Below are 228586 nucleotides of genomic sequence, written 5' to 3' on the forward strand. Positions count from 1 at the left end.
CACTAAATGATTTTAAAAACACTATTGAAAAAATAAAATCAGAAAGGTGGGGGTAAAAGAACTTGAAGCTTTCCATTAGTCTAATTCTTAACAAATGAGCAAGAGACCAGGGAAGCACTAGAAGGAAAAAGAAGTATATATCCACTGGCCCAAAGGACTGTTCCAAAACAGATAACGGGCTCCTCCAATCATGCAAGACGAAAACACTCATTTCCTCAGTAACGGCCGCCCTTCATTCGTTCAACACATGGCAATACTGAGCAGGAACGGAGGACATCTGTGCCCTCGTGGCACCCGGAGCTCTGCCCATGCATAAGGGGGGGAGCTGGGGGTCATTGAACAACACCTTTCTGGCCATGGTGGAAATGTGACCCACACCAAACTCGGAAATCTGTTCTACAACTAATTGTCACAGCGTGCTTTGATACTTGTTGCTTTTTTGTATATATGTTGTTTTTCACAATAAAATATGCAAAAAAATTAATTAAAAAGTTTAATTTCAGATAAACTAACAATTTTATATGGCCTAAATATATACCAGGCATCACAGAAAGAGCACAGAAAGACCGACATTAGACCCAGACAGACAAGAGAACGAAGTTAGGCCTGACTTTTTAGCTGAGGGACATGGAACTAGTTGCTCACCCTCTCTGAACCTCTGAGTCCTCACCTTTTAAGCTAGACTAAGTGTCGCTGTGAGCTGGAAGTGCCTGCTGCATCATCCCCCAGGACAAGAGCAGTGAAGCACAGTCATCCGTCACCCCACAGATACTTCTGAAGGCATGAGAGAGCACATTCCCCTCTCCCCTAAGGGAATTCTCTGGGGTGGCAGAACAGTTTCCCGCCACCCCTACAGCAGTGGGATCCCGAAAGAGGCGCCGGCAGGGTCCAGAGAGCCGCCCCAGGCTTGGCAAAGGACCTCACACCTGTGTCCCGGACTAGGCTTGCCTGGGATCCGAGGGACTCTTCCCTAACTGCACATCAGTTTCGCAGCCGCACTGCAACCCTCTAGAAAACGTGTGCTTGCTGCTTGCAGCACAACGCAGCCGTTGTGTACAGTGAAATTGGAAAAAGTCACCTACCCTTCCAGGGCCTGTTGCCACGAGTGTCACCCTGGCATTACAAGCACCCCCGGCTCGTGACGGGATCCTAACGAATCTCACAAGTTGTTGGATAGCAATGCAGGCAGATCCCGTTGTATTGGGAAATCATTGCAGCAGCGAATTTACTCCCTAGAGCTGAAATCAATTTTTTCTGTGTCCTTGTAACAGCATCCATTGATGTATAAATAGTGGATAATAGTGAAAAATTCCTAAGAAGTGCATTATTTATTGAACATCAGGCTGTTTCTCTTCAGAAATAAAAATCACTGTAAAAAAGAGATGTTTTCTCATGATGCTACTACTGCAACTTGACTTGCCTTAACTGAGAATGCCGCTCGGGTACCTAACAGGGCAGTGGAGGGAGCCCGGGCTCACTCACGGCCCTGGAGCCAAGTTTCCTTCCCTTGGATGCGGAAGGACCAGTTCTCTAACCTCCTGTAACATGTTATCTGACCAATGATTTCTAATAAACTCAAGCTACAGCAATTATAAATCTCTTTGCAATTTTATAAACTTAAATTTAGCTTCATCAGCTTCACAAGGGGACTAAAGATCTGTGGCTATTATTTCTCCAGGAGGCTAAAAGTAGTATTCAAGGAACGGATAGCTTCTCCCTTCCTTCAGGCCACGAACCCAGGACCAGAGACGGTTATTAATGCAGTGCTGTCCATGCGACCCCAAATCAAAATGCTCCCTGGACTAGCCATCAATTCAGCATCGATTTAATGCATTTTCATTTCCAATTTTGAATTTCAGGTTGCCAGGCTAGACGGGATCGCACCTCCGGCTTCTTGAGGCGTATCCTATTTCTCTTCATCTGTCTGCTATTTAGACTGGGCCCAGGAAGTGCCAGTACAGGAAGCACAGCCCAGAGAAATCGTCACTGCCTTCCAGGAGGGGGGTGGGTGGTTTCCCCTCAACCTGCAAGCAGAGTCCTTCACACATCCAGGAATAGATCCCTGCGGGGCCTCTGCTGGTCTCCTCTGACCATAAAAAGCAGCAGGCCCTGCAGGAGAGGCTTGGAGCTGCAGCGAGCCCCAAAAGGCACAGGCTGAGCCGGAGCAAGGGCTGCTGCAGGTCCCTCTGGGGTCTGTGCACTGAGCACACGCATGCAGATGGAACGTCCCGTACGCAGCAGAGGTTCTCACACTCACTCCGTGATCCTCAGAGCCGCGTCCTCAGGTCTGTTCCTACACTTCCCCTCTGTGGCTACAAGCAGATGGTGGTTTGCTGAATGAAGGGCATTTAAAAAAAAAAAGAAAAGATTGGTTCGACCACCTGTCCTTACTTCCATCCCTTTGTATTCAAATTCTGCTCTGTATACAAACTGTGTTAAACTAACAGTAATTCTGAAAATAAATAGAAACCAGAAATAGATTTTAAGTAGATTTTTTAAGGCCACCGGAAGGCAATAAGAGGTTTCCCACATCATTGCTAAAAAATGAGCAGTTCATTAAGAAACAACTCCTAACGCCTTTCAGAGCTTTGCTAAGAGCCCTTGAGAAAACCGTTCTCACTGTTTGTACTCTACAAATGAATGAATGAAAGCCGGGAGAACTGCCATAATCGTATCAGTGGGCCTGTGCCTGGGAGCAGAACTGGGCAGCGTCAAGACCAATCAAGCCAGGGATCCCAGGTAAGACACCCCCAGGTGACCATTTGGCCTAAGTATGATGCTAAGAAAACTATAGAAAACCAAAGTCTTCCATCCAAGAACTTCTCTGATTCTGAAGAAATGTGTTCAAAGCTGCAGGTAGCTATTTTTTTTCATTACAAAATTCTAGATTTGTGCATATTATGTTGTTTAAATCTATCTAAAATTTGTTTTATAAAATAAAACTAAATGTTCCTGAGGCATTTAGGTTCTGCTAAATTGGCATAACCCTCCTACAGCCGATGGTTCCCACCAAACGCAATAAAAATTTTAAAACTACCTGAAAATGCTGAAAAATAAACATTTTAAATATCGTTGATGGCGTTTCTGCTCTAACAATTACTAAAGTATAAGCGTTTGTGAAGAACATTCTGGGTTTTAGTGAAATGCATTCAGCGGCATAAATATTAGCTGAATAAAAAATACTTATTAAAGTCACAATAATTATGATTATTACGCCACAATCTCTCCTTAGTTCTTTTGATTTGTTTTAGATAGAGAAATTTCTTCGTCCTGATTCCAAGGAGTTTGCTCATTGCATTTTCTAAAATGACTCCAAATCCTATCATTGGTTTGAATTTTGAATTTACTCTTACCTTGCTATGAGTCACTTTACTATCCCATGAAATGAGCTTATATTGCACAATGGTGAATTTACTTGAGTGCAGGGGCGCTCTCTCTTTTCCTTTATTTTTTCCTGATAAATATACATACTTAGGTTATTTCTCTAGCCAGAAATTCTCAAATGAACTTTAAAAGGAAAACAATGTAATGAATTTCTATCACTTGTATCAATATGACGATTGCTTATATGCTGATTGTAAAACTAACACCACACTGCCGCATTCCATAGGTAATTAATATGTTAAGTGTTATATCTTTGAGGCAAATAAAGAAACACAGGAAGAGGTAAAGAGAAAGAATTTTTTCTGAGGTTCTTCAGAGATTGTGTGATTTAGTGAGCTAGGAGGCTTTAGCTTCAGATTATTTTATCTACACCTATAACCTGCTCACCATGTGATTGGAACAGATTAAACTCTTAAAGCCTTGGTTTTTTTTAACCTACAAATAGGGCACACAATACAACCTAACTCACAAATTAAAACTATACTATAGATCAATGTCGCAGCACAGGGCATAGATTATGTTAAATGCAAAAAATCAAATAGAACTAAAACAAAAACAGAATAAGACATTGTTATAATCTGAGATAATCTGATCTATAAGCGGAGATAATAATACCCAATTTTAAGAAATAATAATGCCTAATTTTAAGGGAATTAATAAATTTATATATGTAAATTGCCTAGCAAAATGCTTAGAACAAAGTATATAATCAAGAAATGACAGCTATTATCATCACTGGATTTATTACCTTTGAAATAAATTCATCTTTCCTCATGTTTGTTTTAGTCCTTGTGCTTTGGCGCCATCTGGTGTCATATTGGGCACTGCACTTTTGAATCGGGGGTTAAACCAATACTTTATACCAGTATATACTTTATACCAGTATTTCCCCAAGGTAGAACAATTTACATACTATTTTTTGCTATATCCAAAACAGACTATTAGTCATTTAATATTTTTAGATAAATTAACTTGCTTCCTAAGGTAACATCAGTGTATTTCCTGAGCCAGCTTTCCATCATCATGATAAATGGAATCTAGTATTTTGAATATACACTTACATAAACATGTAACTATTGACATAGAAAATCTTAATCTGAGTACAGACCAGAAGAGTCGTCTCTCACGCAACATTTTGAAAAAGCTTCTATTATATGGATGGGTTTCATGGTATGAAGAGTGAGGGCAGGCTTCGTCAGGGAAGCAAGGGTGACAATCAGAACCTTTAAGATTCCGAGAAGTCAGCTTCTCGGCCAGGAGGCAGAGGGCTCGAGGATTCACGCTCAGGGAAATGCGGAGTTGCGGGAGCGCCGACCACATCACATCCGGGAAGACGCAAGTCCCTGCAAGGGCGGGACCCAGAGGGCAAGGGGAACGGAGCAGGAGGCGGGCCCAGGCGGTGAAACTATGGACTGGCTTCAAATACAGTAATTTTCCCAAAAGGAATCTCAAAATACAGTTCCATGGTATGCCAGTTTGAAAGGATTTGTGTAACCTAAAAAAATGCAATGTTTTAATCCTAAACAATCTTGTGAAAGCAGCGGCTTCTTCTAATCCCCATTCAGCACTGTATGTTGGAAACTTTAACTAGATTATCTCCATGGAGATGTGACTCAATGAAGTGTGTGAAGGAAAACTTGCTTGGTTTCCCCACCCATTCCAGGCGGGTCTTGATTGGTTTTACAGCAAGCACAGAGTCCCCCAGCCAGCAGCTTTGAGAGATGAAGAAGGAAAACGCCCCCCGGGGAGCTGGAGAGGAAGCTGGCAGATGATACCATGTTCCCCAGGTGCCTTTCCACTTGAGAGAGGAACCCTGAACTTCATCGGCCTTCTCGAATCAAGGTATCTTTCCCTGGATGCCTTAGAGTGGACATTTCTATTGCCTTGCTTTAATCTGGGCATTTTCACAGCCTTAGAACATGTAAATTTGCAACTTAATAAATTCCCCCTTTTAAAAGCCATTCTATTTCTGGTATATCGCATTCTGGCAGCTAGCAAACTGGAATACATGGGAACTGTGTTTCCCCCATGGGTGGGTGTGTGTACCAATATTTCCTTAAATCAGCGTCATTACTTTGCGTTTTACCTTTCAAAAATAAAAACTGGAGCATAACCTCTAATAGTAATGGTTACAAAATAATCTGGCACTCCAGATTTTCCTTTAGTTCCACTTACCTACTGAACTCCATCTATAATTCCCAGAATAACCCTTCGTTGAACTGGTCATAGTTCCTCGGTATGTGCCATCAATACATCTGCCCCCTGCTTCTTCTGTGTCCTTAGAAATTCCTGCCTCCTGCTTGCTGACCTCTTACCCTACAGATCTGCTCACATGCAGTGTTGCTTCTCCTCAGAGAATGACCTGACACTGCTGTTAAACATGGAGTGTCTGAAACTTTTGGAATCCCAATCATAATATCTAACAACTGAGTATCTCCTTGTAAGCATAACACCATATTATAAATGATGAACGAGAGCTCAATAGTTTTTAATATTTCTCCAACATTCTTTGTCACCACATTTCTCGCTTTTGATGACTTCCATTCTCTAGGAAATCCAACTGGGTCATTGCTTTGGGGCAGCACCCTATTTTCACTTTCCTTATCATGTGCAGTTTTCTAATTTTATTTTAAGGCATTAATATATGGTAATGAATTAATATATTATCCATGTGCAAGAACATGTTTGCTTTTTAACAAAAGCCTTCAACTTACCCAGACCTGTGTCTGCTGTGAGGATTTCGGGCAATCATCTTAAGAGTTAGGAGTTATTTTTGGCAAACAGCGGTGCTGATACCTCATAAACCACTCCGAGCAGATGCCCACCCTATCCTCTCTACCAATCCATCATCTCATGGTAGAGCAATGGGGCAACCCTTAAATATTAACAGTATTGCTTCCTCAAAGACTGAGGAATAAAAAATAAAAAGCTAGGAATGAGAAAACCTTACACTAATAAATTTGAATTTGGCAAAAAAAAAAAAAAACCTTATAAACCTCTAAATCTGATGCTATTACAGACTAGAGAGTTTAAAACCATCCCACCAATTAATAATTTATATAGTCTTTGAGTGTTAAAATGTTAAATGCACTTTGTCAATGAAGATATGAGGCTTTAAAAAACAAGGAAACCTGCCAAGGACAGGAATGAAGCGTGAATAGATATCTCAGGTGGTGAGATGCCTCGGAAGCAGAGACAGATTATTTCCATGCAGAGAGAAATGAAGGGAAGAAAACCTTGAAACCATACAGACCCGGGAGCCATGGGTGAGAAACCCCTTCAGAAAGTTTGGGCTGAAGCAGGACTTATGACTTCAAGTAAAGGGTGAATTCACAGGACTCTGGGCCCCCAGGATGGAAACCACTGAGCCTCGTCCCTGAGGGTGGGGCAGGAGAGGCAACGCGGCCGCAGGCGGGCGCGCTGTGAGCCAAGGACTCGGTTAACGCTGCTGACAGGGCTCAAAAGTCACCAGGCTGGAACTGGCATCAAAAGTGGCCCCTCGATGGCCTGGAGGAAGAGAATGCAAATTCTCTCTGGATGAACACAGGCTGTGCCCTGAGCACAAACACCCTACAGCAGAATTTCTGGAACTATCAGTTCAAAATTGAAAGTCAGAAAACATAAAATGAAGCAAGGCATAATTAGCGAGAATCAACAGAATTGATGAGTTCCGCTAGTAGGATGATCAGAACGGAATGTAAAAATTAACTTTGCTTACACCCTTGAGCACGTTAAAAGAGGAACCGATATCGTGATTGTGGGTGGCAGACGATGGCCACCCCACCCCCCAATTATGTCCACGTCCTAATCACTGGAACCTGTGAATGTTACCTCATGTGGCAAAAAAAACTTTGCAGAAGTGGCTAAGTTATACTGGATCTTGGGATTGGACTATTATCCGGAATTATCTAGGTGGACCCTAAATGCAATCACGTGAATCCTTGCAGGAGAGTAAGGGAGGAAAATTTGACACAGACCAAAGAGGAGAGGGCAGCGTGACCAGGGCACAGGGCTCAGAGTGATGTGGCCACAGCCAAGGAGGGCTGGCAGCCTCCAGGAGCCGGAGAGGCAAGGGTGGGTTCTCTCCTGCAGCCCTGCAAATGTGCTTCTGGTCTGGGGTACCTGATTTGGGATTTCTTAGCCCCAGAATTGTGCTGTGTAAGCCACCACATCTGTGGTAATTTCTTTCAGAAGCCAAAGGAAACTAATACAATAATTCAGGAGAAAGAGACGATAATAAATAAGGGACATTCAAACCAGAACAATACGGAACTTTTAGAAATGGAAAATATAGTTAATATTATGTATAAATGTAATAATTATACAAATTATAATAGAAATTTAAATTATATAATGATAGAATTATATGTGAGCTAAATATAAGGAGTGAGAGAAGATTAAACACAGTTGAAGAGAGAATTGGTGCTATAAGAACTGGATAAATTCCACAGATCAAAAGATATTGACACAAAGAGATGGAATATAGGGAAAAAAGCTTAAAACAGATGGAAGCTTGAATATAGTGATCCATTATACGTAAAACCACACTTACATAAACAGCTGGTAGAGAAAATAGAAGAGAAGCAATATCAAAGTAATTAAAGACTGAGGATTTTCCAGGCTGGATGGAATAGGAATACAATGAAGTCAAGTATGAGGATATAAAGAAATCCTAATATAGAAAAATATTGAATGTGAAATAGTATTAAATATTTTCTGCTTCTGATGAAATGATCAAATGCTGTCCCTCCCCCACCCCCTTCTGATTTGTTATATGGTATATTTAGTGCTGGTAAATGTTTAAGCATTGAGACACATTTTGGAGTGCCAGGCCATCTGCTCTCCTACTAAGCACCTAGTAATAAACCCTGCCTCTGTTTGGAAAAAAAAAAATGTTTAAGCACTGCCTCTCCAGAAAAAAAAAAAAATCCTACTTTGTGACGTTTGCTGATTTTCATGGTATAAATACTCCCCCATGGCCAATTTCAAGCTACCAATGTGGTGACAACCAGCTTATAAAATTCTGAGAAGTTAACAGCTCTCACAAGCCAGTATGACCTGGCTCTAGCTCTCTACTGGTTTTATAATTATATTTACTGAAGCGGAATCATTCATGCATTCCTTGATGGAAACTTTTTAAAAATATTCACACGCCCTGGACTCCATCCTAAGTGTTCAATCAGTGCTTTTGGTATAATCACATAGTTCTGCCTTCACCACTACAGTCAATATTAGGACATCCTCATTGCTGCCAAAGGAAAATCCCATTCACCTTACATCCCCCTCTCGCTGACATTTAGCTTTGGTATAGTGCCTTTGTTACAATTAATGGAAGAATATTCCGATGTTACTGTTAACCATAGAATTTAGTTTACATCAATTGTATGTTTCCCATAGCACGCTCTCTGGTTAACACCTTGTCACAGGGATGTACATTCGTTCTGCTTCACGTTAAGAACTTTCCTGTATTTGCATAACTAGCCACCATGAGTGTCCACTCTAGGTTTCACTAAGTTATTCAGCCCCAGTTTTCATCCCCTAGCTTTCCTTCATGACACACACACCTTTTGTCTTCCTCTTTCAACCACACTCACACTCAGCTTTGTCATTACACTCACAGTATTGTGCTGTGCGGTATTGTGCCATCCATTTCCGAACCTTTACAACCAACCCCACTGAACATTCTGTACTCCTCAATCATCGATTGCCCAATCTTTGCCCACTCTCTCCCGAGAACCTGTGCTCTTAAATTTAACTCTCAAAGTTTGCTTATTATAGTTAAATCGTATTAGTGAGACCACACAATCTCTGTACTTTTGGTTTCTGGCTTATTTCACTCAACATCATGCCCTCAAGTTTCATTCACATCGTTGCCTGCTTCATGACTTCATTGCTTTCTACAGCCGCACAATATTTGAGCATGTGTGCACACCATGGCTTGCCCTTCTACTCACCTTAATTTAACCTTCATTGCTAAGTGATAAATACCCACAGCTGTATTAATGTAAGTATTTAATACACAGTTGAATTTGACTTGCCTCTATTATTTTTATAATTTTTGCATTTATATTCATAACTTTTCATAATTTTATTTTCAATACTGTCCTTGCCCAGTTTTTTAATCAAGATTCCAGGTACCTGAGCTAAATATTTCAGCCCTTTTCCTGTCATCTTTGTTGTAAATTATTTTCCAATTTGTTAATTATAGCTATTTTTGATGGAAAGAAGTTTTAGTTTTTGGAAGCCAAATATGTTCATCTCTTTCCTTTATGATTTCATTCTATCGCATCTATATTTAGAAAGTACTCCTCACAGTCCACAATTTAATACATATATATTCATATTTTCTCCTAGCTTTCTATGGTTTCAAAATATTTGATATTTTAATTTCTGCAGAATTAATTTGGATATATGGGGTGACATGAGCATATAAATTGATTTTTTCAAAGATCCTAATCAGAGCCATTAAAGATGATAAAAATTATTTTCCCTAGCTATTTGGATTTTTTCTCATTTTTAAAATGAACTTTTAGAAAACTGTGCTTACTTTTAGTAAAATCCTCCTCACAAATTTTTCTGATTCTTTTATGTTTAAACAACTTTTTTAAAGTTTTGGGATTGATGTTTAACAACTCTGTGTGTAAGAACCTCAAAATAAAATTTACGTATTTTTATGTAAACTATGTGTTTGACTGGAATTAGTGAATTTAAAATGTAGATAATTTTTTAGTTAATTTTGACAATACCATATGGAACATACTTGACTTATAATTTTTCCCGTGCAGACTCGCTGTATCCATGTATTGCAGGAAAATTCCTCGAGAAAATGGCATTTTGTTTTTCAACTCTCGGTCACGAGGAAAACACCACCAGAAACCAAGATCTCCTGAGAAGGAGCTCAGGAAAATGTTTTTCTCTGCACAACTTTGTAAATGCAGTTCCCCTGCCAGCTTTTATTCAAGTTTAATAATAGAAAATTTGAAGAATTGGAATTATGGTGCTTTTGAGAATTTTTCAATTCCAAAATCATACTTTTATTGATCACAGGTTCATTTTTTTCTCATTCTACAGTTTGTTGAGATCTGTTGGACAATATACACCATTTCAAATTCAAATCTAAATTGCTTCATTCTCTTTTCTAGTTTTCCAAATAAAAGGTTAATATTATTCCTCTCCTAGCAGGGCTGACTCTCTGATTGGCTCTAGAGGGCATCTCCAGGCTGGGTCCTGAACTTGGCATAAGCTGGTATGACTGGGTTTGTGTTGGCGTGTCCTTACTGACCTATCACACGGTTTTTACCATCATTTTGTATTGTCTACCTCATTTACTTAGGACACATTCAGACTATTTCAAAGTGTGAAAGTCACTTTGAAGTCTTGAAAAAGTAGCTACAGTGGTCACTAAACCATCCTTTACCACTTTGTAGTGTGTGTGACCCACCCTGAGACGGGGCAGCAGACGTGGCTGGCACCCAGATATCACCGTGATCTCGGCTGGCCAGAATAAATGAGCTTCCTGGTCCTTTTCACCTTCCCTAAGGACATTATTGATCATCTTTGTGACGGTGTCCTTATCCTTTCTCCAGTTCTTCAATGTCACTTGTAAACAGTGGAGCCCGAAGTGCACATTGCGTTTGGAAAGAATCTGAGTGCAGCTGACTTTCTGGTTTGAGGTCATGAGAAGGACACTGGAGCGTCCATCTGTCCAACGGTCACGCTGCTGGCCAGGGCAGCCCCCGAATAGCCAGCTGCCAACAGGAGCCCTCGGCCAGCACACCACCTTCCTGGAACTGTGAAGAAATTGCCCCTTTGAATAAATAAGGCAAAAATCCATTAAGGAAAGAGAAAAGCCACAGGAGTGTGTGGCAGAGCCTTTGGCCATTGATGTGTCCCCGTGTCCTCTCCTTCCCACTGCCCGCCACCGCCCTGGCCCTGCCGAGCTCTAGTTGGCAACAAATATCTATTTTCCTTCTCTCCTGAATAATGCTGGAAGAGCCTAAAAATTTTTAAAAGGAAACGTAATAAAACCTAAAAAGCAAAAAAAGTGATGCAAGCTATTTGAACGTAACCAGTTTTGTGACATACGGGTTTTAGAACCTAAGCAAATCAAACGCTCACCATAAAATAGCTTTCTTCCTCCTAGCATCTGCGATTTTTTTGCCTCTCACAGGGACATCCTTTCCAAGGCCCCTGCAAATAACCTGTCCCTCATCCCCTTTACTGCCCTACTCCCAGGAAAAGAGACTCTGCCGAGAACAGGGGTCACTCCACAGTCAAGTGGCTGACGTGGGGGGGCCCAACCCCAGAAAGGCAGGTCTTCTCGGGCCACCCAGTTGCCGGGCCTGAGCCGCGTCGGTTCCCTGCCTTCCCCGGCTCTTCCCCTCTCTCCTTAGGGCAGAGGCAAAACCCCTCCTGCCCCACTCAGGTCAGGCAGCAGCGGCGGAATGACTTGAGGACGACAGGACAGGAAACTCCATGCCCCCCTGCATGGCACTGTGCAGGCGAGGGCCAAAATACCCTCCCCGCCTCAGCTCTGCGGCGGCCCTGTACCATGGCACTGGGCAGTGCCCCCCATTTGTAATGACGCTGAGCCTTCCAGACAGAGCTCAAGTTGTGGCGCTCATCCAGGCGGCGGTTTTGCCCCAGGGAGCTGTTTGCAATGCCTGGAGCCTTTTAAACATAGCAACATACAAACACGAACCTTCTTACCATATGGTCATTCCATTCTTGGTATATAATCAAGAATTCACAATATTATCACCATGAACGTTTCTTAGAACATTTGCATCAATTCGAAAAGAGAAATAAAAGAAAAAAATTCATGCATACCATACCCTTAGCCCTCCCTCTCATTGACTGCTAGTATTTTCATCTACCCAATGTATTTTAGCCTTTATTTCCCCTATTTCTTTCTATACCCCTTACCACTCCCTTTCATTGATCACTAGCATTTCAATCTCAATTTATTTTAACATTTGTTCCCCTCATTATTTATTTATTTTTAATTCACATGTTTTACTCATCTGTCCATACCGTAGGTAAAAGGAGCATCAGACACAAGGTTTTCACAATCACATAGTCACATTGTGAAAGCTCTATCATCATACAATCATCTTCAAGAAACGTGGTTACTAGAACATGGCTCTACATTTTCAGGCAGTTCCCTCCAGCCTCTCCAATATACCTTAACTAAAAAGGTGATATCTATAGAATACGTAAGAATAACCTCCAGGATAACCTCTCAACTCTGCTTGAAATCTCTCAGCCATTGACAGCCTGGAGACATTTTTGATTCTGGGGTGCTGCTTACTTCTAGTGCATAGAGGCCAAGGATGCTGCTAAATGTCTCATAACACCACAAAGAATTATCCAATAAAAAATGCCAATAGTGCTGAGCCTGGGAATTCCTGCATTAAAACATTATAAGGCTAACAAATATAAAACATATTTTAGAGATTGCTATTTAAAAATGATTACAAATTTCAGAAATTGAAAGTCTAAAGGAGCGATTTATAGTTATTTAGGAAATTCATGTATATGGGAACCTTGTGAGACAATTAACTAAGATGCCTCTTTATCATTTGTCCTCTAAATTGAATGTCCATGCATAACGTATGGAGCCAGTCAATATGGAAATGAGGGAAAACAAAATTTGTTTACTGAGGTTTTTTTGGTAAAGCATTTTATGTTGTGTAATTAGTTTATTGAGAAGTTACAGCTTTGGAAGGATAAATACGGAATGATGTCCTTTTTCCAATAACTGTTCTCTCAGCTGGCTGGAGGGCGGTTCCCTTACAGGCAGCTGGGCCAGAGTCATTAGGCAGCTTTTGGTTATTAGAAGAGTCTCACTGCGGCATCTGACCTAGCTCTCTTTTCACTTGAAAGTTCAATGTAAATCTCTCCTCTCCTAGCACTGCTGGGAAACTGTGTGTGCATGTGTGTGTGTGCACTGCGTGTGTATGCTCTGTGTGTGTGTGCTCTGGACCCCTGCTGAGGGCCTGAGGCCCCACCCACTCCCTGGTGTTGGCCAACTAGCTCCCTGGCAGGACTGCCGCCCACTAGTCCCTCCCGGCCTCCTGGCCCCTCTCTGGCTGCTGGACTTGCGTGGAGCGTCTGCCAGGCCTCCTGTTTCTTCCTGCCCCAGCAAGTCTGCTGGCCAACTGCCCGTCTCCCTTCGGGGGACCCTGTGTCCCCCCCAAAGGCACGTTCAAGTCCCAGGCTGAAGCCCTAGGGTTGGGAACCCCTTTGTGCCTGGGATCTTTGAAGACTATTAAGATAGGGCCAAACAAACTCAGCGTGGACCTCAGTCCCGTGTGATGGCAGGGGAGCTGGGATCCAGTGCAGGGGAGCTGGGATGCGGTGCAGGGGGGCAGGGGTGCGGTGCAGGGGAGCTGGGATGCGGTGCAGGGGAGCTGGGATGCGGTGCAGGGGGGCAGGGGTGCGGGCGCGGGGGAGCTGGGGCACTGGCACGGGGGAGCTGGGGTTAGGGGGGTCCAGAGGGGGAATGGCTCCGGGGCAGAGGCGGAGACTGAGCTTCAGATTCTCCAACACGTCCCCACCCGAGCACTGCAGCCTGCCGAGACAGCGCAGACCGGCCCGCATCTTGACTTTGGACTTCTAGCCCCTAAACTGTGACACAATAAATCCCTATTGCTTCAGCCAACCAGTCTGTGGTACTTTTTATAGCAGCCCTAGAAAAAATAGGAGGAGTCCCTTCTCTTTGTGAGTGACCCTGCTGCCCCGCCCCCCGCTTTAGGAATGGAGCCTCCCTGTGTCCGGCCCCCTGGGGCTCACTCACCAGCAGGTTCTCCCTTTCGCCTCTCTGCCTGCCCCACATGCGGCTCAAGGAACTCCCAGAGGCTTCCCTGGACTCCCTTGGAAGGTGCGAAGTTCAAGGTGACAAATATTCTCAGGTCCCTAGCATCCCTTGAAATTCTCTGGCCATCAGAATTCCCAATGGGACGCTCAGGCTGGGCCCTCTGGGCTCTGGAAGTGGGGGGGAGGTTCAGACAGACCCACGTCTGAGTTTTCCTTCAAACCTCTCTTCCCTCCCCAGTTCAAGGACCCTGGGAACTGGGGCAAAATTCCTGGTTCTGCCTGACCACACATTTCCCGCTCGCTATTTTCTGTTTACCTGGGTGACACCCTTCTAATCTGGAAGCTGAGAGTTGTGTGCCTTTGCTCTTTACTGTGGACAATTTCCAGAACAGTTCTTCTTCCTGGCAGCAGCACATCAGTATTGCCTAGGGAGCTTCTGAAAGACCCGGTAAATTAGTAAATCCACTGGGGGAGGGGTGGGCCCCAGGCATCAGAAATACTCAAAAACCCTTCATGGGGAAGCAGATGCGGGAACCACCAAGCCAGAAATCCTGGAGGGGAAGACCGTGTTGATTAACTCCTCACAGAGCATCCGGCCACAGAAGGCAGAAACTGAGGCACAGAGAGGCTAAGTGCCTTCCCTGAGGTTGCACAGCATGTCATTTTCAGGGTGGGAATCTAAGGAAGCCACAAAGCCCTGTGTCTCCTTCAGTGTGTTAGTAAGGCTTGGAGTGGCGTCTTCACCTGCCCTTTTCCCCTCCTTTCTCGCGTTCCCGGGGCGCCCTGGGCCCTTGAGGTTGCAGGGTTCCTGGAGCTGGTTTAGGCAGCGCCTGTAGAACAGGCGAGCACAGCGCCCCTCTGGACCCTGGAGATTCCCACGGCATCCTCAGCTCTGCAGAAAGGTCACCCTCGAGGCGTGGACCAGGTGTTCCTTGGCTCATTCCAGCACGTGCCCACTTTCTCCATGCCGAGCAGCTATGAAGGAGAAGAGCAGGAGGCCGAGGAGGCTGGTTTATGAAGGCTTTAAGGAGATTCACCCTCATAAGTGATAAGGAAAAGGCCAGATGGAAAATGTGAGCTTTTCCTTTTCACAATATGCTAACTTTAATCATAGTTTCCGTTGGTTAAACCATTATTTGGTTTAACATTATTTGGGGGTCACAGGTGGCTAATTCCATCTCTCTCTCTCTCAGAGGCACTGCGCTGCTTCGTAAGGAACCTGTCTCCCCTGCTTTTCACCAGACCGTGAATTCCTTTTCATCTAGCACAGTCACGACCACATAAAAGAGGGTTGATAAATACGTCTGCATGAATATCAACATGTTATTACCATTAACAGTGATGTTATGTTGAATTGGGCATGCTTAAAGTCTTACCCCCGTCTTGTGATTGTGACCTTATTTGTTAATAGGATTTCTGGAGATGTTATTAGTCGAGATGAGGTCTGTCCTAATTTGCTAGTTGCTGGAATATGATATACCAGAAACAGAGTAGCTTTTCAACAGGGAATTTATTATGTTGCCAATTTATGGTCCTAAGGCCGTGAAAATGTCCCAATTAAACAGGTCTATAAAAATGCCCAAAATAAGGCACCGACAAGAGGTTACCTTCACTCAAGAAAGGCCGATGAAGTTCAGGGTTTCTCTCCCAACTGGAAAGGCACATGGTGAACATGGTGACGTCTGCAGGTTTTCTCTCCAGGCTTCTTGTTTCATGAAGCTCCCCCAGGGGCATTTTCCTTCTTCATCTCCAAAGGTCTCTGGCTGCATGGGCTCACATGGTTTTCATGGCTCTCTCGTTGCTTTCTCGTGGCTCAGAGACTCTCTCCAAAATGCTTCCTCTTTTAAAGGATTCCCCTAAACTAATCAAGACCCACCTGGGATGGGTGGCGTCACACCTCCCTCTAATCCAAGATTAAGACCCACAATTGGGCGAGTCATGTCTCCGCGGAGATAATCTAATCAAGTTTCCAACCTACAGCACTGACTAGGGATTGAAAGAAAAGGCCGTCTCCACAAGATGGATCAGGATTAAAACCTGGCTTTTCTAGGGTGCATAATCGCTTTAAGCCAGCATCCTATTTGTTAATAGGATCTTTGATGATGCTATTAGTCGAGATGAGGCCAAACTGGATTAAGGAAGGTGCTGACGCCAACACGACTGGTGTCCTTAGAAGCGGAAGATACTGGGACACAGCCAGGAAGAGAGAGACGCAGAGAAAATTGTCTGGTGACCGAGGCAGAGGTTGATTATGCCACCCAAGCCGGAGCCCATGGCTAGCCAGCCCCCCACAAGCCAGCCGAGGGCAGGGCGCACGTTCTCCCCTTCGAGAGGGACAGGCTCACGGCTGGCTTTTGGACTTCCGACCTCCAGAACTGTGGGACGATGCGGCTCTGCGGCTTAAACCATCCAGTCTGCGGGACTTTGCAAACAGTCCTGGCAAACCAAAGGAAAGGATGAGAGATGCTAAGCGAATAGTAGCTTAAGATTTTATAAATTAGAAAAGTGAGTCAGAGTTGAGATGAAGGTGAGATGACTCAAGCTGGAAAGTCGTTCACTATTTTTAGCTCATTTCAACAGCTGGGAGCTCAACTCTCAACTGGTGTTTGTTTCCCGAGGTGGAGGGGACAACAACTAAATCCACTGCCCCGGTGACGGCGCTGATTCTTGACTTCACTCTTCTGGGGTCGCAGGGCCACACGGCATTCGCGTGGGTTCCACCCAGAAGATTTAATGACAACCATTGCGTGTCAGTGACACCTCCAGCATAACAAACACAATTGTGTACTTATACCTATACAGGAAAGCATGCATTTTCCCTCTTTCAAGCTAAACTGTGAGACTCCATTATCGCTTGCTATTCTGAATGGACAGTAACTTGTGTGTGGCTAAAATAAGGCCCTACTAGTTAGTGAATTGTTTACTCAATAAATCTTTGAGCTCTGAATTTGTATGAGGCTCCATGGCAGGACATATGGAGATTCGAAAAGGGCCCTGCATGGTTCTTGCAGGCTTCACTGTTTTAAGAAAGAAAGAAAAAAAAAAGATGAAAAAATGGAAAACCATGCAAGACCAAATGTAAATAAATGCTGCATTGTATTTTACAGCCTGAGATTCTGTAAATTTTGAGATAAAGAGGAAATCTGATGGCTGGAGGCTGGAGGAGGCAGGTCGTGGCTATTTCATGGTCCCTGTGATGCTTTCTAGTCAAATTACATGGCTGGCCTTGGGCACAGGACCCTAAGTTGCTTATTTTTAGGGTGAAATCACTTTTTTATTGTGGTAAATTATATAAAACATAAAACTTGCCATTTAACAATTTTATGTGTATATTTACTTTATACCTTTATTTAAGAATTTTCCAGAATTTCCAAACACTTGATACCCACTAAACCACAACCCATCCCCTGCCCCATCCCTCGGTAACCTCTAATCTACTTTCTGTCTGTACAAATTTGCTTTTTCTTGCTATTTCATATAAGTGAAATCATACAGTATCTTTACTTATGTACCTTGCCTGTTTCACTCAGGATAATGTTTTCAAGGTTAGTCCATGCTGCTGCAGCTCTCAGAACTTCCTTCCTTTTTCTGGCTTGATAATATTCTATTGCGTGTATACACCGCATTTTGTTTATCACCCCTGTGTTGATGGATGCTTGTGTCACTTCCACCTTCTGGCTATTGTGAATAATGCTGCCACGAACACTGGAGTACGATTAGGCTTGAATCCCCATTTTCAATTCTTTGGGGTTTGCACCTAGAAGTGGAGTTGCTGAATTATATGGTAATTCTATGTTTAACTTTGAGAAAGGAAAGTAAGGTTTTCTTCTTCTTTTTTTTTTAATGTGACTGCCTCATCAATGAGATTAGAAGACACTCACGTATCTATCTCTATCTCTATGTCTGCCTTTTTCTATATCATATCCTTATTATCACAGAAAATGCAGTTATTCAAAACACCTTATCTGAAACAACGTGGGTGTTCATTGAGTAATATTGTCCAGTCGCTCCTTGAAAGGTCTACCATAAAATAAGAATGTTAATTGTAAATAAAATCCCTGAATACGAATGTGTGCTGTCTTCCTAAACTAGATAGGGAAGACCCCAAAGGGACAGAAGGCAGATAGAAAGGAATGCTGGAGGGGTGGGGGCATGTGGCTGGGGTTTTCCCTGCCAGTTCTGCCTGCCTTCTACTCCCCCAGCCCTCCCCCAGATAAGGGAGGGTGGGGCTAAATCAAAGGTAGGGTTCGAGTGGAGCTGGGAAGAAGCCACTTTGGAGAAAACAGCCCCCATCAGCCCTGGACACAGGGTGGCATCCGCCCTGGTTCCGATGTAGGAGTTGTGGGGGGAGGACTGGATCCCAAGAAGCCTGGCTGGGACAGGAGGGGGACTGGGCCCAGGAGGTGAGGGTGGGGTGGTCTGCAGGGCCGTGGCGGGTAGAAACTGCCTTTGCCTTTGGACCTGCAGAGAAGCCACAGCTCCAGCCCCCAGCTGGCGGCTCCAGGGCCCACTAGGTAAGTGAGTTCCCATCAGCGTCTCAGGTTCTGCCCACGTGGGGCCCAGGGTGGCTCGAGTCCTGGCGCAATGTCACATGGTCACGTCCTCCCCTGACTCCTGCCCCAAGCCCAGGCTGCCTGCCCCTGAAGGTCACGGCCAGCATCAAGGTTCACCAACCACATCCCGGAGGGTCAGTTATCCCAAAGGCACTAGCGGGGCTGTAGCAAGCAAAGCCAGAGCACACTCCGAGTGCTCTAGGTTATGACGTCCCTCTCTGGAACTGTAGGGACTCAGAGCAGTCTACTTTAAATATCATCGATCGTCACCCACCATTAAGAAATCATTATTACATGGTACTCCAGTCCACGCATGCATATGTACAGTACATGTATCATCGAAACAGGAGTTTCACAATTTAGTATTACATGCAATGCGCTCTGCAGAGTTCCCATTCTACTTTATTCTTCTTTTCAAAACTGGCGATATAATCCATTAAGTGCATTGCACGACCCGCTAAGGAGTAGCACCCACTAAAAAATATAGGGCTGACTCCTACGGGATCAGATTTGGCAGTGGGCCGTGCTCTGGACCCACTGTGGGGACTCTGGTTGAGCCTAGTTCTTGAAAGCACAAGCCTACAAGTGGGAAGAGAGCTGTTCCCTAAAGGACAATGAGTGGACACTGGTCACCGAAACAAAACTCAAACAAGCAAAACAGCCCAGAACAGAAATCAGGTATCCAGAAAAGTTTGACAGAGGCATTGTATTAGTTAGGGTTTGTAAAGTTAAATACTATGACCAATAACCCCTATCTAGAATCTTATTGTCTAAACTCAATAGAAATTTATTTCTCTCTCACATAAAATCCGCAGGCTATGCAGTGAGCAGCTTTGGTCTGACTAGTCAGAGCCAATGTGCCTTCCATCTACCCCAACAGACAGGGGGAATAGAGTGTGCGGAGGTTCCTTTAGAAAACCTTTCCATTATTAAATTTGTTTTTCGTTGACCATGCCTGGAAGCGATGCACTCATCTCAGCTTTAATCCATTGGCCAGAATTCACCTGTTTGGCCCCATCTCACTACAAGAGAAGCTGAGAAATGTGATTATAACTACATCTTCCAGGAAGGAAGGAAATGGGTTTTCCTGACCACAAAGTAGCCTCTGCCACAGGTAGACGTTCATTCCTGTAACAAGCCCTATGCCTGTGGAGCCTGGGCTGGTGGCGTGTGTGCCTGCAGCATAGCACGGTGCCCTGATCTGCAAACTTGCTCTTCACAAGCCTCGACTCATCTCCCCCCATAAACACATCAGCCCCACAGAGAACCAGGCTCCAGAGAAATGTGTTTCCAGGTGGAGAGATTTAATGCGGATGGGGACACAGGAAGCAGACTCTGTGATGGTGATGACCAGGTCAGGTCAGGTGAGGGAGCCTGGCGGGGAAGGGGAGAAGGGAGTGCAGAGCTCAGGGTGAAGGAGGTGGGAGCTTGGGCACTCGAGCGACCAGAGTGGAGTGAAACAAAAGGGAAAACAAAAGAGAAGGTGTGAAAATGTTTCACCGATTTCCCAATTTTTCAGAGGCCTGCTCTGAGTCTAAACCAGAACAAGCAATGGCCCAAAGAAACAATCAACTCAAAGAAATATAAGAGCTAATACCTGCCTGTGATAAGTCTGGTGCGTGTTCTAAATTATCATTTAAACACTATATTTTGCGTCTGTGCTATTTTCAGCCACTTTAAAAAAAAATTATATCACTTGTCTAATTTTCCCTTGAAAATTATATTTATGTAGAAATGTTCTCAACTCGTACATAAAGAAACTATTTATGTCACACATATCCCCAAAGATATATTCACTATCTAATCCCCTGAGCTTGTGAACGTTACCTTCCATGGCAAAAGATGAGATTCAGTTAAGGATCATGAGAAAAAGGATTTATTTGGGCTGTTTTGGATAGCCCTAAATGCAATAAAAAATGAATCCTTATGAGGCAAAAAATATGGAACTATTAAACTTCACCAATGGGGAAACCCCTGATACTGTGTCAAACATTAGGGACACTCAAATCAATAGGCCAAGTGAAGCCTGCTCTTGTTGTGCGTCTCATGCATGTAGCAAAGAGGCTTGCCCTCCCCATAGGTGTACCTGAGAGCGGCCTCCGGAGGACCTCTGTTGTTGCTCAGATGTGGCCTCGGTCTCTCCAAGCCCAACTCTGCAAGTTAAACCATTGGCCTCCCCCCCTACATGGGACATGACATCCAGGGGTGAAAGTCTCCCTGGTGGCATGGGAGAAGACTCCCAGGGATGAGTCCAGACCTGGCATCATGGGATCAGCAATGCCATCCTGACATAAAGGGAAGAAGAAGTGTAACAAATAAAGTATCAGTGACTGAGAGAGTTCAAACAGAGTCAAGAGGCTACTCTGAAGGTCACTCTTATGCAAGCTTTAGTTGGACATTGCTACCTACCATAACTTGCCAAACCCCAACCTAAGCCATTCCTGCCGATCCTAAAGAACACCTAGGGCATTATATAAGATTTTACAAAGGTTCCATGCACCAGGGTAACTTTCAGAAACCTACAACCTCCAGATGGTTCCCTGAACCAGCTAAGTCCTGAAATGTAAAGGGCCCAGCCTCTCCAGAATATCAACTAGCTCCATCCCCCTATCTTAGATTACTGACAGCTCCTTCCAACATGAAAAAGTTAGAATGGGCACAGCCCAAATATCCCTAAAGTGTGGGAGAAAGATCAAAGGTGATGGCTGAGTTATACAGAGAAGGTAGGGTTTAACAAATGAGTATGATTACTGAATCATTATATTGATTTTTTTTTAATCTCCAGTATCTTAGAGTAGCTAGAGGTAAAAACCTAAAATTGTGGAACTATAACCCATACAAAACTCTGAAATCTGTTCTATAACTCATTTTTGTGATGTGCTTTGAAATGCATTGCTTTTTTGCATATGTGCTATTTTTCACACACACACACAAAGGTCGATTGTATAATGATACTGTGAACCACTGATTGTATACTTTGAGTGATTACATGGTATATGAATATATAATATATATCAATAAAAAAATTTTTTAAAAGATAATACAAATGGATCCTTATGAGAGAATGATAGAGGGAGGTTTGAGAAAGAGAGGAGGTGATAGGGCGACAAGGCAGGAGTTGGAGTGATACAGAGAGGAAATGCACGCAGCCACCAAAAGCAGCAAGAGGCAAGGAACAGATGCTTCCTTAGAGCCCGCGGAGGGGACTCGGGCCTGTCGGCCCTGTGGTTTCAGCCACTGACACTGAGGTCAGCCTTCTGGCCTGCAGACTCGGAGGCCTCCACGGCTGTCGTTTTAAGCCACCCAATCTGTGTAATTTGTATCTAAAACCTGCGGAAAGCTGATTCACTTAATGAGTGTTCACTCCACCTTTAGTACAGGTGCCCTCGATTTTTTGTGCTCTCTCCCTATAAGAGCATTATATTTTTCCACCTTCTTGGTGTCACACTTGGTTATGTGACTTTCTGAAGCCACAAAAATGTGCTTGGAGGTGAGGTATGCCACTCCCATGCAGCTGTGAGAGTAGTTGTGTGTTTGCGGGCGGGCTACAGTGGCTCAGCAGGCAAGAATGCTTGCCTGCCATGCCAGAGGACCTGGGTTCGATTCCCGGTGCCTGCCCATGTAAAAAAAAAAAGTAGTTGTGTGATTGCACCCTCACTTTACCCCTCTGTCCTGAGTTCATGCTGCTTCCACAGGGGCCTCTTCCAAGAATGCATCGCCAAGGCTAAGCTGAGAAACACATGTAGCCTCTGTAGGAAACAAACCTCTGTGTTTGCAAGCCACAGTGGGTGGTGCTGCTTGTCATTGCAACATAACCTAGAAAAGCTGACTGAATTATTCAGTGATAAAAAATCTTTTTCCCAAAAAGTCCTGTGGAACCTGATTCTATTTCTTGGCACACTCCCTAGTAATAGAACAAATATTATTCTTTTGTGGTATACAGGCACACCTTAGAGATATTGTGGGTTCAGTTCCAGACAACTGCAATAAAGCAAATTTTGCAATAAAGTGAGTCACAGGAATTTTGGTTTCTCAGTGCATATAAAAGTTATGTTTATAATACACTGTACTCTAAGTGTGCAATAGCATAATGTCTAAAAACTGTGTATATCTTAATTATAACATGGAGACATGGAGTGAGCGTAGCTGATGGAAAAATGACACCAATGCACATGCTCAATGCAGGGTTGTTACAACCTTCAAACTGTAAAAAATGAAATATCTGCAAAGTGCGATAAAACAAGGTATGCCTGTATCATATTACTTATAATATGGCATATATTATTTTTGATGTATAATATATCTTAACATTTATAAACCTACACTTTTTCTCCTTTCATTCTCCTACTACTCATTCTAATTCCTCTGTGCTTACAAAGATGCCCTACAATTTCCATCCATCATAGTGTCTAATTGCCTCCTGCTTAGGAACATAAGATTATCTTTTTATTTAAAGTGTAACAGCCAGTGAGACTCCCCTGTTGATCTCTGGAGGTAGACGACCCACGCTCATTCACATTGGCCAAGGCAGCGAAGGGAGAGCCTGCACTGGTTAACAGCCCTCTTCCCTCTCCAAACTTGTCTCCCCAAACTTGCACCCCAAGGCAGACAGGCCAGGGATTTGGCGTGGTTTGGTTTTAGGTGTGGTTCAAAGAACAGCTAAGAGAAGTCAAAGGAGAAACTGAATACAATCAGTGAGGAAAGTTGTGAAAGAAGTGGAAGGAGGCAAAAGAAGTGTTGTGTGGGAGAGGAGGGAATGAAGGGGTGCAGAGGTGGGTTCCAGAATTTGGAACAACTCCAAGCGAAATTTTTAACTTCCCAGGATTTTCGTTCCAAATCAAATGTTTCATTCATCCACAGAACACACAGTACCCCTATCGCCCAAGTCAACTGTGGCTGGCCCTCCGGTCTCTTCTGGACACAGGTACCCCCAATTCCCAACCCCACGGCCTTGCCTCTCTCCCAGGCTCCGCCCGGGAAGCGCGCAGTTGGGTCCCGCCGGGCGTTTACGGGGCCGGCAGGGGGCGCCCCGCGGCCGGCGCGCTCCCCGCCTGGTCTGGGCCAGGTGGACTGGAAGGGGCGGGCGCAACCAGAAGCGGCCAGTGGTGGCCGCCGCCGCCCGCCGTCCCCCGCCCCCGCCACGCAGCGCTTGCCACACGCGTGCCCGGTGCGCTCTGAGCCCTGCCACCGCTGCCAGCTGCTCTGCCAGGCGCCGGACGTCCCCGTGGCGCTCGGTCCGAGGACGGCCACCATGGAGGCGCAGGCACAAGGTGAGTGGGATCGCCCCAGGGCCGCGTCCCGAGACCCGGGCAGAAACGCTTGTCCTGCATCTCCTAACTTTGCTCTCGGCTGGAGCGGATCCGTGCTGTCCCCGGACGACCGCGACTCCTCTCCCACGCGTGCAGGCGGGTCATTCCCGCGCCCCAAACTCCGAATTTGCGGTGGATCGGGGGTCCTGTCAAGCGGAAGACCGTCTGCAGGAAATGCCCGGCGGAACGCGGTGTCCCGGGCCGCAGTCAATTGTCCTCACTCCGCGAACCTCGCGGTGCAGGAGGACCTGTTGGGCAGGGTCCGGGATAAGCGTCCGATCCCTTTTCCTCCGGAGGGTCGGGGGAAGCTCGATGCCTTCGCCCGGGGCCGTGGGCTCAGGTTCCGCCGCTGGGAATGGCTCTGCGGAGACCCGGGTCCCCCTGCTCCGCGGGGCGTGATCCGGGGGCTGCCCGCGCGGGGACCGGCCTTCCAAGGCAGGCGAGGTGAGCGTCACCGCCCGCGGGCCCCCCACCCGACCGACACCTGGGTCTGCCAGGACCCGGGCGCGCCCCCTGCCTTCCCTGGTGCGCGGGGACACCCCGGACGCTCCGCGCCCCGCTCGGGGGCCGCCTGTTGTAGGCGCCTGATATAACCTCGTATGTCGGGGTCACGCTGGGACCAGGATTGGGGGATCCCGATGCAGCCGGGCAGGAGTGGGAGCAATCGGACCGTGGGAAGGACCGGAGGGGGGCGGTGGGGGCGGATGAGCGCGAGACCGGAGGGAGGGGGTCTGACTTCGCAGTCGGCCGCGCGAGCAGCGCCCAGAAGGGACGCGTTGCGGGGTCGCGCCTTGGGGCCGATCGCCGCCACCTCTCCTGTACGACGTGGGAAATTCTGCGAGGGCCTCATCCTGCTCAAACGCCAGCAGGCAACCCCCTGCGGGCCCCGAGCCCGCGCGCTCGCCCTCTAGGGGCCGAGGCTCGGGTTGTCCCGGCGGGCGGGGTGCCCGGCGCGCAGCAGGTTTGCTGCCAGGACCGCGATGGTCTGAACGGCGAGATCCATCCTGTTTGGTTCCATCAGCCAATATCCTGCCCATGCAGCTGCCAAAGTTCTTCCATTATCTAAATAGGACAGGGGAATTCAACCAAGGTTAGGGGTGGCTGGGCCAAATCAAAAGCAGAGGCGACTTCGGGCGGGCACACCTGAGCTGGCTGCAGGGCCACCGCTGGGGCTGTTCCCCAGCCCTGTCCAGCGCGCGCGGGTTTGGGAGCCTCAGCTACCGGCCCCGACTCCAGACCAATCAAGTATGAGTCCATGGGTGTGTTTGAAAGCTTCCCAGGTGATTCTGTTGTACAGTGAGGCTGGAGGAAAACTACAGCACATTCATAAGGAGACATCTGAGGCCACAGACTGAGTGCCACTCTTCTCACTGGTTTGCTTTACTTTCCAGATTTACTTAACAGATATCCCAGTTTTTTCCTTTGCCGGGCACTGTTGGAAGAGCACAAGCAGACAGTTTCAGCTTCATGAAATCCATGGCAGAGGGGGAGACAGGCCTTAACTTAATAGTTATTTGAGAGATACAATGTGAAATTGCAGCTGTGTTCGTGCTGTTAAAGGCCGCAGGGCGCAGTAGAGCCTGAAAGTTTAGGCTGTATTGGAAACGAGCAAAATCATCAGACTAGCTGAGAGTAGTTTACTGCGCCCCTCTTGTGTTCATCTTTACACGGGTTGTTGTTCACACATATTGACTTCTTCATCTCCCCAAGTCCGTGAGGCAGGGAGTAAATGATGGGTTTCCCTTTGCGTGGATAAGGAGGAGCAAGGTTGAGGCTGTGAGCGATCATCAGCACTGGAAACCTCCCACTTCCTGAGGAAAGAGGAGCTGTGCATCCCGCCTGACTCTCCAGCTGCCCCTTTCTTCCCTCTTCCTTTTCCTTCATGGCCGGGTGGAGGCTGAGCTGGGGGCGGGGCGGGGTGGGGGAAGGACTAGTTAAAAGTCAAGTGAAGTGGTTCAGAGGAGAATTGGATTCAGGTGATGGTCAGCCAGGATGAGAAACATCAACAGGTTCAAGAAATACTTAGGAAGTAAAGTCAGAAAACTTGGATTGGATATGGGGTGGGGGTGGGAGTGGGGGTGTGGGGGGCAGGCTGATCAAGGATGACCGCAACTTTTTACTTATAAAACCGGGTGATATTTTCTACTTAAATCCTCATTTTCCCAGTATTTTCAGTTCTTCATTTTCAAACTTTATTTTTGTCCTTTGAGCAGCAGGCATAGTAAGTTCTTTGAGACTAAAAGAAGCTTTTTACGCTATGTTTTCAGCTTTTATTAAAGGGAGAGTGTTCTTTCCACCTGGCACATTGTCGTGGCTAAATAACTGTTCACACATTAGATTCTAAGATAGTCCTCTAATTTCTAAAGAGCAAGCTAGTACCTCCAGCACAGTTTAATTTGGAATGAGCCATCTCTTGAGCTAGAGACGAGCAGGGACAGGTGAGGTTGAGTAAGCAGCTGCTCATGTCCTCTTGGAGTTTCTCGGAACCACCATGTAGCTGTGGACATTATTTTCACTTATAGATCATTAAAAGAACTGATACATTTAAAGGATCCTAATAACACTTCCGGAAGTGAAATTTTGAAAATAGGCTCATAGATTCCATCCCAGGAAACCACAAGACCCTCTGGGGAGCTAGTAGCGTGGAGAACACAGAAGTAGGATTAAGAGCCCAGCGATTCCCTAAGGAGGGGCCGGGGAACAGTGTGGAAGGGAAGACCCCGGGAGCTGTGCTCTCCTGGCTTTCCAGCCGGACTGGACTTGCTGTGATGGAAGTATGCATAGAAGAGGGAATTTGGGTGGGAATGCAGGGCTACCCTGCATTCCTGTATATGACCGTCCTTTAAACTAAAAATCTTCCTATTTGTTTTCAATTACCTTTCAAAAAATATTTCATTATTCCAAATGGAATAATTTGGTGTTTTTTTGCCTTTCCCAGTGTCTTTAAGGTGAAAGGGAACAATTTCTCTCTACCCAAGACTTCATGTTTAAATTAATAACCTAATTAGTTCCCTTAGGTCTGCTGCAATACATTACCAAACCCAAGTAGTTTGGACAGCAGAAATTTATTGTCTCAAGGTTCTGGGTACCAAAAGTCTGAAATCAAGGTGGGGCCAGGCCCCTTCCAGGGGCCCTCAGGGAGCACCTGCCCCTCCTCCAGCCTGGGCTTCCTGATGCTTCGCCCAGGGCTCTGCCTTGGCGCTCTGGCGGCTCAGTTGCTTCTGTCTGTGCACATCTCTGCTTCTCCCTTCCTAGTGTATGCACTTAGGCCCATGTGGGTAACACAGTACAATGGTCCTAGACCAAGTTCCCGAACTTTAATGATGTTTGCAAAGACACTTTGTTTTTTAGGATAGCATTTCCTGCTGCCAGAGGTTAGGACTTGACGTCTTTGGGACCGTTATTCAGCTCACTAGTGTAGCATTTTTGTATTCGGACATTCCACTCAGGAGGGTTCTCCAAAGCCCATGAATGATGTAATGTAATAAATGGCAGATAATCCAACCTGTTTTCAAGTTCTAGTTAATTGAGAATGTTATATGTACCTTCCATTAAACTTTACTCACTGAACGTTTATTTCCCATCGTCTGGTTGCAGGAAGGAATTAGGGCGGTTTACCTGGATGTATAAAATGCAGCAAGAAAATGTAAATTAAAAGTGGATAAACAGAACAAAACAGGGATAAGAACAGAAAAAGAAGCAAGGAATGAAGTGCTAGAAAAATGCATGTAATTATATCATTTTTATTGAGGTTGCACAGAAAAAGGTTCCTTCTTGCTTTGTAAACAAAGTATGGTATGTTGTTAGAAAATGATGAAATAAATCCCCGCCCCCACATAGCCCACAGGGGATCAGATTCCCTGAAGCAAAAAAAAAAACTATTTTGCACATTTCAGGTGATATAATCATTCATAAACCTCACACTATGGAAGCACTTTGATTTATGAATAAGAGTGTTATTCGGAGTACTTCTGTCTTCAGAGCTACCCCCTATGGCTTCATTTTTCCCACATTTAGAGGCAGAGAGTGATGAATATGTTATTGAAGTCATTCATTTGTAGCAAATCATACCACAGTTGCAATGAAAATTCCCATGAAATCTAACCATGCAAATGATGGTTGCTATGGTTTATTGGGATCTACTTTAATTTGCCTTCCCTCATATACACCATCTTTTCTCAGGATTCTGGGTAGGCAGGATCTGAGAAGTTTCTTTGAGAACCAAATAAGCAAGAAAATCCCCTTTTGCAACTATGATAAGATTTTGTGCTAAGTGAGATACAGTAAATAATGAGTGAGTACTTCAACAAATGTTTATTTGTTGTATAAATAGAGCAACGATCGGATGCATGAGTGGTTCAGCGGTAGAATGCTCACCTGCCATGCAGGAAACCCAGGTTTGATTCCCAGCCCATATACCCCAAAACCAAATAAATCTAAATAAATAAATAAATAATGCAACAAATTTGTGTTCATTACTGTAGTCATAGCAAATATTTGACAAGCGCCTGCTATTGAGAGGCACTTAGGTAGAGTGGTTAAGGTCCCAGAATCAAGGCGTACTGCCACCGTGGCCGACATTTACATGACCTTGAACAAGGCACCCGATCTGTCCATGCCATAGTTTTCCCACTGGTAAATGGGCATAAAATAGTTTCTAGAACCTCAGATTATAATGAGGGTTAAATGAGTGTATACAATCAAAGTGCTTAAAATAGAGCCCAGCACATGGTATTTACTGTATAAATATTAGCTGTTGCTTGTATTAGCACATGCCACGAACTTTGTGTGCATTATCTTACTGAATCCTTATAATAACACTGTGAGATACATACCGTACTTCTGATTCATTTAACAGGCGGGGAAACTGAGGCTCAGAGGAAGTGAGTGAGAAAGGCAGCGTTCAACTCCCAGGTCTGTCTGAGTTGGAAGTATGAGCTCAGCCACTTTCCTGCATCGTCTCTCAGCATCTATTGGACAATAAGGACCAAAGAGGGAGCAAGATACAGCTGGCATGGGTCATCTTTCAGGGAATATAGCAAAGAAGAGCTGAAAATCGTCCCTATGGACAGGCACGGGGGACTGTGCAGTTGACATATCCCCATCCCAATGGGATTTTTAGAGTGTGTAGCATGCTAGTTTTTAGAACTAATCCACATTGAGAATGATAATAACATTTCAGGGGCTTTTAAAAAATAATTTTCTGGATATATGCTATGCATGGAAAAAAACAAACATCCCCTTATTTAATAACTGCAACAAGCTCATGAGGAAGGTCATGTTATTTTCATTTAACAGATGAGAAAAGTGAGTTGCAAAGTAGCTGTACAACTTTCTCCTTCCCACAGCTTGGAAATGTTGCACCCAGAATTAGACATCAAAGAACTTGACTCTGTTAGGGGTTGAATTGTGTCCCCCAAAAGATACGTCCAAGTCTTCACCCTCAGTCCCATGAATGTCACCTGATTTAGAAATAGGATCCTTGAAGGTGTGTTTAGCTAAGGTGAGGACAAACTGGATGGGGTGGGGGGAGAGGGCTAATCCAATATGACGGGTGTCCTTATAAGAGGGAAATCTGGACAGAGACAGACACACGGAGTGGAGAAGAGCACGTGATGACAGATGCAGAGTTTGAAGCACTGCCCCTGCAAGCCAAGACACTCCAAGGATTGCCAGCAAGCCCGAGGCTTAGAGGAGGCAAGGAGAGGTCCTCTACCTTAGGAGTCAGAGGGAGCCGTGCCCGACAGACACCTTGATTTCAGACTTCCAGCTTCCAGAACAGCAAGACAAACATTTCTATTGTTTTAAGCCACCAAGTTTGTGATATTTTGCTATGGGAGCTCTAGAAAACTAAGACAGACTCCAAACCTTGGAATTTTAATTACTATTCCATACCATCTCTGTAGTTGGTTTGCAGAAGTGTGGACGGTTGCAGGTGATAGACTTCGCTTTATTTTCTGTAAGGCCAAAGAGATTTTAAAAGGGTGGTATTTTATTGCATTGTCCATCTCCTTTGTGATCTAGGTCTGGGAATCTGAACATGACCCAGAGTGCCTGTAATTTTGTGAGAATAAGCCCCATGATAAGGGGAGCTTGGGGGTCTAGTTGTGCTTTCAATATGGGGAATTCTATAAAAGTCAGATAACATGTGAATCTTAGAACCAGTATAGAATTTTATCACTAGCTTCAGGGAAAAACCAGTTCAAAAAACATGGAATGATTCAAATATGTTGTTTCCGCCAGTGTTTACCAAACCCAGCAATCTCAGACCTTTGCAATAAATAAAAGGCACAAGATCTGTGTACTTGTTTCCAGGAAGTAGGCCTGTGCACTTCAGATTCAGATAAAAGGATTCATCTTATAGGTGCCCCTAAAGAAAGATTTTTATAGCTTCATGGGCATTATAATGATTTGTTTACATGAGTATGTTTTATTCATTTAACCATCGCCTAAGCATATTAGCATGATCCCTCCTTTAAAGTAGGTATTTAACATAAGCGTTGAAAAATGAATAGTCAGAGGATCTGTCCTTGTGATGAGATGAATTGCATCCCCCTAAAGGATGTGTGGAAATCCTAATTCCTAGTATCTCAGAATGGACCTTATCAAATTAGGCACGTTAAACTGAAGCTGTGCTGGAGTAGGGTGGGCTGTTAATCCAACATGACTGGGGCCCTCGTGAGAAGACAAGAGACACAGCCAGAACTTGAAGCCCAAGGGGTTGTCGGAAAATCACCGGAAAGTGGAAAGAGGCAAGAAAGGGTTCTCCTTCACAGATTCTAGACTTCTAATTTCCAGAACTGTGAGACAATAAACTGTTGTTTTAAGCCATCCAGTTCTGGGGACTTTGTTATGGTGACCCTCAGAAAGTACACGAGCTCTGAAGCTACAGTCACATCCTTGGGGTTAAATTTCTGTGGTCTAAAGTGGCGAGTGAAAAGCAGATTGGTTCAGCTGCTCTCTGTATATGTGTGAACGGCATAGGCGGAAGCCTTACATGGTTCCAGGGTGCCTCCATAGGTCCCCATCCGAGATGGTGCTTTGTAGCCATGTCTTAAATTTAGAGTTAGGTTGCAGGATTACTGCAAAATGTGTATTTTCTATCCCATCATTCTGCTTTTCAAGGAATATTTAAGGAAATAAAGTGTAATTTCTTTAAAATGTATGCAGTGCATTAGAGTCATGGTTAATGCGCCAGGAAAGAATGCAGAACAGTTTAATGCATTTGAATTGGCTAAAAGGAAGGCTTGAATCCTCAAGGAAGGATGAATTTTAAAATAGTTTCCTACAGTGTGAATCGATTATGAGTGTTGCATTTTGATACAGAGGAAGTGAAATTCCCAGAATAAAACCACAAATCTCCAAGAATACCCCTTATTCACCAATGTGTTGTTTCCTTCCCAAAAGACAAGAATCTGGCACTTTGCGATTCGTGCTATAGCACACTCTGAAAATGTACGTCCACGTTACACTCCATCTCCAAATTTGCCTGTGATGATTTGTATCTGACCCAAATTGCCTTTTCCCTGATGTAAATCTAAAATATTGAATCCTCTCCAACCTCTTGAAAATTTCAAATCTAACTTTCCTTGTCACTAGAAATTTCTTTTGTCAATCAATAGCTAGAGTGCCTTGTCGAGGATCCTGACGCTGATTCATTCAACAGAAAAAGACAAGTCGGAAGGTGGGAGGAATTTCTTCTGATGTCTCAATTTCAGAGTCTCTGGCTGTTGGAAATTTTTTACTTTTTCACTGATTCCCTCTTCCCCTATATCCGCATGAACTGAGAGCAGCTCTCATGAGAGCAGAAACCAAAACTATCTATGAATAGTTCCTGACATTTTGACTGCCAACATGAATTCCTTTCTATGTGAAGACACCATGGAAGGATGGGCTCCCTGCCTTGAGACTTAGGATAGACTAGGAGGAAAGTGGAGGCCTTCGCCCCTCTTCGGATGCTTGATATACTCTCGTGAGCCTGCAACACTTTTTCATATTTACCTCAATACCTGAAGGGCATTCTTGCCAAGGGAAATATCAAATATTTGTTGTGGGTACTAAGCTCAGGTCCAGTCATCTAGGAAATGCTGCATCAGGTTCTCTCGGTCTACTCTCAACTGCATCTTTCGTGCAGGGAAGAAACGTATTCTCAGGATAAGCACTTCAAATTTTCACTGTGACAGGTTAGAGAATGTGAAGAAATTAAGAATACACATTCAGAATTTTTTGAAATATGATTTGCACTATGAAAAAAAGTCTGCATGCAGAGAAAGTGAGAGGAATCACCACCAGCCAGCAGCCAGATGGTTACTTTGCCACAGTGTTTAACACGGGGATTTTATAGTTTTTCTGGAAAAAAGAAGGGCCCAAGACCCTTGCCCCCTTCTTTCCAGAAATTGTTTTGGCATCCACCAGGAGGAAACCCCCTTTTACTCGCAAGTAAACAAACATATGCATTTGAAAAGCAAGTCTTATATTGAAAATAAAAGTGAGGAAGTAGAGTAGAGGTAAACAGAGGTGGACTGGGCATCTGGAAAGAAGCCCAGACATACATTTGATAAGAATTGGAGTCACAATATTGTTTCTGCGTTGATTTAAAATCTTTTGTTATGGGATTGCTGACTTCCTTCATTAAGAGATCTGGGCCAAGAGTATAATATCTCCCACTATCATTTTATGTCCTACTATCTCAAGCCTGACAATTATATACAGATACAAATTTTTATAAACTTTTCAAATGGAGAGCAACAGCGGTTGATATCCTCCGTGATGGTCCTTATATAAAAACCCACTTATATCTGGTTTCATCCTGAGTTTTGTGTACTTAACCATTAAATTTGCTTTGTTTGTCATAACCCAGGATTCATATCATATGAAGTTAAAAACAAACAAACAAACGAAACTCCTGCATTGTGGAGATCTGACCTCTAGAAGACAAAGAACCTGGGGCCAGTTCTCAAACTCTTGATGGCAGATTTTGACTTTTGATCCTTGCCAAGGAGCTTAGCCCCCTCTCCTCTCAGACCAATGCCCCCTGGGTACACCCGGCCTCTGCCCTTCTCAGATTTTTGTCTGTTCTTCTCATCTCTTCTCTAAGACAGAGGGAAAATAAATGTGTTCGCTTAGTGTAAGGGGCCCTTTTATATATATTGGAGGCATACTGGCCCCATGTTATAACTGTCAAATGTGGGTTCCATTTTGATTTGGGGAAAGAGGAAAATAGCTGTATTGTTTTTAAACATCAAATCCAGCAGTGGGTTCTCAGTCCCCTGAGTTGTCCTCTCTGAAACATTGGCCCATTTGTTCATTACCCTCTCCTTGGACCCCTTGTCCACTTGGTTTCCAGGACACCAAACATTCTCTGTTTTCCTCTTTCTTCACAAGCTCCCCTCAGTCCCCTTTGCTAACTGTTAGCGGGCCCAATACTCAATTCCTGACCACTCCCTCTCTTCTAATCTATACTCCTTCTCGTGGTAACCTCATCCGCATTTATGGTTGTAAATTCCACCCGTACTACAACTCCCAAACTCACGTCCCCAGCCTAGACCTCACCCTTCATCTTCATCCCACCTACTAGATATGCCTGTGTGAGTGTCCAGGAGGCGTGTGGAGCTTAACCTGTCTAACATCCATCTCCTAATTCCTTCCTCCAGGATATCCCTAGTTCTCCCGGAGTCATCCCCGTCTCAGTTAATGGTGACTCCATTCCATATGCAGAGGCCCCAAACCTATTCCTTGAGGGTTTTCACCCCTCCACACTCCATTTCCATGTCAGATCAGCTCTACTTTCAAAATCTAACCGAAGTTGAATGAATTCCATCACCTCTGCTGACAGAGCGCTGACCAGGCTATACACCTCCCACCTGGATTGCTGCAGGAGATTCCTGGCTGGTCTTGCTTTGGCCCAGGCCTTCCGTCTCTTTTCGACATAATAACCAGAGCGAGCCTCTCAGACCCTGTGTGTCATCGCACTCCTCCCTCTGCACCTCTCTGGTGACGCTCCTGTCTCACTCAGAATAAAGGGGATGGAGTCCTCACCCTTGAGGGGCTCCGTGGTCTGTCCCTCTCCTGACTCCATTGCTTGTCTGGCCTCTTCTCCCAGTGCTCTCACCCCAAGTCCCTTGCTTCCTCCTGAGGTCCTTTGCACTTACTGATCCCTCTACCTCAAATGTTCTTCCCCAGATATCTCCCTGGTTTGCTTCCTCACTTCCTTGGCTCTTTATCCAAATGCCCTGGCTGCTCTTATACTTAGCGCCTGCCCCCTGTTGTTGTTGGGGGAGAATTCCCTATAGGTCTCTCAAGTTTCTGCACAGCTTGTCTTCTGCGAAAAGACATTACCAGCCACCCTTCCTCTGCATTACCTTTTCACAGTGGTTTGCTTAGCAGGCAGCCTGGGAAGACAGGAAGACTGCATCCCTCAGGAGCAGGTGCATTTTCCATCTGGGATAGTAAAGGTCAGGTCTGCCTCTAGAGCAGATGCTGGGCAGATTTGCTAGCAGCCCCCACACGAGACTGGGTCTTCCTGAGCTCGGGGCTACCCTCCTGCCACACACTACACCGCATGAGAAGGCAACACCTGGCCCTCACCCCGTCACCAGCGGGGGTCAGGACACAAGGGACTGGCACAGTGCTGGTCCCCCGGCCGCTGCTGTTGCCATGCCTAATAAATTGTCTCTCGTCCGTGGCCCACGAGTCTTGTGTCCTCTGCCAGCATCCCTGAAACAGTGGCAGCAGATCTCTGGTTTCCTCACAAGTGGGGTAGATTCTTAGACCCTCCACCCTTCCTGACCGCCGTCCTGAGCCCTTGGTTTAGGGGCCCCTGTAGCCACCTCTGGCCCAGACTTTGTTCCAGCGACAAGTCCACAGGCCCACACGAGGCTGCTGCTCCTCTTTCAACCCTGCTCTGGGTACCTGGAAATCCAACATTCTCTGCCCAAACAGCCCTTAGAATATTTTCAGGCCTGCAGTTTCCTGTGTGTGTGTGTGTGTGTGTGTGTCGATTGAGTGAGAGGCTGCAAGTGAGGGACTTGACGCTTGGGTATATGATGGCAATTGAAAAGAAAGGTGAGATACATTTAATAATTTCTCATGAAACACGCACGGAGCAGTCCCTTATGGTCTGTGCACTTGGTTGTGGGAACACAGGGAAGAAACCAGAGACCTTTTGTCACACGCTTACCTCCCTATTTTGGGTGTAGCCATTAGATGTCCAGCTACTATTTTAAGTGCATTCTTTTATCAGAAAATTCTCTGGGTGTTGTATACCACCTACCATGAATTTCTTTTAGTGAGAAATTAAAATCAGCTTTCTAAGATCTCCAGAAAAATGAGTAGGTTGAAGCTGGAAGTATCTAAGTTGATGGGATTGGAACAGCTGGCCCTCATGCAGTTCTCTTCTGAAGCCTAAGCTTCACCTACTGAAACACACTGGAATTTTGATAGCAGGATAAATATTTTCAATGGTTGATATGTTTGGTTCTTCATTTTCTTAGACAGAAACATAAGGATGTGCACTACAGTAGTGAAGATTAGACATACAAAGTAATAGTCATTGTTTGGCTGCATTTTGAGGATGAGTAAGTCAAATTTGTTTGCTTCATTTTCCATTACTTCTCTCACATAATTTTCAAAAGCAACAAGTGGGGAGTGCAGAAGTGCTTGTCTTCTAGTTATCAGATCTCATTTCTGACCTCAGCTGGCTTGGATGTGAGTCAGAGCCTTCTACTTGCAGCTCCTTATATTAGCAGTGAAACGTGTTGCTCTTGCTTCTGTTCTGTGCAGAAGAAGAAACTCCTTATTTTGAATTTAAAGAAGCCTCAGGGGGGAAAAACATATTTATTGTCTCCACTGCCTTCTAAGGGAAAATGGATCCTGGTAACTGGAATATTTGGTCTTTTCTGAAGGTAAACAAAGCCTTATCCTCAGCTAAATGGCTTTTAAAATCCTGAGGACAGTGTTAAGCTTTAAGAGATAGGAAGGCTGGCTAGAACTGTCTCTTCGTAAGAAACGTAGAGTGAGGGGAGAGTGGAGAGGAAAAGGAGGGACATCAGGAGCAAGGAGGAAAGGACCCACAAGGATGAGTCTTGCAGCGAGAAAAGGAAGTAGGGAAGAGGGAGGATGAAGTGTTATGGATACTGAGGAGAGCAGCTCAGGCCAAGAGAGGACCTAACTGTGATATTTCCAGTAAATGCTTTCAACTGCCTTTTAGTCTCTCCTGTGTTAGCTTTAGTAGATGTTTGCATTGCTCACTCAGATTTTCACAGCACTGGATTTCTGTTATGGGAGAGCTTAAAAGAAAAGAGGTCCCCGGAGAAGTGATGTACATTCTACGAACAAGGAATCAGGGTATGCTTTCTCCTCACCGCCATTGCAGATATTGATGCAATACTGAAGGACTGTCAGTGCAAGTTGTGCAAATGAGGAGTGTGCTTTGGGAGCACATGCTTTTCCAGGCTGTGCTTCTGCAGAGTCTCCAACATAAGAGGGAGGGTGGGGAGGAAAGGGCTGCAGCCCACTCCCATGGGGCCCGGTTTGTCTGGGCAGCTGATTTTTAGTGAAATTGAAAATCTTGCATTGGCAACAGCTTTTTCAATTGGTTTAACCAGACACCTGAAAGTCTCTTTTATAGGAATAAAATCTACAATAATTTTCTCCAACTATGCACACATGTCTTCCTCTGCTTACGTAGTTTATAGGGATTTATGAGAAAGCATGTCTGTATTCGGGTGATGCTGAAAGACATTCTGTATGCTGCAAGCAGTTATTGAACTAAACTTAGGAAAATGCTGATTTTCTTCCCAGAATGTGCTACCTCCCCAAGCCCTCACTGATAGCCTGCCAAACTTGAAATATTGATGAGTTTAAATCTATTCATCTTGAAATTCCACTGACCTTCCAATGGAGAGTATTTTTAGCTTTGCTGAGAATTTAGGGCAGAAGAACCTGCCTAGAGAAATATCAGATTATGCGGGTATTCATTCAGTTCCAGAGCACGTAAGATGAATTCAGTAAGACAAATATTTGAGTCTTATACTAATAAAGTAATATGAGGTCACTTTTAGTAAGTTGCCAATAAAGATTGTGTCATTTAAAAGCACATCATTCTTGCAGAAATCTAATCTTAATACAAATAGATACCATAATTCTGACAATGAACTCTTTATTCAGGGTTTGGGTAAAACCATCATTGTGCTATTGCACTAATCCCGGTATCCTAGAAGATAAGGTGAAGGTCGCTACTGATACTTGAGCTCTTTGAACTGTGGGGTGTAATTCATGAAGGCATCGCTGAAGCGCTGTCTTGGCCAGGCTCGATGGCTGCAGCCCACTCATTCTTCACTGGCTTCCACCTTCCCGGGTGAGATGCCTGCTCAGCCAGGAACCCTGAGGCACTTCTGATCTTCCCGCCGGGAGAGAGGCCCCTCTCCTCCCAACTCCCACGGCCTGTGGGCTCTGTTTTGTGGCCCTAGGGAAAGCATCATCGAGTTGGAGGGGACTTCACCGATGGCCTGATGCCCCCGTTTTGGAGGTGACAAGTGTCTGGGAGAGCGGGGCGCCCCGCCTGGCAGGAGAACAAGCCCCCAGAGCGCCAGGTGGCTGTGCAGCATGGTGTGGCCCTCCTACGCCGGCTTGTCGAAAAGAACATTTGGGATCTTATTTTTAATGTAAAAGTCAAGATCTTATTCATTAAATGCCCAGATTCAGGAAACTTCTGTTTTAAGTATAGCTTACCTATCTTAGTTTATAGAACTACCATGTTAATAATCTCTTTTAAGGAAACTGAATAGTATGGCATTCAAATAGTGTGATATTACCTGATATGCAAATTTAGTTAATTTACTCAATTTCATTTTAAGTACTTCAAATTCCTGGCCAACTAGCCTTCCTAAATACTTAAACGTAGATAAATCTAAAACAAATCCTTAAAAAATGGTGGCTCTAAAAGTCTCTCAAATGTCCCAATACTATTATAAACTTAGTAAACTTTCCACTCAGAAATCACGAGTTTAAACAAAGTTGCCTAATTAAACACTTTAAATTGTAATTCTAAGCCCGATGGTAGACCCCGCTCTCTCAAAATGTAACATAAAATACCAGATATTCAAGTTCGTTCTCCAAAAAACACTAGTTCTGTAGTTTTGGTGTGTTCATTTCTTTGTGCATTCATTTCTTCGTTCAACAAATATTTAATGTATCTATGCGGTAGGCACTGTTTTATGCTCTAGGAAGATTCTAGTAAATGAAAGAAAATGTCTGCCCTCATGAAGCTAACAGTCCAGAGAGGAGGCAAATAGGAAGAAATATAAGTAGATAAAACCTATACCGTGCAAGACGTTGGTAAATGCAAAGGAAAAAATTAAGTCGATGAAAGAGGAAGTAATGTTGAGGAGGTGGCATGGAATGACAGTTGTAGATTATATACTTAATTCTGCAGCTTTCTGGGACTGCAACATGCTTAGCTCTCTTGCAGAGACGGTTGCCTTCCCAGTTAACTGGAATCGCGACTTTCCAGCAAGGAGGCGTTGCCTTCTGGGTGCACCTGAGGTCACGCAAAGACCAGGGATTTGGGCTGGAACGGTTCTTGGATTCCCACTGGTGACCGAGTGAATGTTTGGAACTGATGATTGCTGTGCTCACAAGTTGATGACTCCAAAAGGGAAACCTGCAGCCCCTACCTCACTTGATTGGGTTTTGTATTTCTTTGCCTCTTAAAATAAGTCACTATACTTTCTGCCCAATTATAAAGGCCTGCCCAATTATAAAGGCCTGTGATGTAGCCCTGAATTTACTCAGGTTCCTCAGATGCCTCAATCTTTAGCAGACGTATCAGACTGACTTCTGGGCACAAGTTCTAAGGCCACTTCTTGATTGAGTTCAGCTCTCCAGGGGACAGCACTCTTCAAGAAGACGACACTGTCTTGGTTCTGCCTATCACCTGTGTTCTGTCGAGCAAGCAGAAGGGGCTACCAGGTGGAGCTCCAGTAACTTTTCTCCAAGGCTCCAGAGGGCAGCTCAGAGCCTCAGGTCCGGGTGGCCACTCAGTAGCCAACATTCCCAGGCGGCCCACAGCACTTTGTAAACTGACCATCGCTGTTCAAACTCTAGTTTTCCTTAGTATTAATGACTGAAAGTTTGTTTTTTTAAGTTCCTCGAAGCATTTCACAAGTAATTAGTCCCTTTCCCTCTGGCTTCAGGTTTTATGGTAATATGAGCTGTACCACTGTTTTATTTTTACAATGCTGATCACTTTATGATGTCTAGCGTGATGGAAGGCCGGAGCTCCTTTTCCACAGGCTACCTTTCAGTGCAGCAGAATCAACTTTCATTTCTTTCTTTTCATTCTATAGAGTAACTTTTTTCTTTGTTCTATTATTTCAATTTACCCACTATAAGTACCAGTGATCTTTTAGATGGATGGAAATTCTCGGAAGGCAACTCTTATTTGAAACACGTCTTTCTTTTGGGCTCTCATTCATCTTTTGAGCAGTCAAGAAAAAGTCAGAAGCTGTTTCTAAGAGGGCTGTGGGAGCAGCAACTTCTGCACGATCCAGTCGAGGGAGGGTGGGTGCCAGCCCTTTCCCTGAGGACAGGCACTTTGTCCCCGGAGTGTGAGCGCTCCTGGACCCCTAGCGGTCCTGATGCCCCAGGCCGGGTCCCCCATGCGGATGGCTCTTGTTCAGACTCTTTGGAAGTTGCCAACTCTCTCAGTTTCCCTCTGCCTTTTTAAATAACTGCTGCCTAAGCCCTGGCTTATTTCTATGTCGTTCTGAGTTCATCACTTAGGAAGCTGTAGGCCACCTCGACTCCCCTGTGGGATGAAGGCAGAAGAGAGGCAAGTGTGGATGTAACAGCTTCAGAGGCGGATTTATCTGAACGCGGAACTTCTCCCAGAATTGCCTACCACCCGCTGGGGTGGCTTGGACACAGTTAGTGCCTAGCAAGGTTTATAACTTTTTTAAATGAAGCAAAGTTTTGCTTTAGCCTTGAAAGTCCTGAAATTACTGACACAGGGATTTGCAAATTGAATGTGATACTTAATTCTTTAATATATATTTACAATATGTGTATGGCTAGTCAGTTGTTTCTTGATCAGAGAACACATAGGACAGTATTGATTACACCATTCTTGGAGAATTCAAATTACAAGCAAAAGCTTGGAGTTGTACTGTTTAACATCTGTGAAAAACACTTGACTTGTTTCCTGGTGCTTCTAGTGATACATTTAGGTATCAAAAACGGTTTCCATTTACTTGCTCAGAGTTCTTGTAAATAAAGGAACAGAATCCCTCCAGCTTCCTACTGGTGTGGGGCCCACAGAATCACACCAGAACGACTTGCTGTTACCCAGCCCTTTGTGTTTGCTGAGTGCTTTTCAGTGTTTCTCATTGTGAGCATTCGCCGTACTTTCTGACGGTGTGAGGGCGGTGGGTACCGCAGGAACCGCTCATGTACAGATTGCAAAGCTACACCCAGGAGAGAGAAAGAATGCTGGCTCAAATAACCTCAGAAGTTGAGTTCAACTAGGTTTGAAAAAGGTTAAGACTATGGCTGCAGTGAACCAAGTACTGAATATGATGTCTTTGTTTGTTTCATGGTTTATTTATTTATTTATGCACTGTTAATGAATTACTTTGTAGTAATTAAGTAGTAAGCCTGATAATATGTGATCTGAATGATTAACATAAAATTAGAGCAAAAGTCAGGAAGACTGAGAGCTCAGAATATGAGATACCTGTGATGGTGAGGTTCTCAGGTGTCATCTTGGCCAGGTGATGACGCCCAGTTGTCAGGTCAGGCAAGCACTGGACTGACTGTCGCTGCAAGGATATATTTCATGACTGGTCGATAAACCAGAAGGCTGGTGTATTAAATCAGCAGTCATTTGATTGCAGCTGTGGCTGATTACATCTGTGATCAACTGGAGAGTGTCTCCCACGATGAGATAATCCAACCAGCTAAAAGCTTTTAAAGAAGAAGACTCTTTCACTGCTTCTTCAGCCAGGTGCCTCTCCTGTGGAGTTCATCCAGACCCTTCATCAGAGCCGCCAGCGTCACAAAATGCCATACAGTCTTGGACTCCCCCATTCCCATGGTTGCATGAGACACCTTTATACATCTCATATTTACAGATCTCTCCTGTTGGTTCTGTTTCTCTCGAGAACCTTGACTAATACATTACCTCTTTAGGAGGACTAAGGAATAACCAAGAAAGCTGAATAGTACATCTAAGAGAACCAAGAGACTTTTAGGTCAGGAGACAGCAAGGAAGTAAGGCAGCTGAAGAGCTGAGAGAGAGCATCAAGAGGCAAACAAGTTGTTTTATCTTGTTATGTGCATGCTGTTTATTTTCTGAGATGAATAGGCAGAGAGAAAACCAACCTGAGACTTAATCAGGGATTTAAATATTAAACTATGAATAGATGCAGAATTTGGTGATTTCTACTGGTACTGAGGACAGACCTAAATAGAAGCAGCTGTTATTTTATGATAACATTTATTCACAAACAGGCAGTGCGTGCTTCCTGTGCATTAGGCACTGCATAGGTTCTGGGGTTAAATGGAAGAACTGGAATGGATATTCAAATGTGTCAACATAGATTGCTATGAATATGCAGACCATGTCAATTTTCCTTGGTGTGGGTGAGCCATAGATGTTTGAGAGATCTCTCAAAAATCACTGAGAGACCAGGATTTTCCAGGAACACCTGTGGGTTGTGTCAGTATTGGATACTGCACTAATCCCGGGGCCTAAGCAGCCTTTGGGACATTCGGATGATGCCAGGGCAGGGCGTTGGGTGTCAGCTGGAAAGCTGGCTTTGGACTGCCCCTACTCAGTTGTCTCCTGTCTGGATCACCTGTTGAGTCAGCTTTTAGGGGGTCAGGCTGCCCAGGGACACCCCTGGCTTTAGTGAGGCACTAACGTGCTCCTCTGTAGCTGTGCTTTCCTTAAATGAGTTAAGCAGAACAACCAAGACTTGCCAGGAAGGCAGGTAGCATGGATGCTGAGCCACTGCCTGGAGTGAGATGGGCTCTTTATTAAGCTAGTATTTGTAAATGTGTCTGACTTAGCTGGGCATTGTACGAACCGATTTACCCAGAGATGATGCCTTCTCTAAGGCAGACGTGCAAATAGCCAAACCACAGACAGGCAGAGGGGTGCCCTGAGAGCTCTGAGCAAATGCACAGCACTGTGTCTCGTTTCTTTATGGAAAAGCACAAGCTGCTTTTTTCGGGAGTCGTGAGCTGAAGTCGTGAGCCAAGTGTTGTAGGAGCTGCATTTTTAGAGAGGATGAGTGGAGAGGAGCAGCTCCCTCTCTAATAGTCAGGGGAGAGTTGTTGAGGGGGTGGATTTAAGAGTTGGTTGACGGTAGACAGAGAGGGTCCCCGCCATCTGGATGTGTAATGGCATTCCAGGTGTGGGCTACAGCTTCACTTTTTAACTTTTTATTTTGAAATAATTTCATACTTACAGAAAAGTTGCAAAAATAATCCAAAAATATACAAAGAACTCCAGTATACCCCCTACCCAGATACCCAGATTTACTAACTTTTGACATTTTTGCCCAATTTGCTATATCATTCTATCAATCCAACTATCACCTATCTATCTATCTATCTATCTATCATCTTTCTATTTTCTAAACATCTGACAGTACATTTCATATATCCCACTCCTTTAACACTTAATGCTTCCATGTATATCTCTTAAAAATAAGGATATTCACGTATGTAACCACATAAAATACAGTTATTAAGTTCAAGAAAAGTAACCTTGATATGAGGCACACAGTCTGTATTTCATTTCTTCAAATTGTCCCAATAATGTCCTTTGGGCCATTCCCTCTTCATTATTAGATTCCCCCCATGATCATGTGTTGCATTTAAATGTCATCATCTCATTTGTCTCTCTTTCCATGTTCACAGCCTAAAAGTTCCCATCTCCATCACTCCCAAGGACACACCTCAGTGGGATTAATCATCTTACGATGCTGTGCTACCATCAAGACCATCCACTAAGGGAATGTTCCCATCACCCAGATGGAAACACTGAACCCATTCTGCTTTAAGTCCCCATTCCCCTTGCCCCATCCCTAGTAGCCTGTGCTCTACTTTCTGTCTCTATGAATTTTCATATTCTAGTTATTCCCTAGATGTAAAGTCAGGCTTCCTTCACTCAACATGATGTCTTCAAGGTTCACTCATTGGGTGCAGCTTCTTTAAGTGGCGTTTATTTCTGTAGTAAACTGAAAGAGGGGATATTGCATTAATTTGACAAGAAAAGTTGAGAGAGTCAGGACGTTAGGAGCTTGGGTGTCAGACGTCATCATTTCTATACGTCCTGGCCTTAGGACCCTGTGCAACTGCTAACCAAGCATCACCATCCACAGTCCATTGCACCTTGAGAAAAGCACAACTAAGCTGCCAGTGACAGTATTTCCATTTCACAGATGAGTAAGCGGAGGCTGAGTGAATTCAAGAAACTCTTGTACCAAGTACTCAAAAATTATTGCATGAGTGTGTTCACATGCACATATATGAACATGCATACATATATGGTAGAAATTAAGAGTGAAAGAAATGTTACTTCTTAAGTACTCCATGCTAATCATTGTGTTATAAATTATGAGTACAGCCTAAAGGACAAATTTCTCCTTTTTGAGGAATTTCCAATATAACTTGTCCTTTACAATAAATAGGAAGGAAAAGATAGAATATTTGTATGTAGTGTTTTAGTTTGCTAATGCTGCCAGAACATAATATACCAGAAATGGTTTGGTTTTTATAATGGGGTTTAAGTTACAAGTATACAGTTATAAATGTAATGTCCGAACTAAGACATCCAGAGAAAGATACCTTGACTCAAAAAAGGCCAATGGCGTCTAGAACACCTCTGTCAGCTGGGAGTACATGTGGCTGGTGTCTCCTGGTCCTTTGGCTTCTGGTTTCAAACAGCTTCCACAGGGGCATTTTCTTTCTGCATCTCCAGATGTCTCTGTCCATGTCAGCTTGGAGCTTTTTCCTAAATGTTCTCTCTTTAAGGACTCCAGTAAGTGAATTAAGACCCACCTTGAAAAGGCAGAGATACATCTCCATGGAAACCACCTAATCAAAAGATCTCGCACTAAACAATAAATCTGCGTCCACAAGATTCAGTTAGGAAAAAGAACATAGCTATTCTGGGGTACGTAACAGTTTCAAACCAGCACAAATACCATTAAGGGTAGAACACTGAAGCACCCAGAAGAAGTGCAGGGTAGCCAGGTTGGGACAGGGCTGAACAGGAGAACTTCTTGGAGACGTGAGTTTAGAGTTAGGTTTTAGAGGTAGAAATGACAGGATATAAGTATTTGAAAGAAGATAGCTAGAGGGGGAATCCGTAGAGAAAGTCCTGCAGTAGAAGTCCATCAAGACATAACTGATATTGCTCTCCGTGACTCTGCTGAAAGATCTTAAGGGAAATACTTTCGATGAAAATGGTGATCAGAGCATCACTGGATTGTGTGAGAATAATATTGGGAAGCATTTATAATCTCTGCAGAGGTGAGTCCTCTAGAAAACAAGAAGGAATCAAGTCTTAACCATCTTTTTTTCTGTAGTACATCATGCAATTCCTGGCAACTAGGTTGACAGTCAAATGTTGGTGAAATGCAAATGGATAAGGCTAGTGACTGGGAATGTGTAATATAAGAGCTAAATAAAGTTTCTTATACAGAAGAGACAGATTGAAAGGAAAACTTTGTCTAAACCCAAATATACTAAAATATTGCTCTCTCAGCAAAATCTGGGAGTTTGGCCAGGAGATGGAGACTGTCATTCAGGGTCAACTTGCAGAGGACAGACTCACCCATCTGTTTTACACCGGAAGGCATATGTTGCAGAGCTCGGCTAAGTGACTCAGAATCATCCTGTGGCTGACGTAATAAAGTCTGGACTGAGTCTTCAGCAACAACCCTCAAAGCTACTCCCAGAATGGGGGACCCACATTGCTGCTGCCTTTGCTATTACTAGAGAGTGATAGGGCTCAGGAAGCCACTGCCCTCATTGCCACGCTGTTGTCTTGCCATCTACTTCAGAATTGCGCTGCACCTTCTCCTGTCTGCACCTGCAAGATGATGAACCATACCTTGCCTTTTGATGCTGTAGAGTTGGTGGCATCACACTGGGACCCAACCACAGGAAAACGATGACTCCAAGACTGAGCTTGGCTGCAGAAAGGCAGATGTGGCCGAAGTACAGCTGCTGCCTCACAACTGTCTCACAAATCTCCGGGAAAGACATCTGACTAACCAAACCAAAGTCCCCTTTGGCCTCTGTCTCTGAGGGCCAGGTTCTGAGACGTTGCATTAGAAGAAGATACATTTACACTGAGAGGCGATCCAAGCTCATTTCTTGCTGGGGCAAAATGGGAAGGCAATGTAAGTATAATGTATCTGGAAAGAAGAAATAGTCAGCATTGTGTTTTTATAAGATAGCAAACAATTTGGCTATGTTTGGTTATATTGTTAGGCATTTTGTCTCAGAAGATTTTAATACTGGTATTCATGAAGAGAAGGCAACAATTAACAGAATTGAAAAGAATAGTAGAACTTTAAAATTAACAAAAGTAAAAGGAAGAATGAACAGAAACTCAAACAAGCCAGCAACATAATAAAGAGGGAAAAAAGGACAAAATGATAAAGTAAACTAAATTATAAATAGGAAGTAAAAAAGGAAAAAAATCAAGTACACCATTGTTACATTAAAATGTGAAAAGGCTATATACCTGTGCCAATTTGAAACTATTGTGCCTCAGAAAAGCCTTGTTTTTAAATCCTGATTCAATATTGTTGAGTGGGATCTTTTTGACAAAGTTGTTTCCATGGAGATGTATCTCCACCCATTCAAGGTGAGGTCGCTCACGATAGTCCAATTCTGGAAAAAGCTTCAGAGCTGACATAGGCAGAGATGTTCAGCAATGAAGGAAGAAAATGCCCCTGGGGAAGGTGTTTGAAACCAGAAGCCAAAGACCCCAGCAAATGCCATCCACTTGCCTTCCCAGCTGACAGACCCATCGGCCTTTTTTAATTCAAGGTATTTTTCCCTGGATGCCTTAGTTTGGACATTGTAATGGCCTTAGACTGCAAACTTGCAACCTAATAAATTTCCTTCATAAAAGCCATTCCATATCTGGTATGTTGCATTCTGGCAGCTTTATCACACCAGTACAGTACCCCTAAGTAAAAAGAGAGATGGTTGGGTTAAAAATAAAAACCTATATAAAGTTTGCTTATAAGAAATATACTCAAAATATTTTAAAAGTTGGGGGAAAAAAGGAAGTAGACAAAAAGACACAGGGTAAAAAGCAAATGAAACAAAAGCCTGAGGAGCAATTCTTACATTGGAAAGAAAGCAAAAAACAGTAAAAAGAAGCATAGTTGGTGAAGTCATAAACTTTTATGCCCAAATAACATAGCAGCTATAAATACATAATCAAAAGCTATTGGCAATTGCATAGAGAACTGGTTAATAATTCAGTTTTATAGTGACATATTTAATGAGTGAGAATAAACCTTCTAGTAGAAATGGGTGAGGACAAAGAAGTCTTGAATGATCCAATTAACAAACCAACTTAATAGGTATATTTTATAGAAAGTTATATAAAACTTCATGTTCTTCCCTAGTACCATGAAACACTTAGAAAAGTCAGTCAAGTATTTGGCCTAAAGACTACCCTATCATATTCCAAAGCACTTTTGTAGACCATCTTCTTCAACTATTATCCAATAAAATTAGAAATGTAAAAATATTACTAAAATTTTTCAACAATTTGGAAATTAAGAAGTTCTGAACCATCCAGCAAACAATGAAAAGGAGAACATACCAAAACCTGTGAGAAACGTAGAGACTGCAGATAAGATGATATAAAATTAGAAAAAAATACACTAAAAAAAGAGAAAATTAATAAAAATGGAAGCAGAACTGATTTAAATAGGAAACAGCAACAATAAAAAATAGTAGAAAGGATAAATAAAGCCGAAAGTTACTTTTTTTTGAAAGATATAAATCCCTGTGTATCTACTTCCAGGAAAAATAAGAATCAACTTAGGAATGAAAAAAGAAATATAAACTAAAATACTGAAAAGTCTTTAGAAGCTGGAGAATACATGCACACATTTTGGAAGCTAAATTTTAAGCCTAGAGCAGGGATCAGCCAACTCTTTCTATAAAAGGTCACGTACTAAATATGCCAGCCCTGGGGTCCACATGGCGGATCTCGCGTGCTCTGCGGGGCCCCTGTCAGGCAGGAGGCCACAGGCCCTGCAGCCCCAGAGGAGCACAGGGTGAATCAGTAGAATTTCATTTACAAACCAGGTAGTGAACCGGATTTGGCCTGTCTGCAGTCACTTGCCAACCTCTGTCATAGAAGCAGTATTTCAAAATGTAAGCTACCAAAATAGATCCAAGGAGATTTTAGAACTTTCATGGATGAATTAATAACTATTTGATTTCATTCCATTTAAAATCCCAACAAGGATGTTCTGGAATTGTTTGAAATGCTCTTGGAGTGCCAATGGAACCACAGATGTGAGAATTGACAGGGCCCTACCTACAGACCGCTGGGCAGGTGGGCTTCTTTATGGGCGGTCAGTACCTGCCATAAGGACACTGCACGGAACGGCAGGGCGCCGGTATTGACACAAGATGCTATAGAGCCCAGAAATGGATCTTAGAATATCCTGGAGTTTAATATATACGATTCAGCGGGAAAGATGCTTTATTGACGAACAGTGGCTCCTATAACTGACTATCCGAAATAGAATAAAATTTGACTTATATTCTCTGCATGACAAAATTGACTTTGTATGGATTAAAATATTAACTGTCACGTCTTAAATCCCAAAACTGTCAGGTGCACCTTTATTTTTACACCTCCTCAGGAAGCGGAGATAATGAATTAAATTACCCTCTCAAACACTAGAAATTATACTGAGGTTTTTATCGTTTAAAGGTTTTTCTCTGCAGTTGCAAGGAGGGTTGGGGGTGCATTTCCTATCTAAGAGTTATGCATAGAGGGCTTGTTTGGGAAGTTTCTATCAAGAAGGTGCCCTGGTTTTATGGCATCATTTATTGAAAAGGGATATCACATAGTTATCAAAGTATATCATGCATTCCACCAAAGCCTTCACCGTTGGTTAGTTTTCAGAACAAGTTATCATAGCTGAAAAAAGCCAGTGACTCATATGGAAAGTTTACAGCCCTCTCTCTCCTCTGTTAAGGTAGCTGCATCATCAGCTCGTTATCCGCGTGGAAAGGGCATTTCAATACTTCAGTGGTCCTGCCCTCCTCGTGCAGTGAGTGTCACTGTCTCCCCCGCCCCCCCAGCTGGGTCCTGACCGAGCTCAGAGTGGCTCCCTCGTCCCGCTTGCTGCCCCATTCTCCTGGTGGGAGGAGGGCATTGTACTGACACTGTGACCGTTTAGATATTACAGTAAGCAATAAGGTTAAATATCCTTCCTAGCAGAGTTTTTTCAAACTTTTTAAAACCTTGACACAGACTAACAAATAATTTTTTTTTTCACATGGACAGGCTCCAGAAATCGAACGTGGGTCTCCGGCATGGCAGGCAAGAACTCTGCCGCTGAGCCACCGTTGCACTGCCCAACTAACCAATACATTTTATGTCATATTGTATTATGTTGGTGTGTGTGTATGTGTGCCATATGTGTATATATTTATATATAATAGTGACTCTAACAACAAAATTTCATGAAACATTACCTACCCTTACCATATAGTAATGTATATATATGACACTAATAATTTCTTTTCTTCCCTTCTCTTCTATTTCATTTCAAAAATATTGGTCACAGGGGATGAGTTGGGACTCAGCATCATGGGATTGAGAAAATCGTTTTGACCAAAAGTGGGGAGAGAGAAATGAGACAAAATAAAGTTTCAGTGGCTGAGAGATTTCAGAATCGAGGGGTTACCCTGGAGATTATTCTTATGTATTACATAGATATCCTCTTTAGTTTATGGTGTATTGGAGTGGCTGGGGGGGGGTGGTATCTGAAACTGTAGAGCTGTGTTCCAGTAGCCTTGATTATTGAAGATGACTGTATAACTATATAGCTTTTACAATATGACTCTGTGGATGTGAAAACCTTGTGTCTGATGCTCCTTTTAGCCAGGGTATGGACAAACAAGTAAAAAAAATATATATGTATATATATATATATATATATATGGGTAAAAAAATAAATAAATAATGGGGGTAGATTAAGAGTAGAATAAACTGGGTAGATGGAAATACTAGTGGCCAATGAGAGGGAGGGGTAAGGGACAGGGATGTATGAGTTTTTCCTTTTTTCTTTTTATTTCTTTTCCTGGAGTGATGCAAATGCTTTTAAAAACTATCGTGGTGATGAATATACAACTGTGTGATGATACTGTGAGCCACTGATTGTATACCATGTATGCACTGTGTGTGTGTGTGTGTGTGAAGATTTGTCAAAAAAAAAAAAACAAAAAACGTGTGCAATGGACAAGTTTGGGTACTGGATGATGGTCAAAACAGTGCAGCATCACGAATGCCGTCAGCAGTGCCAAATTATATATTTGAGTGTAACTAACAGGAGAAATTTCCATTTGAATATGTGGTACTAGAATAAGATTTTTTTTTTCAATCTGTGGAACTGCGCAACGCAAATCATGAACTGAAAGTTAAACCATGGACTGTAGTTAAAAGCACAATTATAGAAATGTGCTTCCCTCAATTGTAACAAAAGTTTCCCACCAATGTGAGGTGTTAATAACAGACTGGTATGTGGGAATCCTGTATTTTATGCATGATTATTCTGTAAACCCACAACTTCTAAAAAAAAAAAAAACAAATAAAAGCCTGCATGCATGGCATTGCACAGTCTGAACATCCCCGCTGGGCTTGGGAGGCAGCTGTGAGGGTGGCCCAGGCCAGACCTGAGGTTCCTAAGGGTGGTTTAAGTCTTGGGCAAAGCATCATGATTCCTGCAGAGAATCGGCTTCAACTGGGGATAAATCATTCTGTACTGCCGTGGCAGACGCCTTAGGTCCTGACTGTGTCCAGCCCTGGGGCCTGTCATGGGCAGGCTGGTTATGTTGGCATCACTAGATGGCATCTGTGTTGGTTTCTCCTCTGCCCTAAGGATTCCTGGCTTGCCTTTCCCAAGTAGGCTTTAAAATAATATGGTCAACCTGGAAAAAGAAGGAGTTTCCTATATCAAACTAAACAGAAAGGAAATAGAGGCCTCTCTTTAATAATTAGCACAGTTGGGCAGACTGCTGAGTTCATTCTTTTTAGAACCAGGAGAGATCAATTGAACACTCTGTTCCCAACCCAGAATTTGTCATAAGTACAGAGCGGCTCATATGCAGGCATTTATAGTTTAAGTGTTTGAAAATCTGACTCATACTTAAACCGACAAAGGAAAATGATGTGTCTTATAGCTAATTGGCATTGGGTACAAAGAATTTCATAAAGAAGGCAGAAAATGGACCCTGCCTAGCATATCCCTAATAGTATGTCTCATTTCAAGTGTGTATGAAAAACAGTTTTAGACATTCACTAGGAAAGAGCACCTGTTATATTCTGCCATTAATTTTATTTTTTAAATGTAGTTTATTTTTTCTTATTAACACTGATGCTTTTGATTTTGTGGTGTTGTAAAAAAAAAAAAAAAAGCTCATTACATGGGAAAGAAGCAGGAATGAGGGCTGGCCACATCTCTCTGCCTCAGTATTTTTCCATACAGCTCTTTTCACCGGTTTTATTATTATTTCTTTTTACTCTGCAGTCGTTCCAAATCTGATATTAAAGGAACTTGATTTTATTTTCTGAATTCATGAATGTTTGAAATGAATTGAGCCCTCTTTTGTTGTTTTCAGGTTGTTCATAAGCACCACAGAGAAAAATTGAAAGTAAAAAGTAAGAGTAACAATAGTTAACAGTTGACAAAACATAAAAATTTGGGGTATGCTGAAATGTAGAAAGTCAAGTTCCAAGCTCCCCTAAAATTCACCCTCCTCTTTTCTTCCTTGACTTGAGTTCTCTATCCCACACTGAAATATTAGGGCTTAGGATAGAAAGGAGGGATAATTAGAGCTTTCTGCTCCTAAAACAGCTGCCACTTCATTCTACAGCTGAAGACAATTGGCCTCAGAGTAACTGAAAGTTCCAGGCTGGAAATAATTTCTATGAACTATATTGGTCCTCATTTGAACTATTTTCTACCGGCTGTGGCTTTGTGAATGGCAGGAATTAATAAGCCTTGGTAGGACTGTCAAAATAGAAGACTCCACACTTATAACCAGTCCCAAGTGAAAAAGGCTGCTGTCCCCAGCGCTCCATTTTCTGCAGAGAACCTGGGCCATTGTCTCTGAAAATAGTACCAAGGGAGGGGACAAAGGAAAGTCACTACAGCAACCTACCGATGACAGCAAGTGCTGTCACTGAGTCACAATATTACATTCAGCAGTCTTTACAGCTTTCATGATGTTTTCAATACATCATTCACTTGTGCTATAAGAAGGAAATGGTTGTGAAACTGGCCTCTATTTCTGCTTTCTTTCTCTACATATTGACAGTATTATATGATGTCAAATAGAATCTTAATATGATTTGAAATTAAATTGTTTTCCAAACAATAAATAACATTTTCTTTTAAATCAAATCATTTCCTGCTGGCGTTTTTGTTGTTGTTAATTTGTTCAGATTATATTTTTTCCTATTTTTTTAAATTCTAAATCATACTATTCCCAGCCCTGGCTCCTAGTGAATGATTTTGCAGATCAAATGGCCCTTTATCACTTGAATTTCCCCCATTGTCCACTTGCTGTGTTCCCCTGGGCACAGGCACCAGCTTTTTCACACTTATTTTCTGAATGAAGGAGAGTAAGCCAAATGTGCTTTTCCGAGTTCCATCAAAATATGGATTTAATCCTTTTTCCCTAATTTCAAAAGGAAGTGGGAGCAGCTATGATGTGTTTAAAATGGAGCGCGTGATATTACGTCTTCTGAGACGTGTAGAGGAACTGTCTGCTGTTGCAGAGATGCCCAAGAACTTCAGTGTTCCCCATTTGTCTGGCTGTTCTCATGCGTAGTTTTTCAAGATAGACAAATTGCTACATCTTGCGGGGTGCAGACATGCCCAGTATGAGACCAGATGCTCATACTCTGTGGCCTGAGCCTGCCTCTCTCCCTAACATCGGAGGAGAGAACAAAGGAAGAAAGAACAGCTGGGGGGCATCCCCAGTGCTTTGTGGCCTTGGATACCTCTCTCTGCCCCCACCTTCATTGGCTACCAACATGATTAGCTAGGGCTATGCATGACGTCAGCTAGGTAAGTTGAAGAAAAATAAAAAAGAACCAGTATTAATAGGATGTGGTTGCATGTGGAACTTGTTATTCTAAGTGGAATCATAAAAGATATAAACAAAATTATGGACAAAGGCCTCTGTTGTGGCTACTGCCTAGCCCCAGCTGCTGTGACCACTGCTGGGGGTGAGGCGTGTTCCCTTCGCTTGTGGTTCCCCTGGGGCCTTTGCTAGGGAAGGTCAGTGGAGGGGTGATGAGTCCATATGGAAATTGTGGTTTTCCTGTTGAGACTGGCTGCTGCTCAGGACATCCAGCTCGGGCCTAGGGCTGTCACTGGCTGCCCTGCACCACTCCTACTGCCCAGAGACCCAGAGCCCAGCCGAGCCTAACTGCACCACATTCTTTTGGCTCCATCTGTGCTGGTCAAAATGTTGAGAACCAAAGAAAACCCTGCTTTTGCTTGTCTGATGGGCCTCGTTAGGGCCCCAGAATTGCTTCCTGGTAATTTGCAACAGTCTGTGAAAGGAGGAGAGACTGCATGCAGGTGTGCTGTGATTCCCTGGGCTTCCTTCCTTCCCCTGCGCAAATCTCCCCCTGCATCACCTGGCCACCAGGGAGCGCTGCTGCCGCCGCATGCCTCCCCTTCCCCATCTCCTGGGGAGGACGGGGAAAGACTGTGTTGTTGTTTGCACAGTCGCACCTTTCAGCGAGTCCTCCTGCTTCGTCTCTGAGAAAATAAGGCTCAATCTCCTTACCTTTCTTACCTTGCCAGATTGGGATTAAACTGGATTTTCTAAGAGTTGATATGAACTCCGGTGAGAACCAGCTGTGGTTCCTGATGTGTGGTGGACTCGCCCCGCACAGCCCTGGCTCATCACACCTGCCCACGCAGCCCACCCACCGTCTCCCTTGTGTTCATGCACGTTGGGCCTATCACAGGGGCCCCTCCCACCAGCCTCCGTGGGAGGTTTTGTAGGCACCATGTCCTCAAACATTGAATCGGAAGAGCTGCTGGCAGTGCCGTTGAGCTCCTGTTGGCTGGTGGCTTACAATACTCATTACCCTTAGGTGTTAGAGAGACATTGTGCCCACAGTTTATATAATTTGGTCTCATTTAATCCTCCAAACAACTCTTCGATTATTTTCTGTATTTTACAGATGAGGCAAGTGAAGCTTAGAGAAGTGGAGAAGCTGAGCAGGACCCTTCCATTAATGAATCCTGCTGCTAGGACTGGGCACAGCTGCTCTACCTCCAAAGACTCTATTCATAGGTCATTCTGGGAGGCTCAGTTTGGGGAATAAGGGTTGAGACTAAGACCTGCCCCCCAGTGGGGCGTATTGGAAGGATTTAGGGAACTTTTTTTCAAGCTGTTTAATGGTTATATTTCCCCTTTCCCATTTCCTCCCCCACTTTCTCTCTCCCTACTCTGATATTCCTTCCTGGGTGAGGTGGCGTGGGAGTGACTGTCTTCACCATTGAAGAATGTTACTGCTGCACTGAATTGCTTCCCTGATGGGAAATCACTTTCCTGTACCTTAGCTCCCAGGAGTAGCTCAATGGAAAAATAGCTGAGAACCAGTGGGGTGCTGGACGGCTGATAAAGCACCAAGCAATTTTTCCATGATTTCCTGGGAAAGGAGCCCTCCCTGAGGTGGCACAGCTCAAGTTGCACTCAGCTGTAGCGTACTGAGGAAGGACAGAAAATAGCCCAATGCTCAGAAGTCAGAGAATTAGAGGTCATTTCAGCACAAACTTTCCACTGTTAAGATGGGAGCCAAGAAAAAATAAAGTGTCAGTGGCTGAGAGATTTCAAACAGTGTCAAGAGGTTATCCTGGAGGCTATTCTTATGTATTATATAGATATTCCTTTTTAGTTTCTGGTGTATTGGAGTGGCTGGAGGGAAGTACTTGAAACTGTTGAGCTGTAGTCCAGTAGCCTTGATTCTTGAAGACGGTTGCATAATGATATAGCTTTTTCAAGGTGACTGTGTGATTGTGAAAGCCCTGTGTTTGGTGCTCCTTTTATCTAGAGTACGGACAGATAAGTGAAAAATATGGATAAAAAATAATAGGAGGGACAAAGGTTACAATAAATTGGATAGATGGAAATACTAGTGGTCAGTGGGGGAGGGGAGGGAGTGTGGGATGTATGTGCTTTTTCTTTTTTCTTTTTTATTTCTTTTTCTGGAGTGATGCAGATGTGCTAAAAATTGATCATGGTGGTGAATGCACAACTATGTGATGATATTGTGAGTCATTGATTGTACACCATGTATGGAATGTTTGTATGTTAAAATTTATCAATAAAAATATTGAAAAAAAAAAAAGATGGGAGCCGAGTGAAGAGCATAAACCCCATTCTCCAGCTAGGAATCTCTGAGGGAGTGTATAAATTAACAGCTATCACTCCTAGAGAGCATGCTGATGTGGAAATAGATTCTGAGTTGAGTGCCGTTGTAATGGAAAACATGAATATTTATACACATGAAAAACATATAAATGCAAAAGCCTGCACATACATGAAATCATATTTTTGAAAACATATGAGAAACATATAAACACATTAAATACATATATTTAGAAACAAATATATCTGTGAAAATAAATATATTAGGCTCTAGGTATGTATGTCTTCCTTGACCAACATGAGTATTAGTGAGGGTGCAAAGCATTGCACGTTCATTATGCAGCAGGTTGTCTCTGTCCTTGAGCAACTGCTCAGTGCTTTGTAGAGTAACACGGTAGGAATGGGGACCTGGCCCAGAACTTCAAACAGCTCACAAGCAGTGGACTTTTGGTTTTCTTGAGGAGAGCACTGACAGTTCAGTTGGTGGTGCAGTTCTCTCAAATCGCCAGCAGTCTTCTGGAAAGAAAGAAAAATTGCCAATACAAGTCCCCATGCCTTTTAATCCATAAACGTGGATGGGGATCACTTAGGAGTTCAAGTTTATTCACTCAATTATAGGAGTAATATTAAGGTGACTTTTGGTTTCCCTTGCTAACTTCTAGTTTAGACTGAATGAGAAATGACGACTTCTTAGCTGGGAAAGACCTGGAAGAAACATCAAGTCTGTAGCCTCAGCACTTCTGAGCTTTTTATTTGAGAGTGAAAGGGCCATTTATAGCTTAACAGCCCCTGTGGTCAGCAGGGAAGTACATCATGGTGTAACCGGTGCCCCACTGGCAATGGTGCCAGCTGAGCCCTGATCTGGTTTGAGAGTCAAATAACTAAAAGAATTTAGAGACAAGAGGGCCAGTAGGAATGAGTAGTAAAGTTTGTTAAAGAGCAGTTTATTAAAAAGAGAGAGTACACATTAGAGAGGGGAATGCGGATGTGCCCAAGGGAGGGACACGCAGTGAGTGGAGTGGGCCAGCGTGTTCTATAGGACAGTTTTGATGGTAACAGGTTTCCATAGGAACCTTTAAATACTAGATGTCTTCTTTGTTCTAGGAGATGATAGCTAGCAGAATTCATGGTTTGCTGTCACATACCTAAAATCTGTCTTTAGATAAATGATTAACAATCTTTATGACCTATGTGTCCTATTATGAACCAAGAGTTTGCTTTGGTTCCAGAATTTACAAGCTTTTATGGTTTGGGGAGGATTCGGTAGTTTTGAGGAGGTTTGGGGGCTTTAAGGAAATTTTTGCCCCAGGAAGATTGCAGCTGAAGTTTGCAGCTCTGTATTAGCTCCTTTGGAGGTAGTAGGAAACAAGTTGTCTGTTAACCCTTTCAGAGCTGAATAGGAAACCAGGGACTTATGTCCTATTTTATCCTGCTTCAATAGTGTTAGATGAACTTAGAACTACTAAGTTTAGAACTAAACTTTAGAACTGAGGAAAAGTCTTTTATGTGGAATCTCCTGATAACAGTGGACAAGGAGGCATGTTGTCTTTCTCTAATCAGCCCTTGCATCTTTTGATCGTTTAAAATGTCATGAAAATGGTGTTTTCTTCTTTAAGCACAGCTCTCATCCTGTCATTCTCCTGCTCAAAAAACTTCTATGCAGAGTGAGCAGTTACAATGGTGTGTAATGAAAACACAGATTCAGGGCACAACAGAAACTTTAGTACTTACACAGAATAAAGAGTCCAGATAGGGCAAATAATCTCCTTGTCACTTGTTCAGCACAAAGAGTCCAAAAGAGCAGAAAAAGTTCTGTAAGTCTCCCAGGGTGGCCAGCAACTGCTCTGGTTCAGGTGGATTGATGGCAACGCCACACACCTCACTTTATCCTAAAGAAGAGAGACAAATCTAGACTGCTTGAGTGTGATTTTTATCCACCTTAGGGGGTGGGGCCCCTGCCACTGAGAACTCTTACTCTGATAAGCGTCTACAGCTACTTGTTCCAGGTTTCCAGGTCTAAGGTTTGGTCAGAACTTCTCAGCAGTCTCAGCATCTTCCCCGGTGGCAGAATGGCACACAATAGAAAAGGAGGTGGGAGTAGGGTAGAAGACAAGACAGTGCCTTAACGTGTGTTTGTGTCTTCCCCAAAGGGGAAGGGAAGGGGAGGGGAGGAGAGGTCTGAGAGTGTCTGTGGTTTCCCTAATGTTCTGTGGTTCTCCTCTGCCTCCAGACTCCTTACTATGGATTTTCATCTAAGTTCTGGCCGAGCTCCTTCGTGGTGCGTTTCCACCTCCTTCCCCTGGGACCTGTGCCCTGCTACATAGCACACCTTGTGTTTTAAATGTACTTGAACTTTCTGGGTTCTGTTATCTTGCCAGGGCTCCTCCTTACACGGTCTCCTCCCATCTCTATCCATCGACTCCTCTTACTTTGTAAGACCAAATGCAACCATTTTCTCTATGAAGATCTCCAGGACCTGCTGTCGGAATGAAATGTTCCTTATGTGTGCTAATAGCACTTATGTGGACCTTGGCTAAAGCACTTAATACACTCTTTCTTGACTTATACCAAGCAGGGTATACTGAGGTTCTCAACTCTAAGTTCTTTGACAGTGGGAAGCTTGCTTACACTTGTTTTGTGTCCCTCTTCAGTGAGAGAAGGATTTTGCATAAAATCAGTTATTGGTGAATTATTTAAGAATTAAACTTTAGAACTGAGGAAAAGTCCTTTATGTGGAATCTCCTGATAACGGTGGACAAAGGGGCATGTTGTCTTGTCCCAGTCTTGCTCTAACCAGCACCTACATCTTTTGATCGTCTGAAATACTAAGCATGGTTTAACCTTTAGGGCTCCTTTAGGGCTTTTAAACTAGCTGGTATCTCTCCCTGGAAATCTTTTTCTTTCTAGAGTTTCACATGTCAGCTCCTTCTGGGGCTAGCACAACTGGCCCATCTCAGAGAGGCTTATTCTGAGTTTTCAAACCAAAGAAGCCCCTCTCCCATCTCTCTGTTACACCACGATGTTTTGATATCACAGAATATCATAGCACTCAACCACTGCTGGGTGCTACGTCCTATTGTTTATCTGGTCATCATGTGACTCCTCCAACCAGAATATAAGCTCTGTGAGAGCGGAGGCCCTATCTGATAATCTTTTTATCTCGAGGACCTAGAAGAGTGCTGTGCACACAGGAGCAGCCCTTACATGACACTGTATCACTCAGCGCGGGGAGTTTTCGCCGTTGGCTGCCTGTCAATGTCAAACATGCACAAGTTGACCTCAAAGATTCCAACTCACGAGGTCCCCGGGGTAATGCCCTTAAATTTGTCTCTAAACATATGAATCATCAAAGACTCGGGAAAACAGGCAAAGATAAGCTTTCCGCAGCTTCCAAAGTTGTGGTTGTTTTTCAGATTTTCTGTATTTTATTTTAAATCCACTAGTATCCTTCATCCTCATGACTGTCACAGAGGGATAAGAGGAAGATCAAACACAGACTTAAACTGGCCGCATAAGCATCTGGGGGAGTTCCAAGGTTTTAATTATTGTTTCTGTACTGTGAGCGCTTAATTATAATTTGAATATATAAACAAGTTTTGGTATGTTGCCCTATAAAGAAATGTACATAATTGTCACCTGGGCTTCAGTCTCAATGTAAGACCCACAATCTCCAGATTATTATAAAGAAATATACTACACATCAGATAGTTATTGAATCAGGTGTTCTATTAGCTGATATAATGTACATGATGCTGAGTAATTTGAAATAAATGCTTAGTTTCTCTGTAATATATGCATTGGTATTTATCAGATTCAATTTAAATAGTATAGCAAATTTCCATGAAAACAGAATTCCCGTTTTGTCCTCACATCTGGTTCCCTTGTGTCACGCATTATTCCTGGCATCATCACCTGGCTCACACCGTGGTATGTAAGCAGATCTGTAGATGTGATGTTCGCCTACCCTGGTTTTATGTTGGAGATGAGAGCAAATAGAATCCTGCTCAGCACCCCTTTGCTGGATTATGGCAGACCCAGTGATAGGGACTGAATTGTGTCCCCAGCAAAACCATGTTCACGTCCTGACCCCAAGCCTGTGGATTTTACCATTTGTAATTAAGATCTTCCAGAGTGTTATTGGTTAAGGTGAGGCCAAACTAATGAGGGTGTGCCTTGGCCCCAAGACCTGGAGTCCTTATAAGCAGAGGACATTGGGACGTAGGAGTAGGAGTCAGAGGGGGCAACCGGCATGTGACAGAGGTAGAGACTGGGTCATGGATGGGTGATGCCGACGCCTCGAGGCTGGAAATATGGCCTCGAACTGTGAGTTAGTAAATTCCTGTGGTTTAAGCCACCCTGATTGCGGTGCTTTGTTATGGAGCCCTGGCAAACTTAGAAGATGGCATGAGAATCCCTCCCCCCTTGTAGCAAGTGTTTAGCCATCAGTCCTAAATCATTAGGCAGAAAAACAAAACAAACTAAACAAAAAGCTATTCCTCAGAGATGCCTGGTCAGGACTGTGCTTTTACTAGCAACAATCAAATGGTCTATCTCCCTCTAGAGAGCTCCAAAAAAAGATCCTTTCAACCTTTCTTTACTACATGGAGCTACATTTAATTTACACTCGGAAAACAGTTCCAAGAACAGACTTATAATCGTGCTCGCTGAACATTACATTTGGTCCATTCTGGTCCATTCTTCTCTGGTCACCCTTTTCCTTCTAACCACTCCCTCTGTGAACCGTCTCTAGAGGTGCTCCTTTTCCGGACTATTTCCATGTGTGATCTCCCCAGTCTTCTGACCCTTTGAGTGAGTTGACTCTTTCCTCCTGGCAGGTGAGCTCTCTTCAGGCTCTGTAACCCACGCAGCTCCGCCACCGCCCCGGCGTCCTGTTCAACACGGAGCAGCTAGGAACCAAGTTCACGGCCTCAGATGTGCAGGAAATGGAACTTCCCCTGTATTTCCACAACTCACTTTCATTTCTAGTTTGAGTCCTTATTCTGCCAGGGAGGCTGCTTTAGGGCGATGTTTGTCCCCAAAATCAGGGGACACGCCCCTCTTCAGTCCTTGCCAGCCTCCTTTGTAATTAAGAGTCTCTTTCAAAAAGTGAAAATTAAAGAACTCTTAAGAGGCAGAGTAGTTGGAAGGACTTTTTTTTTAAGTAAAGTCTATTCTTTATCCAGGTAAAATAAAGTACTAATCAAGTATATGCACATGCGAAACATAAAATAAGAGATAGTTGAGTATTTTCTTAAGGTGAGGCCACACTTCTGAAACAAGAGTAGCTTTCAACCAAGAAGGTCCTCTAAATATTATAACCACTTGGCAAGTTGCTCTTCCTTACATTCTGGTGCCAAGGAGGCAGAATTACCAGATGATGGCAGGAACCAAGCAGGCCACGTGTACATGGTAATGAAGTAATTAGAATCAGAAAATAATTGAAACAGACTAAATCTCAGAGGTGACGGGCTGCACCATCCAAATTCCAAACAGTCTGAAAAAGGCATTTGGGGATCCCTTCGAGTCACCAGTGTCTCCGGGGAAAAGCAGTGAAGGTATGGGGTGGGGCTGAGTGTGCAGGGGAGGCGGGGCCGTCGCGGAGGTGTGGTTCACAGGAGCTGCTGCTGGGATTCCCTCCACGTGGGTGGGACTTGGCAAACACTGCAGCCCTAGGCTGGGTGGCCCTGGAAGCTTCCGAGGGAACCGTGCGCTCCTGTCACCTAAGCAGAGGCCAGATCTGGGAAGGTCCCCAGAGCCAGAGCCTGGCACGGAGCTGGGAACCTGATCTAGTGGGAGCACCGCGGTCCTGCTCGCGAGAGGAGAAGGTGCCTTCAATGTGTCCGCCTTCAGGGACGCTGGGTGGGCACTTAGGTTCCACTGGGCCCCGATGACAGCAGAGGCAACTCAAGATGGTACCATCCTCTGGCAGGTTCAGACTAGGGTTTACACACTTGGAGGCAATCTGTATCTTCTTCTGTGTCTACCATGTTTTCAGGCATCTTGGCCTCAGCGTCCTGTGTAGTATTTAAAACCTGGAGTGACTGGGTGAGAAGTGACTTTTCAGCTGTTCACTGGAGGTGGAAAAATGACAAAGCTCCCCTCCTGCGTTTTCCATCTGGCAGTGGCCACCCAGTTCTGTGCCTGACGACACGCTTGAATGCATGTGACAGGGAAGTGCACTTACAAGCACGTGGACACACTCGAATGCTTGTGACGGGGAAGTGCACTTACAAACACATGGACACACTTGAACACATGTGACGGGGAAGTGCACTTACAAACACGTAGCCCACAGGGTGCGCCCACCACAGCTGGGGTACCCAGGGCCACACGAGGCAATTCCTCCAGTGACTACAGAAAAAGCTGGGGACCCAGCTCAGCTGATTACCCTCTGTGAGCATCAGTTTTCTCATTATAGGTTAGAGTTAGTAACACCTGCCCTGGTGAAATAATGTGTGTAACCCCCCCAGCATAGTGTCTGACACGTGAATACAAGTTTCAGCTCCCCCCGGCCCCCTAGCCCCAACTTCAGCCATAACTGTGGCAGTGGGGCCTGTGCAGAACTCCCTCTGTGCTTCAGTCAGGTACGGCTTTGCTCTCCCAGAGGCCAATGGGCAACATCTGGACACATATTGGGTTGTCATAGCTGGAGACAAGGTAGAAAAGAGAATGCTACTGTGGCGGGGTGGGGGGTGGGTAGCGATGCTGCTGGTATCTAATGGGGGTGGGGGCAGTGCTGCTGGAATCTACAGGGACAGGGGTTGCTACTGGTATCTAGAGGCCAGGTACGCTGCTAAACGTCCTGCAATGCACAGGGCAGCCCTTGCCAAGGAAAAATTGCAGACAGTGTGAAACAGGCAAGAATGACTTTATTCTAAGTTCTATGCAATAGAAGAGAGACAAGAGACTACTGTGATAGAGAGACCAGAGAGGAGAGAGAGAGAGAGGGCTGACCTCCCGAAGCAGACGGCAGGAGAATCTTTAGAGATGGGATGAGTAGAGGAAGCAGAGTGGAGGGAGACACCAAGCGACGGAGGGTGTCGATTCTGTGCTGTCTCCTGAGTTTTGCTACTGAGCCCAGGTGGGACATGTACTGTCTGGACTCTGTGAGGGACATGCAGGAGGTCAGGGGCCCGGGGACAAGGAGAAGCCTGTCTAAAGCTTGGTCACCCTAAGGAGAAGTTAAAGCCACAGTGGTCAGTAGCCTGATGGGCATGGCGGGGGTTTCTTAGCCCGTTTTCCAGAATCACAGGGTTTAAGTACAACTGAATATCGTCATTCTCCACCACAAAGGATTCTCCAGCCCAAACTGTCCATGGCGCTGAGGTTGAGAAACAAATCCAGCTAGATACTCATAGCAAAAGAAGCCAGGTTTAGCTGGTTTCCTTCATCTTTAGGAGAGAAAACATGTTAACCTATTATCTCCTGCCTCTTCTGGCACTTAAAGAGGCAAAGAACCCCTAGACACTGCTGGGAAACTAAATCTATTCCAGTGAGAAGACTGTTTCTTGATCCTAATTAGAAAGTAAAGGTTTTCATTTTATCATGCAAATCTAGCTACTCAGCTGGTTTATTGAACTGTAAATTGAAGAATCTATGGATATGTTTGATTTTATTTTTTTTACCAGTACAACCAAAACAGTTTTTGCCAGATTTGTATGTTGTTGGATTTATGAAATAGTTATGGATGGTTTTATAGCAAGTGGGACCAAGAAAAATTCATGTGTTGAATCCTGTATGTAAAGTGACTTCAAGTCAAATGAGACCCTGATGAGAAAAATATTCAGTTTAGCAGTAAGCTAAATTACAAGCAAAATGTGTTACAATTGAGCACGTGTCACAAAATATTGGGAGGATGATGCTGATGAAAGTTTTAAAATGAGTTAGTGTGTAAAAATGCTTAAGGAAACACAAAGACCATTTTAAAGTTCGACTCCCATGTGTTTGCCGTTTCAGGCCAGGTGGAGCTGCTTAGTGTGTGGATTAGCTGAGATGGGATTACCTGGGACAAGATTAGTTTTGGGATGGGATTACCTGGGACCCTTCTGCCTGGCCAAAGGAATGCCATGATAGCAGTTGCTAAATTGGGTGACACTTCTGAAGTGGCACTTTTTCAAAGGAACATGTATTTTCAAAGCCACTAATAATTAATCCCTTTCCTCAGTCACCTTTTTTTGTGGACATTCAGTTTTTAGTTTTGTTTATCATCTGGAGAGGCTTTTAAAAGAGGACTTTGAATCTCTCCCTGCTTCTATGTTTGGTACACGGTAAATTTTATGAAAAAAAAATCATAAGATGGTTTGATCTTCTGTTTTCTTTAAATAGTTCTAGATTCAATCATTTGTTAAAAATGTGTTGAAAATTGACTATAATTGTACTAGCTTCGGACAGATTTAAATGCGTATTTTCTTTGAAAAAATTTTCCTTTCAAAATATCGGGAATGTTTTCAGAAAATAAGGACAGAAGATAGACACACTTTCTCCGTAATTCAACACGTCTTGGTTTTTCAAACGTTTCTACTGTTTGACCTCAGTGGTCATTTCTCTCCAGAGGGAGCAAAGCTGTGTGTCTGCGGGAGGGGACCGGCAGGCAGCGCCCCTGGGTTTTGACTCCTGTCGGGCAAGAGCGCATCTCGCTGCTAGCCGGGAGGGGACGCTTTCCGGGGAGTCAGGCTTCAGATAGCCTGATTGTCCCTCGTCCCGAGGCACTGTCACCTGAGCCGCCTTCTACACTCAGCCCCCACTTGGGCTGGGTGGGTGCTTGCTTTGTGTATTTTAATATGTTCCTTCACCCTTTCTGTATTTGGTATAGAATAATCATTCATGATTTAGAAGGGCACAAGTTTGTCTCCCACTGATGCCAAAATTGCATAAAGTGAAATGAATTAATGAATGATTTATATAAAAAATATAATATACATATATTGTCCTTTTATAACATTGAGACAGTTGAAAAGATTCATCTATTCTTTTTTTTTTGGCCTTTAATTTTTTTTTAAATTAGAGAAGTAGGTTTATAAATAAATCATGTGAAAAATTATAGCATTTCCATGTACCTCCTATTGTTAACACTTTGTGTTAGTGTGGTACCTTTGTTACAAATGAAGAAAGAATATTTCAATGGTGCTATTAACTTTAGTTCATCGTCTACATTAGGGTGTGTTTTTCCCACATGCACCCCTGTTGTTAACACCTGGCATTACCGTGGTGTATTTGCTAGAATTCATGAAGGAATATTTTCATAATTGTCCTGTTGACTACAGTCCCTTGTCCACAATAGGTCTCACTGTGCTGTGCAGCCCTGGGTTTTATCTTCTAAATCTTATTCTAGTAACATATATATGCCTTCCCCTTTTAGCCACATTCACACGCCAGTTCAGTGCTGTTAACACACAGTGTTGTGCTGCCATCACCACCGTCCAGTTCCAGAACTTTACAATCAACTTAAATCGAAATTCTGTACCCCCAACCCAGCCCCTGGCAACCTGTGTTCTAGATTTGAACTCTATTAGTTTGTTTATTCTAATTATTTCCTATCAGTGAGATCTTACAGTATTTGTCCTTTTGTGCCTCACTTATGTCACTCAGCATAATGTCTTCAGGGTTCTTCCAGATTGTCACACATAGCAGGAAGTCATTCCTTTTCTATGGCTGAATGATAGTCCATAGTGCGTATGTACCACACTTTGTTTATCCATTCATCTATTAATGGACACTTGGATTGTTTCCATCTTTTGGCAATTGTGAATAATGAGCATCAAATTGTGCAAATATCTGTTTGAATCCCTGTTTTCAATTCTTTGGGGTATTTACCTTAGTAGCAGGATTCCCAGATCATATGGTAATTCTATACCATATAGAATAGAAGAGTTTCCTGAGGATCTGCCAAACTGTCATCCACAGCAGCTGCACCATTTTACATTCCCACCAACAATGAGTGAGCCTTCCTATTTCTCCACATCCTCTCTAATACTTTAATTTTTTTTCAATAGTAGCCATTCTAGTAAGTGCAAAATGGCATCTCATTGTGGTTTTTTATTTGCATTTCCCTAATACCAGTGATTTTGAGCATGTTTTCATGTGCTGCTTTTTAGCCATTTGTGTATCCTCTTTGGAAAAATATCCAGTCAAGTCTTTTGCCCAATTTTAAAAATTGGATTATTTGTCTTTTTATGGTTGTGGTATAGGATCTCTTTATAAATTCTGAATTTTAAACTTACTGGATATTTGGTTTTCAAATGTTTTCTCCCATTGAGTCAGTTATCTTTTCACTTTTGTGATAAAGTCCTTTGATCCACAAAAGTTTTTAATTTTGAAGGGGTCCCATATATCTGTTTTTTTCTTTTGTTGCTTGTACTTTGGGTGCGAAGTCTAAGAAACCATTGCCTAACACAAGATTCTGAAGATGCTTCCCTATGTTTTCTTCTAGGAGTTTTATAGCCCTGGTTCTTATATTTAGGTCTTTGATCCATTTTCAGTTCATTTTTGTATATGGTGTGAGATAGGGGCTCTCCCTCCTTCTTTTGCATATGGATATCCAGTTCTCCCAGCACCAATTGTTGAAGAGACTATTCTTTCACAGTTGAGTGGACTTGGCAGCTTGTCAAAAAGCAATTGGAAAAGGCATCCAAATTGGAAAGAAAGAAGTAAAACTTTCCGTATTTGCAGATGATCTTAAATATAGAAAGCGCCCCCCCCATCATCTATTCTTACTGCTTTTGTACGTGTAAAGATCTATCTTCTCTGAGTGTGCGTGAAAAATAAAGCCCTTTGACTTCTATTTTTTTTTTTTTTGGCATGGGCAGGCTCTGGGTATGACTTCTATTTTTAATTGCAATTTGTGAGACAGTTTCTATTCCATTAGCTCCGTGCTTTACTTGCTCATGAGGAACTTGCTAGTTCATGGGTCCTTCTTTTCTTCTTCTATTTTGTTGGTGAAAGTCAGTATTTCTTTGTGATTCCACAGTATATGAAATATACAGTATTTCTTTATGACTAATGGCACATGAAAATATACTTCATTTATTCCTCAAATACTTTTGAGCACCTATTATATGTCACACTATTCTAAGTACTTGAGATTCAAATGTGATTAGACATTGTCTGTTTTCTTGAGGAGTTCATACTCTATAGGTAAGAACGCGTAAGCACCGAGTTCAATGGGGTAAGTGCTAGCACAGCGCCAGCTGTAAAGGGTGGGGGCCAGACACAAGGAAGAAGTTCATGCAGAGCCAGAGGAAAGCTGAAAAAAGTTTCACAGCGTCAGGACCTGGAGATTGAGGACGAAGTGCAGTTGGACACGTGAAGATGGAGGAAAGGGCACGCCTCGCCAAAGACCAGCGGGATCAAAGGAAGGGAAGCAGAGCGTGGGGTGCTTTGAAAATGGCCCTCCCAAGGGAGCGACGCTGGCAGTGCCCAGTGTGAAGGGGCTGTGCCAACATCGAATTCTCTGCTAAGTGTGTTGTATTTTTTTTTTTTAAACATGGGCAGGCACCGGGAATCGAACCTGGGTCCTCTGGCATAGCAGGCAAGCGTTCTTGCCTGCTGAGCCACCATGGCCCACCCAGAGTGTTGTATTTTATTCTGGACCCAGTGAGAAGTCAGGTAAGGCTCTGCTGTGTTTTTCACAAACCAAGCCCATCATTAGGTGGGGAAGGCTGGTTATAGGGGCCCCAAGGAGGTGGTTCTACCTTGTTTTTTTCCTACAGTATGTGTTTACTGTAGAAAATTTGAATACAGAAAAGAATTAGAAGAAAATGAAACAAAAAAATCACAGATAAATCCATTTCCCAGTAATAATCAGGATCAAGGTTTTTGTGGATTTCCTCCTCAGAGCCCTTTTGTATGCATAGAAAATATGCATCTGTCATGATATTTAATATAAAACTGAAAACTACAGTTTTGTATTTTTAAAATTAACATGATATCATGAGCTTTTGATGTTATCAATAATTGTTTTTCTGCAAAAACACTCTGTGGGAGCCATAATATCCCTTAAGTGGATTTAGCAAAATGTATATGCATTTTCCTCTGATTTTGGATGCTTAGCATATTTCTACTTTCTGTTATTGTTGTTTGCCTTAAAAAAGTCTTTGCTGAACATTCCAGTTAATATTGTTAAGGCATAATACTGCTGCCGTCATGAGATTGGGAAGTCATCCACTAATTCCATTGAAAAAGGATAATAATAAATAAATGTTGGTGGAGCTGAATGGAAATGAGGCTTCTGCATCTCTGTAGTCAGAGTAATTGGGAGTCGACCTCAGGAAGGGCTCCTGCCTGAGACCTCTGAGGGTCAGTACTTGCCACCATGAGTTCTAAGCCTATAGACATTCTCTGGATAGTTTAAAAAACTGACAGCCAGTGTTTCAGGTCCATCCTTCATATTAGAATTACTTGAGATAAGCACTATCTTAAGTTTATCTCTAAGATTTTCAACTTCTTTAATCCTTGAAAAAAATTATTTCAACTTTCACTGGCTTTTAAAAATGTTTAACAATTGCATACTTGCTGTAACCAGTCAAGTAATGCAGAGGTATGTAAAGCAGAGTTAATCATCTCTTCCACATAGTAATTCTTATCCAGTCTCGTCCTTCTGGGGTAGCCAGTGTTGATGATTCATTGTGAATCTTTTCTCATTGCTATGCTCATACCAACAAGTAGATTGAATGCATTACTTTTAATAATTGAAAAACTGTACATGCTGGGAGTGCTCTAACTTGTTTCAATGGTCCTCTATTGATGCACATGCCAGGTTTTGTAGGTTTCTGCCATTGTTGACAATGCTGCAGAAGGCATTTTATACCTATCTCCTTGGGTGTGGTCCTTTTTTCCCTGTGAGATTGATTCTCAAGAGTGGTTGACTGACATACATATTTTACTTTCCCAATCAGCTGTGACAGTCCAAAAACAAGTCAAGTATTAGAGGAGTCATTTTCTCCACAAATTTTCCCAACCAGGCTATTATGTGACAGTTGCATTTCTGCTAACTCCTTTAGATTTAAAAGAAAAAAAAAGTCAAATTTTTGCTATTCTTATGAGCATTTTCCTTTTTGCAAGTGAGTCAAGGGTCTTTTCATCTTTCATTTGGCCATTACATTTTCTTACCTATGACTTGTCTTAAGCTTTTCTAATTCTTGCATATTTCATTTTTGCTAAAAGTTATAATTTTCATGATTCAGAAACACATATGCCCATCCCCTTTAGCATTTCTTTCCCTATCTAGATTTCAAGAGGAAAGAGGAAACGAGATTACTTTCCTGCTGGACGTTGTCAGTAACATCTGTATGAACTGTTCAAAGTTCGACAAGAGATACTAGAGAAAGGAGAATGTCACTGAACACAACCCTGATTCCTTACAGTAAAGGAAGGACTGCCCAAACCTCTAATAGATGCTTTTCAAATGATCAGGCCTCCGGGGCATTTGGACTCCCCTCTGTAACCCTCTCCCTGGCCTTGAAATCACAGAAGCACTACAAAACTTAAAAAAAAAAAAACCCAAGGTGTCTGAGGAAGCCTTTCTCATTATCTATGCCATTCTTTAAATGTGCTTTGGGGGGAAAGTTACACTTTCTCCTGCTTGTTATCCATGAGTGTCTTCCATTGCCAAGGCGCTGGCCTTACTCTTATTCCTAAACTATGCCTAAAGGGTCATCCAACTCCCCACAAAGACTAGAGCATTCAAGGAAGGGCCTGGGGTGGGAAAGTAGCCTGACCCTAAAGCTGACGACATGAGGCCCGTCTCATACCCCAGGAGTTGGAGGAGATGAGAAGCTGGTCCCTGCGTCCTTGGCTGTAGCTCGTATATATCGGGACAACTCAAGTAACAAAATAAATGAATGGAAAACTCAGTTTTGAGGATGGGAGAAAAAGAAGAGGAAAGGATTTCTTTAGAAATGAATGCAGCTTCTTTTATTAATGAGTTCAAATTCAGAATCATTTATTACTCTGGAGTAATCTAAGGCTAGATGTTAAATTTGGAAGTTTCTCTATTGCCAGGTTTGGCTTCCTTTTCCCGGTCGATGAGAGGGGAATTTGATTATGGGGATGGGGGGGTGGGGGATGGGGCAGGAGGCCTGGAGTGCCCGCGGGGAGGTGGAGAGGATGCCCTACAGGTTTTCTTGGCCTGGTTATTTTGGGTTGTCCACTATACCTACTCCTGCAATTGCTGTGTTTCTTTCCTCATGCAGGTGGGAGTTTATTCATAGAAGGAAGTTCCTAGAGCTCACTATCAGGAACATTGGCTGTTTTTTGTATTTTTCCCATTACTATTTGTTTTGTTTTTTCACAAGTTTGTGGCTGAATGTTTTTGTGGCTTTGTTTCTGATTTGTTTGACTTGTATCCAATGTGCATCTATTTCGTGTGTGTGTCAAACTCTTTCAAGAGTAAAAAATACTGGTTTCAAATGGGAAGAGTATCCCAAATACCTTAATTTTATATTTGAAGTGTAGGCAGTTCAATGAGCTGAAGAGGTTTCAAATAAATATTTTACATCTCTTTTTTTTTTTTTCATTGGAGAAGTCATGGGTTTACAGAATAATCATGCATAAAATACAGGGTTCCCCTACACCACCCTGTTATTAACACCTTATATTGGTGTGGCACATTTGTTACGATTGATGAAAGCACTTTGCGTAAGTGTACTATTAACTGTAGCACATAGTTTAAATTAGGGTTCACTGTTTGTGTTGTGCACATCTTTTAGTTGAAAGGTGACGTAATGGTTTCGAGTGTGGTGATGGCACAGCAGAAGCCACAGTGTGGATAAGGCCATGTGACCTCACCTGGGGAATAAAAGCTCAGGTCTGTGCAGCTCATTCCTGGGAGTGATTCAAGGTGGCCTCATTGGAGTGAAGTTCAGACCCGTCCCTGGAGGATCACATCTACCCCACCGTCTGTAAGGAACTTAAGCTTTCCTATTTCTGTCTTTCATTTCAGAAAACCTCAAGTCTTCTGATATTTGTTCCTTGACTTGTGTCTAAATCAGCTTTTTAAAAGTTTCTATTGTATTCACTAGTCAACTAAAGCTATCTTATATTGATACACCCTAAATGGTATAAATTAACATCGAGATTGGAAAGCACAACACAGGTACACTTTGGTACCATGAAGAGACATCTTTCTACCATAAGCACTCCCAAGGATATAGCCATGTTTGGCTTCTTGGGATGTTGGATAAGGTTCCATGATAAGTGTCTTCTATTACCAATCAGAACTAACATTCTAGGGTCAACCATCATGTCATAAAGGTTTTAATTCACTATATCTTTCTCATTTCACTTACTTATGGCCTTTCTAAGGAAGTTGAGATTTTAGAATGTATGTTATCTGTGAATATATAGGTATCAACTCAAGTAGAGTGTTGATAGAATGAAAGCTGGTCCTTGAAGACTACACACCATAGCAGGAGTGACTGCATCAGTTCAGTTGATGTGCTGATCCGTGCTGCTTGTGGTTACTTCTCTGTCACGTGTCATTTGATAATCCTGCCAGCGCCACTACACCGGCTTTAAGTCTCAGTCATTTTATCTTCAACACTACAAAAGGAAAGAGTCTCCCCACTGGCTAAGTATCAAATTTAATTTGTAGGCTTTTGAATAGTGCATATGTAAGGCAGTGGTGGCTAATTAAATTATTCCACAAATATTTATCAAGTACCTAATATGAACAAGGCAGTGGTTATATAGTAAATAAAGAGGAGAAAGACAATGAATCAAGAAATTAAAATCCAGCAAATTAAGTGCTACATACCTAGAAATCACGGCTCTCTGTATTTTTCTTGATGCTTACCAAATAATGTTTTGCTGTCCATTTGGTTTCTCAAGTAGACTTTCTTCAGAGCAACAAAAATGCATAGTACTTGCAATAATATTTGGTCTACTTGACAAAGCTACATCCCAGAATATTGGGTCATAGCGACGATCATCTAACAGGCTGATCATCACAGTGTGAACTAGTGAAATAAAATTTCTGGACCAAAAAACCAGGGATGCCATCTTGGAATATGATGATCTCTCAAAAATGCAGCCAAACTAGGGATCCCAGCCTGAAAGTCCGGCTGGTCTTACACAGTGATTGAAGCTTGTCTTAATGTAATAATAAAAGTCACTTCAAGTAGTTAGACTGGAGAAATGATGTCATAAAGCAAGCCACTCCCATGCAATGTCACTATAGTCATGGGGTGCCTAAGTCCAAATCCCCACAGCTTCCCATGCCTTTAGGACCACCCACGGGCGTGGGAACAGGGAAACTTGGGTGCGTGAGAACAATTCAGGCTCTCCAAAACTCTTAACCTTGGAGTTAGGGTTTCTGGTCAACCTTCGGCCACAGAACTGGTTATTTAGGTTGATGCACATCCTGAAAACCCTTAAGGAATGAGCACCTTGAAAGCTGGCCACCCTGCCAGACCCTATGATACTTGACTGCCTATTGGACACCCTATTCTTTCCACAGTCTATTGAATTCTGATGACTTTAACAATATATAGTTAACCTGAGAATTTCATATTAAGTATGTTTTCTCTTATCGCCTTGTACATACGGATGAAAATGGGTGCATATAGATGAATAAGAAATGGAAGGATATAGTTTCATATATATGTTGATCTCTATCTGTATTAGCATCTCACTTCCATCTCTAGCCAAAGTTAGGTGTTAGCTAGTCACGAATCTTTAGAGATTTAAAGAGATTAGAGTCCATTTTAATCAGCACCTAACTATCTGGATTGTCACCTAAAGTGCATTTTTTTTTAAAGAAAGGAAAGATGGAATATAAGAATTTAATCTGCTGGCAACCTCAAAAGCATTTTCAGATAAAATATTTAATTCAAAGCAAAACTTCTTTCTTTATTCAATTGCTTAGTAATATACTCTCAGATTGAGCATTACAGAGAGGACTTCTTTTTTTGGCTATATTATTAAACGAAACCAAAGCTTTAGAAAACAATGCTATTAATAGTGGTGACTCATGTGTTCTTCATATTTTAAGAAGGACAATAAACTTTTAAGAGCAGCATCTGAAACATTTTCTTCATAAACTTTAACTAGAACTATAGTAATATTTAGTGTTATGTATTAATGCAATTTACAGTGTGTTTATACTATATATAGTAATATGTGCTGAATAAACATTTCAAGTCAAAATAAGGCACACTCCTGTTACTTGTTTGCTATTCTAGTGTTGTTGGCAATGTGATCGAATTCTCAGAAGGGAAGAAAGAGGCTTTTGAGAGTGAAGGGGCACGAAAAGCATGAGATTGACCAGGACTAGTGAGGGATACTGGATATGACAGCCCACTGGTCCCAGAGCTTTATTGGGAAATTCATAGGCAGTCCAGTTGGAGCCATTACTGGAAGCCAGCTGTGAAAGATTTTGAATACAGGTATAAGAATTTTCCATGTCATAAAACATTGAATGTTTTTTTGAACTGGGTTTTGACATGATGAGAGTAATGTCAAATTACTGATTTGAGTGCTGTCGTATAGACTGGGTAGTGGGGAAACAGAATTCAAGGAGGGAGATTAAAGCTAGCTAAGGTTTCAAGTGTCTGAGTATATAGTGAAAAAAGCTTAGAATCATTGTCATAGCAGTGAAAATTAAAAGAGATAGAATATTGCAGATATCATGAAAAAAGCATCAAAAAGATTTGAGAGTTTGATTTTAATTCAGCAAATATTCACCATGAGGGGGTGGGAGATGTAAGCTTCTGCTGGCCTCTTTCCCTGCTTAACAATGGGGAGGCTACAAATATGCAACTGGGCCTTCAGTATGCCCTGAAGCACACTGAATTATGAGCATTAGGTCTCCCTCTTACAGAAGGCCTTAAAAGGTTTTGAGTAGGATAGATATTTTTGTCCATCTCTGCAGAAGGTATTATGGTCAAGTGGAAAAGACATAAACTCCCTAACCTGATTGGATTTGCATTTAAAAATCTCAAGTTCACTGCTCACCAACTATGTGAGCTTGGATAAGTTATGGAACTTTCTGCACCATTGTTTCCTCATTTAAGAAATGGGAATATACCACCTGCTGAAGACAGTTCTCCAAGGTTCTCTTGCATTTCTGCTTATCTTTAAGGCAGAGACACTGGCAGCCCTTTTTTCTGGACTATCTTTTTAAGGATGTTTAAACAGCCCTGGAAGACAGAGATGGTATCTCCCTTCACAACAGAGGTCATGTTAGCTTACTGTCCAGAGTAGCAACCCTCAGAGCAAAGGTTAGACAGGTCTGCTTACTGCCTTTTTTTAAAATACAATTTTATTGGGATATATTCACATACTATACAATCATCCAAAGTGGTTCACAGTATCATCATATAGTTGTGCATTCATGCTTACTGCCTTTTATAAAAGATTCAGATTCCCTGAGCTCTTAGTTCTTCAGCTGTGATGCAGACACACGGTGTGCTCACTGTCCACCTGGGCCCCTCCATGTCACTCCTCATGGGACTTGATGCTAAAGGGAACCCACCCAAACATGATGTTCCTGCTGCCTGCTGCACCATGAGTCTCCGACCTAGGAGCCTCCTGTCTTCTGCCAGCATCTACATGACTATGGCTGGTGAACTAATTAGCTTGCAAGTTGGGTAAAATAGAAGACCCTTTTTAACTCTTGATACCACCTGCCTTCGTGTTTCTGGAGTTTGAGACAAGATAAGCTATGTAACACATCTGGCACATAGCATGTGGTTAATTAAACAAAACACACACAATATTTTGTCTACTTCTTCCTTAAGAGAATAATTGAGAGATCTGGAGAGAAAGGTATACCCCTTTTAATGTGGTTTCAGAATCAAGACAGAGCTTTGTCTGTATCTTGGGATATATTTTGGGGTGAATCAGAGAAAGAGACACCCAAAATGTTTAAGAGCAGTAGAGTAGTATGCTTCCTGGTTGCAGTTGAGGGTCTGGAGTCCCTCACGATTTTCTTTTAAGGTCAATAAATATCATTAGGGAGCAAAGAAGGGCAGCCTGACAGCAATGCCTTATGTATTTTGTGAAGCTAGAGCAGGGATGGAAGGGCAGATATAATTCATCTAAGACAGTCATTTATAAAAGAGGGCAAAGGATTGGGGCCTGGGTAAGAGGACAGAAACTGCTATGTCTTAGGTAATGCCAAACTGAAGGAGAAGGATAAAACAACCCTATAAGGACTGCTCATTCCCACAAAGGAAGGACAAAGGAGGGAATGTCACCCTTGCTGTCTCTTGAACTCCTCTAGTCACTTAGTGCCTTTTTCTTGCATTCCATAATATAGCATACAGGTGACTGACTACTCCAGGGTTACTGTTTTCAGACATTTTCTCATCAGTGGTTCCAGTCACTGGGACTTTTCCCCACTGAGGACAATCACCTGCTAGGAAATGTGGACATTCCATGGTGAACAAAACTGGTTTTCCATCATTCTATTGCTTATGTTCTTATAAGAGAAAAAAGGGATGCAATCAAATAAACCTAACACATGGGGGAAAGTGGCATGAGCATGAGAGTGGGGCAGCTGCTGACAAAGTACTGTGCCAAGAGGATGCCAGTGCAACAGCATTGCTGAGGGAGCGCTCTGGTCCACAATCCTCACAGCCTTTAGAGTCCACTCCCAGTTTCTGCACGAGCTCTTTCTTCTTGTTAAAGAAGGTGCTTATACCATAGAACAGAGTCATTAAGTCCAAAGGGCAGGAATGAGCAGGCAGGTCCTTGGCTAAGGCTCAAAGTTAGTAGAAGCCTGCCCAGAGGTGTTGCAAATGCTGCTGAGTCCTTTCTTCAGGGTCTCAAAATCATGTCTGTACCCTGTGATTCATCTCTCACACAGCTTTATTTTTTTTTAGCCTTGAACTCCAAGGCTGGACTATACCTGCATCAGGCTCCTTGACTTCTTGGAGAACAATCCAACTCATCTTAGACCCTTGGCCTTAGGTCTTAACCCCAAGTGACTCTATCAGCCACCTGGAGACACATAAAGGGATCACGGGTCCTGAGTTGGCCAGTGCTGTCAGGAGCCCTTGCTGTGAAGGGCCAGGCATGTTGAGCAAAGCTCCAAACATTGGTAGGAGAGAAGGCTCACCTGGCATTTCCCAGGGCAAGTTAAAAAGAGCACAGCTCCTCAAGACTAGCATAGCAATTACAGGACCTGTGCCAATCTCCCCAAATTAGGTCTCCACAAGTAATGTCAGACCAGTCCCGTGTATCTCATGCCCAGGAAATTCCTGGTTGATCTCTCCAGAGATATTCACTATAGTCCTACAAGTGTCTCTAACTGGGCCCTGGGCCTCCTCTAGGCATGTACAGGGATGTTTCCAGATAAACTTGTTGAAAGGCCAACCCTTTAATTACCAGATCTGCCTTCCATTTGAAAATATTTAGTAACATAGCTCACTACTACAGCAAAGTTGATATTTGTAATAACTTTGTACTTGATATTTTGAGAACACACACAGTTTTGATAGTTAACCAAATGATATTTAAGATAGTACTTAATATTTAGAATTTAAGAAACTCTAATATATGTATCTCTAGACTTTTTTCCTTTGCTTTAATTTTAAATTGGTTTATGAAACATATTGTACAAACAGGCCTTACAATGATTTCTTAGATTTTTTTTTACATATGTCTATGGATAAGCTAAGATATCCATTTTAGGTGGTAAGTTTTTCATATGCTAATTGTAAAAATATTTGTACCTATTGTAATGACATAGGCCATTACTATAGCAATGCAGATATTTGTAAGAACTTTCTCCTTAATATTTTGAGAACATTCACAGTTTTGACAGCTGATCAAGTGGTATCTAAACTAGTGTTTAATACTTAGAATTTAAGAACTTTACTACCTGAATATGTAGATGTTTTTCCTTGTTGCCCTAATCTTAAATTGGTTTATAAAATTTACTGTGCAAATACAGGCTTTATAATGATTATATGAATACTCTATTTAAATATGCCTATGGTTAAGCTAACTAAGATATCCATTTTTTGGTGGGTCTAAGTGTATAGTTTGTTTTCATAAATAAAAAAAATAACAAATTTTTAAAAATCCAAATAGAAACTATAGCCGGTAGGTAAGATCCATCTTTCTCAGGAATCTGAATGCCATAACAATGCAGCTATGTTAAGCAGGTACTGTGTGACCACAGAACTATTGACCCACTGCTTGCCCTCTGACAAATGAAGGGGGCTGGACTCAGTGAAAGCAAAGAAGGAAATTATCATTTATTGTTTAAATATGGTTTAGATTCCTAGACCATTTATATCAAAAAATACCTTAAAGATTGTATCTATTGGTTTGCTAAAGCTGCTGAATGCAATATACCAGAAATGGAACAGTTTTTAAAAAGGGAATTTATTGTTACAAGTTTACAGTTCTAAGGCCGTGAAAATCTCCAAACTCAAGCATCCAGAGAAAGATACCTTGGCTCAGGAAAGGCCGATAAGTCGAGAACACCTCTGTCAGCTGGGAAGGCACCTGGCTGGCCTCTGCTGGGGTTTTTGGCTTCTGATTTCAAACAGCTTCCCTGGGGGCATTTTCTTCTGCATCTCCAAATGTGTTGGCTGCGTGGGCTCGGTCAGCTCTGAAGCTTTTTCCAAAATGGTTCCCTCTTAGAGGGCTCCAGTAAGCAACCCCACCTTGAATGGGTGGAGACACGGAAACCAACTAATCAAATAGGTGGAAACAGCTTAATAAAAAAGGTCCTACCCAACAATATTGAATGAGGTTAAAGAACACGGCTTTTCTGGGGTACACAACAATTTCAAACTGGCACACTGTACAAATGGTTTAGAGAAAGCCAGTTTAGGGCAAAAAAAAAAGTTTGTTGAATTTTGAATTAATTTAATTTGAAGTAATGGTAAGTCATTGTACTCACGAAGCTGAAACTTCATAGAGTTCATAATGATTTCTCTTTTTCCTGGATTCTGCAATAGTACCATCTCTCTTTAACTCAAAGTTCGTGCGTGTGAAAAGAGAAGACATTCAGTTTAGCACAAATGAAAAGTGAAATTTATTTTTATGGATAAGTAGAAATCTTATGGAAATGCAGAAGTCAAGCAACCAGGCCTCTGGACAGGCTGGACTATAAATTCATGAGAGCCAAGACCATGCTTACTAAATGTCTGTTGAATGAATGAATGAACAAATGAATGAATGAATGAATGAACGAGGGTAGCTCTGAGGAAGAGCATTTAGGCCTACACACAACTATTCTGCCAGTACCTGATTCAACTCTACTCAGCTTGTGTGCCCTTTGTCTATAGCTCAAAACCCCAAGAAAGGAATCCATGGGCCACCCTTGGACTAGGGGTCCAATAAGCAGTGGCTGGAAAGGGAAGTGGCACATGAACAGAGGGCAGTCCTTTCAGGGGCCAGCAGATTAAGCAAGGATAGGCTGAGCATGACATGCTGATTTATATTTCTCCAGTTCATCCACTTTGTACATACTGCATGGGGCCATATCCTGATACGTCAGATGTATTTGCGAGGTATTAATCTCCACAATGAAGTTTTTTAGCTTCTTGAGGATAAAGCAATGGCTCCTAGTTTGTTTTCTTATAGCACTTTAATTTCACAAATAATTCTGACCCAGGAGGGATGTCACTCAAGTATGACCAGATGGGAGCCAACATTTGCTAACCGATTATTGTATCCTGGCACTGTGTTAGGCATTTTGCAAAACTGTGATCTTCCCAACAGCCTACCCTTGTGGGTGGGCATTATTACACCCATTCTACGGATGGAAAGACCCGAGTCCAAGCTATCACAGCCACAACACTGCAAAGAGGTAGAGTTGGAATGCTTCTTGAGATTGATTTGTCTCCACAAGGTCTGCTCTCCCCATTATCATTCACTATCAGCTAATGAGTCATTACTCAGAATATCAGGATGAATTCTGCAAGACAGAGCCCGGTCTTCAGGCTTCAGTAGTCAGCTAGAGGAGAGAAGGCTTACGACCCGTAACCACCAGGCACAGTGTGTGTCCTGGACTGGATATTGGCTTGTGAAAAACAGCTTTAAACACATTATGGGGCTTACCGGAAACTTTTGATATGATCTTTTATAAGATGATATGGGCTAAATTCCCCTTTTTAAAAGCCATTCCGCTACTGGTATTTTGCATTCCAGCAGCTAGCAAACTAGAACACAGGATATAAACTTTTATCTAATGGAAGGCCAGAGGAATTTCAGGATTTCTTTTTTTTTCTAAAATCCAAGTACTTATTATTTGTACTTTTTTTTTCTTTTTGATACTGAGGCACTTGGTACGTACCCTTACTGCTTTTCTCCTTCCTCTCACCTCTTGCTCCTATGCCAGTGTTCCAAGGACTAGTTCAAATGCTATTTCTATTTGAAGCCTTTTTGCTTCTCCTCTTGTTAACAGAATCTCTTTTCTCAACTCATCGAACAGGAGACTTGATTTTTCCATTTTAAAAAAAATTGATATGGGAAAAAATTGGAGAGAAGAAAATAGTTGTGTTCAAAAATCAACTTAAACTGATCTCATTTTTAGGTATATCTGTATGATTTTTCAAACCTATGACGTCAAAGATTTTAAGATACTTGTTTTCTATAACCATGAGAAAGGGAAAAATGCTGCCAATTTGTTGTAAGAAACTATTGATTGTAAGAGGCCTTCTGATTTCAGAGATGTGAAAATATGTTGCAGTATTTAGGAAAAGATCTGGAAAGCTGCGCTTGAGGGTATTACGCAGGTGATCTCTGGAAGGTGGGCAAATGATTTGGTTTTTTATTACTTTTTGTTCTGTATTCAAATTTCCTACAAACATCCTACCATTTTTTAATTCCTGCTTTACTCTAACCCTAATCTAAAAAGCTAGAGGTAGCAGAACCAGTTTTACAAGCTCGTGGTATGTTGAACTCTATAGAGGTCAAGCCTCGGCTTTAGGATGTGGGGGGTGGACGGTTCCTGTTATATTGTTTTTGGTATTTGAGACTTCTGCCAAAACTCCAGGCAACAGGAAAAAAAATCATTAAAACTCCAAACATTATGCACATGGGTTCATAACAGGCCAGATACAAGTTATTGGTAAATGAATGAAAAGCAATTCCATCACGGGGTGCATAAAAAATAGCATTTAGGCTTTTACTGTAAGCTTAGTAAATGTGCAGAAAGCAGAATTTTATTGAACTTGTTTTATATCTTTAATTTCTACCCTCCTAGAGTTAACATAAATTAGTTTTTGTGCACTTTAAAGATAATCATAAATTCAACATTAATGAGGCTGGCTCAGTATTTTTCTCCCCTTGGGGAATAGATGAGGATATTTTGAAGTTTTATGTTAAAAGATGCCTGAGGTTATTTTTACTAAGTATCATGAAGAAATAAAATTAAGAAATAGATATTAAAGTCTTAAGTCCATTATTTAAAACTCAGTCAATTTTCATTTATACTATTTTGTTGCAGTCCCTCTTTTATTAAGTCCTTGGGTATTTTTGTATTCTCTTTGAAAGTATACATTTTTCTATATTTGCCTGGTTATAGGATATTTTGAATCCCTAATATAGTGCACACACACACACACACTGAAGATTATCTTTCTGTTTAAAAGAAATCCTGCAACTTCTACATATTTGCTAACGATGCAGGATATAGTTACTGATCTGCAGGGATCATTTTTAAGCATTTTAATTTAACTCATAGCCATCCGTACTGTTCCAGTCCTGGGCATGAAGACATGGCCTAATCCACGGGAGAACCTGACAGGTGCCCTGAAAGCAGGATGATGTCAGGGATGAGTCCATTCCAGGGATGACAAGGGTGTTTAATCCAAAGCTCCTGTCTTGATGCGCACTTCCCCGCATTTTCATTACTCGTCTGCAGATGGGTGGGGGGCGGGGCGGGCCGTGGGCTTCGGAGCCAGGCCAGCTGAGGGGAGCCTCGGCAGGCAGACTGGACCACAGTGACCTCCCAGCTGGGCCAGGTTCAGTTTGTGGGGTCATTTAGTCCCACATGTGGGAGTCGCCATCGGCCACTGGTAAGTACAGTGGCATTGGGCACAGGGTAGAATTTGGCAAATCCTTTAAGGGCTAACTGCAGCCAAAGAGCTCACTGGCCAATGGGGCAGCCGGATTCCTGCATTGAAATAGGACTGTAGATATTTGTTACCATTATTAAAACAATTTTAAATAATAATTTATCATTATTAAAACAATTCTATATATTTTATTGTATATATGTACTCCATTACTGCATTTATTGCATATATATATATATACTCGATTTGCTGCTATTTTCAGTGAATGATCTGGGATAACTTTCTAAACCAGGAACCAGCAGCAGTTGCAGGCACGGGTCCACGGAATGGTCCTAGAAGCGAAGCTGCATGAGGGTAGGGGGTGGGGGGAGAGGAAGGGGCTAGGAGAGATCCCGCAAGGCTCAGATCCTCTCTCCACGTCAGCCAGCCCAGCGAGGTGCACGCACTGCGCAGACTCAGAGCTCAAATACCCACTCGTCTTGTCTTGACAGTGCGAGAGGACGGGGAACAGACAATAGTTTTGTGCACTTAGACTTTTCAAGGTAGTGAACATTCTAGTATCTTCCTATTTTCTAGGAAGAAAAACATTTCAAAGCCCATTTTAGTTGATAACACATGAATATAAAGACAGACCCAGTACCCAGCAGGCAGTTTCTACTTTTCAAGAAGATACACAAACCTTACAAAATGAGCTCTTCTACATTGGACTTCACCTTCGCTTTTATTTTTTATCATTGCCTTGCTTTTCCTTAGAATTTGACCAAATTCTTTTAGTCCTAAACAATTATTATTTTGTTCTGCCTGTTTGGAGATTCCATACATGCAAATGTCATCACGACTCCGGCGTCATCGCTCTTCTGCAACTTGTGTTTCTCACCCAGCGTCAGGGTCCCAATTCCCCCCACGGAGCACGGGCGGCTGTCATTCTCTCCCTTCACCACGGTCGGGGCTTCGTGGGATAAATGTGCCGCGATTCGCTGACGCATTCTTCACTGCGCGGACCTGCGCATGACTTAGGTTTTCGCTGCTGTGGAAGTCCTTGCTGAGCACCCTGGCTGATCATGTGCACGCTTTCTCGGGTATATGCAAGGAGTGGGTTTGTTGGGTTGCAGTGGGTGTGGATGTTCAGCTTTACCAGATCATGCTAAATTAGTTTCCAAATTGTATCTGTTTATATTCTCACCAGCAGTGTAAGAGGGGTTCTGTTCTCCGAATAGTGACAACACTTAATAATGTCAGACTTGTCCCCTCTTGCTGGTCCGGTGGACGTGAGATGGTTAATCTGTGTCTTCCCGAGCATCACTGAGGACGGGCATCTTTGGTTGGGTTTATTAACGATGGGGATTCCTTCCTATAAAGGGTCTTTTTGCCCATTTTTATATTGGGTTACTTTTTTTAATGGTTTGTAGGACTTCTGTAAATGCTGGGAACTAACCTTAATGATGGTTATACACTGGCAGATATCGTCTTCCAATTAGTGGCTTGCCTTTTCATTTTCCCTATAATGCGTCTGATGAAGAGACTTTCTTATTTTATCCGTCCTTTCTTTCATGTTCTGTCCCTTCTGTCTTAAAAAAAAATACCTTCCTACTCAGAGATCCATACATATAAACTCCTGTTTGTCTTCTAAAAATGTTTATAGGTTTGTCTCTATGAATGCTATGAAGGTGTCCAATTGTTTTTCCATGAGGAAAACTGTTTGCTCCAAGGCAATTTATTAAAAGACTTTCGTTTCCCCACAGACACACAAATGCCGGCGTGGTCGTAAATAATGTGGCAAACCAAGTTTCATTATGTGTGTGGGTCTACTTCCTGGGTCTTCCCGAAAACACATGCATTTAGGTGTGAAACATGATTAGGTGTGGAAGGGCCTTACTGGGAAATGGTATTTTTACATGAAAAGACTTATTATTTAACAGGGTTAGGATCTGGCACAGAAAGATCACCAAGGCTGCTGGCATTTCTCATCTCTCTGCTCCACCAGGCTCCACTTGTGACGTTTCCTCCCAGCTTTTCCAATATTCTTATCTGCATCTCACCACCTCTGCAATGGAAAAAGACGTGAATACTTGAAATTCTTATCGCAAGATTGTTTGGGACCACCGGGAAATGTCATTCAAGCTGCAAGCTCACTCACGGTCCCGCTCAGGATTATGAATTCTCAGGAGAAGGCTATTTTTCTCTGTCCGTTCATCACTGAGGTTTCAGGACAGGCAATCAGCCTATGTCTGGGTCACTATCCTCTGTGGGTATTGGACCGAGATTTATGCAGGGGCCTTGTGTTAGTCAGGGCTCGCTAGAGAAACAGAGCCAAGAGGAGAGATCTGTAAATGTGAGATGTATAAAGGTGTCTCATGCAACCGTGGGAATGGAAGAGTCGAAAATCTGCAGGGCAGGCCATGAAGCTGGCGGCTCCGATGAGGGGCAGGATGAACCCCACAGGTGAGGCTCGCTGGCTGAAGAAGCAGTGAAAGAGTCTCTCTTCTTCCTTAAAAGCCTTCAGCTGGTTGGATTATCGCATTGTGAGAGACACACCTTAGTTGATCGCGGATGTAACCAGCCACAGCTGCAATCAACTGACTGAAGATTTAATCCACCAGCCTCCAGTTTATGAACCAGCCACAAAATATCCTTGCAGCAGTCAGGGCAGTGCCTGCCTGACCTGACAACTTGGCCAAGTTGACACGAGAACCTACCCATCACAATCCTCATGCCTCTTGTTAAACTCCTCTCCTCGGTGGCCTTGGTTGAGGACGTCTGTGCCCTGCACCCACAGGACAGTGAAACTGAAGCTGCAATCCACCTGTTTGGCTGATGTGAAACTTGATGAAAACATGTTCTGTGTCCGTCTCTGGCTTTCCCACATTCACCAGTCTCTTGGCTTCTTCACTTTCTTACCAGCTCATCACACATTTAGAAATATACCTTTCCTTAGAACTTTTAGTTGTGTTTTCAGTATGAGGGTCGGTCAGGGTATCCACTCCTCAAGGATGTAGAGATAAAAGTTGGTGAAATTCATTTTAAAAATTCATTATGTTTTATCACTCTTGCCCACAGGTTTGCTGGAGACTGAGCCATTGCAAGGAAGAGATGAAGATGCAGTAGCCAGTGCTGACTTCTCTAGCATGCTCTCAGAGGAGGAAAGAGAAGAGCTAAAGACTGAATTAGTTCAGGTATGATTAGTAATCTTCTTATCGTCCTCATTTCCAGCTCTGGATCTTGAGGGTTATTAGTGGTTTGGTGAAAGTCCCTATATTACAATCATGTTGTCTTTCATTTGATAAAATTTGATAGATGAATATACTGCTAGAGGAATCGTTTTTAGTGGTAATTTGTAATGCTAATGGCCCATTGACTATTGATTAGGTGAATATGCTGCATATGCAACAATAGTAATGCAACTAAGTATACATCTTTTATTCGTTTTAGAATCAGAATACTAAGGGAATAATAAATCACTTTAGAAACCTGATGGAATGCAGTCAAGACGGTGCACAGGTGCAAGCTCCGTTTTTATAGGATGCTTGTTTTAGGCCAGCAAATTTTGCTCAAAAATTGTTCTGAAATGATTTATTTTTTTAATCAAAAAGGAAACCATAGCAGCAACCGAATATCAGGTTATGTACTCTTCTGCAAAAAGAATAACGCTTTAGGGGTACAGAGGAGAGCTAGTATCAATTTTGGCTTAATTAGATCCCGTGCAGTTGCTGTGGGGATGAGCAGGTGCTCGTCAGAAAAACCTTTCTTCGAGCCTTTTGTTGGCAACACCCACTAGCCCTTAAACGCTTTACATATTTATGTGTTATACATAAATATGAATTATGTACTTTGTTCATATATTATTTAATAAAGTTGATCCTCATTATTCTCAGATTCTGTATTTGTAAATCCGCCTACTTGCTCAAATTTACTTGTGACTCCCAAATCGATACCTGTGGCCCTTTTGTGGTCATTTGCGGGCGCACGCAGAGGGGTGAGGAAGTGGCGTCATCCAGTGCTCACATTCCAAGCTGAGGTCAAGCAGAGCCACCCTCTGCCTGGTTCCGGATCTCATGCTACAAGCAAGCGTCCTGTCACAGTCTATTGCGTGCCGCATTTTCACGCTTTTTGAGGGGGATTTCACCATTTAAAATGGCCTGCACGCCTCGTGCCAAAGTGTGACCTAGTGCTCCTGAGTGTGAGAAGCTGTGCTGTGCCTGGGCTGCGTTAGAGGAGCTTCACTGGGTGTGGTTATAGTGCAGCTGGCCATTGACCGATACTAATGAATCATCAATACCTATTACACAAGGTGTCTTTAAACTAAGCACACATGAAACAGGACTGTGTATTGATCTGTCAACAAGAACCTTGTGATAGTTTGGTTTTCACTCATGCAGACATTCTGCACATTCTTTCTAGAACATAGCTACTGAAATAAGGAGAATCGATACCTGTGACATCACAAAAGTATCACAGGTATCGATTTGGGAGTTACAAATAAATTTGAGCAAGTAGGTGGATTTACAAATACAGAATCTGAATAATGAGGATCAACTTTATTAAATAAGAATATGAAAAAAGTACATAAATCTTTATATGTATATCAGTTTATATATTTTGTATTTAGATTCTATAAGGAGGCATAGCTGGAGAAGAGGAACTTCTCAAGAAGAACCAAGCAGCAGGGGAGGAGGGGAGGAGGCCAGCCTTCCCGCCCTAGTCTCTGTTCCCTGGGTAGGAAGCTCCTGTTGCAGCTGGAAGCAGAACTCTGGCTCTAGTCTGTTCTGCAGCCTGAGAATACTGCCATGCTAAGGGACCCCTTATGCCCAGCCCGCACTGCCCCTTCCAGACCCGTGACGTTCCAACACTCTGATAGCCTGTGTCTTGCTAATAATAATATCAAAGACTTTTTAGCTGCTTTCGCAATACACACCCCAAATAAACTTCATTATAGAGTAAAAGAACAGCTGATAGGTCTGGTACAACCAGAAATTCTTTCCATAAGCATGGTGCCTCAACTCCAATGCCTGATTCTTTAGCTGTGGCCATTGATCAAGAATCACAGTTTATGTCATGCTGCCCCACCCGCCGCAGGATATAGGGCAAAGTCAGCATTAATCAATTATGTACTAGTGCCACAGTTTTTTAAGGGCTGAAATTCTGGGTCATGACCCGTGCACATCAATTGCAGCGTCCAAAAGTTATGCTCTGCTGACTGGCATCAGTTCATTCAAAGCTCAAGTTCAACTCCTTCATTCTTAAGGTCCCAGTTTAGGTAGAGGCACGATCTCTGTAAAACATCAACTATTATAAAATGCCTTGATTTTTCTGAGTTTTGGCCTTACCCAAAAATGCATGCATCCATGTGTGTTTGTTTTTGTGCATTCTATATTTCCTAAATATTCAACAATGAGCCTACATTACTTTCACAATCAGAAAAAAAAAGTAAGCAGTTTTAAATGGATGCCCCAGTGAATATAGAAATGAGCAGTGCTTTCAGAAGCTCCTGTTTCACTAGGTCTCATTAGTAAGCTTCCAGCCCATCTTATTTCTAAGACCCTTCACACCTGACTTTTGAAAGCACCGCAGACATCCTGTTACTGTGTTCGCCCTGCTAGGGCTCATGTTTGCATGCTTCCGAGTGCACAGAGTCGATGCTCCAGCTTCAAATTCTGGGTTCTTTGGGGATGAGGTAGTTTCCTCTCTTGCCACAGGTACCACTAAGTAACTTCTGGGGCACGCACGCCTGGCCGGGGCCAAGAAGAAAGCAAAGGCAGCATGTCTTCTGTGTTCTCTCTCCACATTTTCCTATCTTCTCCCTCCATCTCAAACCACCTCTGCCTCATGCTCCTTCTTTCCTTAAATTTCCTTACCCCACTCTTTTATGGACACGTGTCTATGCACACACACACACACACACACACAGGGCAAATCAGGCTCTTTTTGCTTACAACTGCATTAAGAGTACCTCAGGTGCTCGGGCTTTATTACTGCAAGGGCACGCAGAGAGCCAGCTCAGCAGTCCCCCAGCTGACCTAGGAAGTATTTAGATGGCTCAGCTCCTGTTTCAACTTTCCACAGACTTCCTCTTCCTGGACCACTGCTTGCCAGCCACCCCTCTCAGTGTCTGGAGGAAGCTCTCTCTGGGTCAGTCAGCCACTTGGTACCAGGACAGCTCACAGGCTGCTGGACAGCCTTTCCAATGGTTGCCTTTGGCCGGTCGTGGCCATGACCCAGAGTCAGGTCTTTGTGTCCAGGACTCCTGGCCTCCCACTGCTTTGCTGGGAAGAGTTGTCAGCGTTCCTCTTCACGGCCCCCTCTCTCTGGTTTCCTCGTGCCCTCCTGCTGTCTGTGCTGGATCCTTCTCCTCCAACCCTCCCCTCCCCCCAGCCCCTGTCTCATCCTGCACTGTTTTGTTGCTAATTTTCCCATGTGGAATTCCTTAGATTTGGGGCCATCTTATGACTCCATTTATCCATACAGTCAACATACTTTGTGGGCCTACCAAGTGCTGGAAATAAGGAGACCTCCTTTTGGGGGAAGACATAAAATAAGCCAGCTCTGTCCAAAAGGCTTAGATCATGGGCAAAGTCTGCATTTTGAAAGTGGAATCCATTGTTCACTGAATCAATCTTTAATTTTTTCTTGTGGTCATGCAATATGTGTGTTCTTAAAAGTTCCTTGAATATGAAGTCACTATCACCTTTGATCTGGTGCCATACATAGAAGGTGCACAATGAATATTTATAATTAGCGTAAATTATTTTGTAACTTCAATAAGCATTTATATTTCTAAATGCCTGAAGTAGAATATGTGTTTTTACAAACCTTATCAATATGTAAAGACATACTATTTTGTTTTCAGCTATATTGTTCTCATTAGTTTTATCACTAGCTGCTCCAGACCTCTTTGTGGGGTCTTTACACATCTATTCTGTTTTATTTCTCTCTCTCTCTTTAAATAAATGTACTCAGTATTTCAGTGCTACAAACAACCCATTCCCGTTTTTATTTTACTAAGCTGTGTTCTATGCTTAGCATTCCATAATGTGTCTTAGCCTTTGAAAAGGATGAAGTGTTGGCATTGGTACTGAAACATTGGGGTTATGTAATAATCAAACACTGCCAACGTCCCCTGGATAAAGTGACTGAACAAAAATAGGCATTAATAGGAGTCGGAAAACTACTGCGTTATCAAGCAGGCTAGGCCTATTTTCATGGCCCAGTATGTCCACCTTGGCTCTTCCCTCTTCCTTTGGTGTGTGGTCCCCCAGGAGGAATGCCCAGTGCCCTCAAGCAACCTAAGGTCCTTGAGACTTGCAAAGGAGTGCCTTGGGCTATGGACCTTTCCCCCTCAGTGCCTTCTCTCCAGCCCTTTTGTCTTTCTTTACTGGGCTGTAGTGGACAGCTAAAATACTCATGACCAGTAATGTCTTATTGTAAATGTCCTTCCCAGAGTATCTGCATTTTCATCTTTTTCACCCGGACTCTTAGCTAAGGCAGGACTCGCAGCCAGCATAGAAGATTCCAGAAGAGGCCAGCCTTGAAGCAGAGTGTGTGCGGAAGAGACCCAATGCTCTCACTCCTGACAGCGTGCTGGTGATTAATGGTTTATGAAGTATTTCTTCTTCCAGATTTTATTAGAAATTTTACGTAATCTGGCAGATAGCATAGAAAAGTAAAGTTTCAATCTAAAGTGATCAGCCCCAACCTGAGACACTAAATGTGGTCCTCCTTGTTTCCTTTGTTGTGTCTGCCCCATACCCTTGTGTTCTCAAAGACAAATTTGGGCTGCTCTTAGAAATGTTGCAAATAATAACTTTTTATGAATAAGAAATGGTTGACTTTGTGTGACAGTTTACAATGAGCTGGAGCTATGTGTCAGTGTCTTCTGGGGTGGAGGCAGGGCAGGGCCTTGGGGAATCTGATTTCACCCCTTGCATGTGGTCAGAAGGCCGTGGCTGGTCTCACCCTGGCCTGAGTCTCTACGGAAGCCAGTGTAGCCAGTGCAAACCTCGTGGAAGCTTATACAGGAGTTGTCTTATCAGTGTCATTAGAGAGATAATTGTTATGGCTAAAAAAGAAGGGGAAAAAAAGCTAAATCATTAGCTAATTCAGATTAGTGAATTCATATTGAAATAATCAAATTTAAACATCTAATCTTGGGCACAAATATATATCCTACAAAGGGATCTTCTAGGGAGTCAAGGAACAAAAGAACCAGACTATCAGTTTCCAATGAAAAATGATTGGTTTAATATTAAAGGAGAAAGGATTTATCAAATCCTTTAATATACATTAATATGATGTGCCTACACTCCATCTCCTTCCGCAGGAAATGTTACATGGCTCACGGTGATACCATATAGAGTCTCCATATGATTTGCATCAAATCTCTGGGGTCCTTGTTAAATAATACAAGCAGTCTGGTCTCAGCAAATTCACACATCGGTATCTTAGGGGATAAAAAGTACAAACACCTGGAAATCTACACTTTAACTATGCTCGCTGGGTGGGTGAGGCTTCTGTAAACTGAAATTGAGAACCACTGGTATAACTAGACCAAAAAAATCTCACTAGTCAAATCAAGTCTTGAATTTCACGGTCACTGTCACTGATTGAAAGCCTTCCTGTCTGGCAGGCCCCAGCTCTGTGGAAAGGGAAGTGATTGGCCATTTCGAAACTTGCAAGTTAATATGATTTAGGATGGTCTGTTCTTCGAACTTCTAGGATTTGCTTAACAGATTTTGGGGGGGGTATATTTAGGTCTCTGATAAACACACTGAGAGCTGTAGGCAGTGTCACCTTTCTTTGTATTGCCGTGGTTAGAATTTCATTATAGAACCTGAGAATTGACCCAATGAAGTAATCAGGTTCTGTGTTCTTTGGTAGAGATCTTTTCCCCACAAATGCATTGTAAGGGGTTCTTCTCTTTTTTTAATTATTAGGTGTGGGACTTTTATTTCCTTCTTAGAAGGAGACCTAAGTTTATCACTTCAAAGTCAAGTTTCTCTGTATCACATTTTTGGGATCAAGGATTTCTTTAAAAACCTGATAAATGCCCCTCAAACAACCAATGAATACTCCCCTCCCCCCCATTATTTTGATGAATTCCTGGGATTTCACGGACATGAGTTGAGAATATCATGACGTTTAAGCCTCTTTCTCCTTCCCCACTTCTAATTATCTTTCTGCAAATTTAAATTTTTTGCATTATTCCAGTTGCACAATGGAAACTACAGTAATACCCAACAAAACCAAAAACGCAGATCCTTGGCCATTTCAGACACTCAAAACATATTATGATTTAAAAAAAAGCAGAAAGATTCTTTCTTATAGAGAATAAAAAGCTGACACAAAGCCCAAGCTAGAGACAGAACCGTGTGAAATATCAGGCACAGTCTAGATGCAGTAGGACACATTGACAACGATGAAAAGTGGAAGATGATGACATGACAGCAAAAGAATAGAGGGGTTTAACCTTTAAATAACTGTGTTCTTATTTATTGAGCAGCCACCGGTATTATTCCCTTTGGTTGCCCCTAAGAGGACTCCTCTTGCATTACAAGATATGCACACGCACTAAAGACCCTTGGTCATCAAGTAAAGACACAGTTCTATTGATTTATAAGGGGTGTGATAGTCAAGTTCATGTGTTAGCTTGGCTAGGTCATGGTGTCCAGTTGTTTGGTCAAGCAAGCACTGGCCAAATAGTTACTGTGAGGATATTTTGTAGATGGATTTGCATCTATAATCAGTTGATTGCATCTGTGGCAGATGGCATCTATAATCAACAAAGGGGGTGCCTTCAGCAATGTGGGGAGTCTCCTCATCCAATCATTTGGAGGTCTTAAAAGCCAAAATTGAAGATGTCAGAAGTCAGGAAGAATTTCTGTCCTGCTTCAGACAGCCAGCTTCTCCTGGGGAATTCAACCTCCCCTTCATTGGAGTTGTCAGCTTGTGGCCTACCCTGCAGAATTCGGACTAGCTAACCCCCATGGTAGTGTGAGCCCATTTCTAGAATAAATCTAGATATTCATATATATATATATATATATATGTCTGTCCTGAAGGTTCTGTTTCTCTGGGAGAACCCTGCCTAATGTATGTTTATGGAATGTGAAAATTCTTTTAAAAAAAAAAGATTTTAGAAAGATTTCCATGAACACAATAAATTGTTTGAGGGTTTAGTGGATGATGTTAATTGCCAGGACATTTTGCTGACATTGAAAACCCTAGGCTATTGCCCTTTCTTGCTGTGGCGTTTAGATATATTTCTACCTGTTTTGCCTAGTGTTTTTGTGTGTGTGTATGAAGGCTCACACCAAACTTCCTGTCTCTTCACCATCTTCCTTACACTGTAAAAACATTATTTTTTTTTATAGGGTAAAAATCTTTCTTGAGCTGCTTTTCTAGCTGTACTGCTTCTGGCAACTCAAGTAAGATGTTTGCAAGATGACTGACAGGGTTGGTGACACATTTTGTGGTTCAGAAATAGAGTGGCACTTTGAATCTAATGAGCCATGGGTGTTGCAACACCATCCAGTCAGGCTTCTGACCCCACCTTACGCAGAGCTGTCTTCAGTTGCCTCTGCATTGTGAACCTCAAAGGTTAATTCTTGGATTTATCAGCAGCATTGCATAGAGTTGGTCTCTCTCCTCCTTGATGCTTTTTCCACCTGGCTTTTAGCTCGCCACGCTGTTTTTGGTTTCTTGTTCATCTCACTGGTCATTTCTTCTCAACCTCCTTTATCTTTTCCCTGACCTTGTACACTGGTTTGCCCATCAACCTCTTTTCTCTCTTACTGATCTCGTTCAGATTCACTGCTTTAAAAACTGACACCTCTGATTTCTGTGTCCTGCCAGGACCTCTCTCCTGAGCTCTGGACCCTCCTACCTAACTGCTAATTTGGCATCTTAATTTAAATGGAGGCAAACTCAACCCATCCAAAACTTAACTTGGGATAGTCATCCCATTCCATCCCACATCCCCACCATTTACCCCCAAACCCACTCTACCCTCAGCTTTCTCCTTCTCACTTTTTGGTAACTCCATTCTTCCATATGCTCAAGCCCGCAATTTTGATGTTCCCTCTCCCATATCATATCCCATCCATAAAGAAATCCTGTTTCACTTGTCTTCAAAATATATCTAGGATACTTCACTACCTCCACTGGTGCAATCTCCTATTGTTTCTCACTTTAAACAATTTCGGTATCCTCCTGTCTTAATTTCCCAGGTGCTAAAACAAATACCACACACTGGGCTGGCTTAAACAGTGGGGATTTATTGGTCCACGGTTTTGAGACTAGGGGGAATCCAAAATCAAGGCATCAACAAGGTGACACTTTCTGCCCAAAGGCTGCTGGCTACTGGCAATCCTTGTCCCTTGGCTTTTCTGACACATGGCTGTCCATGTGGCAATGTTTTCTCCTTTCTCTTCTAGATTCCATCAACTTTTAGGTTTCTTCCTACAGCTCTTTCCCCATGGCCTTCTCTCTAAGGCATCCAGTAATGGGATCAAGACCTATCCTGATTCAGTTGGCCACACCTTAGCTAAAAATAACGTCTTCAAAAAGTCCTATTCCATTCACAGGAATGGATTAAAATAAAAAACAGGTTTCTCTGAGTGCCTAACTCCAAGTCATCATACCTGCTTACTGGTAACCTTGCTTCTCCTTTGTACTCCCCCCACCCCACCAACATCCCACCCCCACTTATTCTCAACACTGTTGTCTGAGTGGTTTTCATGAAATCAAATTCAGAGCATGTCATTTCTCCTGCTAATCCACAAGACCTCAGTTATCTCTCTGCCCTCACCTCCTGCCAGCACTTCCTCTCAATCCCTACACTCCAGCCACACTGGCCTCCTCACTGTACCTTAAACAGACCAAGCACACCTCTTTCCTCACAGCCTTTATACTGATGTTTCTCTCCTTGGAATAGCTCCCCTAGATTTCTACATTGCTAATTATATAATCTCCAAGAAACAACAGCCACTTGAATATTTTCAGTCTGTGTTTGCTAAAATATTAGTTACCCCTGTATTCCTACATGTCACATCCGAGAGAAATGATGAATTAATGAAAAGCAAGCCTTGTTTGCAGAAAGGAGTTAGCTAGCAGGCCTGACATGGCTATCCTTAGAGAGGACTGCTTGCAAGGTCAGCCCTGGCTGGCATCTGGGAACTTGCATTTCAGGTTTGTTCCTGCCATGCTTTGACTGATTAAGAGTAGCTCACTGTGCCTAAACTGTGCAAACACTGTGGTTAATACTGAACACCTGCTTTCCTTCTGGAGTCTGGCATTTTGGTATGACCGAGGCAGGGAGTGTCTGTTCTCACTCGCTGGACTCCAGGCCCAGGGGAGCTTCCCTGGTGGGCAGCATCTCACAGGGGTTGCCACATCTGATACTGGGGAAATTAAGTGCATCCTGTCTAACTCCACTGCAGGAAGACCTTGGTTTTCTCTGGACTTTGGCCCATACGTCTCTTTCCCTTTCCTGATTTTTCTTCATACCCTTCACTCTAATAAATCATGAGTATGATTAGATGCTGAGTCTTGTGAGCCCTAGGAATCACTGACCCTGAATGTGGCCTTGGGAACCCCTAATGCACTTGTTTTTCAAAAGCTTTTATTGGGCAGACCATGGTGCCTCAACAAGTAGAGTTCTCACCTACCATGCTGGAGACCCAGGTTCGATTTCCAGTCCCTGCCGACGTGAAACAAACAAACAAAAAAAAAAACTTATTATGAAATATGTATTTTTCTAGCATGAGATATAAGAATTTGTGAATCTATGTAAGAATAAATTTTGATTTAGTAAATTGAAAATGTAATTTTGTTTTTAAAAATGGAGGGCTCTCAGAAAGAATGCTAAAAGAATGCATATATCAAACCATAGTGTAAGGGAATTGACCTAATTTATGATATTCCAGAGATTTAGTTTCTGAAAATGGCTATCTTGCTAAAATAATCTGGATAAACAATGGAAATAAAAACTGGATTCCAGTCCCAGCTCTGCCACCAAGCAGCCTCATCTGTGAACGCAGGGTATAGTTGTTAGAATTGTTATGCTCCTCAGAGTACTAACATTTAGTGACCAGAGCATCGGTGATGATTATTACCCACCACCTCTGAATGTGGGCTACACAACGGAGTCCTGAAATGACACCACAAAACAAGGCAGCCTTCTATTTATAGATTTATGTGAAATTCCTCATCCTGATATGGTACCTTCTGTCAGATAGTGAAGGTAACTCTTGTCCAAAATGTTAAGAAACAGAGAGAATAAAGATATGTGGGTTTTATTATGTCTACAAACAAAACAAACACATATACACATATGTACATTATATTTATAGATACATTTTTTGAAAGAAGTTATGCATATATACTGGAGTAACATATTTCAGAAGTTAAACTCCAAAGTCGGAATTTCAATTGAAAATCATATGTAGTCAAAATTACCTTTGAAAAATCTCTTTAATCATCATAAAATCTATATATTATATGTATTGTACACTTCTCAATAAGTGCAACATAAGTTTCCCCTTGCACTGAAACATTGATCCTTGTTTGATTAGCACCAAATGAAATTACTAGTTTGCATTTAGGATACGTGTTTATATGAAATATATTTTTCTTTATCTTTTTTCCCCCGTGTGCATTTAATTTAATTAAAGTACATTGAGCACAGGTATGTTAAACTCCATGCAAAATCTTACTTTTACTTATTACTTATTAAAATCCTAGTAAGTAATGCTTAGATTTGATATAGAAATAACTACATTACATGTATAGTTGCATACCCCTTACTTCAGGTAGGGGAGTTCTGGTCTACCCCAATACCCTGTGCACTCTATCTACAGTAGATGTTTCCCAAGAGTACTCTTTCCTTTCCCACCTCTTATTACCTTTGTTAATACTGTCCTCCTCAGCCCCCCCTCTTCTCTGCTTGTTCCCCATACCTTTAAACTCAGTTCAGGTGTCCTGTAAGCTACAGAGTATTCCCCAATTTTTAAAAATGAAATGACTCTACCATCCCCAAGTAATGCTGAATAGCAAGAGTGAAATGTATACAGTTAAGAACAAAAACTCCAAAGTCAGACTTCCTGGGTTCACATCTTGACTTCTCCACTTTCTGACTGTGATATTGGAAACCACTTAACCACTCAGTGCCTTGGTGCCCTTACCTCTAAATGGGGTACAACAGAGGTACCTACCTCATAGGGTTTCTGTGAAGATTTAAAGTGTCACTGCTGTAAATCACTTAGGAGAATGCCTGGCATACAGTGAGCTCTTGATAAATGTTTGTTATTATGAACTCCACCACTGTACTGATGACTTTGCATGGTGTATTATAATTTATTTGGACCTTGTATGCTTCCTTCACTGGAAAGTGCATGTCTAAAGGAAAAGATATTGCCTTTGTGTTTTTGTAGAAGGAACTAGAATGTTTTCTTATTTTGCAAATTATAGACACTCAATGAATGTTTCTTGGGCTGATTTTAAAATATAATGGACTTTGAGAAGAGATTGATGAAGTTCGTGTTTAAAGGTTGTTTAAAATTGATTATAATTGCTAAATATAAAGCAAAGGTAGAAGAATCCATTAAAGAAAAGTGTACTCTAAAATATTTAAAATATCAACATGGAAAAAATATATATCATATCTCAAGCTGAGGAAAATACTTGCAGCTTCAATGATTAAGAGCTAATATAATCAATATATATGATATATTTGTATATATTTATATATATTTGTAAAAAAAAAAACTCATATATCCAAGACCTTGGTCAAATGTCATTAATAGGCAAATAAAAAAGAAATTCACTGGAAAATTAAACTTATGGAAAGTTGTTTATCCTCACTAGCGATTAAAAAAAATGAAATGAGTAGTGATTTAAAGATAAGCAAATGCCTATTGATATTGAGAATGTGGTGAATAAATTCGTGGTTATGGGGCATAAATTGCTACACATTTTCTGAAGGGCATTGTGGAAATGTACTTCAAAATCTTTAAAAATATGAGTACCAATCCACTTATTTGTATCATCAGAATAATCAACATTTCCAAATAAGTGAATCTGGATATTCATCATATCATTGTTACTAAAAGAAGAAAATCTATTATCAATTGACAACTAACTGGTAAATTATTCTATATCTATATAATCAAAATGGCATAGAGGTGGGCCATAAATGGATATATAACAATTTTATTGAAATAGGACGATCCCTATGACATTGATAATTGAAAGAAGTTGTTTACAAAACATGGCATACAGTCCAAATCAATTTTTGTTCAAAGATTATATTTATGTGCAACTTTAGAAAAATTCTTGAAAAGTTAACAACTAAACATTGGAGCCCTGTCCCAATCAAGATGGTAGAGTGAGATGCTCCAGGATTCCATTCCCCTATCTGCAGAAGCTTTGAACGACAAGCACAACTGGCAGAAACATCTTTCTCTTTCTCAAAGCTCTAGGAGCAGATAAGGGATTGCAGTGACAGGGAAAATGCCAAGTCAAGGGAAAAGACAACTTAGAAATGGTAGGATTTTTGTAGTTCCCTTGTTGACACTTCCCCCACCCACCCACCATCTCTGCACAGGGCTGGCCTACAGTCCCAGTGCAGGTCCCTGGTCCTGGTTTCAGAGACAGCAGAGTAGCCATATGCACTAACTGGGAGCGTGCATGTCCATGGACTCGGGTGGCAAATTGAGGGATGAACCAGACACTCACAGGCTTGCCATCCCAGAACCTTCCCTGAGTGTAGATGCTGCTCTCAAAGCTCTCATACAGAAAACAGTAAGACAGTCAAATCTGAGCTGCCTGGGACAAAGGTTTGCTGGCTGTGGGGTGGTTTACAGGGTAGTGCCTAAGATCACGAGGAAACTCTGTTTCCTAGGGGAATGAAGACATTTGGATACATGTGAATGGAGGAACTCCTAGGACCACTCACCACATGCCCAGGACAAGACACGTGTATGGAAAAGACTGAGAACGCCTACGTGTCTTTGCCTGGAGTTGTTCTTCAAACTCATTGTGTGGTTAAGCTCTGAAAGAAAACACTTGCACAGAACAATCTGAAAATACTGGCAAAAGTGTTTTCTTTCTCCCCCCACCCCCCGTTCCTTCTTTCTTTAAATAAGCCTCTGGCATCCAAGGAAATTTCCGTGACAACACTAGCTGGATATTAGTCTGGCTGTGAACCTACAGAATAGATTCCACCAAAGACCTGTGGCACTTAAGACCAAAAAATAAAGCAGACACTCCATATAGCAAAATAGTAACAGTTTATCAGGAAACTTACAAATGGGAAATCTGGTCGTCAGTGGCTGCAGGACATTCAGAGAAGCATTCTGCACTACCCAGGAGGTTACAAGGGGTTATATGGGGTAAGAACAAGGAAAGCAAAGGGCCAGGTCAGGATTTGCAAGATCACAGGCATACTTCCTTGAAGTTACTGATCTGTAGCAGAAGTAGTTTAGTATAGATAGCTGTTGTTGTTAGGAATATATACATATGCATTATGATGCACCTACAGAAAGGGGGGTTTTCCCTTACCTAGGAATTTATGGCTTCTCTGGTTTATGACTTCACAGAGCATATTCTTCTGTGACTAAATTTCTCAGAGTCTAAATTCCAGAGAAAGTACATTAATATCAAAATATCCAGGTTGCAAAAAAAAGATTAGAAAATACAAAGGAACAGGAAACAATGGCACATGCGAAGGAAGTTAAGGCATTTATGATAGGGACAAGACCTGGGACATACCAGATAAAGACTTTTTTTTTTTTAAATGGCCTTAAATATACTCAAAGAGCTACATGAAAATATGGACAAAGAGAAAAAAGATGATCAGGAAAATGATAGATGATCACAAGGAGACAATAAGAGACAGAAATTATGAAAAGGAGCCACAGTTGATGACCACAAACAAGAAATTGAAAACTCTTGAAATAGAGGGGTTCAATAGCAGCTTGGACCTGGCAGAAGAGAGAACCAGTGAACTCGAAGATATGACAATTGAAATCATCTAGTCTGAGAAGCGGAAAGAAAAATGAATGAAGAAAAGTAAAAAGAGACTGAGAAAACTACTGGACACCTTCAGTTTGAAAACTTCCTGTCCAAGACACTCAACAAACTCCAAACAGGATAAACACAAATGGACCAACACCGCAACATACTATAATCAAATTGTTGTATGTCAAAGATAAAGAAAAACTCTGAAAACCACGAAAGGAAAGTAACATGTCACATATAAGAGAACCTCAATAAGATTAAGTGCCTATTTCTTATAGGAAGCCATGGAGGCAAGTAGGCAGTAGAATGATATATTTAAAGTGCTGAAAGCAAAAACCTGACAACTACGAATTTTATATCTGGCAAAATTGTATTTCAAAAATGAGGGAGAGATTAAGACGCTCCCAAATAAACAGAAGCTGAATTAGCTCATCACCACTAGACTGGTCTTACAAGAAATGCTAAAGGGATTTCTGCACATTGAAAGGAAAGGACACTATACAATAAATCAAAGCTGCATGAATAAATAAAGATCTACAGTAAAAGTATTGACGTGGGTAAATATAAATGCCAGTACCATTAAACTCTTGGCTTTGGGTTACTCCCCCTTTTATTTCATGTCAGATCTAGAAGGCAAATGTATAAAAAAAGTAGTGATAAATCAATGGTTTAGGACTCATAATGTATAAATATGTAATTTGCAACAAGAACTATAGAAAAGCATAACGGCGAGGAAATGGAGGGGTATAGGAATATAGTTTATGTATACTACTCAAGTCCTGTTGGTATCAAACCAAATGAGATTCTTAGAGATTCAGGATGTTAAATCTAAACTCCATTTTAATCACAAGAGAAACATCAGAGAATATGCAAACTCATATGAGAGAAAGTGGCGTACAGTTTACGAGGTGCCGCAAGGAGCAGAGGGAATAGGGAGTTAATGCATAGTAGGTGATGGGGAAGTTCTGGTAATGGATGGCGACAAGGACAACACAACACTGCGAACGTGATTGACTCCACTGAGCGGCATGCTTCAAAGTGGTTGAGATGGGAATGTTCATGTTTTATATATGTTTCCACAGTTTAAAAAAAGAAGAGAAGAACTAAAGAGACTCACAATTAAATGCAATATGTGGATCCCGGATGGGATCCAATAATGGAGAAGAAAAAACTCAAAAGAACATTATTGGGACATATGGAGAAATTTTATCCAAACTCTAAGCTTTAGATCACTGTCAAATTTCTTTGTAAATTTATAACTACATTTCTTAAGAAATGTACAGGAAAAATTACGTATTCAATGAGCATGATGTATGAAATCTACCCTCGAATGTTCAGAAAATAGATAGATAAGATAGATACGTAGATGTACTAACGGATAGATGGATGGATGGAGAGAGAGAGAGAAGAAAGAGAGAGAGGGAGAAAGCCAGAAAGAAAGAAAGACATGCAAATGTGGCAAAATGTTCAAGTTGGTGGCTCTGGATATCTGTGGATGGGACTTGGGGCAGAGGTAGGTTGGGGTTCTCTGTAATGGGGTTGCATTATTTTTGTAACTGTCCAGTCAGTTTGATATTATTTCAAAATAAAAAGTTAAAAAAAAAAACACAACATAAATGAAGTAGTGGCTGTACCCTAGTAGAGTATAGGTGATTTTTATTTTATTTTCTATGTCACTCTGTACAGTCTGAATTTTATTTTTTACAGGGATCACTGATTACTTTTATAACTATTAGAACAAATAAACCTGTTTGTATCTTTAAATATTAGATAGACTCCATGTCTGTAGGATGTTTGATATAGCCAAGCACAGGACTGCTTCAACAAGTGGAGGCAGAGGGCTACCTGAAAGCACAGGGAGCTCTTGCAATGTATTTTCAGCTGGTCTGACATTTTTTCCTCACCATTCTCCCTTCTAACTTATAGCTGGAAGACGAAATCACAACTCTACGGCAAGTTTTATCAGCAAAAGAAAGGCATCTGGTTGAGATAAAGCAAAAACTCGGCATGAACCTGATGAATGAGTTAAAACAGAATTTCAGCAAAAGCTGGCATGATATGCAAACTACAACTGCGTAAGTATGAGCGTAACAGATTTTTTTTTTTTGCTTGACCTGCTGTCTTGCCACCATTCTGTTTTTTAACAAGTCTATTTTGATGCTTATTGCTAGGAAAAACATTTTTTCTAGATGCAAAATAAAGACATATATAATCATTAAATATGTTGCATGTGGAGTGAACTCGAAAGTGGCTTCATGAAATAAAACTTGGTTCCCAAAAACTGTCTAAACCAGACCACTTTCTGGGGTTTGTGGTTTTTCTCTTTTTTTTTTTTTTTTTTTTTTTTTTTTAGAGAGAGGGAGGAAGGGAAGGAAAGACAGAGAAGGAAGGAAGGATGGAAGGAAGGAAGGGAGGAAGAAAGGGAAACATCTTTAAACATTTTCTTGTTTTATTATATTTTGTTTGTTTGTTTGTTTTTTACATGGGCTGGGGCCGGGAATCGAACCGGGGTCCTCCGGCACGGCAGGCAAGCACTCTTGCCCGCTGAGCCACCGCGGCCCGCCCAGTGGTTTTTCTCTTTATTATACCTTTTTAAACACTTACTAAATATGTAATTTTACTTACTTTTTATCATAAAAACTATAAATGGGCAAGTGGTTTTTCCTCAGAAATACTTGACACTCACTTCATATTTTGAGTTTCTATCATATATGGTCAGCAATTTTAGTACTGCCTTGTTGACAATTAATTTAGAAAGAAAACCTTATACCACTCATCTTCTGGAGATGGGCGTCTCTTCCTCAGTATGGAATATTTAGGACTGGGTTTAGGCCAACAAAATTGTTCTTGGCTTTTCCATCATCATCTTGTCTTAAATTAGGCATGGCACAGAATAACCTTGGCTACTCTACAATTTTACTTATATTGGATTACTTTTTAAATTACATAAAATACTTAACTATTGTGGTACTTTTCTGATGGTTTAAAATATTTTGCTTGCCAGATGGTCTTGTACAAAAGGTAAGAAGATACCCACATATGTGATGTGATTTTCCTTCTTTTTGTGTGTTAGGGAGCGGGGGCTGATAGGGAAATTACAGAGGCTTTCTATTTATAACCCTAACTCTAGCCCCAAAGGAAATTTTTTCCTTTGTGTTCTACATTTTTTTCCCTAGTTTCAACCATTAGAAAGTGAAATTTTTGCATTCCTAAGTGTGAACCAGTTTTTCGCTTTGCGTTTCTCCTGGGCATACAGTGGCCTCATAGTAGGAAGAAGTTCTAATGATGGACAGCAATTATTTCAGTTTTGCTGGGGGTCAATTTTACCTGCTTATCTTGAGATCTTTTGCTTCTGTGTGAAGATGTCCTTTGTATGAGAGGTTGGATCTAAGAGCAGTCCCAAATTTCCCCCAGTGTCCTCCCTTATTTGTCATAGATGCACCTCCCCCTGTAATGGGGACCAAGCCATCCTGTAGGTTTCTCTGCTTCTGCACCACAAGGGCTCATCCAGAGATGAGAGCCCAGCTCAGAGCTGGGAATGAGGGAGCCAGGAGCCCATCATTTTATCTCCAGAGGCTATCCAACATTCCCCAACCTGAGATGACAATTATGGAAGAAGATGCAAAGCCAGACACTGATGAGCACCAATTTAAAATCAACACTGAAATGGATGGCTGGTTTTCAGGCACTAAATTAAATGAGAGCATCTGTTTGTAGTTCTGGCCTTCGTCTTTGTGCTTTGATGCCCTGTAACAATTAATGGCCTTGACATCTGAGGTTGCATGATTTCCAATTCCTGGTGTCGGGTTGCCTCTGGATTTACTCCAGGCCCTGAGGGCTTCGTGGCACACTGATCTGAACTTCCTTCTGGGGTGTAAGAACCAGGAAGGATTTTTCTTCTTGGCCTCCCTAATCATGCTGCAGGGATAAACAGAAGGGAGGGTTGGGCTGTTCAGGTGATTCTACTGTGAAAGGAATGGAGGTGGGGCTGGGATTTCTGTGAAGATGGTGTGTTCAACCTGAGTGTCATGTTTGCCCTGGTCTGACGGGGCAGGGTGGGAGCTGGGGCCTACAGAGAAAGGTTCACACTCTTCTTGGGACATGGGATTAAAGCAGAGCTTACCTCAAGGAAGGCCTTTGGCCCCTTTGTAAAGGGGAGAATATATAGTTTGCAGTTTCCCCAATTTTGAAAAATGAAAGAAGTCCATTTAGTGTCCAACTTTTTGTGGGATGAATAGAACAGACTTATTCCCTGAGGTTATGGAGTTTACAGTTTAGGTAGGATGGCAGAATTGCTTTGTGTTTTTACAAATAATCCATTCAATGATGGGTGAAAAGTGATGTGGAGAGCACAGTACATTGTGGGAATGCAAAACAGGGACTGGAACTTAGCCTGGGGTCTCAGGAAAGGTTTCCATAGGTGGGCGATGTTTAAGCCCCTCTTGGAAGGATAAGTCAGGTCAAGGAGGGATGGGAGAACCTGGTAGAGGCACAGCCTGGGTGAGGGCCTGAAGCAGGGGAGAAGGGGACGTGGTCTAGTGAACCAGTAATCAATGGGGTCAGTCATACAGGGCCTGTGACATGAGTTATTGGGTTACTTTGTAGCAATGGGCAATAGAAAGCCATTAAAGGGACGTGACTGTTCATGTACTCAACAAGTGTTACTATGCATCTACTCTTAGGCATTATCACCAAAGATATGGGAATCAACAAGATAGGTAAGACTCCTGCTCTCCTGGAGTATCAAAAGGGAAAAGAACAAGAAACAAGCAAAAAAATGAACGAATGAGGAATTGTCAGGAAGTTACGAGATGAAAATAACCTAGAGCGATGTGCCCAAGAGTGGCCTGGAGGGGGTTAGAACCTAAATTTGGTGGTCAGGGAAATCCTAGGAGGTTCCTTTGGTGAGAGCCAGTCTCTCAGAGATCTGTGGGGGGAGAGTTATGGGCCAATGAAAAAGCTGCTGCAAAGGCAGGCGTCAGCTTTGCAGGTTTAAGGAGACCAAACAAAGTGCTTGTGTCTGGAGAGGAAGTCAGAGTGCTGGGGCCTGCAAGGCAGGGATAGGAGTGGGGATTTTATTCCAAGGGCTTCACATCCCATTGTAAGGTTTGAGGCAGAGAGTGAGCTATTCTGATTCACCTTTTAAAAAGGTCACTCTGGCTACAACAGACTGTAGACAGGCACAGTTAGAATCTGGGAAATCATTTAATGAAGTTATTGCAATAGTCTAGGCAGATGTGATGGCTCTAACTTTGAACAAGGAGAGTTGGGGACAGAGAGAGGCTAAGATCTGGAGGTCAGGCCAGCAGAACTTCCTGGTGACTTGCAGGTGGGGTGAGGAAATTAGAGGGATCAAGCAGGACTCTTTGTCTTCAGTAGGGCTAACTGGATGGGCTTTGGGACTGCTTACTGTAGTGGGCACATAGCACTATGGTAGGTTTGCAGGCTAAAGAGTTTGATGGGTTGGGTTAAGATCTGGACCTCACTGAAGCCATAAAATGAGAGTCCTCCTAGCCTATTTCATAGCTTTGCCAAGTCTACAGGACAGTGTCTCTGACATGGTATATGTTAGAAAGAACACTGTACTTAAAAGAATAAGTGCTCACCCAATTGTGGAGAAGAAAAAAATTTATTCACGATCTTGCAAGAACAGATGCCTACTCGAAAAATAGTGGTCAGTGCACCAGGCAGTTGAATGCCACAGGTATTTATATCCTAAGCTTAGCATGCAAGCCCCTGCCCTATTTCTCTGCTGATGGGATACTCCAGAAGTTAAAGTCTGTCTGGATAATCTAACTAATTCAAATTTCCTGCTTAAGGTTCCCACTTTTGACCACGCTTTATATTTCAATTGACCCTGGCCATTATTTATTTAACTTGTTTCTACCTGTTTGGCACCAATTCTAGGCTTACATCAGAGGCACTCTCCTTCCCTGCCTGCAGGCTGAGTTGTTCTGCAGCCCTTTCCTGCCCCATCTTGTGTGAAAACAAAACTTAACTTTCTTACAGTGTAAATATGCAGTAATTGTTTGTTACTGTGGGAAAGACTGAGAGGGGAGACCCAAGAACTCTGTTTTGGTAACATGAAGTCTGAAAGGTCTACTAAACATGCAAGTTGATATAGATGTATACAGATGCTATTGAAAGTCAGAGGACTAGATGAGCTTTCCTTGGAGATTATTTGAATAAATACAACAGGAGTGGACTCACTCACATTTAGGAAGGAAGTAAATTTACCTTTGTGGGGAAGAATCAATCCCTTTCTGAAGGAGGTGGGTAGAAGTCTATTAATATTCTTTCAGGAGAGGGTCTTCCTTTGACCCTCTGTTCTTGGCCCCAGTGAGGTGAAGAGGACCTCATTCATGTTTGAATGAGAAAGCCATCTCAGAACTCCCAGAGGGCAACAAAATCTCCTTCCCCTAAATTAAGGTCCTGCTCTGTTAGCACTCATGAAGCCATTCCAGGGCAAGATTTACACTTCATCTGAAGAAAAATTTGATGTGAGCGAATGATGAGGTGGGGTCAGGCTAGGTTGGGTGAAATTAGATTTCAAATCACTAAAAAGAATTTTAGCTGACAGAGGATCCTGTGTGATTCCCTGAGGCTATACTTTGAATAATGATTAAGCCATTGTAAGCTTTTAAGTTTGATTTATAAATGAAAATAAAATCTATGGTATGTTAATGAAAGATCTTGGCATATTTTAGTCTGTGGTAGGATTCAAACTGCAGTAGGACCCAATGGGTAGGAATATTTATCCAGCAGATTGAAATAATCTCCTTGATAAGAAGATTCTAGGAGCAACCACAGGAGTCCAAGAGATCATCCGTGTCTGGGCTTGTTGTTCATCTCGTCATCTTTTTTTTTTTTTTTTAATTAGAGAAGTTGTGGGTTTACAGAACCATCATGCATAAAATACAGAATGCCCAAATACCACCCTATTATTAACACCTTCCACTAGTGTGATACATTTGTTACATTTGATGAAAGCGCATTTTTATAATTGTATTGAGAGAGTCTCAGAAAACTCAAAAAAGACCCCTATTTGTTTGTTTTCTGCTGCCTTTTTATGTTGTCTTTAGGCTTCAAGAAGAGATGGGAAAACCACTGGAGGAGAAATTGAATTTATTCTATAGGTAGATAAAGGAGGAATTAGGAAGTGCAACTTGATGGTAGGCTATTGAAACTGATATGCTTCCTTTTAATAAGTGTGCTGCTTGTGCTAACCCATTCCATAAAATTCACACATTCATAAGACCCTCTGAGCTGAATCTCAAACCAAATGGTAGGTCTACAGAGGGGAGAAGGTTTGGGAAGGGAATTTAAACTATTCATCCTCCATAGAGAGGAGTAAAGCCCTAACATTTGGCATGAAAAAAAAAATGCACAAGACTTAAAAATTGAAGCTTAATTTATGACTTATTTATTCTTTGATTTTGAGTTCTACGAGTTCCATACATGTCATGGTGATCAGCGATGATTATTTCTTTTTATGAGTGCCTGGTGAGGCACTGTTGAATTTAGAAGCATCAGTGAAGATTAAAGACCTAACTGAGAAACACACATATCCCCAGTGTCTCACTCAGTTGCTTATTCTTCTTACCTTCAGGCTCTCTTCTTTTTATACAAGGCAGGAGATAGATTCTTTTTTTCCTAGATTCGAGTGGTGAATTAAAATTTGATAAGATGTTTAGTGTGCCTCTGGAAGAAAATAATCCTTGATGCTTTTTTGCATCTTTGGTGAACTACTGCTCATGTAACCTTTGAAGTAATGATCTTTTTAAGATTCTCATAGTTGAATCTGTATGTATGCCATGAAATATTTTCTTGTAAGAAGATTTTTGGATTTAAGTTTTTTTCTATTTCTATGTTTAAAAATGCTCTAAGTCAAAATATTTTAGAAGATGTCATGTTCTCTCCTTTTGATTATTAACACTGACTTTCAAATTAGTAAAACATGACAAGAGGAATCTGCATGAAAAGTCAATAGAATGATTTTTACTTGGCTTGCAAAGAACATTCATCCACACATCCCATGCCAGCATGCTAGGCAAACAGCTCACTTGTCCAGAAAATTAAATGCTATCCTTCCCAGCAAGTCTGAATCTCTGGAAAGTAAAGCCTGTTTTACTGTTGTTTTTTCATTGACAAACAGGAAATTTACTTGTTCTAAAAAAAATCACCCAGTAAACAGTCTTTTTGTAAAAATGGAGTTTCATTGAGATATATTCGCACACCATACAAACCATCCAAAGTGTATAATCACTGGCTCCGCGTATTATCACATAGCTGTGCATGCATACAACCCCACAATCGATTTTAGAACATTTTCATTTGTCCATTAAAGAAACAAAAATTAAAAAGAACCAGTAAACAGTCTTAAATATGTGAATGCATATAAAGTACTCATAAATTTTAGCTATCATTACTAGTATGACTAAGTCTCTGCCAGAAAAATGTTGAGGACTCGACTGGCTTCATGCCTTGTTAGGGAATGCAGTGTACCTACACTGAGGTATTATTGACTGGAGGTGCTTTGGAGAACAGAAGGAATTTCTTTCCACCCGCCTGAAGACCTCAGTTGCTCGCCTCCAAAGGTAGAAACTTCACACTGGAAAAACCTGACTCTTTGCCTGTAACTGAAGTCTGGGAATCGAACAGGACTATATTCTCCTCAAGAAGTTCAGGCTGGTCACGGAGACAAATTGGAAAACCATAACCAGCAATACAGGGGGAAATGTTTTGAAAGAGCTGTGCAAAGAAGATTATGGGAACACAGAGGGGAGGCATATAAGTTTCTTTTTTTTTTTTTAACTTTTTTTTATTATATAATATAACATATATACAAAGCAAAAAAGTAAAAAAGCAATAATTTTCAAAGCACTTGTCATCAAGTGCTTACAGGACAGATTCTAGAGTTTGTCATGGGCTACTATATGGTCTTCTCATATTTTCCTTCTAGCTGCTCCAGAATATAGGAGGTTAGAGGGCTTATATATTTTTTATCATCACAAATCAACTATTTTCCTTCTTTTTTTGTGAAAAATAACATATATACAAAAAAGCTATAAATTTCAAAGCACAGCACCACAATTAGTTGTAGAACATATTTCAGACTTTGACACGGGTTACAATTTCACAATTTTAGGTTTTACTTCTAGCTGCTATAAAATACTGGAAACTAAAAGAAATATCAATTTAGTGATTCAACATTCATATTCATTTGTTAAATCCTATCTTCTATATATAACTCCACCATTACCTTTGATCTTTCCATACCTCTCTTTAGGGGTGTTTGGACTATGACAATTCTAACTTTTTCATATTGGAAGGATCTGTCACTAATATGGGGTAGGGAGATGGAACTATCTGATGTTCTAGAGAGGCTGGGCTAGGCTTCAGGACTTATCTGGACCAGGAACCCATCTGGAGGTTATAGGTTCTGGAACGTTACTCTAGTGCCTAGAACCCTAGTGGAATCTTATATATTGCCCTAGGTGTTCTTTACAATTGGCTGGAATGGTCCTGGTTGGGGGTTGGCAGGTTATGATAGGTAGCAAGGTCTACCTGAAGCTTGTGTAAGAGCAACCTCCAGAGTAACCTCTTGACTCTATTTTAACTCTCTCTGCCACTGATACTTTATTACCTTCTTTTCCCCATTTTGGTCAGCATGTAATTGTTGATCCCATGGTGCCAGGTCTGGATTCATCCCTGGGAGTCACCTCCCATGTCGCCAGGGAGACTTTCACCTCTGGATGTTATGTCCCATGTGGGGGGAAGGCAGTTACTTCACTTGCAGATTTGGGCTTAGAGAGACTGAGGGCACATCTGAGCAACAACACAGGTCCTTCAGAAGTAACTCTTAGGCATGCCTATAGGGAGTCTAAGCTTCTCCACTACCTACATAAGCTTCACAAGAGTAGCATTATGATCAAGGGCATGGCCTGTTGATTTGGGTGTTCCTAAAGTTTGACACAGTATCAGGGGATTCCCTGATGGTAAAGTTTAATAGTTCCATATTCTTTCTCCCCTCCCTCAGGGGACTTTGCCAATATTTCTTGATTATCTGCTTAATATAGTCTAGGATGTTTCCAAGTATTACAATAATCTATACAGGATTAAATTACCTCTTTCTTCTTCTTTGCTTCCTGTGCTTCACTTGTTCAAATGAGCTATACAGGTAGGTTGAATTAGATTATACACTACAGAAAACTTCAGCTCCAGATCAAATAAACCTTTCTTCCATTGGTCTCAAAGAGTATGTGTGGTTCTAAAGCATAGGCACTGTCTTCCTTACCCCTATATTCTGAATTACTTTAACTCCAACCTGTTCGGCTTCATTCTTATCTCTGAATATCAGATTATATATATAAAACAGCCTCTCAAATCCAGAAATAATAATCATCACTTCAGACTTAATGTGTCTGCTTTAAAAGCTTACAATCTAGGCCCCTGTTTTCTTATAAGCATTTTGTAAAGGTGACTGTACCATTTTTGTTTTTTTGTTTCTGGTTTATTTTGCCTTACCAAATATCCCACTTGCTCTTTTACATCGTTGCATGCCTTACAACTTTGTTCCTTTTTGTAGCAGCACAACCTTCATTCATAAGTATACACTGTCATTCCCCAATTTATTTCTCCATCAGTGCATCTGTCAGCCACCTGCATTCATTGGGCATCATGCAGAGGGCCCAAAGTCTACAGTCCATCAAGATTCTCAATTTTAGATAATTTCATTGTTCCCAAGAGAAAGAAAACCAATAAACACACCCTTGCCAAGTAGGAAATCTAAATCTCCTCTTAACTCTTGTCCCTCACCCCATTATTTACCTCTGCTGTTGCTGTGATAGTGCTGATGGTTTCCTTTTGAACATAGCTCATAGCATGCAGTAGCAGTTTTCCCCCTGTACCATGGACTTAAACCCTCTTTATACAAGTATCGTATCTTTGAAGTAATTCTTACGAGAACTAATTCATATTTCCAGTGTGAATCAGTGGAACATATAGATCTATAGAAGCCCTTTCAATCTTGTTCGTCTTCAATATGGTAATATTACTTATTATGAATAATGCTGCTATGAACATTGCTATGAACTAGCAAATCACCTTCACTCCTATCTATTCCCTTACACTGAAGTTCAACCTCATTAGCTAACGGTTCACCCATCTTTAGGTTCTAGGTATCTCTAAGTCCCTTAGGTTCTGTATTGTAAGCCTCTGATTGTACCTTTATGCTGGTCATAAAAGTAGAATCATATAATATCCATCCTTTTCTGTCTGGCTAATTTCACTCAGCATTATGTCCTCAAGGCTCATCCATCTTGTCATGTGCTTCAGGATGCCATTTTGTCTTACTGCTGCATAATATTCCATCACATGTATATACCACTTTTTGTTGATCCACTTGTCTGTTGATGGGCATTTGGTTTGTTGCCATCTTTTGGCGATTGTGAATAATGCTGCTATGAACATTGGTGTGCAAATGTCTGTTTGTGTCATTGCTTTCAGTTCTTCTAGGTATATACCAAGTAGTGCCATTGCTGGATCATAGGGCAACTCGATATTTAGTTTCTTAAGGAACCACCAAACTGTCTTCCATAATGGCTGCACTGTTATACATTCCCACCAGCAGGGCAAGTGTCTCAGTTTCTCCACATCCTCTCCAACATTTATAGTTTCCTGTTTGTTTAATAGCAGCCATTCTTATAAGTGGGAGATGGTATCTCATTGTAGTCTTGATCTGCATTTCCCTTATAGCCAGTGAAAATGAACATATCTTCATATGCTTTTGAGCCATCTGTATTTGCTTTTCAGAAAAATGCCTATTCACATCTTTAGCCCATTTTATAATTTGATTGATTGTTCTTTTGTTGTTGAGTTGTATGATTTCTTTGTATATATAGGAAATCAAACCTTTGTCTGATATGTGATTTGCAAATATTTTCTCCCATTTTGTTGGCTGCCTCTTCATCTTTTTGACAAAGTCTTTTGAGGTGCAGAAGCATTTGATTTTGAGGAGTTCCCATTTACCTATTCTTTCCCCTGCTGCTTGTGCCTTGGGTGCAAAGTCCAGGAAGCTATCTCCTATTACTAGGTCTGGAAGATGTTACCCTACACTTTCCTTCAGAAGCTTTATGGTGCTAGTTCTTATATCTAGGTGTTTGATCCACTTTTGAGTTAATTTTTGTGTAGGGTGTAAGATAGGGGTCCTCTTTCATTCTTTTGGCTATTGATATCCAGTTCTTCCATGCTTAATTATTGAAAAGACTATTTTGTCCCAGTTCAAAGGACTTGGGGGCCTTGTCCAACATCAACTGACCACAGACTTGGTGGCCCACCTGACCCAATACCACTGGTCAATGCTTCTGTCTTTGTGCCAGTACCATGCTGTTTTGACCACTGTGGCTTTATAATAGGTTTTAAAGTCAGGGAGTGTTAATCCTCCCACTTCATTCTTCTTCTTTAGGATGCTTTTAGCTATTCAGAGTCTCTTTCCCTTCCAGATGAATTTGGTAATTAGCTTTTCCAAATCTTCAAAGTAGGTTGCTGGAACTTCGACTGGTACTGTGTTGAATCTGCAGATCAATTTGGGGATAACTGACATCCTAACTACATCCAGTCTTCCCATCTATGAGCAGAGAATGTCCCTCCACTCACTTATATCTCCCCCAATTCCCCTTACATCCCTAGTTAAGTTCATTCCTAAGTATTTGATTCCTTTAGTCACTATTCTCAATGGAATTTTTTCTTTAACTGACTCCTCAACTAGGTCATTGCTTGTGTATAGAAATGTTACAGATTTTTGCACATTAGTGTTATATCCCACCACCCTGATGAATGTGCTTATTAACTCAAGTAACTTTGCTGTTACTTGAGGGCACTTGCTATTACTCAGGGTCTTCCAAGTATAGTATCATATCAAGTGCAAACAATAAGAGTTCAACCTCTTCCTTTCCAGTGTGGACACCCTCTGTCTCTTCGTCCTGCCTGATTGCCCAGATCTTCCAGCACATCGCTGAACAACAGCAGTGACAGTGGGCATTGCTGTCCTGCACCCCATCCTGGTGGAAAGCTTTCTGTCTCTCTCCATTGAGTACAATGCTGGCTATCCGCTTCCCACATATTCCCTCCATCATGTTGAGGTAGTTACCTTTGATTCCTATCTTCTGGAGCATTTTTATCAGAAAAGGATGCTGAATTTTGTCGAATGCCTTTTCAGCATCAATTGAAACGATTGTGTGATTTTTCCCTTTCAGTGTATTAATATGCTGTATTACATTAATTGATTTTCTTGTGTTGAACCATCCTTGCTTTCCTGGTATAAACCCCACTTGGTCATGGTGTATAATTCTTTTAATGTGCTGTTGGATTTGATTTGCTGATATTTTATTGAGAATTTTTGTATCTATGTTCATTAGGGAGAATGGCATGTAGTTTTCTTTTCTTATAGCATCTTTATAGCATCTTTACCCAGTTTTTTGGTATTAAAATAACATTAACTTCATAAAATGAGTTAGGTAGAATTCCTTTTTCCTCAATATTTTGGAAAAGTTTGAGTAGGATTGGTGCTAATTCTTTATGGAATGTTTGATAAAATTCCCCTGTGAAGCCATCTAGCCCTGGGTTTTTCTTTGTTGGAAGATTTTTGATGACTGACTGAATCTTTTTACTTGTGATTGGTTTGTTGAGCTCTTATATTTCTTCCTGAGTCAGTGTAGCTTGTTTGTGCATCTCCAGGAATATGTCCATTTCATCTAAGTTGTCTAGTTTGTTGGCATATAGTTGTTCATAGTATCCTCTTATGATTTTTTTTATTTCTTCCAGGTCTGTGGCAATGCACCCCTTCTCATTTCAGATTCTGTTTATTTGCATCCTCTCTCTTTTTTTCTTTGTCAGTCTTGCTAGTGGCCCTTCAATTTTATTGATTTTCTCAAAGAATGAACTTTTGGTTTTATTGATTGTTTCTATTGTTCTTTTGTTCTTCCATTCATTTATCTCTGCTCTAATCTTTGTTATTTCTCCTCTTCCTCTTTACTTTGGGGTTAGTTTGCTGTTTCTTCTAAAGTTCCTCCAAATTTGCTGTTATGTCCTCGATTTTTGCTCTTTCTTGTTGTTTAATATAGGCATTTAGGGTAATAAATTTCCCTCTCAACACAGCCTTTGCCACATCCCATAAGTTCTGATAAGTTGTATTCTCATTTTCGTTCATCTCCAGATAGCTACTGATTTCTCTAGCAATTTCCTCTTTGATCCACTGGTTGTTTAAGGGTGTGTTATTTAATCTCCATTTATTTGTGAATGTTCTTGTCCTTTGGTAGTTATTGAGATCCAGCTTTATCCCGTTGTGCTCAAAGAAAGGGCTTTGAATAATTTCAGTGTTTTTAAATGTATAAAGACCTGTTTTGTGCCCCAGCATATGATCTATCCTGGAGAATGTCCCATGAGCCCTAGAGAAAAACGTATATCCTTGTGCTTTGGGGTGCAATGACCTATATATGTCTGTTAGGTCTAATTCGTTCATCACATTATTCCACATCTCTATTTCCTTGTTGTTCTTCTGCCTTGTTGTTCTAGCTATAGAGGAGAGTGGTGTGTTGAAGTCTCCTACTGTTATTGTGAAAACATCTATCACTCCTTCAGTCTTGCCATTATCTGTCTCATGTCCTTTGGAGCTCCTTGGTTGGGAGCATAAACATTTATGATTGTTATATCTTCTTGGTGAATTGACTTTAATCAATATATAGTCTCCTTCTTTGTCTCTTATGATGTCTTTACATTGAAAGCCTGTTTTGTCCGATATTAGTATAGCTGCTCCTGCTTTCTTTTGGTTACAACTTGCGTGGAAAATCTTTTTCCATCCTTTCACTTTCAATTTATTTGTATCCTTGTGTCTAAAATGAGTCTCTTGTAAGCAGCATATACCTGGATTATGTTTCTTAATCCATTCTGCCAATCTGTATGTTTTGATTGATAAGTTTAGTCCATTAACATTCAAAGTTATTACTGAAAATGCATTTCTTGATTCCACCATCTTATCTCTTTTTATTTTATTTGTCAGATCTATATATTCTTTTCCCTCTTTCTCTTTGTTTTCTTTAAATTACCCTTAGTGGTATTCTTCAATTCTGTGCCCTCCTGCAGACCTCTCTCTACTGTCTTGTTTTTTTTTCAGCTGGCAGAACTCCTTTTAGTATTTCTTGTAGGGCCAGTCTCTTGTTGACAAATTCTTTCAGGACTTCTTTGTCTGTGAAAACTTTAATATCTCCCTCATTTTTTTTTTTTTTTGCATGCGTAGGCACTGGAAATCGAACCCCTGTTGCCAGCATGGCAGGTGAGAACTCTGCTTGCTGAGCCACCATGGCCTGCCCTCTCCCTCAATTTTGAAGGACAATTTGGCTGGGTACAGAATTCTTGGCTTGAAGTCTTTCTCTTTCAGGATCTTGAATATATCATACCACTGCCTTCTTGCCTCCAGGGTGCTAGTTGAATAGTCTGAACTCAGACTTATTTGATTTCCCTTGTATGTAGTAGATTGTTTTTCTCTTGCTGCTTTCAAGATTTTCTGCTTCTCTTCAACATTTGGCAGACTGATTAGTATGTGCCTTGGGGAAGGCCTATTTGGATTTATTCTGTTTCGAGTTCTTTGGGATTCTTTGACTTGTATATTTATGTCCTTTATCAGGGTTTGGAAGTTTTCCCCCATTATGTCCTCAACTATTTCTCCTAGCCCTTTACTCCTCTCTTCTTCTGGGACACCAATGATGCTTATATTTGTGTGCTTTGTTTTGTCAATTATTTCCCTGAGTTCCCATTCAGGTTTTCCATCTTTTTTGCCATTTGCTGTTTTGAGTCTTTGAAGTCAATTATTCTGTTCTCTATATCACTTATTCTTTCTTCCGTCTCTTCAAATCTAGTGTTGTGTGCCTCTAGTATGTTTTTTATTAGGTCAACAGAGTCTTTAATCTCTGTGATATCTGCTATTTTTCTATTTATTTTTTCAAATTCCTCTTTCTGCTCTTCTACTGTCTTCCTGATCTCCTTTATGTCATTTGCTATCCTGTTTATTTTATTAAGTAGAATTGTATGAACATCTTTGATTAGTTGTTCCAATGTCCGTGTCTCCTCAGGTGTTTTAATTTGGTGATTAGGCAGGGCTCTATCTGTCTGCATTGTGATATGCTTAGTGATCTTCTGCTCTCTAGCGCATATTAAATATCTTGATCGATTTACTTTGGAAGTTGATTTCGTTCAGGAATCTAAGGACTTATGTTTGTGGGATGGTTGTACAGCAGGGAGCAGGGCATGGGGTGGGTACTCAGTGCGGTGATTCGTTTCAGGGCAGATATGGGTGCAGGTTGAGGATGTTACACTGGTGGCTGTGAATGTGGACACCCAGCGGTCACAGAGGATGTAGCTGTGCAGGTGTACCAGTCCAGGGGAGGGCGTATCTCTGATGTGCACTGGTCTAAGGCACGGGGTCATTCGTGCGCATGCGTAGATCTGTGGCAGCAAAGTTAGTGTTTTGCCTTCATGGATTGGGGGCAGATGTGACCTGGTTGTGCAGGTCGGCACTTTCTCAGAGCTGGGAAGTGAGGCTGAGGGCTGTGTGCATGTGCAGTTCTAGGACTCCTATAAACTGAGGTTACCAGAGCTATATGACATGATTGGTGGCTCATGCGCATGCATCGGCCTGGGAGTGGTGTAAATGGATGCGCAGAGCTCAGGGGGAGGGCAGGGTGAGGCTGTGTGACACTATGGGTGGGGGGTGGGTGTAGCCTGGGTATGAGGGTAGACGTCCACAGCCTTTATGCACTGGCAACAGCCTGCAGGGTACAGGGAAGGGGGGTTAGTGCTCAGGAGGGGTGCACAAGAGGTGGTTGGGCTGCACTTGGGGTGAGGGTGAAGGGCAGGTATGTGCACTGGGGACTAGTGGGGTGGGGGCACCTGGAGCGTGGGAATGGGAGCTGGTGATGGGGTTCAGGTGTGTGGGGTGTGGGGAGAGTCACCGGCCACTGGGCTGCGCTGCTGAGGGTAGCACACCCAAGGAGCACAGCCTGGCTTACTTTCTAGTCCCTGGTTCCGGTCCGTACACTCCCATGGGCTCTGCACCTCCACGCCAGGCCCCAGCTTTCTGCCTCTCTGTTCCTTAGCCTCTGCAACCAGGACCACCCTATGTGGTGCAGCAGGCTCTCCCAGGTCAGCCACACTCGCGAATCACTGTGTCAGTCACCCTCCTGTCCCTTCTCGAACTTTTCCATGGAGCAGGGCTGATCTCAAACTACTCTATTCGGTCATCTTCCTGGAAGTCTCATAGTATAAGTTTCTTGAAGCATATATTCCTAGTCTTTCTAATTCACCATTGATAGCAACCAGAGGATATCTTGAATTTTTTACTTTTATTTAAGGAAGATATATTTTAGGAAAATGCTTTATCAATTATGTGAGACAAAAATGGTGGAATCTGTATTTGACTTTGAATAAGAGGTAATAGTCATTGAAAATGCTAAGTACTATTCCATTTGAATTACAAGGCTGTCACATTGATCTGAATGATGATATTTAAATTGTTTTTCATTATTTAAATATTATGGAACATCATTTTATAACTAGGATTGAAAAATATTTTAATTATCATTATCATTGGTACAAACTACCAAATTCTGTAGTATAATAAAGGGCATAAAATGCAAATACACTGACTTTCTTAGGGGGTGGGCCTAATAGGAGGAAGTTTTTTCAAGACTCAGGTTCCTAGTCTCCAGATGGGAGAAGTATATTACTTATTCAATTTTAAGATCAAGGCCAGCCAGAACCCAGCCTGAGGTCACAGCGTCTGTGTAACACACAACTCCACAGGGTCTTGCACTGTGATGTGGATAAAGCCTGGGGACTTTTTAGGGACTGTGAGCAGAATGGCCTATTATTTATGGGCAGCATGCTTACTCTGCTCTTGGAAATAATCCCTCTCACCCCCTGCCCCTCTGTGATGGGTGCGTTCTGGTGTCAACTTGGCCAAGTGATGATGTCCAGTTGTCTGGTCAGGCAAGCACTGGCCTGACCTTGCTGCAAGGATACTATGTGGCTGGTTGATAAACCAGAAGGCTGGTGTATTAAATCATCAGTCAGTTGATTGCAGCTGTGGCCAACTGCATCTGCTATCAAAAGGCGTGTCCCCCACCGTGAGATAATCCAATCAGTTGAGGGCTTTTAAGGAAGAGGAGAGATTCTTTCACTGCTTCTTCTGCCAGGATCCTTTCCTGTGGAGCTCACCCAGACCCTTCATTGGAGCTGCCAGCTTCACAGCCTGTCCTACGAGCTTTGGACTCTTCCATTCCCATAGCCGTGTGAGATACTTTTATAAATCTCATATTTACAGATCTCTCCTACGGTTCGTTCTCTCTAGAGAACCCTGACTAACACACCTTCAAATTCTCTTGCCCTCAATGATGGGTGTCTAAGTAGTGTATATGAAATAGCTACTTCTTGAAGGTGGTTAGTCCAAGGAAGGAGTGTAAAAAAAATGTGACAAAAACTAAGGTGCCTCTTAGAATTCTTGAAAGACAGTATTACTATTTCTTTCCTGGAGCTATATAAAGACAGCTGACTTAATTCACCCTCGCATGGCTGCAGTCTCCAAGGCAACATGACATCGGCAGAAGGCAGGCTCTGGACTGCTCCTGAGGCACGCTTCGTCTCTGAAGAGTCACCTCCTCACAGGCCTTCTCAGCCTCAGTTTTACTGTCTGTCATTGGAAGGGATTGAGTTCCAGGGCCTTCCAGATTTAACATTTGTAATTCTCAAAAATCAGTGGTGAATAGTCCTAAAAATCCTTCCTTAAAACTCTTCATTGAGGACAGGCTGGAGGGAACTGCCTGAAAATGTAGAGCTGTGTTCCAGTAGCCACGTTTCCTTGAAGATGATTGAATAATGATATAGCTTTCACAGTGTGACTGTGTGATTGTGAAAACCTTGTGTCTGATGCTCCTTTTATCTACCTTATCAACAGATGAGTAAAACATATGGAATAAAAATAAATAATAGGGGGAACAAATGTTAAAATAAACTGAGATTGAAATGCTCGTGATCAATGAAAGGGAGGGGTAAGGGGTATGGTATGTATGAATTTTTTTCTGTTGTCTTTTTCTTTTTCCAAATTGATGCAGATGTTCTAACAAATGATCATGATGATAAATATGTAACTATGTGATGATATTGTGAATTACTGATTATATATGTAGAACAGAATGATCATATGTTAAGAATGTTTGTGTTTGTTAGCTGTTATATTTTTTAAAAATTAAAAAATTAATTAGAAAAAAAGAAAAGCCATGTTCTTCTAATCTAATCTTGTGGGTGCAAACTAATTGTGGATGGGACTTTTTGAGTAGGTTGTTTCCATGGAGATGTGGCCCACCCAATTGTGGGTGGTACCTGTTAATTAAGTTGTTTTCGTGGAGATATGACCCACCCAATTCAAAGTGGGTCTTAATCCTTTTACTGGAGTCCTCTATGAAGAAAATAAAAGGCAGAAAGCAGAGAGAGAACTTAGAGCCAACACAGAGAGCAGAGAGATGAAACTAAGACACAGACATTTGGAGATGCTAAGCTCAGAGATGAAACCCAGAGGTTGCCCCAGAGAAGCTAAATGAGCACTTACAGACACTTAGAGAGGAAGCCACAGGAATCAGAAGCTGAAAGCAATGAACTGGGAGCAAGGACCAGTAGATGCCAGCCATGTGCCTTTTCAGCTGAGAGCAGGGTTCCGGATGCCAGACACCTTTCTTTTCTCTGGATGCCTTAATTTGGACATTTTCACAGCCTTAGAACTGTAAAATTGTAGTCTAATAACAATTCCAAGGATTTCTTTCTTTATTTGTCAATGTCATCTTAATTTTCAGGATAAAAATATTACCTTTAAATCTTGTCAATAAAGACTATTTCTGAACCCAGTATCCAAGTGTTCACAGTAGTGCTTTGGGAAACTATTTACTTGCATGTTTCTCCTGAAGAATTCACAGCACGTGCCATTTCAAGGTCACAGCTCACTAAAATCTTATAATAGTGATGTTTTTCTTTCTTTTCTTTAGCATGTAGTACTATTTTAACTGCCTTATCACTAACAATAAGCTAGTGTCAACTTCCTGAAATTCCAGTTCCACGTGATTAAAAAAATGGGCTTTTCCCATAATTAAAACTTAAAATTATGTAGTAAAGTGTAAAAATAAAATTATAATCTGAATAAGCTGGTATTTTGGAACACATGAAAAAACAAGATTACCCGGACTTCTTCAAAAGCTCTTCATTTCTCCCATTTTCTCACCTCAAGTTTGCTTCTCTACCCGCTGCTTCCTGGCATCCACCTTGTTCTACTCACACGACTCTCTCCAGTGACACAGATTACCTCCTGGCCACGGATGCTTCTTTGCCCTCCCCGCAGCCGGCCCTCCCAGGGGCCTGATCACACCTGCTCGCCCTCCGGTCTGCTGGGGCCGCAGCTTCTCCTGCTCAAGGGCAGCAGCACATGTTCCTTGAGTTTGCAGATTTTGTTAAAGGCCCTGTGAGGATTTCTAAAGGCAGCATGAGATACACTAACAGATGCCCGGAGGCAGCGCAGAGTCTATCAGGGAAGCGAGATACCACGTACATGCAAATACCACATGTGTATATACAAATGCTAAATCAATTCTAGAGCGATGCATTAAAGGATGCGTAAAAGATTTGATTTTTAAGGACGTAGCAAGACGTAACTCCTTGTGGAATTCGTCTGTGAAAATATCACAGAAGAAGCCTGCTGCAAAACTCTGCCCGGCCAGATTAACTAGTGATGGCTATTTTAGAAAATTTATATGGATTAAATATTTCATATCTATTTTATTCTTGCATATGTCATATTACCTAGTTTTCACACTCATTAAAAGTTACATGAGTTAGTATGTGTGAAATCAAACTGGGACATAAACGTAAATTAAGTGCACTTTAGGCTCACGGAATATAACTTTTATTCCAGCAAGCACTGTCATGTTCCCCTGATGAGAGATTAGGAAAGAGGTTAGACTCAGCTTCATCCCTGCTATTAGCTCAAGGTCTCAGGGTATGAAACTCCCTGCTGGAAAAAGAGTGGCCCATGGAGAGCAGAGACTGAGCCCTGGGCTTTAGACACCCCTGGAGTGTCTGTGAGCAGGAGAAGTGGGCCACCAGTGGGGCAGGGGACCTCCCAGGCAGGCAGGGGCCCATTAGAGTCCCGTGTGCGCAGGTCCGACAACAGGGCGCAGGCAGTGCTGTGAAAGCGGTAAGACCAGGGCACAGAAGGCAAGCTGACAATCTGAGGACGGAAAGGTGGCTTGGTCACTGTGGAAAGTCGTGTGAGTACAATGGAAAGGTGGGCCCCAGGTGGCCCTGCATCCGGCAGCAAACGGGCAGGGAGGAAGTGGAGGGAATGAACAACTTGTTAAAAGTTTGATGGGAAAGAAAAGAGAGAAATGGATGGAACAAGAGTTGAGGAGTTGGCAAAATAGTTCATTAGTAACAACCAAGGTGTCACATAAATTCCAAAGAAGATGGTCTGTGCATTATAAGAATGAGTTCATACCCCCCAAAAGTATATAAAACTTGCTAATATCTTTTAAATTCCTAAACTTGTGCACTTTTGGTTGTATATTTAATATAATTCAGAAATTTTTCACTTCTATATATCCTTTCTATCACCTACATTCCAATGCTCAGGACAATCTCTTTTTCTTGTTCTTATTTGTGACTTATAATTTCCTGACAAGTTCTAGTAATTCTGTCTCTAGAATCTTGCTGCATCTGACACCCTACTTCTCTCCGTACCTACTGCCAAACTCCAATTCAGAGCAGAGCGTCCTCTTCAGTGTCACCTCCTCCTTCATCCAGCATTTACTGAGCTTCTCCTAAATCTCTCTGCCAGATATGGAAGGCGCAAGGATTAATGGTTTCCCAGCCCTCAAGCAGTCACAGGCTCAAGGAGACTCAGGCTGACACATGATTGCACTATTCCCAAAAGTGTTTGGAAGAGCGGCATTGTATCATCTTCATGTAATGTGCCCTTATTATTCTCAGCTACAAATATTAGGAAAAAATTTTATCAGTTATATTTTGACTTTTTATGGTTAATTTGATCTAAATTAAGAAAGCAGTAAAAGCTTAAGTTTCCCTTTGAAACTACATTTTCTAATTTCCATGAGGCCTTTAGGGGCAGGAGCTTCCACTGGAAAGTCTCTCCTGCTAGCATAAGCGCACGCCTTTAAGGATGCCTGTCTGCCCTCTGGGCACTTCCACTCCTTGTGGGCACAAGTCCGCACATTGGCGTATGATCTGCAGCATTTACTCTACCCTTCCTTCTGACGAGTGCAGCCGGCCCATCCTCCCCGAGTGGTGGATGGAAATGGTTCCTTCCATGGCTCATCTCCTCCCTGTATCAGAGAGTTTTCACAGTAAGGAGAGAGAAAGGAGATGAATTTTTGATGGGAGATCATGATACAGAAATTGCGGTGCTTACTGGGTTCTGTTTTACTTCTAGCTACAAGAAAACACAGGAGACCCTGAGTCACGCGGGGCAGAAGGCGACCGCGGCGTTCAGCAACGTGGGGACAGCCATCAGCAAGAAGTTTGGAGACATGAGGTACTGTCGGGAGGGCGGGGGTGGGGGGAAGATGTCAAGTTCTCGGCTTCCCAAGAACAGAGGCAGAAACCTAGCAGTGGGTCTTCTTAACATATTCTTTCATAACATGTGTTTTTCTTTAGTTTAGATGACAAAAGTTTCATGGGACTGAGATAAGTTTTTAGGTTGGGAAGTTTCCTGCCTTAAGGTCAGCCTGGGGCAACCCCATCCTAAATACCCCTTTCCCTGGGCCCCAAGGAAGGGGTGCCCTGCAATCCCTTTATATGTTAGCAATGAGGAGGACGGAGAATGAATAAAGCATAGGCTGAACCTTAACTGCCATAATTTAAATGGCAATTTAAAATAGGCAATTAGCGTAATATGCTTTGAAAAAATATTCTATGTTACATTTTCACATATATTCATCTAGTATTTTTTCTGTGCTGAATGGATACCTATTTATTCTATTGTTGGATAAAGGTATCATATGGTAGATGCTTCTTGCTAGTGCTGTTTCTCCACTTTAGAAATATGTTGTAAATATGCTTAAAAATATCTATCACACCTTCATTTTTAGTAGCTCTCTTATCGTCTGGTGCATAGCTACAGCATAACTTTTAAACAAGTGCCCTTTATATGTTGGTTATTTTATTATTTTACTAATATATAAAATTGGTGTGACTATCAAGATAAATTTTGATCTGAGAACTAAATGTACCCTCAGACACCAGAAAAAAAAGGTGGTATTGGCCATTTTTATTTTTTATATTATGTACTGGAAAATTATCTTATAATCACTGATTTTTTTTGCATGTTTAAATATTTATCATAGTTTATTTTTATTTTTTGTTATTATTTAAATAGGCATATACAGTTATTGTGGAATAACTGGACAAGAAAGAGATAAAGAACATAAAATATTCCTGATTGTATTCCCTTCTAGACGTTCCTGCTTGATGAGTTTTTTTTTTTTTTAATTTTAAACTTTTGTTGTAGTAACATCCACACAAGACAAGATTTTAGCCACTTCCCAGTGTACAATCCAGTGGTCTCAATTACTTTAACAATATTGTGCAACCATCACCACCATCCATCACCATGACTTTTCCATAGTAACTCTGTGCCCATTAAAACTCCCCATTCCCGGCCCCCCTCCCCACGCACCCCTGGTAACCTACAGCCTACTTTCTATCCCCATGTATTTCACATAAGTGAAATAATGCAATATATGTCCTTTCATGCTTGGTGTGACGTCTTCAAGGTCCACCCATGTTGTAGTATGTGTCAGAACATCGTTCCTTTGCACAGCTGAGTAATATTCCATTCTGTGCACATACCGCACTTTGTTTATTCACTCATCTGTGGATGAACACCTGGGTTGCTTCCACCTTTTACGGTGCTGCTATGAATCCTCACGTAACATATCTTAGTTCCTGCTTTCAATCTTTTGGGATATATACCTAGACATGGAATTGCTGGGCCATTTGGTAGTTCTCTTGTAACTTTCTGAGGAACTGCCAAACTGTTGCCCACAGCAGCTGCACCCTTCTACATTCCCACCAACACTGCACAAGTTTTCCTGTTTTTCTGCACCAACACTTCTTTTCCCTTTTTTGCATAATAACCATCCTAGTGGATATGAAATAGTATCTCATTGTAGTTTTTATACCTCAGTTTATTTTCATGTACATTTTACATCTTTTTTAAATCTGTGTGTATTTATATTACTGAATTTTTAAGCTATTACTTTCTGTATTACCCTGCAGTTTGACACCTGGAGGCAAATATTTGTATCTTGGGGTTTAAATTACCTTTTGGCTTCTAAAATTGTTGACTTGTGTCCAATAGTAAGGCACCATCTCAACAACTTGGCATTTATGGGGTTAAAGTGAAGTAAGTACATGTACATGAATCTGGGTTCAGTTTTATCTCATTTTTACTAATGCTGGAATAATGAAAAGCAATTCAAATTTTTTGGAGGCAGTGTGTGACGGGCAGGTAAACCTTCTGGATTATTAATTCATTTTATTACAAATAAAATTTGTAGTTATTTAATGGCATTAAAAGATTTACCCAAATAATCCCTTAAAACAGGAAAGACCCTGTTGCCATTATACACAAGAAAACAAATTTTGACAAAATATATCTTGAAGCTTGTTTTAAACTCATATGCCGGGTGGGCCACGGTGGCTCAGTGGCAGAGTTCTCGCCTGCCATGCTGGAGACCCGGGTTCGATTCCCGGTGCCTGCCCATGCAAAAATAAATAAATAAAAAAACTTGTATCCCCAGATTCCACCTCTCGGAGGGTGATTGAATAGGTCTTGGGTGAGGACCGAGAATCAGCATTTGCAACAAGCTTCCGGGTGATGCTGCTGTAGCTGGACAGGTTACATACCTGGTGTCCTCATTTACAAAATGAGGATAAGAGTGACAATGCCATCGAGTTATTGTGAGAACTGCAGTTAGAAGAGAGCCGAGCATGTATCAGTCGCTCAATCAATGCTAGTTTTCATCCTTACTAAGCCACCCTGTCAGCTGCAAGGTGGTCCATGTAATGGAAATTAGGGAGAGTCCACTAACATAAAGCCTCGCTTATTTTCATCATTTTACTTATATATAAAATTGGGGTCAATATCAAGGTAAATTTTGAACTGAGAACCAAATGTACTCTAGACACCAGAAAAAAAAAATTGGTCTTGGCCTGCTACTTATTATTTCAAAGTAGCAAAGAACTTGGCTTCTTCACATTCATAAATTGATTGTGTTTAACATCAAGACCGTGTCCATTGGCTTTCCTCCTAATTCAGTGTGGTTTTGTGTAGGGTAATGGACAATCTATTTCCATTGAGTTCTCAATGGAAAAATTGAGTTCTCAATTTTTCATTAAATCACTGCTCAATATAGAGGTTACAACACATGCATTATAAACTGTGGCTAAAAATATTGGAAAATGCAGCCTATGTTATCAGAGACTCAAATATAGTCCTGCAATATTTTGTAGCATTTGAAAAATTCAGAGCTGTATTTTTCTGTAAGATCTAACATTTATATATGTGAGGGTAATTTTCTATGAAAGCTACAAGTTTTGCAGAGAGTGTTTATGTTAAAACAATATACATAAAAAGTCAAATTTAAAATTGCTTAAGTTTAATGAGGATTTTTAAATTAGAAAAATGTGTAGGTTTTCATTTTTTTCCTTCAAATTTATGTGCCAGTTTATAAAATGATAGTAGGGACATTTTAAAATTTTGTCACAAGCGTTTTACTTTAAAGTCCTCTTTGATTTAAAAGTGTCATATTATTCTATATTTTTATTAGTTACACAATCAAATTCTTTTGTGCATTCTGGGAACAAATTTCTTACCTGTTCAAAAAGATTGCCATGAAATTCAGATACTTGGGAAGAAAAATAGTACCTCTCAGTTTTTCTTTAAAATAATTCCAAATTAAAACTCACAGATTTTGAAAACCTAGGATTTGGACCTTTTAAAAATCCAAGGCAAAGCACTATGTTAGCATTTAATTTATACGTTTTGTAAAACTAAGTTTTATTTCCAGAGCTCAGGTTCTCCCTTCAGCCCGACCACTGTCCAGTCAGGTTGCCTTGGCCCAGTCGTGGAATTGTTCAGTCTCCTTCTCTGTGCATAAATTAACCTCGTTAATACGGCCCTAAGGACAGTATTTCCTATCACATTAAAGTGAGGTCATTTTCATGAAAGCACTTCAAAGAAACATCAGCTGTTGGAGTCATTTTTACAATAACATTGACAATTTCGTGGAACTTTGCAGTGAATCTGTTCAAACTGTGACCCGGCAGTGAGGAAATGTTGGAGGAGGCACCGTTTAATTAGAGAGGTCCAGCCACCTCCATGTATCCATGGGAATAATAGGCAGGACATTCTAAGACATTGTAAAATAATTTTCAAGATGCACTAACAAGTCAGTACAGTTTAAAAATAAGAGACCCCCCCCCAAAAAAAAGAAAAACAAACAAACATGGAAGCTGAGGGGTGAATGGAGCTACCTAATTTTCGCTTTTGAAGTTCTGGAAGTGGGGGCAAGGCGGGCGGTGCCCGGGGCGGGCTTGCTAACTCTGCTCTGCTCTTCTCTCCTGCGCGCTGGCTGCAGATCGCACTCCATCGGGTAAGCCCTGCCTGGTCTGTCTGTCTGTCTGTCTGTCTCGCTGCTTCTCTCCTTCCTCTACACTGTGCCTCCCACCACCAGCACACCTCCCCTTCCTGAGAGAGACGTGACCCAGGAAGAGGCAGGTCGCTGGGCACCTGCCACACTTAGACACACTGCAGGCGCCCTGGAAGGCTGCCCCGTGTCCACTGCTGAGCAATCTCTTGGCATCTTGCTTGCTGACAGCTCTTCACTTCAGTAAAGGTCCTTGTTTTAGCCATCCTCAGAATTGAGAGAAGAAGGAAAAAAAGGAAAGGAAAATGGTACTTGAGAGTTACAAAAATTTCTAAAATTTATGGAGAGTTAAGTTGAGAAAGGAAAGCTCTTTCCTCTAGATGGTTGTGTTCCTTTGAATTTCTTATAACGATTATTGTATGGCGGCTCCACCTTCAACTTCCTGAACCTTCTGATGTTGAAGGAGAGAAAGACTGCTGGAAAAAGGGCGTTTGTCATGAAGTGTGCAATCGTCAGTTCCCAGCCTCTGAAATGAGCCTTTTTACTTAGGCTGGAATCTTGTCACTTTTTTTGTGAGTTTCTCTTTCCCAAGAAAACTGCCTTAAAAAAAAAAAAGATGAATAGATTGGAAATGCTGATAAACTTCTTTTATCACGTTTATCTTGATGTAATTCCAGAGGAAATACTTTGCCTATCGTTTCTAAATAGAATGTCAAGGGTATCCCTTACATTTCCCTGTCCTTTTTCCCCTGCCTTTCCCACACTAGTGACCGCAGCTGCTATGTCTGGGGAAGGGTGAGGCGTCTGACCTGACCTGTCAGCCTCCTGGGAGAAGAGAAAGCAGGGCGGTGTGGAGGTGTGATGGGGAGCGCCAACCCGGGAGCGCCAACCCGGGAGCACCAACCCGGGAGCACTGGCCCGGGAGCACGGACCCTATTTTGCTTCCTCCCCCACCCTGAGCCCTGCCTTCTGAGTGGAACACTCACATAGACAATAACGGGCACTCCAAGGGAAAGGGAGAAGGCGGCACCCCTTAGCATTCTCCGGAATATTGATATTTGTAGCAGATGACCTTGAAAATTAAACCAGAATGGAGGCCGGAGTCTCTGCTGTCACGTGGCTGCGTGCATCGTGTCTCCTGGCACGTGCTCCCCGGAGGGGGCGCGACAACTGCCTCCTCCTGGCGCTGTCCCCACACCCCGGGCTCTCCCCGGGCTCTCCCCGGGCTCGCTGGCTTCTCTCTGAGCAGAAGCGGTGGGAGAGCCCGGTCAGGCCAGGAGAGGAGGGCCGAGGGCTTCCGGACCGGCCTGGGGGAGTCCCTCTCCTCAGACTGCAGGTTCAGGGGGCCTCCAAGGAGTGCAACGATATGCAAGCACCCACATTTACGCCTCCTTTCCACCCGTGACCCCTCACCCCACGGGAGCTTAGCGTCCTCTCTCTGGGGCCGGCAGGGAGGACTGGAGATAGTTGACATCGCTGCTGTAGAACTGTGAATAGGGAGTTTTTCATGTACTTATGTTGTGCTGTTCTCTTTTTCTCTTCCTCCCTCCCCCTTCTAATCTGCTTTGCCCTGAAGCTACTCCATTCGCCATTCCATAAGTATGCCTGCTATGAGGTAATGTGTGTAAATCATTTTTACCTTTATTAATGGGGAATGTGGATGAAGTCGTTGCTGTATTGATATTTACTCCGAGCTTGTTCTGTTTCGTTCAATGAAATTACTGGTGTGCCAGCTAACTCTCTTTTCCGTGGGCCCGAGGAGCAAAAGCTGACAACTGCATAGAAGTATGGAGCATTGGGTTTGGGCTCTTGACCAGATGAACTGGTTTTTAATTCAGTCCCTGCTGTGCAGACTGAGACAAGTTATTTGCCCATTTCATCTCCACTGCCTTATCTGTAGGTAGGGTTACACTGAGTCATAAACAACGTAACCTGTGCGAAGCCCCGAACATTCTGGCCACACTTGCAAAAGATGAAATGTTTTCTATTTCAACAGAATTAAATGCCAGCCTGAAAGAAAATAGAAAGGGAGGCAGAGAAGACAAAGAGGGCCCTAGTTCTAGAAGGAATATCATTAGTCTTTTTAAAGTAGAGGTTAACATGGGCAATAAAAATGTTCTTATAATAACTGGCTAGATGATAATGTGTGTGCGAGACATTTCTGAATAAATGAGGGACAAGAGGGCAAGTTTGCATGGCTTACCGATATGAGAGAACGTCAAATAGTAACAGAGTACAGAAGAGTCAATGTGAGGCTGGGAACCAAAGATGCAGGTGGAAGGCCTGCTCTGCCAGGAAGGAGTTCTGCAGCCCTGGGGAAGGCAGCCTGGTTTGATACCAGCTCCCTCGCATTTACAATAAGCAGCTAGAACCAGTACCACTCTCCTCACAGAGCAACCAGGACCCCACAGAGACCTTAGACTCTCATGGGGGAGCAGGAGAAGAGTGGGGAAAGCACGCTCCCAGGACCCTCTCCCACTTTGATGAGAACAGAGCCTCTTCTTTCTGCTTTCTGTATTGGGGTGTTAATATATTATAGAGGGGGTTCAGTTACTCTAAAGAGTGGTATGTATTGTGATTAAATCTGATTAAACGGTTTCTGTTTCCCAGCAGGCACTCTAGTGTAATTTAATTAGAGGAATCTCTATTCTGTTTTGTTGGGTGAACTCTCTTCTACACTGAGGTTATTTGGTTAATTTGTTGATTTAGAAATGTAACCACAATATTTTCCCCCTAATTCTTTGATGAATAGAAGGTAGAGAGTCAAGATTGCTTAGTTCATCTTTGAACGACTTGCTCCCCCAAGCATAGGAACCACAGATTTAGTAATGCAACTGCAAACTCTGAGCAACTTGTCAAATTTGGGGTCTGGGTGGCCACAGAAGGTCTGCAAAAAATTAACATGATTTTCCTCTGTGAACCAGGAATCTATCTAGTGGCAGGTGGGTCACATGCATAAAATTGCCTGCAGTTTCTTTTAAAAAGATGATTTGACTCATCTAACATGTATCCATGAACCATTAGGCTTAGCTGCCTGCCTGCCCTGGTCCTGCACCTTGTGAGCTGACTTGGCCAAATAAAATCTGCAACTGAAGTAAGAGGCCAATAAGTATATAATTTTAAGTCATTCAAGTGAAACTCCACTAATACTTCGTCATGAAGCAGGCTTTATGGAAGATCACTCAGAGGAATTAGACTCATGCCAAGCTGCAGTTCCTCTGAACCCTTGTTAATTCACGCAGATGGAATGCACAAGCATTTCTGACCCCCTGGAGGTCACAGCCTCAGGGGACAATCCCTAACAACCAAATTCACTCAAAAACATATTCTCCATGTTGGTTTCCTTTCATAGTATTGGGGTCTGCTTCATTCCATCCCATACAATGAACCCCATATTTTTAGCCATTCTCCCTCATGAAGTTTTCCAGGCCATTTTGCTTACTTTTTCTGCACTCAAGAGAGGATAAGTTTCTCAAATAGAGTAACATTTGAAAACTGTCTCAAATAGAGTGACATTCAGGTGAATTTTATGATTAGAAAATGATTGTAATCGTAGTTGCTGAAAGCTGACAGAGATACAAGTTTCAAGATACATTTTTAGCTTAGTTCTTGTTTCTATAGTTGGACTCGGTGACACTTTCAACGGTAATGATATCATTAAATGGTAATGCCACATGGCCAAATCCAATATAGGAAACCAAAAAGTACCAAATGAAATACCTACCTCTTAAAATAACAAGATGGTATATAGAGTGTTTAACACCGTGGATGAGTTGCAAACAAAACGTTAAGAGGCTGTGAAGGTTTTGTCTGGTAAGAGAACAAATAGGTGTATTCTCTTTAGGAGGAAAAATTAAAACACAGGCCAATAAAGCCATTCGTCACCAGGCATTAGACACATAATGGGTATATTTCAACTTAAAATAATGAAAGCATTAACTTTCAGAAATACCACTTTATGTTTATCAGCAAAATGATTACTTTTTCAGGCACTGGAAAAGAAAAAAATCTATGAACCTTTTTTCCTTTAAGCTATTTCTGTCTTGTCTCACATTCACTGAAATAATAAACTACTTTAAATCACCAACAGGGAAAACTTGCATACAACATTCTTCAGACTTCCCACTGCTTACAAAACGCTGAGTTGGGAAAAGGAGTGTTGGGATAGAAACAGATTTAATTAGTAAGTGAAAAATTCAGCTCTCTACCACTCCTTTGATTTGCTGGAAATGATTTACGCCATGGAATCAGTGCAAGGATATCCCTGTCAAATACTATATTATTTATTCTTCAGTTGAGTATCCAACCATTTTACTTAGAACGATACATTCCAGATTATGGTTTCTGGACCTAACCTGGCAGAAGCGAAATATATTTTAAAGCGTGGTTGGTGCCGGCAGTAAACTAACAGCTGGCTTCTGTGGGTACAAATAAGAGCAGACAACCAACAGAGTGGTTACAAGAGAGCTAGGTCTTTGGAGCTGACTTCTCTTTTTTTATTATTTTAGGAATTCTCCTACTTTCAAATCATTTGAGGAGAGGGTTGAGACAACTGTCACAAGCCTTAAGGTACAGATGAAGTGAACTGTGTGTGCTTGAGTCCGCTGAAATCAGGACAGCTCATGCTTTGCAGCCGTCAGTTCCAAAGGCGGTGCCAGGCTGTGCAGGCGTGTAGGCAAATGTGCACAAAGTCAGTCTTTTTCCCTTGCATACACATCTACAAATAAAACTAGTATGGAACAGTGTAACTGTGTCCTTACAGAGCTGTTTATGTACTGCGTGCAGGGGTTAACTGTTCATCACAGTGAAATGGGTTGGTGTTCACCCCTTCAGCTCGTCGCTGGTTAGAATTCTTTAATCTATCCCCCAAAAGTGGATACCTGAGAAAGGCTTGCAGAGGGGCTAAAGGACATATGAACTGCGAATTCTGAGTGTGAGTGAAACCTTGCAGCAGCCAAGAGCTCCTCTGGTTTAGACATGGACCTACAAAAGCAAACCTGAAGTCACGTCTCGTACTGCCACCCACTCTGTGTCCAACACCTGGAAATGTTTACCACATTCACATACCAAGCACAGCATGGTTACCGTGGACCAAAGATTAAGCTGGGTCTCAAATGCGTTACTTCATGATACTAATAATGCATTTGATCCCTGGGCATAAACAGAAAATAAGCCTATCACATGGGAGGTGCTGAAAAAGGTCACTGAATTTATTGTTTGTGCACAGATAAGCTCTACAGGAGAACAGAACAAAAATTGAATCAGTCTAGTCTTACAATGTGCATAGAGAATTTTAAAAATGGAAAAAATTATTGAAAGGACTAAGATTATTTTTAACACAACGAGCCTCCTAAGCAATGATTTAATTACATCTTGATAGCATGGTTTTGTATACAGTCTGTTTCTGTATTTTGATATTACAGGAAAAACTGAGATTTTGTTTGATCTTGAACCAGCTCACATGCTGATTTTCCAGTTCTATACCACAGAGCTCTCCAGTGCTACCTGATAAAAAGTATCTGAGGTTGCAAGCCATTCCCTACCAAAGGGCCCCAGAGAGTCTTCCCCATAGACCTCTACTTTATTAGACCTGTGATTAAGTGTTTAAGACCCTAAAAGAAATTGCTACTCAGTGTTTGCTGCGCTTGCATGGTTGGTGACTCACCAGCAGCCTCTATGGTGCAGCTTCCCTCCCCCGCTGGTTAGAACCCCTCCCCACCCTGGTCAGAACCCTTCCTACAGGACAGCGACCTGCAGGAGCCTCAAGGTGCCTGTTCATAGGGTCGCCTCCTGAAAGGGGGAGACGTCCAGGGTCACAGACGTTTCTCCTACCAGAATACCTAGTATCAAAACAAACGGCTTTACAATCCCAGAGGTCACACCTTGTCCTTGGGCCATCCGAGGAAGATGAGTCCTGTTGCCTCCTAGACAAGTTCTGTATTGGAGAAGTTGTATTTTTGAAGTTTTCTTTAGAAGAAGGGGATATGAAGAAGCAAAAGAATAAAGAACAAGCTATTTTCATTGGCTTTTAGGAGATTCTGGTAAGCTCCCAGCTCACATATGATTTAAGTGATTCTTCAGTCTTACTTTTCTCACTTCCCCGGGGTGGAAGCAGAGCCTGCCTCCTCCTTCCGACAGGCACAGGATGCACTCAGCCCGGCACTCGCCAGCCGGGGCCAAGACCTCTTGAGAGTGGATTCTCTGCCTGGGTTTGCCCCCCATCCCGTCCGCCTCCCATGCCTGGCCAACACCTGTTTCCCCTTTTTCTGCCCACCCAGGCAATGGGGAATAATCAATAATTATACTTTGTGTAAAACCTCCCACTTCCTCAATAATTACAAATTTCTCACTCCTCTTTTTCTTCCCCGAGACTAAATAATAAATGTTTAACCCTCCTTTCTGTAGCTTATTTCCTGCATGGTTTGTTTTCTGTTCGAACTCTTCTCCCCACTTTCTCTGTTTTTCGTCAATTATCGACCCTGAGTCTGCCTTCTGGCGAAGGAATGATTCTTGAATAAGTGAAGTTCCTTGCAAGGCTATATGTCCCATTTCTCATCACAAATACTGCTCTTAAGCATGATTTTTAAAACACCACTTACAGTGAGTCATGTTCATATTTGTGTTCTATTAGAAATAAAATCCACTCTCCTGCCATCTTGTCACACAATCTGTCACACACCAGGTGGCATCTGTACCCAATTGACTGTTCTTCCTTTATTCCCGATTCTGCAGCTAATTTGATTTTCCATGAAATTCATCATAACCGTATAAAATGTACTCCTTTCTGCCTAAATCTTTGCAATGCATTATTACTTCATGACATCTCAGTGGGTGCCACCTGTACCATCAACAAGCGTATGTTCTATTTTGTTCAAAACCAACCAACAAATAAACAGGTATAAAAAGCATCAGACCCGCAATTCCTGCCCGTGAACCCCATTTGGTATATTTCACCACGTCCCAGTGAAGCATCGGTGCCCACTTCCCCTTCCTTTGTTCTGCACCCATGCCAGGCATGTCATGTTTTTTTAGAGCACCTATGTTGGACAAATACATCTTGTGGCCTGAATCAACACCTTAAAAAACAATAAAAGCCAGAAGGATTATACTTCTTGTTTCTTTATGTCTTCTCAGTCAGCTACTTTGTTATGACAGAGATCAGGAAGCCCAACTCAATAGTTCAAATGAAATTATATGCAAAGAACAATTATAATTTTCAGGACAAAGTGAAAAGCCCTTACGGCTGGAGTCCAGGTCTTTGGTTGCACCGGCCCTTGCGAAGGGATTCAGTGTCCAGCCAGCAAGCCCAAGTGGCAAACAAACCCCTCAATCCCACCCCATTCTTCCCCAAATTGCTTTATTTCAAAGTGGCTGCCTTCTTCTTCATTTTACCATTATGATTTGAGAAAATCAAGATGTAAAGGTATGAGACAGAACCCAAAAGAAACATGCAGTAGTTGCTGTTCACCTGATTTAACTCTGTACGTGACTTCTACTGCAAAAGAGAATTTGAAGTTAGAAAGAAAGAAAGAGGAGACATGGGGACTGTGGCTCACCAAGCACCCCTCTTTGCTTTGATCACTTACAGAGCCCAGAAGGAATTGGTTCCTTAACTGGGATACCAGCAAGTACCCAACCCAGACTGCCATTCATTTTTGTAATGACCCATGAGATGAGCTAGGAATGATTTTACATTATTAATTAATCAAAGAAAATCAAAAGAAGAAGAGAGGGTGCCAGGGTAGTTCAGTGGTAGAATTCTTGCCTGCCATGTGGGAGACCCGGGTTCAATTCCTGGCCTGGGTGTTTCCCAAGGGGAAAAAAAAATTAACAAATGATGCTGCAATAACTGGATGGTCACATGGAAAAAGAATGAAATGTGACCCCCCACCATACCGCACACAAAAATATATATATATCTTTTAAATTACCCGCAATTCTGGTTTCAGTGTCCACAGATAAAAGCTCTATTGCCACACAGCCACACTTCTTCACTCAGGTATTGTCTGTGACAGTTTTCCTGCCGCAGAGTGGCAGGGGCGAGTGTCTGCGACAGAGACGGCGTGGCCCCCACGCCTAAAAGAATTACTGTCTGGCCCCGTGCAGAGAACACATAGCCAGCTCCAGCTCCCAACCCTGGAGCAGAGCAGAAAGGCTGAAACTGGTCAATCAAAGGGCTGCTGCAGGGAGGGATGTTAGGGGCGCTGGGGAGCAGCTGTGCACGCTATTAAGCCCGGGCGGCCTTCCTACAGGCGCCCCTGGGCTGGTCCCACCCCTCGCCCAGCGCTGCACCTCCTCGACAGCGCCCAGGTGCGATGTGGCAACAGTCCCGCTCATCTCCCCTTTACCTTCCTTTCCCACGGTGCTTCACGCAGAGGCTGGCGGCTCAAGGAGGGCCGGAGACTATTAAAAATTCTCATTAAGCATTTTGAAACTATTGAATATTCTTTTGAAGGGCTTTTTTGCCAGGAACGTTTCAAACTACTTTAACTTATTTTTGAGTTGCAAGTTGGTTTCTTCCTGTTTCTATTTTGTTTGACCGATAACAAGAACGCAGAAGGCCCCAGAGCTTTGTTTTAGGGACTGTTTCTACTGTAAAGGCAACAGCTAGAGAAAGGGGAAACGACCCCGTGCCCCCAGCCCCGGTCCATCTCAAGGCAGAAACTGGGACGCGGGGCTGGAGCCGCTGCGGTCAGGAGAACCCTGCGCAGACCCCGCAGCGCCCTGCCACACCCCAAGTGGGAAAATCTAAAGTTAAGTCACTTAAAGTACATGGGTATCTTTGTGAAATTGGGGGGGATTCAACCCACGCTCCAGCTCCCCGCGGCTCAGAAGGGCGCCCTGGATGAGCGGGTAGAACCTGCAGGCCCACTGCCGGGGTCAGGAACCAAGAGCGTGACCTGGACCAGAAGTGGCAGAGCCTGCAAACTCCTCGGGCACAAGGGAACTCGGTTCTGCCCTGGAACCCAGGCATGGGCCACGCAGCCTGTCACAGGGAACCCACGTCTCCACATGCTTTCCGTCTCCCCTAAAGAGAAAAATATATATTTCTGAATTTGAAAGTAATCAAGCTATGGCATTCTTATAAAAACGTGATAAAAATAACAATAAATAACTGACGGCGGTGGTTTTTTTTTTTTTTGCCTGTTTGCCCATTTCAGACGAAAGTAGGCGGGACGACGCACAGCGGAGGCAGCTTCGAGGAGGTCCTCAGCTCCGCCGCCCAGGCCAGTGCGCAGAGCTCGGGCGCAGGTCCCCGGCGGGCCGAGGGCGCCCCGGAGCTGCAGTGCTAGGCAGCACCCACCCCGCCACCGGCGCCCGGCCCCTCCTCGCCTCCAGTCTCCAGACCTGAAGACCAAGCCCCCTCGGGAAAATGAGTCACCGAGATGAATAAAAGAGTTTTTCACTGGCACTTGTGTTTATGATGAACTGAGCATTTGCCCATCCCACTTCGGTGTCCCCAAATGGTCACCTTTAGAAGGTCCCCACCTGACCGGATCCCTCTCTTTCTGTAAGTCAGGGCGTTTCCCAAACTCGTACCTGTCCTCTGCTTTGATGCCCTTCCGGTGGGCCTGCCTGCCCTTGAAGGCTGAGCCAGCACCCCTGGTGGGTGCCGGCTAGTGGGTGGCCTCCGTGGGTCACCGTCCCCAGCAATGCAATGACACTGCAAATTCTCCAAGTTCCCTGTGGTCTCCCCTGCCTGCATAGGCTACACAAATTAAATCGTTAAGCAACTACAGCACTGAATTGTAATGATAAGACTTTGAATTCTTACTTTAAGTCTTTGGAACTATTGATGACCTCAAATTTGATAGTTGTGATTCTACAATGTTATTTTAAATCAACTTCTACTGCTATTTGGTGAACATATGGGAAAATAACTAAGACTCAGCTAACCTCTGCTGCTAAAAAAAACCTCTCCAAATCTAAAATTCTCTCCAGTCTACACAAAGTCATAGTTAACTCAGGTAAGGGATATCTGAAAAAGGGACACCTGGAAAATGGCAGAAGCAGAGTTCTGCAACCGCTTCCAGCTTGCAGATTGTTCCTATGTATGAAAAGAGCATCTTGTTAATATAATCAGATTTCCTGGAGCCATACTGTATACTTTTCTTCCAAACAGGAACATATATACATTAGGTAGCAGGGCTATATCCTTAGGATACATTTGAAAATGTACGCTGAATAGACCTACTAACTAAAAATCATAATGGAAAAAATCCACATGTACCTGTATGGTATTGATTGATCATATTTTTTGAATTTATTATTAAATATAAGCAGATGTATGTGCTACAGTGAAGTAAAGCCAATTTGGGAAATCCTATTCAAATTAGTGGCGCTGGACAATCTGTGCACCAACTGAAAACCAAGCCGGCTAGGGCGCACAAGCCCTGAGGCCTGGATCCTCTTAGCAGAGGGAAGGGAACTGTGGACTTGAGTGAGGATGGACAGACGTGGACAAAGCAGCCCTCCCGGGAGGGCCCTGTGCTGGCTTTCTCCCTGCGGGTTGAAGTCACAGCCCACAGAGGACTCAACGGCGGCGGGCTGGTCCGCCCACTGCAACCTCGGCTCCAACCCCTTGGGCTGAACTGCCGCCGCGGAGGGGGCCGTGGCCGCCGCCTGGCTGCCGTCAGCAAGAGCGTGGTGCAGGAAAGGCAGCTGCGTGGCACTCTAAACAAGTTCTCTTCATTCACCGTCCGACTTCCACACACAAGTCTCTGCCTCACAATCCGAAAACATACTATTAAAACTGAAGAGGCAGTGGGCCACGGTGGCTCAGTAGCAGAGGTCTCACCTGCTATGCCAGAGACTCGGGTTCGATTCCTGGTTCTGCCCATGCAAAGAAAAACAAAAACTGAATAGTGGGTACAAGGGTAGTTCAGTGGTAGAATTTTTGCCTGCCATGTCGGAGACCTGGGTTCAATTCCCAGCCCATGCACTTCCCCTGAGCAAAACAAACAAACAAAAAACCCTCAACAAATGGTGCTGCAATAATAGGATAGTCACATGGAAAAATAATGAAACGTGACCCCCACCACACAGCATACAAAAAAAAAAGACAGTAGAAAAATAATCAAGAAGACCATTTGTGCTAACATACTATCTCAAGACTTCAAGATACCTGAACTACTGTAAATCACTCTTCAAAGTTCTAATTTACTCAGTTTTGTGAAAACCATATTCTCATCACCTCTATTAAAGGTTTTTTAAAAATTATTATTCATTCTGATCCAGAAGTGATATTCAGAATGGCTATGACATGAGTTCCCTTTTTTTTCGCTGTCATAGGATGTGGGTGGACAAGCCATGCCAGGCTGATTAAGATAATCAAATCAGCCGTTGGCAGATGGGTGCTCGCCATCTCCTCCCTGGCTCATTCCCCGAGAGCTGCCTGCTTCCCCTCACTTCGCCTGTGCAAGCCTTCCCAACTTGATCCCGATTTGATGTCCAGCTGAGCTCATTCTCATGCAGTTCACATCCATAAGTGCTCAAAGGTATCTGCACAAAATTTTTTTAAAAATTTAAAAAGGTATTTTCACAAAAAGGCCATAACCCTTTACTAATAAATCAAAATAACTTCAGCACAACACATATATGAAATGATACCTCAACAAAAAAATGTATTTCAACAGTCAAAAATTCCAGTAAATTGTGATTACAAGATAAACTGACTTTTTAAAAAATGTGACCCATTCTGTAATTCAACTCTTTATTACTTTTTGAATAGTGTTGCTATGGTGGAAAATATTCATAAAGTTATGCTGCAACTTTATCTTACAACCAACATCTCATAAAGATTATGACTACCGGTAGGTAGGCCATGTCAGCACAGCAGTCTGCATCCTACTCTAAATGATACATTTTCTTATAAATCTGTTCCTGAGCAATAGAAAACAGAACACGCTCTATTACGGACATCTTGATATACTGTGCCACCCAGTGGACAACCTGGAGAGAACGCAGGCAATGCGAGCTGCTCTCCTGCCCGTTTAGTGCTCCAAAATTACCTGTCGGCTTGAAATTTGTTGGATTTTCCTATAAAATGGTGAATAAGTTGTGAATTTCAACCCCAACACCCTCCTCTCACCATCACATTGCAGTTGGATGGATAAAGAAAGCTGGTGGTGAAGTTAGTGATTTAATATGAAACATTTCTTCAAGCAGTGAAGTCCTGATGCATGCAACATGGGTGGAGCCTTTGAGGACATTACATTGGGTGAAATAAGCCAGACACAAAAGGACAAATATTGTATGATCTCAGTAATATGACCTAGTCATAAGTAAACTCGTGGTTACGTCTAGAATCTAGGCTACAGGAGATTGAATGAAGCAGAGAATGGGGAGCTGATGCTTAATTTGTGCAGAATTTTAAGATTAAGTTGATTGTAAATGTTTGGAGATGGATAGAGGTCATTTTAGCACATTATTGTGAGTGTAATTAACAGTGCTGAATTATGCATGTGAATGTCGTTGAAAGGGGAGGTTTAGGGTCACGTATGCCACTGGAAGGAAAGCTAGGGGATAAAACACACAAACACACTCACACAATTTCTGCAAGCCTAGTGTTCAAATGAAATCTCAAATTGCTAGTATTTGGCAAAATCTTATTGTTTCTTTTGATAATCTCCATCTAAGGATGGTAAATTCTTTACTGCCACATTTCTATTTGACCTTTACTTCATACCATAAAATAAGTATATAAGGCAAACCAAAATAACAATCATAAATCTCCAACAGAAATCAGCCCCAATCTCACCTTTGAATTGAAGACTGGCAATATACTTAAATAAAACGGACACAGAAACTACCTCACAAGGCACTTCACCAAAGTCATTTCTCTCAGAACGTCAGATCACTTCACGTGGCTTAGAGATTGGACAGATTGGACATTTTGTTAGAATCAAGTTCTCAAATTCATGGGCAATGAGAATTCTCTAACTGCTGGTGAAATGCCAGTCAACAAGGGTAAAACAGTAATACGGAATTCTGTTTTGTTGAGTTCAACCCAAGAATAATAATTTATACTGCATCATAATTCCAGGGCTTTTTATTCTGAAGACCAGTTCCAGGGAAGAAGCACGTCTCTTTTTCAAGAAAAAAAATCTATGTGATAATGCTCAAATATTTAAGGACACTGCTGGTAGACTGAATAGCTATCTTCTTTAACTGATCTGCATTTTGTTCTTTTCTTATTAAATTTGATTTTATTATAACACCAATATATTTTAGCTTTTGCTTTTTTAAAACATATCACCTCACTGAGGAAGGGTGAGGACTAATTGGGAATCACTGCTTGGCAGGTAAGTGATCAACTGCAACAATGAATTAGTGACCCGAGCAGTGTAAGGCTGACCAGGAAAGGCCTCCAAGGTCACTCTGAACCATGCTGGCTACTTATGAAAATTTTAGCAGGCAAAGCATTCAAAATAAAATTCCAGGGACATAGAAAACATTCTGGTTATAAATATTTTAACTTTGTGCACATTCTCATGCCAGGATAAACAACCCAGCCACACTGGAAGATGGAATTGTTTTCCTACCAATCACATCTCCAATGATCATCAGACTTGGCACCCTTTCTGCTTTTCAATGCAGAGCAATCATATGTACCTATTTGTATGGCTTCTGAGAAGTTCATGTACCTTGCTTCCTGCAAATTGGGTATCCATGGATACTGTGAAAAGTCTCCAAAGAAATGCTGCCTAGAATCTCTAAAAGGCCTTCTTCAAATGGAAAATGACATTTGAGTTCGAGAGCCCTCACTACCCACTGAGATGCCGAGCAGGATGGCTCTCCTTCACCCACCATGCAGGGGCTGTGCATCCCTTACAGGCAAGCAGGGGTGGGTTACTTACCCTGTCTTGAGTGGCCACTTCCCCTTGGATAGGAATAAATCATAAAGAGAAGGACAGAAGAAAGGGAAATGAGGGGAAGGAGGCTGATTTGATGTGCTCCCTACATAAGGCCCAGTAACCCCAACAAAATATCTTCCAATTAAATTTCTCACCTGGTTCATATCATCAAGATCTCAATATTTGGAAATGAGAAATGGAAATACATGAAGGAAGAAAAGTGGCATGTAAAATTGGATGCCCCTGAGATTTTGTAGGTTTATCCAGAGTGATGCCTTGATAAATTCCAGAGTGATCTGAACAGTGAATAACAAAGTATTTGCAAAGCCCCCTTGGGGGAATGGCGAAAGAGGGGAAATTCAATATCCCCATTTGGAGAATTCCTGATGTTCTCACAAGCAGTGGGGATGACCAAATCAATAGGCCAAGCCCTCAATCTTGGGATTGTCCATATGAAACTTATCCCCACCAAAGACTGGCTAAGCCTACTTAAAATGAGGCCTTAGAGTCACCCCCAGAGAACCTCTTTTGTTGCCCAGATGTGGCCTCTCAGCCAACACAGCAAGCAAACTCACTGCCCTCCCCCTCTCTACGTAGGACATGACTCCCAGGGGTGTAAACTTCCCTGACAATGTGGGACAGAAATCCCAGAATGAGTTGGGTCTCAGCATCAAGGGATCGAGAAGACCTTCTCAATCAAAAGGGAGAAGAAAGAAATGAGACAAAATAAAGTGTCAGTGGCTGAGATTCCAAACAAAGTCAAGAGGTTATCCTGGAAGTTATTCTTTTTTTTTTTTTTTTTTTTTTTTTAAAGAGGGAGGAAGGGAAGGAAAGACAGAGAGAAGGAAGGAAGGATGGAAGGAAGGAAGGGAGGAAGAAAGGGAAACATCTTTAAACATTTTCTTGTTTTATTATATTTTGTTTGTTTGTTTGTTTTTTACATGGGCTGGGGCCGGGAATCGAACCGGGGTCCTCCGGCATGGCAGGCAAGCACTCTTGCCCATTGAGCCACCGCGGCCCGCCTGGAAGTTATTCTTATACATTATATAGAGATCTGCTTTTTAGTTTAAGGTATATTAGTGTGGCTAAAGGGAAGTGCCTGAAACTGTAGAGCTGTGTTCCAGTAGCCGTGTTTCTTGAAGATGACTGTATAATGATATAGCTTTTACAATGTGACTGTGTGATTGTGAAAATCTTGTTGTCTGATACTCCTTTTATTTACAGCAGGGACAGACGAGTAAAAAATATGGATAAAAAATAAAAAATAATATGGGGAACAAATGTTAAAATAAACTGAGTAGACTGAAATACTAGTGATCAATGAAAGAGAGTGGTAAGGGGTTTAGGGAAAAAAATAGGGGGAACAAAGGTTAAAATACATTGGGTAGGGTGGGCAATGGTGGGTAAATGGCAGAATTCTCGCCTGCCATGCCAGAGACCTGGGTTCAATTTCTAGAGCCTGCCCATACCAAATATATATATATATACATAGACTAGGTTGATGGAAATAGTGGTGGTCAATGAGAGGGAAGGGTAAGAGATATGGTGTGTATGAGGTTTTTCTTTTTTTTTTAAATTTCTTTTTCTGGAATGATGCAAATGTTCTAAGAAATGATCATGGTGATGAGTATACAACTATGTGGTGATATTGTAAGGCACTGATTGTACACCAAGCATGGAATATTCATATGTTAAGAATGTTTGTGTTTGTATATTGTTTTGCTTTGTAAAAACAATATTAAAAAAAAAAGCCAGATGCCCTGATGCACAACCCCAAATGACAATGAGGATGGGGGTGAGGTATGAGATCTGTTAGTAAGTTTACAAGTCTGTGATCGGAGAGATAAAGCAGGTCACAGTGAGATACAAAATCAGGCTCAAAGACAGTGATCATTCAAATAAGGCAGCATTTCATCTGGACAGAGGGCAGTATTTTTTTGTCCTCTTGGCTCCTCATTACTAAGTCAGTTGAAGGGCCTGTTCTTTAAAGCAATTATAATTAAATTTTCTATCATTCAATGAATCTGGCCTTTTAGGATATAGATTATTAATTCTGAATAATATGGTTTAAATTTTCCAATAAATACCCAAAGTTTTAGGTTTTTAACATTTATTTAGTTCATTAAAAGGTGCCCCCGTCTTCTCCCACGGCACCTCACCACCACCTCCCCTTCCATGGCTTCTCTGCCCATTACATCACACTTCTTTGCTGCAGTCCAGACAACTGAAAATAAATAGACCCACTTGTGGGAAATAAGAGCCCGACAGTGGGAAAACATGATGCTGCGAGATGGAAAACGGAATCGCCAATTCCAGGAGCACAGCAGCTTGGGAACATCTCAGGAGCCCGGCTCGCTGGGGACCGTGGCTCTTTTAGCATTTCTTTCTGCCTCAAGTTCAGAAACAAGCTGGAGTATTTCAGGGTGGCTGAACTTTCCTGCAGAGCGAAAAGACAGAAAATGACATTCCCATTTTGGCGAGAGAAGAACCAGCCTCTCCACAGCTTGATCCCAGGGCTCGTGGGGCACTCTGTCCCGGGATTGGCCTGCACTTCACTCAAATCAGAAGGCGATCACAGGTCTGGGAGAGGGGTGCATTCCCTGCCCCCCGATGCCAGCAAGGCTGCATGAGAATCAGGTTCAGAACCATCATTTAGAACAAAGGGAAACGCAACCTGGCAGTTCCTGAAAGCCTCCGCCAGGAAACACTGAAAAACCTGGAAACCTCACCTCTGCCCATTAAGACTTGTAATTAATTAAGGGAGATAAAGCATTCACATATAAAAAGACAAGGAGCAAGGCAAAGCTGACTACGCACTCCTCCAGGAGGCAAACAAGGATGCAGGAAGCTCTCTACCTTTACTATGGACAAGTCACCACTTTTCAGGGCTCAAGTCTCTTCGTGTCAAATAAGGAGCTTAGACTACATAAACCTTCCAGTTGAATACGATTCTGCAAGTATTCTCATGTTTCATTTTCTAATTTTAATTGTGACTGTATCATAATGAGTGATAATAGTGAGTGTGCCAGTTTGAAAGTATTATGCACCCCAGAAAAGCCATACTTTAATCCTGATTCCAATCTTGTGGAAGCAACCGTTTCTTTTAATCCTGATTCAATACTGTAGGTTGGAATCTTCTGATTGGATTATCCCCATGGAGATGCAGCACGCCCAATTGTGGGTATTAACTTTTGATTAGATGGAGATATGACTCTACCCACTCCAGGTGGGTCTTGATTAGCTTACTAGAATTCTTTAAAAGAGGAAACATTTCAGATAGAGTCAGAAATGACAGAAGCCTCAGAAACGATAAAGCCGACAGAAACTTCAGAGCAAAACTGACGGGCAGAGAACAAAGACACGGATGTTTGGAGATACGTGGAGCCCAGCAGATGCTGCCAGGAGATGTTCAGCAAGCCAGAACCTGGAGAGAGCCAAGGGAAGCCAGGAGATGAAAGCCAGCCCTGGAGAAGAAAAGTGAGGAACCCCCACAGGAACAGAGGCTGAAAGCAACGGAGCCCAGGAGCAGGGGACCAGCAGATGCCAGCCACGTGACTGCCCAGCTGACAGAGGTTCCTGACCCGTCAGTCTTTCTTGGCAGAAGGTAACCTTTTTATGTTGGTTCCTTAGTTTGGACATTTTTACAGGCTTAGAACTATAAACTTGTAACTTATTACATTCCCCTTTATAAAAGCTGTTCCAGTTCTGGTATACTGCATTCTGGCAGCTTTCAAACTAGCACAGTGAGAAAACTGCAAAGAACCATATAAAAATGACTTCTATTTTAGTTGTATTATTGACAAAATATGCTGTCTTGGAACCTAATCATTGTTTATAACAGAGTCAGTAACCTTTCTTCAAAGAGCCAAATATTTTAAGATGCTGTGGGAAATTAGGTTTCTGTTGCAACTACTCAGTTCAGGAGCTGTTACGGTGAGTTACTGTTACTCCTGTTACAGTGCAGATGGTAGGATGGACAACGTGTAAACAGGTGTGACTGTGTTACAATAAAACTTTATTAGCAAAAACAGGTGAATGGCCAGTTTGGTCCATGGGCCACTGTTTGCTGACCCCCGATCTATAACATTACTCTATTTAACTGAAGGCAAACATCTCTGAGCCCTCCCATATCGAGGACAGACAAGACATGGCCTTGGACCTCAAACAGCTCACCCTTCAGCGGAGGGCGGGAAGGGGACCCAGAGAAGCACATCATCCAGTAGGTGCAGGTCAGGCTGGTTCCCTGCTGAACCCGGCAGCTCCTGAAAGCCTCCAGGCAAGCTGTGGGCCAGTGCAGACTTGGGGAAAAGAGGGGAACGATTCCTGCTGATAGGAGGGTCAGTAAACAAGGCCAGAGGGATGGACAGCAGTCGATGGCAGGGGCTCTGAGGACACTCGAAGGTGTCAGGGATTTACTGTGGAGCAAGAGGAAAGCCACAGGAGATTCTGTAATACAAATGTGATGACGTCTGAGCCTTCAAAGGAAGAAAAACACTGAGACATGCAGGATGGACTCGGAAGCCTGTAGGGAGGTGGAGTAAGGAAGTGACTGTTAAGAGTCCACTGCAGAAAAAATGAGGGCCTGGTCCAGGACACAAGAAGTGGGGCTGGAGGGAAAAGAAGGGAAATAGAATCGACAGTGTATGGCAAATCACATCCTGAACATGGTCTGTGACCTCCCTCCATGTGGTCAGGCCTTGGGTGGGTCCTGAGAGGTGAGAGAAAGGCTACCACACGTGGTACACTCGCGGGAGATGGGGGCCAAGCTTACCCTGAAGATTCAGGGAGGAGGGGAGAGGACATTTTATTCCAGCAAGCAACAGGCATCACTAGCACAGACTCCTTAGCCCCACACTCTGGAAACTGTTGCAAAACAAAGACAGCTAATGTTTACGAAGGTTTATAAATGCCAGTGCCTGTCTGAAGCACTTCCATGAATTAGCCTACTATATCCTTAAACAACCCTGGAAAGTAGACCCTGTTATGATGCCCATTTTACAGATAAGGCAATATGGCCCAGAGAGGTTAAGTGATTTATCAAAGGTTACACAGCTTGTCCGCAGCCAAACCCTGATTCAAAAAAGCAGTGCAACTCTAGGGCTGTGCTATGAAGTGCTAGAAATGAAGATGGTGACTGCAGCTGTTTGGGCTTTTCCTTTTTCAAAACTCTACCTCTTATCTTACACGACCTTGTACCTGCACAGCATTTCCAGATTACACAATGCTCTCACATATACACTCTTTCTTAAATCTCAGAAACAACCCCTGACCCAAGTAAGAAAAGCTTTATGCTTCCCATTTTTTCAGATCAGGACATAGGCACAGAGAAGTCAGGAGATGGCCCGGGGAGCACAGCCAGGAGACCGTAGAGTGAGAAGGGGACGCAGCACACACATGGCATGCACGTGGCACGGACGTAGTATGCACGTGGCACATACACAGCAGGTCAGCAATGCTCCCGCACACCAACCCACGCCTGACCAGGAATCCCAGTTTCTTTCCACATCCCGCATAAAAGAAGAGGATAACACCGGGAACAAGACTCTGGTCGCTACACCAGGAGTTAGCCCAACCAAAAGGCGCTCCTGCTGGGAACTGAGGAGCACCTGCTGTGGAATCGTAGAAGTCCTGCAGCCGGCCCGGCTTATTCTCAAGGTCTTCATATTCAGACGCCTGCAGTATCATCTCACACTGGTCCAACTGCTTCACGAACCTGGCTTCTGGACTAGACTGGGTCTCGTACTCCTAAGGAAAGGAACAATTAAAGCAGAATGATCAGGGCTGGCACGATAGGATGGTCTGGGAAAATCCTGGTTTCTGATACCCAAAATCGGAGTCACAACAAAAGGCACATACAGCAGCAGCCACAACTGGGAACTGGATAGGAACCCTTCACTGAGAGGCTTCAACAGTAACTTCCCCGCTTAACCCCAGGACTTCTGCAAGGACATGCTCACAATTGCACGGATTCTACACCATGCCTCAGGAGTCTCTTTTCTTTCTCTTGGCACATGCAAGCTCTTTTCTTCCTCTTGATTCTTGCAAGCTCTTAATATCCTGACCTCATGCCAAGATCAGTATACTTTATGCACCTGAGTAGCTTAGATCTTAAACCTTTCAACTTCAAACAGACACTTCTAAGCTTCTCAAACTTTTAAACTTTCCTCTCCATTTAATGTCAGGTTTCCTTTCCTTTGTAAGTGAATTTCTAGCTTTACTTTTGGTTACTGTTTTGCGTTGGGAATCTCTGTCCTTCCTTTCCACGTAGGCAGATTTAATCCAGTCCCTCTGTGGCTGGAGGATCCCCAAGATCTGAGAGTTTTGCAGGAAGTCATGGGTGTGCCTGGGTTGGGGTAGGGAGGGGGGCAGGGACACCCCTTTCTTCCCTTTCCTGCTCCCCTGACCCGGCCCTCCTCAGAGCACCTGGACCCAAGCAGAGACCTGCTCCCTACAGCCCCATGTGTGCCACCCGGGCACCAGTCCCAGGGACCCCACGCAGTCATCCTCTGTCAGATCAAAGTGTCCCCGATGTGTGCACACAATGAGCCTGTTGCGCCTGCTTGGCAGGGTGGCAGGGTGTGACTCGCCAAGTTTCTTACTTTTTATTAAATACCTTATTTTTATAAAGGTATCCCAGAGTATGTTAAGCAGGTAATTAAATAGATAATTACACAGATAATTAAAAAGTATTGGGGAAGTCCCTTGAAGGATGGGAGAAAAAATACCTAACTACTAAACTTTACCACTACTTTACTTACTCTTTGGACTCTGACAGAACTAGAAACTGCAGAGGGGAATCATTTTAATATGAAAAAAAATACATTGTGTTTTATTTCGGTGGCATTTAAAAATAATTACATTTTATTTAAGAGTTTACTCACAGTCATAGTTTTATATTTATATTTAATGCATTCAAATTCCTTATTTAATGAGAAATAGGGAATGTTCCAAGCACGGCAGTCTAGGACAGACACACAGTTATTTCTCAGGTTCATTTTCTACCAAGGAGGCAGCGCGGGCAGAAGGGCATGGCAGGGGGACGGAGCCTGGAGGACAAGGGGCCACGGCATCTGTGGGGAAGGTACAGCAGCGTTCCAGGTGATGGGATGGATGGCTGCAGGGAGGAAGAGGCTGAGATGAAGGCAAAGCCAGCTCCCGAAAGGCCAGTGGTTGAGGCTAAGGTCTTAGCTTCACCCTGCAGCACTAGACTTCGCTGAGGGACCTCAAGCAGGAGGAGTCATGCTCAGCTGTCACTTGAGAAAGAGCGCCCTAGGTGCGGGGTAAACCGTGGCTACACTGGAGTAGAGAAAACCGGTCTGCGTCGCTGTGGCCCTGGCCGAGGAGTTACATGTATGTGAGACCGTGAAGATGGGGCTGAAGGGGCGGATCTGAGAAAAGATAAGCATGATGGACCAAACTGCGAATATGAATGAGGAATGTCAAAATGACTTCCTAAAATTGTCTAACATTGAGAATAATGATAACTGAACTGAGTGAGGATACTGTGGAAGTGATTATTTATTTTTGGATAGAATACATGCTGTATGAATATATCTTAACAAAATCTGCAGATTCAAAATAAATGAATAAACAGAAAGATTTACGTGCTGGAGAACATGCGGCAGTGTAGCAGAATGGGGTGCTTCTCTGGAGGGTAAGGCTAAATACAGGGTCGCCAGATGAGTAGGGAAACCCGTTACTGGGAATACACTCAAAAGAGCTGAAAGCAGGGGCTCGAGTAGACAGCCGCACACTGATGCTTATGGCGACATCATCCATGATGCCCAGTGGATGGAGGTGGCCAAAGGGAACACTGACTAGGCAGCAGAAAGGCGCGCTGCGGGATATACATACGATGAGATACCGTGCAGCTACAGAAAGGAACCAAGTCATGAGGCATGTGAGGTGAATCCACCATGAGGACATTACGTGGAGCAAAATAAGCCAGAAACAAAAGAACAGATACAGGATGGTCTGTTTTAGAAAATAACTTAAAAGAAAATTAGTGCCTAGATTGTAAGCTTTTACAGCAGTTACATTTATTCCTGAGCTTTAAGTGCTATTTCTAAATTCGGAGGCGCTGTCCTACGTGTATAACAAGCTGGTATTTCCCTGGAACTCTGGGTACCTGTGACACCTGAGACTCAGAGTTCTGCAGCTCAGAAAGTCAGCATTACCCCACACAATTGTGAAAAAAACTGAATGAGATCAGGCTTCAACTAGAGATAAGAAAGAAGTCAATCTGGTTGGAACTAACGTAAACTGGAATACAGGGTAAAGGATGATATTGTTTGTATTTTAGAACCTCCCCTACTGTGTGAGACCAAAAGAAGAGAGATTTATTTTGTCCCAAACCTAAATTTCCTGTAGCATATACTCTAATTCAACCTGAGTGAATAGCTCATCTAAACAACCCAAACACAGGGAGCCCAGAGTAGGAACGAGGACCTGCAATCCTGTATAGCTTAATGTAATGCCTGGATATATCCCAGAGTTTGTTAAGCAGATAATTAAAAAGTATTGGGGAAGTCCCTTGAGGGATTGGAGAAAAAATACGTAACTACTAAACTTCACCACTGGGGAAACCCCTGATACTGTGTCAAACATTAGGGATTCCCAAGTCAACAGGCCACGCCCTTGATCTTCACACTTGCTCTTGTGAAGTTTATTCATGTAGCAGAGAGGCTTAACCTACCTGTAGTTTTACCGAAGAGTTACTTCTAGAGGGCTTCTTTGGTTGCTCAGATGTGGCCTCCCCCTCTCTAAATCCAACATTACAAGTAAAATCATTACTCTCTCCCCTACGTGGGAGAGGACCCCCAGGGATGAGTCTGGCCCTGCTACTCTGGTATCGACAATGCCTACCTGACTAAAAGGGGGAAAAGAAATAACAAATAAGGCATCAACGGCCAAGAGATTTCAAATAGAGTTGAGAGGTTATTTTAGAAGTTACGCTTATGCAAGCTTCAGCTAGATATTGCTAATTGCCAGGGTATGCCAAGCCCCACCAACCCTAAAGAATATCCAGGGCTCTATCTGAGACTCTTAAGTTTCACTCACTGAGTTTATTTTTCAGAAACGGAAAACCTTCAGATGGTCCCTGAAACCCAGAGTTGCCAGTCTCTCCAACAGCATTAGTTGCATTCCCGTATTCACTATGTCAGCACCTCTTTTCAGCATAAGAAGGTGGAATGGTCACTGCCTAAATACTCCTAAAGACTGGGAGAAGGATCAAAGGAAAAGGAGGAGTTGTAACAGAGAAGACAGGATTTAACAAATGAGCAAACTGCTGAATCATACCGATATTTCCTTTTAGTCTTCAGTGTCTTAAAGCAGCTAGAAGGAAGTACCTGAAGATATGGAACTGTAACCCATGCCATGCTTTGAAATCTGTCCCATAACTACTTGTTAAATGTACTCTGAAATGGATCATTTCTTTGAAAATATATTTCACAATAAAAAATGTTTAAAAAAAATTACTTCCTACTTTCTGGCTTGGGTAGGTAGGTAGATAGTAAAATAGGGAGCAAAAAAAAAAAAGAAAGAAGAAGAAACAGATAAAAACCTGACTAATCAAAGAGATTAACAAAACCAAAGCATCATGGAAAACACAACAAAACTAGGGGACAGATGTTCTCTTGAGTCCCAAAATATATGTGGGAGGGAAAAACTGCTTCCATACGAGGAGGGCGTCCACCCCACAAGGAGCTCAAGTGAGGAGCAGCCAGCCTGGGCACACTCTCCAACGTAAACTGAGCCACCCCTTCCAGGACAGGGCCCCACCCAGGGAGAAACTGCCGTGGGTGAAAGAAAAACTTAATGGGATAAAGATAACAGAGATAAAATGAAAATGTCCAGATAAAAGTGAGGAAGGAACAAGGTGAGGAGACTGCTGAAAGAAAACTATTGTCATGGTCAGGTTCACGTGCCAACTTGGCCACGTGGTGGTGCCTGTTTGTCTGGTTGGGCAAGTGCTGGCCTGTCTGTTGTGATGAGGACATTTCATAGAATTAGATCATGAGCATGGCGGCATCCACAGCTGATTCCACTTGTATCAGCCAAGGGGAGTGTCTTCTACGATGAGTGATGCTTACTCTAATTACTGGAAGCCTTTTAAGCAGGATTCAGAAGAGACAGTCTCTCTTTCTACTTCAGCCGGTGAGCCGGTGGAGTTCGTCCAGACCCTCCATCGGAATGATCAGGTTCACAGCCTGCCCTGTGGATTTTGGACTCTATGTTCCCACAGTTACGTGAGACACTTTTATAAAAAAATTTTATTTACGGATATTTCTTATTGGTTCTCTAGAGAACCCTAACTAATACAACTATATTTAAAAAATGGAAGGAGCTCTGTGAAGCTTAAAAAAAAAAAGCTTTCTAAGCCAAGCTTCTTTCCAAAATTTCAGGAAAACTAATTGCACATGAAAATTAACAACAGGGAAGCGCACGGGTCGGATCCCATACCAACTGACCATAAGATAAAGATAATAAGGAACAAAATAGTATCTTTATAGGCATAAAGACATAACAGAAAGTTATGCTCAAAGGGAAAAAAGGTCATATCTATAATTACTGCAAAAGGAAAAAGCATTACGAAAATGAAATGACATGAAAAAACAAAATAAAAAGAATTAGAAGTATAAAGTCTTTTGAGAAATAAAGGCTAAGCAAAAGGAACACAAGGGTCATTAAACAATATAAATAATGTCTTATAAGAAAAAGAAATTAAAAAGGAGGTTAAGTTTCAAAGTCAAAAAGCAGTGAAGAAATCCGCAAATCTATGGCCAACTGATTTTTGGCAAGTATACCAGGTTCACACATGGGAAAAAAAGAGTCTCTTTAGCAAATGTGTGAAACACTGGATATCTACATGCAAAAGAATGCAAGTGGAACTCCACATCTCACACCATATACAAAAATTAACTAAAAAAGGATCAACAACCTAAATATAAGAGCTAAAACTATAAAATTCTTAGAAGAAAACAATAGGGAATATATATTCAGGACCTTATATTAGGCGATGGATTCTTAGACTTTATATTCAAAGTGAAAGCAAAAAAAGAAAAAAAAATAGATAGATGGTGCTTCATCAAAACATTCTATGCGTCAAAGGTATCGATACTAACAAGAAAGTGAAAAGACATCCTACAGGATGGGAGAAAATACCTTAGGAAACCATATCTGATAAAGGTTTAATAATCAATATGTAAAAAAGAACTCCTATAACTCAACCACAAAAAATCACCCAATTTAAAAATGGGCGAAGGACTTCAACATTCTCCGAAAAAGATACACAAAGACCAACGAGAACATGTAAAAATGTTCAACATCATTAGCCACTAGAGAAATGCAAATCAAAACCGTACACGCTACCACTGCATACACACTGGCATGGGTAGTATTAAAAGGACAGAAAGTAACAAGCGCTAGTGAAGAGGCAGAGAACAGACGTCTCACACACTGATGGTGGGGATGTAAAACGCTGCAGCTGTTGTGGAAAAAAGCTTGATGGTTCCTCAAAAAGGTAACAGAATTACCGTATGACCCAGCAATCCCACCACCAGGCATATAACCCAAAGAATTCAAAGCCGGGACTTGAACAGATATTTTCACACTAATGTTCATAACAGCATTATTCACAACAGCCAAAAGGTAGCACAACCCAAGTGTCCATCAGCAGACGAATGAGAGACAAAATGTGGTGCATGTACACAGAGGAATATTTTTCAAACCCAAAAAGGAATGAAGTTCTGATACATGCGATGATATGGATGAACCTTCCGGACGGCATGTTGAGTGAAATAAGCTGGACACAGAAGGGCTAATATTTTATGATTTCAGTTATATGAAATAACTAGATGATACAAATTCAGTCAGGAAGTAGATTACAGGAAACCAGGGACTGGGGGAGGGGGACGGGAAACCAGGAAGCGTCTGATCAATGGGAGCAGAGTTTCTACTTGAGGTGATAGAAAAGCTTTGATAATGGATGGTGGTAATAGTAGTATAACATTGTGAATTAATACCACTGACCAGCATACCTGGAAGTGGTTAAAAAGAAAATTTTTATGTTGTATACATGCTATCACAATAAAACAAAAATAAATGAAGACTATAAAAAGGATTTGAGAAAAAGTGGCAAATACTGAAGACAGATAAAGAAGAATCAATATACAAATATAAATATATATATACATACACACACACATATATGAAGCCCTGAAAAAATACAAAGTATTATACTTCAAGAAAACTTCCTCAAAATCAAAAAAAAAAAAAAAAAAAAAGATTTTTAAGTTCATATTCAAAATGCACACCAAGTACCTAAGGATTTTAATCTAGGACAATCAACACCAGGACACATTCTAGTAAAATTACCATAACTTAGAGAAAAGCTTCTTTGGGTATCTAGGCAAAAAGAATGTATGGCATATAAATAAAATAAAATTATAATCAAACTTTGACAGCAATGCTTTATGCCAAAAGAAAACAGGGAAGTATATTTAAAATAGTCAAGGAAAGAACCTCTGAGCCAAGGATTTTATATCCAACAAAACTGACCTTCATGTAGAAAGAGTACAGAGAAACTGTACTAAATGCAAGAATTTAGGCATTATTTTCCCCATCGGTCCTTCTTGAGGCACCTACTAGAGAACCAGTTTCAGACTAAATGACTGCAGAGAGCCTGACATCAGGACTGGCAATGAACATCAATATAGAGGTGGGTGTAGAACTAACACTAAATGAGGTTTCAAAGGGAGAGATCACAGCTCATAATGTTTAAACGTTCCAACAGTGCAGATCTAGGACAACCATACAAAAATAGGGAGAGAACAGAGATTGCACAGGCAAAACAATTGTTTAAAAACTGTTCTAATAATTAGAATTGATGGTGGAAGACTAAAAACGGAAGAGAAGGGGAGGAGAGCAGAGGATAATCAACTCCTTCCTCTCCCTTGGGAAAAGGGCATCCCTACCCAAAGTTCTAAACGCACGGACTTCATCTTGTGAACCTCCACTTGCCCACCTCCCAGCACTCTCCCCCAGGGCCCCAGGGCCCTCACTCTGCTCTACATCAAACCTCCCAGCAAAACAATGCACTGCATTTTGGAGGATAAAATGGGGACACTTTTTTAAAAAAAGAAAAAGGGTTAATCCAACTATATATTCAATTGCCTGAACTTCTGACAATGCTGAGACGAAATTTTAGGGGCGGAAATCCAAGGGCAGCTGGTAGCGTGGCATTCATCAAGGGCGAGGGGCTCTCTGTTATGACTTGGGACTTACGAGGGTATTTCCTTAAAGCTAAATGCAGGACACAGGTAGTTCAGGGGGAGAAGGCTCGCCTTCCATTCAGCCCATGCACTTCCCAAAAAAGGGAAAAAAAAAAGCTAAATGCAGGTAGTGGGTGGATATTTTTCTACAATAGTTTAAGGAAAAAAGTGGAAAGGCACTTGGCCTGCTGAAATTTGATTTTATACTTCTATGTCGAAACACGTATTATAATCAAGGGAGTTTAAATACTTTAAATAGACGTGACCCTCTGGGCTGATAACTATTTATAGTGGTGAAAAGCTGTGATTAACATCACAGAAAACAATCAACTGGCATTTTCTATGTAGCTAGTACTTTTCTAAGTTTCATGGGTACAAAATGATCATATTTTCTTCAACGAAAATCAGGATATATGGCCTGGAGACAGAGAAAATTAAGAGCCTACTATGTACCAGGGAGTATTCTAAATGCTTTACAATACATTAATTTAATTCCTGCAATTCTATAAAACAAATTAAAAAACAAGTATATAGGCAGAGAGAAAGTATTATGGCCATTTTACAGATGAGGAAATCAAGGCACAAAGAAATAAACTGCCCGAGATGGCATAGCTACGAAGTTAGGGAGCAGTATTTGAACCCTGAAGTCTGATACCAAAACCCATGTACAAATATTGGAGGGTGAATTATAAAATGCATACGTTTGGGGGCTGCAAGGGTAGCGCAGTGGAAGAATTCTCACTTGCCATGCGGGAGACCCAGGTTCAGTTCATGGCCCATGCAGCTTCTCCCACCACCAAAAGAAAATGCCTAAGTTGGTACGATAGACCCCTACTTACACATAACTTGGCATGGTGCCACGAACACAATAGGAGACCATAAACGCTTTTCAATTAATCAACAAACAGCACAAAGACAACAGAAAACCGTGAACTAGGAGGCAGGGTTTGGTGTGGCTTTGCACCCACTAGTGGACAAGGTAACGCTTTGGCCCTTAGCTTTCTCATACATAAAGAAAGAGAGCTGGAACAAAGTTTTCCTCCGGTTTCCTTTTTTCCTCTAGTTTTAACTTTACAAAATTCTAAACAGTAAAGATTCAAACAGAGAGAATATAGAAATAATTGGAGAATAGGCAAGAATATAATAAGGTACCAAAGTCATCAGAGAGAGTGAAAGACACCAGCATCCCTTTCTTAGGTACTACCTGGAGCTAGACTTTTCTGTCAGACCAGTCCGCTAGTCTGCAAAAATCACGTATCGTGCACAGAAAGAAAACAATCCCTTGGTCCTTGAAATCGCAGGTGACTAGGCATGGGGAGAAATGGTCAAAGAAATTAGGAAAGTTAATTAAATCTGATGCTTCCTAATCACCAAGGTACCTACAAATAACAGTATTTTTCTTTTCTAACTTGTTGTATTACAGTTCTGTTATATACTAAAAAGAAGAATGAAAGCCACGACCTGTCCCACTAATCCCCATTCCCCTAACAGCACTGACTCCTGACTGGACTGTGTCACAGAGGTCAGTGTGGTAACGCAACCTCTGACTCAGCCCCAGCAATGGACTGGCAGAAAATTCTGCAGCTTTTCAGGAGCCCATGAGCAAGCCAGTGATTTCTATACCCAACCCTCAATGCTTACAGGCATCTTTTTCTTTTAACCAAACATCTAATCTTTAGACAGAAACCTACCTGCTCACATAGTATCATTTGTTACAGAAATCAGATATTTAATGTACAAAACAATTGGGATATTCTTTTAGAACAGTATGAAGACATATGGGCAGCCTTAATGCAATCCCTATAGAATATACATAATATATAATAGATTGAGTCAAATGTACTGTCTCTGCACATGAGAAAGAGTTTTCTCAAAGAAGTGATAATGACTTCCAAGTATGTGTGGGATACACCAAGGGGTCTTACTAGAAAAGCCCTTTATTTGTTGAGTGGAGAGGCTTTGGTTGGCAGATGGATTTTTTCATGGTTATAATGGGGAATTTCCATTTTTAATGCATAATATAAAGGAAAACATTTGTCAGTAAGGAATAATGTTAATTTGAAACTTTCTACATAGAAACACAAAATAAAGGCAAAATACATGGAATAAAATTCTGAAATACGTCAATATTGTGTAAGAACACTTAGAAAAATACTCTAATGCAAAAACAAATGCATTCAATTGATGGCAATTTTTTATTCCAAATTATTTGTGCTTTTGCCACTTTCTACTTACTAATAAGACATGATGTAATATTTATCTTATTCTGTACTTCTATATGACAATTCAAATGTAAGCATTAAGAGAAAAAATATATTAGGAACAATTCTAATGCCCCAAACCCTCTTCATAAAATAGCATTAGGTTTTAGGGGCATAGACTTTTCCTTTTAAAGATTTCCAGGTAAGCCTAAATAGCCATACATCCTCACAAGTGTTTTATACACACACACACACACACACACACACACACACACACATCTCATTTGAGAATTAAAACCGATTTTGTCTGTACCTCTGGAACTCCTGTGATCTCACAGAGCTGTAGCAGCAGCTTCATTCAGAGGCTCTGCAAAGTGTTAAGGAGAATTTACGAGCCATCTAATATTTATTATGCACAACTACAAATTTTTAAAATGTGCCACTGTTCACTTACGTGATCCTCATTTTCCCCCTCTGGGCCTTAATAGAAAACAAACAAATAGAAAGTTTCTCCAAATCTTTCTTAGTCTGCAAAGATGAATGAGGGTTAATATCAGAAAGTAAAAAAGCTCACAATTATTTTCCTCCATGTCAGTCACGGGCATCCCCCTTATCACCAATACAAAAATGTCATCTGTTGCTTTTATCTTTTAAAGTTGCTGCAGATGAGACAGCAACAATTCTGAGAGAGAACTCTCACGTTACACCATGGCCACTGGGCACCTGTCCTGAGACCTTTAACAGCTTAATTAACTCAAACAGTTCCAGCCCTAGGGTTTCCCAGAGAGATTTTTGGCCTCTAATACCTACCTTGTGAAATTTAAACCGAGAAAAGCAAGTGCAGGATGTTCACAAGATAGTATTATAATAATAGACACCTAAACAGAAGGTGTGTGCTTTTTATTCTTATATATGAAAGGCAACCTAATTCCACTCTGTTTGCTCCATACTTACAAAGAGTTCCCAGAAAGCACACTTAAAAGTACATACCTAACAAGGGATACTCTTTCCTATAAAAACTTGTTATATCAATGGGTGCAAGGGTAGTTCAGTGACAGAATTCTAGCCTGCCATATGGGAGACCCGGGTTTGATTCCCGTTCCGTGCACTTCCCAGACAAACAAGCAAAACAAACAAAGAAATCAATAAATGATGCTGCAAAAATGGGATACTCACATGGAAAACTAATGGAATGTGACCCCACCATACAGCACACAAGAAAGAAAAAAACTTGTTACGCCCAGTAACAGATACCAGCCTGGACAGGTTCTCACTGCTATCCTGCACATACTTTGCAGGTTTAAATTTGACAAGATGGGTACTAAAAGCCAAAAATCTCTCTGAAACCCTAGAACTACTTCCGATTTCAGCATTTTTCCATTTTCTAAAAATAAGACACACACTGGGTAGATCACAGAACGGCTCTAGTGGAGTCTGGAGCAATACTCAGATACCAAACACATGAAATCAGTAATGAAAAATACTAATTTTTCATTAGTATTCAAAGCATACTAATTTCACACCAAGGGGGAACAATGGAGACTTGAGTAGCCTCATGGGTGTAGCTCAGATTTTGCTGTCAAATGAGTTCAGGTTTTACCACAACTGAATGTTTTAAAAACTGGCTCCTGGGCTTTTTTATATACGTATAACCTGGCATTCAGTGTTAACAATGAAGCCAATCAGGTCAGAATTAAGGTAATTCAGAATACAGAGGTAAGGAAGACTGGCTATATTTTAGAACCTCATCTACTCTTTGAGACCAAAATCAGGAAGGTTTATTTTGTCCAGGACTTACATTTTCTATGGCACATAATCTAACTCAACCTGTCTGGACAGATCATTTAAAGAATCCAAACACAGGGAGCCCAGAATAAGAACGAGGGCCTTTAATCCTGTATAATTTAATGCAACACTTAGAAATATTATATCCCAGAGTATTTTAAGAAGATAATTAAAAGGTATTGGCAAATCCCTTGCAGGATGGGAGAAAAAATATGGAACTATTAAACTTTACCACCAGGGAAACCCTGATACTGTGCCAAACATTAGAGACATGCAAATCAATAGACCAAGCCCTTGATCTTGAGGATTGCTCTTGTGAAGCTTATGTATGTAGTGGAGAAGCTTAGACTACCTACAGGCATGCTGAAGAGTTACTTCTGGAGGACCTCTGTTGTTGCTCAGATGTGGCCTCTCTCTCTTTAAACCCAGTTCTGCAAGTGATAGCATTGCCCTCCCCTCTACGTGGGACATGACATTCAGGGGTGAAAGTCTCCCTGGCAACATGGGCTCAACAATGCCATCCTGATAAAAAGGGGAAAAAGAAGTATAACAAATAAGTTATCAGTGGCTGAGAAAGTTCAAACAGAGTTGAGACAACTCTGAAAGTCACTCCCACACAAGCTTCAGCTGAACATTGCTACCTACCATAACTTGCCAAACCCTAACCTAAACCATTTCTGCCAATCCTAAAGAACACTTAGGGCATTAGATAAGATTCTACAAAGGTTCCATGCAATAGGCTAACTTTCCAGAAACCTACAACCTCCAGATGAGTCCCTGGACCAGGTAAGTCCTGAGATGCAGAGGGGCCAGCCTCTTCGGAACATCAACTAGGTCCGTCCCCCTATCCTATACTACTGAAGGCCCTTCAACATGAAAAAGTTAGAATGGGCATAGCCCAAATATTCCTAAAGAGTGGAAGAAAGACCAAAGGCGACGGTGGAGTTATACAGAGAAGTTAGGTTCAACAATCAAGTATGATTGCTGCATCATTATACTGATATTTCTTTAAGACTCCAGTATGTTACAGCAGCTAGAAGTAAAAACCTAAAATTGTAGAATTTCAGAGTTTATAACCCACACCAAACTCTTGAAATCTGTTCTACAGTTAATTGCTGCAATGTGCTTTGAAATTTATTGCTTTTTTTTCTATATGTTATTTTCACAAAAAAGAAAAAAAAATACTTCTTTTAGCTTCTTCTAGCCTAGTGTTTTGGAGCAACTAGAAGGAAAAATATGAAATAGTGGAACAGTAACCCACAACAAACTCTGAAATCTGTTCTGTAACTACCTGTTGAAATGTACTTTGAAAATTATTGCTTTTTCTTTCTTTTCTTTGTATAGATGTTATATTTAGCAATTAAAAAAAAATTTTTTTTTAAACTGGCTCCTGAGCTTTTTTAATTTCCTAACTGTGGATAAGCATCTGTGGGCCTGTATCGTTCTCATTTTGCAGAGGCGGCAACTGAGGTTGAAGGAAGCGCATTAACTCATCCCAGGGCACACAGTAAGCTGAGGTGTTAGGGTTTGAAGCCAGGTCTCTCTGGTCACAAGTGCCTGGTCTATACCCACTGCCTGAAAAGGGTCATTCGATCCAAAAATGCAGCTCAAACCTTAGAAATGACAGTGCCTCGGTGCAGGCTGTAGATCCTGGGCATTTCCTATCTCGCTCCCCTCTTTCCCAGACAGGGGACGATCTGCTCAGCACACCAGGCCATGGGAGGGGGAGCTGCCAACTGCAAGGCTCAGGGGTTGGGGCTCTGGAATGCAGAAACGGAGGGCAGACCACCAGGCTGTGTTGACGGGAGGAGGGAGGGAAGGAGCGTAAGGACTAAGTGTGGGTCAGGGGCTCAAGCCAGGAAGGCCAGCAGGAGAGTGAGATGCTGCAGCCAACAGGGCCTTTTTCTTCACCAATGAAGCCAACTCTAGCAGAGGGTGGCAATGAGGGCACAGGAACGGTGCCCCTGGCCCTCGATGCTCACCTGCCCTCTCCTCCTGCCCCCGGAGAGCCCGCAGCCCTCGCTGCCAGCAGCACCGGGAAGGGGGAAGCGCTGACAGAGCCCTGCTGGGCCAGGTATCATGGCAGCACTTCTCTGCTTGGCCTCACTCAGCCCCAACAGCTCTGCAGACTCTGCAAGGCTTCACAGAGGGGGTCTCAGCGAGGGGATCGGGCCCCACATCACAGGCTCAGGGAGCGGAGTGGGGGAACTCAAACCCAGCTGTGAACTTGCCCAAAGCCCACTTCTCAAGGACTAGAGCGGGTGGGTGGATGTGGAGAAGCCACAGGACACCAGCACGAGCGAGTCAGGGCCCATACGAGGCACTGTGATAGGAAGGGAAATGGGGAACCTGGAAGGAGCACTTTTACCAGACGTGAGAAACTTCTACAGCACTGGGGGTGAGAAACAGACACAAACCGAAAAGCATTAAGTGAGAAACAGACACAGATCATCTGAGCCAACTAGAACAGTAATGGGCCAGATACAGTCAGGAATGATAAATAAAAAGTGACACGTTCCATCTTCTTACCTCCCAAAGTTCACAGAGCTCCTTCTTGAGGTCTTCAGGGAGGAGCTGGGTTAGCTGCTTCATGGCTTTCTGAAATACCAAATCACTGTTTTATTATGCTTACATTTATCTAAGTTAACAACTAGTCAAAATGTCATTTAAGTGACTCAGACTCTTACAAACTCCCAGAGGAGCAGAAGGCCGAGATCTGTACTAGACAATATAATAATGTGCTGAGAGAGCTGCTGCATATATATATTTTTATTTTTTTACATGGGCAGGCACCGGGAATCGAACCCGGGTCCTTTGGCATCGCAGGCAAGCATTCCTGCCTGCTGAGCCAACATGGCCCTCCCTGCTGCATATATTAAAGAAATAACTTGTATTTACTCAAACGGGCTCACTGAGCACTTATTTGTGGCCTGCAGCACACTTGAACCCAAAAAAGGACAACGACCAAACAATGAGATGATGAGAGAAGTTCCAGAAGTGAGGCCAAGGACCACACATCTTTTGGATGAATTGCAACACAGTCATACAAATTCAATCACAAACACACTAGAGCTCAAAACAAACCCAAGTACAGCAAGAATAAAAAGTAAGCCTGGATTACACAGGTTAATGAACTTTTTGTATAATACTATATTCATTTTCTACTGTTAATGTTTTATTGGCAAATTTTAAAGTGCTATACAAATGAGCATAATAACAAAAAAGAAATTACATGATAAAATTCTGTAGACTCATAGACCCACAGGCTTAAAAGGGATTTTAAAGGCACTTAGAAATTAGATTACTGAAAATAAACACAGTTTACCAAAGAATTTTTTATAAAAAGCTCCTTAGACCATCGTGGTAGTACCCAAACCCTTCAACAGCACCACCGAACACTTCTTGTCCTCTCTGCGTAACACGTCCAGGGCAGGGGGTTAACCCCTCCAGAAGCTGCCCACTGTGGGCTTCAAGCAGTACTGAACGGAAGTATTTCCTTACTCCACACTGAAAGCTGTCCCTGCTGTTACGCCTAGCCCCGTCCCTCCTGCCGCCATCCTGCACGCACAAACCCACATCGGCCAGGTGGGCAGTGACTCCGGGGGACACAATCTCACTGGCAGTGACTAGCCAAGGCACAGCCAGGTAACTCAGGCCAGGGCAGGCCAGACAGGGGCCAGCTGCATGATCTGTCCAGCAGAGGCTGAGGCCAGATCGCCACTGTGGGAGAGGCCCAAGAGTTCTCCAAAACCCAAAGAAAAGCCAACAGGAGAGAAAGAGGGAGTTGACGGTGTTCTTACTTATTTTCCAGGCTCTGAATCCCTGAGTCATCTACCTTCTTTCCCACGGCTTTTCCCTCACTTTGGGGTTACACAGTATCCGTCTAAAACATCGCCTCCTGCGGACACATGGTCTGTACCCCTACTACCAGAGGGGGCTGCAAACTCCACCTGCATCCTCGACCCACCCCCTTCATCTGCTTTCCTTCTCCAACATCGTAACTGCGAAGACTAGGCCCCTTCAAAAGATCACGGTAAGAGCCATTTGGGCAGCACAGGGAACTGGGGAACAGCAATGGAAGTAAAAATGGACATTTGCATGTGTGTGTCTTCATCACACAAACCACACTTGGCAGTGCCAAGAATGTGCTCCTCCAGGTCTGTCGCCACTGAGAAGGGTGCGTCCTCAGCACCGCAGCATCACGGGCTGCTGAGGCCCACACGCCCAGGGGGCAGGGTGTGACCCTGAGCCCAGTCCCACTTCAAATCCCAGTTCCACAGCCTCCTGGTCACCGGCAGACCCTGAGCAAGTACTCGGGTTGTCTTTGAGCCCCGTTTCCTTCTTGTACAAAGTGGAGGCTTCTAGAATCGCCCTCCGGAGGTCTGAGGATTGAATGAGCTAACATACAAATTACTGAGAACGGTGACTGGCACTGAGTAAGCATTTTAAGTATTTACTATTATTAAGTTTTCAAATCTTCCCTGAATGGCATGAAATTTAGTGGATTTTCTTGTTTGCATTCTCCCTTGTTTCTATTCCAAAAATAATAGCAATACTTGAGCAAACATTTGGCATTTTCACAAATTAAAGCCTTCTTTATTTTAAAAAAATCACTTTTATGGACACTATCCCAGAAACACAGGTTTGCTCATTCCTTTGGATTAAAAGGAACAAACTAAATAACATACACATACAGGCCTATCAAACCTAAACTTTCAGAATACAAACGTAACACTCCTGCGGCAGCAGAGACCTGCGGGGTCCCTGTCTCCCCCTAAGGGGCACGCACAGGGCAGCCCCTGCTGATTCAAGTGTGACCTGGCCAAGGAGAGGAAGGGAACCCTCCCACCACCTCCCACAGCCCAGAACTGTGTGCTCTTACAAATGCGGCCGAAGACCAAAGCCGTTGTTTGGGGACCACATCAATTAGTGATTTATTAATCAACTTTTTGTTGCCTAAAACTACAAGGTCCTTTAAAGAACAAGACCAATCAACAAAAATGCTGCTGTTCCCTTCCTGAAACTGAGCAGCACTTTTCTGGGTCTGCGACCGAGAGCTTACACGTCTCTGGACTCTGGAGGAACGGGTCACGCAGAGCAGCCACACAAGCCCTGGCTGAAACACATCCACGGGCATGCTCAGAAAGGTCGCCAGGACCGCGCCAACTTCCAGCCCTTTAGGATATGCATCTTTACCTCCCATCCAGAAAGCACACCAGCACACAAGGGAGGGTATGAGTAATAACTAAGTCGCAGCTTAACCCAATGCAATTGCCCACGTCGGTGCTTTTACTACTATCATCAAAGTATGACACCTCATCGGAGCGGCATTACACCACTACTCCGAAATTAAGTTAGACCTTTTTAATTATGCTTGGTTATATGCTTTTACTTCTACCCTTTACATACTTATATATAAATATATATATATATATAAATATATATATATATATAAATATATATATATTTTCTTTTTAAGCATAAAGGAAGAATTGAAAGAAAAATAGGCAAAGCGCAGAAGCAAAAAATCACCAAAGGAGAAACTGAACATGCTAACTTTATTCTCATTAGAGAAGAGTTGCCAGTCTTACCAAATTAGCAAAGACTTCTAAAATGAGAATATTTAATGTTGGTAAAGACTCAGAATAAGAGCATTCTCATACATTGTTAGATTGGTCTAAACGTTCAGGAAAGCCACTGCCAAAAATGTACCACTAGCCTTAAATGTGTCATTTCAGTAATTTGTCATCAAAGTATCTGTCCTAAGAAATACATCAGAAATGTCGACAAAGACTGTGTACAGAAAAAAAGAGTTGGAAAAATACAACAGTAAGAAAAGAGTTAAACAAATTATGGCATACACATGTGATACAGCTAATGAAAAAAATCTCTATTTACAGAGATGTTTAATGACAAGGAAAAATGTTCACAATATAACAGACTGATCCATTTGAGAGACCAGTATAGTACTTTTCAGCCTACAAAAGTAGCAATTTCATCAGTCCAAGATAAAGCAAAATACTTTACATTTCAGAAGTTGCACACATTATGCAAAATAAATGACAAATAAGCATATAAAGAATTGAAGAATTGTAGTGTTATGAATAGTTTGTAAAATGCTTTTTAATACTTTTAAAATGTACAATCAACGTCTGTTCCTTTTGTAATCAGAAAAACTAAAAATTACTTTCATCTAAGTTTACTGAAGAACTATTACTCAACCAGAAACACATGTTTGAGACTTCTTTAGTGAATATTGCCCATTGAGCAGCATATCCACTGAATCTCACCTACCTTCTAAAATACCCTCTGACTTCCCTAATGTCCAGGGCACATGGCCAAAGAGGCCAGCCGTTCCCTTCCTGTTCTACTTTCACTTCATTGGTTCAAAAATTTAGAGGGACAATTTCCTTAGGGGTTTCCTCACTTAGCAAAGCATGCCAAGCATTTGCCAGAAGTTCTCAGCTCACTGAAGATTCCAGCAGATGTCTTGTGTCAGTTTTGTGACCAGTATCTGGAAGGCATTAATAATCACTCACAAGTCACTGCTGAGGCTCAGCAGTGTAGCAGCTTAACTGCAGGTTCTGGATCCAAAGCCTGGCTTGGCCAGTTACTAGCCGTGGAGCCCTGAGAAAGGCACTCAGCCTCTCTCAGCTTCAAATTTCTCAACTGTAAAACGGGGTTACTCACAGCACTGCTGAATGCAAGATTAAGTGGACCAATATATACAATGCACTTATTACCTGGCAAGTAATAAGCATTCTACAAAGGTTCACTTCACTTTTCATTTTTTCCATTTTGCCATGTTCACTCCCAGCATTAAAGTTCCATTCTTTTACCCCTCCCAGTTCTTCGGCACCTTTAACCTGCAAAGATATGTACATAACCTCGAGGCTGCCCTCCACCTTGGCAGGTTTTCCCCTTCACACAGGAACACAACCTACCGTTTCTGTATTTCACTCTCAAGTTCCATCCCACCGGACAGCATTGGTCAACTTGGGTTAGAATCTCAAGTTTCTTCTCGCATGTGTAGTAGATAGGGGATCAGGCTATAAATGTTGATTTTGGACCCCTTCCAACATTTGTTCTTATGTCCCCTTTTCTCCCTTTCATCTTAATACCTACTCTCTTCCAAAACAGTCAGCCCTCCAGGTTCGCAAGTATTCTTCCTCCCTCCTCCTTCAGTTTAAATCCTTGCTGAGCCAGTCAGTAGCCTCTGGGCAGCTGATGCTTCTCGGCTGTCGTAATGTGAGGTCCACCTCAAGCCAGGAAACCCTCGCTGAACTGTCTTAGTGCCCGGTGCTGTCATCTCAATCTTGTTCATAGCAAACCGTCTGCATAAAGAACCACTCACTTTCCAGATCTCCCTCGGTTCCAAAATCCTGACCATGGAGCTGTGTCTCCACCCATTCAAGGTGGGAATGCTTACTGGGGCCCTTTAAGAGGGAACTATTTTGGAAAAAGCTTTAGAACCATCAGAACCAAGAGAGCCCATATAGCCAGTTGGAGATGAAGAAAGAAAACGCCCCCAGGGAAGCTGCTGAAGAAGCCTGGAGAGAAAGCTAATGGGTGTCGCCATGTGTCTTTCCAGCTGAGAGAGAAACCCTGAGCATCATCGGCCTTCTTGAGCCAAGGTATCTGTTCTAATTTGCTAGCTGCCGGAATGCAATATACCAGAAACAGAAAGGCTTTTAAAAAGGGGAATTTAATAAGTTGCTAGTTTACAGTTCTAAGGTTGAGAAAACGTTTCAATTAAAACAAGTCTATAGAAATGTCCAACCTAAGACATCCATCCAGGGAAAGATAGCTTGGTTCAAGAAGGCCGAAGAAGTTCAGGGTTTCTCTCTCAAGTGAGAAGGCACATGGTGAACACAGTCAGGGCTTCTCTCTTGGCTGGAAGGGCACATGGCCAACACGGTGTCATCTAGCTTTGTCTCCTGGCTTCCTGTTTCATGAAGCTCCCGGGAGGCATTTTCCTTCTTCATCTCCAAAAGTCGCTGGCTGGTAGACTCTGCTTCGTGGTGCTGCAGCATTCTCTACTCTCTCTGAATCTCTCATTCTCCAAAATATTTCCTCTTTTATAGGACTCCAGTAAACCAACCAAGACCCACCCAAATGGGTGGAGACAGGTCGTCCCTTAATCCAGTTTAACAATCACTCTTGACTAAATCATAGCATCCAGGGAGATGATCTGATTACAGTTTCAAACATACAGTATTGAAGAGAGATTATTCTACCTTTATGAAATGATATTTTGATTAAAACATGGCTTTTCTAGGGGGCATAATTCCTTTCAAACCAGCACAGTATCTTTCCCTGGATGACTTAGTTTGGACATTTTCATAGGGTTGCCTTAATTTGGACATTTTCACGGCCTTGAACTGTAAACTTGCAACTTAATAAATTTGCTTTTTAAAAGCCATTCAGTTTCTGGTATATTGCATTCTGGCAGCTTCCAAGCTAAAAGAGCCACTTAGCTTGTCTCCCTTAGCTCTGAGAATAGATGTTCAAGTCCACCCCTGGTAAACCACTCAGCAACTTAAGACCAATCTCTCTGGCCTACAATAAAAGCAACTTGTGACAAGCTCTGAACTGGGAAACAACCATGTGGCACTGAAAAAAAGACTTCCTGGATTTCCCAATCTCTGCTTCAAAGACATCTCTCACTTTGGCCCTGGATTCAGAGCTCAGTTCTGGATACTTTATTGATGCTGTTCATTTTTTCATAATACAGGTTTTTTCTTTTCACTTTACATCTACCACTAAGTTAAAAGACTAACTTAAAATTTACTAAATAATCATTATAATAGCAATTGTGCTTATGATTTACAGAACTTCTTCTCTATCAACTGTTTTACCAGCATGGGAAATTTCCACAAATTCAGTATGGTTGCATCTGTTTCCACAGTTCTAAGGAAAGCCAGACTCTCTGTGTCTACACACTAATGAGAATCGAAACCCACACAATTTTCTGTCTCTGCATTACAGGCAAATTTATCTGTCATTGTGCTAATCAAGACTGAGAATAAGCAAAAATAAATTAGCTGATTATACCGAGAGCCACTGACTGTATACTTTGGATGGACTATATACTTTGGATGAAACTGTCTTTAAAAGAAATGAGCTGCTCACTCTAGGAAGTCTCTGCTCTTGGAAGACAAGACTACAAACCACCTAAACCAGTGTGCTGGTCTGAAAGGATGCATGCACCCTAGAAAAGCCATGCTTTAATGCTAATCCCATTTTGTAAAGGCAGCCGTTTCTTCTAATCCCTATTCAGTATTGTACATTTGAAACTTTAATTAGATCATCTTCCTGGAGATATGATGTAATCAAGAGTGACTGTTGAGCTGGATTAGGCGGAGGCATGTCTCCACCCATTCAGGTGGGTCTTGATTAGTTTACCGGAATCTTATAAAAGAGGAAACATTTTGGAGAAAGCTGGAGATTCAGAGAGATTTCTGAGAGAGCCGAGAATGACATAGCCACAAGAAGCAGAGAGTTTACCAGCCAGTGACCTCTGGAGATGAAGAAGGAAAATGCCTCCTGGGGAGCTTCATGAAACAGGAAGCCAGGAGAGAAAGCTAGCAGATGACGCCATGTTCACCACGTGCCTTTCCAGATGAGCAAGAAACCCTGAACTTCATTGGCCTTCTTGAACCAAGGTATCTTTTCCTGAACGCCTTAGATTGGATATTCCTATAGACTTGCTTTAACTAGGACATTTTCTCAGCCTGAGAACTGTAAACTAGCAACCTATTAAACTCCTGTTTTTAAAAGCTGTTCTGTTTCTGGTATATTGCATTCTAGCAGTTAATAGAACAAGCAGCTTACACATTAAAACAGCCTACTCTTACTCATTCAGACTATTTCTACACCAAAGGCATCTCAAAGTTCACATTTTTTTAAATGCTAATTTAAATGCACACGTATCCCATATCCCAGAACCAGACATCTGAATAAGACCTTTGTTTTTGTTTCTTTTTACTACTTGGCATTCTTTCAATAATACTCTTACTTTTTTTACTTTAAAAAAAAATCACAGAAAACAGCCTACTCTTCAAAACTCTTTAAGACTCTACCCTATTGCTCCTACAAACCAATACTATTATGCCCTAAATTCTGTTCAATCTCTACTAACTACCCATTTTACAAGGTCCATCTTAACTCTAAAACAAAAACCTTCCCCTTCCCCAACCTTCCCCTCCTGAGACACTCCCAAGACTGCGAAGCAGGTGTCCACCCTGCTGCAGGAGGTCACATACACTCGGCTTTGCTTCAGCCACAGGTTCTCCTGTGGAGTCAACAGTCAACACTGACCTCTTCTCGCCTGTGCTTTTCTTCCTTGGGGATGTTATCTGCTGGAGCTATGTCCCCAACGATGCACTCTGCCATATCATGAACCAGGGCTAGGCGTACGCATCTGACCAGGTGAGAAATGTTGAATAATTACACAGAATCATATGCACTACACGTACCTTCTCTATTCTATTTTGAAGTTACATAAGACATTTTTTTTCTCCAACCTCAGAATATTATATGCAGTATTTTCTAAAGCAATGATATTCTTCCAGCCTACGACAGTCGTAAGTCAAAACTGCTAATTATTATTCAACACAATACAGGAGTGCACAGGGGAAAAATAATTATGGTTAAAATGAATTTTTTTTAAATGGCGGGTGTCTCAAATCTCATTTTAAAGGGCGGATCACTTCAGATTACAAGGCCAGCAGAAGATTTGTTTATAGCATTTACTTAACGACATAAAAGTCAGAAACAATCATTTTTCCATCTGTCCCTAGCCCAAGGCGGCAGTTTAGAGAGTAAAGGGTGTAGCTGGACTGATCAGATTTGAACCCAGCAACCACTATGAGCTGGGTGAAGTTACTTAATTTCTTTAACTGATCAATTTTTTCACACTTCATTTTATCATCTATAAAAAAGGGATACTAATACTTCATAAGTTTGATGTGAACATTAAAATGTGATCATTTATGTTCCTGGCACATGTTAATAATCATTGAACAAACGCCTATGATTATTAGTGGGAATGATTGGTGACTATGATAATCATCATCAAAGTAACACAGGCAGGTCATGAGATAAAGGCCCCAGAGGGCCGGTCTGTTTTGTGTTTCCACTACTGTGAAGGCAGCACAGCTGCCTCTTGGGTTTCCCTGCTTCCAGAATCATCCAATTCAAACCTCAGATGGATTTCCCCAGGTTCATCTCCCTGTGAGATGAACTCTTTTCATAAGATCAACTCACTAAATAAACCCTCTGCTACAATCAAAATGGATTTACTTTCATTTCCAAATACACCTGTGATGATTAATTTGATGTGTCTACCTGCCTAGGTTATGGGGTCCAGTTGTTTATCCAAACACTGGCTTAAGGTTGTTACTGTAGAGCTAATTTACAGAGAGGATCAGCCTCTACCATTAGCTGACTTTAAGCAAAGGGGATGACTTTTATTTCAATATATGGGTGGAGCTCATCCAATCATTTGGGGCCCATAAGGGTAAAGAAGTAAGGTTCCATGAATCAGAAGAGACTCTGCCACAATACCGTGACTCCTCTGGAGGAGTGCCAGCCTCCTCTAAGAAATCTGACTCAAGACTTCAGCATCATCCTTACTGGAATTTCCAGCCTGCCGTACAAAATTCAGATGTGCCATTTCCCACAACTGCATAAGCCGAGTCCTCAAAATAAATTTATCTGGATATGTTTATGTATATGTATATGTATATGCATCTACTCACACATATATAATAGATATGCATATTTTTATATGTATAAATCCCACTCTTCCTATTTCTCTGGAGAGCCCTGAATAATACAATACCTTTGCCCTCTGCCCCCATGTCCTCCTCCCTGTGTGCACGCCTTGCTCTTCCCTGTGTAAACCCTTTACTGCTCAACTCAGATTCCACCCTCTTCACAAAGACCACTCAGCAAGCGGTGATTTCCCCTAGTTACAACGCTGGGCTAAATTTCTAATATAACTTATTCGTGCTTCTTATAGAAGCCACATTGGGTCTGTGTAATTTGGAATTTATTTAATGCCTTATATTGTTAACAAACTTTTGTCCAATGCTCAAAAAGTGTTTTAAAACACTTGCTGACTGACTGAAGAGGGAGAAAAGATATTTCTATCCTGCTGAGTTTCATTTACAAATGGGTGCTAATACTCAATGAAGTACACAGTTTACTAATACAATGAGTGAATTTTAGACATAAAATACTCACTTCCTAGGCCTGGGAAACCTTAACACCGTTCTTAGTGTGCTCTGAGACCAGAGTAGCTCTACCGCTTGTCAACAGAAAATTCAGACTGCAGTTATAACAGCTCAACAATACTCACTTCCCCGCCCCACACCCAGAATCTGTATGATTTGCCTCAAATAATTTTTACTGACATATAAACTAGCCATCAAGGATGTGACCCAGGCATCGGCCACGAGAGGGACGCGGGCCTGAGACCCGCCCGCAGCGCAGGTCAACGCTCACGCCCACTCACCGGTCTTTGTTGAGACCGTTGTCCCTGGTCACCAGGGCCATCACTGCCATCCTGTACATGTGGTCTGAGACACTCTCTGGCTTCTCCACATTTCTGTATACCCAGCCAGTCCGTGGGACTCTCTGTTGATAAGAATACAGAAGAAAAAGTTAAAAAATAAGTATCAGTTTAACCACCTGCACTGCCGCCAAGAGATGTCCAGGGAATAGGGGCAGAGAAGCCATGTCATGTCATGGCCTTGAACCTACTAAACTACGCTTGCCTTAACTAATCAGAAGGGTCAACACCCTCAATCAAATAAACCACTGAGTAAGAGAGAAAGACAGAGAAAGTTAAGATGGATTGATTCAGCTGCTGATTGGTTACAAAAGTAATTAAAAGGTATACAATATAGGGCCCCACTCCATCCCAGATGGTAGAGTGAGATGCTTCGTGCTCTGTTCACACACACAAGTTTAAACAACCATCAGGAACTGGAAGAAACATCTTTCTCAAAGTTCCAGAAAACAGTTAAAGGACTGCAATAAAAAGGCAAGCGCCAACTCAAGAAAAAGGCTACTTAAACACTACAGCATCTTGTGACACCATGGCTGGCCCCTCCTCCACCCCTCACCAGCCCGTCACGGAACCAGCACGCTCAGTGCAGATCCCTGGTCCTGGTTCCAGGGGAAGCACAGGAGCCCTTGTGCAAATCCTGGGCACCTGAATGCCTTGCCCAATCTGTCTGCTGGTGGCCTGAGGGACTTGCCATCCAAGAACTTGCCCTACGCTTAGAGGCAGCTCAGAGAACTCTCCTACAGAAGGCTGTGGACAAGCAGTCCAGCTGGGTTTCCAGGAGTAGGGGATTCTTGGCTATAGAACATACAGTGCAGTGCCCAGCACAGTGCAGAGACTCTTTCCTAGTGAAGATGTGACCTTCAAAACTGTTTAAGCAGGGAATGCCTACGGTCACATGCCCATGGCCAAGACAAGATGCAAGCACAGAAAAGTCCAAAAAGATCCCTGTATTTTGGCCTGGCACCATCCTCTAAACTCACTGTGCGGACAAGCCCTGAAGGAGGGCACTTGCATAGGTCAATCTACAAAGACTGGGAGAGGCGCTTTCTTTCTCCATTTTTTTTTAACTCCTAGCAATCAAAGAAACCCGTCATAATCCTAGCTGGATACCATCTTAAGGAACAGTCACCTCACTGTCTAAATTCCAGTGATAACTTATTAAAATGTCAAGATGTCCAAGTTTCAGCAAAGGCTACAACACATATAAAGAAGCAGGAAGCTGTGAACTAGGCAAAGGAGAAGAATAAAGCATTAGAAACTCTTGAGTGAGGAGGACCAGGTCTGGGAAATACCAGACTGTTTTAAAATGGTTCTCAACATGTTCAAAGAGCCAAAGGGGGACACAGACAAAGAACTAAAGGAAATCAGGAAAATCACAGACGAACACAAAGACAATATTAACAGAGAGATGGAAATGATAAAAAGGAACTAACAGCTGATGACCACAGTAACAAATTTTAAAACTGTCTAGAGGGGATCAAAGAAGACTGGAGCTGGCAGAAGAATCAGAGAGCTTAAAGATAAGACGATTTAAACCATCTGTCTGAGGAGCAGAAAGAAGCAATAAGAAAAGTGAACAGGGCCCGAGGCCCCCTTGGGATACCAACCGCATCCCGGTGTAGGCAGCACGGGCCTCTCAGAGGAAAGAAAGGGGCGGAAAGGACATTCAAAGAAATAATAGCTGAAAACTTCCCAAATTTAATGAAAGACATGAATATAAATAGCCAAGATGCTCTATGAACTCCAAACAGCATAAACCAAATAGCCCGACACCACACCATCTTATAATCAAATTGTGAAATGCCAAAGATAGAGAATACTGAAAGCCACAACAAGATGTGCAGTGTGTCACATACCAGGGAGCGTTCACGAAGACTGAGAGCTGGTTTCTCAGCTGAAACCAAGAGGCAAGAAGGCAGAGAGATGGTGTATTTAAAACGCTGAAAGCAAAAAATTGCCAACCAAGAATTATATATCTTGACAAAATTGTACTTCAAAAATGAGGGAGAGATATGGGGGTGCAAGGGTAGTTCACCGGTAGAATTCTAGCCTGCCATGCAGGAGACCTGGGTTCGATTCCTAGCCCAGGCACTTCCCAAACAAACAAATAAAAAACGAGACAAATAAAAGTTCAGCAAATGGTGCCGCAATAAGGGAATATTCACATGGAAAAAGAACGAAATGTGACCCTCACCATACAGCATACCAAAAAAAAAAGAGGGCGAGATTAAGAAATTCCCAGATCAACAAAAGCTGAGGTTTTCACCACCACCAGCCCCAGGCCTGCCACCTGGTGGAGATGCTGACAGTTCTGCAGGCTGGAAGGAAAGGACAAGACACAACAGACTGAAGCCACACAAGGAAATAAAGATCTCCAGTGACGGTAAAAATGGGCAAATATAAATGACAATTCTATTCTATTTTTACTTTGTAATTCCACTTTCACTTCCTCAAGGATCTAAAGAGCAAATACATAAAATGCAATGATAAATCAGTGGTTTTAAACATATAATGTATAAACACATATTTGTGACAAGAAGGGGGACACAGGGATATAGGAACACAGTTTGTGTGTACAATTGAGGTTAATTTGCTATCAAAGCAAATGAGATTATATAAATTTAGGACGTTTAATTTAAGCCTCATGGGAGCTGCAAGCATATGCAGGCTCCTAGAAGAAACTAAAGTAGCGGTTGCAGGGGTGTGGCCAGGAGTACTGAGGAGTCAATGCTAATGGAAGTAGAGTTTCTATTTGGGGAGAAGGGGAAGTTTTAGTTAGGTAAGGTGGGGAGGGCACTGCAATATTGTGAATGTGATTAATGTCACCGAATGTTATTTGGAGCGGCTGAATGGGAAAATTTATGTTATATATACAGATATAGATAAAGATATATTCCCACAATTAAAAGACAAAAAGAGCAACGAAAGATACAATGACAATTAAATGCCATAGGTGAGCCTGGATGGGGCCTAACAAGGGTGGAGAAAAGGCTCAAAAGGACATTATTGAGACATACGGAAAAACCTGCAATAAACACTGTAAGCTCTATATCAATGTTAAATGTCTTGAACTGAATAATTACACTTAGGGTGATGACATAAGTGAATATCCTTGTTCTCAGGAGATGTTACGTGGCAGTATTAAGTGTTTAAAAAGCGCAAAGTAAACAACCTACACTGCAAGTGTTCAGACGTGAACTGACAAACTGAAAGATATAGACAGACAGAATGATATGGCAACTGCACCAAAATATTAATATTGGTGAACGTGGGTATCTGGGGAGTAGGGGTATTTAGGAGTTCTCTGTACGGGGTTTGCTTATTATGTTTGTAACTGCCCTGGCAGTTTGAAATATTTCAAAACAAAAGGATCTTTTAAAAGTTTGCAATATAAAAGCCCTGCAGTGAAGCCACTGCATATTGATGATGCATGATTACAGAAGTTATACAAGACGCTCGTATGCATATGTACATATATGTGTATATGCAAATATATGCATGTACGAATACATAAAAGGAAAACTATAAAATGTCTACTCTTCACAACCACAAGAATTGGGGCTCTTCGCCTTCAAACAACCCCCTTTCTTTGCGGTGAAAAGTTCTGGATGTGGCAGCCTCCTAAATTCTGAAGCCTACTTGTCGGTGCTTCCACCAGTCGTGCCTCTCGCGCCCACACAGCCCAGGCCCGTCTGGAGGGTGCACTTTCTCCTCCCACTCCCACAGCTCCAAGGACTGTCACAGACGCGGTAAGCGTGCACCATCCGCTGTGACCTCGGAGGGGTCCGCACCATCCGCTGTGACCTCGGAGGGGTCCGCACCACCCCTCGGAGGGGGTCCCTGGGGCGGCTCCGCCGCGCCCTGGAAGAGGCCCGCGCGCGGCCCCGCGGCTCCCGGAGCGCCCGGGGGGACCCAGAGCACCGCACCTCGCCGGGCGGCTGCCCACCCACCCGCCCCATCCCGCCACGCCGGCCTGCGGGGACCCCCGGGCGGCTCGGGCACCTCCGCGCGCCCCTCTTCCCTCTCCCCTCTCCTCTGTCTGCGGTGCAGGACGCGGGGCGCTGTCCACGCCCCAGCCCCGGGGGGCACGGAGGGAGGGGGTACTGAGCGAAGGCGGGGGCCGCGGGGCAGCCCCGAGGGGGCAGTGTGGGAGCGCGAGAGGGGCCCGAGCCCGGAGCGAGGCGGGGGCAAGGCCGCGGCCGGGCGGGGGCCGAGGGGCAGGGCCGCCCCCGCACGCCCAGCGCCCTCCCGCGCCCCCTGCCCCCTCTCCCGGGCCGCCCACTCACCTTGAGCTGCCCCACGAGCCGCAGGAACTGCAGCAGGCTTCGCGGCCCGGGGCCCGGCAGGACGGCGGACGCCGCGGCCATGAGGTCTCTGCATCCGGGGAGGGGCCGGGCCGGCCGTGCGGCCGCCGCGGAGCTCCGCCCCCTCCTCCCTGGCCCCGCCTTCCTCTTCCACCCTCCCGCGCTTCCCTCACCTTCCTCCCCGCCCTCCCCCCACCTCCTCCTGCCCACCTCCACCTCTGGCACCCACCGTCTTTGGCCGTGAGGGACTTAGTAGTTGCTTGCTAAACTCCACTCAGCTGAACTCCGAAAACGTTTAAGGGGTTGTAGTCGTGGGGAGAGGCAGCTGCTAAGGGGAGGTGTGGGTATGGGAGAGGGGAGCTGAGCAATGGGCCTTCTAAGAACCCAGCACCTCTAAGCCAGGGAGTTTTAAACAGCCAGAATTGATTCTCTCACAGTCCTGGAGGCTACAAGTCGGAAGCCAAACGCGGCAGGGTCATGCTCTGTTCCAGGGCTCCAGGGAAGAACTCTTCCTTGCACCTTCTGGCTCCTGGGAGGTGACCTCAGGATTGCCTTGGCTTGTGGCAGAATAGCTCTGCTCTCTGCGGACCTCCTCATTTAGGGCCCTTCTTATAAGGACATCAAACACACGGCATTAGGGCCCACTGCACTCCAACATGCTTTATTTTAACCTGACTGATGCTCTCTGCAATCACCTTATTTCCCAATAAGGTCACATTCAGAGCACTGGAGGTTAGGAACTCAGTATTTTTTTTATAAGGAGAGGGGACAATTCAGCCCATAATAAGGAGGGGGCAGAATAAGTAACTCTAATTCAGAGCAAGCAGCTGATAACCATTTTAACAGAGGCACCAGGAAAGTACTTTGGAGGGGAGAAATTAACAAGCAGTAGCAGCCCTGGGAGATGACAGAGGCAGCGGTAAATGGGCTAGGAAGTCAGAGCAATCTGTGGGTGAACTCACCCGAGGTGCTGAACAATGCTGCATGCCAAAATGATGGTTAGAGTCTTCTGACATGATGCCATCCGCATGCACCTAGCTTTAAAGGCAGTTAATGGACAAGCATACTGAGCGACTTTGGGAGAAAGAATGATTGGCAAGGATTGGAGAACATAGAAAGGAGATGGAATTCTTTCATTCATTCCATAAATTGTTAATGAATGCCTACTGTGTACCTAGTACTGAGTGATGGTGATCCTGTGATCAACCACGCAAGGGTGGGCCTTGCTTCTTGGGTTGCTTAGAGTCTCATAGTCTGTCCAAACCGGACCTCTTCTGCAGTGGGAACTGGGCTAAATATATTCATCCTTCCCTATTTATTCTTCACAACAATAAGTTGATGGCTCAGAAAATCACAGAACAGCCTCTGTGGTTCGCTGCCTGAGACGACCACGTGTGGGGCAGGCCCCAGTGCTGTAAGGGCGGCTCTCAAGACGTAGTTGAACACTTTTGGAATTCTCCAAATACTTTTCCAAAATAAAAGCATAGAAGGGCTCAAGTTTCTGACAGCACCGGTCGCCAAGCTTGCAGTACTGCCTCATGCTCCCGTGAGTTGCCCATTGCATCCTCATTTCTGTTTGTCTTCCTTAGGGACTTCCTTCCCATACGCTGCATCTTCAGAACCTTCCTTGTGGCTTCAGAGCTGGCTGGGTTGGAAACCGTCCCAGTCACTGTGCACACTGAAGTGGCCCTTCAGCAAGTAAAATGTGCCTGTGTTTCTGAACCAAGCCTTCACGGGGGCTGGGTATCTTAAAAACAACTTCCATTATTTATTTGGGATTTAGGATTGAAAAGAGGTTATTCATTGAGAAACTCTTCTTTGGGGAGAAAAATTGATGCAAGTCCCATTCATGCGAGACATCCTAAACCATTGGCGCTACCCACAATAGTGTCCCTTGCTGTAGTCACTGGGCACTGCCTCAACAATTCGCTGGAAGACATGTGACTTTCTGAGCAACCCTGTGTAGTGCAGTTGGAACAGGGGCGATTTGTTATAGTGGCTATGTAGAGGGGAGCTGGCCCAGGCTGTGGGAGGAGGTACACAGGCCTGGACTAGTCTACATGGATCCAAAACCAAACTCCACCACTTACTGGCTATGTGACCTTGGGCTCAGCTCCTAAACCTCAGTTTCTTCATCTATAAAATGTGTCCTATGGCAGCTCTCTGAGGCTTAACTGGGCTTGGAACCATAACAGGGTAATGCGCAAATAAATCAGTTTATTTAAGATAACATCAACAAAATGATTTTTCAAAAATAAATGCTGAGGAGGGTGCAAGGGTAGTTCAGTGGTCGAATTCTCATGTGGCATGCAGGAGACCCGGGTTCGATTCATGGTCTGTGTACTTCCCCAAAAACAAACTAGCAAAGAAACAAACAAAAATTCAACAAATGATGCTGCAATAACAGGATACTCACGTGTAAAAATAATGAAATGTGACCCTGCCATACAGCATACAAAAAAATAAAAATAAAAAATAAATGCTGACTTACACTCAGGTACTGTGGTAGGTTGAATCAAGTACACACACACCCCCAAAAAAACCACATTCTTAATCTTATTCCTGTGGGGGTGATCCCATTGTATATAAGAGCTTTTATAAGTGATATTTTACTTATCATGTGGCCCAGCTGAATGGGGTGGGCCTTAATCTGATAACTGGAGTCCTTTATAAGTAAAAAGAAAATTCAGACATAGTCTCCCTTCTCCACAGGGAGAAGCCAAAAGTCAGCAGAAACCTAGAAGAGAAAGGAGAGGACATGGCCATGTTACATACGGTAGTTTTGGTTTACTAAAGCTGCCAGAATACAATGTACCAGAAATGGATTAGCTTTTACCAAGGGGATTTATTAGGTTACAAATTTACAGTGCTAAGGCCATGAAAATGTTTAAATTAATGCATTCAGAGAATGATACCTTGACTATGAAGAAAGGCCAGTGGCATCCAGGGTTTCTCCGTCACATGGGAAGGCACATGGCAATTGGTTCCTTCTCTCCTGGGTTGGTTACAAACTGGCTCTCTCAGCTCCTGTGGGTCCTTCTGGCTTCTCCTGGGGTGATTTCTTTCTCTCTTCACTGCTCTTAGCTCTCTCTCATAAAAGGCTCCAAAAAACAATTAAGACCCACTTTGAATGGGCAGGGTCACATCTCCAGGGAAACAGCCTAACCAAAAGGTCCCACCCAATAATAGGTCTGCCCCCACAAAATTGGAGTAAAGGAACAGAGGCTTTCTGGACGACGTTACAGATTCAAAGCAGCATGGATGGGAAACCCAAGGAACCCAAGGAGGGCTGGTCAGCAAGAGCACTACCGACCCTAGAGGAAGCAAGCCTTCTGCTAATGAAACTGTGAGCCAATACACTCCTCTTGTTCGGCCAACCCACTGAATAGTATTTGTTTTTGCAGCCTGGAAACTAAGACAGGACCTAACTCATATTAAATAATGGTATTCGTTGTAAATCCTTTGAATACATAGCATTATAGGTACAAAGAGCATACCCCAAATTAACTAATCTAGAGGTTCCAAGTTGTTTGTCCTACCCAATACACTCTAGGAATATTACTTTCCCACAGTGACAGAGGCTTGGTGACAAAGTTGAGATTCCCATCTTTGGAGATGGGGGTGGAGACAGGCAAGTGGGAATAGGCAGAAGGAACAAGAAGGAAATATGTAGTCTGTAAAATTCCCTGAGTGATCCTAATACATTTTCAATTTTTTTTCCTTTAAGAATCACTGACTTATTTCTCAAAGAGTTTACATATGAGTCACATATCTGTGACTGTGAAAACCTTGTGTCTGATGCTCCTTTTATTCAATGTATGGACAAATGAGTAAAAAAATATGGATAAAAATAAATAAATAATAGGAGGGATAAGGGGTAAAATAAACTGGGTAGACTGAAACACCAGTGGTCAATGAGAGGGAGGGGTAAGGAGTATGGGATGTGTGGGTTATTTTCCTTTTTACCTAGCCCCCAAAACAAATACCATGCAATGGACTGGCTAAACGCAGGAATTGGCTGGCTCACGTCTCAGAGGCTAGAAGGTTTGCTTCCTCCTGAAGTCCGAAGCTGGCTTTTCTCTTCCAGGCTCTCTTGGCTTTCAGCTTCGTTCATTGTCCGGCGCCGTCTCGCTCAGCTTCTGGTCCCCGGCCGGCGGAGGGAACAGGAGGGAGAGAGAGACAGACGCAGACAAACCAACTCTGGTGATAGACACAAATCCGAAACACACAGCGGTTGTGAGTACAAACCTTTACTGGGGCTAAGCTTGCATTCTCTATAGCTGGCACCGTGTGGGCGAAAGCACCCCATGGGGGAACAACCTCTATGCGGCCGTCAGGTACGGCTCCTTGCGGGTCGTCTCCGCTTTACCCCGTCCGGGTAAAGCTTATATACATAGTCAGGGTCCAATAAGCTAACGCCGCGTGTACGGGGGTGATTGGTAGGCGCGGTTTGAGCAGGCGTGTGTCATTTGCGGAAGCAGGATGTGAGCGCCATCTTGGCTCACTCGATGGGCGGGGGGAACTCTAGAGCAGGCTGCAGCGTGTACACTAGGCCCAACCCGGGAGGCGGCTCTCCACATCTCCCCCTTTTTTATTTATTTTCACCCAGTGTCTCCATTGATGAGTGAGCTCCCGTGGACCTGAGCGGCCCACTACTTGTTTTGGTGCTTTGGGGAGTCTGGACTAGGCTTGCTAGGCACCAACCAGAATGCCTCCTCATATAGAGACCGGAGAGCCCGTGAGCTGGAAACCACGTGACTCTCCCTGCAGTGCTTCGCCTCGCAACTGGGGATAGAGGGGGTTAGGAGAGCGGCAACCAGAGTCGAGGGTGTCATTAAGCATCTCTGTGCAATGGCTTGAGTCTAGCCTGGCCAGGACCGTGACTCTGCCTAGAGATCCGCTTATGACCAAAATTGTGACTACCGGTGCCGCCTTTTATACCCGGGACATAGCCATGGGCTTCGCTGCAGCTTTTGCTTTCGAGTGTCCCGCCCTGAGCGGCCGGGCAGCGTTGCGGTTGTTGCCAGTCTCTTCAGGGGCGAGTGACATAGCTAGCATCGTAGCGACACGCAATTGCTGCTGCGTCCGGAATAGACGTTCTAACAAGCACTTAACAATGAGCAATCCCACTAACAACCCCACAGCAAAAAGAATCCAAGTGGTCAAGTTGGGCCAGGAGAACCATGAGGTGACCTGGTCCCATAAGCTTTTTACAGTCGTAGCTATAGAGGAGAGATCAAAGCTAACAGGGGTTAATTTGACATTCCCTAGTTCCTGAAGTCCTGATTCCACCTGTCGGGAAAGATTGGTAAAGTTTGGGAGGTAGGTGTTTTTGAGCCAATAAGAGACATTGTCACGAGTCACGTTCGCTCTGACTGGGGTAACGCAGAGTTTCATGAAGAGCCATCGGGTGTCACATGTTTGTTGAAGTACTCTCCAGAGTCCATCTACTTCTTGTCCAAGTTCTTCTATCTCCTGCTGGAGCTTTAGAATAGCTTGGGAATTTAAGTCCAGCATTCGACTGTGATGTAGTAGCGCGTCTCGGGTAATGTTGGCCAAGGTATTGACTGTCTCCATCGTTAGGGCGAGCTGATCTGTTGTCCAGGCCTGAAGCACCGCTTGTCCCACCGCCGGGACAAACAAGAAGGCTGTCATCCCGATGGTGTTCCTCAGCCAACTTTTTATGCTTCTTGGTGACCTGTGACTAGAGAATGGAAATGCATTTATCGACACAACTTGACTGACAGGGCCTACCCAGTCAGTCGTATTGATGGGAATCCACACATAGCTGGGGCGGTACACTAGAATGGCATAGGGAGGGAACCCGTTCTAACACTCGGACAGGACGCAGGGATCAGCGGAACAGTTGAAATCTGCTTTCGAAGAGGCTAGGAAGGCAAAAAGGGGGGAGCGCACAAACCTCCCGGTGCAGCTGAAAAGAACAATTAGTATTATCGTGTGTTCCCTCAACTGCCGAGAGGGAGCAGTTGGTACTGTTATGTCCGGCCTCTGATGAGGTGTTGGACAGGGTGCTGTTTAGGAGCATAAAATAGCGCAAATCTAAGCATGCCCCTAAGGGGTTACAGGTCATGTGCTGAGCAAAGGTTTGGACACGAGAGGTTAAGGGATCAACCAGCGGTTCTCTACATGGGTTCAGGGTCCCCCACCTGGCTGAGGTACTGGAGTTTTGGATTTTGTTTATTGCTGTGTAATTGCGCAAGTGAGGGTGCACAGACCAGAGCCACCAATCCTCACTCAAGAAAAACGGACGCATCACTGACATACAGTGGTGCCAAAAGAACTCTTGCATAGTGGTTATCTTAGGCAGGTCATGCGCGCAGGGGGAGAGAGGAGGCTGTGGGGCATCTGGATCTCGAGAACAGTTACAGACTGTTGGCCTAAACCCAGAAAACTGGAGGCATCTCTTTGTCTCGTTTTTACTAATCAGCCCTGCACAAGACTGTGAGTATTTTTCTGAGGTATTAAGGAATTCAAGCAAGACTCCATAAGTCACCTGATCGCAACCGGTTGCACAGACATTGCTTGTGTTGTCTTGGCAGGAACAATTACTCACAGAGAGATTAGCAAAGGAAAGGATCAGCGTATCGTCAGTAAGGGGGAAGGATTCATTAAAGGTCATAGATGAAATATTTGAAGTCAACGGCAAATGATAGAGACTTAAAGACTGAGTACGAGTGAAGAGCACAGGAGAGGCGGGAGACCCAGCAGAGAATGGGGCCAGCGTCGGAGGATGATGCCACAGGCCCCAGAGGAACGTGTCATGGTTTTCTCCCTGGGTCACTGCAATTGTACTGAAAAGGCAAAGACAGGTTAGAAAGATTTTTGTAGGAGGGAACGTTTCTTAACTGAGATACCCCGCTGTTTCAAGAGGGTTCTTAGCGGAGCTAACAGAGGCGAACTTTCTGACTGCCCCATGATTGCAGTCGGCGCTGTCTTCTAACCACTCGGGGAGCTCTCCCGAGTCACCGGGGCTACCTGAAAACCCGCGGCCCTTAGCTCTCGCGTAACAAGCGGCACTCACCTTTCCGCGGTGATCAGGCGCGAAAAGACTACCGTGAACTCCAGAAGCGCGTCCTCACCAGCAGGTCGAGCGAAGAGATTCCCCGTACGGGCCACCACTTGTCCGGCGCCGTCTCGCTCAGCTTCTGGTCCCCGGCCGGCGGAGGGAACAGGAGGGAGAGAGAGACAGACGCAGACAAACCAACTCTGGTGATAGACACAAATCCGAAACACACAGCGGTTGTGAGTACAAACCTTTACTGGGGCTAAGCTTGCATTCTCTATAGCTGGCACCGTGTGGGCGAAAGCACCCCATGGGGGAACAACCTCTATGCGGCCGTCAGGTACGGCTCCTTGCGGGTCGTCTCCGCTTTACCCCGTCCGGGTAAAGCTTATATACATAGTCAGGGTCCAATAAGCTAACGCCGCGTGTACGGGGGTGATTGGTAGGCGCGGTTTGAGCAGGCGTGTGTCATTTGCGGAAGCAGGATGTGAGCGCCATCTTGGCTCACTCGATGGGCGGGGGGAACTCTAGAGCAGGCTGCAGCGTGTACACTAGGCCCAACCCGGGAGGCGGCTCTCCACAGTTCATGTCCCAGGCTTTCCGTTCCCGTCTTTCACATTGCTTGTAAATACTCTAGTCATCCAAATGAAAGCCCGGCCTCATTCAGTTGGGCCCCACCTTATCTGGACATCTTGAAGAGATCCTACTTCCGATGTGTCCTATCTGCCAGAATGCAGACCAAGCCATGTCCAAGCTGGGTACATAATCCAATCCACCACAATAATCATTCAAGACAATGTATGACTGATTCAGTCAAATGTTTATTGAGCCCTTTTTTAATTCCAAGCACCGTCTAGGCACTGGGGATTTATCAGTGAACAAAACAGGGAAAAGTCCTGCATTCATGGAGCTTATATTCTAGTTGGGGGAAGACAAATAATAAGAACAAAACAAAGCAAAACAAGTGTGTCAGATGATGAGAAGGGCTTTGGGAAAAAATAGGCAGAGTGAGGTGGCTAGAGACGTGGGGGATATAGTTTTATATGAGATCATCGGAGAAGACCTCACTGAGGAGGTGAGATTTGAGCAAAGACTTGAAGAAACTGACTGAGTCATGGGGCTATCTGGGAAAGAGGATTCCAGATGGAGTGAACACACTGCAAAGCCCAGAGGCAGAGACAGACTTAGAAATTTCCATGACCTCAAGGGGCTGCTGTGGCTTCAGCTGAGAAAATGAATGAAAGAGTAGCAGGTGATGAAGTGAGAAGAATGTGAGTGGCTGGTTTATGGAAGACCTTGGAGGCCAGGATAAGGACTTTGGCTTTTATTCTCAGTGGGATGGGAAGCTAATAGAGGGCTTGGAGCCAAATAGGAACCTGCTTCTGATTTACTTTTTTAATAGATCACTCTAGCTGCTGTCTCAAAAATAGATTATTTGATAAAAAAAAAAAAAGAAAAGAAAAGAAAAAATAGACTATTTTGGGCAGGGTGGAATTAGACCAGTTAGGAGACTCTTGAAATGATTCTTTTTTTTTCTTGCATGGGCAGACACCAGGAATCAAACCCGGGTCTCCGGCATAATAGGTGAGAACTCTGCCACTGAGCCACTGTGGCCCACCCTGAAATGATTATTTTGAGGGAGAAGTTGTACTTGGTCTAGGGTGTTAGCAGTGGAGGTATAAAGATGTTGAATTTTGGATATAATTTGAAGGTAGGACTAACAGGTTTTGCTGACAGAGTAACATGGAGTATGAGAGAAAGAAAGGAGTCAAGGATGACTCCAAAAGTTTTGGCCTGAACAGCTGCAAGGGTATAGCTGTGATTATAAGAGCAATCTACTCACTCTTCCTGAAAACTGCAGGTAGAGTCATTATATTGCGGGAACAGTGGGAATCAGAAATGTGGTTCTGGACATGTGGCGTCTAAGATACCTATTCAACATCCTAATAGAGATTTAAGTCTGGTGGTCAGGGGAAAGGTAAGAGCTAGACGGAAAAGTTTGGTGTCACACAGTTAAGATGGTATATAAAACCATGAAGTTGAATGAGATCACCTGGCAGGAAAGTGTGGGTGAAGAAGCAAAGAGGTCCAAGACCTGAGCCCTGGGAGAGCCCAATATTTAGAGAGTGGTAGACCAAAAAGGAATAGCCAGTGAAGTATGAAGAGAACTAAGAGACAGTCTTGTCTTGGAAGCAAATGAAAAAGCGCTGCAGAAGCAACGGTAGACTACCAAGTCAATGTTATGCCAGATAAAGACTAAGATTTTACCTCTGGGCTTAGCAAATTTTATGTCATTAATGACCTTGACAAGAGCTGGCTCAGTGTCGTGGCAGAGAGCAGAATCCTAACTGGACAGGGTCTGCTGAGAACGGGGGTGAGTATTACAGCTCACTCAAGATATGGGTGGAGGGTTGATTAACTAGCGGGAGAAGTGTTTATTTACTACTGGGCATGATCTAGTTAGAGAGGGAAATATTGTTGATGTAAGAGACAGAAGAGAGAAATGCTTGGATGGTGGCCTTAAGTTGGTAAAAGAAGGTGTGATCGGGTGTATCAGCTGAAGGATTGGCCTTAGAAAGGAGCATGGAGGATTCACCCATAATACAGGAGGATGGCAGAATATGTGGTGGCAAATTCATGGTAGATGTGGTAGGGGAGGTTGCAGAAGTTCTTTTCTGATTGCTTCAACTTTCTCATTGAAAGGGGAAGCAAGGTCATCAGCTGAGAATGACAATGGGTCTCAGTCACAGGTTATGTTGTAGTAATAAATCAACCTCATATCTCAGCAGTTTATCTGCCGGAAGTTTATTTCTCTCTCAGGCCACCCATCTATCACAAGTTAGCTAGAAGCTGTCCTAACACCATTCAGGAAACTAAGCAGCTTTATACTCTCCTACTGCAGATACTGGAGAAGGGAAAAGTGGCACCCTGCTTCTTAAGGCCTGTCCCTAGAAATATGTCCTATGGTATATGTCCCTTCTGCTCTAGTCCTTGGCCAAAGTGAGTCACAGGGGCACATCTAACTTCAAAGGGAGCGACAGAGTGCAATCCTACCGTGATCCTGAGAGGAGAGGAGAGCCAGTGTATTTGGGAATGGAAGAGGAGGCACCTGGCGTTTAAGGAGAGAGGAGAAACATAACACAGCAGTCTGGAGGGTGGGACAGAGATAGGACTAAATATGATGAAGAGCCAACTGGATACCATGGACAGGGGGCTTGTATTAAAAATGGTTTGGGAGGAGAGTTCCTGGAAGATGGCGTCATAGAATAGTCAAGTTCAGCCCTGCTGTAAGGAACGGCTAGAGGAGGCACCAGAGGGCAACTGAGACGTGACTCCAGGATGTAATTGGCTTGGGAGGGTCTTCTGCACCACATAGGGTGGCCCTGGTTGCAAAAGTTAAGGACCTGAGAAGCAGAGAACCAGAGACCATCTGTCTGGTGCAAACAGCCTAACGCGGAAAGCTGGAGCCCTCAGGAGTGCGTGGACGGGAAGACAGGAACTAGTAAGCAAGCCAAGACACCGTCTTTGAACGTGCTACCCTCAGCAACGCAGCCCTGCAACCCAGGACTCACCCCACACTCCACGCACCTGAACTCTGTCACCGGCCCCTCTCGTCGTCTCCAGGCGCCCCCACCCCACCAACCCCTTGTGCACATACCCACCCCACATCCCCACCTCAAGTGCAGCCCAAGCCACCTCACCTGCACCCCTCCTGAGCACTACCTCCCCATCCCTGCCCCCTGCAGGCAGTCGCCAGCACATAAAGGCTGTGAGCACTCACCTCCACACCCAGGCTACCCTCACCCCCAGCCCATAGTGTCGTGCAGCCCCCACCTCCCCCAGCTCTGCACACAGGTATACCAGTTTATAGCCCTCCCAGATCTGCACCTATGCACAGCCCCCAGTCACGCCTCCTAGCTCTAGGAAAGCACTGACCTGCCCACGTGGCAACTTCCACCCCCGGCCCACGCAGGCATAACACAGACCCCCTGCCCTGAGTTCTGCGGATGTGCACAAAGGACCTCACACCCTAGACCAGCGCACCCCAGGGCCCGGCCCCCCAGACCCGTGCACCTGCACTGGGTGTTCACACTCACAGGCACCAGCATAGCATTCCCAGCCTGCACCTATATATACGCTGCAACGCATCACTGCAGTGCTGTGCCCCGCCCCATGTCCCGCGTCCTGCTCCACAGCCGTCCCACAATACAAGGCTTTAGACGACTGAAGGAAATGTACTTTCAAAGTAAACCAATCAAGATATTTACATGCCGTGAAGACAGCAGACGATCACTAAACGTATCATGGTGCAGACAGATATAGGCCCGGCTAAAGACTAAATTGAAATGCCAGAGGAGACATAGAGGTTGGAACAACTAATCAAAGATATTCTTATAATTCTACTAAATAAAATAAAGGGGATGGCTAATGACATAAAGAAGATCAAAAAGACATTAGAGGAGCCTAAAGAGGAACTGAGGAATTTGAAAGATCTAATAGAAAAATAGCAGAGACCCACACTCAGCCCCCAATATTGCATCATTCGCTGAGGTGACCAGCCGGCTACATGGTGGCAGATTGATTACATTGGACCACTCCCTTCATGGAAGGGGCAGTGATTTGTTTCCACTGGAATAGACACACACTCTGGATATGGGTTTGCTTTCCCTGCATGCAATGCTTCTGCCAAAACTACCATTAGTGGGTTTACAGAATGCCTTATCCATCATCATGGTATTCCACACAGCATTGCTTCTGATCAAGGAACACACTTCACAACAAATGAAGTGGGGGAATGGGCACATGCTCATGGAATTCTCTGGTCTTACCATGTTCCCCATCATCCAGAAGCAGCTGAATTGTTAGAATGGTGGAAAGGCCTTTTCAAAACTCAATTACGGTGCCAACTAGGTGGCAATATCTTGAAGGGCTGGGGTAATGATCTCCAGGAAGCTGTGTATGCTCTGAATCAGCGTCCACTGTATGGTGCTGTTTCTTCCATAGCCAGCCAGGATCCATGGGTCCAGGAACCAAGGGGTGGAAATGGGAGTGGTACCACTCACTATTACTCCTAGTGATCCACTAGGAAAATTTTTGCTTCCTGTCCCTGCGATCCTGAGCTTGGCTGATCTACAGGTTTTAGTTCCAAAAGGTGGAGTGCTTCCACCAGGAGAAACAACAATGATTCCACTGAACTGGAATCTAAGACAGCCGCCTGGTCACTTTGGGCTACTCATGCCCCTGACCAACAAGCCCAGAAGGGGATTACATTACTGACTGGGTAATTGACCCTGACTATCAGGGGGAAATAGGGCTGCAACTGCACATTGGAGGCAAAGAAGAGTTTTCCTGGAAGACAGGAGATCCCCTAGGGCTTCTTTTAGTACTACCATGCCCTGGGATTAAAATCAATGGAAAACTGCAACAACCCAATCCAGGCAGGACTACCAATGACTCTGAAACTTCAGGAATGAAGGTTGGGGTCACCCCACCAGGCAAAGAACCATGGCTAGCTGAAGTGCTTACAGAGGGTAAAGGGAACATGGAACGGGTAGTGGAAGAAGGTAGTGATAAATGCGAACTACAACCACATGATCAGCTACAGAAACAAGGACTGTAATGCTGTTTTGTTCGTGTTATGCTATTTAAGTTGTAAGATATCAAGTTTATGAATGAATATTACCCAAGGACTTGCATCTTATTCTGAGGAGATTTAATTTGTTTCTAATTATATGCAGGACAATTGAGCATTGTTAGGTGAGGGAAAAAACGTGTCTTTTATTGTTTTCTATTTAGAAATTAGGTCTGGTTTAAGGTGATGAGTATAGCTGCCGAGTTGATAAGGGTGGACTGTCATGGTCAGGTTCATGTGTCAACTTGGCCAAGTGGTGGTACTTGTTTGTTTGGTTGGGCAAGTGCTGGCCTGTCTGTTGCTATGAGGACATTTCATAGAATTAAATCATTATCATGTCGGCTGCATCCACAGCTGATTCCATTTGTAATCAGCTAAGGGGAGTGTCTTCTGCAATGAGTGATGCTTAATCTAATCACTGGAAGCCTTTTAAGGATTCAGAAGAGACAGACTCTCTGCTCTTCCTGCTTCGGCCTGCAAGCCTCTCCTGTGGAGTTCATCTAGACCCTCCACCGGAGCCGTCAGCTTCACAGCCTGCCCTGCGGATTTTGGACTCTATGTTCTGACAGTTGTGTGAGACACTTTTATAAATTTTATATTTACGAATATTTCCTGTTGATTCTGTTTCTCTAGAGGAACCGTAACTAATACAATTGGGTTTGTGTGTACAAAGACCATCTTACTGTCTTATTTAACAATTATTATCTGAGAAGTAATAAAATCCCTTACAACAGTTGCCTGGTAAGCCCTGAAACCTATTCTATAGTCAACACCCTTCAGTGACGAGATTTTCATAACTGTACAAGAATTGTTATCTACCCAATAGCCTTTGTCATTTGGGATAGACTTGTCCTTTTTATCCCTTTAGTGTGACCAAAGATATGGTTGGACTCTCTTCATTAGCACATGTCATAAGGAAGACAGTAGGGACTCCAGGTGAATTTCACAGAGGACTCTGACCACTGCCATGGCTTCAGGAGCTGCTACCAGGTGAATCATCAGGCTCCTTACACTCGGCAGCATAGTCCCTCTCCAAAGACAGAAAAAGAGATGAAACTATGGCACATACTCACCAGTGACATTTTTCTTTTTAAATAAAGAAATTCAGGTACTCATACACAGCAACAGCAAAGTTATGTGTAGAATAAGTTATGTGTAGAATAAGTTATATTAAAAGCCCATTGAATCTCAAATAGGGTGTGAGATCTTGTTGGTTTGTCCACATTAGTGTGATGCTCCGATAATTACCCGAGTAACTTGGACAGTGAATAAAGAAGTATTTGCAAGTTCCCCTTGGGAGACTGGAGAGAAAGGAGGAAATATTCAACTTCCCCATTTGGAGAATTTCTGATATTCTCAGAAGCAATAGGGACAACCAAAGCAATAGGCTAAGCCCTTGACCTTGGGGTTTGCCTCTATGAAACCTATCCCCGCAAAGGATAGGCTAAGAATACTTAAAATTAGGCCTGAGAGTCACCGGAAGAGAACCTCTTTTGTTGCTCAGATGTGGCCTCTGTCTCTAAGCCAGTGGGGCAGGTGAACTCACTGCCCCTCCCCCTACATGGGACCTGACTCCCAGGGGTATAAACCTCCTAGCAACATAGGACAGGACTCCCAGGGATGAGCCAGGATCCGGCATCATGGGATTGAGAAGGCCCTCTTGACCAAAAGGGGAAAGAGAAATGAGACAAAAGAAAGTGTGAGTGGCTGAGATATTTCAAACAGAATTGAGAGGCTATTCTGGACATTATTCTTATGCATCATATAGATATCCCTTTTTAGTTTATGGTGTTGGAGTGGCTGGAAGGAAGTACCTGAAACTGTTGAGCTGTGTTCCAGTAGCCTTGATTCTTGAAGCTGATTGTATAAACATGTAACTTTTACAGTGTGACTGTGGGATTGTGTTAACCTTGTGTCTCTTGCTCCTTTTATCCAGGGTATGGACAGAGAGTAAAAAAAATATGGATAAAGAATAAATAAATAATAAAGGGTAAAATAAATTGAGTAGATGGAAATACTAGTGGTCAATGAGAGGGAGGGTTAAAGGATATGATATGTGTTCTAGTTTGCTAGCTGCCAGAATGCAATCTGCCTTCCAGCCAAAGCCACTAGTCAACTTTGTCAGATTATCTGCCATTTTAAAACAAGGATCGCCTTCCTTCCAGTCTGTAATAGCACATGCCTCATTTCTGTCTAGAGCTTGGTCAGAGGTATCTTTAGAGTCCATGTTCTACCAACAGTCTCTTCAGAGCATTCTAGGCCTCTGTCAACCGTCCCACAGCTCCTCCAAATTCTTCCTCTTATCCGTTTCAAAAGCTGTTCCAACACGTCTGGTATCTGCAAACCGCAGCAGCACCCACTCCTCAGGTATCAACATCTGTTGCAGTTTGCTAGCTGTCAGAATGCAATATACCAGAAATAGAATGGCTTTTAAAAAGGGGAATTTAATCAGTTGCTAGTTTACAGTTCTAAGGCTGAGAAAATGTCCCAATTAAAACAGGTCTATAGAAATGTCTAATCTAAGGCATCCAGGGAAAGATACCTTGGTTCAAGAAGGCCAGTGAAGTTCAGGGTTTCTCTCTCAAGTGAGAAGGCACATGGAGAACACTGTCAGAGTTTCTCTCTCAAGTGGAAAGGCACATGATGGGCACGGTCAGGGTTCCTCTCTCATCTGAAAGGGCACATGGCAAACACAGCATCATCTGCTAGCTTCTCCTACTGGCTTCCTGTTTCATGAAGCTCCCCGGGAGGCATTTTCCTTCTTCATCTCCAAAGGTCACTGGCTGGTGGACTCTGCTTCTCGTGGCTATGTCATTCTACTTTGCTCTCTCTGAATCGCCTCATTCTCCAAAATGTTCTCTCTTTTATAGTTTCTCCAGAAACTAATCAAGACCCACCTAAATGGGTGGAGACATGTCGTCACCTAATCCACTTTTGATTGAATCACATCTTCAGAGAGATGATCTGATTACAGTTTCAAACATACTGTATTGAATGGGGATTATTCTGCCTTTATGAAATGTGATTTAGATTAAAATATGGCTTTTCTAGGGAACATACATCCTTTCAAACCAGCACAGTATATATAAGTTTCTTTTTTTCCTTTTTATTTATTTTTCTGGAGTAATGTAGATGTTCTAAAAAATGATCACAGTGATGAGTACATAATTATGTGATGCTATTGTAAGCCATTGATTATACATCATGTATGGAATGCACATGTGTGAAGATTATCAATAAAAATATTTTAGAAAAAGAGAACTAACTCAATTCTGACAATATTCAGCTACCAGTACTTTGGAATATCTTTACTCATCTCTAAGTAAAGGAAATTGTATTGTTGTTCCAGTGCATTTATTCCTGCTAAAGAGTAGACCTATAAGTTTGCAGCAGCATCTCTGTTATCCCAAAGTCAAAATTCCAGTGATTTTCTGCATCTGGAGTGGCATGGAACCCAGGGGCATAAAAGGGAGGAAGACTTAAAGGTGAGTCTCACAGAGAAAAAACGGATCAAAAGCATCCAGCCTGAAAGTCATCAAACCAAACACTAATTCAATTTTAAAGATGTAGAAGATGACTGTTTGTGCTTAGTGGTCTCCTGGCTTGGTGTCCAGAAAGAACAGAGCTGTGTTCATGTCTCATGATAGTCATAGAAGACAAACAGCCTCAGCATGCAGGTCAGAAAGTGTAGAGAAAATATCTCCGCCCAAACCAAGTACCACAAACTGGATGGCTCAAAACAACAAATTTGTCTCACAGTTCTGGAAGCTGTGAGTTCTAGGGGTGGGCAGGGCTGTGATTCCTCTGAGGCTTCTAGGGGAGTCTCTGTTCTGTGGCTCTCTCTGGCTCTCTCTGTTGGTTTGTTCTCTGGGCTCCCATGTCTGCCTCGACCACACATTGCCTCCTCCTCTCTGTCTGTGTCCAGTTCTCTCCTCGTATGGACCCAGACATACTGAAATTATAACCCACCCTTCTTCAGTTTGACCTCAGTTTAGCCAATTCCATCTGAAATGACTGTTTCCAAATAAAATCACATTAACAGAAGAGGGCTTAGGCTTTGAACATGTCTTTTCAAAGGATGCAAGTAAACCCATAAGAGGAAGAAAGATGGAAACGGGAAGAAAACGAGACAGGAAGAGGCAAACGACAAAGGTTGCAAGCAGTGAACATCACAAATGGTGGCCACAGACAATGACACCAGGGGGGAAAGTAGATGCGAGTGTAGATACTAAGCTGCAGTGCTTTGCCTCACTAAAAGCACAGGACAGTGAGACTGTCTCGTTGGGAGGCAGGTGGAGGTGAGAGTGGGAAAGAGATCCTCGGGGAGAGGATACAAGGGGTATTTAGATGGCAGTGCTAACAACTCTCTTTAAAGAACATCTAATTTGTGCCGGGCACCTTGCTTGGAGCTGTACCATACCATTCAAATTCATACAACCCTTGTGACTGTCGTCTCCTTCCTTCAGAGGAGGAAACAGACTCAGAAAGGTCAAATAACTCAACCACGGTAGGACACCTATTAAGTTGTTGTGTCAAGATTCAAACTTTGCAATGCCAAGGCTTTCGTATATTCTAGTACCCACGCCACCTCTAAGGACCTTCCAGAATTGCAACGTGGAAAGCCTGGCAACCACCCCAGTCTTCTGGGAAGGGAGAGCCCCTCGGGCAGCGAGAGGCTGTTGAATATGGTACCACCATGCAACACATTGTGGAAGGTGGCTGACAGCTTGACTTGTTAGTAGAGTCAGAGCATTCTGCAACAAAACCAAACATGGCAATCGAGGGAAAAGCACAAAATCACAAAGATGGACACTAGATAAACACAGCACTCTGGCATCTATGACCAAAGGGGCTTGATTAGCTAATCTCTAAAGTGCCTTCTGACTTTAAAATTCTAACCTTTAAAACAGGACTCCCTCACCTGTGATTGTTAGGTTCAGGTGCCAGCTTGGCCAAGCAATAATGCCTCATTGGTCTATTGCTGTAGACAGAACTCATCAAAGGTGAAGCTCAGGCCAGCCCAGTCCAGCCCAGCCCAGCCCTGCCCAGCCTTCCTCTGAGGAACTGTACATTTGTAACTACATAAATTCCCTAATAAAGTTAGTCCATCTTTGGTGTAGCAGCCTTAGCAAACTAAAACAGATTCTCTCCCTGGTCCACCCTCTCCCATTAAGTGACACGTTATAGAAGGTGGTTGCCAGGTTGACTTGTTAATAGAATTATATCATTCTGCAACAAAACCAAACATGGCAATCAAGGGAAAAGTTCAAAATTGCAAAGATGTAAGCTAGATAAACACAGAACTCTTTGTCATCTATAAAAGAAGGGGCTGGGTTAGTTCATCTCTGAAGTGCCTTCTGATCTTCAAATTCTAACCTTTAAAATAGAACTCCCTGGCCATTGAAGGATGTGCTATTTTATACTTTGGATTTGCCCCCCATTGGTAGAGTCAGTTTCTCTACACAGATTCAGTTATAAACAAGTGATTGCATAATATCAATTAAATCTGGCCATTTAATCTATCCCAGGGATTCGGTACCTAATCAGAAACTGTCTGCAGAGCACATTGGGACTCTTTCTTGTGTTTAAAAGATAATAATTATCAATAAGCAATGGCAGAACATACTGTCAGATAAAATATTCTTCCTTTATCTTCCGTAATTAACAACGAGTATTTTCTTCCCTCTTTTCAGATGGGGGAAAAGAATTTTGAATGAAGATCAAGACCATAGTTTAACTGGCAAATGTCAAGAAGAGTCTCATCATCCTTTGTTACTTTGTGATTAATTAAAACACTAGGTAATTGCTGCCTAGTTGCTAATGAGCTAATTTGTATGCAAATTGCATACAAATCCCAGATTATCCCACAGCACCATATGGGAAGCAAGAGATGGGAATCGCATAACTATTATCAGAAGATTTGCAAGCAAAGCAATGGTATACTGCTGAACAATTCCAGCTGCATCATGCACAGCCTGGGGGATGCGCGAAACGGAGAGTATGGGAACAAACAGTGCACCTGGAAATATTGCATGTCTCCCCCCACCTACTCAATAAAGATAAGTGAATCAATTGGAGGCTCCCTTGGCCATTACTTCTGCACGGCTTCCCCAGCAGCCAGCTGCAGTATTAGGAGAGGGCCACTAGGTGGCACCTTCTCATTAGAGTTGTCTTTCCGGGCGCAAACTCCCGCTAGACTCTTACTTCTTAGACCATCTCATACAGTCGCAGTGCCGACTTGACGGGTTGTGGCTTAGTGGAGGCTACTTCTCTCACCCCCCTTCCCTGGATTTCTCTATCTGGGTTTTCCTTTCATTTGGGGGAATCTGGGCCAATGTCCTTTGGGTAGGCAGAGAAAAATTGGCCATCACGGTCATGGTAATCATAATTGAAAACTTAAAGGAGGGAAATATCGATAGTGAGCTTGTTCTGAGGGCTCATTCTGAGTTAGAAGCTTTCCTGGTACCACTTCCAAGCCTCATGGGAAACCTGCAAAGGTTGCTTTGATTCTATGGGCAAAGAAATGGCGCTTCATAGAATTGGATCAACTTTTCAAGTGTATCCAACAAATAGATAATGGAAAAAAAATTACGGATCCAAGTTTATCTAACACAAAGCATTCATGATATTTGGATCACTCATATAACTTGGATATTGGGTATGGTAGGAAAATACGAAAAGTTGTGAAGTTCACAGTTAAAAAGGGAAATAGAGTAAATGAACCAAATTATGGTTAAAACAAATAAATACATATAGATATGTGATTTTACGTATAAGTCCATAAAGTTTATAAAAGGTCTGAGGTTCCTGGGAACACTTACTAGATATAGAGTCAATAAAACATCCTGACATAAACTTTTATCCTAGAGCAAAACTTTTCTGGCAGAGACATACCTCTGTGGACAACAGAGGGGAGGGCAGACTAGAAAACTCCTGGGTTTAGCCCCTAAACTTACTGACCTTAGTGTTAATGATTTTATTTCATGGCCCATTAATTTCTTTTATATTCTTTGAGGTGATATACCTGTTGGTGCTCTTTATAAGTAAAATATTTTGAGGCCCAACTCTCCTAAATAATATACACCACTTTCGTACCATTTGGAAAGTAAGCGCTGGGAAATCTCACGATTCTGAAACAAACTAGCATGTATTTTCTATGGGCTGAACATCCCATTGATGCTTTGATGCATCATCATATTTAATCTTATCCCAATCACAGACGTTATCTACTGTATTAGTGTTTTCTCAGGATAACAAGGTTAGACTGGTTTAATAACCCACCAGAGACCACACAGCTAGTAAGTGGTGAAACTGGGATTCCATCCAAATTGGCAGATCAGATAGCCCAGCTCTTACCCTTTATACACACTGCCCCTACTAGGGCCAGAGCCATTGCAATACTAGTTTAAATTTGAATTTGATTTGGTTTTCAAAGAACTTTTCTAGTACATTATTGGATTTAATCCAAAGAACAGTTCAAGGAGAAAGGCACTTTCTATTTTCTTTGCACTGCACCTCCCTCTTCCAATCAGGGTAGGGGCTTCTCGCATTAAGTCACAGAACTAGCAAGTGGTGGACACTCAATTTGAACCCGAATGTTCTCCTCCTTTGCTATATTCTTTATCGAAAATAATATAGTCAGAAATAAAGTTTCCTCCATTGGCACTCAGAGTAAAATGGCTTCAAAAGTCTCAGCAGAAGTAAAGCAGGTTGGAAACAACCCAAGTGTCCATTCTACCACAGAAGAATAGATAGAGAAAATGTGGTGTACACAAACAGTGGAATATTACTCCTCTGCAAAAAGGAATCACACTCTGATATGTGTTACAACGGGAATGAACTTTGACGATGTTAGGCTGAGGGAAACAAGCCAATGCAATAGAACAAATATTTTGATTCCACACATATGAAATATCTGGATTTGACATATTCCAAGAGACAGAAAGTAGATTAGAGGTTCCCAGGTGCTGGGGGTGGGGGGGCTAGTGGTGGAGAGAATGGGCAGTTATTGCTTAGTAGGTACAGAATTTTTGTTTGAGGTGATAAACAGGTTTTGGTAAAGGATGGTGGTGATGGCTGCCACTGAACTGTGGACTTAATGGTTGAAATGGTGCATTCCATGCTGTGTATATGTTGCCATAATAATTTTTAAAATTTAGCATATTATTCAGGAACGAGGTATAAGTATTAAATACTCCATAAAATACTGTTTACTACATAAACATCCCGATCTTCCCAGTGTGTTTATGGGAATCAAGGTGGGGAGACAGCAGCCCACAAGAAAGGGCCCCAGGCATCACCAGGCGGCTTACAGGAAATCACCCGCTCCCTCTAAACTCCGGGGTCCCCACCCATAACAGAGGGGCTGAGAGGGCCTCTACAATCCCTAAAATTCTAAGAAATAATTCGTAACCGCCACAGAGTTTGGAGACATGTTTTATCAGTAGAGGATTCCAAACGTTAAAAATGATCCAGGCTGAAAAGTTGATTAAGAAAGTTTCATTTCCTTCTTTCTAAAGTGAAGTCAGAGAGGGTGAAAAAATATTGACATAGAAAACTCAGGATTTGTTTTCAGAGTCCAGAGGCACCCACCTCCTGTGTATGTAACTGCTAAAACAGGCATGCTGTACCACCTCGGGAAGTTCACTTTTCTCGAGTGGGAAAGGTCATCGGATACCGTGCAAAGAGAAACCGCCCGGGATGGGTGACGCAGCCGTCTGCTGCGGAGTGTTCCGCGACTTCGGTCCACAGAGAAGCCACTTAGGTTTGCTGATGAGAGGTGGCGCCATTGGCCAGAAGATCGTCACGGCAAAAAGTGACAGCTGGGTCTGGTGGGCCACTGAGACTTAGCATTTTATTCCTTCCTTTTAATGGGCCGCAGATGTTTAGCACAAATAAATGTGAAATGCATAGATATTAAAAAAGGGATTATCAAAGTACCACATTCCCTTGGATGAAAAACTTGACTCCGAATTAAAAGGAAGAAGAAGGAGAAGGAAAAGAACAGGAGAACGAGGAGAACAGAAAAACCTTTAGAGACTTCCAACTGCACCCAGAAATGCTGGGATTCTTTTGTGGGTCACCCGCAATGTGTGTTCCAAATTACTGTGATGGAGAGGTGAGATCAGAAAGCTCTGATGTCTCTGTAGGTGAGAAGGAAGCAGGTTTGTGGACGTGTGAGACCCAGCTCTGTGCTGGGAGGTATGGACACTCACATGATGCTCTAGAGAAGATCACATTCTCGGAGTCTTTCAAAGGTACGAGTATTGTTCTTGGTAACAAGATACAAAGTAGTCTAGATAGAAATTTAGAATTTAGGTTGTAATAAACCATGGTTCAAACTTAACGTAGAAAAGCCAGAAAGCAAGCCATAAGGATTTAGTCCCTTGATTTAAACTGATAACAGTATGTATCTTAACATACTTTGCAAGTAACTTTTTTTTTTCTTCTTCAGGTTGAACATGCCAATGAATGCCAGTATCGTGTCCTTGAAGAAGAGATTTGTTCCACAAAAGTGTCTACATCTGTGTTAAGTGACTGAAGCCATCAGACAGAATCAACAGCTAAAGAAGTAGGGTAGTTGGCAAAGGTGGAGAAGCCAGAGCTACAGGCAGTGCCCCACGGGGGAGGTTTTCCCACTAGGATGTATTCTAAAATAATCAAGCCAAAGTGTGAGGAAGGCAGAGAAGAGAAGGAAGTGGTGGATGTATTGCTCCATCTTCCTTCATTCTAAGGCACAACAATAGATTGTTCTTTGATGCCACTTAGAAAGGAGGTGGAAGAATGCGAATTCTGTACTGATTGTTAAAACTTAAGATTTAACGAGAGAGACAGAGAAAGAAGAAAAGAAAGGCCAAGATAAAAATCAATCCAGCTTATATAGGCTGGACTGTTTATAATATAAAGAGACAGCTGCAGTGAAAGCTTAGGCCCCACTGCCTGATTAACATCATTTGATCTTTTGCTATTGAAAGGCCCCTGTGTGTTTTCAAAGGCAGTGGGCTTCTTAAATGAAACCAGGAATCTGGGTTAGCGGAATGCTATTAGAAGAGAAAACAACTCATTTTTTTTGTTTGTTTGTTTCATGATCTTTTTGTCCTACCTGCTGTGTAATCTTCAATTCCTTCTCTCTGTCATTAGGGGCTGGATTTAAATTTGAAAATTGGGGCCCTGGGGGATTTGATAGGACAAAAAAAAACAAATAAAAATTCATTATGACATAAATTGGTTGGATCAGACTTTCGGGCTGCCTGCCTCCAGCTTTCCCATATTCCCATCAGAGGGTACCTTCTTTTTCTGTTTTGCTCTGATTTTATTATTTAATCTTTCACCCTCTAACCCCTCAACTATTTAGGCAGTGTGATTGATGAAATAGGTCAGTGTACCATTATTCCATAGTATTTTGTGATTGACTTCCTATTTTATTTGCTTTCTTTTTGCAGGTTCCAAGGGCGATTGATGCTCCTACTGCATTTGAGACGGACTTCTGAGGAAGGCAGAATTTCCCATTAGCCAACTGGGTACTGCATCCGCGTGGGAGGGGTCCCAGCCTCTCCAGGTCCGTGCTGTCATCACCGGGTGGCCGGGCTGTTGCGCGGGGAGGGCGCCCGGTGGTTTAGGAGGATCCAGCAGTGGTCACGATGAGTTTAGTGTCTGTCGCCCATTCAGTGCCTGGCATCGCTGCCAAACCAGCCAACAAAGGCACTTTGTGGTCCTGACAGTTTCCCAGCAGCGACTGGCTGGCCGCAGACCCCCAGCCTGCTCGCTCTGCTTAACGTTTCACAAGTGAGACCGCGAATGGGAAAAGTCAACGTCAAAAACTGCACATACTGCTGAAGTTGGGGTGAGGATGCTTTTCTAGTGAGTGTGTCTTCCTACAAGCCGGTAGTCCTCATACCTGTTTCCTCTTTGGGTTGGTTTATTTCTAAGGACAGTGAGCCTCAATAGTTATGTATAATCCTCATAAAAGCCTAGCTAATTAAACTTGAGTTCTTCGGAGACCTGGAGGTGTAATAAAAGGAAATGTCATGAATGTAAAAAGACAAGTTGAGATAAGCTTCTAAGACGAAGCAATAATGTGATTCTTCAGGAATTGAGTTTGGGGGTTGAAAAATAGTTTCTAGCTGTAACATGGAATTATTCTAACTCAATTTCAAATTTTGGACATGCAACCGTAAGTCTTTTCTTTCTGCAGACCAAGCCAGTGGCATCTCCAACTCTGATTTTTAATATAGCTATAAGTAAAATAAAATGTTAAGAACAAAGTACATTCAGAGGTATTTATTATGCATTTCTCATTGATTGAAAGTTAGGAAATATTACTAACAATCAGATAAAATGATTTTTAAAGATCTTTTCAGTGGGAAATGTGGTGTGATGTCATTTATTTAAATTGTTTTCCATTTAAATACAAATCACAATAATGCGATACCAGATTTACTGAGCAGATGATTGTGTTCCGTGCAGGTGGGGTAAAGTGGAATGAGACTAATGCGTCTGAAGTGGTTCCACGGTTTTAGAAAGCAATTTAGCGGCACTTTGAAAACAGTCTTCCCCTCTGACCCAGATACCCTAACTTTCCGAAATGTGTGTTATGTGTGTATATCATATGCATATTATGTTTATTGAAGGCAAAAATAAGACAAATAAATACAACAATAGTCATCGAAATAAAAATAAAAGCAAAAGCCAATCACATGAAAAAACAAAGACCCCTCCCCAGAAAAAGGACAACAATAGAATAATTGTTTAGGCAAATTGTTAATCCTAAATAATCTACATAATAAGGTACTTATAGCTCCCAAAATCATTGTTTCCAAAGTTCTCTTATAGTATGGGAGGATGATTATTTAAATGTTAGGTGAAAAGGGAAACTATAATTGAGTGGCTGATAATGATCTTAGCATGCAGAAGTACAAGGAAATGCCAGCAGTGATTCCCTTGGATGACGGGATGATGGTTGATTTTTCATTGTACATATCCACATTTTCAAAGTTATTCCTGAACAGCATATGCCATTTTTCATAATCATAATGGAAAACATTTATTAAAAATTTTTTGTGTAAGAATTTTAAAGATCCTATAGCCCCACCTCCCTTACTCCCTCACTAAGTCTGAGCACAATCCAAACTTAACCCGTTGCCACGAGGCCCTGCTGAGCCCATCAGAGGTCACTGCTTGATGCTGGTTTCTAATTAGAGCGACTTTCAGTTCCTTTATTTTCTTTATCAGCCCCTAAGAGGATGCAACAGGTGAAGCAGCACAACCTGGACTTACTTCTCTTGTGTGCATGTTGTAACCCTGGTGTTATCTCTGGGCCAGTTCTAGTTGGATTTGATGGAGAGAATGCTGAGTTCTGAACTGGGCAGAGAACCCAGCACGCTGAGGCCTGGGCCCTGCGAAATGAGTATCTTTACTGACAGCAAAGCCACAAAGTGCTTCTCGTGGGAAGTCCAAACAAATGTCGGAGGCGTGGCCGCTCCAGAAATGAGTGCTTTGGGACTTGATTTTTTCCGACGCCGAGTCTTTTCACACAAAGAGATTTATAGCTGAAATAGAGGAAAAATCCCGAGGCGAAAATCCGTTGTTGCCATCTTTTTTCTATTTAACTTGCATGGAGCGACCGGTGCTCCTTTTGAGTTGATGCAGCAAGAAGGAAAAGAAATTTCTTAGAGCGCTCAGAATCAAACTCGGGAGCTGAGAGATCATGTCTGGAGACCTGACGTGAGCAGCGGCATTTCACCAGGGTCCGCCTGCCCAGCCTGAACTCTTGCTCCTTTAGCGCAGCATTTTCGGAGGTTCTATTGATAGGGCACAAGTCTTTTTTCACTAAGCTCCAAGAGGAAGAGTACTGTGTCTCTCATGCACGCACTCATTCACCTAGCAATTTTTGAACATCTATGCCTTTCTATGGGGCTATTTAGCCCAGTGGTTAGGAATGCGGTAAACTGTGGAGCTGGACGCAGGAGAAGGGCGCTGGGTCCTGTTCTGACTCCCAACCACTGGCCGGTTCTGGGCCTAGATTAAGAAGTGTGTGGGTCCTGGGGGTGCTCTCTCCTGGCGCCTGTGCTCCTGGCACCAGGGAGCCTGGAGGTTCCTGCCCAAAGGGCCCAAGCCTATTCCCTCTCTGCTTGAGCCCTACCCTAAATTCGTTTTTCTGAACGTACTTTGTACCGCTGGGGCCGCACTCCTGGATCCAAGCAGGGGCCACAGGGCAAGTTTTGGTAGATGTGGAAGGAGATTGGCTCTGCAGATTGGCCCCTAGGTTTCCTGAAGTATGAGAATGATTAGCACAGCGGCTAGCACCCAGGGATGCTCGGCAAATGTCAGTCCTGATACATTCTCCTGGTATCTTGTTAGATGATATTTTCTCCTTTAAGAGAAAGGGAAAAAAATAATCTTGAGACTACAAGCTTCTACTAAGGGAAGGTATTTAAATTTTAATTTTCGGTATAATCTAAAATAGTATCTCTCTCTCTTTTTTTTTTTTTCAATAACGGCTATTGTGCTGGCCAAATTTCAATACTCTATTGAGGCTAATTACATTCCTCCCCCACTGGATAAATTATTCTTCACTTCCCCCATAAAAATCATCATGTTATACTTGTGAAACAAAATAGCTTCTGTGTTCCACTACACATGCAAAGAAAAAAAAAATGGTGTGTTTCAATGCATAGCATATTTCTCTATCCGATTTGAGGGCTGCAGTGGGATTTATTCTCATGGGATGTGAATTAGCTCGATGCTTCTGAATAATGATGAAATCTGAGTTTCCCAGGGCCGCTGTAACAAAGTACCACAGTCTCGCTGGCTTCAACAACAGAAATGTATTGTCTCCGAGTTCTGAAGCTAGAAGTAGGCTTAAGTCCAGTACAAGGTGTTGGCAGCGCCACACTTCCTCTCAAGTATGTGGGGTTCAGGGGTGTGGGCAGCAATCCCTTGCGTTCTTTGGCTCATGGTATAACTCAATCTCTGACTTACTGCGTCCAAATTTCCTCTCCTTATCCAGAGATATTGGTTTAGGACCTTCCCTCATTCTGTGTAGACTCATCACGCCTCATAACATCTTCAAAGATCCTATTTACAGCTAAGTTACAGTTTGTACAGCAGGACCTGAAGTAAGGACTTGAGTATGCCTTTTGAGGGGACAAAACCTAATGTATAACAGATTGATTCCCTATTAAGTGGAACAGTGTTACGAGATATAGTCTCTTGATGAGTTCACATGAGACAATTTTGCGAAGCATTATATGAGCTGGGACTAAGCAGATCTGAGCTGTAGAGCTTACCTCTAAGTCACTGCATCGTCCCGGGGAAGTCATTTACCTCATCACTTTGGCTTTTTTTAACGCCAATGCCAGAAGGCCTAAGCATTTGTGAAATGGCTCACCAAGTGCTCCACGTCATCCTGAGTAACCAAGTATGTGATTTTGTGATAAAGCTGGAGATGAAAAGGTTGGTAATGTTGCTGACAAGTCACTATCCTTTTTCTCTCCCCTTTTTCTGGGTTTTTGATACCATTTAGGTCTAAAATCTATTTTGTAGATTAATGGAGATAGGAGATTCATTTCTTTCTTTTTTTATTTTTTTTAACATGGGCAGGCACCGGGAATCGAAGCCGGGTCCTCTGGCATGACAGGTGAGCATTCTTGCCTGCTGAGCCACCGTGGCCCGCCCGAGATTCATTTCTTGAGACCACAGGGCGCGGAGTGGGTGGGAGTGGCACGTTCTCTTAGGGGAGAGTGGAGGCCTGGGAATGGCCGCAGCATCGCGGGCTCGGCTTTGGGAGGTGCTGTCAGCAGGGGACCTGCTGCAGGAAACCCGACCTTGGTTTCGCATCCTTGGCCTGCTTCCAAGAAACATCATCCTTAAATCTAAACTGTTCTAAACCTTTGATTTTTAAAGACTTTAAGGAACAGATAACTGTAACAAGATAGTTGTTACCCTGTCTGCCAGCGCCAGGCATGGTTTCCTCAGCCGTCCTCGGTGTGAGTGGAGGGCAGCCGGCCAGTGACCTCTCTGGGCCTGAGGGACCACGGTTCCTGGCTCAGGCTGAGGGTACCCAGGTCTGTGACTTTTCCCCTCAGGTTTTACTTAAATTTCCAGTCCAGAATGTTCTTCCCATCCTAAATCTCCACTTCTAAAGTGAAGTGGATAACTGAGGCAATTGTATGGGTCATTCAAGTCAAAATGATTATTTGGGAATGGAAGTACTTGAATGAGTCAATGAGAAATAGCTGTTTACCTGATCATGTCTGAAAAATCACCTCAATTATTTATCTCTTGTGTTGTATCAATTGAGGTAGAGTTTTTTGTTTTATTGCCTTCGAGGATTCAGGAAGGGATCATTTACATCATTAGATCATCATTTCAGCTATTGCTGTCATTTTGAATACTGGATGCAGCCTTTTCTCCAACTTCAACTCAAACTGATGGGTCTGGAACAGAATTCTTTACTATATAATAAGGCTCTAATTGGGATTCTGTGTAATGGCAATCCTGCATGGTTTCAGAATGCTGTATTTTACTTCTCAAATTATGTTTCTCCACAGATGATGAGCTATGGAATGGAAGGAGAGCCTTTCTTTTCAGTTCCTCCAGCAGGTTGCAGCATTTGGCACGTGGTGAGTGGTCAGTAAATCTTCACTGGCTTCATGCTTAAAAGAATGAAGAACTTAAGGGCACTGGCTCAACTGGTTGATCAGCATTCAGTTAAATAACCAGTGAGTGTTAGGATCTAGTTAAAAGACATCTGTTAATTCTGTAGAGAATGGCTGAGCAAAACTTGTGGTTAAAGCCAGGTTTTAAAACCAGTCACACAGATATTTAAAATTGAAACCCGAGGCAAAATGAATAGCATGCAGAGCCATGGATAACACATGCTGGAGTCAAGCCCCGGATGGAAGCCTGCGTTGGCCATTCTCTACCCTTGTGTTTTGGAACAAATTTCTGAGCTTTTAAAACTCCTCCGTACCTAAATTTGTTGATCAGCAAATGAGGACAACGAGAGTCTTCACAGGACTATTGTGAGTATTTATCAGTGCAATGTATATAAAATTCTTGGCATAATGCTTAGAATATAATTAGTACTCAAAAAATAGAAACTGTTCATTTTTATTAAGGAAACTATATCATTTGCTGTTATGCATCTCATTAAAAGTGATAATATAGATTACATACACACCCCCTTACAAAGCAAGAAGACCCAAACCCTCTTTAAATAAACACACATTTAGGGAAACTTGCACATTGACAGAATACTGTTAGCCGTCACGGAAGCCTAATTTAGCAGGAGTTTGAAATTTTGTTCAAATTTTGTGAACTTTGTTTCACTGAGATGCCTCAAAAAAAAGAGGGGAGAATATCCTTTTCTTAGACTTATTTGACTATACTTTGTAAATCTTACTTAAAAAGGAATTAACTTCCCAGAAAAGTTCAGAAATATGAATACACTATGACCAGGCACAGATAAGGTTTCTAGCTAAATAAGCATAAGCGTTCAATCACTTCTTGGTAGAAAAGACTAAAATATAAAATATATGACACATCTATTGAGTAATACAGACCAAATATTCATCAGCCTGTTTCTTTATTTTGCTAAGAAAAAATATATCAGATAATAAAAATAGATGCAAGTATATTTTTAAAGCTGGAAAGGGAGTCTTTAGCCCAGGGTCACAGACCCAGATTCACGGATGAGCTGCAGAAGAACCATGGACACATGAGAGAACAGGTAATACAAAAATACAATCACCAAAACCTAGACAATGTACTGACCCAATAGAGGTAACTGGTGCTCCTTGAGAGCTTAAGGACGCGTTAAGTAATTTACCATCAGAGAGTATTTAATTATTCTAAGTCACTATAAGATAAGTCTCCATAAATGCTTATCCATGACTGAACAAAGTCATGATGGCAGCAAAACTGATTCTTAGTCCTCTTTCTCCTAGCCGTCTGCAGCACCTGGGGCCACCGGCTGGCTCACATTTTATGAAAATCTCCCTTGGCTTCCAAGCTTTGCTAACAGATAAAGTTAACACCTGTAAAGTAGTTACTGCATACCGGGCAACGTTTCAAATATTTCACATAGATCAGCTCACTGAATCTTCATAAAACACCATGAGATTGACTTTCTAATATCCTTATTATAGACACCAATGTCATGCATATTAAATAACTTCCTCAAAGAGGCAGAGTTAGTATGGGACAGTCAAGATTTGAACCCAGGTGGCCGAGCTCAAGAGTTCATGCTCATTATCACTGAGCCTCTGCGTCTGCTGACATTTCAGAAACTGCATGGGCTGATAGCGAGAGACTGGGTTGGAGTCAAAAGATCTGAGTGCTGAGTCCTGGTTTTGCCCCTTACAGTGATGGAAGCGTGCAGAATTTTTTAATTTAAATTTTTTTACTTTTTAGTTTTTTCAGTTTTTTATTCTACAATGGGACTAATGATGCTAATCTGTAGTCTACTGACAGCAAACACCTTTCTGTTCTATAATTCTTTCAGTAGCATTATTGCCATTATTTTGGCTCAAAGCAATCTGTTTTGATGATTTTTGTCCTTTACCCCATCGTCCATAATCATATATCATGATCTCATGTCAAGTCCTTCCTTTCTGCTCCCATGTCCACCACCAAGTCATTGGTACTTAGATCATCCCATGCTTTGACTATTGCAGTCGAATCCCTTAACTGCCAGGAACAGCTGGAAGCTCTGCTCTTCCCAATCTCTGTCCATGATGAATGGTATGGCCTGGTCTCCAGGAGTGGGATCTTAGCAGAAGGACCCATCAGCGCATTTCAGGAGGTGCTGTGGGTCCTCTAGTTCTCATAGATGCTTGCTATCATCTCTCTGAGCTTCCTGTCTTCCATGACGCTTTCCCTACCATGAGGATAGTAGCCTGTGGAGGGTCATGATTAGGGGACTTAATGGCACTCCTTGGCCTAAGGGCTAGTCCTGCCTCTAGGAGGGCAGAAATAATTCTTCCTACAATCCATCCCTCTGGCTTTGATGGGGCCATAGTATTAAGACTCTGTAGTATGAAGCCCAACCTGGGCCCAGGTGTACCAGTCTTCCTGAGGAATCACTCAGGTAGAGGTCAAAAATAACATTTGAGGATTTAGGATCCTGGTTCAAAGTCATCTCTCTTAAACTCATCTATTACCCACCAAGTCTCCAACTTGATCTGGCCTTCATTTAGTCCCTCTCTCAGTTGGGATCATTTCTCAACATGACTTTCAGCCTGTTACTCTTCTGCTCAAAAATGTTCATTGGCCACCTGCCGAATGAGGGATAAATGCTAGCACCTTCTGCACAGCATTCATGGCATTTCTGAATCTGGCCCCAATTCAGCCTTCCAGATAATCACAAAAGTTGTCTGACCATCTCTCGCTTGCTCTTGGGAATGATATGATTCTCAGCATTCATACCAGGCCACCATCACTCACCAGGGAAGCTTTCACCCCTGAATGTCATGTCCTATGTAGGGGGTAGGGAAATGATTTCACTTGCAGAGTTGGGCTTAGGGAGAGAAAGGCCACATCTGAGCCACAAAAGAGGCCTTCTGGAGGTGACTCAGGCACTTCTATCGGTAGGCTAAGCTTCTCTGATACATACATAAGTTTCACAAGAGCAAGCCTCAAAATCAAGTAACTGCCTTATATTTAAAAAAATACACTCCTGTAGCCACTTGGTTTACTAGTACAGGAGATCAAGGATAGAAGCAGAGTGACCAGTGGGAAAAGGCTATAAAATAATCCAGGTGGGCAGTGATGGCAGTAGCTGTGGGGTGGTGAGATGAGACTGGAGTCTGAATGTACTTTAAAGCAGATTTGATGATGATTGTGGGAGAAGGAGGTGCCAAAAATGACCCTAAGGTTTTTGGACTGAGCAACAAAAAGGATAGAATTGCCATTACTGAGCTGGGAAGAATGGAAGAGGAGTGCATTTTGAGAGAAAATTAGAACTGATTTGGATACACTAGTTTGAGACGCTTACCTCCTCAGTCTCATCACGTCCTTGCTCTTAGCTGCACAGAGCTTGCTTCTCCTTACCACCTGAAGAAGGCTTCCCATTCTATGTGCCCTCCTCTGGTGATTTCCTTCCCTTCAATTCAGATATAAGCTAAGAAAACTGTCACTTTTCTCCAGGAACTGTTCTCTTAGGCTGGATTAGATATCCTCACAGAATGCTTCCCCTACTGTAGTTTTAATTCCCTCTTACTGTCTATTTCTCCCACTGGACCGTAAACACCATGAAGGCAAGAAACTGTTTTTGTCTTGTTTGCCATTGTACATCGAGCTCCTGACACAGAGCCTGGCAACTGATCTGTGCTCAAAAAAATATTTGCTAGAAGAATGTGTGAAGAAATGAAAGAACCGAACACATAAGAAGCTCTTCTTCAAGAAACTTCTTCCAGAAAAATTCTGGTACACATTGGGTGGTTTTTCCTGAAAAAAAAATGGCATTAACTAATGGGCATTATGAAGCTTGTAGTCAAAGATTTCACTTTTTTTATTAACCGCTGGAAAGTTCAGAGCATATTTCTGACCACCAGCAGCTGATATGTGTAGGTCCTCATGATACGCATTTTTAGCCTTGTCTGTACTTGCACTTTTCCTATTTGTTTGCCTAACTTTTATCATGCACTTTCTTTGTTTTATATATCCTTGTTAGCATTTTGTGGCCATTTTATGTATTTATTTTTCTACTGCTTTACAGCAACATTTATTTTTAACTTTTTTATTACACAAAATCTAAAACATCAATTGTGGAGAGAAAAGTATAATGAGCCCCTGTGGACCAGTCACCCAGTTCCAGCAACTCTCAACACACGGCCAATTCTGTTTCACCCGTCTCTCCCCATTTTACACCACTCCCCCATCACTGTAAAATAAATTTTTGGCATCATAGGATTTGTAAATATTAAAAATGTTTCTCTAAAATAAACTCTTTAAAAATATACCCAAAATATTATCATCCCTTAAAAATAACAGTAATTTATTATCAACAAATACCTAATCAGTGTTCACATTTTGCAAGTTGCTTTACATATGTGTGTGTATGTGTGTATATATATATATATATATATATATGTATTACAGTTTGTTTCAGTCAATACCCAAATAAAGTCTATATGCTGACAATTCTTGATAAATCTCTTAAATCTCCTTTAATCTCTGGATTCCTCCTTTATTTATTTATTTACTTACTTTTCTCTCTCTCTCTCTCTCTCTCTTTCCTTTGCAATTTTCTTTTGAACACTGGGTTTTTGTCCTGTAGCCTGCCCCACAGTCTGGATTTTGTTGATTGCATCCATGAAATGTTCAACATATCTTTATATTTCCTGTGTTTTGTAAATTGGTGATGAAATCTAGAGTGTTGCTTATATTCAGATTTCATTTTTTGGCAGATTATCGCATAAATACATGTATGTTATCAATTGTTTTAGTCTCTAAGGCTGCTTAAAGCAAATTACTATGAAATGGTTTGGCTTAACTAATGAGGATTTATTTGTTTATGGTTACAATCCAGGAAAATATCCAAATTAAGCCATCTTCAAGATGATGCTTTCTTCCTGAAGATCAGCTGTTAATGATCCTAGGCTCCTTTGTCACATGACAAAGCACATGGTGGCATCTGCTGTCTCTCCCTTCTCTTCCGGGTTTCACTGATTTCAGCTTCTTGCTTCCATGGCTCTCTCTCTCTTCATTCATTTTGTTATAAAGACTCCAGGAAGAAGATTAAGACCCATCCTAAATCAGGGTGGGTCACACCTTAACTGCTTTGTCAGAATGTCCTATTTACCATGTTTCCACACCCTCATGAATGTATTAAATTTTAGAACATGTTTTTCTGGGGTACATAAAGCATCAAGTGACCACACATGGTTAGTTTTCTCTCTTCCTGTTTCACTCGGTCTCTCTCTGTCTCTTCCTACCTCCCCTTCTCCAACCCCTGCTAGCAGCCCCTGATGATCATTAATTTTTTATAATGCATGGTTATGGTCTGACTCTATCATTCCTTTTTCTTTTCTTAGCTGAAATATATGAACTGTCTAATACATAAAAAAGAATATAAACATAATATGTAAATACATAAACAGAAACAACCTCTCCAACTAACTATTTGGTTAATTGATGAACGATTCATATGTAAAAAGCAAGAGAAATGCTTGATTATTTCCTTTTATTCAGTAATTTTCCAAACAATGACTTGAATGTTGTCTTGATTTCCTCATTCTAAAGACATGTACCATACCATGGGCTGGTTCACCAACAGAAGTTTATTGGCTCATGGTTTCAAATGTTGAAAGGCTGGCTTCCTCCCACGGTCGGCATCTTCTGGCTGGCAATCTTCGGGGTTCCTTGGCTGTTCCATCACATGACAATGTACACGGCCGCATGTTCTCCTTTCTCTTCTGGGTTCCATTGACTTCCAACTTCTGGCTGCTCCCAAGGCTTCTCCTTCCATTTCCAATTTCTTTTGCATTTAAGGACCTCAGCCATAATGGATTAAGGCCCACCCATATTCAATCTGGGCACATTTTAACTAATAACATCTTCAAAGTCCCCAAGGGACCAGGGGTTGGGACCTGAGCATGCCTTTTGTGAGGGACATGATTCAATCCCCATGGATAGGTAGCATCCTCCAAAGTTGAGAGTGCTCTTTTAACACATCGTATATTCATCAATTTAAACATATTTGATGTATTTTAGTAATTACAGATTTCATTTTAACTGATGCTCAAGTTGTCCGCCCTTTGGCCAGAGGGAGCCTACTCATGCTGAATTTTGAGTTCTTTTGATATACCCTTTGATATCTACCTTGTTTCTAGTGTGACAAGATACCCCAGGCTTGTCTTGTATATATATTTTTTTTTGCCCCAGACTTGGACTCAACCATTTCTCCAAGTATTTCTGGTTCTTTCCAGTAGGAAATGGTACTGAGAAATCACAGTTAATGCTCTAGGAGTGCTCAGTGATATTGGTTTAGCCACTTTTTATGTGGGCATTTTGAAGTAGACAGGATGAGGAAATATGTAATTTTTGAAAGAAATACATCATGAATTCATAATGATTATTTCAATTCAAATTTAAAACTCAGGGTTTTTACTTAAACTCATTGACCAAGCCACTGTAATTCATTTCTCCGGCATCAAAATCTGGTTTTCACCCTCATCAATATAAGTACCAATTTGCATTATCTACAATATTTACATAACAGCTTACAATAACAAACTCCTGAAGATAATTTAAAACTTTTTTACAGCACTTCTTTCATTTCTGTACCTCGTTAGAAATTATGGTTTTAAAGTCACTTCAAATAATTCCCTTCCCCTCTGTGTGGGGTCATCAGCCTATATGTCATTGTTTCATTCATTTCATTCTTCTTTTGAGGATTAGGTATTCTTTTTAAAAAATCTTTTGCAATTATGTTAAATAGTTACAAGTTTCTAAAGTCAGCCTATCACACAAAATGTTATCAAAGAAATATAGCTTCTTTCTGTCCCTGCCACCTAATTTCTCCCTCCTCCATAGGTCGTTTTATTTCATTTCACTTTTTAAATATATCCCACCTTTCTGGCTAACATTTGATATCCTTTTCTTCCAATGATAATCAGCATTTGCTTTTTCTTATGAGTCTGAATGCGACATTTCTCTTTAAATCCAAAAGTAAGTATCAATGTTGGCAATTCAATGTATAGTTTCAGGTTTTTATTTCTTTTCAGGAAATCATTCTCAGATTATAGATTTTAAGCATAATTGATTTTTCCTGTTGTATTACTCTGATTTTCTCCCTTGGGGGCTCCTATCTGCCTGCCTTCCGTATCTATCAACTTTTCATGGGTATTTTTTATCCCTTCATTTCTTTTTCGGTTTTAACATTACTTCTTTTTATTGAATTCTTTTTAAAATGTTTTTATAAACATTTTGAGATATAATCAATTTATAACATAATCCACCCTTTTAAAATGTACAATTCAATGTTTTTTTTTGCATAAACACAGAGCTGTGCAACCATCATCACCATCAATTCTATTGTATTTTCATTACCTGAACTAGAAACTCCAGACCCATGAACAGTCCTTCCTGTTTCCTTCAGCCCCTTCTTACCCAGTCCTGGGCACCTACTAATCTACTCTCTATCTCTATAAATTTCCCTATTCTGGACATTTCATATATATGGAATCATTAAAGATGTGGTGCTTCGACACCAGTTTTTATCACTTGGCACAAGGTTTACAACATATATCCATGTTGTAACATGTATCAGTGCTTCACTTATTTTTATTCTGGCTAATATTCCACTGTATGGGAAAACCACACAATGAATTTTCTAGCATTTTTAGAAGGGAGCAAGTTCTGGCTGGTTTTTTTTTTTTTTTTTTTTCTTATTTGATGGCTCTCACACTCCTTCTTCTGCTGCTTTCATGACCCTTACCTGGAATCTCTTTTGTTCCTGCCCCTGCCTGCTCAGTATGGATTTACTCCAGCAGTTTCTCCTCAGTGTGGGGTTGTGTCCTGAAAGGGAGTTTTGGTGAAGCCCTCCGGCCTCAGCCTCTGGTGTCCCTGGTGCTTGCGAGGAGACCCTGCCAGGACCCCTCTTCTCGCGGCTGCCAGGGGCCCTGCCGACTTGCCTCTGTTTTCTCCTGCCCTGTGGATGCTTCGCCTCGGGTAGCGTAGCTGTAGAGGGTTTGACGACTCATACTTTGGAGCTTGGCATGGGTGCCTTGTCACCTAGTTTGTTGCATATGTTGCCTGCTGCTTTTTTTTTTTTTTAGTTTTCCATCGTAGTTCCTCTGAGGGATTTTTATGAGGGAGTCAAAAAAATTTAACCTTCTGCCATTGCCACTGCCATTCCCCAGAACCCTTGTAAGCCACTTTAAATCCTTTCTCAACCAAGGCATTTATAAAACAAATGAATAAATAAAACTTAAAGTTCTCCCTCATAAACTTTAGAAGCCCTTATGTCATATGTAAATAATTCAGACATCCGCATATACTCCAGTCAAAAAAGAGGGAAGAAATACAACTATGTTTCTGCAGAGCGTTCTGAGAAGCTGTGTGCTTATTAATAGCTTGTTAAAGTCAGCATTTTGGATTTTGCTGTTCTCTGCATTTAGGATGACCCCGCAGCAAACATCTCAGGAAGATGAGAATCTGGTGCGATCTCAAATTGGTAGCTTTCATTTCTCGTCTGTTTCCTGCACTTTGGTATTTTCCTTCACGTGTGGGTCCCCGAGCCCATCCTGAATGGAGGTAGAGAAAGGTTTGGCGTCGTGTTATGAAGCCGTTCAGGGACTACTTTTCCGAAAGACTTCATCTTAGTACCACGTATGCAGACATTTCTATGACTCTTCTACAAGTGCTCCAATGTTTCTCTCATTTATTATGTTCCAACTAAATAGAAACTTCGGGAATGAGTGAATGTCAAGTAAAATTGCCTTTGGGCCCCTACGGTCTGTCATTCTGGCTTTGGAGAGCGACTTGTCTGCACTGCTAGAACTTCTCTTACCTAAGCTGAACGATCCTGACAGTGAGTGCTGTGTCACATGAAAATCTATCCACCTCGACAGAAAAACTAAATCCAAAGGAAAGATTCATGCCCGTACCCACCGTGAGCCCAAGGCTAGAAGATATTTCTTCTGCCATTCTTTCACATAAGAAGTCATTCTCAGTCATTTTATTTGTATGATGTGTCATTCTACTTCTAAAGTAGCTGTATTATCTTATCAATTTTAATCAGTTTCCATCTCACCTTGTTTTCAACCTGCCATGATCACTTGGAGTTTAGCACCTAGGCTCAAAGGCAGAGGAAAACAGGTTTGGTCCCTACGTATCCATAACCAGGCTTCCAGGCAATCATTCCCCCTACTGATGAAGCTGTTAAACAATGCTGAATCAGAAGTGCTCAGCTTTCCTCAACACAACCAGTTATATTTGCAATCTGATTTCCACACTGTTTCATAAAACACTTTAATGGCTTAATTTTTGGAAATTTTTGGAAAATACGTAAGTAGCACTGTGATAAGCATGCAATTATTATTGGTCAATTCCACTGAAGAAAGGAAAGAAGGAAGAAAGGAAGGAAGGATAGAAAAAAGCAAGGAAGAAGGAATTCACTATCATTTACTGGCACATAGATGAGTGCTAGGTACTGATATACTGTGTCCTTGCAAAATAACCCTAGGGGAAAATAATTAAGACCATTTTCTCTACTCCTTTGCAAGAAAACACTAAATAAATACATATAATATTTCACTCAAGCAGACTATTTAAGAATTCTTCATGTTACACAAACACATGCAAAACCAGCAACTAACCTTCTGCTGTGGGGGCGGAAAAGCCCTGAGAAAAAAAGATTTTTCAAAAGAAAGTTCAAGGGTTAAAATTTTGCTTTTATAGACTATTACGTTTTTAGATTAAACGTAAACATTGACGGAAATGTTTTATGAAGTGTTTCTTTACACCCACATCTTTTACTATTTCCTTTTAAGTGAATTATGCAGATGTTCTGAAAACTAACACATCATCAATTTAAAAAGTATATTCCCCAGGATTCTTTTATTTTATAGCTCATCTTTGAAGCTGAATTATACTGTAAGTGCTGTGTCATGTGAAAATCTATCCATGTCAACCCAAAAACTAAATCAAAAGGTAAGATTTGTGTTTTCAATAACTTTGGTTCATTAAGAGTGTACAGCTATAGTCAAACCTCATTATACAATGTCTTAGCATTCCACGGATGTGGATATAGTGGGAGTTAAAGAAGAATTTTATTTGTTAAGTTGATTTCACAGGTCAGAACATTTGTGTCATTCTTGTCCCCAATGTGAGCCTTATAATGACACCCCATTGTAAATACATTGTAGTCTGTCTTTAGTTTTCTCAAAATGAAGAGCTTAAAAATAACCTCATAGACTTTTCAACCTGCTATTAGTTCACCGATTGACCAAGCCCTTGCCACTTGACTTAATCACAAGCTTTCAGTACCATTTAGCACACTGTATTTAGCTCTGTGTGCTTCCTTGGTCAGTGTGGTGACTCTGCAAGAGTGCAGGCCATCTGAAGTCCCCTAGGTGGCCAATGTTTGCATTTTCAACACAGCATGCACATGGCTCTTCCACGGCTCCTGTCACACTGTGCTGTTAAAATGGTCACTGGTTGGTTTCCCACAGAGACTCTGACCTCTCTGGGGCCAGGGACCATTTTGTCCATCTTTGTATCCTTTATGCCTAAGGCTATTCCTGGTAGAGAAGAGGCAATCAATAAATGTTTATTGAATGGAATGACATGTATACTCTTAGGGATACACTAGCACCTTTCTTCAGTGATTACTTGGACCCTATGATTTTATAAAGCATGATCAGTGTACCCTATCTCCTAAACGTGTGAAGACACTAAATAATAATAAATATATGCAGACTGAAGAAAAAATTCCATGACTATTGGTGAATGCGATATTCTGATAGTCTTTGCACAAGATTCACTTTGGAAACTGGCAGGCGGCATTTCTCATCAGTGTGTAGCTTATGTACTGACAAGTCATGGTGATGACATTCGGAAGGTGATAGGGCTAGAAGAATGACTCGACCTAAAAAACAGACAGCTTTGGGGATTATTATTGAGTGACTCTAGAAAATGTTACAAATGCATGAAATTGCTGCTTTTTCAGGCACAATTCATGATGGTTTAATAACATGTTAGACTTGGATTACTGTATGCCCTGTGGTCATAAACAGGATCCTCAAACTCACATCTGACCTACTGGGTACTTTAAATTTGAGTATTACTAATAATGTAAGTCTGTGCCTTTTTTCTGCCTGTATCACTGTCATTTTTATTTGGAAACTTGGCTTTAGATACTGGAAAAATAATTTAAGTATGACAACCTTAGCTGACCATGAATGTAATGGGTTTGTTGGGCAATCTGAACTCATTCTCATCAAATATCAAACAGTACTCCGGTTAGTATTCTCCAGTTATTGGCATAGGGAAACACAGATTGGGCTTCAATTTTTCCTCTTAATTGAATTTAATTGGTAATGGTTTACCAATTCTAAATATTTCTTCCTCTTTCCAGGAGTAATGAAAAAAATGGGACATGCATTTTGACCCAGCAATTCCAACTCAGGGAAACTAGTCTACAGAAAGAAATGCATTTATACATAAAGATTCATAATGAAAGAAGTCTCCTGGAGCATTCGTTGTAGAGGTAGCGAATTGCAAATAAACTGATTGCCCATCTATAGGTGAGTGCTTCAAAAAATATATTTGGCACATCCATATATAGAGTTACACATGTTATGGAGATACACATGTGTAGACATAATTAAAAATAAGAACTTGCTCTTACTGCATATATCCTTCTCTTTCTTTTTTACTTAACATATATCTTGGACTATCCCTTCAATTATAGCTGCTTATTGTATTTTGGCATAGAAATACCGTATTTTATTAGTTCATGAGGATGAGATTAGAAGGATGCATATAATTATTTTTCCTCATATGTCTCTGTTTGACTTGCCATAATGAGTATGTATCCCTTTTGTTATGACAATATCTAATAAAGATTAAAATGTGATAACATATGCTCATCTAAAGAGGGCTGGCTTCATTTTTGGAAAGAGGAAAAGCCAAAGTCATTTGAAACCAACTCTCTGAAAATGGTGAGTATCCAAGATGATTAAACAGTTAGATGACGAATTTGAGATGTAACTACAAAGTAATAAGCCTGTTTTTTGCTTCAGTTTTCATAAACTAGATCCAAAGATGCTTCTAAAAGAGCAGTTCCACGAAGTTTTTAGGCGACTTCCGCAGCATTGGAATAACCACATTCTTCCAGGATTGAGGGGAATGAGAATTTGAATAAGTTCTCACATATTTTTAAGAGTTGATCTTCATATTTTCCTGCACATTTACAATGTATTTGCATATATGAGTGTCTGTAAAGAGTGATCTTAAGTACATATGAATTGAGCAGCAGAAAAAAAGAGTAAAAAAAACCAAGCATGGTACGTCATTCACTGGCACTCGCCCTTGAACAGATGAAATCCGTCCTAACTTAAATTATTCTCTTCTATTCTTTATTTATTATGTTAACTCGCTTTACACTGTCATTGTTATTTATTACTTTGGCTCTGGACAGTCTTGTGATTTGTCACTATTCAGATGTCATTTAAATATCGTATTGACATACTTTCCCTTGTCATGCTACCCTTGTGAGACAAGCATTTTAAGTGTTACAAGGAGGTGCTGTTACTATTACAGAAGTTATTATAGAAGGATAAAAGGACTTGGTCAGGAGCAGTGCCCCATACATGAGAAAAAAATGTTCTGCAGTTCCAGAAGCACTGTAACAAGAGTGGAGGGGAGCAATGATCTCAGGTCACCAGATTAGTGCAGATAATGGAAGGGAGTATGTGAACCCAAGTTCCCTCTCCGGCTATGAACTGGGAAATACAGAGGAATCTGTAGCCTGGTGTATCAGGAGCAGGACGGGTGCAAACGTATCCTGTGACCTGGTTATCTATAGAAGACTGGGACTGGGTCCAGCTACTTTGATCCTCTAGACAAACAAGACGGCTTCATCTTGTAAAGCTAATTTGGTAGAGTTCACGAGTAGTACAGAGTTGGGTCTAAAGCGGGCTGCCCGAGTGACCTCACGGCACCAAGAGCCTGGGCACCTGCCGTCCCGGGCTCAAGACATCCTTGATAACTTCCAGAACAATTCTAAGGCAGATGATGATGATGATGATGATGATGATGATGATGATGATGATGATGATGATGATGATGATGATGATGGTGGTACTGTGTTCTGATAATTCTTTGCGGGGCCCGTTGCTGTTCTGATTTGAGGATATAGGGAGTAGTACTTTTTCAAACAGTAGTCGGCCGTCCCTCCCAACAGATGCTGCTGTGGTTGGAAATCCTGACAGCATTCCAGTGGAACCATTGTGACTTTGATGCCTCATTATGCCGAGGCCCAGGAGCTATGGAACATATTACCTTCCCAAGAAAGGCCTGCTTGGCACTACTTTGGCATTTGCAGAAATGGTCTTCACACTGAGAGTCCCGGAGTGTGCGTTGCAGAGGAATAAATTACATCACCAACAGCCGTCATGACCTCAGCGAGATGCACGCAGCCAACAGCAGCTACATGTTAGTGTCAGTTAATTAGCATTGGTATTCATTAAAAGTGAGAGTGCAAACCCAGAAAAGATCCATTACTCACTGTGAATGGAGTCATGGGACAAGCATAAAAGCAACCACTGAAAGCAAGAACCAGGAAATAGACTAGAGACCAACGGACTGGTTACTAGGTTATAGTTCTTTAGTGTGTGCACACACACTCGCACAAGAACTCACACATACCCCCATACACTCAGCTCACACATGTGCATTCACACCCAGGGTTCCATCAGCACCCAAGGTTCACTCCCACGAAATGGACACCCTCATACTTATGGCCCTGACACATTTTCACACTCATGTTTCTGTTTCACTTAAAATCACCGAAACATAGTAGCTCATGCGCGCCTCCAAACAGCTCTTGTCCCCCCGCTGGGTTCCAAACAAGATGAAGGATGAGTCAGAATTGCAAGGCGGGCAGCAAACACTCTGCACACTACCTTAAAGCTGGGATTCTCCTACCCAGAAAACAGTTATGATGGGCCTATCGCAAAATTCTTTACTTAGAATATATTTGTCTCATCCTTAACCTAGTTTTGGATCCCCAATCAACTTATTCATAAGCAAAGTAGTCTTTTGGGAGTTTTTATGTAGTAATTTCTAGTCAATTCAAAATACGGGCAGAAAAACACATTGTGAATATCCATAGCAAACTTTACGTATATGATTTTCCTATTATTCATTATCTTTTTTTTTTATGGCTATGTTTTTCTATTGTGGAGTCATTTTTCACATGTTGAATACAAGGATTTTCTTTTTAATTTTAGTTTTAAACTTTTTACTTTGAAATCCTTTCAAATTACAGGACAGTTACAAAAATAATGCAAAATCCATACAGAGATTTCCAAACTACCCCTAGCTCACAGATACCCAAATCCACCAGTTTTAACATTTTCCCACATTTGCCATATGGTTCTGTCAATCATCTTTCTGTCTGTCTGCCTGTTTGTCTAGCTATTTAACACTCCATCTTCTGGACACAAGTCCAGGTTGTGTACACATCATGCTCCTTGAACATGTTCTTAGGAAATGAACGTGACATATCAATAGGTGATAATCATCCCCTTTTGAGTAACAAATCTCATTCTCATTGCTAAGTGGACACACCAGTAGAGTTTCACCTGGCTCCAACCACCAGTACCAGTTAGTTTTTCTCCCCCTTCCTTTTTAGATTTCAAAAGGCAGATCAGATCCGAGATGGATTTAACACATCTAAAAATAAAAGCTTCTGTCTGAGGATCCAAGCCAAATATTCCCAACAACATGTGGGCACATCAATGCTGAAAGTAAGAGACAGGCTCTCTAGTGGGTGGTTGTTAGTGGGTAGTGTTATAGCTTGTCAGTGAACATGTATCTGTGTGTTTACAGAGCCAAGAAATCCACTGAAGAAATGAAGTCTGGGGGAGCAGGGAACAGGGGAGAGAGTTAAAATGTAAATATAAATAATCTGCGTTATCAAGGAGTTTCCAGGCTTGGGGCATGCGTTGGCATAACCCGGTGAGTGGGTTTAGGGTCCACGCGGGAAGCAAAGGCTTGCAGCAAACCCCCAGCCGCCTGCCACTTCCAAAGCCCAACGCCCGAATTGCACCTCTGTGCCATGAGCCAGCTCATGCAAAGCCATCAAGGCTTTCAGCCTGCCCGGGGGACCCCTGGGGAGGAATTTCTGCCGACAGCCCGCAGCAGCTCAGACCTGCTGTCAGAAACCAACCCTGGTGCGAGGTGGGGGAGGGCTTCCGAGACCCAAACAGTAATAGCTGTAATTTGCTCTCCCTCTATTTACAGGAAACAAACGCTTCCTTCCTGTCCTCGGCCTGTAGCAGAAAATAGACGAGCGAGCAGATGTCCAGGGCTGGTGGAGGAGCGCCCAGCCCGCCTGGAGAGAGAGCGAGGGCGCCTGGGGGCCCGGGGGGTGGGGGTGTGCGGCCCCCGCAGCCGTCCCCGGGCGTCCTTCTCCGCCTGCGTCCCCCCCTCTCCTCCTTCCACTCTCCCCTATTACCGTGAGATACTAAACTAAGCAGGGCCAGGGGCTTCTACAGCGGTCGGGTATTTTTAAACTCCTGGGGCCTCCTGTTTGCAGGCTGCTGTGACCCAGGGGCGCTCGGCCCGGAGGGTTTCTCGTGGGAATCCGGGATGTTTCGGCCGCCGCGGCCAGGCCTTCGGCTGGAGCCTCTGCGCCCTGGTGGGGCAGCCCCGGGGGGTGGGGGCTGATTTCACATCTCAAGAACCTGGGAAGCGGCAGACCCTGGTCCTCCGCCGCGAGCCCAGGAAAGCTTGCAGCCAGACTGGGGGCTCTGGGACGCGAAGTCAGGGGCCTAAGCCAGGGAGAGTTGGTTCTCGAAGGCTCCTAAAAGCCGGTCACGTCACCGTTGCAGGCCCGGGGGTCGCCGTCTCCAGTTTGGGTCAAGCTATTTGGTGAATAGGCGCCCCTGTCCCCTCCCTTCAGCTTTGCTGTTTTCCCGCCACAGTTTATCTTCCTGAGCCTCTTGCTGAGGTCCTTTTCCCCACCAAAAAGAGCTTTCAAAATATATTGGAGTAGAAACTGTCTCATTTTATTTAGGAAATAACCATATTTTCAGTAAGTAGGTTTCATCTCACATACTTACTGAGTGGGAAAAATTACCTTTAAAGGAAGGATGGGAAAATGAAACAGTGACTCTGGGTGGAGTCTCTTGCAGGGACACCAGGTGCAGTTAACTGCTTAGGTCCCGCATTGCCTAACTGGATATTTATCCTTACTGGGGTAATTTCCTGCAGATGTCAGTGAAGTGTCTTGCAGGAAGAGTGCCTTTTTCTCGTTTGCTCAGAGGCACCAGATGGCTGCACAGGACTCACTTATTTGGAGGGTAGGGAATGAATTTTATCCACTTTTTTTTTCCTTTTGCATTTTACCTGTTACAACAGCTATTATTTACAGAAGGATAACTTTGTATCAGACCCTCTTATCAGCAGTGGTGTGCTGGCAAATGAGCTCTTCGAAAACAAACAAAAAACCCTGAGCCAGTGTGAACCGGCTTTAGCATACCACTAGTTATGTGTTACCCAGCGTTAATTGCTTTAAGTATTTAAAAATGCAGTTACTCTGTGAAGTAATACTACTATTATTCTCCCTCACACAGATGAGGAAATAGGCATGGCAAAGATCTGTTACTTGCCAAAGATGAGGATCCAGTAAGCAGTGGAGCCCAACTGTGCCCCGAGCAGCCTAACTCCAGAGGCCTGTACTTTCCTGCAGATGACGTACAGATATGCTCAGCAAATGATTTCTGATTAAGGAAGTGCTACTTTAGGTTTTGTATCAGTCTGGGTTCTACCAGTGAAACAGACCATTAGGTTCTGTATTGCTATGTATTTAGAGATTTATTGCAAGGCATCAGTTTATGCAGCTGCGGGGGCTGGCGAGGCATGTCCGAAATCCACAGGGCAGGCCATCGGGAAGGGCAGGCTGGAATTCTCGGGCACAGGCTAAAACTGCCATCAACAGGCTGAATTTCTTCTTCAGGGAAGTCTCAGTTGTTTGCACAGCTGCTCAACTGATTGAATCAGGCCCACGCAGAATATCTAGGATGATGGTCGTTCCTTAAACTGATTATAGATTTTAATCACATCTACAAAATCCCTTCACAGCAATGCCACGATCAGTGTTTGATTTGAATAACTGGGGACTGTGGCCTAGCCAGGTTGACACATCAAATGAACCATTACAGGTATCTTTAAAATAACACTAAATGACAATAAAATGCCTATTTCACTGATATCAAAACTTCTCTTCTATTGAAAAAAAAATCAAGATTCTTATAATTTTCTTTTGGCATTCTCAGCAGTCAGTCTTCTCCAGTCTCATGTGTGTTGGTAAACTGATTTGAATAGTTTTTATTTAATTAAACACATGTTAGAATTTGTACACATTCCCTTCAAAGTAATGACTTGAGGAAATAATTTACTTAAGTCAGTGGGGATGTTATTACAAAAACACCTTTAGTACTGCACTGAAATAAATATAAATGGATGAATGAGGAATAAATTCATTCATTGGTTTCAGGGCCAGTTATTCATTCTTTGGACTTCTGTTGGTGTTCCCAATTCCTTTTAAGGCTAAATATGATTTTGGGAAATAGTTACAAATCAATGTCAGATGTGATGGAGGAATAAAATGGATTAGATTAATTTTTGTCTGTGCCCTGTGATCTGTCTCTGAGGACCTTTCCCAAACAGAAGAACCAATAATATTTTCAGGAACAACAGCCAAATTAGAATAAATGTATAGAAACATCTCAAGGCGACAGCTTTGAAGGTCAACAGTTCTTTTGATGTGTACGTTTGGCATAGGAGTTCTTTTCTTTATTAATCCACCCTGCTATATTCTAATCACATCTGGAATGTCATTGTGGGAGGCCAAATGAGCTACCAAATGATTTGCTGCCATCCAGCTAAAGACATTAGCAAGTTATATATGGTTGTGCAACCCTGAGTCAGACTGACTCCAGAACCCAAGCCTCATTCACAGAATTAACTGTAACGGATTTTTTTACCGTGCATTTGGCCATTGAATTTCCATCCTGCTCCTTTGATGCCTTCCACTGTATATAATCAAGCATGTTGAGAAGAGTACTTGCTGTGCATCAGTCCATGCTCTCATTATTACACCAATTTATCACAGATGAGGAAACAGGAAGAGCAAGGTGAAGGGACTTTCCAAGACCACAGTTTGTAACTGGTTTCTGTGGGATCCAGTCCTAGGCAGCCTGATCCCTTAACCTTCTTGATATGTGAGCAGGAGCGCAAGTATATGAAACAAATTTAAAACACTTCATGTGCTTATGTAAAAATCATTTTCACTCATTAGCATTGAATCAGAAGTGGTTGTGGAGAGCTTAACTGGTGAATATATGGGTTGATTGTCCAGATGCAAAGTGAAAAAGTGAACAACAACAAAAGGATTTTATCCAGATTGTTTAATAATAGAGAAAAGAGTCATTACATCTTTGCACACCCTTCAGTATTTCCCCTTAGCCAAGCACCCAGTAAGTGCTGTCCCCAGCTACAGCTACACATTGACCCAGGTCAAGAGCAGTGATAAGTTACTAGGTCAAGTTCTGAGCAGCAGCACCTTGCACCAAGGCACCCCGACAGGGGCGGGATCGTTGCAGGATGCAGCCTTACCTTAGAGATGCCAGTGCAGCTGGCGAAGCCTTGGCCAGATCCCCTTTCTCCAGCTGAGACTCTCCCTGGACTCATTCTCTGTGTCTGGAAGGAAGTTAAGAAGCAGGACTACTGAAGACATGGCTACTTTCTACGTTGAAGGATATTGAGGTTACAGATACAATAACCATTCCCGGTAACCAAACAGAGATGGTTACCAGCTTAATTAATCTTTAATTAATGATTAAAACATCTTTAATTTTAAAAAATCTATAATTCAAGAGACCAGATTATCAAGCATTTTATTTCGGAAAAGAAGGGTTAACAAACATGCCATGGCAAGCCCTAGAAATGGTCTGTCAGTGGCCATTTTTAGGACATTAAACATTCAGTTTCTCCATATTTGATTCCTTACTATCTTATTCGCTTTAGAAACATGCCACAGCACAAGGATGTTACTAGAAGCACTTGGACATATTTCAAATTGAATTATCTTCATTCTTTTTTTTCTAATGCACCATGAGAAAATTGAGCTCCAAAATGCTTCTCCTGGGTATGCCTTGACAAAGAGCATTCTTGTTTCTCTGCAGCCAAAAGGACTGTGAGAAAGGGCAAGAAGTGTCTGCTTTATTTTCAGGAGGAGTGCTGCACGGCAAGAGTGGGTTTTCTCATGCTGTCGGTTTACAAGGGAATTCCATGGGTCAGGCCTATAGTTAAATCAATTGCATGCCTATATGGGAAAAAACTCCAGCTTATCAAAGTTTCCAGGGTGAAAGCCTAAGTCTGGACTCTTTCACATACATTCAGGTATTCAAATTATTTCAAAATCTATTTTAAGATTATGGCTGCTAAATATTTGGAATGCTTTTAGGGATAAATCAATTGCATGTCTTTCATAGACATTAAAACATTAATTCCCACCTGGACTGCTGTGGCCCATGCTTTTTTGATCCAGGATGCTTCTTCCTTACATTACTTTTAGCTACCATAATTAGAAAGAATACACTCCCTGGACCCTAGTGACATGCTTCCATGGTGTTGAAATGTCCCATTTTGTGATTGAATTTCTATTTGGCCTTGGAATTATCTACTTACATAAACTCCAAATTAAAAGAGGAGAACTACTTCAATTGAATTAACTGGTCTATTTAACCCAGTTCCCCTCCCCCTTATTTTTTTTGGATAATATAATATAGGTTTGATTCAGTCACTTTCCCCCTTCAAAATTGGCTACCGAATAACAGCTACATGTCTTAATCTGGTCTGATCTCCCTTTACTGCTTTAGCTCCCACTTTTTTTCCATAGGAGCCCATTGCTCTGGACAAACTCATTAAGCCATGGGCATCAACCATGTTACTGATCTCCTGGCTCCTGTGTCTTCCCTGAATTTAAACTGCTGTCCTTCATCTTCCCTATAGAGTAAGTGAGTTAGAAAGCCAAAGGATCAACCTCTCTGTTACTCAATTGTGCTAACCTATATAAAGTATTAACTTTAGAATGTGTGTAAGTTAAAATTAAGTTCAGTTACTAGTAACAGAAGTCCTTCTAGAGTGACTTAATCAGTTAAAGGATCTATTGTCTTACATAAGGAAATCCAGAGGTACGTAAGGAAATAGAGCTGCTGTGTTAGCCCTATAAAGATACCACACTCTTTCTCTCATGCTGTTCTGCCATATGTTCTCAAGGTCACAAGAGGGCTAACGGAGCTCCAGCCATTTAGTTCACAATGAAGACAGAAGAGGTATCCTTCCCTCCTAAGGACTTGAAGGTACTTCACCAAGTATTTCCACATTTGTTCCATTACCCTGGACTTCACAGGGTGTTGTGGACTGAATCATGACAAAGACATGTTCAAGTGCTAATCCTTGGTCATATGGATATGAACTCATTTGTAAATAGGATCTTTGTAGAGTCTAATAGGATGAAGACAAACTGAATCAGGGTGGGCCTTAGTCCAATATAAAGTGCAGTCCTTATAAGCAGAGGAAATTTGAACATGGCAGGAGAAATAAGGAGGAAACATGTGATGGAGGTAGTGATTAAGTTATGAAATACTGGAAAAGCATCACTACGACACTACAGATTTTGGAGAAAGCATGACTCTGTTGACACCTTGATTTGGACTTCCAACCTTGTTTTAGTTTGCTAAAGTTGCTAGATAGTAATATGCCAAAAATAGATCTGCTTTTATAATGGGGATTTATTAAGTTATAAGCTTACAATTTAAGGTCTTAAAAATGTCCAAACTAAGGCATCCGGAGAAAGATACCCTGACTCTGAAGAAAGGCCCAATGGCATCTGGGATTTCTCCATTGGCTAGGAAGGTACATTGCTGGCATCTGAGGTCCTTGCTCCTGGTGGATTACTTCTATGGATATGCGATACACCCAGCTGTGAGTGCGGCCTTTTGATTAGATGGCAATGTGATTCCACCCATTCAAGGTAGGTCTTGATTGATTTACCAGAGTCCTTTTAAAGGGGAAACATTTTGGGGTTGCTTCAGAGCCAAGAAAGACACTGACATTGCGAGATGCTTAGAGTGCTGACAGAGAGAGCAGATGCCTAGACACGGACATTTGGAGACACAGAACCCAGTAGATGTCACCATGTAACTTTCCCATCAGATGCTAAGCAAACTTGAACCCAGAGTTTTGCCCTGGAGAAGCTAAGTGAAGGCCCACCAACACTTAGAGAAGGAAGCACTGGAATCCAAAGTTGGAAGCAATGGACCAGAACAAAAACCAGCAGATGCCAGCCACATACCTTCCCATGTAACAGACCTTGGCCTTTCTTGAGTCAGGTCTCTTTCTATGGATGTCTTAGTTTAGACATTTTTATGGCTTTAGAACTATAAACTTGTAACTTAATATATCCCCTTTATAAAAGCCAACTCATTTCTGGTGTTTGCATTCCAGCATCATTAGTCATTGTTTTACAATGACTTTTTTTTTTTAACATAACAGTTTCAAGCCAGCAAAACCTACGAAACTGTGAAACTATAAATTCCTGTTTTTTAAGCCAACCAGTCTGTGTTATTTGTTATAGCAGCCCTAGCAAACTGAGACATAGACACACAGGGAGGCTGGAAAATGTCATTTTCAGCTAAACACATTCAAGGTTCTGTTGCAAAGAATGGACATTGCAAGGCAATTAGCAGTGCCTATTGTAGTTAGTATTAAAACTAAAGTTATAGAAGAAAATTTTCACACTTATTCCACATTCAGTACACCAATCCTTATTGATTAAGCAGTTATGACACTGTAGATACTTCCCTACAGAGAATTCAAAGGACCAAACTGGCACAGATCCTACCTTCATTAGATATTGCAATCTAGTGGAGAAGCTATGCATGTCCATAGACACTTACATAATAGAGGTATACATAGATTTGTATGAAAAGAAATTAAGAAAAGCTGCCCATTCATACAAGGATCAAGGAAAGGAAGAAGGCTTCCCAATACTTCCCAAGAGAAATAATATCTAGACTCTTGATGACTTGTTGAGAATTAACCAAATGAAAAGCATCTAAAAAGGCTTTTTTACGCAGAGGATAAGTACAGAAGAATGACAGAAACCACATGATTTGTTCCTAGAACTTCAAATAGTTTTGTGGGATCACAGCAGAAAATTTGAGGGAGTGGCAGAAATTAGTGGTGGAGTATTGAATTGAATCTGAATGTGGACTCACTTCAGAGAGAAACAAGCTAAAATTGGAATACTGGGAAATAAAAACTTTTAAAAGAGGGGAGTGGAAATGCAGCTTATAAAGGAGAATGAAAACCTACCTAGATGAAAATCAGAAGAAGATGATATTGTGGAAGTCATGAGAAAAAATATTTGGAAAGGAAGAAATAGCCTACGGTGACAATACATTGCAGAGAGGTCAAATAAGATAGAAAAATGTTCATTGGGATTGTTAACAAAGGAAGCTTTTAGTGAGCTTGGGGAGTGGAGAAAGACTGACGGATGGAGGAAGCAAAGGGGGAAAGTGGGAAGTATAAAATAACAAACATACCATGAAAATTCTTTCACCAACCCTTGTGCCAAGCCATCCCATTCCCCACTATGAAGGATGACTGTCATTAGTTTTTAGGGTATTCCAAACAAATATAAGCAAATACCTATATTTTTCCCTGCCTCCTTTTTTACACACAATGGCACAATGGTGCATACAATATTCCCTTTGCTTGGATAACTTAAATATATCTAGGTTTCCTACTACTCACACCATCTCTGAGGTGCCATCATTAACTCCTCCTTATCCCTGCAAACAAGGTGACCATGACTCAGAGATGGTCATTGTCTTGCTCAAGATGCAAAGCTGATAAGTAGTAAGACTGGCAAATGGAGAATCCAATAATAGATCTTACATTAAATTTGCAAGGTTCTCTCAACCAGAATTTATATCCAAGAGAAAAATCCACCTGGATGTTGAACATCAAAATAAGTGACTTGAATGCTCCAACCATGCAGTGATTACCATATTTCCTGTTTTGAAATTGTATCAAAGACCAATTAATGTGTGATCAGAAGGTTACAGTTATGTATGGCTTTCAAAAGCCACTTAGCTTTGTTCTTTAGAAAGACAGTTGTCTTATATGTCTTCCAGAATTTAATTCTCTCCTCAACTTAGTCTGAGACCCCATGGCCCTGCCTGGCCTATTTTTGGTCACTCTTCTCCTCAAATTTACATTCCAGCCCTTCTTACTTTCCTTCATGTACTGAGGAGCCTCTTCAAACAACTGTGAATTCTTTCTCCTTCCCTTTGAACTTGCTTCTTTGACTTGGAAACTGCCTCACCTCAATAACTTCTTTATGTTTCAAAGCTCTGGCCTAAAACTTGGATTAATTCATTTATTCACTCAACAAATGCATATCAAGTGCCTGTTATGATGCATAAAAGTGTGAGCTCAGAAGATAAGGTACATAAGTTGAGCAAGGGATTTGTTCTTAGCAACTTAGAGTCTAGGATAGAAAGCAGAAAATCAATCATTAAAGACCATCTTAGTTCTATGAAATAAATATACAAGATGCTACAATGGAGCATTAAAGGAGTGGCCCATTTTGATTGGTAGAGAGAGATGATATTTAAGTTGAAGCCTCAAGAGGAAGAAGGAGCTAGCCCTGTGGAGAAGAGGGAAGAGCCTTCCAGACATAGGAGAAAGCAAGTACGAAAACCCTGAAGTAGGAAAGAGGCTTGGCCCATTCTGGGAACAAACAAGATGCTGTTGTCACTGGTGCATTCTGAGCAAAGGGAAAGGTGAGGAGCATGGGGCAAGGAGGCGAGAGTGGCCCAGCCACATAGAGCCAGGAAGGTCATGGTAACTGAGTGTAATTCTAAGGGTCATGGGGAATGGTTACCACGTTTTATATAAGGCTGAACAGAGCTGTTTAAACACATCTGATTTTGTTTCAGTAATACATTTGGCTACTTTGTAAAGAGTAGAGCAGAGGGGATAAGTATGAAAGGGGGGAATCTGATGGAGGTCTGTGTGGTAGAGTGCATGATAGAGGGTACTGGCTTAAACTAGGCCAGTGGCCATGGAGATGAGGTGGAATCAATAGGACTTGCTAGTGAAAGTAGCAGTTACCAAGAATGATCCTGGGTTCCCATCTGTTTTAGTTTGCTAGCTGCTGGAATGCAACACACCAGAGACAGATTGGCTTTCAATAAAAGGGGATTTATTTCATTAGGTCTTCAGAGGAAAGGCAGCTAACTTTCCACTGAGGTTCTTTCTTACGTGGAAAAGCTCAGGGTGATCTCTGTTGGCCTTCTCTCCATGCCTCTGGGTTCCATCAACTTTCCCCAGGGTGATTTCTTTCTGCAACTCCAAAGGCCTGGGCTGAGTTGTGAGTGCTGAGATGAGGTATGCTGAGCTGCTTGGGCTGTTCTACATTGTGCTCTCTCATTTAAGCACCAGCCAATTAAATCAAATGTCATTCATTGCAGCAGGCATGCCTCCTAGCCGACTGCAGATGTAATGAGCAATAGATGAGGTTCACGTACCATTGGCTCATGTCCACAGCAACAGAACTAGGCACCTTCACCTGGCCAAGTTGACAAATGAATCTAACTACCACACCATCCTTGGCAATTCAGTGAGGGAGGTCAATAACTCACCTACAAAGGACTTTTGCAGGTATTAAAAATGGTGCTTCTTTGGGGGCAGACACAGCCTCTTGAGTGCCCAGGTTGGTCAACAGACACTTTGATGTCTTGTAGGAAACAAGCCCTCCTTCCTCCAGGCAGATGCACCCCATTCCAGGACATATAGTCCATTAAGGAAAGTGCAGGCTGGGTTCCAGCTCCCCTTATCTCCCCTGCAGAACACCTTTCTATAACCTCCTGGGAGGCCCAGGTGCTTGGCACTAGTACAGTCACTGCAATGTGGGAAAATGGAGGTGTTCCAGATATGGTAGGGGACTGAGGATGGAGAGGAGGAATCCGGAATTCCATTTTGACCATATAAATTTGAGTTTCCCAATAGATAACTAATAGGTGATGTCAGTAAGAACTTGTATAATCCAGTTGAGAACAGAGGAGAGCTGAGGGCTAGGATGAACAGATTTTGGAGTTATTAACATTCGGATGATATTAAAAGTCCTAAAAATGAATGGAATAATCTAAAGAGGGAAAGAAAGGGCATAAGGTAGAATTCTGGAGAACTCTTCAATGTGGGGTTCAGGCACAAGGAAAACCACCAAAAGCAGAGACTGAGAAAGAAGAACCAGTGAGGCAAAGGAAACCTCATGAAGGGGAGTGACCCTATGTTGAGGTTGGAATTGTGCCTCCAAAAAAAGGCATGTTCGGGTTCTGAGTCCTGGTCCTTTGTTGTGAACCCATTTGTAAATAGGGCCTTTAAAGATGTTATTAGTTAAGATGTGCCCAAACTGAATGGGCCTTAATCCAATATGGCAGAAGTCCTTATAAGTAAAGGAAATTGAACACAGGGACAGAAGTGATGGGGACAGTCAGAAGTTGGGAATCAATGGAACTTGGAAGACAAAAGGAGAAGATGCTGCCATGTGCATTGCCGTGGAACAGAAAAGCCAAGGAACCTCAAAGAGTGCCAGCAAGTTGAAAGATCCCAATGCTGAGAGGAAGCAAGCCTTCTGACTCCGAAGCTGTGAACCAATAAATGCCTGCTGTTAAGCCAACTCATTATGTGGTACTTATTTAAAAGCAGATAGAAAATGAAGACACCCTGAATCCTAGAGAGGACATCTTCAAAAGGGGCAAGTGCCAAATGTGTCAAATGCTGTTGAAAAGTTGAGTTAGATGAGGCCAAAACAGTGTCCATTGGATTTAACACCACCGAGTCACTAGTGACTTCTGCCAGATTCAGGAGATTGCTTAGCACACAGACAGGTGGGAGGAAGTGGGAAAGGAAGTAGAAAGTGGGGGAGGGTAAAACATACCATGGGTGTGTACCACGGTATGGTCCCATGGGTAAAGCATTCTTTCTTGAAATGCTATTCTTCTGAAGATCAGAGAACTGGGGACAGTCGCTAAAAGAGACCATAGAGCAAATAAAGATGTTTCTCTTAGGCAGGAGTCACCTGAGTCCATTTGTATGTGCTGGAACGTAACCCATGGCTTTTCCTCCGGGAACAGGGATGTGCCCTCTGCATCTACGTTAGGTACCCACCCTTTGTGCTCCTACCTCAAGCACAGCCCTGTCCAGGATGTGTCACACTCTATTGTGACAGTTTTTACTGCACCAGCATTAGCAAGCCTCTGCCTGTCACTCGGGAGTAGGCCTCCTGTGGTGGGCAACAGGTTAATTCCCATCTACTGGGTGGAACAATCATAGCGCATTAAGGATATGAGTCTTTAGAGAAGTCTCTGTATTTGATGTCAAACAGGCAAAGGAAAACAACCATTTATTTCAAGCTGACTAACTGCCCCCCTCCCCACACAACATTCAACTTGCTGTAGAAAGGGAAATGCTCCTCTTGGAAATTAGTTCCTAAATACAAACACACTGGGCAGGCCACGATGGCACAGTGGCAGAGTTCTTGCCTGTCATGCAGGAGACCTGAGTTCATTTCCTGGTGCCTGCCCATGTGAAAAAAAAAAAAAAAAGAACACACTGAACACTGCTTTGACTGAAAGGTGAACTTGTTGGCACATTCACAGCACATTACATCCTACCTTAGATTTTCAAGGTGCACAGGATATAGCTACAAAGAGCGAGCCCTTCCTTATATAGACCTGAGCAAGTGTATGTGTTTGCAGCCCCAAGGATATCCAGAATTTCCACATATCACTCCTTCGCTGGTTTCCTTCACTCCTAGAGGCAGTCCCTGTCCGGATCTTTTATCTGCCTACTGCTGTCTTCTCTCTCTTCCTCCCTGCAGCAACTTAGCATCTTGGTGGGGCTGGGAAATTGACCCTGCCAGGATGGAAAGCACCCATTGGCCTTTGGCTGGTTGCTAGGACATGTAGTGAGGATGAAGGATGAATCTGGCATCCTCCCAGCTGTGTACACTCGGTGTCTGAGTATGTTGGTGGCCCCAGAGTGATTTCAGACGGAAGGGCCTGGTCGGCTCTAAGGAAACAATGTCAAACAAATAAACTGTCCCAGGCTCCTGGGTCAGTCCATTGTGTCTGGTCAGGGCTCCAACAGCTGATTCTTCTGTTGGCTTCTTGCCACTGATAGGCAAGATTAATGCCAGAAGCAGGTGAGAGGAGACATGACAACAGAGGGGGCTGCACGCTAACCAGGGGAGAATGTGGGAAGGCTGCAAGTGCCTCTCCATCCCCATGATGCGAATTAAATGACTTCCTTCTCTGGGGCTAAAGACAGGTCACTGGGGATAAAATTATCAACCCAGGAAAGCAAAGATGTTTATAGCTTCTGCTACTTTTACAAAAATAGATGAAAGGAAAGATTGTTTTTTCCACCCTCAGCAGCCTGTAAACTTCCTTAGTCTTGTTAACTTGCTCATTCTTCCAGAAATAGGAGAATCTGGTGGGGCATCGTGTGTTGTGTTTGTTGGATGTATTATGTATGGTGCTTTAAGGCAAAACTCCCCAGCTTACAGGGGTGCTGCATCGCAGCATTTCCTTTCTCTCTTTCTCTCTCCTCTCCCACTTTCTTTGTTTCTTTCTTAAAGCTTTGTTTAGGTATAATTTACATACCATAAATTGACTGTTTTAAGTGAATTTCAATTCAATGATCTTTATTAAATTTACAGAGTTGTTCAACCATCACCAAAATTCAATTTTAGAAATTTCCATCATCTCACAAAGAGACCTCTTGTCTCTCAGCTGTCATTCTCCACTCCCAGCTTCAGGCTACTTTTTGTCTCCATGGATTTGCCTTTTCTGGACATTTCATATAAATGGAATCATGCAATGTATGTTTGTTTTATTTTGCTGACTTCTTTCATATAGCATAATATTGTTAAGGTTCATCCATGTTGTCGACCGTGTGAGTACTTGATTTCTTTTGATTGCTAATAAGTAATCTATTATATGAATATACCATATTTTGCTTATCCATTCATCAGTTGATGGATGTTTGTATTGGTTCTATTTTTTTTTACTATTACAAATAATGCTGCTATGAATATTTGTGTACAAGAATTTACATGGACATATGTTTCCATTACTCTTGGGTAGAGTGGAATTGCTGGATCATGTGGTAAATTCAGACTTATCATTTTAGTAACTGCCAAATTATTTTCCAAAGTGGCTGCATCATTTTTCATTCCTACCAATAATTTGTCAGAGTTCTAGTTTCTCCACATGCTTACCAACACTTGTTAACATCTGTCTTTTGGAGTATAGCCATCCTAGTGGTGTGAAGTGGTACTGCAACCTTTCTTAGAGGAGTCGAATTTGGAGGACTGAGCTTTTCTTTTTGTCAAGGTTATTAATCTAGTTCTGTTGGCCTGGCAGGAGGCATTCGGCGATGAAAGAACACTGTGGCTATAGTTTTAAAAGAGAAATTTGTAAACGAATTATTCCTTTAAGGATGGATACTAATGTGCATATTGTGTTGTGCATTTACATCTTTCAGGACATCTGTTGTAGAGGTGAGATATAGACTATCCCACCACCTGTTTGTTAGTCTGGAACTAGTCAGTGGAAGGTACTA

General features: G+C 42.5%; 2 protein-coding genes across 5 annotated transcripts; one reads left to right on the forward strand and one right to left on the reverse strand.

Moving 5' to 3' along the window:
* The first annotated feature begins 23841 nt into the window (after positions 1 to 23841).
* On the forward strand, positions 23842 to 132903 carry TPD52L1 (TPD52 like 1). Of its 3 annotated transcripts, none has more exons than XM_077162807.1 (6): positions 23842 to 24025; positions 82780 to 82895; positions 98659 to 98807; positions 119273 to 119374; positions 128000 to 128060; positions 132653 to 132903. In XM_077162807.1, the coding sequence occupies exons 1-6, from the start codon at positions 24007 to 24009 to the stop codon at positions 132782 to 132784; spliced, it is 579 nt and encodes a 192-aa protein (XP_077018922.1). In that variant the 5' UTR covers positions 23842 to 24006; the 3' UTR covers positions 132785 to 132903. The 3 variants fall into 3 exon arrangements, with proteins under 3 accessions (XP_077018922.1, XP_077018923.1, XP_077018924.1); XM_077162808.1 differs by lacking the exons at positions 128000 to 128060; positions 132653 to 132903 and adding exons at positions 125068 to 125106; positions 127582 to 127690; XM_077162809.1 differs by lacking the exon at positions 128000 to 128060.
* Positions 132904 to 139440: 6537 nt separating this feature from the next.
* HDDC2 (HD domain containing 2) lies at positions 139441 to 171584 on the reverse strand. 2 transcript variants are annotated; one of them, XM_077162810.1, is made up of 6 exons: positions 171471 to 171584; positions 167128 to 167249; positions 164928 to 165030; positions 157137 to 157205; positions 142954 to 143092; positions 139441 to 139784 (listed from the first exon to the last, which is right to left on the reverse strand). In XM_077162810.1, exons 1-6 carry the CDS (start codon positions 171549 to 171551, stop codon positions 139687 to 139689), a joined length of 612 nt encoding a protein of 203 aa, XP_077018925.1. In that variant the 5' UTR covers positions 171552 to 171584; the 3' UTR covers positions 139441 to 139686. The 2 variants fall into 2 exon arrangements, with proteins under 2 accessions (XP_077018925.1, XP_077018926.1); XM_077162811.1 differs by lacking the exon at positions 157137 to 157205.
* Positions 171585 to 228586: the final 57002 nt, after the last annotated feature.

This window comes from Tamandua tetradactyla, chromosome 5 (assembly GCF_023851605.1).
Source record: "Tamandua tetradactyla isolate mTamTet1 chromosome 5, mTamTet1.pri, whole genome shotgun sequence".
Classification (NCBI taxonomy): domain Eukaryota; kingdom Metazoa; phylum Chordata; class Mammalia; order Pilosa; family Myrmecophagidae; genus Tamandua; species Tamandua tetradactyla.

What these genes read in the sequence shown, in the direction of transcription:
- HDDC2 (XM_077162810.1), bottom strand. Translation starts at nt 171,551, where the DNA reads ATGGCCGCGGCGTCCGCCGTCCTGCCGGGCCCCGGGCCGCGAAGCCTG. An exon ending in AACGGTCTCAACAAAGACCG is followed by an intron (nt 165,031 to 167,127) that starts GTGAGTGGGCGT and finishes TCACCTGGTCAG; the next exon opens with ATGCGTACGCCTAGCCCTGG. An exon ending in AAAAGCACAGGCGAGAAGAG is followed by an intron (nt 157,206 to 164,927) that starts GTCAGTGTTGAC and finishes TTGGTATTTCAG; the next exon opens with AAAGCCATGAAGCAGCTAAC.
- TPD52L1 (XM_077162807.1), top strand. An exon ending in GATATGCAAACTACAACTGC is followed by an intron (nt 98,808 to 119,272) that starts GTAAGTATGAGC and finishes TTTTACTTCTAG; the next exon opens with CTACAAGAAAACACAGGAGA. An exon ending in CAACTGTCACAAGCCTTAAG is followed by an intron (nt 128,061 to 132,652) that starts GTACAGATGAAG and finishes TGCCCATTTCAG; the next exon opens with ACGAAAGTAGGCGGGACGAC.